The sequence below is a fragment of the Stegodyphus dumicola genome, chromosome X2 (assembly GCF_044657685.1).
Source record: "Stegodyphus dumicola isolate Sdum_Otavi_A_Nest chromosome X2, ASM4465768v1".
In the NCBI taxonomy this organism is placed as follows: domain Eukaryota; kingdom Metazoa; phylum Arthropoda; class Arachnida; order Araneae; family Eresidae; genus Stegodyphus; species Stegodyphus dumicola.
In genome coordinates this window covers 10,516,144-10,804,501 of record NC_140781.1, presented here as the reverse complement: position 1 = coordinate 10,804,501, position 288,358 = coordinate 10,516,144, and the positions used below count along the sequence as shown (strand labels likewise).

Below are 288,358 nucleotides of genomic sequence, written 5' to 3'. Positions count from 1 at the left end.
CATGTTCGATTGTGTAAATATTTTACTTATTTTTATCGCTATACTGTCCAGAAATATGAAATTATATTCATAACAGTTCACAAAACTAAAAAATGAATAATACTGCATAAAGAAAAGCATTACTTTATTTAACACTGAGGTACGCGTGAGGAACACGTGCCTACAAAAATATAGATAACATTACCTAGAAAAATAGTAACCGTAATTGAAATAGGCATATAACCGTTAAGAATGAGATTTAATAAGGAGAAGTAATATAGATACATAATAATGGCTTAAGCATACAGTCCCAACACAGAATACGGGTGCCGAAGTTTACATATCACGTTGAAGGCAGAGAAAAACTGGAGTAGTTTCACAGACACACACAGACTGAAGTCGTTACTCAAAACTGCCAGGGAAAACTCGTCGCTCCCCATCAGCACGTAGGGTTGCCATACAAGTTTACTCTTTCGCCAATTGGCGGTTTTCTCTAGAGTTTTTGAGTCTGTATCTTCTGTTTGGCGCTGCCGTTGCATACTCCCTCCGCAGTGTCAACGAAATGTGACATACCGATGCGGGGGGTCGGATTAATCGTCCAGAACGGGTGATACAAATGTTCGAAGGTTTTTTTTCCTCCACGCTTGGAAACAACTTGGGAAGAGCCCATGGTTACAAAAGCGGGTTTCCGTCTATCTATGCAGATCGTTTGCTTAGTCCTTTTTATTTCGAGATCAAACGTTTTATCTCGTCTTTCTAGCACTTTAAATGGTCAATCATAAGGAGCTTGCAGTGGTTTTCTAACTCTGTCGTGTCGAACAAACACATGCGTGGACTCGTGAAGTCGTGAATGAAAGAAACAGGTTCGCTGACCGTGGCTAGAAGTCGTGGTCGCGCCGACACTGGAAAAATGGGATTTTAAATCTTCCACAAACTGTTTGGAGGACCCGTCCTTAGGTGCTGAATTGAAAAATTATCCTGGGAGACGAATAGTCTTTCCATACACAAGTTCAGAAGTGGTTGTTTCTATGTCCTCCTTGAAAGCGGAGCGGAAACCCATCAGAAGCGTTGGAAGAGCCGCCACCCAGTTACTGGTATCATAAAACATTTAAGGCAGCTTTCAAAGGACGGTGGAATTCCTTGATAAGTCCATTCTCCTGTGGGTGGTACGGAGACGTCTTAATTCTCAATAATTGCGAAAGGGCTCGAAATAAGCCGCTTTCAAATTGTCGCCCTTGGTCAGCAGTAATAACAGCCGGACAACCAAATCGAGTAATCCAGTGGTCATAGAAAGCCTGTGCTAATGTGCATGCAGTTATATCTGGTATGGGTACTGCTTCAGGCCATCTAGTAAACCTATCTATCATAGTTAAACAGTAATAATTATTCTGAGAAGGAGGTAGCGGACCAACGAGGTCAAGGTGGACGTGATCATATCTCTGTGATTGGTGTGGAAACTTCATTAACGGGGTTCTAGTATGTCTGCTTACTTTTGCTTTCTGGCATGGAATGCACTGTCGTGCCCATTGTGCTTAATCTTTACGGATGGAAGACCAAACAAACCGAGAACATATTAACTTTGTTGATGCACGAATACCGGGGTGAGACAAATTGTGCAAAATTCAGAAGGCTGCGTGTTCATATCACGTCCGGGTCACCAGTGAGGTACGCGTGAGTAACACGTGCCTACAAAAGTATAGATAACATTACCTAAAATAGTAATCGTAATTAAGATAGGCATATACCGTTAGGGATGAGATTTAATAAGGAGAAGTAATATACATACATAATAATGGGTTAAAGAAGCGTACAGTTCCAACACAGATACGGGTGCCGAAGTTTAAATATCACGTTGAAGGCAGAGAAAAACTGGAGTAGTTTCACAGACATACACATACGGAAGTCGTTACTCAGAACTGCCGGGGATAACTCGTTGCTTCCCGTCAGCCCGTAGAGTTACCATACAGGTTTTACTTTCTTTGTTTACTGTTTCACCAATTGGCGGTTGTTCATAAAAATAGTAACAATTGATTTCTTACTTTTAATGAAAATTATAAAAAGAATTACTTAAAACGTTTGAATTATACATAATTTTCAACACAATTATCAAATTACATATAAAAAAATCAATATTTACACGTAAAAAGTAATCCCACGAATTTTTTTTTTTTTTTTTTTTTTTTTTAAATCGATTTGTGTATCCACATGCAACACAAGATGACATGCTTCAAAAAGAAAAAGAATGTTGCAAAGACAAACTTCTTTGCACAAGTCACAGCGACAGTAGTAACATAACCGCCAAGATTCACGGTTTCAGTTGAACCTTCCCTCCTTCTATTCGAACCTCCTTGCCAAAAAGGTATGTAGAAAGGAAGGAGAAAATACCTTATAACTTTCTATAATTCTTCCTTGTTTTAACTTTTAATTCATCATAAAGATTTTAAATTAGAAATAATGGCAATATGGGTTATTATCGATACATTTATTCAATAAATTTTAAAAATTCATTAATTTGCGAGACCTTCCTGATTTTTGAAAATATGTTGTTTGCAGGATTTTTTCCAAGAGATATATTAGACTGTTCATCATTACTAAAGGGTACAATTTACAAAGTGTTTGAGAACCTCTGGTGTGATGTAATTTAATTTACAACCTGTAATGTAATTTAAAAATTGAAAACAGCATGGATAACAAACAGGTTAGGTCACAAAATAGTATTGTTGAGTAATCGTTCTTTGGCTATACTTCATATACATAGGAAATGAAAAACATTTCTCACTGCAAAAACTAGTGCAGAGCAATTGCTATCACTAATTGCTAATTCAATGTGAACTGCATCAAATGAGTATCTGTATATCTGTATTTGTTGACTGACATGTCACATCATTGAGCATGGCAGCATCGGTGGTGAATTAAGATGAAGCATGTTGCACATTGTTGACAAGGTGCAAGATGTTGGATTTTTAAACTCTTCAAGGTTTTATTAGCATGTTTACCCATTTAATTGTTGAAATAAATAAAATTTTATTGTATACCTTAAAAACAAATGTATGCATCGGATTATGATTTCATGGGCGGTAGTCCTTGGCAAGAACAATCTGGCGCTTCTCAGTGTATGTTTTAATTGTAAATGTCAAAATATCTTACTGCAGTTTGTTCTGAAGGTAAGTGCAGCAAAAGTGCTAAACAAAGAAATTTAACATGTGTTACATCGGTAATCGCATATAATCATGAAGTACTTTTATGTTGTTCTATAAAACAGGATGAAAAGTAATGTATGTATTCATATATTAAACATACTGAAAGCACAATGTTCTGCATAATATGTAAAATGCTACACATGCACCTTTTCTTCTAGTTTCGAGATATCCGGTCTTTAAATGGTTGCAGATTTTTAGCTGTAAAGTTTATAGTAAAGGTATGTGCAAATTATTGAGTAGCTTGGTATGCTTAAATTCAATGTTTAAATTTATCGGAACTCATAAGAGATAATTGTAGGTTATTTGAATATGGCTGTCTTTCTAACCGGATGGAGGATTTTTTAAGGGAAACCGGCTGGTACTCACGATACACATGGGAAAACCAACCACGCCGCCAATTCATTCGCTTGGGTGTTGAACTTCCAGTACTCAACGGTCTTAACTACTCGGTTAACTACTCGGTGTAAGGGACAGAGAATGATCAGAATTTCGATGTTAGTAAGATCACCAGAACTGCTGATTAATAAATTTATGATAGCTATATTTCAATAACTTTTAGTGTAAAGGAAAGGATGTTGAAATTTTAAGGAAAACTAGCTTGTGCCCGTTATGCATACAAGAAAACTATGAAAATTCCATTCATGGAAATGCTCTACTGTCTTTACAGATTATAGTCCCTATTCTCTTGACAGAGTAAATTCTCTTCGTCTTTGAGAGGCCTTTTATTTAGCATAAACAATAACATGCTCCTGGCCGTCAATTATTTGTGAAAGAATAGCTACAATTCTACCATGTATATCAAGAATAAAGTCGTATTCTGATTGAGAGCTAATTTAGGAGCTTATCAAAGCGTCTTCGGAGATTCAAATATTTTTTTAACGCTCATTAATCCACAAAAAACAAATTTGCTTTATTTCTGTTAGGTGGAGTAAAGTCACTGCGAGTTTAAAAATGCCTTTGACAAACACTGGATAGTAAATGCCGGAGCCGAAAATCCTTCTTAAAGATGAACATCTTGAGGGCCATTCCAGTCACGAACAGATACGATTTCCTCACATCTTTGCGCATACCTTCGGCGGAGATATTCTGTAACTTCCTGTAAATTTTAGGGTATTGAGTGATTTATATATAGCAATGTGTTAACGTGCATAATATGAAATGTATAGTTCATGGCAAATACGGTATTTAATGTATCTAGCACATGTAATTTTTATTAATTTAAACTATATTTTTCCCCTCAATGTGTATTTCTAACAGTTTTTTTAAAAGCTTTTTGTATTAAGAATTATGTTGTATATAACAATATGTTTGTATACAACAAAGAGTTACTGCTACTGCCTATATTATTTAATCAAGAGTAATGTTCAATGTAATATGTAGCCAATACACACAGTGCATTAAGTGTAGAAATGAGTTTTGTAAGGTGTCCTAAATATAGTGCAGTGTTCAATGTAATGTATATTATAAAAATTTTACTGACTGACTGACTGATAACTTATATCCAGAATACCACTGAGATCAGTAGTTTATCTGGCTCAATCAAATTTATGCCGGATGGGCGCAATAACATAGAACTATCTTCACATAATTTCCGCACTAAGGAGGAGAAAGACGGATAAAGAATAGGAAGACCAGCAACGCAAGAGCTCACTAGCAAGTAACCGGCCCGGTAAAGGCGTGACTAAGTGGGAGTCATAAAATGAGTGTAGAATGTGAATAAAACTAGTGAATTTAAGAAATACACATTACAATAAATGAGTAAGATACAAAATTAAGAATGCTAATAAACACATTGGGTACATTATTTACACGTGGGCACTAGGTGGGAAAGTTCGGGTCCCTGATAAGGTGGGCCGCAAGTGGGCGCAGTTTGGCGTCCTCATTCAATATTTCGTAGGTAAAGATATCAAAATTTCTCATATGGTCACAGTTCAGAGCTTTCGTGAAGAATTTCCTGTTGATCTTATTCAGGTGCTCTTCTAGAGTGTCCAGTTTTAAGTCACAGTGCAGTGTAGCATTGCTCACAAAAAAGTGAGCATGGGTGATAAGCCTTAAGACTTTGTTTTGCATGATTTGAAGTCTTTTTATATCCTCCTTGGTAGCCGTGCACCAGGCCGGCGACGCATAAGTCATCAATGGCTTAATTGCCGTGATATAAACTAGCCTCTTTTTCCTGAGGTCTAAGCTAGAATAATTACCCAATATAGGGATGAGACTATTTACAACAGTGAAAATTTTTCTTCTGACCTCTGTTATATGATCTCCCCATTTTAATCTTTCATTTAGCACTACTCCTAAATATTTCGCCTTACTAACTCTAGGAATCTCTTCAGAGAATAAGAAGAGCTTGCTATTAATAGTCAACTGTGCATTTTTCCTCCTTATCAATAATAATTTCGACTTGCTGGCATTAATAGCAATTCTCCAAGTGGTACACCACTTTTCTACCACTCGTAGAAGCTCCTGTAATTTCTTGATTGCATGGTGGGCGTTTGCGGACTTTACGGCTAATGCCGTATCGTCCGCATAGCACCCAAGAAAGTAATTTCTGCCAATGTGAGCCCTAGGGAAGTCATGAACATAAAATAAATACAGGACGGACCCTAAAATGGACCCCTGTGGGACGCCTGCATTCATGGTGCGTAAACTGGAGATGTCCTTTCCAATAGCCACAGTGAATTTCCTATTAGTGATGAAAGACATAATTAGCTGAATCAGCTCTCTATCCATAGGGAGATTTATAAGTTTATAAATAAGCCCCTCATGCCAGACGCGGTCGAATGCCTTCGCCACGTCTAGCATGAGTAAGGCGACATTTTGTTTCTTGTGAAGCGCATCCCCACAAAACTCGATGAGCCGAACCAGCTGCTTCGTTGTTGAAAGCTTTCTCCGGAAATTGTTCCGGAGGCAGAAATTCAATATAGTTTTTCAATCTGCTGTAGATTAATCTCTCAAAGACCTTTCCTAGTCCCGGAAGCAAGCTAATGGGCCTGTACCCATCTGGCTTAGTGTTATCCTTGCCGGGCTTAGGCAATAAAATAACGATTACACACATTACACACATCTCACAAAATGGATAATGCGATTTTCCATTTTGTGAGAAAATAGCATTGACTTAGACACTCATTGATAATACTCGTGAATTTTGTCACAAGATTGCAGGGCAGATTTCTAAGTGCGTGATTATTAATACCGTCTATGCCAGGGGCCTTTTTGACTTTAAGCTTCTTTGTGATTTCTTTGATCTCACTGGGGGTAGCAGTGGCCATGTACCTCTTAGCAGTGTGGGCATTAAGCCAATCCCTAACAAAGTAGCATGCCTCATTGACAAAATTAATGTCCATGGGAGTCATGTTAGGTCTGAACTGCTCTTCTAAATGGTCCTCAAGGACCGTCGATTTGTCTTTATTATTGAGAGCAACAGAGTTTTCAGTATAAATCGGCTTATTGCATGTACGCTGCCTTTTCAAGTTACGCATGAACGTCCAGAGAGTGCCATCATTCGGACTAAGATCCTGAATTTTTTCCGCCCATACATCTCTCTTATGCTCATCTATTTTCTTTTTAATTAATTTATTTAATTTGTTCATATCTCTTTTAACGTGAGGGCTCCATGTAAGGTGGCACGCTTTCCTCATCCTATTCCGGTCCTTAATCATCTCTCTAATTTCCTGTGGCAGAATGCCAGCGTTATTATTTCTTCTCACGTGTCTAGATGCATTTTCAATAGCATTATTGATTGAATCAGTGAGGGTATCAACTGCATCATCTATATCTTTCCGCGAGTTCAGAGTATCAAAGATGGACGGATTCTGACTGAGAAACTTCTGGAACTTATTCCAGTCAGTCGTGCGGATCATTTCATTTTCTGCCTCTTTAGTAGTGCCTAGGTAAGCAATGACCGGTATATGGTCAGAGCTCAATTCATGCTTTACTTCAGTATAAATAGGGATTGAAGTATTTGACAGAAGAATATCAAGAAGGTCTGCATTTCTTGGGTTCTGTGGTCTGTACGTATACTCCTCAGTAATATGCAAGGCAACTGGGTGATTATTTATAAATCCATAGAGGACCTTACCATTTTGGTTAGTTTTACGGCACCCCCACTCGGAGTGCTTTGCGTTGAGATCACCCGTTAGGATATACTTATTATTGTCAGAGAGAAGTTTGGAAAGAACACTTTCCGTCAGTAGTTTCCTGGGCGAATTATAACATGAAATGAAATTCAAATTATCATATTGCGGTAAGTACACTGAGACTGCGACCATCTCATGTCCGTCGTTTCTATCTTGGCTAATCAAACAGGACTGTAGCGAGTTTCGCACATAAATTGCGGCCCCCCCCACCACGGTGACTCAAACGATCGCACCTATATGTGCGGTAATTAGGCAAATTTATACGCACGCATGGCGTGGCAAAAGTCTCTGTTACAAGGGCAATATCAATATTGTGATTATTAAGGAAGTTTAAAAATTCCGTCAACTTGTTCTGAATGGCATGAGCATTCCGGAATGCTAATTTTATGGGATCTCCTTGTGTGGTGTACCTATCCATTAAGATCTTTATTTATGGTAGTTTTGTCCTTATGAGTAGGTGCATTTTGTCCTATTTGCTGTGTTAAAAGAAAGCCGGAGCTCTTAATGACCGATACAAGCTCGGCCAGGTGTGCAAAAACAGTTTTTGCTTCCTTGATCGTGTCTGCATACAAACCAGTAGACATGGCTTGTGCAAATGATTTATTTTCTATAACCGTACTAGTATAGACTTTTGGCTTATCCTGTTTCTTTTTAGGGAACATCTCACAACCCCTAAAGTTCGAGGTGTGAGATTGTTTACAGTTCGCACAACATGGTGGCAAGTCAGAGTTTTTATTAGGGCATTCAAAGGACAAATGTCCCTCTCCGCATCTCACGCACTTGGGTACATAGTTACAGCCAGTTTGCGTATGATGGAATCCTTGGCACCTATAGCATTGTAGCGTGCCCGATCTACCTTTATAATTTTCGACTTTAATTCCTAGGTCACATAAGTGAGTTTCGTTGTGTATATCTTTGGATTTGGGTTTCTTAGGCAGAGTAACTAAAAATAGCGGGAGTTTAATAACCTCCCCTTTTCTTCTGCGCGTAAGTTGCTTAACTGATTCAACTTTGTATCCTAAATCCTCTAACTCCTCTTGTATTTCTACCGTATCTGTATCTCTTAAAAGACCTCTTATCACAACTTTTATGTCTTTATCCTCAGGAAGCGTGAAAGAGTGATGTTCCACTTTCGTGTCTTTTAAATAAGTAACAGTCTGCCTGTAATGTTCAGGGTTTCTGATGAAAATTTTAATCCCTTTATTATTCTTATTAGAGTTAAACTCAATGTTTCTCTGTTTAAGTGCCCTAGCTATGTTTTTCCAAGTAGGGTAATCTACTTTAACAGTTATGGGTGGTATCCGTGACTTTTTCACAAATTCCGCTTCTATGTTTTCATCTGAGCTTGTATTTTGTTTAGACGTACTAGCGTCCGTGTCCATACTATTGTTATCCTCACCATTAGGGGCATTTTCACTAAGTCTCTCCTCCATAGTGTTCATTTGAGTTGCGCCAGCCTGGGGAATATGAGCGTCAGTTCGCCCAGTCGGGCACGTGACCTCATCTGGATAACTGAGTAGTCGCACTGCGTTTTCGGTTCCAGACCTACTCGCTGCAGCCTGTTTCTCAGTTCCTTCACGAGATGGCGCCACATTATTGTGGCTGCTGACCGCAAACTCAGAACTCAATGTTTGTGTAATTTTACTACCTATGTCCTGACTAGGCGAGATTTTTAAACTTTTGGGAGCCTTTGGTTTGGGATTTCGTTTCAAGCTAACATCACCTTCATGTCTGGTACTGTGCTTGTACTGTTCGACAGTAAGTGCGGAGTCATCATCAGCTATGTTCGCAAGAACATCAAATTTGTTTTGCACCTCAGGAGGGTCCGATTCAGTATCGCTCAGAGTACGTTTCGTACTTTTGGTAACAGCAGTCTAATGCATATCGTGTTGGGAGACAGCATGATGGGAATCAATTTCATTAGACGCTAACCGGTTAGAACCGACTTGCGCTAAGCCTAGTTCAGAGCCACGTGCAGAGTTCAGACTTGCTCGTACTTTATCCGATAGGTTAGGGAGAAGATTTAATAGAAAATCCAGATCAATTCTTTCATCCTCAGTCAAAGGTAAATCCTTCTCTTTGGAAGTTAATTCCGCATATCGAGCGAAAATTAGTTTGACCAGTGACATGTTGCTCAAGTCCTTAAACCAGTTCAGTCATCAGGGAAAAATAGATGCAAAGAATCAGTAAAATCGCACTAAGGCCTTTTTACTACTCTTTGGTCACTTAAGACCGGTGAGCAACCTTTTATGTGCTAACAACTGATCGTAGAAGAAAAATCAAATCGACTTGGTAAAACCGAGAGCCGTGCTAAGACAACCTTCACGTGCGACTGATGTACGCGAGGAGAAGCTAAAAATTTTAGTGTATTGATTGTTTTATATATATCAGTATGTTAAGGTGCAATGTAAGAATGGGGATACTCAGGTAACCGGCACTTGGCGAACTACCTGAAATCGCGTTCGGCAACTTGAGCGATACGAGCCATACAGTGGGAGGACAGTTTAGGTTGCTAGTTTAGACCAGGGATAAATAGAAGGGCTAGCTAATTTCTTTGTTCGACTCCTCGCCGACGCGAGCCTAATGGGGGGACGTAACTGGCAATAATCTGACGTCACTGTGATGCCACCTGTCCTAATTTCCCGCGTTTAAAACAGCAGTTTCATTGAGCTGCGAGACGATTTTCTAGAGGTTACATATCCCAAATTAATTTTAATAACAGATATATCTGTTTTCTAATAATGTATATATTTAAAATAGTTTATATATATGTAATTTTAGTCAGTTTTTATTTTAAATTCTATATTGTAAAGTATCGTTTACGTAATATGGCTTTTTGCGCTGCAGTAACGTGCCGTAGCACTTACAGAAGTATGAAAGGATGAGATATTTTATTTCATGGGACCAAAGGATCCAAATGAGAGTTTGCTTTTGACGAAAGAATACACAAATGTCAAAGAGAAGATTCTATTAATGTGAAGAGCGGAAAAATCTGCAGCGAACATTTTCTATGCAGTGTTTATGAAGATGATATGAAAAATCGCTTGTTTGGATAGCCACAAAAAGAAACTGTTGAAATGGAATGCTGTGCCGAAAGTAAATTATGATGACAATAAAAAATCAAATTTTAATGATTTTGAAATAAAACTCACAAATGAAAACGTAGATCATCCTGAATGTTTAAGGATAAACAAGAATGCATTGCTAAGAATGCATTGAAGAACAAAATAATATCCTTAGAAAATTGTTTTAAATTGTATTAAAGTATTGAAAAATAGAGAAAAGAAAAATTTTAGTATGTTTGTTCAGCGACAAAGAAGGTGGACGACATCTAGACAGAAATTGGTATCAGAAATTAAAATCTCAAACAGCGAAATTTGGGGGGGGGGTGAGCACAAATCGGAGAATTTGGAAAAATGTCTAAAGCCTATTTTTATAAAGACGCAGATTAATGCATTACTGAAAAAGAAGAAAAAAATTAGGTGGACTAGTGAAAATATTTCACGTTGCATCGTCATAAGAGCTCTGTCATCTTAAAGCTATGATTTTTGGAAAGAAAAAAAAATTAAGAAAAAAATTGGAATGTCTTTACCTAGTATTATCAAATTAAAGAAATGGTGTTTATTTTATTTTTTAGTGTTTTCTAAATTTTAGTGTAGTCCAAGAATTCAAAATAATGTTCTTACTCTAAAGAAGGAAAGAGGCGTATATTTGTATTCTGTAGAAAAAATATGCGTTCTCAGTTTCGACGAAATGCATATAGATTGAAAACTCTGCTATGACTCTAAACTGGACTAAGTTGGTTCTTTTCAAAATGTGCAGTTTGTTTTAATCAAAGGTCTCATTTCGCGCTCTGCCTCAAATTACTGAGAAACCGCGCTTTAGATAGAGGATTTGTTTTAGAAGATGTAACTGTTTTAAATTTTTATATTATTAAAGAGGTTTTTAAATAGAGATTGAGAAGAAATCAAATTGTGTCACAAACTAAAACCAAATTATTTAATGGTCAAGAGAAACGAGAGACAAAAAGTCGCTCCAGAGAAAACATTATTTTCAAAAAGTACCGCAAAAGGTATATATACTCTACCCCACAGGAAATCAGAAAGCATCTGACTTCTATGTGTTAATCGATAATATCTTCGGTATTATGAATAGTACCAAAATAGTACCAACAAGAATAACAAGTATTTAACAAACTAATTTAAGTACTTGTTAAAGTTATTCTTATTGTATCCTTTTGTAACTAATTATTGATTAGATTTTGTGCTAGATTAGCATTCTAGATAAAATATAATAGTATAAAACATCAAAGTGATTGGCATAAAAAGACCTGCTTCCTTTACTCACACTTTTGAAAAATTAAATAACTGTTTTAGGTACTCTGAATAAAGCTATTTTGTCAAAATTAAGGTAACAATCTTATATACATTTATTTAATTGTAATATAGATATAAGTATAAATTACAAAATTATTTAAAAAATATCTATTATATTGAATCGGAAAAGAATTATAACAATGTAAAATTTACAATTAGGCAAAAAATCAAACGTAGGTTAGCAGAAATGTTGCCATATATGTCATATATGTTTAAACCTATGTCTATGTAAAGTTGTTTTTTGAGTAAATTTAAATAGCTGCTATTATTAGTTATCTTAGAAGCAGTATAAAAATTCTCTCAGTTAGCATGCAAATAAATGATTAGAAATAAACGTGCATTAAATAAAAAAAAACCTGCAAATAAAAATAAAAAACCACGGAACTTTATGTTAAAAGAGTAGCACATTTTATCTATTATTTTAAAACTGAGTAAGCATTATTAAATTTTTTAATGGTTCAGTCTAAAGTGCATAAAGCAGTAACATTGCCTCTTCCAAATTATAGCTATCTTTTACACACAGCTCATTTTAAACCCTGGTTCAAAATCGCTAATTTCCAAGCTGTGAATTATATTGGCGCGCTCAGTGTCATCATGGCTACGTCATCACTTCTCACGTTCTGCTTCAGGGGGAAAAGCTCTATGAGCCTAGCCCTTCTCTTCTAAGTCCTGGTTTAGACCTTCACTACGCTAGGGAGAAAGGGAAAAGGGAAGGGATATTTTCTTTCTATGTGTAAATACTTTGGCTGTCATGTGACTTTGCAGATGAATCGTCGGGCGGATCACGTGACTTTGTCAGAAGACGTGGCGCATACGCTCATATGCTGTTTGTTGTTCCGTATGATCATTCGCTATTTAATTATTTTATTAGAACAAAATATTATTATTTATTAAACTATTAAAATCTATTAGATGTCTAAATACTATTAAAATCATAATTATTTAATTACCGGAGACGGGCTTCAAGTTGCCGTAAACCATTCGCTATTTTCGCTAAACTAAAAAAAAATTAGAAAATACAATTACTATTAAAATTATTAATGGTTTAAAAATTAAATAATTAATTATTACCAAATTAATTCATAATTATTTAAATAATATTAATAATTAATACTGGGCTCCCAGTTGCCGTTTAATTACCTTATAAATTAGTTTCTAAATGACTTATAAATTAATTACCCTAATAATTACAACAAAGTAGATAACATATGGTCTTTTTCTAACTTATCGTTCGCATAGGCACATTTTTTTTTTTTTTTTTAATATTTACTTAATATTTAAGTATATGGGTGTTATTTATCTAGCCTTAACAAAAAGGAATTAATTTCTAAATAAATTAATTGTACTCCTAACACGAATTATTTAGAATAAGAAAATCACTCGCGGTTTATTTGCTTAAGATGGCGGAAATCCGTTAGTTGAACTCCAAGACGAACTGCAACAGTTTTACCTCTATCTCGCTGACAGACACTCTGTATCATACAAGCAATTTTTTAATCCCTCCTAATCAAGTGTATATTGAAATAAAATGCTTATAAGACTTTGAAATGCTAATAAGTTAATGTAAAATATTAAAGAAACAATATTCTGCTACTTTTCTATGTCAAGTATATTTCACTGATTTCTTTACATAGAGGATTTTGGGGAGTTCGGTGTATCAGTAAAAAATTTAAACTATTATACAAAACATGAGCGAAGTTCTTTCCCAGATAAACAAATAAAAGTTAATTAAATTTATATCGTCAAATTTTTGAATAAGATTTATCTTCATAGATTTTTCTGTTGTGTTGTAATTTTGATCAAACCAAGGAGGTTAGATTTTTTCTATTTTCACTGTCACTATAAATTTAACCTTGTTAAAAAATGACTTTTACATTAGTAATACAGCTTCAGAAAACTGATTACTGATTACATAAAATAACATGATTCATATAATATAATGCAAAGTTAATATATTAAGTAATTTAAGAATGAAAATCCATCTGCTGTGTTGTATGACGAGAGAAAAAATATTTTTGGAGCTTCAGAATCAAAAATAATAACTGTGCAAAGTATTCTATCAATTTTAAAGTCTATACTAAATATATACTACAGTTTTAAAGTATAAAGCGCAATGAAATTTAAAAATAAAGCTTAGCTTACAGAAATAGGAATGAATTAAATTACGGAGATCGTTTGTCTTGCGATCTAACACGATCCGTCTTTATATTTGATAAATTCTTCGAAGCATCAGACACAGTAAAAGATTACCAATACGACTACTGATAGAATTCCTTCGCCAGCACGCTGGTTTGTTTACTTCTGAAGTCCGGTCGCTTATGGGAATCAATTTTTCGCGAAATGACATATGCGCAAAACCCCATGAACCTTGACTTCTAAACTCTGAACCTACATTATTTTGGTTCAGTGCTCTGTGAATAACACTTCAAAAGGAAACACCTGCCACAGCAAGCATTTTTTCAATTAAATTTTTATCTATTTCCATCTATTGATATTTGCATATTTGAATTACTATTTTTTATTTATATTAAAATTTTTATTTCTGTAACTTAGGAATATTTGTAATTTTTTCATATTTAAGAAGTTATTAATATTTATTTCTGCATTTTCTTCTGTCTACTACTAAACCTTTATTTCTGTACGTTACCAGTGTTTTACTTTGATATATTTTTAGCTTATATTTTAACATAATTTTTAATTTAAAAATAATACATTTAATTTAATATGTTATTTGATTTATCTAATTTTATTTTATTTGTTGTAATGTAATGTGAATGAATAATTTTATAAAATATTTATTCTATATAAAATGCTGACATAAGGTTATTTTAATATAGAGAGTAAAAATAAATCTTTAAGGATCGGTTTAGTTCATCAACATAAAATGTAATGTGTAAAATGAAAGTTTTATTTTTTTAAAAAATAGTATATTCATGTATATTTGGTCTTTTCAAATTTTTAACGTTACTTGCGTGATAAATATTCCATTTGCATGATCTTTACTGCATTTATATGAAGACCATATTTTCAAACATATTTAACTAATATTATGGATAATTGTAGAAATTAATGGCCAGAATTAAAAAGAGAAGTATAAACGGTAATAATGTTGGAGATATATATATCATAATCTAAAATACTAAGGTGAAAAAAAGTATGTAGATTAACTTAACCACATCAATAACTAAATTAGTTCTATGTGCATTGGTTACCTTTCTTAACGCAAACGCGTTACTGTATTTAGTCTCAGGCGATTTTCGCCTAGCACGGATTTTCCCCCTATATCGGGCTCAAGAGGGAAATTTTGGAAAGCGTCTTTTGACGTCATTTCCCTCTTGGCGTCAAAAAAATCCTTCCGAGGATTTGGCGATTTTGGCCGATTCAAGGAGGCGGAAAAAATTGCGCCAAGTGCCGGTTATCTGAGTCTCCCCAGTAGAATGTTAGTTATTTTTTGGTATGTTTTAAGAATACAGCAAAATTTATGCCACAGTTAACTTTTAACACGTTATTTAATCAAAAGTAATATCGGCTGTACTGTGTCCTTAAATCTGTATTTTGTATATTACAAGTACAGCACAAAGTAAACAACATGTATTGCTGTGTGCAAATGTAAAAGCTCTTAATTTATTTATCTGTTGTATCAAGTTATTTATTTAAGTCCGTCTTATATAACTAAGTTATGTACTATGTAATCAAGTTATTATCAAGAATAATGTTCAGCGCAATATGTTGCAAAGAATATATAGTGTATTAAGTGTAGCATTGAGTTGTTAAGTACAGTGGAATGATCAACGCAGTGCATATTATGAAATGCATAGTGTAGCCATGTTTCCGGAGTGTAGCTTCAGATAGTTGCGGGATCCGGAAGATACCCGATTAGTCTAGGTAAGCCGTCTGGACCTGCTCTCACCTGTCAAATAATTTACTCCACGGGAGTTGACTCAGGAGAATTCCTGGGAACTACTGGCTAGGATCTGTACTTAGGCAGTCTCAGCCACGGGGTATATAATTAGTCTTCACAGTACTAGAATCTCCGTTCATTTGGAGGATGGTTCAGGCTCGGCAGGGACCGTAGTGGTACTGCCTTGTCTGCCCCTTGGCTGTGGGGTTGCAACATTGTTAGATATTGTGGCTGTTCTTGGGGGGTTTGTCCCCCTTCGGTTCTCTCTGGGAGACCGATATTTCAGACTATATTCCATCTTCGTTTGCACTTGTGGCTGCCGAGGTAGCGTCCGATAGCATTTATGTCATGGCCTTGTGGGAACCGCGGGGGCTGCGCCCTCTCGGATAATCCCCGGAGTATGGATACTGATTTCTGAAAGGACAATTCGCTATGTGCAGGAATCCGTCTCTGGTAGTCTGTCAAATAATTTACATTTCGAGAGTACTGAGTTTCAAATTAGCTTCTCTGAATTCTATAACACTTTGATATTTCCCAGACTGTGCTGAATTTCCCTCAAAGGTGCTTCCGCATATAATAACGTCATCGAGGTACATAAGACAAGGGTTATAATATAGTCTTTTCTGAACTCTAGTGCTAGAGCATTCAACAAATCAAAAGGCATTACTTAATCTGCTAGAATCCTTTACCAGTAATAAATGTCTCTTATACCGATCCTTAGGATCGATTTCCATTTGGCCAGTAAGCCGCTCTTCATATCCTGAGTAGAAAACCATTTGTTGCCTGCTAGCCTGTTTAGGCAGCACCCCCTAGAACTTACATCAAGGCCTCTGAGCGGAGTTTGTGACGTCACTGCAGTAGGAATACTGTTTTGCACAGGCACTACACTATAATTCAATAAACTCAGGAACAATGGGTTGTATTATATCTCACTTTTATTCTCATTAATTTACATCGTTCTTGGCCACTCGAAGCCACGAATTCTCTCACACGCTCTTCGCTCACAATCTCATGTCACAAACTTCAAGACCTCAAGGCGCATACGCTGACGCTAGTAATGAAATGCGCGCGCAGGCTCAACATACCGCCCGCCTTGACATGATGTAATCATTCAAAATTAGATCTTACAATAAAAATTACACAGAGTGACAATATGAAATACGGGTAAATAATTATAAACATCAAATAATAACATCAACAAAATCAAACTACTATAATAAGAAAATACAATAGTTAATTACAAACATACTTTTTGTTTAATTTGGCATAGGTAAAAGACAAATTTTATTAATTGATCTCTTAAAAAGACCTCCTTTCGTTTTCACTGAAACTACTCTAACCTTATTGTCTTTACCTAAGAATATCTCTACGATTCTGCCAAGAGGCCAGTTACATACAGGAAAATTATCAGTCTTTAAAAATACCATAGTTCCAACCTTGACATTGTCTTTTTCAAAGAACCATTTAGTTCTTCCTTGCATTGCACTCAAATAGTTATTTCTCCAAATACTGCCAAATTGTTTGCACTATTTTAGTCAATTTTTGCCAGCTCTTTAATCTATTATCGTTAACGTTTAAAATATTAGGTTCTGCAATAGCCGTGATAGGTCTGCCTATCAGGAAGTGGCCTGGTGTCAAAATATCAAATTCCTCTGGATCAGATGATAAAGGATGCAAGGGCCTAGAATTCAAAATGCCTTCAATTTGAGCAAATACTGTAAGAAACTCCTCATATGTTAGTTTTAAATTGCCTACTACGCGTTTCAAATGAAACTTAACAGATTTGACACCTGCCTCCCAAAGACCTCCATGATTGGGAGCTCTAGGGGGAATGAACGACCAATCAATACTCTCACTCGATAAATAATTACCTAATTCGTCATCTGATTTGCTGACTAGCCTATTCAATTTCTTTAATTCTGCGTTACTACCAACAAAATTGGTTGCGTTATCCGAAAATATGCGTGCACACTTGCCTCTCCTGCTGAAAAAACGCTTTAAGGTTGCAATAAATGCTTGATTAGAACAGGTCCGTTACCAACTCAAGATGGCAAGCTTTGGTAACAAAACAAACGAAAATGCACACGTACACCTTGTTAAGGCGCCCTTTTCTCAGATGTGGGTATTTTATAAAATAGGGACCAAAAAAATCAACTCCAACACAATTGAATGGAAAATTCGGGCTGACTCTTTCTTGAGGGAGTTGACCCATAAGTTGTTGAGAGGGTACTGGTTTTACTTTGAAACATACGACACACTCATGTACTATTTTTCTACAAGTGTTGCGCCCGTTTAAGGGCCAAAACCCTTGTTTAACAATAGACAGTAAGCCTTGTGGACCAATATGCATGTATTTCTTATGAAACATCACAATAATTAGATTAGTCAACTTATGATTCTTTGGTAAGATTATAGGAAATTTTCTATCAAAATTCAACTTACAATTAGCTAATCTGCCTCCAACTCGTAAAATTCCATATTGATCTAAAAATGGAAAAACACTTCTTACCTTGCTATCTGGAGGTACACTGCTCAAAAAAAAAAAAAAAAAAAAAAAAAAAAAAAAAAGACAGTGCTATATCTCCCGTTCTACTGGGCCGATTGACAAAATTCAAACTGCGTTTTTCATGTCTCGAAAGCGCGACTTAGGATATATATTAGATTTATATATAGCACTATTCTAACATAGGTATTTTGACACAAAATCGGACTTTTTCTGAAATAACATACCAATATTTTTACATATTTCGATTCTACGACTCAAATTATGCCAGAATACCAAGTTTTGTAAAAATCGTATGAATAGTTTTTAAAATATTAGCTCTCAAAATTTTAGCTCCTCAATGTTAATTGAATTTGGCAAATAGAATATATTTTATAATATCTCTTTTTTTATTAAACGTTTTTGATTTTTTCTCTCACATTTCGAAATTTTGGTTCATTCCAATTAAAATTTACCCATTTTTTGCGTTTTATTTTTTTAATTTCTATTTTTAAATAATTTCTATAGATTTTTCGAAAAAAATTTTGAATTATAACCTATAAAAGTTTTACCATCATCTTAAAGAAGGTGTATTTTTAAGCATATCTGCAAAAAATTAGACTTTTTTATTCAAAATTTTCTAAGATATACACGAATTTATATAATTTCACGTTTTGAAATTTGGCACCTTTTTTTTGAGCGATAATAACGCCAAATTTCAATATTTTATTTTCGGAGGGAGGGGAAATGTTTTCAGTTTTGGTCCATTATACTAAGTATATTTGCTTCGATTTTTTACTTTTCCATAAAAGCGAAAATTTTACGCATGGTATACATATAACGCATAGCTTCAAATTAAAATTTAATAACATACAGAGTGGTTATAATTAAAGTTCCACATTGAAACGGTCATAAAAGGAAAACTACTGGATCAAATGTTATCAAACTTGGAAATCGTGTAAAGGAGGTGATGGGAATTTATTTTCCGCGAAAAAAGGAAGTTCGAAACCTCACTACCAGGGGGGAAAATGGCGCTGTATGCAATATTGTTAAACGAAATATGGGTCGGAATCTAACTTACCCTTTTGCTAAACGGGTTTAATATGTTGCATACCCTTAAGAAACTTTGAAGTAGGCAAATTACCATTTAAAGACGTTAAATTCAATAAATGTCGAGCGCGCCATCCCTGTAAGTGAGAATTTCGTCCGTGAAAACCACGAATTAGCGATTAGAAAATGTGAGATCGCAAATCACTCTCACAAGTGCGTACAATCTGGAAATCGTTTTCTTACAGATCGCTAATTTGTAATTTTTTAAGCCTGAATTCGGCACTAAAACATGAAAATACTGATTCAAAACGCTTTTAATCGATTTGGGCCATAGAAATCTCTCATGTTATCTATCTAGTTCCATTGCATTCTCCTAGCGCATTCGATTGCATAACAGTCATTTCACACCGTTTACTGTTGAATGACAGTTAGTCTTATAACAGAACCATTTTTTCTGAAGAGCAGTCGACAGCTGGACCACTGCGATTGCAGCTCACTTAGAGTCAATATTAAAATGTTTCGTGATACATGAACTGCAGTAACGTGGGATTTTTAGATACTACGATTTTTATGCAGGGCTGGGCACCACCTCAAGAGTGTCGCATAGTTACTTAGGCAACATTTCACGAATGATCGTCTTATAGGCCAACACTTCCCCTCTTCCCACCAGACTTCAACCTCTGTGACTTTTGTCTATGAGGTTATCTCAAAAGCACTGTTAATGGTGATAATCTAAACAATTTGGCAGAAATGAAATATGTGATACACTGATTACATTCCTCCTGATATGCTATGTGTAACGTGTATACGAGCCAGTTTCCGTTAAAAAGTCCTCCACGAAGGCATCCCTCCCTTAAGGCAGATAGCCCTCGAGTGCTTTGCCGTAATCTAATAAACCAAACCAAAATCAAACCTGATATGCTAAGAGCTGCTGTTGAGAATGCAGTAACATGATTTAACTTGCTTTCGGAAAATGCTGGACGCTACATTGAACATGCTTTGTAACACGTTTCGGAAAATATTAAACACATTTTAAACAGATGTTCTCGTGTCTTATTTCATTTAACAATATTGTATACAGCGCCATTTTTCCCCTGATGGTGAGTTTTTGAACTCTTTTTTTCCGCCGAAAATAAATTCTCATAACCTCCTTTACACGATTCCCAAGTTTGATAACATTTGGTCCGGTAGTTTTCCTTTTATGACCATTTCAAAGTGGAACTTTAATTATAACCACCATGTAAAATAAGCTTTAAAAGTCTGACAGTTTGGTTCAAGTCCCAACTTTAAAAAATATATATATAAATATAAATTTTTATATTAATTCTCTTAGAAAGCATGTTTTAAGAAGCTAATTTTTCTCTCGCGTTATAGATTGTATAAAAAAACATGATCTTTAGTATGATTTAGATTGTTTCAGCCGATATAAGAATCGGGTTACTCGGTGGTACAGAATAAACCCTGCTGGACTGTTTTATTTCTTTGTCATTTAGTAAAAATCTTTTAATTAAAATATTTATCCTTTGGACTTCGCTTTAAACTTTATTTATAGCTAAAATGACTAGAAAATGAAAAGCTGTCTTTAGCTGAAATGCAATTCATATAATTGATATTTTAAAAAATTGACAAGAATGCAAGATGTATGGAAGTCTAGCAGTAGAAAAATCTTAATTTTCTTGTGTGAGCACTGGAAAATAACTGTAGAAGGAAAGAAGAAAATTAGGGAGAAAAGTAAGCAAAAATTTGCAGGGAAATTTGGCTGTCAGACATACCAAGATGTTCAAAAAGTTGGACGCTTTCGAATATACTTTCAGGATACTTCAAAGAATTTAGGTGTTCAAAGAGAAAACACTTGAACGTGTACACCGGCAAATACCATCAATTGAGCTTGTGTTAACAGAAAAGACAAAACGATATCATTGCAGATTAAAGTGAAGAGCGACTGGTTTTAAACTATATGGTTGTGTAAATTACGTTATAGAACATCATATCGTATCATAAATGGTGAATCCCATGATTTTCTCAGTCGAATTATTTGAAGATTCAGGAGTTTATCCAGTGATGTATGTGGATGTCACCTAAAGATGTTTTTTTTCCCTTCCTGATGAAACAGCGGCCGAGCGGTAAAGTCGCTGAACACTGGTAGTTCGGTCCGAGGTTCGAATCCCGCGAACGGGCTGGCTGCATGGGCGTTTTCGTGGTTTTCCCCATGTGTAACGTGTATGCGAGCCAGTTTCCCTTAGAAAGTCCTCCGCGAAGGCATCCCTCCCCTTAGGCAGATAGCCGTAGTGTGCTTTGTCATAATAAAATAAACCAAAACCTTTTGATGAAACCAGTCTTTCCTTTCATCTCATACCTTCAAAATATTTAGCCTCTAAAGACTGATAAAGGCTCTGACGAAATACTTCGTGAATAACTTTCTAAGGGAAACCAGCTGTCATACGCGGTACACATGAGAAAATCCTCGAAAACGCCCATGCAACCAGCCCGTTTACCGGGGTTCGAACCCCGGAGTGAACTACCAGTGTTCAGCAACTTTACCGCTCGGCCGTTTGTGGACCTTTATGAAATGGAAGGCGATAACTTTATTTAAAATGATTGTCAGAAATACCAAAATGTTTCGAAAAGTTGGATACTTTTCAATATACTTTCAGAATGCTTAAAGAAAAAGAGAATAAAAATAAAATTTTTCGTAAAATTTAGTATTCGTATTTTTTTAAATTTAAAACTTTTCAATCTTATGATATTTGATTCTTGCGATTTCAAAAATAAAATATTTGACTAAAATATGAATAACATTTTAAGAAACCAAATGTAGGATAAAATTGTGTAAAGCAATGGGCACAATGTGTCCATGTAAAGATGTAAAGCAGTGTATGCAAGTCATCCTAAGTTAAAATATCTCTTATACATCTCTCTTATATATATATATATTTTCTGAACGGAACATTGAAAGGCGTGTAAAACTGTGCTTTTCTGTATTTTCTCTTTTAATATAGTCTCTTTTAATACAGTTTTATCATTGTGCCCATTGCTTTACACAATTTTATCCTACATTTGGTTTCTTAAAATGTTATTCATATTTTAGTCAAATATTTTATTTTTGAAATCGCAAGAATCAAATATCATAAGATTGAAAAGTTTTAAATTAAAAAAAATACGAATACTAAATTTTACGAAAATATTTATTTTTCTTCTCTGTTTCTTTAAGCATTCTGAAAGTATATTCAAAAGTATCCAACTTTTCGAAACATTTTGGTATTTCTGACAATCATTTTAAATAAAGTTATCCCCTTCCATTTCATAAACGCCCACAAACGGCCGAGCGGTAAAGTTGCTGAACACTGGTAGTTCACTCCGGGGTTCGAACCCCGGTAAACGGGCTGGTTGCATGGGCGTTTTCGTGGATTTTCTCATGTGTAACGCGTATGACAGCTGGTTTCCCTTAGAAAGTTCTTCACGAAGTATTTCGTCAGAGCCTTTATCAGTCTTTAGAGGCTAAACATTTTGAAGCTATGAGATGAAAGAAAAGACTGGTTTCATCAAAAGGTTTTGGTTTATTTTATTATGAAAAAGCACACTACGGCTATCTGCCTAACGGGAGGGATGCCTTCCTGGAGGACTTTCTAAGGGAAACTGGCTCGCATACACGTTACACATGGGGAAAACCACGAAAACGCCCATGCAGCCAGCCCGTTCGCGGGATTTGAACCTCGGACCGAACTACCAGTGTTCAGCGACTTTACCGCTCGGCCGCTGTTTCATCAGGAAGGGAAAAAAAACATCTTTAGGTGACATCCACATACATCACTGGATAAACTCCTGAATCTTCAAAAAATTCGACTGAGTAAATCATGGGATTCACCATTTATGATACGATATGATGTTCTATAATGTAATTTACACAACCATATAGTTTAAAACCAGTCGCTCTTCACTTTAATCTGCAATGATATCGTTTTGTCTTTTCTGTTAACACAAGCTCAATTGATGGTATTTGCTGGTGTACTCGTCCAAGTGTTTTCTCTTTGAACACTTAAATTCTTTGAAGTATCCTGAAAGTATATTCGAAAGCGTCCAACTTTTTGAACATCTTGGTACGTCTGACAGCCAAATTTCCCTGCAAATTTTTGCTTACTCTTCTCCCTAATTTTCTTCTTTCCTTCTACAGTTATTTTCAGTGCTCACACAAGAAAATTAAGATTTTTCGACTGCTAGACTTCCATACATTTTGCATTCTTGTCAATTTTTTAAAATATCAATTATATGAATTGCGTTTCAGCTAAAGACAGCTTTTCATTTTCTAGTCATTTTAGCTATAAATAAAGTTTAAAGCGAAGTCCAAAGGATAAATGTTTTAATTAAAAGATTTTTGCTAAATGACAAAGAAATAAAACAGTCCAGCAGGGTTTATTCTGTACCACAGAGTGACCCGATTCTTATATCGGCTGAAACAATCTAAATCATATTAAAGATCATGTTTTTTTATACAATCTATAACGCGAGAGAAAAATTAGCTTCTTAAAACATGCTTTCTAAGAGAATTAACATAAAAATTTATATTTATATATATATTTTTTAAAGTTGGGACTTGAACCAAACTGTCAGACTTTTAAAGCTTATTTTACATGGTGGTTATAATTAAAGTTCCACTTTGAAATGGTCATAAAAGGAAAACTACCGGACCAAATGTTATCAAACTTGGGAATCGTGTAAAGGAGGTTATGAGAATTTATTTTCGGCGGAAAAAAAGAGTTCAAAAACTCACCATCAGGGGAAAAATGGCGCTGTATACAATATTGTTAAATGAAATAAGACACGAAAACATCTGTTTAAAACGTGTTTAATATTTTCCGAAACGTCTTACAAAGCATGTTCAATGTAGCGTCCAGCATTTTTCGAAAGCAAGTTAAATCATGTTACTGCATTCTCAACAGCAGCTCTTAGCATATCAGGTTTGGTTTTGGTTTGGTTTATTAGATTACGGCAAAGCACTCGAGGGCTATCTGCCTCAAGGAAGGGATGCCTTCGTGGAGGACTTTTTAAGGGAAACTGGCTCGTATACACGTTACACATAGCATATCAGGAGGAATGTTATCAGTGTATTACATTTTTCATTTCTGCCAAATTGTGTAGATTATCATCATAAACAGTGCTTTTGAGATAACCTCGTAGACAAAAGTCACAGAGGTTGAGGTCTGGTGGGAAGAGAGGAAGTGTTGGCCTATAAGACGTTCATTTGTGAAATGTTGCCTAAGTAACTATGCGACACTCTTGAGGTGGTGCCCAGCCCTGCATAAAAATCGTAGTATCTAAAATGCCACGTTACTGCAGTTTATGTATCACGAAACATTTTAATATTGGCTCTAAGGAACTGCAATCGCAGTGGTCCAGCTGTCGACTGCTCTTCAGAAAAAAATGGTTCAGTTATAAAACTAGCTGTCATTCAAGAGTAAACGGTGTGAAATGACTGTTATGCAATCGAATGCAGTAGGAGAATGCAATGGAACTAGATAGATAACATGAGAGATTTCTTTGGCCCAAATCGATTAAAAGCATTTTGAATCAGTATCTTCATGTTTTAGTGCCGAATTCAGGCTTAAAAAATTACAAATTAGCGATCTGTAAGAAAACGATTTCCAGATTGTACGCACTTGTGAGAGTGATTTGCGATCTCACATTTTCTAATCGCTAATTCGTGGTTTTCACGGACGAAATTCTCACTTACAGGGATGGCGCACTCGACATTTATCGAATTTAACGTCTTTAAATGGTAATTTGCCTACTTCAAAGTTTCTTAAGGGTATGCAACATATTAAACCCGTTTAACAAAAGGGTAAGTTAGATTCCGACCCATATTTCGTTTAACAATATTGCATACAGCGCCATTTTCCCCCCTGGTAGTGAGGTTTCGAACTTCCTTTTTTCGCGGAAAATAAATTCCCATGACCTCCTTTACACGATTTCCAAGTTTGATAACATTTGATCCAGTAGTTTTCCTTTTATGACCGTTTCAATGTGGAACTTTAATTATAACCACTCTGTATATTATTAAATTTTAATTTGAAGCTATGCGTTATATGTATACCATGCGTAAAGTTTTCGCTTTTATGGAAAAATAAAAAATCGAAGCAAATATACTTAGTATAATGGACCAAAACTGAAAACATTTCCCCTCCCTCCGAAAATAAAATATTGAAATTTCGAACTTGAATTTACTGGGTTATCGAAATATTCAATTTGACTTATCTTCTAAGTCCTAGTTCCGACAACAATTCCGTCAATAATTCCGAATTACTTAAGCTAAAGTAAAAGATTTAGTATATATTCACTGTATGTTAATAAAGTAATCAGAGTGTAATAAAAATAGATTATAGAATTTACGCTGATGTAACTTTTTGTCTGACTGCACAGCATGTAATGGAAGAGAGGGTTTGTAGAGATCTGTTTTTGACATGCCTCTAAAAGTAGATGTCATATTAATTTTGTCTCTTCAATGTCAAAAAACTTTCCTTTGAGAGGCAACTTTAGTTTTTGAGAAAGAAAAAAAAAATCACAAGAAGACAAATTTGAAGCACATGCAGGACGATTGAATATACATACTTATTTTCCGAACACAAGCGGTTCTCCGACTGGTTATTGAATAATGAAAAGATGCATTGTCATGCAATACAAAACATTTGGAATACATTTTCTGGCTGAATGTTGTAAGATTAAAAGTCATCTGCTTAATTCACATCCATTTACAAGTCAACTACTCGGGCAATTGCAGAATCGTTTTGATCCTGAGCTTGTAAGACAAACCTAATATCACTGGATTTAAACACTTCTTTAATTTTCCGAGAATGTTCCTTCTTTAGCTCATATTCCAAGAATATTAAGTGAATACAATTATTGCCAAAGAAATTGAATATTCATTTGCACTACGGCTTGGTAGTTTACTAACGAGTTAACAAAACTTAAATTCTGCTTTTTGTGTCGAAGAATACAACAACATTTTAAATATTTACAAATAAAATATTAAATTGGAGATTTAATTGGAGCCTCATCCGTCGCCTAGCATTTGAAAAAGAAAAGATTGTTAAATACTAATTGTTTGCTGCCCAGGCTGCATGGTTGGTTTTCGTAGTTTTTTAGGTTCTCTTTACAAAGATTCTCTATGAAAGCATCTTAATCAAATAGCTCCCATGTTCTTTCTATGTTCAACTAACCAACTAACCTAGTTTAAGCTCGATTTCCAGGTGAAGTTACTAGTAAAATCCGAATACTCATTAAAAATCATGTAGCTAGCCAATCGGGAGTAACATGAAAGATACGGAACCAATAATTGAAATGTTGTTACGTTACGCTGTTTCTTAACTTAGATGGTCATTCCTTAATTAAATAGCCCACCAACGGCTGAGCGGTAAAGACGCTGAACACTGGTAGTTCAGTTCGAGTTTCGAATCCCGCGAACGGGCTGGCCGCATGGGCGGTTTCGTGGTTTTCCCCATGTGTAACGTGTATACGGGCCAGTTTCTCTTAGAAAGTCCTCCACGAAGGCATCCCTCCCTTTAGGCAGATAGCCCTCGTGTGCTTTGCCATAATTAAATAATCCAATCCAATCCAATCCTTAATTAAATATAATTGATTTGTAAATTCTACTAAAACTGACGGTAAGAATTGAAGTGGAAATAAGTAATATGGTGTGCAATCTTGATTAATATAAAATTAAAAATATTTGCATAGAAAAATGTTTGCATTCAGACAGAAAGTTTTTTGAAATATTTGCAATTACTTTATAAGAAGGATTTATTAATAACCGCAATAATTACTTATTATATTACTGATGATTAGGATTCAGTTCTTGACAATTACATTCTAAATTAGAATTTTAAGGATATAATGAAAATACGCTACGCACAAAAATACATTTTAGGAAAAAAAATGAGTTGCTTTTTTAGGTTTTAAAACTTCTTAAATTCATTTAGTAAACATCGTATCCTCGTTGTTTATTGAATCCAGAATGTTGGTGTCATTTATATAATTATTCTTACTTGTCCACAGAATCTGCTGACTTATCCAGCCATTAAGTAGCTGCAGATCATTTCTACATAACCATTGAACTTCCATTAATTCAGTCTCTAGAGGGTTGTATGTTTATATCATAATTTGACTTTTATAAAAAATGATTATTCTAAATATTATGTTTCTATAAAAATATATTGTGCTTTAAAAATATGGATAATAGTATCAGCCGCTCTTTCAGCCACTTCAAAAGCAACAGTTTGTTTAGAAATAAATTATGCAGTTAATGTCATAAAATTCAAATAAATATCAAACGAAAATTCTCAGTTTTAGACAATTCGATTTAAACGAAGTAAAGTAGCAGACGATAAAACGCCGAAGGTAAAAATTTACTCTTTCAAAAACTTACTCTTAAATTTTTTAAAAAAAGAAAAGATACGAAAGAAATTTAAAAAAAAAAATAGTTAAAAATTTGAATAATATCATCTATAATTTAAAAAAAATAGCCTTTCATATAGTATTAATAAATATTTATTAAGCATCATTGAGGGAAAAAATGTCATATAATTAATTCTCAGTAAAATTTTACTTGAAGTTTAAGGTTAAAAATAGCTGTGGCAATTCAGTGTAACAAAAATCCATAGACCACATTTGGCGTTATTATCGCTCAAAAAAAAGGTGCCAAATTTCAAAACGCGAAATTATGTAAATTCGTGTATATCTTAGAAAATTTTGAATAAAAAAGTCTAATTTTTTGCAGATATGCTTAAAAATACACCTACTTTAAGATGATGGCAAAAATTTTATAGGTTATAAGTCAAAATTTTTTTCGAAAAATTTATAAAAATTATTTAAAAATAGAAATTTAAAAAATAAAACGCAAAAAATGGGTAAATTTTATTTGGAATGAACCAAAATTTCGAAATGTGAGAGAAAAAATCAAAAAGGTTTAGTAAAAAAAGAGATATTAATAAATATTTGCCAAATTCAATTAACATTGAAGAGCTAAAATTTTGAGAGCTAATATTTTAAAAACTATTCGTACGATTTTTACAAAACTTGGTATTCTGGCATAATTTGAGTCGTAGAATCGAAATATGTAAAAAAATTGGTATGTTATTTCAGAAAAAGTCCGATTTTGTGTCAAAATACCTATGTTAGAATAGTACTATATATAAATCTAATATATATCCTAAGTCGCGCCTTCGAGACATGAAAAACGTAGTTTGAATTTTGTCAATCGGCCCAGTAGAACGGGAGATATAGCACTGTCCCATTTTTTTTTGAGCAGTGTACATGCTTATTTTCCATTCAGTCAATTCAACAAAGAGGAAGGATTGCTCGAATAGAGGAAGAGAAGAGAAGAAGATTACCATCGAAATTGTTCTTTGCAGTCAATTCAGAATTATTCAAAACTGTCTACAAACTTCGAATGATAAATATTTTTTTTAATCATGCACTGCATTTCATCAAATAAAAATATATGGCATGATATTTTATAAAAACTACAGTTTAAATTCCTTCTAAAGAAAGCTTAAAAAAGCAATGCTGCATAATAAAAAAATCACCATGTACCATGACTTCCTTGTGTACACCATGACTTCCTTGTACGGAATATTAAATTATACGCAATTTTCCTGCATTTCATTTAAACATATTCAATTAACAGTAAACGAAGTTTGAATTAAATCTACTTCGTCGATAGCGCATAAACCACAATAGAATAAATGCACTCTTTAAAGTTCAGTATATTTATTTACCATAGCGACACTTCGGCGCTACGTTCACATAACAGTACTAACATTCATTTTATAACTCAGAGTGCACAAAAATTATATTATCTGAAGAATTACCACAAATTCTATTAAAATACTATAATAAATCTAAACCGATATGTAAAAGAAATTAAACAAATAAAAAAGAAACAGTTTTTCGCAGACGATTCAGCGCCGCTTATCTAATGCGCATGCGCTACTAATTAATTCAGTTCTCACTTGGCGGCAAGGCAAAAATACATAAAATTTCAAAATATTTTCATTAAGATTTCAAAGCTATAGAAAATCATAAAACACCAAATACAGTTAGAACAATTAAAAACACAATTTTTACAATTAAAATTACAGTTTCTACGCCAAATGAATTAGGCATAATTTAATTTTCAATAATAAAGAAGACGTTACTTTGTTAATGCGAAGCTTAGTTTCTCTAGATTGGCAACAAAACCACTATTCTGCTAAGTTTCAAATGTAAACAAACATGGCTGCCATGGTAGTCAAAATTTAGGCTTAACTGCACTTAAAAAACTTAAATTGTTGATAATTTCACAATTATTGCATGAAGGTCAACTAAAGACATAAAAATCTTAACCAGAACAACATTTCAATCACTCTTAAAGCAAAAAATGCACAATTTACAAATGTCTCAGAATAAAGAAACTGAGCTCACTGAGCCGAGTAACAAAGTTATTTAAATACTTTTGGTGCTGCCGACTGCTACCAAAATGGGAGGTGCACATCTACATGTTATAGCAGTCTTATGAACAAAATTTCAACGTTCTGATGCTACTCGTTTTTGAGTTATGCGAGATACGTACGTACGTACAGACGCCATTAAAAAATATTTTCAGAATTCATTTTAAAGCAGTTTTATAATTTTTTTGGGGGAAAAAGACCCCTTTCTTCTGTCCTTACGTACAGATTTCACGCAAAAACATCGTTAAATTGCATTCGATAGGGGTCAAAATGGATCTTTTCGTTGAAATATGATACCCGAAATTTTTGCGATTACAGTACTTCCTTTTTACTTCGTTAGAAGGAAGTAAAAAGCACAATTAATCCCTTCTGCAGCGGGAAAAACATGAAAAAAAAAGGCACCGTATATATTTACATAAACTCTTTTGCAAAAACATCGCAGCACGATGAAGGTAGTGGTTGTTGTTTATGATGAAATTGAAACTGTGTATAGCTCATGCACAGATAATAAAATGATTAAAAAATCAAGGTCATAGTTCCTGTTCACGGCTCACAATTATCCATTGAGTGTTCAAATTAGTAGTTAGTCGAACCACCCCAGGTGGCAATGCATGCTTGAAGTCGTCGAGGGAAGGAGTGGTAGAGGTTTTTAATGTCCTCCTGCGACACATTCTGCCAGACATTCATCAGTTGTTGTTGATGCCTCTGAGACGTAAGAGCGGCCACTTCCGTTCAGTTCTGGTCTGCAATAACTTCGCGATGTTTGGCGCTGTGCCAGCTTTAAGTTCGATTACGATTAAGTTCTCGATACATCACAACCGCAGTACGAACAGTTTCCGGACTCTGAACAGGGGCATATAGAAGCTGGTTGGTCGAAGAGGCGTATTGGCCGGCATCTCAGTCGGAGTGATATGGAAGTTGCTCTGTATTGGTAACAAATATTACTGAAGGGATAGTCTACCGTCGCGGAGGGTCAGTGCGTCCAAGGAACACAAATGAGCGAGAGGATCGTGCAATCATAAGAGCGGCCACTTCCGCACCAACAACGTCGCTAGCATCTATTCGACACCTTCCAAGAATCCGATGGTATCAAGGGAAACAATTCAGAGACAACTGGCTGACGCTAGTATGTGCTGCTGACATCTATTAAGGCGCCTACCACTGACCCCACATCATAGGCAGTGTAGATTGGATTTTTGACGAACTCGGGCAAGCTAGAGTGTGACCGACTGGAGGCGATGAATCCCGACTCATTCTCAGTGCTTATGGTCAACGCACACGCATATGAAGGCGGCGAGGCCAGCGGTCCGATCCGGCATTTGTTGTCGAGCGGCATACTGCGATTACATAAGTTTTGACAGTGCGGGGAGCGATTTATTGTGAAGCACGATCACCTATAGTCGTCCTTCAAGACACTATGACCACTCGCAGTTACTTGGACGACATTTCAACGCCGGTTGTACTGCCTATGCCATCAAGCCGCCCGGGTGCCATTTATCAGCAAGACAGCGCTCGTCCACATACTGAGCGACTCTCCCAACAATGTCTTCAAGGATATGAAGTATTCCCGCGGCCTGTCAGGTCACCAGACCTCTCGCGAGTACAATAAGTTTGGAACATACTTGGAGGGCAACTGCAGCAGTGTCGGAATATTGGTACATTAAACTGCCTAGTTTCAAAGATTACGGCATGATCTTCCGCAGGAGGGTTATTGGCTCCTGACTTCAAATTTAATCTTTATAATTAGAACTCCGTTTCTTCAAATAACGTTAATCCACATTTTAAATCAAAACTAATCTTTATTATCGTTTTTAGCAAATGTAAACAATTCTTAGAACAACAACATCAGTAATCTTCTGTTGCCATTCCAAGAACAACAAAATTAAATAATCATTTTGTTGCCATTCTCAAAACAACAAAAACAAATATAACGATATTAATCAGTATTTAAAGTTTCTGCCTAAGTTCAAACCACAACAGTACTTCCTTCCCAGTAACTAAGTTACGGTAGAACATATAACTTTAAGACGCACTATTTACAAAGAGAAAAAAATATTATTGATACATGTAAATGCTAATCCCGAAATCGCTCAGGGGGTTTTATTGTCCGTCCTATACGCGACTGTTTTGCAGGAAACTTGTTAATTTTAGGAGTTAAGTAAGTCTGTTGGAGGTTCGGCAGGTTGTCTTATTGACGTTGTTGGTTGCTTCGTAGTAACGTCTGGTGTTTGCAAGAAATATGCAGGCTTTAATATATTAATAGACAGTGTAACATCTTTGCGATTGATTTTTACAATAAAATATTTTTCATTTCTGTCAACGACTTGAAAAGGACTATCGTACGGAGGTTCTAATTGCTTTTTAACTCTATATTTGCGAATAAACACGTGATGTCGTTTTCAAGTTTTTAGGGACGATTATTTTTGGACATATTTATCGGATATTGTTCTTGGTCCAATTTGTTCCATAGTTCTTTTTAGCTGCTTGACAAAAATATCAGGTGGTGTAGGAGTTGTGCTATCGTGGAAATTCGTACGATCCCAATAGGAGTTTTACATCTGTCCTCTTCGGCAATGGGCACTTGATAGTAGGCTTTAAATAAATCTATTTTGGAATAAATATTCGCACTTTTTAAAACATGATGGAAGTCTAATCTTAGGAATAGGATATCTATCAGGAACTCTTCTATCGTTTAGCTGTCTATAATCACCACATGAGCGAAGTGTACCATCTTTTTTTAGCACCACATGAAGAGGACTTGACTTTTGAGAACTTGTGGGTCTCATTATGTTATTGTCCAACATGAATTGGAACTCTTGCTTAACTACTGCAAGCTTTCGAGGGTCCACCTGTCTTGCTTTAGAACGCACAGGTTGACTATGTGTTGAATATAATGTTTTAAACCTGATAAGAATAAATTTGGTTTGCTTAATCTGTGTATTGTTTTAGAAGAGTACTAAATTTTGTCGAATGGTTTACTGCAACGATATTACTATTTTCACTGATAGAAGCAAGTTCACCAGTTACCTTTAATTGAGTAACTCCATCAATCAGTTTCTGGCGATGTAAATCAATTATTAATTTAAATTTGTTAGGAAATCAGCTCCTAAAATACCTTTATTAGTTTTATGTAAACAATTCTTAGAACAACAACATCAGTAATCTTCTATTGCCATTCCAAGAACAGCAAAATTGAATAATCTTTTTGTTGCCATTCTCAAAACAACAAAAAGCAAATAAAACGATATTAATCAGTATTTAAAGTTTCTGCATAGGGTCATAGGCCACCTACTTGATTCGACACCCCGCCGTGTTTCCCCTTGTTATAGCTGCAAGAGTTGGGTATACTGCTTACTGCTTTGTAACATTTTTCACGGCATAAATTCTTATTAAAACGTTCTTTTGTTCTGAATTTGCAATCATTTGTTCATCTCCTCATGCACTATATACATGCTACGTTTCATGATAGTAGTTCGTTTCCTTCTGGGAGCATATATTTTTTGTCACAGAGTGTATTCCAATTATTCGGAATTGCACAGACTTTGCTAAATAAATCGAAACTGTTTTTTTAAGTAAATTTTTTTAATATTGCTGCAGAAGATTTCGCACTTTGCTGATTGATTTGAATAGTTTTTAATAGCAAATTGTTTGTGACGGTACTTTTGAGATTAAGATTTGTACTTGCTAATCATTATCCATATTCAGCACTAATTTTTAATTTTTTCAATTTCCTGTTGGAAAATAGGGCATTCTGATGAGTATGTCGGATGATGATAACTTAACCATTTATATTGTTGCATAACGTACAATTTATGCATTCGGCTATTCCTTTGCTAATGGGTGCCATAGCCCGCAGTGTGCAGAATAGTTTCTGTATCGATATTTGTCTTCAGCGGCCACACCCTTGGCATTTAAAATATCTCCCTAGGTTTAGATATTTTTTCATGTTCATATTATCCATATTATTCATATTATTATTTTCCATCCTAATATTATAATTTTATTGTGTATTGCTTTTTGGAACACTCGATGACTCAGCTCTTTGCTCTGTCTTTTAGTTTGAAAATAGGTTTATAATTATTTTCATAATGTTCGAAATGTGTTGTTACTGTTTTTAGGATTTCCTTTTGTCCAAATGTCTTCTGGAATTGAATCAATTATTATCTTTGGAGATCATTTTTTGGGGTATCCTGACTTCTATTAGTTCTTCGATTTTTTCCGCTTTCTTTTATTGCACTTTCAATATTATTTAAATCTTTATTTTTTCTGCGCATGAGTGGAAGGCTGCCTTCTTTAATTTTCGTGATTTTTTAGCACTTACTTATTGTTGTCTTTTTTAGGGAATATTAGTAGTTTTGAAGCACGTTGAATATCGGGTCGTACATTAACTAATTCGCCTCATTGTTACATTGCGGTTTTTTTTTTTTTTTTTTTTTTTTTTTTTTTTTTTTTTCTCTTTGTGATGTTGCATTGACGGTCGATGCTACAATTGAAGCAGAGCTTATAGGTAAAAGTTATTAGATATGAGAATTCTTTGTTATTGGAAGATTTGATTTCATTATGGATTCCCGTTGGGGATAGGTTTCTTTACATATTCGATAATTATTTTAATTTGGGACGAAGTTTCTCTTAAGTTTAGGGGTATAGAGGCTTTTTTTCAAAATTTGGTTGTTGGTTTCCTGTTTACTGTTGGAATATTTGTGTAATTTTTATACATGTCTTTCTTGACTACATTTTCCCCCCTAATCTGAATTTCACAATTTCAACGCATTTGTTGAATATCCATGCTACGTTTTCTAAATTTTGGAATTCATTGTTTGATCCTTCACAACTAGGATCTTCGGCTTCTTCAATAAATATCATTTCTTCTGAGTGTTTTGAGTCTTGCAGTTGGCAAAATTCATACTGGGTTGACCGATGTTCCATAGTCAATTTTATTGAATATCCTTTGTATTTTGGTGTTTCTCACTATTAACTTTTTTATGTGGAAGTAATATTAAATAACAGCATTTAAGCAAAATTAGATTAAGAGATCAACAATAATTTTTTACAGTTGAATGCTGTTGTTAGCTTTATTTCAATCTAAATAAAATTTACTATTCTTTATATATAAAAAAACATATATAAATACATAAAGAAACTTAATAAGAGGCAAAAATTAAAAACAAATTTTTTATATCCGTCCTGCGATATAGCTGCAAGATGGAATAAAATAAACTTAAAGCATCTGAAGAATTAAGTAAATTTTCATTTGAAGGTCGTCTAATAATTTCAGTAAGTTTGCGATTTTTCAATTCTGTTTCTAATAGGTTTTCAGTTTTTTTTCTTCCGAAGTAGATTCAGATTTGACTTTATTATATAAAGAAACCTCTATGAAAATTTTCATTTTCTTGGAATTCAAAGTTTAGTTAAGCATAATTGGGGACCACCTATTTTTAAAGTATTGTTTAAATGACTACCTGGTATAAAGTATTTGTATTGCGCTCTATATTTATATTTCATTTTGAATTTCGGATTTGCATATAATGTTTTTAGACCCAATTTGGTTTTTTTTCCGAATGGCCATTTTATATAGTGCATATATATATATATATATATATATATATATATTTGTCTGTGTGTATAGTCTATTTGATATTTGAAACAATGCTATGTTTTATTCATTTTTAAAAGTATTTCGAAGGCGTGCAAGGAAAAATCCTGGTACATTTGAGATTAAATTTTTTCGGTTTTATATGAATTTTAATCTAATGAAAATTTGTTTCTTTTTTCGGTTTTTGATCTCAAATGAACCAGGCGAAAGAAACACGTTTTCGAAGCATATTAATCAACTTTTGTGAAGCTTTAATTCGTTTTCTCCCGATGAGTTCTGAATTGGATTTTGAGTGAAGAGAGATTAATTTTTATATTTTTATTTTCGTGTAAATTTTTTCCCTGTTACGTTTTTAGTTTTCGAGTTTGTACTCCTCTATGATCCTTTTTTCAATTTTGAATTGTTTAGATATTGTGTTAATCCTCTTATACAAGGATGCAATTATTAATATTGTTCAGGAATTGCCTTGCTTTGACTCCAATTTACTTTTAACTTTAGATGCTTTAAGTTTATATATATATATATATATATATATATGTTTAAGATAAAAAATATCAAAAAATAACTTTTAAATTTAATTTGCTATAATCTCTTTTATGTTTCTATTTAATTCGGAAACTTCATCTCTCTGTCTAAAAATAGCGCTATTAATCTAAACTGCGTCATTCAAATTAATCATGCGATCTCACGTATCCCTTAATGCAGATATCTCGCCCAATCAAAATAATTGTAAACCAAAACTAACTCGAACTAAAAATTGACTTCCTCCCTTCTTCCTCTGAAGTACTGCAAAGTTTGTGACAAGTATAACAATAATAATATATCTTTCTGAATTTTGTGACAAGTATAACAATAATAATATATCTAATTCAATCGTTGATATATATATATCAACGATTGAAGTAGACATATTACTTAATCGTAATAAAGTGTTATATTTGTCACAAAATTCAAATATTTACAAAAAAAAAAAAAAAAAAAAAAAAAAAAAAAAAAAAAAAAAAAAGAAGAAGTTCTCGACTAGTACTAAGCGATGATATAAAAACTTTGTCAATTATCTTCGTTTTTTCGCGGTTAATATGTATCAAAATCAGAGCTCAAAAAGTACATCTAACTCAAACAGTTGTGTAATATATATAACTTAATAATGAAAAATACAGCAAGCAATACAAGGAACGCAAGAACATTTTTCTCTGACAGTTTGGCAGTTCCAGTATTCTTCTCAACGCTGCCATACCCAAGCAGGTGCAAAAAGCCATATGCAGCCCCCCAAATACTTTCTCCTGCCAAAAAATTGATAAAATTAAAGGTAGCGTTATTTTATTAATTTCCTTATTAAAGAAAGGTTTTTTGGATTGCCTTTTTCGAAAAGATGCAAGAGATTACACATTAAATAATCGTTTAGAATCCTACTGCAAGAATGGAATGTATAATTCACCAAAAATACAAAATAAAATCATATGTGCTAGCAATAAAATTAATTTGGAAGAGATTATTGAAAAAGCAAATGATTTCCTGTTATAGCCGATGAAACTGCAGATTTTTCTTCACAAAAGCAAGTATTTATTTGTGTGAGTAAGAACTTAAACATGGGAGAGCTTGAAAGAAAAAGTATTTCACTAGAAACATTTTTACATTCATACCCATAGTCTCCACACATGGAGAAGTTTTGATTATTGCCGTTATAGATAATTTGACATCAATAGGTTTGTATCTGAAATACACAAGGGATGAAGCCTATGATGATGCCGCAGCTATATCAGACATATTCAAGAGCTTACAAGGTAAAGTGAGGAAAAGATTTTCTTCAACACTGTACTGTGCATCATAATTCTCATTCCCTCAATTTGGCAATTTTTTATGTATGTCATATTAACGATGTTTTTAATTGGATAGAAGTGATCAAAAAATGCTATTCTTTTACGAGTACTCCAAAATGCAATACTATTTTCCAAGAGATTATATCAAATTTGTGCCCATTTCCAAGAAAAGAACCTTTGAGAAAATTTTGTCCCACTCGTTAGATATAGAAACAAATTTATTATGATAGAATTGTGAAAACCTTTGGTTCTTGCATTAGATAGTATTTAGTATAAATAATAAGAAATAAAGAAAGCACACAGAAAAGAATTAATAGAGAACTGGTATAAAATAACAGGGAATTAACATGATAAGGAATGATCTGGAGCTTATATACTCTTGAGTTCATTGTAATATTCTACTTTTTCGACCCTAGTATTTTCATTTGCAAAAATATTTTCATATACTTTGTTGTGAGTAGGATTTTAACAGTCGAAATCGATAGATCTCATTGTAACGATTCAATTATATAACGATATTTAGAACAACAAGAAATTCGTAACAATTCAGGAAAAATATACAATGTAATTTATTCAGAGCAGATTTTATTTAAATATGAATATGAAGAGCAAAAGCCGCTGAACACTTGTAGGGTTTATATTTATTTTAACTAACATTTATTTTAAGTTTAAACTATCTTTCCTGTCAAGCCTTACTTTTCCCTGGAACTGCCAATGACAGAATATGTAAATTTGAGTAGAACGCGCAAGCATTCAAATTATCAGCGGAAGTAGTATGATTTAAATAGAAGGAAACAAGTTCGGTGAGAGAGAGTTATTCTTACTTCGCGAGCGCGGAGGTAGAAATCGAGAATTAAAGAACCCCGCGTTGCGGCCTATGTGCTTGGCGGGAAGTAGTTGCAATTGTTCCAGTGAGCTTCAAGTCTGCTGAATTAGCTGCGGCTTTTGTAAAACGCGGTGAGTTAGTTATTTTAGAGAGCCTCGTAGTTAGAATATTGTCTTTATTTTCTTTTCAGGTTATTATTTTTATTTTGACTGCCTAGTTGGCACAGTTTGTAAGCGTCAAGAGGACGCAATTGTAATTTAGTACGTTGAATAAAAAGGGACTTAAACCCTTTATAAGACTCTGTGGTTTATACAAGCTTTCACAGTCACCTCTTGGTTGCGTGCTAGTTAGAGGCGCGCAACGTTATATTGGCGCCCGAACACGTATCGAACTGAAATGGCCGAAAATTGGATGGAAGCCGCTGGACAACACCAAGAAATGACAACGCAGTTAGAAGGATTTGGATACCTGGTCCAGACTTTGAGAGCATCAATCAAGCCAAACGTCTATTTCGACGGAAAAAATTCGGTGGCGGTATTTCTCGAAGGTATAGAAAACCACTTTCAGCTCTACCCTGTGCCTGAAAGACAAAAAGTTGCCATCGCCACATCAGCACTAAGAGGACAGGCCGCGCTATGGTGGAAAAATATAGGCAAATTTCTTCTAGGTGAATTTGGAAGCCCGACGTATACATTTGAAAATTTCAAAAAATCGTTAGTAAAGGCCTTCCCCATAGTGAAAGATCGCGCACGGCTGGAAGCCGAGCTATATAGTTTCTATCAACGGGATACAGCACAATTGACGGACTTTATTTTACGAAAAATCAAGCTAACGGATATGCTGTATGGCAAGAAACCCGATGCGGAGATTATTGAAATAATATTACCAAGATTGTTACCCGCTGTCCAAGACTACTTTGAAATTAGAAACCCAACCACATTGCACGAACTTTTCGAATTGGCGGTGAAGTTTCAAAATCGCAGAATCGCGGAAAGAGCGAGAGGGGAAACATATTCTCAAAGTACCAGAAGGAAGGAGGAAACAAGAAATGGAAATCGCTCATATGGGGGAAAGAACTATCAAGCTAACGCATCGAAACTTGAAGGGCAAGGCCCAAAAAGAAAATTTGAAAATAAGCATCCGCGTACCCAGAAGACACAGATTGAAAGGAAAGCTTTAAACGACTAGAGGGGCCTGTGAAAGGGAGGGTCCAGACCCCGGAAGTTTTAGAAAAACCCTCAAATAGACATCTAAATACAGTCACCGTAAAAAACTCACAGCTACCAATTATACAAGTCCTGGTTGGCGATGTACCAGTAGAAGCCCTCATCGATACAGGACCAGAAGGAAATTTCATGAGTGAAAAGTTCTTCAAAAAGAATTTTTATAGGATACGACTCTTTAAAACCAGAAATACGGAAATTATAGCGGCGCAAGGAAAAACATGTCACTGCATCGGGAAAGTATCATTAAACATACAGGTAAAAGAGGAAAATCTCAAAGTATTAATTTTTGTGGTGAAACACCTCCAACACTCTCTTATTTTAGGTATGGACTTTTAAGGGCCGCGAGGGCCAAATTAAATTTTCAAGATAGTTCCGTGGTGCTGGAGATGGACCAGAGGGTGGTGGAACCGGTGGAGACACCTGAATTGGACCTTAGCCATTTGAATGACCAGGAAAGTAAAGCAATACAGCAAGTGGTGAGTAATTTTTCTCATTTGTTTTCAGAAAAACCGGGAAACTGTCAGATCGTGACTCACAAGATTCAATTAAATGCCGAAAAACCTTGTAGGACTAAACCTTACCGCTATGACAAACAAAAAGACGTAATCATCGAAGAACATATTCAGGAGATGTTAAAGAATAAAATAATAACGCCCATAAATAGTGAATACGCGAGTCCAGTCGTATTATGTAGGAAAAAGAACGAGTTTCCTCCTTCGGATAAAAGGGCTTGGAGGTTTGCTATCGATTATAGAAAACTAAATAGCATAACTAAATTCCCAGTTTACCCTTTGCCGGTTATAGACGAGATCATTAGACAGATCAAATCGACCAGATATATGTCTACTTTGGACTTAACGTCTGGCTACTATCAAATAGCTATGAGACCCGAAGATATACATAAAACTGCGTTTATAACAAAATCGGGCACTTATGCATTTTTACGCATACCTTTTGGGTTGTGTGGGGCCCCATCAACATTCCAGACAGCTATGGACATTGTTCTAAAGCCTGTCCTAGGAAAATCAACTTTAATTTATCTAGATGATATAATTATAACGAGTAGTACGTTGGAACAACACGTTAATGACCTCGAACAAGTTTTTAAATTATTAAAAGAGGCCGGTCTTACAATTAACGCCTCAAAATGCAAGTTCGCAACTAAAGAACTTAAATATCTCGGTTATAAAATTTCGCAAAAGGGTATAGAAACGCAAGATTCAAAAATAAAAGCTATTAAGAATTTCCCACCGCCCAACACCGCCAAGAAACTTTCGTCTTTCCTTGGACTATGTTCTTACTATCGATCTTTCATAAAAGATTTCGCTAATATTGTTGAACCACTCTTAGTAATCAAAAGAAAAAAGAGTAAATTTACGTGGACAGCGGAAGCTAACACGGCTTTTGAAAGATTAAAAGAAGCGCTTATTAATGCCCCTTTTTTAAAATTCCCTGAGGGGGACGAAAACCTGGAAATTGCGGCAGATGCATCAGACTATGCGGTGGGTGCGGTTCTTATGCAAAATAACCATCCGCTGGCATTTTTTAGTAAAACATTGAATCAAACACAAAGGAATTATACAGCTACAGAAAGAGAAACATTAGCCGTATTAATGGCTGTACACAAATTTCGAGTTTATTTCGGCAAATCGCCAGTAACAGTCTTTTCGGATCATGCGGCTGTTGGTAGACTTTACTCGGGAAAAAACCTAACGCCCAGGTTAATAAGATGGGCTTTAAAACTCCAAGAATATAATATCACAATAAAATATAAACCGGGTAAGGAAAACAATGTAGCTGACGCACTTTCTCGTATAAAACTGGACGATGAAGGTAATGAACTTAAATGCGCTGTGTTGACTTCAAAAATTTTAGATTCTAGAGATACGGTTATTACTGAACTGAAAGCTGATCCTGAATTTGGAAATATCTATGCTTATTTGAAAGACCCCGAAAGCTTTGAGCACACAGATATCGATGCGATAAGAAATAGAGCAAAAAACTATGAAATAATAGATAATTTATTATTCTATACGAAAACAACAAACGAAAATCTTGAGTATAAGCCAGTCATCCCAGCCTCGCTTCGATTAAGCATTTTGAAGGAGTTGCACGAAAAAAAAACAGCGGGCCACCTCGGGGTCAGAAAGACTTTAAAAAGGGTACGCGAGGCGGTATATTTCCCGCAATTATACAAAATAGTAACGGCGTATGTCAGGTCCTGCAATCAATGTCAGTTAATAAATGATATTAATTACAGCCCGGCCGGGTACTTAAATAGCATTCGCGCTACATTTCCGAATGAAATTTTAGGCATAGATCTCCTTGGTCCCTTCCCCCAGAGCGAGTTAAATAAAAATCGTTTTCTTTTAGTAATAGTAGATCATTTTTCAAAATGGATAGAAATTGTTCCACTTAAACGCGCGTCAGCCAAAACAGTCGCAGATGCATTCTTACACAGATACATTTTAAAATACGGTGCACCGATAAAAGTCATTAGCGATAACGGAAAACAATTCATTAGTCAAATATTTGAAAACATATGCAATGGACTTGATATACGCCATATCAAAATGGTTCCGTATAGACCACAGGCTAACATAGCAGAAAGAGTTAATAAAAACATTGTAAAAATAATTCGCAGTTACGTTAGCACACATCACAAGCGCTGGGATGGCTACATAAATGAATTAGCTTATGCTTTAAGAACGGCACATCATGATACTACGGGAAAAACTCCAGCAGAATTATTTTTAGGCAGAAAGTTAATTACGCCTTTAGATAAATTATTCTTTGTGCAACAAAGAGAGCAGGAATTTAGACAAAAGGACGTGCAAAAACTAATTGATCAGGCGCTTAAAACTTCGGATACGGCAAGAAATAGACAAAAGTTATATTACGATAGAAAACGCCGTGAAGCAGATTTTAAAGTTGGGGATAAAGTATTGAAACGGAAATTTTCTTTATCAAGTGCCCCAGACAATTTTATGGCAAAGCTAGCTCCAAAGTTTGAAGGCCCCTATGTAATTCAGGAAATCAAAGGAGTAGTCTTATATCTTAAAAACGAGAGAGGGGAAATCTGTAAAGCAAGTCCCGACCAGGTGAAAAAATACTATAATCCAAATGATTTTGAAATCCTTAAAAGTTTCTTGCAGGACTCAAGTCTAAACGAAATAGAAGGGCCAGAGACTGCAACAACTATTCCACCACCCAAGAAACGGAGAACTGAAGAGAGACCTAGCACTTCTACAACCCGGACGTCGGTATCAAAAAGAAAAAAGGATTTTCAAACTCCGGCGTTTAAGAAAAACAAAAATACAGATGAACCGGGTAAAGAAACCGTGGTAAAGACGAAAACACCACTTATAAAAGATGGCAGGAGAAATTACACATCAAGGAGAACGCGCACACGGCCACAGAGTCAGGTGCCAGCAAGGCCGCCGTTCCGGAAACTGAAACGCCAACAGGAGGCACAGAAGTACGACGAACAGAAGAAATTCAAGAAGGACTCCAGACCGGAGGACGTCAACACCAGCCGTCCCAGGCAGAAACGCAAAGGCCAACAACCGGACGATTACTCCGTCAAGAGGCCAGCATGTAGAGGACGCAAAAGAAAGATCAACGGGGACGACACGCGGAGATCAACAAGGAGAAGATTGACATCCATGACACCTCTAACTTGGGATCAATTTTGTCAAAAACGGATGACGGAGTTTCAAGCATCGAAAACTCAAAGATAAGTTAAAACCTTCTATAATTTTTTTTTTCTCTTTTGTTCCGAAATGTTATGCATAAGTACGAAGTTCTATGTTTTGACGAAAGTCAATATGTCTCGGTTGAGACTTAGTTTTGTTTTACTTTATTTAGCTAAGGCAAAAGTATTATTTTCTTTAAGTGTAAAAGCTAAAAACAAGCATTTTCTGTTGGTCGAAAGACTAATTCTGTTATGTTAAAGCCAAAATTTGGCCGGAGATAAAAATAACTTCGTATTCTTGTACTAATAAGAATTTTAGTTCCAGTGCCGCCAGCTTGGCGAAGAATGAGTAAAGTAAAAATTTATTTTCTCTTATTCATTTTATGGTAAATTGTAAAAAGCATATGTATTAAACTTTTGTAAATGTATGTAAATACTTGCATGTTATGTAAAAGTAGAATTTAGTCTAGAAGCATAAAATTGTAGATGCTAAAAGTGAATGCTTAAAAGCAATGAAGTCAAAATTTAAGTATTAAACTGTAAAGTCATGCTTTAGAGCGAAAGCCTGCATGTTTAAAGATGAATGAGGGGGAAGCTAGAATGAATGTGTTTTGTAGGGTTCTCCACCTACATTTGAATTTTTAAGACTGTTAAAGTAGCTCATTGAGTTGTAGAATGTCGAGTAAGGTGTGTCTATTTGGTTTGTCCCCAACTCTCCACAAAAACAGAATCAACCCACGAATGATCTGGAAAGAGATATCCCACCAAACAACCCCATAAAACGCACACATAGCGACAAAAACAGAAAAAAGAGAACAGAAGTTGACAGCGAAGGCTTCAAAACCCCTCGCATCACAAATAAACGAACATTTTCCGAAACGGAAATCACACCTCCTCTCCAACAAAATAAATACGAAAAATTAAACAATGAAGAAATGATTGATCAGAACAACGGAAATAATACAGAAGAATTTATCATCCCAAAGAAAACTGCTTCACACATCCCCCCTATCGTCCTACAGGACTTTACGGCGAATTGGGATAGAATGAAAGAAGAATTTGAAGCAATTGGAATTACAAAGATTAAAGGAAATTTAAAAGGGGACACCCTTACCATAAGAGTATATGATCCCGAAGATTATCGTAAAGCCACCGAATTGCTTACTAAACGGGATATTCCATATCATACGTACAAACTTAAAAGTGAAAAACCATTAAAAGCCATAATCAAAAAACTTCCAAGAACCTCAAACCCGGAGATCATAAAACAAGAAATCGCCAGTATGGGCATCCCCATCACAAAAATAAAACAAATTGAAAAATTCGAAGACGGTAAAATTATTAAATTACCTGTTTTCCTCGTGGAGACCAAAAGAAACAACGAGGGGAAAAAAATATTTAACATCACTTCACTACGTGGACTTGATGTCTTGGTATACTCGTACAAAAGCCGCCCAGGACCAGTTCAATGCCATAGATGCCAAAGATACGGGCATATAAAGGAAAAGTGCAATTACAAACCAAGATGCCAAAAATGCGCAGGCCCTCACGAAGGATATACATGCAAGCAAGACAAAAACTTACACTCAGCAAAATGTGCCTTATGTGGTTTAGACCACGTAAGCTCCTCAAAACTGTGTAAATTCCATCCCAATAATATCAAAAAAGCAATAGAAACTCGTAAAACGGAAAATGCTTAACCTCCGCAACCAACATTCCAACTCACTCAAGAGGATTTCCCTGCTTTACCAACGGCAGCACAAAATACCAGTACGCAAGCGGCTGTATCCGCTCCTTCAACTCAGAAACAGAATCAAGAACCGGAACCTCCCTCCTTCTGTGAATGGATCAAACTGCAGCTTACAAAAGCAAAAGAATTTCTAAAAAGCTTCAAAGAAGCTAAAAACATTATGAATAAAATCGAGGTTATTATGGCAGCCATAGAATATTTTTCATCTCTAAACTATGATTTCTAGTCCCTTAAGTAATGCACACAAGATTATCACCACTAGCAAGTGCTTTCTTAAAGTCACTTTCTTCAACGCTAACGGTGTTCATAAGCAAAAGGAGGAAATTAAAAACTTTCTCATCACCCATAACATAGACATCATGCTGCTCAACGAAACACATCTAAGGAAATCACATTGGATAAACTTCCCTGGATACCGGACAATCCGAGACGATAGAATTCATAACAGAGGTGGAGGTACTGCAATAATTATTAAAAACTACCTCCGTTTCGCCAAATATGAAATACCTAACACTGGCAATATCGAAAAAACAGCTGCAATAATTTATAGTGGACTGAATGAAGCCTATTTATTCATCTCAGTTTACAACCCCCCTGGCAATAGACTTAACAATATTGATCTAAATAATCTAACAGCTGCTAATTTTCCTACTTTAATTGCGGGTGATCTCAACGCTAAAAATCAAGCTTGGAATTCAAGATTCAACAATACAAATGGAAATTTCTTGAACAACTACCTACTAAATCAAGACCTAAAAATTGTCGCACCTTTCACCCCCACTAGAATTCATCATGATGGCTCCGGAGACATCCTTGATGTTTTATTACTCAAAAATATTAATCAAACTCCTTCTCTGGAAGTCACTTATGACCTTAATTCTGATCACCTGCCAGTAACCTTTGACTTCTATGGATTCTATCACCCTTTAGAAAAACATCTTACCAAAACCAACTGGAATCTAGTCAATAATCTTCTGCAAAATTATACCTGCAATAACAATTACCCCCATAGCTTTGCAATAGAGAACGAAATTCATAAATTTACTACTACCATTCAAAACGCTATTTCCACTGCTACTTACTCAGTAAAAGAAAATAAATCTCAAACCCTTCCCACCCAGATCAAAAATACAATCAAGCTCAGAAACGAAGCCATTAAGACCTGGCATCAGTCTAGAAATCCAAATGATAAAAGGCACCTCAATTACCTAAACCGTAAAATCAAGACTGATATTCAAGAATACAGGAATCAACAATGGGACCACCTACTCGAAAATTTGGAGCCGAACCATGAAAATGTTTGGAAAATCGCGCGCTCCCTCAAAAATAATAACAGTTATACCCAGCATGCAATTGAACACTCAGGAACCAAATATTATTCGGACCAAGACATTGCTGACCTCATGGCAGAAGTACAAGAAAAAAATCTATAAACCCCTCCCGTCTAATAACTCGGAAACTGAAAATGAAGCTAATGAGGCAGTAAACTTCATACGCAATTTTACTCCTCAAAGGCACATACAGTTTACTTCTCCTAAAGAGGTTAAAAACATTATTAAAAACCTTAAGCCAAGAAAAGCGAAAGGTTACGACCAAATAAATAATGAAGCACTTAAAGCCCTGCCAAATAGATGCATTATCAATCTCTGCAATATTATTAATGGTTGTATTAGACAGTCCTACTTCCCCCAACAATGGAAGCATTCTATCGTAATTTTCATTCCCAAACCGGGAAAAAACCCAAAGGATGTCAATAGCTATCGACCCATCAGTCTTTTGCCTGCTATGGGAAAAATTTATGAGAAAATCCTTAACAATAGACTCACAGACTTCCTAGAAAATAACGACATTATTGATAACCTACAATTTGGATTCAGGAAAGGCCATTCGACCACACATCAAGTCCTAAATCTTGTGGAAACCATAGCTCTTGCGTTTCAGAAAAAAAGTGCAGTTGCCGCATGCTACCTCGATTTTGAGAAAGCTTTTGATCGAGTGTGGCATGCTGGGCTAATTCTAAAGCTCATTGATCTCGAAATTCCAAAAAATTTAATCAAAATTATCTTCTCTTTTCTACGTAACAGAACATTCCAAGTCAGAATAGGCAATACTCTCTCCAAAAAGAAAAGGATGTTTTGCGGCGTCGCTCAAGGTAGTGTTTTGAGCCCAAAACTTTTTAATATTTATATTAATGATCTTCCTCAACCACCTAACTCCAAAGTACTCAAATATGCAGATGATGCTGTTGTACTCTCGGAATCTATTCAACCTCAACTGGCCATTAATAATCTCCAAATGTATGTTAACAATATCGCACACTGGTGCACAATTTGGAAAATTAATCTCAACGCTCACAAATGCAATACTGTTCTCTATAGACGTTATAAAAAACTACAGAATGTCAACACTGAACTTAAAATCAATAGCACTCCTATCCCACATAATGATGCTTATAAATATCTGGGTGTCTATATAGATAAACAGCTGAACTTCAAAACCCACCTTCAATACATTGCAAACAAAGGGAATTCTGCTTATATGGCTATTTATCCACTTATTGGACGTAACTCCAAACTTAACTTACATACTAAAAAGATTCTATATACTTCTCTCATAAGACCGATCCTTACATATGCCGCCCCTGCTTGGGCTATTGGCAATAAAAATGAAAGAAAAAAGATTGGTATTTTACAAAATAAAATATTACGATCAATCACAAACGCACTCTGGTTTATCAGGAATAAAGATATCCAGAAAGACCTTAAAATTCCTGATCTTATGGATCACATCCTCACCATATCTCACAACTTCTTTGAGAAAGTTAGGAATAGCGAGTACCAAGCAATCAAAAACATCATTGATTATGATCCAACTATAGAATATACGGTAAAAAGACCGCGCACAATACATCACAATCCTAGATGGTGATTGTAAATATGTAAATAGTGTAAATATCTTTTCCATTTATCCAAGATTTCATTTATTCAAGTTTACTTTTATTATTTTTAATTTTCATTCAATTGTATCAATCATGTGACCACTCTGGTCAAATTAGAACTTTGCAAAATAAGATCTTCTCTGATTTGCTGACCCACATCACGTGGGTTTCACTTGTTGCTTCGAATTCTGAGTGCTCCTCTCTCATTCAGGGAGTGGATGCCGAGGTTGAAGGATTGCTTTTCCGATCTGACCGCCATGCCGCCTGACTGCATGAGACCTGAGACCACTGCCGTAATAATTGCTAAATGCCAATTGCTTATCACACGTTCAGCTATAATCGCAGGATTAACTCCTATTAATTTTTCGCCTCTGTGCGGGTGTTCTACACCAATATTTTCTTCTACCAACCGGCTGATACAGCATGACAGAAACCGAATGGATTAAGGCTCTTAGTAGCCAAGGCCATTTTTGTAACAGTAATAGAATAGAATAGAATAGCCATGGAGGTAGGAAGTAAGAAGGAGTCGCCCTAAACAAGTTTCTCCGTACCCTGCTCTGAAGCACCGGCGATCCCTACGTGGTGACCAAAACATTGGGTCATTTACCATTGAGTTCTATGGGATTTGACGCGTTCGGGTGTAAATATTTTGTAATTACGTCGCAAATATACATATAAATGTATATATTTTCTTTTTCTACAACACTTCAGAGTCCTAAGTATGTGAAAACAACATATTTTTAAACAACATTTCATTCTGAACGGAATTAAATGCTATACTTTTCACAGGACAGTTTTCTCAGAATGGTTTAATTTGAATGAAATATTTTCACAAGTTTTCGTTAATTACATTAGAAAAAAAAATTAAGGTAATTCGATTTTATTCGGTTAAGGTACAAAAATTAAGATCAAAGTTTATTGTATTATTAATATTAAAATTATGCATTATTTCTTTCCTATTTATAGAGCTTCTTCCTAAAATACTTTTTTAAATATGACATGATTTTTTGGCTTCTTTTAAATCGAAAAATGTAAGTCAATTTATAATTAATGCTCTATTTGGTTCATTTTAAATAAGAGAATTATTAGGAATTAGCGAAATACTTTAAATAAGTATTTCGCTAATTCCTAATAATTAAATATGTATTAAATAGTATTTGACTTTCTCTGAACATTTCTGAAAGGGAATAAAATAAGTTTTTTTTTTTTTTAAGTATTATTTAAAACTCGTAACTGAGTTATTATAAAATGTAAAGGGGAATAATTCTTTTAATTATACTTATCAGATTATTTTTTTTTTACCCTTCATTTCAACAATACATATTCAAAAACTCTTTATTACGTTCTTAAGTGCGCATCTCATAGCATTTGCTTTACAGTACCTTTTAACAGATTGCTTTCCAATACGAACAATTCTTGCTTAAATAGTTTTATAACGTATTTGTCAACAGGATTTCAATTTATGTTTACAATTCAATATTAAGGTTATTATATATTTAGATAATATTTATAATCATTATAAATTAGATACATTTAATCATTAGATTTCTTCACAGTACTTTCACAGGTTTTAATAAGTGAATAAATTCTTCATTTCAAATACATTTATAAATAATTTAATGAATATTTAAGTATTTTGTCAAAGGCAGATACATGCTTTTTGCAAGCACATGCATAAATACCCATACATATTTCCTATTTATCATTTCCGGCATGTGCAAATCTTTAATTTCTGTGCATTCACTATATTTTTCGTGTAAAGTAATTTACACTAATTTAGCATACACCCGAAAGTTTTACATAAAAAATATATATGAATATAATTTGAAGGAAAATTATAAGTATTATTTTTAATACCCACTCAAAGGTCAGTTTTTCTTCAAAATTCCTCCACGACGGCATCTCTCTCTTTAGGCAGATAGCCCTTGCCTGCGTTACTCTATTTAATAAAAACTTAATCTGACCTATGTGCCTAATTACAAATATTTTAACATACATAATTTTATATTTACATTTAGCCATCAAGTTTCAAACTTTTCAAATCTTCTAGAAAATAAATTTTGGCAGATCTCTTTTAACAATTTTCTTAAAATCTATATTTTTGTAGTGCAACAGCTTAGAATTTTATGAAACAAATTCATAATCAAAATCGCTGTTGTTAGTTATCGAAAAATAACCAAGATGTGATTTTTGCGTAAATGTCAGTAAACTATACAAATTGCTATTATCCATCCCACTATGAATGTTTCTTTCATGCTAGAGTGTCCCTTTTTCGATTTCTATGGAACTGTCGTGTGTCGAAATACTATCAGAATCTTGTCAAGCGAGCTTCTGAAAGTAAACAAATAACACCCCGTCTGGTGACCCAAGCTTCAAAGCAGTGCTTCACTTCTAGCGCGGAATGGCCCCTCCTCCCTTTCCTACCTCCATGGTTGCGGCCTATGTGCTTGGCGGGAAGTAGTTGCAATTGTTCCAGTGAGCTTCAAGTCTGCTGAATTAGCTGCGGCTTTTGTAAAACGCGGTGAGTTAGTTATTTTAGAGAGCCTCGTAGTTAGAATATTGTCTTTATTTTCTTTTCAGGTTATTATTTTTATTTTGACTGCCTAGTTGGCACAGTTTGTAAACGTCAAGAGGACGCAATTGTAATTTAGTACGTTGAATAAAAAGGGACTTAAACCCTTTATAAGACTCTGTGGTTTATACAAGCTTTCACAGTCACCTCTTGGTTGCGTGCTAGTTAGAGGCGCGCAACGTTATACACTGATAGTTCGAGTCCTTGTCGAACGGGCCGCTATATGGCGTGCGTTTTCGTGTTTTCCCCACGTGTAACATGGATGCGAGACAATTTTCCTTAAAACGGTCCTTCCCTGGCTATCCCTCCCTTGCCATGCAGTGCCTACAGACGAAGCACATATTAAGTGATAAAATAAATCTATGAAAAGAAACTCAAAATACTTTCAAATATAGATCCTTCAGATTTATGAAATTGTTATAGTTATTGGTATTTTAGATGCCGACTACCAACTTTGGCAAAGAAAATTGTACCGAGTGCAAAATAGTTTATCTGCAATATAAGCTCAAGAAACGTGAAATAAAGATTTTTTCCTAATACTTACAAACTTTTGAAAATCTTAATAACATTACCAGTTACCATACATACTGTGGAAGGCTCGTTTTCTATGAAAATATATCTAAAATATTATTTACGAAATAGTACATGTGAATCGCTTTTAAACAGGTTATGTTTGATGTATAAACATAAAAATTTACTTGTAAAAGAAGAAAATTTAAATATACTTAAGCAAAAAGAAAAGAATAAAAAACTTCAAATGAACATCAAAATATGATTTGGTTTAACTTAAAAAACTGCTTTTAGAAGTATCTTTGATAAAATAATGTACATATTTTTGCCTTGTTGACTGATTATTAAACTTTCATCATCAACAATATTGAAATTAAGATGCAACTGAATGTATGTTATATATAGTACTTACGTAACCTGATATCATAGTAAATATATGATTTTGTGGTTTAAATTTAATTTTCAAACTGTAAAATTATAAAGAAGGAATTTTTGCAACAGTAGTTTTAGCATTCTGATGAGGATTGCACCTCATCATTGCAAGTAATTCTAGGTATACCAGTGGTGACAGCAACATGCATCCATTCTGATGGAATTTATAAAACATCAGTATTACAGTATTATATGCATCCTTTACAAAGTAGAACTTTAATATACACAGATAAACAGATTTCATGAAAATTTCTAGCCTTAAAAAAATGTTCCCATACTGATATTCAGTCAGCATCAAATGCAGAAGCAACATGTATTTCAAAATACTTGGATGATGATAATTTCGCATTTTCATTAGAACTTTCCCATCAGATAATGCCTCATGTTGAAATAATTTACAACCAAATGCAATATCCAAAAATTAGTGCACTTAAAAGGTAATGAATATATAACAGATTTCAAAACTGCTATTTTAGAAATAAGAAACTGAAAGTATAGTAAGAATCCTTCAAAGACAGACACAGCAGAAGCTGAGGAAGTGTATGACCGTGTATGGTTGATAAAATGAACAAATATTTAAATGGACAGATAACAGACAGATATTTAATCATATTATATGGATAGAATGGGCAAATAAGCTGAACACTCAGTAGCTGTTAAATTACTCAACAAGAAAAACTTCACCAGTTTTAAGTACTGAAGTGCCTAAAGAAGGAATAGCACTGACTACTTAAGCATATCTCATGACTAATTTGAAAGTGAACTAATTATGGATCCAATATGCGTGAATATTGCAAATTAATTGAGCAACCAGAAATTTATTTTGGAAAAAAAATCTAAATGATGTTCTTAGTGAAATTATGGAAATTGATAAAATTTCTCTTGATAACCATCATGACCACATCAGTATTAGAAGTGGACTTTTCAATATTGAACAGAATAAAAACTTTTCAATGGAGCACTATGAATCATAAAAGAGTAAATGCACTTGCATTGCTTTCAATAGAGAAACAGTATCTCAACAGCCATTAAGTGATCAAGACAAAAATTATTAATCTTTTAGCATAAAGTAGAACAAGAAGAATGAATTTTGTTTTTAAATGAATGCATTAAGCTTGAACTGTAACAATTGAGACTATTCGTAAGGGAAAAAAAAATGCTTGTTTGATTATAATTTTGCCAAATTTATGTATAAATTTTCCTCCTATACGTTTGTTTTTATTTACACAATATTAAAACAACTGCTAAAGATTTTCTAAAGCAGCAACCCCACTTATTTTAGCTACAAACCGCCAGTGCTCGACACGAAATTCAAACACCAATCATCTCTTTTCTCTGCTATCACGTGATTTAAATCATAGAACAAAACAGCATAACTGCTAGGCACTCCAAATTAGTTTGCGCCGTCAACTTTGAACTGTCTGAGACTTTACATTTTATTTCTGGGCAGTTTTTACTATCCATGCTTTTCCATTAACTATGCTAGCACACAGTCGCTATGCCTGGTTAATCTTCACATTCCTGCATGCAGGATAACAGGAGCTTGAACTTGTGACCAGTTCAACTTACGCGTCCTTTTTATCTGATGGTAGATTTTGATGATCCTGCTGAGAAATCTGTTGCAGATTTTTTTCTCACAAAAGACAAAAAGCAAATGTAGAAACGAATACTGCATGTTTTAGTACTAGTAATGATCTCTTAAGGCAATTTATTTTTGAGTATTTTAAGGAATACCATGCATGTCAGCGAAGAAAAAATTGCACTGAAAGTTACATGCTAAAAATATGACATAATATTTATTTTGCAGCAATAATGGCATAAAATATCCATTAAGGCCTGTTCCCATTGGGGTTTATCTGAGCTAACAGAGTCAGTTACACGTGTTGACTAGCTGCACTATGCCTGCAGTTCAGATTTTCCAACTGCCCTATGGGAAAAAACTGGTTTTGGAGATGGGTCGGCTATGTTAATTGTCCCCGTTAGCTCAGATAAACCCAGTGGGAACGGCCATTTAGTGTAACAATACATATTTCTTCTGACATACATATTTTTTCTGCCATACATATTTTCCCCGGATGAAAATATCACTCCATTTTTAATACGTAATTAAATATACATATAAAATATACAATTGCTATAAATTTTTACTCTCCAAAATATAAAGAGATTAAAATATTATATTTCACAAAATATAAATGTTAAGATGATCATCACAGGAATTTACACAGTCTATCATGTACAGGCATAGAAACAATTCCAGCTAAAGCTATTCCTATAGAATCTCCAAGAGATGCTACACCCATAGAAAATTCTTTGTCTTCTTCAGCAACCTGATGAAAGGAAATATTTCAGTATTAGCTAGATATAACAAAAACCAGGTACAGTCTTATTATATTTAAACTGATGATCTATAATCCGGAATCGCCGAAGTCCCGACGAGTCCGGATTAACGACTTTTGACTACCATCCTAATAAAAAAATAGAACCGTAAGCAGGATGCATTATTGGTAAACATAATTTAATAAAAACAACTACAGTACAAAGTCTTTAATCCGGACTCGTCGGGACTTCGGCGATTCCGGATTATCGATTTTTCCGGATTATAGATCATCAGTTTAAATCTGGTAAGATGGCATGCAGAAATTATAAAATTAAAAATATGAAACCGTAATTTATGAAATAAAGAGCAATTATGATCTAAAGGGTATCAAAATTTACAAAAAAAAGCAAAGCTTAATATTTGTTTGTTTACTTTATTAAACATTTCTTTCAACGTGCGCATGCGTAAAGCATACATTACGCATAGTCGAAATTAGAAAATTGCAACCAGAAAACTATTTGATTTGTATTCGTGATATTTATAATGACGAGGAATTTAATTTAAATCATATCAAAGACGGAGTACATCGAGATGAAATACTACATTTAGTAAGCCGAATAAAATAAAAACATCTGCCTTTGGAGATAAGGATAGTCCAGTTCATTGCGCTCCGCGACGTTCCCCCCCCCGGGGCAGAGCGGCGTGAAATTGATAAACAGATTTCAGAATGGTTAGTGAAACAAAGGAGCCTTTATCCATTTTTTGCAGCAATTCCACTTTTTGTTTGATGGACATCGAAACATGCTTTCTCTTTGTTGATCCTTTGGCAGCTCCAGCATCGGAAATTCTATTTGACATGATCGAAAGTTCCAACTTACTTTTATAAAATTGCTCAAACAGTCTGCAAAAAATAATAAGCCGGATCCAATTCAAAGATTAAGGAACAACGCAATCTGCAACATTAACTGAAATAGATAATTAGATAATTTTAGCTTAGCTTATACCGTCCGTTATACACTAAACGCGCATGCGTAAACGTATTATGCGCATGCGTAAAGGTATTACGCGCATTGCGTTGACGCATGCGCAGAAAATTTGTAGCTTTGAGGTCCGGATTATAGATCATTCCGGATTATGGGTGTCCGGATTAACGACTTTTGACGGTATATGATTTTTCACGTTTACCCAGTCGTGATTTTCAATCATTTTTAACTATACACAGTTTGACGTTAAAATTCCAATATCAGTCCTCGAAGAAATAATCAGTTACTAAGAAAAATTTCAAAAATAAGTATTTATGTGTATGTATGCGTATATACACATATGAAAATCATACCATCACAACTGCATAAATTCTGTGGGGGAGATACCTTGCCAGGGTACATAAAAGGTAACTGAAGAATCGTACACTACGATCCACAATTTTCTAGAAATACGAAAGAAAAAAAAATATGACGTCACATCCGGGAGTCCGGCAAATAAACTTTATTGGAAACATGAACATTATGGCACATACATATAACATATATGCTTTACACGGGAAGATGATAAAAGTAATCATCGCGCATATCGAAGCATGCTTATGCGCGGCGTTTAATGCCTGAATGAACTTTCAGTAATGTGGTGCCAACAAAATTGAACAAAGCATGAAGATGACATCAAGACCCTAATCGCTGCTTTTACGGCTGACAATTCGGATAGGAAAACACTATTATTATTATAGAGATGACTTTCTATTTAATGATATTTGAAGGGACAATTTGAAAATAGACTGCTGAATCAAATTGTCCTCCAATTTTTGATCCATCAGTATATGCAACTGGAGATCAAGTACTCGAATTTTCATCAGATATGGGGAATTTTATTTTGCTGAAGGAAAGCGCTGGATGAATAAGATTAGGGTGAAAGCGTATAAGAGCTAAAGTATCAAGAGCTGCATTTGAAATTGAGCGACAGACTCGAGTAAAAATGCAAAGAGTTGGTCTTTGAATTTAATTTAAACATTTAATCTTTCTCACTGTCATTAGTTGTGCCCGAATTCCAGCTATATAATTTAACATTTTTAATATGACTTGTTTAGAAGAATCCGTGTTATAATGGGGATTTAAGTCCAGTTGTATCCATGCGTACGTCCTAGGTAATTAGCTACTGATGTTGTACGAAGTTTAATATTTTGTAAATGAGAAATCCAAGAGAATTTCTTGCCGATTGTTAAAAGGTACTTGATTGTTTTCACAAACTTGATCTTTTGATCATCAATTTTTAGAGTTAAGGCTTTAGTTATATTTTACCCTAGTTTATGGACTACTAAGAGAGACTTACTATGTGAGATTTACAGTTTTTGAATTTTGCAAAGTTGATTAAATATCTCAAGTTTTTCATTGCAATTATCCTGTAAAATGTCTTTCGTACGAAGGCTTGTAATAAAGGAACATCGTCTGCAAAAGCGAACATTTTTTAGTGTTCTGGCTACGAATAGGCAATGATGTTGTTGAAACTGATATTCCAGAGATCTGCACTCATGCAAGACCCCTGGGGACATCCTTTGACTTGATTACGCACAATTTCAGTGTTGTTGTAAAGAATGATGAAATTCCTGTTTCTAAAATATTCCCATGAAATCGGACACCCAAAAAGCTATTTTATCTCTTACCTTCTTTCCCACTGATTTCCGACATAAATTCTCTTCTTGCCAGAATTCCATACCACAGAATTAAAATTTCATGGATCAAAAGGCCATAGTGAGCATTTTAATAATGCGCCAGGCATATAAATTAGCCAAAGAAGCAGCTCTTAATCAAGATGGTAATGAAATCACTCTTCCATGGCCTCGCTCAAATTTCAAGTACCAACTAAAACAACGTGCTTCAAAGTCTTGGCAAGATTTGTGGAATAATGCTTCACACGGAAGACGCTCATATAACTTGATCCCTAATGTAAGTTTCGCATCTCCGTACTCGAATACTCCATTAAATTACTACTATATATCAGAATACGGACCCTTCACCACATAAATTTCTGCGCAAGAAGTAGGTTGAACTCCGATATATGCATATGTAGGGAACAGGGAACTCCTTCTCATTACACTTTCTCATGCCTCTTAACTGAGAAAATTCACATAAAATCCTAACAAACGGATCTACTGGCATTCCAAAGGTGTTTCTAATCAAAGATAAACAACAATATCCGAGGTTTGAAAAAATTATGCAACGACTCTCTTCCTACGGCCCAGGTCTTTGTCAAGTTCTCATACCGCATAAATTTAGTGAACTTTTACATCCTGTGAATATGTACAAAATCCCTCCACTTCTGAACTTTGTAAACTATAATAACCTTTTATAACTGAAATAACTCCATAGACACCTACCTATTTAGTATTATTATTACAGTTCAATATAACATTGTGTTCCCAGTTGTTATTATAGTGATCTCATTATGTTTAACTGTATATTAATAATGCTTATCTGTTATTTTTGTTACACGAAAACAGATCTTCAATTTAATTTGTGAATTTCAAATTCTATGGAGACTATATTGTAATCTCTTTATGTCCTAAATCATTATTTTTAATAAATACAAGATGCGATGCGTACGGTGGGATTGCACGATCTACTATAATAGGTAAACTAGATCATTTGGAAAGCTTCAGTTTTCCATTTCCTCAACCTTTCTTTGTAAATTATCATAAAGTTTAATTTTTTTTTAAAAAAGTAAGTGAGTATGGGAAGGCATTACCAATTTATTCATGGTACATTGCTAGTGTCCTCCATACTTTTACCTCTATCTGATCAAAGTTTATTGTATTATTAATATTAAAATTATGCATTATTTCTTTTCTACTTATAGAGCTTCTTCCTAAAATACTTTCTCAAATATGACATGAATTTTTAGCTTCTGAGGCATCTTTTAAATCGAAAAATATAAGTAAATTTATAATTAATGCTCTAGTCGGTCCACTTCAAATTAGAGCACCTTTTATTTTAATAGCGAAATACTTTAAATAGTACTTAACTTTCCCTGAATATTTCTGAAAGAGAATAAAATAAGGGCTTTTTTTTTTTTTTTAATATTATTTAAAACTTGTAACTTGGTTATTATAAAATGTAAGGGGAATAATTCTTTTAATACTTATCAGATTTTTTACCCTTAATCTCAACAATACATATTCCAAAACTCTTCTTTATTACTTTTCTTAAGTACGCATTTCATAGAATTTGCTTTACCTTTTAGCAGATTGCTTTCCAGTACGAACAATAGTTTTATAACGTAATAAATAATAGTTAATAAATAAAAATAGTTAAATAGTTTGCTTAAATAGTTTTATAACGTATTTGTCAACAGGATTTCAATTTTCATGTTTACAATTCAATGTTAAGGTTATTATACATTTAGATAATATTTAAAAATTAGATTTCCTCACAGTAACTTTCACAGTTGTTTATGAATGAATAAATCCTTCATTTCAAATACATTTATAAATAATTTAATAAATATTTACGTATTTTGCTAAAGGCAGATACATGCTTTTTGCAACTACATGCATAAACACCCATACATATTTCATATTTTTCATTTCCGGCATGCGGAAATCTTTATTTTCTGTGCATTCACTATATTTTTCGAGTAATTTACACTAATTTAACATATACCCGAAAGTTTTACATATGAAATATGGTCCGTCGATTACCCTATTTTCAAATTCTTAATAAGCTGTCTTGATGATGTGGCACGTTCACATGGTCACATCATCTTGACCGCACATGTTACTTCCGCCGAATTCGCAAATGTTTGTGTAAAACTGCATATAATTTTACAAAAATGTATTGTTACAAATCAAGGAAAAGTTAATTTATTGACATATCTGTGTGTATATTTATTAATTTTGACGAAGATTGCAGCATTTGGCGGTAATTTTATTTTTAATTAACCCAAAATAAGTAAAACGTGTAAGCCGAAAGTGATTATTTTTCAGATCTATAAAAATAACATGAGTTTAAAATGAGCAACAGTAAAGCCTTTCCTATAAAAAATTTTAAAAAATACATGTTACAATAATATGTGGATATGAAAAAATTTATTTTATTTAAAAAATTTTGGCGTTTGGAATATAAAAGTAACGAATATTCTATCAAGGGTATCGAAAGATGTATACAATTTTAAAGGTACCATAAGGCATTTTTCATTCTTTAAGCATAACATTTTTGCTAAAATTTATATTTTTGTAGTTCTAAAATTTTATAAAACAAATTCATAATCAAAATCGCTGTTGTTAGTTATCGAAAAATAACCAAGATGTGATGTTCGCGTAAATGTCACTAAACTATACAAATTGCTATTATCCATCACACTATGAATGTTTCTTTTATGCGGAAGTGTCCCGTTTTTCGGTTTGTATGGAACAGTCGTGTGTCGAAATACTATCAGAACACTGTCAAGCGAGTTTCTGAATGTAAACAAAAAACACCCGATCTGGTGACCGAAGCTTCGGAGCCAGCGCTTCAATTGTAATGCCGGTTTGGCCAATCCTTCCTTTCTTACTTCCATGCTTCTTCCAGAGTGCCATTGCACTAACGGACATTCAACGGGACATAAGAACATTCACATACGATTTATTGGTAATAATTCTATCATCGAATTTATTGTTTGATGTATTTTGGTCACATTTTTTTAATGATACGGAGGGACATATTTTCTATTTGCCGTATGGCTTTTGTGGTATTTCGTTGGTAATATGTCACGAAGTTTACTGCAGTCTCTCAATTCATGGTACCCGCACACTTTAGGCCTTTTAGGGGGACATATGCAAGCAGTTTGCGCGTGATATATTTGCTGACAAGGAGATATATGAGATACTAGAAATTACATAGCTGCTTACAGTTTTCTGGCTTGGAAAGAATAAGTAAAAAGAACAGTAAAGTAGCATATGGGTACCATCAATTCCAATTTAATCTTCCTCTATAAATTCAGTAGGAATATTAGGTACATTAGTGTCAATGGGTAAGCTTCTAATGACAACCTTAAGGTTACTACACTTGGTCAGAAACTACAAACGCAAATCAATTTTTTTTATTAAGGTAATGATCGTCTGTGGGTCTTAGTACCATTTACTTTAACAACAAAGCAACCGTCACTGGTTATGTTGGAAATAACGATTGCCTGGAATCCTTCAACTTGGCTGACTGAGCTAATTAATTAAGCAATTTTAAGATAGGTAACCTCATGCAGTTACTTATCTTCGCTTTTCTAATCTTTTTTAAGATTATATTTTTCATGAAAAACTACGAGTGCATTTTTATAGAAGAGATTAATTAAATAATGACCTTTAATAGTTAACTACATTGATTTATTAATCTATTAACTGCTATGCGCAGCATTAATTTTCTAATCATTTTCAGTTTTTGGATGTTTAAGTTTCTTTCTTGCTTTTTATTTAGCAAAAATTAATTAATTTAAAAATATGAAGTACAGAGGTAAAAAATATTCCTCATACTTTCTTGCGCTCGCGAATCGTTATGCGAATATATATTTACAACTTTTAAAGCCCCAGAAACATTACTGCGATGTTATCCTCATGCGATGTCTTGTTAAGTGTTTTACAGTTTACCAAGATATTTTCTAAGATGACGTTTTTAAACTGCGATGTTTCTGAACCGCTTTATTTTCAAAGACTATGCTTTATACCACGATGTTTCAGAAATTCCATGTTTTTCCCTTGCTTTTCTCTCACGATGTTGCGCACGACGATGTTTTCGGCTTGCGTTGTTTTATTCGCGAAGCTTTTGTCGCGATGTTTTCCGCAGATAACGTTGCATCATGTCTGAGATGTATAATTCTTGTATGAACTGCCTCCTATTCTTCTCTTATATGAAGGGAGATCAGACTTGACAATACATTAACAGCGTTTGTTGCTGTTGTTCTGTACGCTTTGTATAAATTAAATGTGAATGAATTTTTGATCATTAGAAGCATTTGTTTCTCCCCTCTCCCCATTGGTTGCGACCACACTGCAGCGGCGTATAACGCTATTTTATTTTTTTAATAACTGTGGTATATAGTATTTTCTGTACGTCGGGTTAGGCCCTCAATTCATTCCTTGAAATTGCTTTGTTTTCCTGGCTACTGCACTAACTTTTGTAAGGCTTGGATATGTGGAACGCAAGTGAGACCTTGATCCCGCACCTGAACAAGGCATTTCCTTTTATGTACTATCTTAATGTTTTGCTTTGCAATGTAATGCGTGGGCGCCTGGTAGGGTTTGTTTTTTGTTTGGGGATAATAAGACACACAGTTTTTTCGATTGAGATTTCTAATTCATGGTTTTTGCAGAAGTCAGAAAATTTTGCACACATTGCTGTGCCGAAGTTTTCTATTTCATTTCTCGTGGGACCTTTGACAAGAAGAACTACATCGTCAACATAAGCAATCAAGCTGATATGTTCTGGCCAATTAGCGTCAAGTATAAAATAGAATGTTAAGTTCCACAAAATAAGGACCCGCGCAAAAAACTTGTTGGAAGCCTCCTGGATTTTGGAAATAATTCTGCTGTTCTGTACTATTGTTAATGAGCGGTTTGTCAGATAACTTATAAAAGTTTTGTAGAGTTTGGGTGGACATTGGCAGCTTTGAGTGCTCCTTTCATAGCCGGCCAGCGTACCGTATTGAAGGCGCTTGGAAGATAATTGAAATAAAGGTTGCGTGGAGATCAGCGTTTCTGTTACCTTGAATTTTTTTCCGCATAATATAATATTAAGAGCATTAATCATAGAAAGGCCACTTCAAAAGCTATATTGTTTTGGGGTAATGTTATTATTACTATAGAGGTTATACCTTAGTCTGTTGATGAGCAGATTTTCATATATTTTGCCAAGAGCTGGACGAAGACAAGTAGGACGTATAGAGTGTGGCGTTTTGATACTAGATAGAATAACTACTGTATGTAGAGCACCCAACCTTGAAATATGAAAAACCAGGAAGGCATTTTCATGCTTCACTGGCAACGTGACTTAAAAAGATCAACACATTTCACTCAAGATCAGTTGGTAATACACCACTTCAATAATTCAACTCGTTAAAACATAATTCTGAGATAAAATATTTTTAATTATGTTTTAAAATATTTATTTTATTTTAGGTTCCCTGTACCGTCATTTCATTTTTAATGGTCTTAAAATTTTTTACTGATGAAAATGCACACAGAAAAGATAAAATCTTTCATTTATCTGTAACATCCTAACTAAAATAAACTTCCTTGAAAGCTAGAATACTGAAGAACTAGCTAGCGACTAGTCGCTAAGTTCTTGTGAGTTAGAAAGAACTCTGGAGAAGGGTTAAATTACCCTTTTATTCCAACTCAAAATATATTTACGGATGGCCTCTCTCGGGCGTAAAAGAAGCCTCCACTTTGGCTTTAACACAAAATAGAAAATATAACACTAATCTAATGCTAAATAAAATTAACCAGCCAAAGTTGCACGGAATCAAACTCGCGGCGTTGGCTCTTAATTAAGGATAACCGGCGTAAGCTAGCAGGCACGTATTAAGTACGGCCGTAGAATAGTAAGATTAAACTAATTGTAACAATGCGGCCAAAAGGCAGAACACACTCTCCTACTGAAGTAACTCAAACCTCAGCTTAAATACTTGTTTCTAACTTATTTGCATAAATTGTAATCCTGAAAACTAATTCTGGTAGGGAACGTAAGTGAGAAACTAGAAGATAAAGAAAAGGCTTATTCCAAAATAAAAATTTCTATTAGAAAAATAAAGTAAAAACTTGCATATCAAAGTGCTTTTGTTCACGATAAAAATACAACTTGTAACTAATGTATATTTAACCATGAGGATAAACTTAGTTGTCTACCGTTTAAAAATTTAAAGCAAAAGTAAACATTAATATTTGCCAATTAAAGATCCGTTAAACGTTTAGGAAATACTTTATAAATCTCTTTAATGCATTAAAAAGAGACCAGGTCGAACAAAAATTGCTCAGAAAAATTAAGCTGGAAATTCACCCGGGGAAAAAATATAACTTACACAATTTTCATTTTCATTAAGGGATTAAAAATACGATAAAAGCCCTAACGCTTTTCAGAACTTGTTATCAAACTTTACTTCACGGCAATTCCTTTTCTATTTTACACTTAGTGATCAACAGTTCTCATAAAACAGCAGGCTTCTAAACTATTGCATATAACTGAAACAGTTTAAATCCAGAAAAATTAAAAGCTGAGAGATCTCGGAGTGCTGGCAGAATAATGGAAGTTGAGATGAGAAACCAGAAATTTTCAAGTTAGCCAATCAGTGCTAATCCGGGTATACCAGTGATTGTTATTTACATTTCCTTTACACACATTTCATAAAATTAGAAATTTTTATAATGAATCAAATACAAAACAGCGATCAAGGATTTTTCTACTTTAAGAAAAAGTTAACGACTTAAATCCTTCAAGAATTAGTTTACTATACTTTTTATAACAGAAGCAATGCATAATATAATATATAGAACTAAATTATGGTTAATGGGTACCTCCAAAAGACTTAAACAGACATAAAATTCACACTATTCAAAAACATATTCGCATACAATGGTGTAGCTCGGGTGGGGCAAGGGGGGTCATTTAACTCGGGTGCAGCTTTCTGGGGGCGCCAAATTGATGTTACGAAATTTTAGAATGAAATGTTTTCCATTCTTGGCACAGAGAAAGGGGCGCAAAATCTTCAGTTGTCCCCGGGCGCTGAGAACCCTAGCTGCGCTCCTGTTCGCATATTATGCAAATGTGCTACCACATATTTCAGAAAATAACTTACTATATTCTCATTTTTATTTATTTATTCTACCTAGCAGCAGAATAATCTTGAAACTAAGGTTCAGCCAAAATGTCTCTTATTTTCATTGAAGTTAAAAATAATTCCTTAACTGATATCAAAAAATATTTCCTTAAGTAAACAAATGATTTTCATTTTCATTCAAATAAAATATTTTCTTAAACTGAAAACACATAAATAAAATATTTTTGGTTCTCTATGGTTGCTAAGGTTTAAAAATTTATTTTAACTAATGCAATGAGGAAAAAGTAATTAAAATTTTAAAAAGCAAGTATTTTTCTCTTACCTCTGATGATATTCTGTAAAATGTGTTAACATATGCACATCCACCTAGTAGGCCTTCATAAAATATTAGAGCAAGTACAATCCATATACTTGGGATAAATGAAAAGTAAATCTGTAGCAATAATATTATCATATTGAAGATCTGAAATAATAAAATACAGTAATTCCATTATATTAACTAATTCATAAAAAATTTCAAAATTCCATGTTAAAAATTCTGCATCTCAAGAATAAATAAACAATGCAGTAGTAATGAGAATATGGGGGTACAAGTATCAAAGCACTTATTAGGCATTGTTTATTAACATTTGTTAGGTTTATCTACTTATTTTTAAATAATACACTCATGGACAAAAAAATTAGCGCACCAAGAAATAATTGCGGGATCGTAACGAAGCTTGCAATGAAGGTACATGTCGGGGAGATATGCAAATGATTAGAAATGCAGCGTGATTACGCATTACGTATAGCTGGTAGAGGGCGTTGAACGTCGTACTCTGTGGAGTACAAAACAGGTAACCAAAGCTTGTTTGAGTGCGCTGAATCATTTACAAAGGAAGAGCTGAGGTAGACATGCCATTACGCGGCGTTCGAAGACAATATGAGCAGTTTGAGAGGGGGAGAATCGTCGGGATGATGTAAACTGGGTGGTCAGCTAGGCGAGTAGCTCGTCAATTAGGCCGCTCTGATTGTGTTGTGAGGAGGTGTTGGGACCAGTGGACCAGAGAGATGTCATGTACACGAAGACCAGGCTCAGGACGCTCTCGACAGACCAGTCGTCGAGAAGAAGCCACATCGTAAGAAATGCACGCGTAAAGCCAACTGCTTCATCGGCCGCCATCCAGGCACAGGTAGCACTTTCACTAGGGGCCCTGTGTCTTCTCCAACCATACGAAGGCGCCTGGCTGAAGGACAGTTGGTATCGCGGCACCCATTACGTGTGCTGCCCTTGATGCCCGCCCATCGACGCCTCCGTTTGGAGTGGTGCCGAGCACGAGGAAACTGGACTGCAGCGGAATGGAACCAGGTCGTCTTTAGCGACGAATCAAAATTCAATCTCGGCAGTGATGACAATCGTGTTCGTGTGTGAAGAGCCTGTGGTGAACGCCTCAATCCTGCCATTGCTGTACAGCGACAATCGCTCCCACAGCTGGTGTGATGGTATGGGGTGCCATTGCCTACAATGCACGGTCACCTGTAGTATTGTTTCGTGGCACCATGACAGCCTAGCGGTATGTTCATGAAATCCTGCAACCACATGTGTTGCCACTCATGCAAAGGCTCCCAGGAGCCATGTTTCAACAAGACAGTGCTGGGCCTCATACGGCAAGGGTGTCACAAGACTGTCTCCGCACTGTTACTACCCTTCCTTGGCCTGCGCGATTCCCAGATTTGGCTCCAATCGAGCATATCTGGGATAATTTGGGACGACGAGTTAGGCATCCCACGAGTTTGACCGAACTAGAGTCAAGGTTACTGAAAATATGGAACGAAATGTCTCAAGACATCATACAGAACTTGTATGACTCAATGCCCGATCGTATCGCATCGTGCATTTCGCGCTAGAGGGGATTCAACGGATTATTAACTCCTCCGTTCTTTTGCCTTTTTCTCTGAAATAAATTATTCTTTTTCTTTGATTTTCTTATCATTTACTTATATCAAAGTAGTCATTACGTATGTAAAATTTCGTTTCATTTTGACGACTCCTTCTTGGTGCGCTAACATTTTTGTCCATGAGTGTAGTTCATTTTAAGTTTGACTACCTTTCCTATTACTCTCTTTCCACCTACGCTTTTCATGCCAGAATGTAAGTGAGATAGCGAGAGTTTATTCAGACTACGTTTAAAAAGAAGTGCTATTTAAGTAAGAGTTTTGAAAGTTAGTTTTAGTGCATGTCTGCCTATTCTAGGCCACGTTGTGCTGTGGTTGTTAGTGACTTGAGTTAGCGGCGTTGAGTGTTTCTAGCCATTTGACTTTGTCTCGTCGGTTTACTACCAACCAGAGAACTTCCTGTGCGCTTAAGTATTCCGTGAGCCTTTAGGCTAATCTACCACACCGAGAAATTGTTATTTGTTACGTATTTCTGTTAAGCTAGAAGTGCTTATGTAAACCCAAGTTGGGTCATTTGTTGTGTTCGAATAAAAGGGTCTTATACACCAATCTTCTGATTTCTGTTTTGTTTCAGAAGGCTAGAAGATAATTCTTCAAGAGTCCTTTTAAAGTCTATAGTTTATGTTTCTAAAGAGGCATAGATTTTATACATTTATCAAAACTGTTAAAAGATACTGATGATTTTTTGAATCTATACTGCTTGACAACTGCTAAGGAATAGCACGATATTTTGGCACACTAAATGACTGAACGCAGAAGATCTAATTTAGAGCTATAGAAGATCTATAAACAAAATGATGGTTGTAAAATTCTTCAAATTACAAAGACTTAAATGGGCTGTTTATCTGGCCGGAATGCATGAAGATCAGTGATAAAAGAAAATCTTTCTGGCAAAGTCCATGGGAAACAGACCTCTGGGTAGACTTCCAGTGAGATGGCTCGTTTGTGGTAAAAATGACCTAAACATTCTTAAGGTCAAAAACTGGAAAACAGTTGCCAAAAGCAAAGATGGCTGGAGAAGGCCAAGGCTTACCCTGGAATGTCGAACCAATGAAGGAAAATGATAAAATGCACATTGCTCTAGAAAACAAAACATCTCAAATCTGCAGGAATGAAACTATGGCACTGTTGCGTGCGTACAGGTTCGCAACAGATTGAATGCACACAGGTCCAATGATAGGTGGATAAAATTTATTTTTTATCAAAAGAAACATTTCAGAGTTCTGGAACTTTCCCCAGATATAATCGTATAGGTTTTCACAGTATCACAAAGTACAATCAGTAGTTAACACTTGAAACTACTAAGAACGTTAAACACAATGCAAGCAAAGCGCATCTAAAAGGCGAAACTCTCAATGCTCCGAAGGCGCTCTGAACTGCTCACAGCTACAACTGAGAGAAGATGCTCTGTCCGGTTTTATACACCGGAAAGAGCATCTTCTTATTTTTCTTCCGGCCGCCGAGATATTTCTAGTACTTTCTGCTTCTCGAAGTTTACAACTTATTGGTTAGCTAATTTGTATTAATTAGTTTCTTTAATTAATATGTTTAATGTTTTAATCAGTATTATGTTTTGTTGACCTAACAGTTTTGATTTTTGCGGTTCTGTTAATGAAAATATTCTTTAGATAGTACAATTATTGGCGACATAGAGCGTCCAATTTAACAAGTTCTGACAGTGACCCTGATTTTTTTTATTTCTTAACCCTCTCGCTGCGCATCCCGCGATTTCCACGGGAAGCGCAAATGTAGCAAAAATTGCGCAACCCGCGATTTCCCGCGCGGGGATGAATTTTTGCCAACTCTGCAACCCGCTCTTTTCCCGTTCAAGGTTTCCTTTCGGCTTTTCGTGCTGGCTTTAGTTTTCCTCAAAATTTTGATCGGAGGTCGATCAGCGGTAAGCTAACGTGGTTGCCGCTGATTGGCCGATGACGTCAAGATCGACGGGTTGGCCGAGTATAATATATATGTACGCCGGTATCGGCGAATGTTCTTGTTCTCTTGTGTGATTATCAGTTAGCATTATGCTAGTTTTGCTTTCAATCAAATGATTTTAAATGTAAAGGCTACAGTGTTAGCTCTTTTATTTTATTTACGGAATAAAGCATGAATTTTATTTAGTTTAGTCTTAGCTTTATTTGAGGGAAGCAAATTATGCTTTGCCTTATCACCACTGCCAACAGGATTATGGGCCCAGCGCCAACAGCTAATCAGTCATCCAGTTCAACTCAGCATTGAAGGAATGTAGGTGAAGAGGGCCGTTTTCCACGAAAAGAAGCTGACCTGTCTTAGAAGTTTGTTCAAGTCGTTGTGCTCACAATTAATTGAAGATGTCATTACTACCTGAAGATTTTGAGTTGTTAAACCATGACAACTGGGATCGATGGAAAGTCGACATGAAAATGCTGTTACTGGATAGAAATTGTTGGAGCTTCATAGAAGACAAAGAAGAAGAATTAGATAAAAGTGCAACAAGGCGTGAAAAGCAGGAGTTCACACTGAGGGAGAACAGAGCCTTCACTACATTATATTACGGAATTAAAGCTGAGTTCAGGCCGCTGATACAAGAATGTTCAAGTGGTAAAGAAGCCTGGGAAGTTCTACAGAAGCAATTCGAACTCAAAACAAGAGCAAGGACAATTTAGTTACTGGATGAATTTTTTAGTATTAGATATACGCAAAATGAAGAAATAGGATTATTTATCGCGAGGATAAGAATGACTGCAAAGAAGTTGGCTGAAGCTGGCAGATCTTTTTAAAGGATTCCAGGCAATAAGATTACCCCAGGAATACTCCGGCATTGTACAGTTGATATATAGGTGGAAGGACGAAGATTTTACGCTGGAAAGAATTGCTCAAGAGCTGGTAAGGGAAGAAAGCCGACTTCGCCAGGTAAACGCCGATTTAGAAGACAGCAAGGTAAGCGTGTTTAATACTATTAGTTTAAACGCAGGGAAAGATAAAGTTGAAAATAAAACTAAATCTAAGAAAAAAATGGGGAATATGAGAAAAGGACCTTGTTTCAGATGTCATAAATTTGGGCACTTAATTGCTCAATGTAAAGAAAATGTAAGTAAAAATCAGAAGTTTAAAATAGACGATAAAAATGGACAGTTTAAAGATAAAGAATTAATGTTAGTAGAAAATTATGTAACAACTACAGATAAAGGAGGTAACGCAGATAAATTTAATTGGGTCGTAGATACTGCAGCTACAACTCATTTCTGTAATAATAGAAATTTAATGACAAATTTCGAATAAATAAACGATATACGTATGTCTTTAGCTGTAGGAAATTGTGAAAGTAAAGTACTAGGAAAGGGAACTGTCAAATTTGCAGTAAAAGTAGGCAATCGAATAAATTGGATTGAGTTAGATAATGTGTTATATAACCCAAATCTAAGAAGAAATTTATTATCGGGAGCAAGGTTAGAAAAGGCTGGTGCTCATTTTGTGATTTCAAAAGGGAAGATGTGGATATACTTTAATAATTGGGATAGATTATGCTACGCTAAACGATATGACGGACTTTATCACGTGAAACCATTTAGATATGCAACAGGTAAAAGGGAAGCTGGTTACGGTACAGAAATTGGAAAGTTAAATAAAGTAGACGATGCAATGCTATGGCATCGGAGATTTAGCCACGTAAAATTTGATTATATTAAGAAAACTAGTAAGAATCAAAGCGTGAAAGGGTTACCAGAAATTGAAAAACCAATAGAGAGGTGTAAATCGTGTATTATTGCTAAATCTAGTAGAATAACTTTTAAATCTGTTCCGAAGAGATCGGATAAACCATTGCAGTTGGTTTATTTAGACGTTTGTGGCCCACTACCAGTTCCATCTAAGGGTGGGAGTAAATATTTGCTTGCTATTGTAGATGACTATAGTAGATTAGTAACAGTGTATTGTATGAAAAATAAAAACGAATCGTTCTACAACTTTAAGAATTATCATAGGCAAATGGAAAGACTGACGAATAGAAAATTAATAAGTATACGCACCGATAATGGTGGGGAATTCTGTAATAGGCAATTCGAAAGGTACTTAGCCGAAAATGGAATTATTGTTGAACGCACGAACGCGTACACCCCAGAAGAGAACGGTGTGTGTGAACGTTTTAACCGAACGGCATTAGACGCAGTTAAAGCTATGCTTAATGATGGTAAAATGGGAAGAGAATGGTGGGCAGAAGCTCTTGGCTGTTTCGTACATACGTGGAACAGAGTATGCCATAAAAGCAACCGAACCCCTTATGAAATGTTCCTAAATAGAAAACCCAGTGTTGTTTATTTCAAAGTATTTGGTTGTAAAGCCTATGTTGGCGTGCCAAAACAGATTAGGAATAAATTAGAAATGAGGTGCAAAGAAGGAATCATGGTAGGATATGCGAAGGAAACTAGGGGTTATAGGATATGGCTGTCAGAAGAACGCAAATTAATAGAAACCTGTAATGTGAAGTTCGATGAAAAACTGTATGCAGCAAATGGCATCCTGGAACAGAAATCAAAACCTAAATTTAAAAGACTAGAGGAATCTGAGCTATTAGCAGAATCAGATGAAGAACAGGAAATTTCTAGAGAAGAAATAAAGTTGTCAGATGACAAATCTACTCCGAAAGAAGTATCAGACTTAAACTGGCAAAGAAAAGCAGTTAAAAGGCCAGATGGAACACGTACAGACATATATTATTATGTAGAGGGAACAGACACCCGTTTTAGATCCTATAATGATATTGAAAAGTATTGTGAGGCAAGAAATATTAAATATGAAAAAGATAAGTTCGATTTTAGTGGAAAAAACGAATACTCGGGGAAAGTTAATTTCGTAGAACAGGAGACTAGCTCTGTGTCTGAAGAGGCAAATTCCGTAGAAATAGTTATCCCACAAAATTTTAAAGAAGCACGAAAATCAGTAAATGCCGAAGAATGGGATAAGGCAATGAAAGAAGAAATCGACACAATAAAGAAAAGAAAGGTTTGGGAATTAGTCGAAAAGCCAGAAAATAAAACTATAATAGGAAACAAATGGGTCTATACGCTAAAAAGAAATGAAAAGAATCAAGTGGTTAGATACAAAGCACGCTTAGTAGCACAGGGATTCAGGCAGAAAAGAGGTGAAGATTTTGATGACATTTACAGTCCTGTAGTAAATGTTTCAATCATAAGAATATTTTTCACTATACTGGTATGTTTATATGGATGGACTAATTGTCAGTTAGATGTAAAGAACGCATATTTATATGCAAACCTAAATGAGAAAATATATATGACCCAACCAGAGGGATTTATCGAAGAGAAAAATAAAGTGTGTTTATTACACAAGGCTATTTACGGTCTACATCAAAGCGGCCGTGAATGGTTTTGTGAATTTGAAAGTACTTTAGAAAATCTACATTTTAAGAAAATACAATGGTGTGATTGTGTTTATAAGGGTTCAAATGTAATTCTCTTGTTATATGTAGATGATATTGTGATTTTTAGTAAAGATCAATATAGTATAGATAAAGTAATTTCACAGCTGAGTAAGTTTTTTGATCTTCAAGTATTAGGCAAAACTAAAACGTTACTTGGAAAAAGAAATTCTTAGAGAATGAGAATGGGGTTTTTATACATCAGCAAAAATATATCGAAGAAATTTTTGAAAAATTTAAACATTTCCAGATACCAATAACTTCACTTCCCATAGCTAAGGGCACTATTCTTACAAAATTAGATTGTCCATCTACAAGTGCAGAAGTTGCGGAAATGCATACATTACCCTTTAGAAATCTGTTAGGATGTTTAGTTTTTGTAGCTAACAGGACAAGGCCTGATATTACATATGCAGTGAATATCTTATCACAATTTCAGGGGAATCCTGGAATTAGGCATTGGGAAGCATTATTGAAATTGCTTGGTTATCTCAATAGTACTAAATTATATAAGTTAAACTTATCGAAGATTAAACATCTAAATTTATATTGTTATTCAGATGCTGATTATGCAAGTAATAGAGATGACCGCGTGTCCATGGGAGGATTTATATTATATTTAGATGAAGTATCGGTAATCTGGAAAACTGTTAAACAAAAATGTGTAAGTTAATCAACCATGGAAGCGGAGTATATCGCCTTACCTGAAGCAGCGAAGGAATTAATGTGGACGAAAAATGTCTTACAAGATGAAATTTTAAAGTTTAATTTAAGAGAGTGTAAACTATTTTGTGATAACAAGTCTGCCATTGATTTTTCTAGATCGCCAATAGAAAATCGCCGAACTAAGCACATAGACGTAAAATATCACTTTGTTAGAAGACTAGTAAATGATGGAGTGTTTGACCTTGAATTTATCACCAGTAAATTAAATACTGCCGACTTATTTACAAAAGCAGCGACTGCTGTTAATTTAAGAAAGTTTTGTTTAGATGTTTTCAGTGTTTAAAGACAATAAGTGTTTTCGTATAATAGAATTGAACTATGAACTTCTGTGAAAGTTTTGTTTTTGTCTTTGCATGGGGAAAAGAGGGCCGTTTGTTGGCTTTAGTTTTCCTCATGCAAATTTTGATCGGAGGTCGATCGGCGGTAAGCTAACGTGGTTGCCGCTGATTGGCCGATGACGTCAAGATCGACGGGTTGGCCGAGTATAATATATATGTACGCCGGTATCGGCGAATGTTCTTGTTCTCTTGTGTGATTATCGGTTAGCATTATGCTAGTTTTGCTTTCAATCAAATGATTTTAAATGTAAAGGCTACAGTGTTAGCTCTTTTATTTTATTTACGGAATAAAGCATGAATTTTATTTAGTTTAGTCTTAGCTTTATTTAAGGGAAGCAAATTATGCTTTGCCTTATCACCACTGCCAACATTTCGGTGATGTTTAATTGTTTATTTAGATGTGTGCTAACAGATGGCGTTAGTTGCCCACAATTCTGCCAAACATACAAGAATATGTAATGTAGCATTTTGCGCGCGCTTTTCAGAGCTCAAAGATGTCTGGCAGGAAGCGTTTCGCGAGTGATATAACATATTCCTAACCATACTTCCGACACTGATAGTAGTTCTGACTCTGACTTCAAGTATATTGAAGATAGTTATTGCGAAACTGATGAGAATTTCTCGGATTCCTCTGCAGATAGTGATGAATCTGAAAATTCAGTTTCCATTGAAAATGTTCGACAGTGGTGCAAAATTGATATGCAAAATATTTTAATTAGTACATATGTTTTGCTTTTGTATTTTATAAAATAAATCATGATTTAAACAATATTAATTTTCAAAATTTTCCTTTTATATCATTATTCTTCAATTTCAGTATTCTGACAATCGTTTTCTATGATCTAATTCTATATTGAAAAATACACTTTTACAAAATTTTTTTGTATATTTTAACTCCAAAACTATTTTGAACCTATCTTAATAAAAAAAACTACGCAGTGAGAGGATTAAAAGCTGCTAAACTATTTTTTAACTTTCTATTTATGATTAGTTCATCAATTCTGTTTATTATCGCTATTTGTTAATTTAAAATATAATTTTGCCACACATATTTTTAATTACTGTATTCATTTAATTAAAAGAGAAACATTCCAATGTGAAAATTAAAAGTAGGTAAAAAAGAACAGCCTTACATTGGCGTAGATTTAGAATAAAATCGCTATCAGTTACGAGATCGATTTGACATATGTTCCTTTTCTTCAAGAGCAAAGAATTTTTTGTTCCTGAAAAGGGATACTGGAGAGCATATTCCTCAACCAAAGAATATTACATTTTAGAATTATGCAATGAAATATGAATATTTATTAAAAAAAAAGAAAGTGAAAAAAAAGGATCAGGGACAGAATACTGCACTTCCAAATTTTAATTTAAAAAGGGGACAGGATAGGGTACGGTTGCATAAGCCTTACCCCTTAAGAAAAAATAGGTATAAATCGTAGGATCTATGAAAAAAATAAAAATTATATGTGGTAATAACATCTTGTCTTTGCTGATGTTTATTACAATAAAATTCCATACAGTCTACACTCAATTAATAAAATTTATGAACATGAACTTAATGACTTAGACAATCAGTATTCTAAGTCGTACCACCTATAGCTTAAGACGTACTACATTTAAAATTGTACAATTATAATAAAACTTTATTTTTCTCAATTTATTTTTTTACACAATTAATTATACAACAATGATCACAAAGATAATTTTTCATTTTCTAGGCAACGCCAGCACATAAGTCGTGTACCCATCTTCTGCATTTTAAACACTGAACAATATTCTCTTCGCGGTCTTCTTCACAAATATTACAGTGTGTGTGTGTAATTATGGCAAAGCCTCGAGGGCTATCTGCCTAAGGGAAGAGATGCCTTCGTGGAGGACTTTCTAAGGGAAACTGGCTCGTATACACGTTACACATGGGGAAAACCACGAAAGCGTCCACGCAGCCGGTCCGTTCGCGGGATTCGAGCCTTGGACCGAACTACCAGCGTTCAGCGACTTTACCGCTCGGCCGCTGGTGGGCCCAAATATTACAGGAAGAAGAAGATGTGAAAGAATATAATTGACTAGAGCGTAACTCGTTTGCTGGAAGAGGCGTAGTTGACGTGATATTACACGTAATATTTAAAAGGTACGACTTACACAACGTTACTCATACATGTGACTCATCTGAATTCCAAAGGGAACAAAATCCAATTTTAGCACAAACAGCAAATTGCAGTGACCCCAATCTTATACCAGCTTTCCCTTTTTAAAAAAACCAACCCTCACCAGAAGAATAGTAAGCAAATGCCACAAGGCATTTTGCCCAATACGGAATTGCCCTCAGCCAAATTTTTATGAACTTTGATTTTGACAAGAAATTTCGGTCCGCCTTGTCTTCAGTCTATGTATTTAGTTTCCAAATTCCGTTAAGATTATCATTCTGAATTTTCCTATAAAGTTACTTGCATTTTTTTTTTTTTTTTTTTTTCCTCTTTATAAATTTCCACATTAAAGAGCGCTTGAAATTTTTCGAAACGATGAAAATTAAAATCAATTTAAATAAGTTTCACAAAATATTGTTTCTGAATAATACAAAGAACATTCAGCTTTTATTCTTTTAATTCATTCATTAATTAATTCTGATGAATTAAGTTCAATATTTAATTAGTGAAGTTAAGTTGTCTACTCAGCTGAGTTCCAGTGCATTGGCGTTATCAGTTAATCATTGTTTTCACTGCGTTTACCTTATATACTTCTTCCTATCCCTAGTCATTCCAAATGTTTCCCTTCAGTTTTCAAAATTAATTTTATCTTTCTTTCTCCCTTCCCTGACTTCATATCTTTAATTACGCTTTAATAGTAACTCCAGCCTAGATTTAAAATAAGCGATTAAATTAAAGGATCAAAATTAATAAATTTTCAATATGTGCTATGTTTGCTTTTTTTTTTTTTTTAGTAATTAATAGTCATTACATATATCAACGAAATAATTTTTATAAACCATGTATGAGATTTAATTCGAATATTTTCAAAAACTGTAAATCTAATATAGCCTTAAAAAAATGTGAGGCACTACTGGACTTTTTACATTATGCGCAAGAAATAAAAAAATCAAACCAGCTGAATGATATATTTTATTTTGACAAATTAATAAGAAATTAACTATTTTATGAGCAGACATACAGTATTTCTTCGATTCTGTGGCCACCTTCCTTCTATATCAACGTCGTCAAAACCGGGTGGTACTAAAAATCGATGACGTTTTTGGACTGCCAAAATTTCCCTATTAGTAAATATTCTAAAGGAATTAATTGCTCTAAACTTTTCATTTAATAGATATTCATTTATTCATAGGAAGAACGTCCAGCCTACATAGAAAGAGGTAACACCTTAAGGACCAAAGTAAAAAAGAAACATAAAATAAGACAAAAACAAACATATCCTATGAATGAATCCCTATCCGTAATTTAAGAGATGTATTATCATTGTTAAGAGATTAAAAGTGATTACTAAAACTCATTCGCTAAAAACAGGCTCGGCTCCAGCATTTTCGAAGCCCTAGGCGGTCAGTTCAGTTGGCGCTACGTATGGATTAAACATATTAATAATATAAAACAAAATTTATTTTTATTTAGCATTTGCTAGTGAGAATAATTTGGCTGGCACTCACCCCCTGAAAATTAGCGTTCTAGGCGGCTGCTTACAGCTCGACTGTCGCCTGCGCATTGCTGCCTACGCTTTGACCCAGATCTACCTCCTGTTTCTTTCTGCAAGCATTAGCACAATGCAGACTACCAGCGGCCGAGCCGACTACCGAGCGATAGAGTCCATGAGCACTGGTAGTTCGAGTCGGGTTCGAATCCTGGCGAAAGGGCTAGTTGCATGGGCGTCTTTGTGGGTTTCCCCATGTGTAATGTCTGTAGGAGCCAGTTTTCCAAGAAATGCATCCATGAAGGCATCTCTTAGGCAGATAACCCTCGAATGCTCTGCTATAATCAAATAAACCAAACCAACCATTACCACAAGGCAAATTAAATTGAATAAAAATAGCAAGCGAAGTTGTATTTTAAAAAGAGAGCTGAGGCAACTCACTAAGAAAGCTGTTTATACGCTGAAACATCCAAATATGTGGCGATTTTAATTTGGTGGGTGATTTTTGCAACTGTTAACGTCTAAGGCTAGAAGCCATGGTAAATGGTGCTCGGCTGGTTAAGAATTTTAAAGTTATCTGTTGTAAGGTACATATTTAATATTTGTATTCTTGAGTTGTCATTCAGTACAAAATTTTTCTCTTCAGGCCGCTGAACAATTATCTGAAAGGATGATGGTTCCAGTCGAATGAAAGTAAAAAGCGCATAAAGTGCTGTATGAGACTTTTCATGCAGCAGATAAAAGGACTTCCAGCGGTAGAGTATCTTTATCCTCGTTTGTCAATGGGACCATTACTTTAGAGCAGAGGGAAATTCTTAAAAATTCAGTGAATATGTCCAGCCATAAAATTTTCGAATAGAATTTACAAATGAATAATTTATAATGAGATGGCGAATATTTACATTATAAAGAACAAAACAACACTAGAAAAGTTTATCATCGGAACGATTTTAATCGGATCAGTTTTCACATTCACTCAAGAACAATCTAACGGTGACTGAGTACACATATAAACGAACTTTTAGAGACAGTTGAAATTCGCACTTACATTTTCTTTCAGTATACATTCAGCAAAAGTAAAAGAATTTCAGCACTATTGCATTAACGGGTATTGAGCAATTGGTGCAGACAGTAATCATCAAATGTTTAAATTCACTTCAATCAACTAGTATATTAATTTCAATAAATGGAATTTCGCTTACGTACCTGCAAAATTGGCAAAATCCACAAACGTTTCACTTGAAAAAGGTTAACAGAAGATCGAGATATAAGAACCCCGATTTGATAGTCAACTTGATACCTGTAACACAAAAACGTGTTAATTTACTTGAAACACTGAGAAATCGATTCTTCTACTTCATTTATACTAAGAATCGATTATACTAATGAAACTCATAATGGAAGGATTGTGACGATTAACATGCAGTTTTAAATTATTAATACAAAGGTACTTCAGGAACTTTAGACTAAATTCAGACTTTGGTTCATACAAAAATACTACTTCATTTTTTAATCTGTCTAAAATAATTATTTTTCATTTTTGTCTGTCTAAAGTAATTATTTAAGCGAACGCTGTTATAGTATTTCACTTTAATACACAACGATTTGAAATTTTTTAGTGATTTAATATGAAATTGCTTCTCTATTTAGCGAACAAAATGTAATCGACACAAAGCAGATTAATAAATGATAAAAAATATCAGCAGTTCAAAGTTTCTCAATTTTTATCTGATCACGGTAAATTTGCAAGTTACCTGTTTCGTTTTAATCTAAGATCAAACAATTTATATGAGTGTTCAAAAAGAGTACCTCAGGATGTGGAAAATATGATTTTCTCATGCCCTACCTTTGGTGGCTCTAGAGTATACTTGCAGAACGATTTGAAAATGTTCGAAGTGACTTGGCCAGTGAACTTACCTGTTTTCGTGAAGTCCAGACTGTTATTCTCTGCCTTTGTTCGTTTTATTTATACATGTAACTTTTAATGTTTTAATTAACTTACTTCTGTAAGCCCCGTGTTGTAGATATGTGGTGCACGGATGTTTTCAAATTATATGTGCTGCATATTTGAAATTATATGCGCTGCATGTTTTCAAAAAAAAAAAAAAAAAAAAAAAAAAAAAAAAAAAATACACATAGCTCAGACTCAAGCCGCGCTCCAGCATTTTCGACGCCATAGGTGATCAATATACTTGGCGCCCCATATAACTTAAGATATAACATATTAATAAATGAACACTAGCATTACGGCGTTTTCCGCATACCTATAACTACGGTCTAACAGCGGTCATTCTGACCGCCTGTTCCGAATAGAAGAAAAGGCTCGCTTTTTGCTAATATTATGTAAAGTTAATGCTTATAACGATACATTTTGCTTGTTTAATAAGTAAATAAAGCAACCAAGAGATACTTTAATGTAACAAAGAGCAAAATAAAGCAAAGTGAGCAAATATATTAATCGAAAGATAATTTAATATAACAAACAACTAATAGCTATTTTTAAACTTCTTATCATTTAATAAAGTGCCTCATAAAAATTTTCAATATGAAATAAATATATTCAAATTTATACACATTAGTACTTACATTACTCGTTTTTGCAAACAGATTACTAATTTTTTTAAAAAAATTTTACCTGTACAGGTTCCACAAACATATTTTTTACAGTATTTACACGTATTTAAAGTTTTGTTGCCCCTCTGTATGCATTTATTTGGCATTGTTTACGTTTACGGGAAGGGTTTGACGCAAGTAATAATTCTCTTTTAGTTAGATACAGAAAGTTTGTGAGTTTTGGATGAAATGTACATCTTTCGAAGCTCCTCAGCCGCAATCAAAATAAAATCACGACGGCTGATATTCTTATATTCAGTTGTTTCCTTGTAATTTCCCCATGCATTTATCGCGGCCAAATCAAGACTATTAAAAAACACCTTGAACTGGCTAACGGCTGGATGAGGACTTCACCGACTACTTTGTGGCCATCGGGTCCAAAACATCAGCTCTATATTTGGTCGATCTGTACAAATTCAGAACTTCCGGTGCATTTTTTTGATCAGATGCGATTTCCAATGTTGGGTGCATGGTACTCAAGAGCAGGATGTTATTGTTCTTCCCCCCTTAATAATACGTAAGCGTTTTATTGTCATGCATAGCAATCTTACTAGAACAGAGCTCATTCGTCGTATTTTTGAAAGAATACAGTACTTCTCTTTTTAAACGATTTATTGTGGCAACGCAGCCTGTCCCTGAATTTCACATTTCTTTTACTAATTTCAGCGGTTCCATCAAGCGAAAAGCTGTATGTTCACCTACTGTTTCTCCAGTTTGTCTTGTTTCGTCTTTTCCCAAATAAGGAAATCCGATCAGTAAATATTTTGACTGCACATCAGTATCAAGCCAAAATTTAATGCCGAATTTGTCCGGCTTTTTAGGCATATACTGAATAAAGCGGCATCGGGTCTTCATGGTAAATAATTCTTCATCCACTGTTTATATTTTCGCCCGGTTTATATAACATTTCAAACAATTTTCTATAAAAGCATTCCAAATATCCGAAACGAGGGCAAATGGATCAGTTTGCAATCTTTGGGTTTTTGATCTAAATTTTCTATTTTCCTTTACTGTTTCGTGAACAGGTTCTCCATCAGACGAATCGGATTCACTTGTTTCAGTAGAAACAATCCACTCCTCGTAGGAAAAACTGGATGTAGTTTCGGTATGAAATTCTTCATCAGGTTCAGTTTCTGAAGCAGAATTATCATCTGAAAGACTTTCAAAAACTTTCAGCATCTCTTCCTTCGTTAGATGTTTTCTACCAACGTTTCTACGCGACAGGATAAACAGGTCAGAACAACAAACTTATCCAAATGAAGTAGTAAAGTACATTTGTGTCTACTGAAAAATAAACCTTCTAACACAAGCGAAATGCACAGACACATGGTGCACAAAAATTCTAAACAGGTGCTTTTATTTTCCCCCTCCCTACTCAATTCTCTAAAATATGCAATCTTTCTTACCAAAAATACACTTGTTTATCTATCAGCAAACCGAAAATAGCTAAAAAAGTCATAAAAATATTAGGAAATCTATAATTTTCTGGATAGCCGTAATTCAAGGTATAAGCAATAATATTGTCGAAAATAATTACTTAAAATGAACAAAAAATATCATGTAATATTATTCATAAGTTTTTAGAAAAAGTCAAAAAATATCAAAATTATAAATAAAGAATTATAAAAAAGTTATGTCCAATTAAAATGGAGATAAGGTCAAATTGAACTTTCCAGTAATTCTAGTGTTAAAATAAGATAAACACCTTCGTTTCAGTGGTCGCTTGCAATAATAACTTAGATAGCAACCTCGAAAATCGGCGTCCTAGACCGGTGCCTATGCATGATCCGCTTAGGTAGTCTGAATGTTTCGTAACCAAGCTCTTTTCCATTGAGCAGATCAATGCACTGTTGATAAGTAAGTCCAAGGGGTGATCTAAAAGTCCTCTGAGCGTCTCACATGAGCATAAAAACGTTGAACGCACCGAGTTCGTTATAATCACCACTTTAAACTACACTGGTGTGCAAAAATTAAGGACAAGACGGTTTTTTCAATATAACTTTGTACAAAAGGTTTCCAAATCAACACATTTAATATCGTAAGATCCCCAATACGTAAGGACATGAGTAATGCAAGCAACACTTACTAAAAGAGAAATCAGAGGGATAAAAAGAAGCTTTATTGAAAAAGTAGCATGGAGCGCAATGCGACTGAAGGCTGAAACATCCCTGTGATGGGTGTCCAGCAAGAAACATCCGGTCTTTAATAGGGGATATGATCTCCCCTGACTGCTAGGCAGGTTTTACAGCGTCTGCCCATGCTGAGAATGAGGGTGTCAATGAGTTGTTGAGGCATTGCTGCCCATTCGTCTTGCAGCGCCAAACGAAGCTCCGGAATCGTTACTGGTGGTAAGGTACGAGCTGCCAAGCGTCTGCCTAGAAAATCCCATACATGCTCGATGGGATTGAGATCCGGAGATCGTGCCGGCCAATCCATACGTTCAATATCCTCACTCTCTAAGAGCTGTTCGGCAGCTACTGTGCGATGACATGGTGCATTGTCGTCCATGAAAAGGAACTGCGGACCCATAGCGCCTCTAAAAAGACGCACATATGGAAGAAGAATCTCGTTACAATAACGGGTCCCGTTGACTGAACCTGCGTCGAAGATGTGAAGGTCTGTACGACTACCAAGCATGATGCCTCCCCAAACGAGAACACCGCCACCTCCATACCTGTCCCTTTTAGTGATGTTCGAGGGATGATTGCGGCTTCCCCGCTCTCTCCAGATGAGTATGCGATGAGAATCGCTACTCAGACTGAATCTGCTCTCATCTGTAAAGAGTGCTCGTCCCCATTCATTGTCTCTCCAATTCCGGTGTTCCCGGCACCACAGAGAACGCCTTCTCCGATGGGCAGGCGTTAGAGGTACACACCGTACAGGGCGTCGTGCAAACAGACCACCACCGTGCAGTCTTCTGGCCACGGTAAAACGCGATATCGGTCGTCCAGTCGCCTGTGTCTTGTGTCTAGCGATTTCTCCCGCTGTCTCGGACCGAACTACCAATGTTTAGTGTCTTTACCGCTCGGCCGCTGGTGGGCTGGCCCTTTTAGGCTATGGATTCAGTTAAGTCATGTTGCTGCGACATCGTATTCACTGCTACGAAGCAATACATGTACGTCAATTACTTTTAGTCTCCTATTACATAAAAAAATGCTGTAGATCCCTTTTTGCTCCTCACCGAAAACTCGTAATTTTCGAGGTGTCGCAGAAAAAATATGCATATTCCAAAGTTTGTAAACATAAAAGTTTCCTTTTTTTAATCTCTTTTTTAATCTCTTTCCTTTCTCCTTCATTTCTGTTAAAAGACTTGTCGATTATATGGTTGCTTTATACCAATCTCACTTACAACATCCCTATTTTTTCCGAGCAGTGTAAATCTATATAAGAGTTTGAATTACTAGGAGCCTCATAAAAAAAAGCATGTCAATGAAGCTACCATACATTAAAGGACACAATACATATTCCTTCAGGCTACCTCTTTCCATTTCAAAATTCACACATATAATACAATATATTTGATATAAAATACGCAATTAAATGAATGGAGGGGCGACTTACTAATTATTTAAAGGGCCATTCTCTTAACTAATTTCTGATGTTAAAAGGTAATTTTATCATTAATTTTTATATTTTGCTTTCCATAGAGACATGTTTTTTTGTACTTTTTTAATTACACTTCAACCTTCCTCCCGGTTTTTTATTTTCCACTGTAATCCGCCGATAGATGGCATTGTAAAATAACCACCATTAGAGGGTGCAGGACAGAGAGTGGTAGAGAAAAGAACGTGAGCGATATGATCATGATTCCCCAGCATACAGCTGGATGTATATATGTATATAATTAGTCCATTAATAAACCAAGTTTATTTAATACTGTGTGCTATCCTAATGAGTCAAGGCAGAGGGAAAAAAACTAACAAGACTTAATAACTATTATTATTTTCAATTTGCCATAAAACAATAATGCTATGATTCGATTGGGTACACTATCAATAATGAACATGAAGAATGAACACAGAAGACTCAATTTACAAAATTAAATTCTTAGCTGAATTTTAGAATCAAACTGTACGATCTGACAGCAGTGATTGGGCATATGCTGTCTTGTCCACATAAATGCTGGTTTAAATCACTCATACATTTTCAGTTGTCAAGATTATATTTCATCAGTGATTTTGAATAATGCAGCATACATTTATTCAGAGATACTATTTGTCTGATGACATCAGGTGATATATTTACATTTCACTGCTTTGAATTTTTCCAGCTGTAACTCATATTAATTTCAAAACCTACTCTTAGCGCAGAACATGTCATTTTGTGAATTACCAATCATAATGAACTTCAAAAGAGTGAAGAAGCCATTATGAAATGATAAACACAGTACTTTTTTACACCTTTGAAAATGTTAAAGGTAAAAGTAAATTTAATAAATAATCTGAATAAATTAACAAGCATTAGCAAATTGGTATATAATAAGTTGGATACAGCCTTAAGAAAAAGTCATTTTAATCTCTAAAAAATACAAGTTATACATTAAATGATCTTAATAACCAAAAATATTGATTTTGTAATAGATTACAAAACATTATAAAAGCAGCTTCTAACTCTTGAAAACTGCATTGATATAACCTTTATTCTATCAATGTTTAAAAATAACTGCACTTCTGATCAGCGCTAACTATGCTTTTGAAATCTTTGAAATAATTCTAAGCCATATTTATGTTTATATTAATTTTCATACAATCAAGGCTGACATAATGTGTATAGTTCACAAAAACTGTGGGGAAATTACCATAAAACTGTCTGAGTTTAAAGATTAAATCATTTAATAATGAGAAAAGCACTGAATTCCTCAATAAAAAATTAATTTTCATCTAAGTTAGTCTTACAAATTAATAACTCTGTCAAAATATTATCATATAAAACAATTAAGTAAATTATAAGATATTTCTCCCACCTTCTTAGCGTGCCTTCGTGGTGTAGTAGTCTGCACGCTGGGTGCGTATTCTAGAAGTCCGCGGTTCGATTCCTGGCAAAGGCGTTGCAAATTTTTCATCTCTCCTGCTTCCAAAAAATTCCTAATGTCTCTACAAAATATATTTTCTTCCACCAAAAATATAACAACTGTTTTATTATTGACTTTTTTTTATTCAGGATTCGGTATTTTAGTCATATTTTCTGTTCTAGCAATGGACTTTAAAATTAAAACTGACGAATTTGACCTGCACTAAAAGCATCACACTATAATTAAATTACGATGAGTTAACAGATATTTTAATATCACAGTATTTCTAATCTTAATTAAAAAAGTTAGAAATAGCTCACTTACCATCGGTATTGTTCCTTCTGATTCAGCCATTTTTCAGCATTTGGAAAGTACAAAAGCTCGAACTATTAAATAAAAACAACCAAAAATTTAATAGCAACAACAGAAAAATATGCTAAAAAATTTGTCATTACCTTTCAAATTAAGAAAATCAGATATATAAAGGGAATTACTTCACAAAATAATGAAAAACAATTATAATAAATAAGGAATCATAGATGAGGTGGATTTCACATCTTTATGCTACTGCACATCCAGAGTCACTGACTGGTTTTTCACAGTTGCCACCAGCAGTGATAGAGCTCTCAAGTTCAAGATCAAATGTTAGAGGGAGAAAAGGTCTGTATGTCCAAATCCAATTTCATATTGAAGGAGGAAAGGTCATGTAATTTTTACATTATGTATTATAGGTATATGTGTATTATAGGTACAAAAATCAAGACTTAATTTTTAAAATTTGAAGTACCAAAGCTCTATGAAAGGTCTTTAAAAATGCAGAACAAAAAATATCAAAGCAATAAATATTCATCGAGGGATTAAAATTAAATAAAATAAAATGAGATAAATAAAAATATTAATAAATTAATTAGTTTATGATAAACAGTGAAGTGAATTCAATATGTCAGAAATTGAAATGCAAAAATGAAATAGCTGGAAAGTAACCTAATTTATAATAGCTAAGCATGGTACCAACTGAAGATGAAAAGAAATGTAAATATTTTAAACTGCATTCTTCTCAGACAGATAAAATAGCTCCTTTATTTTGATTCACAAACTATTTAAGCCTTCTTGACAAAATAGATACAACCCATAAATATTCTACTTATTTGCAGGATCTTTTTGAATCAGATTTTACCCTCATCAGTTTAAAATTTCTTGCATATTCAACAGCTAATAACAATATCTGTTTTTCTAACTCTTAAAAAGAATGTTATGTGAAAAACAATTTTCTGCTTGTCTTGAAATATAATAACAAAGTTTGCAGTTTCATAATGAAATTATGAGCTTGTCTCATTTGATGCTTTGGAGTAATGCAACTCTAAACATCTATTTCTCTCAAAAATTCTGAAGTAACAGAGCTGGTGTCCTATGGATTTTAATAGAATTTAGGCACAGTTTACAATTATATATAACAAATTGTGGCTATATTATGGCTTGTGAGTCACAGGTGGTTCTTTAGGCCCTTAAATGCAACTCATGTTGTAATTACCAGCAGTTCTACTTTTTGAAAGAACAATAATTTGAAACAGAAATCTTCCTAAGATAAGATTTTTTTAAATCAGTAATTCAATATTTTAAATTGCATTATGTTACAATATTAAGTGACTCAGTTTCAAAACATGTACCATAACACACAATAAGCAAATAATTTATTTATGCAGTTTACAACTGTAGCTATATTACTTCTATTACTATTAAATTAGTAGATTACAGCTGGGAGAACAAACAGATAGGTAACGTGATTTTACGACAACATATAGTTGTAACTTCCACTGTGAAAGGAACACCTCATGCCCATTTCATAACTAATGAATGAATGAATTAATTAAATGGTTCTTTGGTTGGTTTGGCTTATTATGGTAAAATACGCTAGCTCTATCTATCTAAACGCAGGGATGCCTTCATGGAGGACATTCTAAGTGAAATTGGCTCATACACATGTTACAAATGGGGAAAATCATGAAAACGCCCATGCAACTGGACTCATTCACCTAGATTCCAACCCAGGTCAGAATTACCTGTGTTCAGCGATTTTGCCACTAGCATTAATTAATTAAAAGATTTAAGGGTAGGTTTTATCTGTGTACATTAATCCATACATTAGTTATGTAGAGAAATGGACTATACAATTATTTTTCAGTGAAATATGCTGATTGTTAAATAGTTTATTTTCAAATGAATTGAACCCTTTTAAGCCAGCCACCCATGACTCTAAACAATTTTATTATTCTGTGGTGAAGATAGAAGATGGTTGTTAAGAATGGTCATTACTGATTTGCATAACAGACATATCCACTTAGAGCTCTCAAAGTCTGTTCAAGAAACATACTGAAGGAGAGAGAAGAAGTGCAGTATTACTTCTCTTTAAAGATATTAAAGAATTGTGAGTACTATATTGTTGCAACATTCTTTGTTAATACAATGTTTATTAACAATGCTGCATTAACAGAACTAAAAATTAATTAAAAAGGTGAGTAGTACATAATATAGAAAAAAATATTTTATAAAAATTTGATCTTAAATATAATTTACTGTAAGTAAATAACACTCTTAGACAAGAAAAAAAAAAAAAAAAAAAGGCACCATGACGCCCCGAGATGATATAAAGCAAATTGGACACAAATTGATATGCATACAGGTTTCAACGGAAAATGCAAAATTTTACATTTTGGCTGCCTTGTCGCTACAGTGCATCTCATCTGCGCAAATGAAAGGATATTTGAGAGGAGAAATTACGATTCCAGGTCATAAATTCTTCACGAATTTCATTCCGTGTACTCTGGTAGACAGTAACTATGTCTCGCATACAAGTGCGCGAACGATATGCGCAGATATCAGAATTTGAGAGAGGTCGTGTAGTTGGGCTCAAAGAAGCCGGTTGTCTTATCGGCGAATAGCTCAACATTTGAGCAGGAGCGATGTCCCTATTAGACGATGTTGGCAGGAATGTGTGAACCATGACCGCACACAGCGTCAAGAAGGAAGCGGTAGGCCTAGAGAAACGACAGAACATGAAGACCGAGCAATCGTCCGAGCGGCACTCACAGCCCCAGATGCATCATCATCAATTGTACGTGCAACTAGCGCTTCAGTGACTGCAAGGACCATTCATAGACGGCTCACAGAGATGGGGCTGAGGTCACAGCACCCCGTAGTCCTCTGTACAATGTTTCTCCGTTTGCAGTGGTGTCGGGCTCATTCGCACTAGAATGTCACTGAATGAAGTAGAATAGTCTTCAGTGATGAGTCCCGCTTTTAACTGAGCCTCGATGACCAGCGAAGGTGAGTCTGGAGACGCCCTGGAGAGCGGTGTGATACCAACCTGATTGTCTTCCAGCAGACAGGCCGACAACCAGGAGTGATGGTCTGAGGTGCCATTTCATTTCATAGTAGGACCCCTTTGGTTGTCATCCGTCGCAACCTTACACCACAGTGGTACATCGACGAAGTTCTAAGGCCCGTTGTGTCGCCCTTCCTGTCACGCCACCCAGGGCTTATATTTCAGCAAGATAATGCCCGCCCCCACACTGCACATGTTTCTACTGCATGCCTTAGTGCTACTGCGTTTGGAGCATTATGAGCAGAGCCCTCCAACCAGCTTCGGGATGCTGACGATCTAACGCGAAAGTTGAATAGAATTTGGCACGATATCCCTCAGGAGGACATCTGCAACCTCTATCAATCGATGCCAAGCCAAATAACTGCTTGCATAAGCGCCAGAGGTGGACAAACGCGTTACTAACTTTTTCACTTTATGAAGCTCTGTCACTTCAATAAATCATCCAATTTTTCTCAAACTGTAATCATTTGTTTTTCTGTACATGTACATCATTTCTACCGATTTTCGTCCCATTCGGATAAATCCTTCTTGGTGCAAAGTTTTTTTTTGTTTTGTTTTGTTTTTTGTCTAAGAGTGTAACAGGTTAAAATATGTAAAACAGGGAAAAAAATTACCAACAAAAAAATTGTTGCTTAGCAATTACAGAAACAGATTTAATCCTTATTAAAATGGAATGAATACATTGAAGTTTTCCTACTTGATTGTTCTCTTTTGATGAACTTACTCACTTCTCTTTCTAAAGCAGTATGACATTTATAAATTCAATCAACCACCTATCATATTCTTTTTGCCAACTCCCTTTGCAACAGACTGCCATACACATCTTCAATAACTTCTATTGGTTCTTTTAAATATAATGTACTTATTATTTTTTTAGACATCTTACTCTCAAGTTAATCACTTAAAAGCTATGAAGATTAAAATAAAACTTTCCAAGCATTCAACTGTCAACTTCTTCAAAAACACAAATGATTGCAGTAAAGTCAAAAACAATAGTCAGCTTCTTGGGTGGCACTTGGATAGAAATTAGTAGTTATATATTCCCGCTGCCAAAACAAACAATTGAAAAATTGTTTTTATTAGTTTAGAAATATGATGAATAATTTTAAAAGGTATTGAATCATAACTGCTGAATCAACAGTATATGATAAATTATGTCAGACTGATACAGTAAAAAACTAATACATAAGAATTATTAACTACTGTTTTGCACGAAATTAAGTTTGTTCCCTGTTTTGTAATATTTTAGTTCCATAAATAAAATATTTTAGTTTGATAGCAAAATTAGAACCTTTTTTTGTTCGTCTTTTAGATATTTGATAATTTCCAGTATTACATTTATCCATACTGATATTAATTTCTGTAGAATTTTCAGAAGCAATCATTTTCAGCAGATAGCAGCTACGACGTAATCTAATTTCTCTATTGTACTGTGTCGTTTGTTTTGTTCTTTTTGGAGGAATGTTTATAGGTTAAAAGTAGAGAAAAATATGTCATTCCCTTTTTTTTAAATTCGTGCTGTACTGTTTACTCATTCGAAAATTTTTATTCCCACTTGTTGTTAACACCACTCTTTCTTCTCTTTTAATTTTACTTTTAAAATTAGTTTCTACAGTCAAAAGTCGTTAATTCGGACACCCATAATCCGGAATGATCTATAATCCGGACCTCAAAGCTAAAAACTTTCTGCGCGCGCCTAAGACCTTTACGGCTGCGAATACGCGTGTGCGCAAAATACGTTTACGAATGCGCGTTTAATGTATAACAGACGGTATAAGCTAAGCTAAAATTATCTAATTCAGTTAATGTTGCAGATTGCGTTGTTCCTTAATCTTCGAATTGGATTCAGCTTATTATTTTTTGCAGAATGTTAGAGCAATTTTATAAAAGTAAGCTTGAACTTTCGATTATGTCAAATAGAATTTCTGATATATATTTACTAATATGTAAAGGATCTACAAAGCGAAAGTATGTTTCGAAGTCCATTAAACAAAAAGTGGAATTGCTGCACAAAAATGGATAAAGGCATATCCTTTGTTTATCTAAACTTTGTTTATCTTTAACGCCGCGGCGCGCAATGAATTGGAAGTTGATCTGTCCGCACTATCCTTATCTTCAGGGCAGATGTTTTTATTTTATTTGGCTTATAATTCCTTACTAAATGCAGTATTTCATCTCGATGCACTCCGTCTTTGATATGATTTAAATCAAATTCCTCGTCATTATAATTCGCTTCCGATAGCGAAGAAAGTGACAGAGTTTACTGAAAACGAAAAAATTTCGATTGACAAATTAGTCGGTATTTTCAACACAGCAATTATAGGACTTGTACAGCGGAACTTTGTAACTGAACAAGAAATTATGTCTGTTTATAGAATTAAAGAGAATGTATTATCACATAAAAAACGAAGCAACTTAAACAACTTACATTGAAAGAAATGTTTAATAAAGTAAACAAATAAATATTAAGCTTTTTTTTTGTAAATTTTGATACCCATTAGATCATAATTGTTCTTTATTTCATAAATTACGGTTTCATATTTTTAATTTTATAATTTATACATGCCATCTTACCAGATTTAAACTAATGATCTATAATCCGGAAAAATCGATAATCCGGAATCGCCGAAGTCCCAACGAGTCCGGATTAACGACTTTTGACTGTAGTTATACACAAAAAGTGGAAAACAGAAATAAATGCTTCTTCTCTCTCTGAAAAAAAAGGTGTTCAGCAGAACACACAGAAGTTTAAAATTAATATATTAGAAAAATACACTTTACCATAATAAAAGCAAGAGCAGCAAGAATCTTTTTTTTTTTTTTTTAAATCTTAAATAAATCGCTACATTTAAAGTTAAAAATCTTAATCCCTAACTAGTTTACTTCAAACGCTATATTCTATTCATAAAATGTGTTATTGCTATCAAAATAACACAATTATATAAGTTGCTGTCCTTGAATTTAATACGTGGCTCTTTCAATCATGAAGTTGGACCACTTTTGATATATACATTTATGTATAATGGAAAAAAGTAAGATTATGAGCCAGTTAAAAGATTATGAGCCAGTTTAAAGTTAAAACTTACATTTTAACTTTTTATGGACATCAAAGTATGCTTACCAGTCCTTGATTGATAAGGTATTCAGCAAAATACACTAAACCCAAAGGTATCATGTACTTCAGCAAAGGCTAAAAGCAAAGATGAAACTGATCAATTTTTTTTTAAAAAAGACATTTAATTTACATAATTCAGGAAATAAAAATTAAAATATAAAAAATACTGCCTAGAAAAATATATGCATGAAAAAAAAAAAAAAAAAACGCAATCGTTCGAGCAAGTTTCTCAGTTTGACAGCAAGTTAAATTGTGGCTTACAGAGATAGTAGATTACACTTCAGAGAAACTAGAGTTCGCATGGCATGAAATGAAGCCATAGTGATGTAAATATTGAATCCTGAGGAGCAGGACAGGACAAATCAATAGGAAATATTGCACCAACTTCATCACATCACTGAAGGACAGCCCAGACCCGCACAGAAATGACAGATTGAAGAGTAATGATAGACTGCACAGCAATATTGAGAATCCAAGTGCAAGAATTACAGTCTGTCATACAAGCGCCTATGTCAACATGTAACATTTGAATCATTTGCAAAGGAAGGAAATCTTCAGGGCATCCATTACTAGATTATTATGCCACAGGCACATAAGACTGAACTGATGACTTAACCAGCAGATATGGACAAACAAATAGCACCATATTGTCTTTATTGTTTTTCATGTGAATCTTGATTTTGCACTACAATTACAACACCACAATTGTCATATCCCAGTCTGGCGGCACTATGGTCACAGACAATCATGACCTTTGCATTAGTTAATTATTATTTGGGATGCCACTATGTATTTTACTCACGCACTCGCCTAATATGCATTGTCAACACATCTGACAGCTATTGCTGCAGACCTTTGTTGTCCTCCTTTACCTTCAAGGCTTGCTTGCACTTAAGTTTCAACAGGAGAAAACGAAACCTCATGCAGCATGCTAATTTCAGAAGTTGTTCATTGCTTACTAGACTACAGGCTCTCTTGGCCTGCCTGTCCTTCCGATATAGCCTACATCAAATATGTCTAGTTAATGATTGTTAAATGACAGCACAGTGCACACCACTCGCGGATTTGCCAAATGAAATTTGTCAATGTACGGAAACAGGATAGACTAGTATATTCAAAGTCTCTTTCTTTCAAAGCCAGCGCTCTTTTCACAGCAACTACTGCCAGCCATGGCGGCTATATATAATGTTAACAAATGCAATAGAAAGAACACACTGAAGAACTAAATGTTGCAAAAGCTATTAATAAGTTGATTAATTTATGTTAATTAATTAATATAATTTATATACAGTGCTCGAAATTTAACAAATCCATCACTATTTTTCTAATAATTGTGGCTTTGATATTTTTTCTTTCATGGTATTCAATCTTGAATGGCCAACAATGTATATTTGAGATGACATTCTGTTTTTGAGGCACATTTCTGAATAACAAATTTACTAATATAACAAGTTTTTCTGCATTGGCCTTATATATATGTATATATTAAACAAAAAAGGAGAAATTTTAAATTAAAACTATACATACAGTCAAAAGTCGTTAATCCGGACTCATCGGGACTTCGGCGATTCCGGATTATCGATTTTTCCGGATTATAGATCATTAGTTTAAATCTCCTAAGATGGCATGCAGAAATTCTAAAATTAAAAATATGAAACCGTAATTTATGAAATAAAGAACAATTATGATCTAAAGGGTATCAAAATTTACAAAAAAAAAAAAAAAAAAAAAGCTTAATATTTATTTGTTTACTTTATTAAACATTTCTTTCAATGTAAGTTGTTTAAGTTGCTTCGTTTTATGTGATAATACTTTCGCTTTAATTCTATAAACAGACATAATTTCTTGTTCAGTTACAAAGTTCCGCTGTTCAAGTCCCGCAATTGCTGTGCCGAGAATACCGACTAACTTGTCAATAGAAATTTTTTCGTTTTCACTAACCTCTCTGTCACCTTCTTCATGTCTTTATCCATTTTTGCAGCAATTCCACTTTTTGTTTGATGGACATTGAAACATACTTTCGTTTTGTAGATCCTTTGGGAGCTCCAGCATCGGAAATTCTATTTGACATAATCGAAAGTTCAAGTTTACTTTTATAAAATTGCTCTTACAGTCTGCAAAAAATAATAAGCTGGATCCAATTCGAAGATTAAGGAACAACGCAATCATCAACATTAACTGAATTAGATAAATAGATAATTTTAGCTTATAACGTCCGTTATACATAAAACGCCCACGCGAAAACGTATTCTGCACTTGCGCACACGCATATGCGCAGTCGTAATGGTCTTACGCGCACGCGTAAACGTATATGCGCATGTGTCAACGCGGCGCATGCGCAGAAAGTTTTTAGCTTTGAGGGCCGGATTATAGATCATTCCGGATTATGGGTGTCCAAATTAACGACATTTGACTGTATATTATTAAAGTTGTACAGTATGCTGCAAAATTAATTAAAAAACCAACAGATATTAATTAAAGCAAAATTGGATCATGAAAGAGGATAACTTTCTAATAAGAAAATCTCATATAAAAATTTTAAAAAAAAAATGAAAACTGAAACCATAGCAATTCAATAAATTAAAAAAATAATAAAATTAAAATAAAATGTGTAAAATTGTTGAAACTTTCTTGGTCCTTATCTCAAGGAGCAGCTGGAGAATTTTCAACAGAGCCACATTTCTGAATTACATCTACATGATTGTGAATCTTAAATAATTTCAAAATAAAAACTAAAATTTCCAATTAAAATTAGTTAATTAAATTAATCAAAGTGTTTTAAAAAAGCAGCAAAGTAAAGAATTTTTAAAAATGTTTTTAAAACGTTAAAAGAATACTCAAGAAACGAGACAAAAAAAAAAAAAAAAAAAAAAACTGAGTTACTAAAAGCAATCAGCTAAATAAATTTCTAGTCGAATATAAAACTGCTAAAAATTTTGCCTACTAAAAAAAAAGTTAAACTTAAAGTTAAATAGTTCTAATCAAAATTTGTAAGGAAATGAATTTACTAAAAAGAAATTTATCAAAAGTAAATATTTTAATAAAAAAATGCAGAAAAATTTCCAAATTGAGGAAATATGAAAAACCACACCAAAATGGAAGCTTTATATACATATACACCTGTCTTTCCTTTAAAGAAATTAAGAATAGTCTTATTTATCTTAAATGTTTTAAACTTAATGAAACCAATTCCAATCATAAAAAAATTAATTACCTTACAAAATTAAAATTAATTTACCTTAACAAAATTAAAATTCTCAACTGAAAAGGAATTAAACTTTTTGTTTTTTAAAAAAGCTTTTTCTTTAAACTTTCCAACTATTAAAATCATACACAGGAATTCTAATATTTCCAAAAAAAAGTAATTGCTAATAGTATCATCTACCAGATTCTCAGAATTAAAAATATTTTCACTTATTAATAAATTACTGCTTATTAATCATTTTTACTGCAGTCCTATTATGCGTCAAATAAGTGAAGAAATTTTACTACAGTCAAAAGTCGTTAATTCGGACACCCATAATCCGGACCTCAAAGCTACAAACTTTCTGCGCATGCGTCGTGTTGACGCATGCGCGTAAGACCTTTACGGCTGCGAATACGCGTGTGCGCAAAATACGTTTACGAATGCGCGTTTAATGTATAACAGACGGTATAAGCTAAGCTAAAATTATCTAATTCAGTTAATGTTGCAGATTGCGTTGTTCCTTAATCTTCGAATTGTATTCAGCTTATTATTATTTGCAGACTGTTAGAGCAATTTTATAAAAGTAAGCTTGAACTTTCGATTATGTCAAATAGAATTTTTGATATATATTTACTAATATGTAAAAGATCTACAAAGCGAAAGTATGTTTCGAAGTCCATTAAACAAAAAGTGGAATTGCTGCACAAAAATGGATAAAGGCATATCCTTTGTTTATCTAAACTTTGTTTATCTTTAACGCCGCGGCGCGCAATGAATTAGAAGTTGATCTGTCCGCACTATCCTTATCTTCAAGGCAGATGTTTTTATTTCATTTGGCTTATAATTCCTTACTAAATGTAGTATTTCATCTCGATGTACTCCGTCTTTGATATGATTTAAATCAAATTCCTCGTCATTATAATTCGCTTCCGATAGCGAAGAAAGTGACAGAGGTTATTGAAAACGAAAAAATTTCGATTGACAAATTAGTCGGTATTTTCAACACAGCAATTATAGGACTTGAACAGCGGAACTTTGTAACTGAACAAGAAATTATGTCTGTTTATAGAATTAAAGGGAATGTATTATCACATAAAAAACGAAGGAACTTAAACAACTTACATTGAAAGAAATGTTTAATAAAGTAAACAAATAAATATTAAGCTTTTTTTTTTGTAAATTTTGATACCCTTTAGATCATAATTGTTCTTTATTTCATAAATTACGATTTCATATTTTTAATTTTATAATTTCTGCATGCCATCTTACCAGATTTAAACGAATGATCGATAATCCGGAATCGCCGAAGTCCCGACGAGTCCGGATTAACGACTTTTGACTGTATTAACTTTTTCCCTCTTCACAACTTTTTCTACCTCCATCATCTACATATTACCCCTTTTTACATGCAAAAAATTAATTCAATTATTTAAAACTTTTTCATACTGTCAGCTAGAAAAGTAATGGTTCACCCTACCTTAACACTACAGCATAATGATTAGTGGCTGCAAAGAGGCATTCAGTGACACAAATGGATGCATCAGTAGCATGGAATCTGCTTTTCTGACAAATGCTGTTTTTGCTTACAGTTAAAGCGCTAAGCTTATACACACTGGTTATCATTAATTAAGGAAAAATCATAAAAATGTAGATTACTCAAAACGTTACATGTAGAATTTAATGAAGCTCAACCATTGTATACAACACAAAGTAAAGTATAACATGAAAAGAAATTACCAGACAATTATGGTGTTATAGAAATTAGTATATGCATAAAATGAACAAATCGGATGTGTCAGTTTGGTATAGGAAAATTACCTTCAATATGGAGTCTGATCTCCCCTAGAAGAAAATACAGCACATGCGGCGATTTGTGATGCTGTCAATTATACGATCAATTCCGTAGGAAATGAGAGACATTGCTCTTGCAAAGCACTTGCAAGCACGGCAAGGGCCTGAACATGAGGAATGAGAGCAGCTATACATTTTATTAAAGCATCCCAAACATGCTCGTTAACATTCAGGTCAGGTGATCGAGCTGGCCACTCTAAGCGCTGAATTATTTGCTGCTGAAGATAATCATCCACGATGCGAGACCTGTGTAGTCTATCACTGTCCTCCTGCAGCAGGAAATCATTACCTACTGCCCCGGCATAAGGGCGCACATACGCATCAAGGATGTCATTTCTATCTGTGCATTCACGGTTCCAAGTGGAAAGACTATCAGGTTCAATGTTTCTTCTAACCTTCTTCGGAAACATACAATGACCTGACTAGAACAGAGAGCTTACTAAAGCTATGTTCACTAATTGTAGTAAGTAGACAGGATACAGACGAAGGGTATACAAAACCCTTTATTTTTTCTTTATATACAATGACTTCCGTACTTCGGAATACAATGACCCTCCACTCGGGGTCTAACTTAAAAGATATCAAAATAAAACTAAACTCTAATTTAACTTTAGAATAAGATTGGCCTTATAATAACAGAAAGCGTATGTAGCACAGAGACTGTGAACACTACAATACGTTTAATTTATCAAGAGGATTAAAACCTCTGGCCTGGAAGGCAAAGTAGCAACTGCGTAACTTCTAAGGTAAGCGGCCTGCTTCGAACTCACGGCTTCCTCTCTTCTGCTTGGCAAAAAGGCCACACTTAAATACTTGGCGTTCGCCAGACAACTTTGCATAAACTCCTTCACGCTTATAATTCTGGCCGGAAGTAGAAAATAAGAAGTGATAGTAAAGATTTAAAATAAAATAAACGTTAGTAAAACTTAAGATCCTTACATACTTCCCGCCAGAGTTAATTAGTTTGAAACTGAGGTCTAAAACGACCTTGTTCAAAACTTTTAGCTCTAGAAACTAACGCGAGGCCAAACTTTTACAATCATAACTTAGCTAGAAACTAGAAAATTTTAAAAGAAAGAAATTTGTTACAATAGCAGCTCCCGGAATATACAACAATCTTTTCTTTTTCATCTGTACTGCATCAAAACAGGAGCTTTATTCAATTCTGGTTCCTTCCAGAGATCTGGAAGGAAAACTAGTTTAATGAAATGTTACAGAATGACATTGCAAATAACATATAGAATATACTTTTCTTAACATTCTTATTTCATTCATGATTATTTTAATTATCTCTCCCCGTGCTCTCCGACATGTGTTGTAAAAACACCAAACACGAATGTGTTTCTGTCTATGTGTTCAACACTTCCTCCTACAATCAAAACACTAATGTGTTAAAATTCAACATACGAGACCTCTTAACACACCCTAATTTCAACTCTAGACCCTGAGGTACTATTCTGAAAGTGGCTAACTCTAAAGTGTAGCGTCAGAGAGCCTAACTACATCATTCAACCTTTAACACATATTCACCATGATTTAATCTTTACAGTCACACGAATAACAAATTTTTTAACATTACTTTCACTTTTACCATATCACGTTATTTCTAAACATTCAAAATAACAGTTCACATGTATACAAGAACATATCAAGATGCCGTTAATTTTACACATTTGAAAACATACATTAGTAGTACATTGTTAACTTCTATTCTTTTCAAAGCAAGTGCCAATTCTTTCTACATTGAAATAATACTACATTTCAAAAAGTCTTTCAGACTAAAACTTCTTTCTTGTTAGAATGTTTTAAATAAAATTTATACAATAACTTTTTACAATATTTAAGTCTTTATACAACGCTATTATACATCAACTTTAGTTTTACGCGCGAGTAATTGAAAAACATAATAAGAAAATCGGTCACAACTCATTTCTCGCCCTTTTGGCGATAAAGGTAGACCTCGCATGAGGTAAAACTTCTTGAAATCTGCCACTTGCAGTAAGAATGAAAGATTAACTTAAGTTTGTAAAGTAACATAAAATTTTACTTATCTTTGTAATATTCAGACATCCTTTTCTGGGCCCAGTCTTTAAAGGTGCTGCAGACCGTAGCTTGGTTGATCCTCCTTCTTGTACGGGCTCGCCCTTCAGTGCTTTCCTCTGGAAGCTTCCGTTTTTCACCACTACGGCCACCCTTGAACATCTTCCTTCTGTCCTCTGCTTGTGGTCTTGGCCGTTTGAAGGCAGCTGGTCTTGGTGGAACCGGGAAACTTCTCTCGTGATCCTGCTTGGACCTCGTTGTTGGCCGTTCAAATTTTTCTTGTACTTTTTCCTCCGCCGCTGATGGCCCTTCCGCAGTTCGGCGACTTTTGCTGCGGAGAGTTCTGTCGGATGAGTCAATCTTCCGTTTCACAGCCGGGTTATAGTTGCCGTCCTTTCTCCCGGTCTTTTCCACATACGTCGTCCTTCTCCCTTCTTCATTCTGGGGGTGTTCGTGAACTCTGTTTTTTGGACGGTGGAACGGCTTCTTTTTCTTTGTACCTTCAATTTTTCCGCGGGGCAATTTTCTTTTCACTTGCTTCTGTCTCTCATTGGCTTGCCCTTGTACTTGTCGTTTTCCCACCTCTGGAACTTGTACCTGCGGTGTCTGCCGTACCGGATCCTGCAAAAGATCTGAAAAGATTTGCATTTTATTACGGTCATAGAATGGTTTTATCTGGTCAATGTTTGCGGAACAGGTTTCACCATTTCTTGCCTTTAACACTACAACAGCGTGAGTTATTTTTTCTATAACATATGGTCCTTCAAAGCGTGGAAAAAATTTGGCAGTTTTATCTTCTGGTGCTGAAGAAAGTGAATGCTTAATTTTTAGTACTTCATCCCCTACTTTATAAGTTACTCCCCGTCGTTTCAAGTCATAATACAATTTTTGTTTTCTTTGTGCTACTTCCGTATTCTTTTTTGCTTCTTTTATTAGTTTTTCTATATCACCCATTTTAAATTCTGGGGCTCTTTGTTGCACATAAAATAGTTTATCTAACGGTGTTATAATCTTTCTGCCTAGAAATAACTCAGCAGGAGTTTTGCCCGTTGTATCATGTTTTGCGGTCCTAAGGGCGAAAGCAAATTCATTGACATAGTTATCTCAGCTTTTATGAAAATTTTTAACATAACTACGGATAATTTTCACTATATTTCTGTTGACCCGTTCCGCTATATTTGATTGCGGCCGATACGGGACCATTTTTAAATGACGTATGCCCAGTTTTTGGCACATGTCTTCAAATATATTACTTACAAATTGAGGACCATTATCCGATATAACTTTTAGGGGCGCCCCGTATTTTAAAATATATTTATTTAAAATAGAATCGGTAACTAATTTCGCGGAGGCTCGTTTTAAGGGAACAATTTCGGTCCATTTACTAAAATGATCAACTATAACAAGGAGATAGCGACTTTTGTTTAACTGACTTTTTGGGAAAGGGCCCAATAAATCGATGCCGATTATTTCATTTGGAAATTCGGATTTAATACTATTTAGAAACCCGGCCGGGCGGAAATTAATATAATTAACGGCTTGACATGTTGGGCAGGACTGGACATACGCCCTTGTTAACTTTTGCAGTTCAGGAAAGTAGACTGCCTCGCGTACGCGTTGAGTAGTTTTTCGAATACCAGCATGAGAAGCTAAAGGGCTGTCATGGAGCTCTTGCAGGATATTTAATCTAAGACTAGCTGGGATAACAGGTCGAAATTCGTTGTTGGAATTCGTAGTTTTTGTATAAAATAATAGACCATCTATTAGTTCGTAATGGGCCGCCCTATTTCTTATCGCCACAATATCTTGGTGGCTAAAATTTTCAGGATCCTTCAAATACTCATAAATACTTCCAAACTCAGGATCCTTACCCAGTTCGGTTATTACAGTTTCTCGGGAATTTATTGTACACGCTGTCAGCATTGCAACTTTTACGGTATTACCCTGTTCGTCTAATTTAATTCGTGACAGGGCATCTGCTACGATATTTTCTTTTCCGGGGGTATGCTTGATTACCAGATTATATTCTTGCAGCTTGAGTGCCCATCTTATTAACCTTGGGGATAAATTTTTTCCAGAGTACAATCTAGTTACCGCCGCATGATCAGAATATACTGTTATCGGCGCCTTTCCAAAATAGACTCGGAACTTTTGCACTGCTAACAGAACTGCAAGTGCCTCTCTCTCGGTCGCGGAATAGTTTCTTTGTGTTTGATTTAAAGTTCGGCTAAAAAATGCTACTGGCTGCTGATTTTGCGAAAGTACCGCTCCTACCGCATAATCCGAAGCATCCGCTGAAATTTCTAAATTTTCATCCTTTTCAGGAAATTTCAACACAGGGGCTTGCGTTAATGCTTGTTTTAATTTTTCGAAAGCACTATTGGCTTCGGCCGTCCACGAGAATCTTGCCTTTTTCCTTTTTAATTTTAACAACGGCTCAGCGATAGCCGCAAAATCTTTTATAAAGGACCTATAATATGAACAAAGTCCTAGAAAAGAAGAGAGCTTCTTTGCCGTGTTTGGAGTCGGATACTTTTGTACAGCGATTATTTTTGATTCATCTGTCTCGATCCCTTTTTGCGATATTTTGTAACCTAAATATTTTAATTCAGGGGCTGCAAATTTGCATTTTTCGACATTAACTTTTAGACCGGCCTCATTTAATAAAGAAAACACCTGTCTTAAATCCTGTACATGTTGGTCTAGATTATCACTAGTAATAATGATATCGTCTAAATAGATAAATGTGGACTTTCCGAGAACAGGTCTTAACACAATGTCCATGCATCGCTGAAATGTTGCTGGGGCGCCTGAAAGGCCAAACGGCATTCGCAAAAATGCATAAGTGCCAGACTTGGTTATAAAAGCAGTCTTAGGCACGTCCTCAGGCCTGATCCCTATTTGAAAATAACCATTCGTTAAGTCTAAAGTTGTCATAAATTTGGTTGATTTTATGTTCCTTAAAATTTCTTCTATAATCGGTAACGGATATACCGGATATTTCGTTATGGAATTTAATTTACGGTAATCAATAGCGAATCTCCACCTTTTTGGATGCTCCAAATGATAATCATTATTTTTCTTACATAAAACCACTGGACTAGCATAACTACTTGAGATAGGCGTTACGATCTTTTTACGTAGCATATCGGTAATATGCCATTCTATAATTTTTTCCTTATTCTTATCATACCGGTATGGTTTTTGACGAACCGGCAATGCATCTCCGGTGTCAATACTATGGTTAGTAACCTGGGTAAATCCTGGAATATCACTAAATAAGGAAGCAAATTCACTTACCACTTGTCGGATTCTATCTTGCTCGTCATTAGGCAGGTGGTCGAGATTTAACCTTGGCGGTTCAACCTTTTCTACACGCACTGGTTTCATCGTCAGCTTAAGAGACGCTTCATTAAAATCCAGTGTAGCTTGTGCGTCTGAAAGAAAGTCTATTCCTAGTATTAAGTGTGCTTGCAAATTCCTTACTATAAAAAACATCACCTTTACTTGTTCGTCCTTGATACGGATGTACAAAGGTACTTTACCTACGCACTTACATTGTTCTCCTTGCGCCGCTAATACTGTTGTATTATCCGCATTATATATGCGGTATTTGCGAAAATACTTTCTAAAAAAGACTTCTGCCACACAGGAACACTGCGCGCCGGTATCCAGGAGTGCGGTGGCCGGGATATTATTTACCAAGACTTCAATCTTCGGAAGAGTTAAATTTTTCACCATTACTGTATTTAACTTGTAGGAAGAGGGGTTTTCGTGGCCTTCGGATTTCCGCACCCTCTCGTCAGCAGAAATCCGTTTTAGATTAAATTATTTTTCCTTTCGGTGCTTTCCTTCTTTCTCCACTGGCCTTGAGACTTTTTTCCTGGGTTGCTATTGAACTGTCGACGTTCGCCGGCTGTTTTTGAATGCTCGGGTTTCCTTGCCCACTGATTCGCTTTTTCTCCGTAGCCATGTGCTTGAGTTTGCTGTAGTCTTGGCGTACCAAATTGGTTTCGCTGTTGATATTGGCGTCTTCTTTCGACGTCCGCCGTTCTTCTACTTTCAAACTGGATTGCTAGCTCAAATAATTTTTCCAGTGTAGTCGGATTTCTCAATTCAATAAAGTCTTGCACTTGGGGTAGTAACCTCGGCAAAATCACTTGAATTATTTCAGGATCCGGACGGTTTCCATACAAGAGCTTGAAAACGTGAATTTTTCTTAAAATAAACCTGGAGATGTTTTCCATTCTTTGTTGATATATACTGAAAAGTTCTGTTTCTAATTTCGCACGATCCCTTACAACAGGGAAGGCTTTTAGTAGGGCAGTCTTGAAATTTTCGTAGGTATAGGTGGGACTTCCTGCTTGACCCAAGAGACTTCTGCCGATACATTTGAACCAGTTAAGCGCTTGGCCCCTCAAAGCGCTGGTAGCTAAGGTAACTTTTTGAAACTCGTGCACGGGGTAGAGCATGAAGTGGTCATCCAATTTTTCCAAAAAACTGGTTACCTGTGAGTTTCCATTAAACGTTGCTTCTGGTTTCATCGAAGCGCGCATGGTCTGGACAATATACCCAAATCCTTCCAGGGCGGCAGCTGGCATTTCTGGATTCTGAGCTGTTTCTGCAGGCAGCACAGGTTCTTCTTGAAACTCGGCCATGGTTATTCTTCGTCGGGCGCCACTATCAGGTTCAATGTTTCTTCTAACCTTCTTCGGAAACATACAATGACCTGACTAGAACAGAGAGCTTACTAAAGCTATGTTCACTAATTGTAGTAAGTAGACAGGATACAGACGAAGGGTATACAAAACCCTTTATTTTTTCTTTATATACAATGACTTCCGTACTTCGGAATACAATGACCCTCCACTCGGGGTCTAACTTAAAAGATATCAAAATAAAACTAAACTCTAATTTAACTTTAGAATAAGATTGGCCTTATAATAACAGAAAGCGTATGTAGCACAGAGACTGTGAACACTACAATACGTTTAATTTATCAAGAGGATTAAAACCTCTGGCCTGGAAGGCAAAGTAGCAACTGCGTAACTTCTAAGGTAAGCGGCCTGCTTCGAACTCACGGCTTCCTCTCTTCTGCTTGGCAAAAAGGCCACACTTAAATACTTGGCGTTCGCCAGACAACTTTGCATAAACTCCTTCACGCTTATAATTCTGGCCGGAAGTAGAAAATAAGAAGTGATAGTAAAGATTTAAAATAAAATAAACGTTAGTAAAACTTAAGATCCTTACAAGACATGGAAGTCTGTGTGTCCAACCAAAGAGATACCACCGCAAATACAGACACTGCCTCCTGCGTAAGCATCTCTTTGACGAATGTTTGATGGATGATAACGGGTTCCCTGTCCTCTCCAAATCAAATAAGGCCTACTATCGCTTTGGTGGCTAAAACTACACTCATCCATAATGAGAACAACCCTTCACTAGTCAGCCGTCCAGTTGATGTGTGAACCTCAAACGTTCCCTCCTATGGCGTGACTTGAGCACCATGTTAATAGCTGGTAGCCTCGCGTACAGACCTCCTTCATGAAGCCTTCTATGCACAGGCGACGCTGACACCAACCTTCTGGTGGCTGGAGCAAGGGACGATCTGAGCTGAGCCAGAGATACGGTTCCTATTCCTTTTTGCTCATAATGCCAAATAGCAGCCATCGGCGAGGGTCATAGTGGTTGGCCATCCTTGGCTGAACCTCTTGGGTGCCAAATCTGTGGTTAGAAATTGTTGCCAACGTCTATGAATTACAAAAGGATTCACATTTATTCATCTGAGTACATCTGTCTGACTCTGTGCTGCCTGTACTCTTCCAACAGTTCTCCATCGCAGTTTTTCAGGCAAATGATGCCTGGAGGTCATTGTTACGAATTCCCTATCGCAGATTTCTTATCTCAGTATCAAAGAGAAATTTACAGGCTTTCTTTCAAACATGCAATTTTATGCTCCTCGCGAATGAAGCATTCCAATTGCATCGCCATTAATTTAAATACTGCAGTTTTACTCAACAATTCTTATTTAACAACATATTCAAATTTTATAGAGATTAGCTTATTTTTGGATGAATTATCGCCATTTTGATATTTTTTTTAATTGTTGGAAACCAGTGTATGATAGCGGTATCTATATGTGGAGGCACGGAGGAGAACGAATGTTAAGAGCTTCCATTCTTCTTCGCCACATCGATCGAGCACTTCGACTGAAGATATAAAGTGCTACTGAGTACACTTTCCACTAGCCATTCTCACTTCATTTGAGGTTTTAAAACCTGGGCTGCGCTGTTTCTTCGGAGCCTCTGTTGTCCCATCTTTCATCAAATTAATGGATTAGCTGGTCCTAACCTTCAAATAGAGGTATCATTGGAATGCGATTGGAAACAGGCGATTGGAAACACATGCTGTCCTATTAACAGGCGATTGGAAAATCACATGCTGTCCTATTGCATCCTCAACACATACAGAACTAAAGTCCCTGTGGCTTTAGTTCTGTGTGTTGTCTATTTCTGCCTTAGCCTGCACGCTTTCCAGAATTCTCTTTAGCTGAAAACATCTGCTCAATGGTTGCAAAGGGATCAGCATGACAATACAATACTTGCTAGCTAGTGCGATAGGTGAACTCTTGCACAGAACTAAAGCCACAGGAATCTCATTATCAAAAAATGTCATCCAAAATAGCAATTTTATTGGCCAGTACTGTAAAACACAAAGATGAAATAAACCCGGATGTAAAACATACTTAAAATTAACTTTTTTAATAAAAATATCAGAGTTTTGCCAATGAATGTTAAAGGATAGTATAAATGTAAACAATTTTACAAAAATGCTAAAAACCTTAAAATCATAGAAAAAAAAAAAAAAAAAAAAAAAAAAAAAAAAAACCCACTAACTATTAAATCATAAAACGAGCCTGCGACAAGAAAATGCAGTAAAATTCAAAAAGCGTAATTAAATAATTTATTTGAAATAAAAATCAAAAACCTATGTTAATGAAACTTACAACCAAAGTGAAATGAGCAGAGCATCAAACAGCATTTATATTCCATAGCGGTGAAACATAATAGGAATGATAAAAACGTAAACAACATCAGGCATGGTTAAAATCACAAAAATCTAAATAATTAATAAGAATAAAGAACAACATACGTCTCTAATAATAATAATAATAAAATATTTTAATTTATAAAAATACATACTGCAATACTTTATAAAAAATTAATTAAATAAGCTTTAAATTAAAACCAAACAAAAAAAAATATTTGAAAAAATGAAGATAACTACATCAAATAATGTCAGGCACATTAAAAACTTAGTTTAAACATTAATTAGAGTAAAAATGTTACCTTCACAAGTGAAAGTTTCTTTCGAAAGCCGTATAACTCAGAAGGCTCATTATAGTTTCTTTTCGTCATTTCAATAGAATCTCCAAGCATAGGCTCCATTTCGGAACTGCACTGACACTTAACAGGTACTGGATGAATAATTAAAATCCAAAAACTGAAAAATTATCAACAAAATACTTTATTGAGCAAATAAATATATTACACAAATTAGCGATCACATAAATAAGATAATCAGAATTGACAAAGCAAATATTAACTAATAAAACTGCATTTTTGCAACAAATGTTCCAACCATTTGTTCCCATATAAATGTAATACTACCCTACTTAAGTGTGTATAGAAGAATAAATGATGAAATTAATAAGAGTAAAAAAGTACTTTCGGAAATCTCTTGACAGGGAGTGACTTTTAGCTAAGCCAAGTGATGAAGGGTGAACCCTCCGAGGGTTTTATGTTCTATGGGGGTCTCAGAATACATTATTATTAATAATAAATTTAAAGATAATAATAATAATAATAATAATACAAATTTTATTTTAAGTCGAAAAGATTTTATTGTTTTCTTTTTTAACTACTAATTTCTTTCTTCTTTCCTTATAACAACATAACGTACATAATACAGTCAAAAGTCTTTAATCCGGACTCGTCGGGACTTCGGCGATTCCGGATTATCGATTTTTCCGGATTATAGATCATTAGTTTAAATATGGTAAGATGGCATGCAGAAATTATAAAATTAAAAATATGAAACCGTAATTGATAAAATAATGAGCAATTATGATCTAAAGAGTATCAAATTTACCAAAAAAGAAGCTTAATATTTATTTGTTTACTTTATTCAGGGTTGCCACTCAAACAGGAGAATGAAATTCCCTGACTTTTCCAGGTTTTCCAGGTGTGTTTCAAGAAAATTCCAATCTATCCGCGTAATGTACGTTGGGTGTGCTAAGAGGTAAATTAATTATGGTATTACTTGTATTGTGTAGCAAATTCACTTAATTATTCAATAAATCCCAGAGGACATTTATTCTTACTTATTCTTGGTATACTTTATTTGATAATTTTGTTTAGTTTTCCACTTAAGAAACTTAATAAAATTTAAGATATATATATTGGATAACAAATGTATGTTTTATTTAATTATTACTCATGATCATCACCAGTTCAACACGAGGCTAATCCGGTCCTTATAAATCACAATGCAATGCTAAATAGTTAGGTTAGATTTTAGGTAAATTTAATTTGCGTGAGGTATGTTCTTAAAAGGCACCTTAACACATGAAAACACAAATATAATTATAATAGTTATTTTCTCCACTGAAGATTGAGATTAGAATCCTCCCAATCTGGAATAAAGTAAGGCTTTTTTTTGCAGACATTCTGCAGCTAAACGAAAGAAAGAAATCTATTTTAATAAACTGAGGTATTTTATATTTATTTCGCAGCATACATAAGGAAAAAATATGTCCATTAAATTTCGTGATGGTATGTCATCATACTGCTATAATTAATTTCAGGATTATGCCAGAGAAAATTTCCTGAAATTTGGAAATATTATTTACTAATAATAAATAAATTTAGAGGGAAGAAGCAACATTAAATTATATGAATAACATAAAAATAATTACTTAAAAATTGAATTAGAATAATCAACGATATTTTAGCGAATATAGTTATATTACATGGCTAGCCTAGATGACTGATTACTATTTTTTTTATTTTACTGCAAAATGGCAAGGCATTTATTTAAATAAAAAAAAAAAAAAAAAGGTTTAAAAAGATTTTGCGGTAAAATTCTAGTATACGGTAAGGCTTTGGCACGATTTTGAAAATTGTCGCCAGGACCAAAATGACCCGTTTACTGCGCATCAAGATGTCGCCAAATCCCATTATTATTCTAACCAAAGAACGTCTATGTAAAGAAGAAAAGGTTCCATACAAGTAAATGCTATTACGCCGCTAGAATGCGGAGGGAAAATTTGCCAGGGGATTTGGCGACGGAACCTGGCGGCCAGAATTTCCCTCTCCGCGATGTGTACAGGAAATTGAGAAACGCGTGTTAAGAAGAAACGCTCTTTGACAAAAAGAAAACTACGAAAATCCGTTTTTAAATTATTGCGAAAAATCCTATCAGGTTCAATGTTCCTTCTAACCTTCTTCGGGAACATACAAGGACCTGACTCGGAACAGAGAGCTTACTAAAACTATGTTCACTAATTGTGGTAAGTAGACAGGATACAGACGAAGGGTATACAAAACCCTTTATTTTTCTCTATATACAATAACTTCCGTACTTCGGAATACACTGACCCTCCACTCGGGGTCTAACGTAAAAAAGTATAAAAATAAAACTAAACTCTAATTTAACTTTAGAATAATACACGTGGAAGATTGGCCTTATAATAACAGGAAGCGTATGTAGCACAGAGACTGTGAACACTACAATACGTTTAATTTATCAAGAGGATTAAAACCTCTGGCCTGGAAGGCGAACAGCAACTGCGTAACTTCTAAGGTAAGCGGCCTGCGTTGACTTACTGCTTCCTCTCTTCCTTGCTTGGCAAAAAGCCACAACTTAAGTACTTGGCGTTCGCCAGACAAACTTTGCATAAAAACCTTCACGCTTATAATTCTGGCCGGAAGTAGAAAATAAGAAGTGATAGTAAAGATTTAAAATAAAATAAACGTTAGTAAAACTTAAGATCCTTACAATCCAAGAAGAAACGTCGCAAGTGGTTAAAGAAATTTTAAACGATATTCATTTTATGAACTCTTGATAACGTGACCTTCGAACTTCGACACCGGTTTCGAGCTTTGGCAACAGATGTATCAGACATGCACAGCTGTTTTCCTCTATGATGGAACGGAGCCACAGCCACGTCTGTTGCAGAGAGGTTTTCCTTCTTTACAATACATATTCTTTGATTCTAACCTCCATGGTACCGTATACTAGGATTAAACCCATTGTGTTTTATACGAGAACGGGTACATTCTATAGTTCATGCACTGCACATGCGATTCTCGAGAATATTGGAAACCAAAAGTTGCGGGAAAGTTGCTTTGCCTTTCTAAAAGACAATCAAATTGGAGCTGCGAAAATTGGCTCTATGCCAGCTACCCGAATGACACTCACGTGATACATAATTCGCCAAAAAAGTTACCTCTTCCGACGTCGGCGCAAAAATCGCTTTTTTTGGCGGGATCGTTGTATGAACGTCCCTGACTTTTCCAGATTTTGACAAAAATACTTAAATTCCCTGACTTTTCCCTGAATATTTTGGTCAATTTTCGAATTCCCTGACTTTTCCCGGTTCTCCCGGTTTTCCAGGTAGCGTGGCAACCCTGTTTATTTAACATTTCTTTCAACGCGCGCATGCGTAAAGCATACATTACGCATAGCCGAAATTAGAAAAATTGCAACCAGAAAACTATTTGATTTGTATTCGTGATATTTATAATAACGATAAATTTGATTTAAATCATATCAAAGACGGAGTACATCGAGATGAAATACTACATTTAGTAAGGAATTATAAGCCGAATAAAATAAAAACATCTGCCGTGAAGATAACGATAGTGCTGACAGATCAACTTCCAGTTCATTGCGCGCCCCCCCCGCGCAGAGCAGCGTGAAATTGATAAACAAATTTCAGAACGGTTAGATAAACAAAGGATATGCCTTTATCCATTTTTTGTAGCAATTCCACTTTTTGTTTGATGGACATCGAAACATACTTTCGTTTGGTAGATCCTTTGGGAGCTCCAGCATCGGAAATTCTATTTGACATAATCGAAAGTTCAAGCTTACTTTTATAAAATTGCTCTTACAGTCTGCAAAAAATAATAAGCCGGATCCAATTCGAAGATTAAGGAACAACGCAATCATCAACATTAACTGAAATAGATAATTAGATAATTTTAGCTTATAGCGTCCGTTATACATTAAACGCGCACTCAATAATGTATTCTGCGCTTGCGCAGACACATATGCGCATAGGCGTCAACGCGGCGCATGCGCAGAAAGATTTTAGCTTTGAGGTTCGGATTATAGATCATTCCGGATTATGGGTGTCCGAATTAACGACTTTTTACTGTATTCACTTCCTTAATCTTTGCGGATGCTGAGAATGCGCGATTCTCATGATGTTTTTCTCCATTTTCATAACAGATGAAGCGCTGATCTAGCGTAATACTTACAGCATATTTCGTCGTTACCTTGTTGCCTTCGTTTTCTACTCACATATGTATAATTTATGCAATCATACTGTCTGTTACTAAAATATAATTAAATGACAGATTATTTTATAATGCAAATATATGCAACAATTGTACGTAAAAAACTGGGCCCTTTCTTTCCTTCTTTTTCAAAAAAAAAAAAAAAAAAAAAAGTTTCACATGAATTTTCGTGTACGAGAAAAAGATAATAAGCACTTAATAACATTTTACGATGAATAAAACTTCTGCATTATACGTTGGATTTTTTTTTCCTTCTAAATTTAAATAACAACGACCAATAAAAAATTATTTTGTACAGCTTCATTTTTAAAAAAGTTTATTCGCTGTAAAATTTTAGGATGTATTTAAAATATTAGGTTTCAGTAAAACGCTTAGTATTTTGTATAATACTCTAGTACAGAAACTGTAGTACCGATACACGACAAAACATAATTCAGTTACATAAAATATTTTATGCATAATGAGCGGACATCATTTAATTTTTCTTGTTTTGCCTGAAAATCTTCTGGTCACTATTTCTTAACCAACATTAAAAATGTCCTTCGTCAGTCGCCCTTTTGAATTTCTCTCATAAGAGTTAACATTTTGATATTTTTCACACAAAAAAGGACACTTAAAATTTTCCTACAATAAGCGGCTTAGCATTTTCTATTGTGCATATATTAGTTCTTTTTTCCTTATCGTCCCTACATTCTATTTTAAAAGAAAATATTTTATTCAGAAAATAAACGATAAATCATAAATCAATCTTGTTTAATCATAGTAAGCGCAACCCTTAGTCGACGCCTGAGGCTATAAGTGGACGTAGCCGCCGCCATTCTGAAATCAAATAACCAGAAGTGACTTAGATATATTTGTATAACGTCATGCATAATAGTTCTATTTTATGGCAACGAAAATATTTTTTCAAAGTTTTATTTATGTGTGAACGCTTTCTTGAACCATGTGTTTGAAACGACATCAATTTTATTTAACTTTTCTTTATTATTTTTAATTATTTAATCTTTATCTTTAATTGAGCAACTCATTACTCAATATTTATTCATTTTTAATTGATTTCATTATTTATTTTAATAACAGTACCCTTTCTGTGAATTTTAAAAAGCTGAAATTCGAGCCCATAATCTCTCGCATGATGCAAATGTGCAAATTAATCATCAAATTTTCAGTTATTATACTGTGACTACTTATTTTTTTACAATGCCTTCCAAGGATTTCTCTTCGAATTTTACTAAACTGCTACATTGGTTGATTTAATATTTTTTTTACATGTTTTATAATACTGCAGTCTCAACTTGAAAGGAAATGGAAATCATCTTAGAAACTACTGTGATAGATTTAATTTCTCTGACTCTGATGCATTTGCATGTAAGCAACGGGCATTTTAACCATTTCATATGAACTTTGGATCTTTTCTCTAAGTTATCAAGATCACTGATTTGCATTACCATACACTTTAAGAAAAATTTTATAATAGTTTCGTATAAAACATGTCAAAGAAAATATAAATATCTTTTCAAGAAACATCAACTTTATTTTTTATTTAAATTAATACGAAAATAAGAATCATTGTTTGGTAAAATGTTTCACTTTCACTCGTAAATTACTTCTTTATCACATTTGAAATGAATAATTAACCATACATAATCATTCTATTGCACTGATAGACCAGGGTTAATTTTAGCTTATTTCATTACGTATCAAGCGAGTATTTGAAAAAAAGTCATGTTTCGTTCTATCTGTGTAATTTCAAGTCAAATTTTACTAACACACAGAAGACTACTGCATTTTTAGTAAAATTTTAAAGGCTGAATTGAATGTTTCATTGCCAATTTGGCACCTTCTGACTTCATTCTAATAAAAAGAAAACATTCTTAACTTTATTCAGAAGAATAATTTATATGTTGTTTTATTTTTTTGATTCCTTTTCATACCATTTGCTAATCTACTAAATTTAGTTCCTAGTCCAATTTCAAGCAAAAATTTACAGTCGTACAAATCATCTTACTATGTGTTGTAGTAAAATCTTAAAATGAACGTTTCCTTAAACATTTGGAAGATTCTGGCTATATTCTCCTTAACAGAAAATGTTCATAACTTATTAGCAAAATCATTTATACATGTAGTACTTTGTCGTATTCTTAGCTAGTATCGCGAAAGTTCTCCTAATTCTGTAACTGTAACTTTAACGAACTCTATGTTTTGGGGTTTGTGTTCTCAGCATAACTTGTAAAACGCTCTAAAATGTGCTTGTAACCTTAATGTTTTCTTAAATATTTTCAAAAATTACATCTCTCTTGTTAATTCTGATGAATCCGAGATTTTAGCAAAGGAGATACTCGCCATCTGCGACGGTTCGGTTGATGGAACGACAAGTTGAGTATTCATCGTTCTTTTACTGAACATTTTGGAATATTTGGCCTCGCTTGCTGGGATAGTGTAATATTAGTTTGCTATTACTGATAAATCTAATGTGTTCACCAAATATATTAAGTATTGAATATTTTCAAACATTTCGGTCAATCAAAAATGAGTGAAGAAATTATTTCTAAACTGAAAACGAAACACAGTACATCCAGATAAGCAGTTAATAAATTCCTAATAAGATAGAGTATGATCTTTCCGAAGATAAAATTAATGTAAACAAATTGGAAGAAAATTTAGAGCTGCTGAAGTGTAAGGTCAGTATTTTAAAGTCTGTTGAATATGAGTTAGAAGCGGTTTTAAAACCGGAAGAAATTAAATTTCACTTAGAAAATGTGGATGAATATCTAGATAAGATAATTTTATGCAAATTTAGAGCCAACAAGACAATTAGTGAAATTAAAAATCAAAATTTATTGATTAATGTTGAAAAGTTACAAAATTTAAATGAAGAAATTCCTCTGTGAAGAATATGCTTCTCAAGAAATTAATGTGAAACTTACTAAACTCACGATTAATAAATTTTATGACGACACTAGTCCGTGGCTCACATTTTGGAGCTCACACGAATCTGTGGTAGATGAAAACGAGACACTAACAGAAGTTGATAAACTTAATTATCTGAAGGCTCATTTATGCGGTTCCGCATTAAATGCTATTACTGGTTTCTCGACTATATATGATAGTTATGATAAGGCTGTCAAATTATTAACTGACCGATATGGAAGAAAAGATGTTTTGATAAATGTCCACATGAGTAACTTGTTAAGTATTTCCCCTCTTAAACATTCTAACGATGTTGGAAGCTTTCAAAGTTACTACATAATTGTCAGAATCAAATTCGTAGCTTGAAATCTCTTAGAATTTCTTCAGACACAGGAATTTGTTATGTCCTGTGATTTTAAAATTTTTACCCTCAGATCTAGTTTTTGAGTTTTTGAATATAATAAAGAAAGTGAAAACTCTGAATATAAAGTTAACGATTTAATCAGTTTTTTAAACGTCCAGTTCCAAGCGAGAGAAAAAGTTGGCCCCTTTGCCAGGTGACTCTCACAATGTTTTTTATCATTTCGCAATGGAAAGGAGCGTTAATGCTGACTCATCGGCAAAATCTAAACAAAAACTTAATCGCATTAGTAAAGAAAAATTACCAACTTCCGACGGTAAATGAAAATGTGAAAATTACCTGTGTATTTTGCGATAGATTTCATGATTCTGAAAGATGTGATTATGCATGTAATATTAGTATTGGAAACTGGAAATCTATTTTAATAAAAAAAAAGGGAGTTTGTTTTTGAAGTTTAAAACAAAACAAACATTTATCAAAAGTGTAAAATAAAAGAAATTTATTCGTTTTGTAAGGGAAGACATTTTGATATTATGTGATTTCAACTCAAAATAATCGCCTTAATAAAACAGAAGCTAGACTCTCTTCTAGTTAGACTTGTAAGCAATGATCAGATATCTGATCTATGGAGTTTAGATTCTTTAGGAATAGTTGACCCTATTGGAAAGAATGCCAAACGGAATTAGAAGAGCTTGCTTTTAAATACTTTAAAGAAACTGTTGATAGAGATGAAGATGGCAGATATCAAGTAAGAATTCCCTAGTTAGAAGACCATCCTCCATTGTTAAACAATAAAGATTCATGTAGGAAAAGACTTGATAACACAGCGAGATCCCTTAATTCTGGGTATAAACTAGAAGCCTATCAACAAGTGTTCAATGAGTGGGAAGAGGAAAACATTATTGAACAAGTAAATTCGAGGGAGGATTCGAAAAGCGATGAGAATTCATGCTAGGTAAGAAAAAAATGAATAATATTTATTTTTCATTTTTTTTGCCACGTCGAGCTGTTATAAAAGAAAATTCCACAACTAAAATAAGACCTGTTTTTGAAGGATAAGCTAAAACTCGTAATTTGGTGTCTCTCAAAGAATGTACTGAAAAGGGACCTAATTTGATTGAACTCTTCAGTGTTGAACCGTTTCAGATAGGGAAAAGAGTTATAACGGATATCCGAAAGGCCTTACAAATACGCTTACATGAAAACAACACGAATTTTCTGAGGTTTTTAGTGGGACAGATGGAAATCCTGCTTCTGAAATTTGTTATAGAAATCGCCATGTAATTTTTAGTCTTTCCTGTAGTTTTTTTTTTTTTTTTCCCTAGCTGATGTACTGACACACCATTTAGATAAAGCAACGGAGAAGGAAGAACTGGCAAAAAAAAAAAAAAAAAAAAAAAAAAAAAAAAAATCAAGGATTCGATGTACGTCGACCACCGCGTGACTAATATGGATTCTTTTGAGGAATTTAAACTTTTCCGTTCCGAATCTCAAAAATTGTTGAGTTCAACTAAACTTGACCTACGGGGAGTAGGAGCACACTCGTTCACCTTCACCTGCAGAAAATGATTGTATGGGGGGGGGGAAGTTCTAGTTTTACGACTATCTTGGAATCCGCATGATGATCATTATCTATTGACTTAAAGACATCCGCTGATGAAGAAACGACTCCAATAACTAAAAGAAAAATGTTCTCTGAGTCATAAAATTTTCGATTATAGGTTTCAGCTGTCTCTTTACATTAGGAGCAAAGTTAGAAGCATGTTGGAAACTTAAGGTCTCGCGTTACTCGGAATTGCCATCCGAGGTCGCAGAGAAAGTACCAAAAATGGAAAAATCAACTATCAGAAATAGAGAAGATAAAATTCCTCGACGATTATGAGGTTCTTCGACACGAAAATTTATCATTACATATATTTCACGACGCATGCCAATCGTCATATGCAACATATATTTTTTTAACAGCTGCCCAGACGGTATAGTGTTTAGGGGAGCCAACTGTGATACAGAAGGGTTGTGGTTCGAATCCCGGAGAAGGCATGGATGGAAATTGTCTGTCCCCTTATGGGAGGTAACGGTGGCCCCTATTAGGTGCATCCGTAACAAAATGACCACCACTTCTGGCCTTTGTAGTGGCAAAAGCCTAAAAATGATCAGTGCTCGCCATTAAAAAAATATTTACTTAAGCGTGGAAGCCAAAAATACATGTCAGCTATTTCAAGCAAGATCCAAGGTTGCTTTCCTGAAAAAAAGGATAATCCAAGGTTGCTTTCCTTAAAAAGAAAAAAAAAAAAAAAAAAGGGATAATCCAAGGTTGCTTCTTTTTCTTTAAAAAGCAAGTCCCGATTAGAATTAATGCTTGCAATGTCGGTGTTAGATTAGCCAACATTGAAAAGATCTGAAATTAGATAACATAGAAGCATTCCTCTGGTCTTATTCAATGGATGCCCTTTACTAGATTAAGAAGGATAAATGTGGCGTATTTGTTTCTAATAGCGTAACAAAAATTAGAAGTTTAATATCAACCGATCAATGGATCTGGAGCACAAAATCTGGCCGATCTTCCATCCGAGGATCTTCGGCGAAAGGACTAGCTAAAGGAAAATGGTTAGAAGTTCTTATCTGGCTAAAATATTCAAGAGGTTGTAGAGTCACTAGGATTTTTTTTTTTTTTTTTTAATGCAGAAGATGTGAAAACTAGTCAATGTCTTCGCTGGAACTCGAACCTGGACCTCTCGAATACGCGCCGAGTTTGCTAACCATTACACTACGAAGGCATGCATAAAGGAGGTAGAAAATACCTTATATACTCCCCCTTTTAAAGGGCGACTGGGGATTAGGGGACCTAATCGCCAAACCCTGGTGCTGTAGAATCATCATCCACCACCTTTTTTTTTTTAGTTCGGATCCACTGTAGAATTATTAGGTTATTTTGATGCAGGGGAGATGAAAATGCGCAGTGCTCTCGCCGAGACTCGAACCTGTTTCTCTTGAAGACGCGCCGAGTGTGCTAACCGTTACACAACGAAGGCATGCTGGAAGGAGAAAATACCTTATAAGGTGAATGGCCGAATTTCGAACTAATGCCAAATGAAGAAACTGTAAATTCAGAAAGGAAGCACATTATAGTACCTTTTATAAATGAAGAGAAAACAGATTTCTTCTATCGAATAATTTCATACATGAATGAAATTAGAATTACAGTATGGATTTATAGATTTTTCTAGAACACCTATCGAGAAAAGCCAAGGATCATTAACGGCGGCTGAAATTGGAAAAGCAGAAAAGATTATTTTAAAAAAAGTATAAAAGACTTTTCATTCGGAAAAGACGACAAACGACTACGGTTCTATCAACAGTTACCGATTCAGATGGATTATTAAATGTGAAGACAAAGGTTTTTATGATGAAGAAAATTTTAGACTTTCTCCAGTATTACCTTTCGATCACCATGTTGTTTAAAAGCTTAATTTGTAGAGACATTAGGAATTTTTGGAAGCACGAGAAATGAAAAATGAGCAACGCCTCCGCCGGGAATCGAACGACGGACCTCTGGAACACGCGCCCAGCGTGCAGACTACCACATTACGAAGTCATGCTAGGAAGGCGGGAGAAATACCTTATAAATTATGTAGAAACGCCAAGAACTGGGACATGCCAGTGTAAAGCATTTAATGCAGGCGCGTAGCCGCGGGTGTGCCCTAGGCACCCGCTTCACCACTACCTATACTTATAAAAGTGCTAATTAATTTTCAATAGATAAAACTTAAGTTTTAAAAATATTGCTTCCCAAAAATCTCATGAGATTAACAAAGAACGCACAGAAAGTCTACGAGTTTTCACCGCCACTTTATTTATCGGAAGAACTCCTCCCAATTTACCCAACTTGCAATTCTTCGGAAAACCAATTCCTTGGGTTCCTGCTCATAAGTGATACTTGATTCAAAATTAACTTGGCAACCTCACATTCGAAAAACATTTTCCAATGCGAAGGTTGTCAAAACCCAATTACTGCCATTTTTCATTAGAAAAAGCGACCTGTCCACGAAAAACAAGATCTTGCTCTATAAATCAATGATAAGGCCAATTCTGACTTATGCTAGTTTCGTAGGGGGCGCAGAAACAATTACTAACAGGAAACATGTCCAAACTTTCCAAAATATTATGCTACGGCAAATTTCAAAGCTCCTTGGTTTGTTACGAACGAGGATATTCATAACGCAGCCAAAATTCTCCCTCTAAATCACTTTATACAGCGACGTTCGGTTAACTTTTTCAAAAAGATTCCTTCGATCGGAAACCCCGTACTCCACACTCTGCCTATCTATCATCCGGGAATTGCGTCATCACGTAAAAGACCCAGAGCTACTCTGGAAAGCGCATATAATGCGTTACCATTTCCCAAGAGGCGTTGTTATGGAGACGAGGCGCTTCGAAGTTATCACTCTACTCGTTCACGCTCCTCCGCCTGAGCGAATTCGCTGTTCTTTCAGTTTCGCGTTCATTAAAAACGGGGTTTCACTTTTCAAATTGTTGCCACCGAATACTATCGCCCTGCATTATGTTTAAAGAAATTAAATAATGCAGAATCTGCATGAATATTTTGAAAAAAAAAAAAAAAACGCTACCTAGAGACATCCAATTTTGAATAAGGTAGTCCTTCACTCGAATATGGGCATCTGGAAGCCCAAATTTAGAGTTTGGAATTTGTTTTATTACATGTTTCATATCTTTTTAAACTTTAACGAAGTTTTGATTAACAAACTCGTCGATTTCAAAGTGAACAATGGCTAAACTGTACGAAAAAATAAACATTCTTACCTCGAGCGTGCGAGAGTTTGTATAAGAAATTCTAAAGATATGCTCTTTTTAATTTATTTTGTGATATTGCTGTTGAATTGAATGTTATGGTTTAAGTTGTCAGGACTTGTGTTTCTCTTAATTTGCTTTGGAAATATGAATGGTCCTGAATAAGAACAGGGAGCTTACTCAAGCTATGTTCAGCAAGGTGTGAAGTAGACAACACAAGCAGGAAGGGTATACGAAACCCTTTATTTTCAATCTTTTATAGGATCTTCCGAGCTTCGGAATACAAAGACCAACCACTTGTGGTCTGAACGTAAGAATATAAAAACTACTAACTGAAACTCTAACTAAAAACTAACTTTGAATTAGTATACAAATGCCTAGCACTAAGATTGGCCTTTATTTAAAAAAGGTACGTATGTAGTACGCCGAGCTGCTAAAACTACGATACGTCTGCAAATATCAAGAGGGCTAAACCTCTGGCCTTAAAGGCAACCAGCAACCGAGTAAAACTACAGTGGCAAGCGGCTTGCTTCCTAAAAACTCCTTCTCTCTCCCGCTTGGCAAAAAGCCACAACTGAAGTACTTGGGCGTTAGCAAGACAATTTGCATAAACAACTTAAAGCATTTAATTCTGGCCGGAAGTAGAAAATAAGAAGTGATAGTACAGTTTTAAAATAAAATAAACGTTAGTAAAACTTAGGATTCTTACAAAGTGACATTATATTCAATAAAGGTAACACATTTGTTTATTTTTTTATTTATTTTGTGTGCGTCTGTGTTTGGGACAAATAATCAGCCAATTACCGAGTAAAAGGAAGTATAAAAAAAAAGAAATTAAATAGAATGAAAAAGACATAGACATTATTGGGCAAAATGCATAAGATTGCTGAACAGTGCTAATTCGACATAGATTAGAATATCAGAGAACGAGTTTTATAGTTTTCCTTGTGTATAAGGTCAAAAACAAACCAATTTCCCTTAGAAAGTACTCCACAAATGGGATGGCTTCCCTTCCCTACGCATGAGACAGACGACTTTTCTATGCTTTTCCGTACTGATTTAAACAAACAGTAGCAAACATATATGAAATACGAATTAAAATGATAAAAATTTGATGTAATTGTAAGATCATATACATCGTCGACATGAAGCCGAAAGCACGAATCAACAACATCCCTTGCTGAGGGAAATAATTTTATTGACTTTTTTTTTTCCCAAAATTGGCTCTTTTTTTTTTTTTTTTTTTTTTTTTTTTTGCAAAAGTCGATGTTCTACACTATAGTTCTAACATGTTTATCAAAAACAAATACATATTACTTTTTGATCATAATGCAAAACAGAAAAATAACAGAAAAAATTCAATATTAATATTAAAGGGTATCACCGTTGTCCTCAGACGGGAATGCGAAAATATTGTTAATTCTTTTATGGTTAATTTACATCATATAATAGTTTAGATTTATGGCCTAAAATCTAAAAATGATAGTTATTCGTTTTTAAATTTTATACTGTAGAACATCGATTTTTGCAAAATTCTTAAAACTTTTTTTTTTTTCCCCAGTTTCAAAGAGTTTGTTCCTTTTTAAACAAAAAAGTAAACATCTAAAAATGTCACAAAACGTTGGCACATACTCTTTGCTCTCTTCCTCTGTTTAAGAACAAAGGCGTGTGGACGAAGAGAACTGAGGCAATTTACTAAATTGCGGGAATCACTATAGGAGGCCCAAATTAGCCCTTGGGGGTAAAATATGAGGGATCCGGCCAATTTGATCATGAGAAGAAGAGTAAAGGATCAGATCTAAAGTCTTCGAAAGTTACTATGTTTTACTTGCCAATTTTGCTGTGTGTTGTGTTAACAGAAATTATGCTTTAACTTGTGCTGAGTTGATATAAATCACTTAATACGGAACACCCTGAAAAAAGACAGCATAAATTAGAAAAAAGTGTAAAAAAATTGAGTTTCTTTTCTCCAAAAACGTGTACATTTTCTAATGAAGTGAATTCTACTGGAAGAATTTCTATTGTGGAAAAACGTAAGCAATCTTGTCCTTCATTTGAAAATTCTGACTATTATATAATTATAGCTATTATAATAATAGCTATAATTATAATAAATAAAATAAATTTTTTAATGCACTCAAAATTCATGCAGTATGTGCTATTGTGTATTTAAATGTATTTATCTAAACTGAAAATTTTGGTAAGTGGTAAAAATTTTCAATTTTTAATTATCTATGGTTATGAACTGTACTCGAAACATTGGTTCCATTTGCAATAATCTTAATTTTATTTAACTATACTATTCAGAGATATAGAGATAGTTAACGCTTCCAAGTGGTGCAGTTAGAATAATTTTAATGAATGATATTAATGAGGGAACACTGATTTTAATTCTTATTTGAAGTTTTTCTTCGAAGAGCAACACTAATGACAAAGGAATGGATAGATTAAAATTTGCTAAGAATGTCTCAACTTCATCGATTTTATAGAGCTGTAAAAGGAAAATGTCTTATACATATGCTGTGACATAGTTATTGCTCCTACATCCAAGAATTGAATATGTTTTCTAAGAAAGAAATCCTAAGAAATGTGAGAATCATTGATTTAGTGATGGTAGAAAAGTACAAAGGCCTCTTTCTAACTCTTTTACATTGAAGAGTCAACTGTAAATAAGTTAGCCTCTGCTGCTTCTGTCAATTAAAAAGACCGAGTCGATATGTAATTTAACTTATTGCTTATGAAATTATGAAAAAGTTTAAATGTGATCGAGCATATCTAAAGTGTTATTGAAGCTTTCATAAAATCCTAATCCATAAACTAATAAACTCAGAATTAAAATAAAAGTTTAAAAATGATTTTATACTTAAATGATAATTTCAATGACGTAAAAGTAAATTAATAAAAAATGATAGAAGGCAATCATTTTCTTTTTTGTAAGATATTATTATTGTTTCCAGCTCACCAGTCCATGTGAAAATCCACATATTCGAATACTATTTATCAAGAGGAAAACATGTGTTCCATTTTCTGTTTTAAAAACGATTTAAATACAAGGAAGCCTCTGATAGTGTCAATCTTCCTTAGATACCAATCACTTTTATAGATTTCTGAGAATGGCGACTATTTGCTTAGAAGATCAAAATCGTCCGTAATAAAAGACTGCCATTTTAAAAAAGATTCATAGTATTTAATGCATTCAAATTTCACAAAGATAAAATAGATGAATAATTTATATAAAATATTTAATTTTTATATTCAAATTAATACATTCCAATAAATAGTTTAAATTAAGACTGCTAAGAGAAAAACTGTAAATCCCTAAGGGTATTGACTAGTTACTAGTACATAAAAAGCGCAAAGTCACATTCTGTAGCTTAGCAGTCGTTAACTCTTATCTTGCAGATAAAGCACTGCCTGAAATACATTTTTATTTAAACTCAAATTATTGTTTAAAATTAAAAATATTATTACTTATATTGAGATAAAAATGGTGAAATCAATTCATCATACGATAAGTTTTAAACAGTGTTTTCAGTATTCTTATGTTGTTATGAATATATTTGCTCTTTTTTGTAATATTATTAAAAGGCTAAGTTTAATTTAAGTCTATTTGTACTTTATAGTGGCTTATGTTTTGGTGGTTAATAAATTTGCATTTTTGATACATTAAACCCATATGATCGAGTATCCCCATATGGTTTGGTCGACGAAAGTAATATTAGACTTTTGCTGGACAAGTTGGGTCATGCGGTATAAAGGCATACCATCATTTTTATCAAAACTTTTTCGATATAATTGAAGCCCTAGGGCACATTGTATGCTTAACCAAACCAGATGCTTATGTGCATAATCAACAGAGTGTGCAATGTAAGCGAAACGCTATGGTTCTGCTCAATTCAATCATTTCATTTACTTTCATTGTAACATTCATAACAGCATATCAGTATCTATCTCATTTAGAAGGAATTACAGTTAAACTTCAGGGACAAAATGTTCATATTGAGGAAGCGAGGAAATTACTGAGTTTATATTTCTGAGCGTGAAACGGTAGAAAAGAGGTTTGAGAGTGTATTTGATCATGATGGGCAAATGTGTAAAAAATTAGATGCAGAGCTTAAACTGCCACGCATCATTCGAAAGCAAGTTTATCGAAATATTGCTCAATGTGATTCTGTGTTTAATTATTACAAAACTATTTTAGCAAGCCCCTTACTTGATTATCTTATTTTCCATTTAAAATCTCAATTTTCAATTTTGGAAAAGACTGCATCATCCCTGTTTTGCATACAACCATCAATTTGCGCTGATCGTTTAAATGAAATTGCAGTAAATGAGTTAAAGGTGATATTATACAGATGATTTACTCTCTCTGGAACTTCTAAACGGAGAGACGAAACGTTGGCGACAGCATTTCATGTCTGTTCCCAAAGCAAAGCTCCCAGACACACCAGTTTTGGACTTAAAAGCTTCGAATAAAATCTTTTTCCAAATACTGATGTGCTTTTGCACATAACAGCTACACTGCTGGTAACATCTTGTGAATGTGAACGATCTGCAGGTGATTTGGAAAGGTTAGAAAATTATAATAGAGTTACTGTGACGGAAGAGCCAGAAATTTTGTCAGTAATGCATATTCATTATACCAAAGAAATATCAGTTAACAAAGTTATTGATATATTTGCCACTTTACAGCCATGGAAAATAGAATTCGGGAATATTTTAATTGCCGAAACAAAATGAAAGACCAGAAGAATCTTTGCCTTTTTTTTTTTTTAATTTTATTTACAATTTAATTTTATGTCCAAAATAAATGATGTATTTACAACTTTTATGTATTTAATTCAATATATTTATTATATAATTATATACAACAGAAATATGGATTTTATATATTTATTTATCTTTATAGTTGCATCATGAAACCAAAGTAAGATGAATTTCAAAATTCTTTTAATATTTTAATAATAATTTTTTATTAATTTAAAAACAAAAATATTTAGTCACACATTTAGTATGTTTATGAGGTAATAATTATACATACGAGAATTAAATGCAATATATCAATTATTATGTTACATAATTTTATTATTAATAAAATTTATAATATTACGATAACTGCCATTAACATAATATATTCGTCACGGAACAATTACCTATATACTTGAAGATGCTGTAATACGTAGAACAGTATAGCCATAGGAGTCGTAATGGGAAATGAATTAAAAGGATGTTCTTCAAAATTAGGAAAGTGAAATTATTCACATTGATATGCAAACTTAAAAAAAAAAAAAAAAAAGAATGACATAACACTTAGCATGTAAATTTACAAGTAGGGAAATAGTGAAGGACATCTATTGACACCTAGACTTGATTATATCACAATTCTTTGTAAAGAATGATTCTAACAAAAGAATATGTTAGCAAACTCCATGAAATAGAGTGAGCACCCAATCCTAGCTCTTGCAGGATCTGTCTTAGTAGGATTTTTAAGAGCTAGCTTAGTAAGAGCTAGCATAAGATGTCCACATAACATTGCTAAGTAAAAAAAGAAAAAAATAAGCTTATGAAAATAAATATTAGTTTTGTAAAATAAATACAGTGAAACGAAGTACAAGTAAAATTCGTGTTTGCATAAAAATACGGAGTGAAAAAATAATAAATTCAATTTAGTGAAAGGTGAGAACAAAAAGAAAACAGCGAAAACTTATTAAAAAAAAAAAAAAAAAAAAAAGAGAGAAACTAAAAATTGCAAAAGTATAGTCTTACAGCTAAAGGAACAGAAAATAAATTAAACTAATGCTTAGGGTAAAACAAAGTAAACTAACGCTTAGTGTAAAATAAAGTAAACTAATGCCTCAAGTATATATGTTCCACTACGATTCAATAAACAAATACGCTGACTGTTTGAAACACACTCTGCAAAGAAATTAAGAGAATTTTCATAATTGATCTACGATCTCCAGAACTACTGGACAGATTTTAATAAAATTTGGTGTGAACATAGGTTGATATAATACAAACAAAATAAACATTCAACAGTTATAATAGACACACATGTTCATTTGTAAAACTCATGTCTGAAGGTCTGAAACAGCGGTTCCAGAAGACACAAAAGAAATGGGTTAATAAGGGGTATGGTACCCTCTTACAAACATACAGACCTCGCAGCACGATGTCATACTGGAAATAAGGCAGTTTATCAGTGCCTGTGGAAACTGGTCCCACTCATTCAGCAACGTTCTTTTCAGTTCCTGTGTATGGTTTTTCTTAATTTGCATAACAAATTAATTTTAAGTTTTCCTCACATTCTCTCGCCAGGATGTAAATGTAAAGTTAAGAGAAGTGCTATTTAAACGTGTGATTATATCAGTTTATTCAGAGCGTGTTTCGCTAGCCTTGCGCACGTTTCGTTGTTATTTCGCGGTCGCGCTAGTAAGCCTCTTGGCCATATCTGTTTAGTATCACGCCAGTTAGATTTCTGTGAGTCCATCTCTTACGAGTAATTTTGAAGTGCTTTCTTGCACTCGTTTATTTTTTAGATTTTGATTTGTATTCTAGTCTACGTTTAGTTATCGCCGCAAGTGAACGGTTTTGTAACGCACGAAGTCCGTGCTTTCAATTTAATTTGAGTTAATAAAGTGTTATTTTGCACCCTTCTTCTGTGTTGGTATTTAATTCACGCCTGTGCGAGAATTCGCCAGGTTCATTGTAGGATCTAAGTTAGTGTATGTGGACAAGTAGAGATAGATCTTACACCTGGATGGTTCTCGTAGGGGGGGGTTGCGAGTTGCAATTGCCTTTCCCAGAGCATCCCCGACACGCTCTATAGGGTTGAGGTCTGGAGACCTGGCTCGCCAATCCATTCGGCGAATATCCTCACTCTCCAGAAATTCGTCGACCAGAAAAGTTCTATGTGGCCTCGCGTTATCGTCCTGTAAGATGAACTCGGGGCCAACTGCACCCCAGAAACGGCAAACATAGGGCTCCAATACCTCATCCCTATACACTCGCACCAGTCACAGAGCCTCTGTCAAAGACGTGGAGAGGTATGCGGCTATCCAACATGATGCTTTCCCAGACCATTACAATACCACCGCCATAATTGTTGATTTTGCGGACACTAGAGGGTAGGTAGCGGGTCCCTGGCTCTCTCCATATGAACCTACGGCGGGAATAGGTGTTTAAGCTAAAACAGGATTCGTCGGTAAACAAAACGGTCGCCCACTGCTCCTTACTCCAATCACTATGCTGCCTGCACCATGTTAATCAGACTCTCCTGTCCGTAGACGTCAGCGAGACGCAAACAGCCGGTCTTCTGGCAAACAACCCTCTCTTATTCAGTCTTTTAAAACAGTCACCCTTGTTACACGGGTTCCTGTGGCTGCATACAGGTCCCGAGAGAGCTGAGAAGCGGTAGTCCCTATGTTTACGCCTCACTAAAATGGACAAATATCAGTCTTCTCAGGCCGTCGTGACTCTTAGACGACCTTGCCCAGGCTTTCTCTCGATGGATCCAGTATCCTGGAATTGTTTCCATATGTTACGCACGACGCTGCGCTTTAAATCAAACTCTCTGCATATCTGGACTTGCGATTGGCCTGCCTCTAGCCTCCCCACACTTCGCCACTCAACTACATCATCTAAACGTTGGTGGTTATTCATTTTTACTGTTCCGATATGAATTTAACCGATTGCTGCAAGATAACACCAAGAAATTCGCTGAGGTGTGCTAGCGAACGCAATTCGCTTACCCTCCACGCGCTTATAAAGCCTGTTTCTCTGCTGGCTCTGCCTACATACACGTGTACGCTTACGTATTTGCAGTACAAGATTTGCATTTTTATCTAGAAGCAGTGGTTTTTTTTTCAGTTCAGTTCCTTTCATGCAATTCGATAAAATATGCAAATTCGCTTAATTTATTTCACCAGTGCATTTCTATTTGTTGTTAGCAAGATGCTGAATGGTCCTTAAAAATGTCTTCATTTGCATGCACGAAGGCGTAAAAGCTTGTGCACTTTGAAACAGGCTCGCACATGCGCTGTCCTCAAGGAAGGTTCGCTTCAGGAAATGTTTGCTGGTAGACAAGGTCAAATAGCACGTTTCAGAGTGTCTGGCTGTGGCTCTGCGGTAAAGTGCGCAGGGCTCGAATTCCAGCATTTTTAAATTCATGGAAAAGGTATTTTTATTAAAAATAAATAATGAAATTAATCAAAAATGAACAAATATTAAATAATGAGATGTTAAAATAAAAATAATTAAGTATTATATAATAAAAAATAATAAAGGAAAATTAATTAAAACTGATGTCATACCAAACACATGGTTAAAAAAGTCATAGCTAAAAAACAAAACTTGGAAAAAATATTGTCATTGTTCACAAAAAAATATAAAATTACATGACGTCACTTATGGCTGTTGATTTCAAGATGGATATGAGGTGGCCCGGCAGAGGACCTGCTCTTACTACTTATCACAACTGAAAATGTCGTACCATCAATTTACGTCGCAACTGTTGCACATGACGGCATCGAAGCACAAAATTCTGTATTCCATTGCTTTTCTGCCTCTCACATAGTCTCACTTTTCCAATAAGCTAGAGCAGGGGTTCTCAACCGGTGGTACGCAAGAGAAAAATAGGTGGTACGCAAAAGAAGCAAAGTATTTTTAACTATTAACTTCAAAAATTAAAACCCCAACATTCTGATTGATGTTTTTCTCTAATACTCGTAAATTTATGCGATCTGAGCTTTATTCAAGAGTGGTGATGGTAGTAGTACTTTGTAGTGGTGGTACAAAAGTTTTTCAATTTTTGTTTACATGGTACATGTTAATCAAAAGGCTGAGAATCGCTGATCTAGAGAGTTTTAAAATTCACTTAACATTGGAGAATAGATCATGCCATATAATGTACATTAATTCTCGCCGCTTGGCGAGGTGTGACGAAACGCATACAAGCCCTGACGCATGCTAAACGTAGACACAGCTCCAAATAAATCAATTCGAACAATTTCTTTTTTATTAACGTTAAAAGCGAGTAAACATCATTTTGAAGCATACTGTGAAACACAGTACAATAAAAAAAAAAAAAATCGAGAATTTGATGGAGGTTCTTAAACAGGCGATAGAAAGATGAGAATTTTTATCGTTTTATCATACAATTTGAGGTCAATTTCTAGCAGCACTCCTTACGCATCCTTTGCACTGCCTTCGTTAACATTTTTAGAATCATATTCTAATCTCGAAATATTTTACGACATTTATTTGTATTCTGATAAGGTCGCATAGAGGTTCTTTCTCTAATTTTACCAGGATGACTGATTTCCGTATGCAATGGTACCTCTTTGATACCAGAGAAGAAATCCTATTGAAAAAAAGGTACCTTTTGTTAATGATTCTGGTTTCATCCTGGAAGGTCACTCCAAGGGACAAAGGAATAAAAGAAGTCTTTTCATTAGGGTCAGAATGCGGACACCTTTGTTATGTGCCAGTGAAGGAATTCTCTCCCCCCTACCCGGGGTTCAGCGCAGGTAACGGCACCATGAGTGAGTAAAGATTTAGCAGCGAGAAAGTAAGGTGGTTTTCTGAGAAGAAAGAGTCAGGACTTTCCTGCTGGAGCTATGGACATTTTGGCTTGCTAGAATTATCACTCCTCATGTATACTGTTAATAGCGTACTTTCCTGTTTAACAAATTTCTGAATTTACGGGACTGAATGTATCCAAGTCCCACATCGTCATGAACCGAAACTATTAAAGTTTTTATTTTATTAAAATTCTTGTTATTGTTAGAACTTGGATTAGAAGTTCATTTCAACCCTGCATCACAACCGGGGTTTTGTGTAGCGGTTTCGGCCATTACACAGTATTATGAATAATTAGGGTTTCTTTAAACGGGCAGTTAACATGAACAGTTATTTTCATTCGAAATGGTATGTTTTGGCATCGTGCGGTGTAAACGAGAATATAAACACAAATGGCTCAGCATTTCATGTGTTAAAAAATTTTAGAAAAAAGTTACAATGATTCTGCGAATATCATTATCTGGATTCAAATACCAAAACCTACATTTGCAACATTTAAAAACTACAAAATTTCGAACCTTTGAGGCTGTTTTCTCGCATAAGTCTACGAAAGTGAATACTTGAGCAGAAGTTGGAATTCATGTAAGTATCTACACGCGTTGTTGAGGTTACTTTTCTTATTTGTTTGACAGTAACATCAGATTAAGTCTCCGAGAAGCAAAGGCTGCGTCTTTTGGTGGCTTAGGCTTTTATCACTTCAAAGATGATACTATGAAGCTACACATCTATGGGCCCATTTTGAAGGAGAAAACCCTAATGGACGGAGCCAAGATTCCACTTCCACCAGTCTCTTGGAAGGACTTTCGGCTCGACAGCATTATAAGTGCGCCCATGCCGCAAGGATTACATACATTTACAAAACCTATGCCTCTCTGAGATTCGAATCCTGACCACCGGCTATGGTAGTGCCTCCCCCACCACCATGCGAACTGGACAACTTCTATATTTGTGCAAATTATGAATTAAGTTGACAGAGAATATACATACCATTAAAACGTAAATTGTGAGAATAGCATAAAAACGCCAAGCGAAAGAAAAAAAAAAAAAAAATAACAGCCTAAAATACGAAACGAAATACATAACTTTTCTTGTTAATCATGATTTTGTTAACTTAATACATTTACATTTTTATAAAACTGTTGGCAGTCTCTAAATATGTTTTTCTCAAATACGTCCCCCCTTTTTTCATTATCTATTAAGTGTAAATATTTGAAACTTTCGAAATATGTATGTCCTATACTGTTGAACAATTTACCGCTTGATTTTCTGACCCAAAAGCTGAAAAGATGAAGCATTATTTGGCTGACGGACTGGTTTTTATTAGCCTGCTGGATTATAATTTAATAGCAAAAAATAATATATAAAGTTATTGAAGTCTACGTTTATTCAGTATACAGCTGTTGATATTGAGATTCGTCACCACTATCAGGACCCCCATCCATTAGTTGGACTTCATCTGTGTGCCCCTTAAAGTACACAATATCCTAAGGTGCAGTTTCCCTAAATACACTCTTAAGCGCCGTTCCCACTGGGGTTTCTCTGAGCTAACGGAGTCGGTTCCATGTGTCGACTAGCTCCGCTGTACCTGCAATTCAGATTTTTCAACTTGCTGCCCTATGGGAAAAAACTGGTTTTGGAGATGGGTCGACTACGTTAGTTGTGTTCATTAACTCAGATAAATTCGAGTGAGAATGGCCCTTTATACGTCAATTTTTACTGTACACAGTCTTGTCCTAAAAGTTTTTTTTCGTGGTTCCTTATCTTTCGGTTAAAGGTAACTTCGTAGCAAAACTACTCAGGGGGGGGGGGAGGGAAAGCTCCTTTGTTAGGAACTAGAAGCGATATCAATTGAAACCTTCATACCTCTAATGTTTATTAATTAACGGGGGCAGGCGTAATTGCTGTAAATCTCAAATGGAATTCGAGACATTTCAGGTTTTTAAAGAGACAATTGAAAGAAGGTCTTGGTACAGTCAAAAGTCGTTAATTCGGACACCCATAATCCGGCATGATCTATAATCCGGACCTCAAAGATAAAATCTTTCTGCGCATGCGTCAACGCGCCGCGTTGACGCATGTGCATAGGCGTTTTACGCGTGCGCGCAAGACATTTACGACTGCGCATATGCTTCTGCGACGTTTTCGCGTGCGCGTTTAATGTATAACGGACGGTATAAGCTAAAATTATCTAATTATCTATTTCACTTAATGTTGATGATTGCGTTGTTCCTTAATTTTCGAATTGGATCCGGCTTATTATTTTTTGCAGACTGTATGAGCAATTTTATAAAAGTAAGCTTGAACTTTCGATTATGTCAAATAGAATTTCCGATGCTGGAGTTCCCAAAGGATCTAGAAAACGAAAGTATGCGTCGATGTCCATCAAACAAAAAACGAATTGCTACAAAAAATGGATAAAGGCATATCCTTTGTTTATCTAACCGTTCCAAAATCTGTTTATCAATTTCACGCTGCTCTGCGCGGAGGGGGGGGGACGTTGCGGCGCACAATGAACTGGAAGTTGATCTGTCAGCACTATCGTTATCTTCAGAGCAGATGTTTTTATTTTATTCGGCTTATAATTCCTTACTAAATGTAGCATTTAATTTCGATGTACTCCATCTTTGATATGATTTAAATCAAATTCCTCGTCATTATAAATGTCACGAATACAAATCAAATAGTTTTCTGGTTGCAATTTTCTAATTTCGGCTATGCGTAAGGTATGCTTTACGCATGCGCACGTTGAAAGAAATGTTTAAAGTAAACAAATAAATATTAAGCTTCTTTTTTTGTAAATTTTGATACCCTTTAGATCATAATTGCTCATTATTTTATAAATTACGGTTTCATATTTTCAATTTTATAATTTCTGCATGCCATCTTACCAGATTTAAACTGATGATCTATAATCCGGAAAAATCGATAATCCGGAATCGCCGAAGTCCCTACGAGTCCGGATTAAAGACTTTTGACTGTATTCTAAGATTTAACACGCAAGCCGCGTATGCGTTACCGACTGTCTTTCACACTTGGTTTCGCTCGCTACCATTGGCGTTTCCGTTGGCGCTGGTGCCACCGTTGTATACAAAGTATCCAGATTTTAGCCACAAAAGTTTTACAGAAAAAATGCACCTTGTACGCCGGGAAATACGGTTATTGAATATTGCAAAATACATAAGGTTACTTGTTTTAGGTGGAAAGTTTTTTCATAGAGCTTTTAACTGGAAAACTCCTTCACACTTATATAGCATACAAAGAAAATCATGAAAATCTCAATATCAACAGCTCTTTCAATCACAGCAAACAAAACAGACTTCTTATTTATTCAACTACCATGGATTTTAAATGTAGTTATTGGATAAATGTACATACTGGTTATTCGAAAAAAAAAAAAAAAAAAAAATGGTTACAAGCTCTAGTTCCTAAAGCATCAATCTTAGCTAGTATGTTTTTCTAATTGCAAAGCTTCTCAAAATAAGAGAAAAGAGTTTAAACGCTGCAGAGAGGTGAGAAATCTTTTTAATACGAAACATAATTTTTTGTATGATCCCCATACAGCAAAAAGCCCAATTAGTAAAATGTTCATTGTGCTTTCGTAAGTTAAATATGAAAAATTCCATACTTTAACATACAGTATGTTATTGCATGGAATGTTTGTGTTTAACTTGAAGAGCTTGATTTTATAGATTTAGATCACTTTTCATTGCATATTACGGAGTAAATCTGAATATTATTCACTTAAAATTTAAAAGAAACTAAACAAAAGTTGCTCGTTTGGAGCATCAGTGGTTCAATATTAAGTGAAATAACTCTCGCTATTAATTCCATAAATATATGCATGAAACTATCAACTAAAAAAACTCTTGTTAATTTTGTACATAAATGAATGGAACAATTTAATTTATCAAAGCAAGCACATTAACATCGATTCCCGGCAAAGGCGGTTGCGTATTTTTCATCTTTTCTGCTTCCAATTAACCTAATGACTCTACAATATGCTAAAAATAGATTTTGTTAAATATACTCATAGGCCAAAAGATTACATTTAGTGTTATTTTAATTAAGAAAAACTGATTTGTTATTCACATAAACCCAGAACCAGTGCCATGGCTCGTATAGTCGCACCAGGCGGCTGAATTTTGGGAAGACAAAGGGGGGCGCTTAGTAACAGAATTTAGGACCCACAGAGATTGCATCAGGTGGTAAGATATCTAGTGCCGGCCCTCAATCAGCCTTTAAGTATATGTGGGAATTTATTTATTCAGGACTCAGATATGCCTTAAGCATGTGCAAGAAACAGACATAAGTATAATAAATAACTAATACAATTCAGGCTTGTCTCATTGGGCGATTGAAGCTAGATAAAATTTAGCGGAACAACTTGTCATTAGTCGCCAATCTCACGATACATAGCCAAATATGTACAGTGAACAATAGCTAAATTTTCTGATGATAGCCGTAAACTTTAAAGGATTTCGGATATCGCAAACCAAAGGTGAAATTTTCTAATTAACGGATTTTGTAAAGAAATGTGGAGAAGCGGTAATAAATAAGATGATATAAAAGAAGTTTTTCATTGTGATGAAAATGCTCCTCAATCCTCAATCTATTAATGGATGGTGAAATCTGCAGTATCGTTCTAGATCCAGAAAAAACCGCTACCGATAATGAAGAAAGTGTCAGAAAGGTTACTGAAAACGATAAATTTTGATTCAAAAGTTAGTCGGAATTCTCGACACAGCAATTACAGGACTTCAACAATGTAACTAAACAAGAAATTATGTCTGTCTACAGAATTAAAGATAATAAACAATTTACACTGAAAAAATTGTTTAATAAATTAAACAAATAAATATCAAACTTTAACTTTTATTTTATAATTTCTACATACCATCTTACTAGATTTAAACTGATGATCTAATATCCGGAAAAATCCCAAATCCAGAATCGCATAAATCCCGACGAGTCCAGATCTCGGACTTTGTACTGTAATACTTTTTTAATCATTTCTACATGGTATCTTACCGGATTTAAAAATTAAAATACTTCCGAAAACAGGAAATCTTGGATTTTGAACTGTGTACACACATACACACACAAAAAAAATTTTATATCCCTCCCACGTTCAATCTCAAAACAACATAAATAAAAGAACTGTCTTTCAAATGCTTATACTTTTCCTAGATGGTTTTATAATCAAAATTTTAAACAAAATTCAGAAATTATACCAAATTACTCACACTAGCGCTGTTAACACAGGTATAGTAAGCATAACTAAGAGGATGTATTTTGTATCCAGGACAAAATGCAAACTGGCATATGACAGAGCACCAAAAACACCAGCGCCACCTGCAAACAAGTATTATTTTGTTAAATAAAGCACAAATAATTCTTGTATTAAACTATCATAAAGTTTAACAGTTAGAAGGGAAAGGTTTGGTGTGACATTTGGAGGTAGTCTGAGAGGGTTCAGCTTTGTAGATATGGCATAATGAAAGAAGAAACAGAAACATACAATCAAGAAGATACTAAACAAATAAAATAATTATTCTCATGAGTAGTCCATACACTACTGCAGTGTTCTGTGTCATAAAAAGAATACTATAACTTCAACAGATAAATCATAGTGCTTCGCTATTGCTTACAGAAAGTTAAATAGCATAATTAAATATCTACTAGTTTACCCCCTACTCAAAATACAAGAAATAATTAGGAAAAATTAGGTCGACAAAGTATGTGACCAGATTTTACGTTACAAGGTATTTTATATAAGCTTGAAGCCTGAGGGCATAGCAAAAACAGGATTTTGACAAAAATCAAAGGTGTTTCTAAGATTGCCAATGACGTTATGCGGAGCTCCCATGGGCCATGAACATAATTTTGAGGCCCAATTGTAATTAAAATTTGCCCAGTTATTAAAATTTACCCGACTTCAGCAAGGAATCAGGGTCGTTTTCGGGTTTGTATTTAAATAAAAGGACGTTCATAAAAGACTTCCAGAAACCTGCACAGATCTTGTTGAATTTTAACGGAAAAACAACAACAACAAAAAAAAATTGTTTGGTCAGCGGAGGTGAACATTGTTTTCCAGAAGCTTTTAATTCAAGCTGCTTGAAATTTCCCGACATGGGGAAAAAATTGGAAACAGTAGTAGATGCTTCCTGAATTTGCGATAATAGCCGTGCGTATGCAGGAGGTGGTAAGCTGGTTACATATTTTAGTAAAACTAAAGTCAAAGGAATTACACAAATTATTACACTAGACAGACACTAAGGATCCTGTTAACTGTTCATCAGTTAGGGATATATTTTGCAAAGAGCCAGCAACACAGTATAGGGACCATGCCACGATCATTCGCCTATATTTGGGGAAGAACTTATCACCAACCAAGACTTAGGTGAGACCTCGGATTGCAGGAGCATAGTTTAAAGATTAAACACACACTTGAAAGAGAAATAAAGTAATTAAGAATTTGAAAACAAATCCCGAGTTTAAAAATATTTAAACGTACTTAAAGGATCCCAATAATTTTAAGCACTTGATATCAATGGAAATTAAAACAGAGCAGTGAAATACGAAATATCGATCACCTTTTGTTTTACACGAGGGCCACAAATAAAAACACAGAATTTCGACCGGTTGTGTCAGAGAAGCTAAGATTAAGTATATTCAGCGAGTTACATAATGATTCATCATCAAGCCAGCTAGGTGTGTGAGAAAGTGCGCTATACGTGAAGGAAGCAGTTTGTTTTTCTCAGCTACAAAAAATGTGTCACACAATATGTCAAGTCTTGAGGAACTCGCCAGTTAATTAACGATATCAGTTACAGTCCGGGAGGATATTTAACTGGCATAAAAGCAAGTTATAACAGTAACATGTTTTGAGCTGATTTCTTAGGACTACATCCTTGAAGTGAAGTAAATAAAAATCAAATTTTGCTGCACTTTGTCAACAACTTCTCAAAATGGTTAGAAGTAGTAGTTCCCTTAGGATGGGCTTCCTTGAAAGCTGTTTCACACTCATTTAACTTTACCTAAAACATGGAGCTTAATTTACAGTAATATCCGATAACAGTCCACAATTAGAGAGCCAGATACCACACTGACAAAATATGCTACAAATTCCCCAAGAATTAAAGTCAGAAACATAATCTTTAAGAATCAAACCATGCATTTTAACGATAAGCGAGTAAACGACATAAAAATTGAACTTCTGGAGAATCCGTGCAATTTTGCAACTAACAGAAGGATGAAATGGAAGCATGACAAGGTTCTGTATTTCTGTCAGTAGAATGTCTTCTGTAATGGTAAGAGGAAAATGTTTTAAAGCCTTCATCAATGACCACAGGAGAAAATCCTTGGTCAGTCACAACTGATCTCAAATAACAGAGTTCATTAGCAAGTAAGGGTTCTGAGCTACAAACATTGAAAGCAAGAAATACATAATAGTAAAAAGAAGCCATTTTTTGCCTAGTCTGATAAGTCTGATAAGAGGAGGCAAACAATCTGTTAACACAAAAGTTATAAAAATATATAACAGGTGCGATTGTCAGATTTGCACAGTGTTAAATGAGTGTTAATGTCAGTGTTAAAAATCTGTTGGCATTTTTTTCACCTTGAAACATTTCTCATAGAAAGCAACTTAAAAGCACTCGGCACAACATATTTATTACATGATGGTCTTATAATTAACAAGCGAGTTTAAGAATTCTTTTATAAATAACTTAAGTACATTATTAAATATGGCAAAAATGACTCACATAGGGCATAGAGAGTACACAGTTCTAGTGGTACACTCACAGACATTAGAATACAAAAATATGCATGTCCTGCTAATTAGAGAAAATTTATAGCAGTGATATTAACAATCTATGATAATCAAGAATCTTTCATTATAAGCATTGTAAATTTTTGAAAGATGCAATAAAAGACTTGTTTTCTATCCATCACCCAAAGAACAAATTATTACAGAAATAAAATCAAAACATACAACTTAACATCTAAAACAGTATTGCTAAACATATATAAACAGAAAGCTTTTGCTGCTCACCTGTCCCAGAAGACCATGTAGATACAACATCCCTACAGAAATACAGAAATTGCAATGACTATAAAAATATCACAAAAGAGCAAATATAACAACAAAAAAATCACCATTTTCATTCAAAATCCAGTTTGTACTTACTTTTCAAAAAAGGAAGAATAAGACAGAAACGTCACTTCCCCTAAACCGCTAGATAAAGCAGCACATATAACACCTAAAGGGAGGAAGTAAAAGAAAAGACATTTAATCCCTTTCATTGTTACAAAACGAGTAAATGGAACTGCATTTAATATAACGCTTCATATTTCTATACAGCGCAGCTAGTTATTTGACCCAAAATAAAAATTTCAATTTCTAAGCAGTGATATAAAAGCTAAACAGAGTATGGATTACAGAAAAATATCCCTTAGATAAATAAAATACAACTTTTAGCATGAAAACCTGGTAACTAACTTAGGCATAATATTTAGATAAAAGGGAAAATTTTTTTTTAAATTTCCAACGGCAGATTGTGAACAGTTACAGCAAAATGCAAGAACAAAGAACACAGAATACAGCAACACAATATAAAAAATAATAATAATAAAAAAAACTGTAACAGATTAACCTTACATATCTCTTGCCACCCAGTCTTGCGCACAGCAAGACAGTAGAGAAGATGTGCGGTGTCCATCACCTCTCCAAGCTGTACAGAGTGCATATCCCAGAAGGAACAATTTTGAATCTATGGAGATGATATCGTAGGCAGTCAACTCCGGTGGCTAGGCGGAATTCAGCGCCTGCTCTACGCCTGGGGCCATTACACAAATTCAGATAGCATTCCTCCAAGACTTATGAGAAACACGATGATAGAGATCTTCCTAAGCACGTACTTTGAAAGATCTTTTAATAAGATCCCTAACAATATGGAAAGGCTTAGGACAAATATTCTGCATGATTAAAGCACCCTTTTTTGCCAGGAAGTCCTTTTTCTTGTTACCAGGAACCCCACAGTGAGCAGGAACCCACTGGAGAACTATAGTTTTCTCAAATGATGCCAGGTTTTTTTTAGATAATGTCCACAATCCAATACATCCTCTGATATGGGATTTTTATCTGAAACAATAGCCAACAGAGCACTTCGGGAATCACTGATGATAACGGCTCTTGTGACTTTTTCCATGTGGCATGGCAGCTGGTACAGAGCTGTGCAAATCGCAGCAATTTCACCATCAAATGCAGAACCTCGGCCCACAGGGATGTAGAAAGAGAAACCACTCCTTCCTTGAGTTCTTTGAACTCCAATTTTTACATTTAAAACCGTTAGAAGACTGTAAGGTATATTTTAATTTTATAACAGTTATTTTAAGTTTATAGTACTATTCTATCTCTTCTAGTTTCAGCTTACAATTCCTTACCAGAATAAGATTTTAGAATCACGTTAAATGCAAATGAGAAGTCAAAAGTATTTAAGTCAAAGTTCCACTGACTTCACCAGAGAGAGTTACGATTCCTGAATAGCGCGCATTTGCCTTTTAGCTACATCTCCCTAATTGTTACTACGCTCGGTCGTATTACGTGCCTTTTGATAGCTTCGCTGGCTAATTTTATATCATCGGCCAACTAGCTTAGAACTGTATTAGCTTCAGCTAAATCTCTTTTAGTTAATCATTAGTTAGTTGTTATTTCTGACATTTTGAGTTTTGGCCCAAGTGGGAGCTTTGTAAAAAAGAAAAAAAAAAAAAAAAACTATTGTCTCTACAGAGTAATTAACCTTTCTTGAGTTTATGTTTCTGTTTTTGGACTTAAGCAATTATTCGCTTAGTAGTTCACTAGGTTTCTCGACATTACATTTAATAATATCAAAGTGAGGAACCCTATAAGATAATGATAAAGTCTGAAATAGCAACCAGTACTATTTCAGAGAATCATTGATATTTCCTGATCGAGAAAAGGCTGATCATAAGAAAGAAACTGTCGAGGATATCAAGAAGGCACTACAGTTAGAAATTCTCTTTATAGCTAATTACTTAGCCAAAAATTTAATCTCAGGACTCTGCATAAGAGCAGCAGAAGACTGGGCATATTGTATCCTTGACATGCTTTTCATCTATCATATATTACCCAATGGAAATACTTTACCTGATTTGCTCTTACAACTCATTTCCCACACTACGATAATGGAGGCTACGCTGGTATGGCATTTGTGAATAAAGATATGTTCTCACTAGGACATTTCCAGATTCATGTTAAACATTCAAATTTAGACAAAAGCTAGGTTTATCACTAAAAATAACCCAATATCATTCTATTTAAAAATAGGTAAGTCAAAAGAGATTAAGATTAAGATTATTAAAACAGATTGTAAAATTTCAGGTCATAGTCAAAACAGAATTTATTAGCAGAAGTTCAAACAATCATACAAAATATTCAACAAATTAAGAAATACACACCATACAATTTTAAAAATATGATTCTGTACCAGTTATGTAATGTTAGAAACATCTTTTTATCAGTTACAATAAATACTCATTTTAAATTACCAGTTGGACATATTATAAATCAAATGCATTTTAACTTAACACCAATTAGCTACATTATTAAAAAGAAATATTATAACTATTAAGAAGTACATTTTTTGGTTTTAAAATTGCTTGCACTTATTACTTTTGAAACATAAATTGAAGAACTTATACTCTGCTGAATGGCAGACTGAGATTCCATTATACATGAAGGAGAGTGGAAGCTAAATTATAGATGATATGTTTCATGCAATGACAGTCGTTGGCAAGGGCTGCTTCTAGCTTCTTTCAACTCTTCAGTTTTGAAAGCACGATAGCATCAGTGGATTTTATTTTACCTGGATAGGTTTTTATACTTTAAGTAACTTCTTAAGAGTCTCCAAGGTACAGTTCTTACGAGTGTATATAAAAGATCTATAGAGAGAAAAATCTTGTATGCATGTAGCACATGGTGGACTGGATTGTTTCGAATGTGAAACAAAATTTTGCGAATTCAAAGAATTGCTCTCTTGGGGATTATCAAGTGTTTTAGAACTGTTTCAATAAATGTTTCCCGTGAAAATTTGAAAATATAACGCTGATTTTTGTTGTTTGACTTCTGAATGTATTACTTGTTGTTAATTCTATTTAAAGTTATTTTAAGCAGTAACCTGGTTGTTCTGCTTCTTATGGGCCTGATTTAGGCCTTGTTTTAGATTTCAATGTTTCTTCAATTAAATAGCTCCACTAAGTCCTGTTAAACCCCTAATGGTGGTACAGGTAGTTCAATCAGTCATATACTTTCAGTAAAAACAATGCACCTTTTAGGCGTTAGAAGAAAAGAAAGTAAAAGAATGAAACTTTGATGTGTCACTGCTGATATACTGGGTGTTTGAAAATCATTTGACACATTTCAAAATTTTGTAAAAAAAGCATACGCACTGAATAATTTTTTGGCTCAAATATTATTAACATACTACGGTAAAGTTTTGTTTTGCTGAATTGTATGGTCCAGAAATTGATAGCTAGTGTTACATGAGATGTGATGAGAAATATATGACAATTGCAATTAGTAACCATGGCATCCATACAACAGATGATCACAGTATGTGTGCATTATGGCTTGTGGAATTTAAGTCTATCATTTAAGTTAAAAGATGGCATTCAGTCAATGGTAAATTCAAATTTTGCTGCATGCACATAGGTCGAAAGAAGACGGAGCTTGGAACATGTTTTTCCACATCTCTGACAGTAACAGAATGGAAGTTATATCATTAACTAGATTGCTGTGCAGATAGGCTTCCAAAGCTTATAAAAAACCCAAACTGAAAGGTGAATTAGTGTGAACAATAATTTTGAATTCCAAAAATTAAAACTGCAGTTTTTATCCCAACAATGAGAAGCAACTGAAGACCTTTTTACTTCTTTCTTTTTCACATATCTATTGTGTTCCTTCCCCCTGAATTTAAAAGATATGCGGGTTCGCCCTACATATGCAAGACCACATCCTCAAGAAATTTTATACATTCTCTATGATTTCTTTTTTTTTACAAATGAAAAATTTAGTTTTATTGTATTTATTATTTTTTTATTTGTAAGTTTAAAGGAAATTATAGAATCATAAGATCTGAAGCATTTAGAAATGAGAAGGCTAAATTTGGGATGAATGGCAGATAAAGAATGGAATTAAAGTGCCCTTGGTTTAAAAACTTAAAACTGAAGATGTAGATCTCAGTTTTAGTTTAGTTTCTAAAGTTCAATGTCATTGATTATGGAAGGATAATCACATAACAGAACACAGAGTTCTTTTGCCAGAGTAGCAGAACTAAAGCATAAACAAAAAGCTTGATGAACAAAGGTGTGAAAAGCTGCAATGTTTTGCTTACATGGGTTGGTAAAGCAAAATGAGAAGGCAAGAAGAAAGCTAACTGTTTATGAAAGAAAAATTATGTGGAATTCTTTTTCAGATTTTGTAATGAGTATATCCAAGAAAGGGAGAAATGGAACAAAACTAATAAGTACATAAGTAAACTATATGTTATCACCTTATGTATTCAATGTAAAAACAAAATCCAGAAGATTATCAATGAACTTGTCCCACTGAACAAACATATCATCAACATACTGTACCCAAATACACAGCTTCACCATTTGTAAAATTCTAAAATTCTGCATTCAAAATGGTGCTTTCCATACGAATGTCACAGAAGATGGGAGAGAGTAAGCTACCTGAGGTAAGGTCTTATGTTTGTTGGCAAAACTGTCCACCAAAAATGGGACTTGCTTTTATGACACAGGTCTTTGTTAGTCCTATGTCCTTATTTTCCTCAAGTATTTATGCAGCTCTTTCAGTTACTAGTATGCCTATTGTACCTAATAACAGAAGCAAACAATGTCAGCCCAATATTGCCATAAGATGTAAATCAAAATGGCACAGTTACAGCTGTGATCCTATCATTTTTCAGTTTCATAGGAAGTGATAGATTATAGGCTTGATAAAACAGAACTAAGAGCATTAACATATGAAACATCTGAATGCAAAAGTTTTGATAATCAAATGCAGAGGATTTTAAAAACATTTACAATAAAAAATTTTAAATACTTACCCAAAAATGTCATCCAATTTCCCACAGATGCAGAAGTAATTATAAAGCTTAGACTGCTAAGAATAATAGCTATTGAAACACGGACACTAGAAGACACATAAAACTGAAATAAGCAAGTAATAAAACTGATACTTTTTGTCAAAGAATTCTAAACTTACAAATATTCATTCAACTAAAATTTTCTTAGTCATAAAAAATCAGATTATTTTTGCTCTATTATTGACATTTTTGCTCAAACTGTTCCGAGTCAAAAAAAGGTGAGACAGTGTAAGTAAAAAACATTAAAATTGATAAAACTGAGAAAATAAACTCAGCATTAAAAATCTTAGATGAATAAAGTAACAGAGCGCAATTTCTTCTAGCCTTTTCACACATGCTTAGCAAAGGATGAAATACATTCATTTCTTTAAAAACTGCTGATCACATACCATTTGGCAATCTTCTGAATGATTATATTGTTAAGATATAATAACACGCCGAACAAATATTAATTTAGAAGTCAAACAACAAAAATCAGCGTTATATTTTCAAATTTTCACAGAACTTAGAACTTTTTTGCAATTTTTAAGTCTGTGAAAATTTGAAAATATAACGCTGATATTTGTTGCTTGACTTCTAAATTAATGATTATATTGTATTACACCTGAGTTTCTTTCATTTCATCTTCATATATCTCATTCATACCCCTTTCAATTAAATGCACCTAACCTCATTTTGTTTTTTAAATTTATTCGAAATCATGAAATTATTTTCTTTAGAGCTCACAATATCTCGATGCTTTTCATTTCTTGAGAAAAGAAATTTAATCCTATATTTCTCCAGATTTTGCACAGAATTTATTGGTAATACTGTACATAATTGAACTCGGTTTACTTTTGTTTCAAAGGGATTAATTTAATTTTATTTTATTTTATTCGTAAACCTACTTTAAAAATTTTAAAAATCTGAACTTTTTCAAATATATAGTGTCTCAAAAAAGTGATGGGACACTTGTGCTTTACAAAAGGAAACTGCAATAAAATAAATTTAAAAAACACGTAAAATTTTTTGTGGGTGGGTTTCATACTTAAATTTAGTAACAATTATTACATAACATACATTTTCTCAAAATATTAAAATATTAATTTAATAAAAATACAATTGTTTAGAACGAAGCAGAAAATGGCTCACTTAAGTGATGGGACACTATGTACTATGCAACAAAAATCGTCTGAAGTAAGCAATAAAAATATCTTTTGGGGTATTTATTTTTACTCAAAAGCAATTGCCAATAATTTATAAAATCGTCTGCAGTATTTCTCTCCAGTTTGTTTTGGAATTTTTGTGTTTTTTAGCTCTGTGCAGCCATGAATGCTAAACGAAAAGAAACTTTGCCTGGAATTCGAAAATTAGTTATTAATTTGCATATTGAACGTGGAAAATCTATTAGAGAAACTACTGAAACAGTTAACTTCAGTCATTCAACAGTTTTCAATATCATTAAACGATATAAAAAGAATCATATGATTCAGGATAAAAGAAGACCTGGCCGACCATCAAAGCTATCCAATGGAATAAAGCGAATTATCATTCGAAATATTTAAAAAAAATCCAAGAATGAGTGCTCCTAAAGTTTCTGCTGATTTACAAGCATTATATGGAGTAATTGTTAATTCTGAGACTGTTAGAAGAGTAATTCGATCTACTGGATATCACGGTAGAGCAGCCAGGAAAAAATTCTTTGTAAGTGTAAAGAATAGAAAACTCAGACTGGCTTTCGCAAAATCCAACATAAATAAGAATTCTGATTACTGGAATGAAGTTATATTTGCTGATGAGACTAAATTTAATATATTTGGTTCTTACGGTAGAATCTTGGTGAGGAGAAAACCCAGGGAAGAATTTCGCAAACAGAACTTGGTGCCAACAGTAAAACATGGTGGAGGGGAAGTTATGGTATGGGGGTGTATATCGTCTGCTGGAGTTAGTAATTTTGTTTTTATTGATAGTATAATTGATCATTACAAGTATATTGACATTTTAAATCAAAATTTGAAATCTTCAGCACGAAAATTGATCCTTCATAATGATTTTAAAAATTCTACCAGGACAATGACCCCAAGCACAGTGCTTTAGACTCTGGCTGCTGTATAACTGTCCTGAAATAATAAAAACACCCCCACAATTTCCACAATTAAATCCCATAGAGAATATTTGGCAAGAATTGGAATCAAGAATTCGCAAACACACCATTTCTTCAAAACAACAATTAAAATAGGTGCTTCAAGAAGAATGGGGTAAAATCACTCCAGAAATCACAAAAAAAATTAGTCAAATCCATCCCAAGAAGATTAAATCATGTTTTAAAAGTAAAAGGAAATCCAACAAAATATTAAAACCTTTTAAAAAGTAAAATTTTTGGATAAATATTTGATGGAAAAGTAAGTGTCCCATCACTTATGTGAGCCATTTTTTTTTATTGCAGTTTCCTTTTGTAAAGCACAAGTGTCCCATCACTTTTTTGAGACACTGTATGAATGAATTTCTCTAAACAAAAATTTTGGACTCAGTTCAATGGCACATTTAAAAAAACAAACATAATTTTGAAAGAACAATCATCGCAATTAATTTAATTAAGATACTTCACTTAAAACATTTTGGGTTTGGAAATTTAATACAATTATAATAAATGAAAGCATACTTACAGATTAGAAATATCTAATTTTAACTTTTTAAAATAATACAGAAAATATATTTATCTACACATTACACACGATTTATTCTTAGAATAAATACTAACTACTACATTTTTTGTTTTTAAAGAGCCTACTTTTAAGATAAGATTATTTTTTCCGTTTAGAACAATAGAATAGCAAAAAGGATTAAAGCAAAGGGCTTATTAATTTTACACTTTCTTGATAAGGAGGGACAGCATAGAAATTTTATGATAAAATCCTATCATTCACAACATGAAAATGGTCTCAACTGTACATGCAGAGATGACAGCAGAATGCATAGATCAGTGTGCATGTTGTATGGGGGGTTGCAAAACAGGGATGGCTGTAACTGTCTTCTTACAAAAGAAAGAGTACGTGCACATTTCATTTTAATGAATAAAATATCTTTTTTTTTAAAGGTGCCAACATCCATTTGGCTACTTCATTTGTCACTTATATACCATTTATTTTAATTTTTTAACTAATTGGAAAAAATAAAAATTAAGTTTCCATGGTCTTTTTTTTTATTTTAAATATAATTTTTTACATACACCCACACAATAACATTTTAAATACCAACATTTAAAAAAAAAAAAAAAAAAAAACTGAGAAGGTCTGCTGTTTAGAATGCATTCATTGTGAACTATGAGAACTGAGAAAAAAATCTTATATTCTGGACTATTAAAATAAAAGATCAGAATGAATTTGAAAAAGTGAATGGTACCAAATTTTACTCGAAGTTAGAAAATTTTGAGTGATGTAACTAGGAATTTTGGAAATTAATTCGACAGACATAAAAACAGAAAACTCGCAGAGCAACTTCACATTAAAAGAATTTTAATAAAAAGCCCCATATCATAAAATTAGTGTAAGCAAGAGAACTAAATGTATTCTACAACAAATTTGGGGTTTTCCACTTAAAGCATTACGTTCCAATTTGTTGATCTGTCTGATGAATAAAAGCAGCATTTTCTGAGAGCACAAGCAAGTAATTAGTTTGAATTTGAATACAGCTTGTAGGCTGCCTCCATTACCCTCCCTTAGCAGAAAAATGGGGTTATGAATAATTATAGCACGATTTATGGGATCTAGGTCTAGGTGGTAATCATACCTTGTGAGTTTGTAAGGAAATAAACGAATTATTTCATCAAAGATATAATCATTTAAAATAATAATTTAACTACAATTTCCTAAAAATTAACTATACAATACCAAAATTTACAAACTATAAGCTAGTAAGATGTAATATTTCCTTGAGTACGAATGTTTGTAAGATTGGATCGGATTGGATTATTCAATTACGGTAAAGCACACGAGGGCTATCTGCCTAAAGAGAGGGATGCCTTCGTGGAGGATTTTCTACAGGAAACTGGCTCATATACACGTTACACATGGGGTAAACCACGAAAACGCCCATGCAGCCAGCCCGTTCGTGGGATTCGAACCTCAGACTGAACTACCAGTGTTCAGCATCTTTACCACTCGGCCGCTGGTGGGCCTGAATGCTTGTAAGAATTTTGTTACAAATATTACAGGATAATATTCTAGTAAATGACACAGGAAAGCAAATGAAAACAAAAATGTTCCCATCTTTACAGCTCTTGTCTACCTGTTTTACAGCATATTTAGTCCTTTTTCTCATAAAACAAGTAAACAGAACAGTGAAAAGATAACTAGTGAAAAGGGCTGAAGAGTTCTGAAAAGAACTTTACCCTCCTTATAAAAGAGACAGTTAATCCGTTAATTCAAAATAAATGCTGGTGAGAAAATACATCATTTTTCTCGCAGTAAAATTGAACAGAACATGTGTGACACATGCTAACACAAACATTCGAAAATGTTATTCATAGGGAAATACCTACAACCATCTCTAATTTGAGATGTTAGTTGGTGGAGGTATGGTGAATAGTTGTAACTGGAAGTCAGTGCAAGTACTCTTTTGCTATCTTAAATCGATAAACATACTAAATATGTGCAGTGTTGCCAATTTAGTTTTCAATTAATTTTTAGTCATTACGTACAGAATTTTTTAATTTAGAAATTACTTCTACAACTCCAAAATTTTCTGCTACCTCAAAAATTTTCTGAAATCCCTAAATGTCCTCTTAAACTGCCAATCAGTAAATCTGCATTTAGTTCCTAATTTTTGTTCCTGTCTTTTTTATATTATGTTTGATACATTTTGCAGTTTTATTCTGCATGGAAATGGGTATCTCAAAAAGTACTATTTGTACATTAAATTTTACTACAAGCATGGCAAAAGTAATCACAAAATGCCTCAACATGCATTAGACGAAAATGCTTTACAGCAAACAGTAGTTTACAGGTGTTTCAATCTGTTTGAAAGATACCACACGTTGACTGAAAAAGATCACTGTTTTGGAGTCCTATTACTAGTATAAAACTAAAGTATAAAGCAAAATTGTGCAAAATTATCATAGAAACATAGCTCATGATATTTGCAAAACAAATGGATTGTCTTACCGTATATGTCAGAAAATTTCACAGAATAAACAGTGCAGGCGAATGGCCACCAAGTTTGCACCAACACTGCTGAAATAACAACAGAATAAGCAATACATGGAAATCTGTATGGAGTTTCAAAAATAGTTCAGAAACAATCCAGAATGTCTAGGTCGTTTTTAGAGAATAATGCGAGTTTATAAGTATGACTCACATCCAAAATGAAAACTGTCACAAAGGAAGTTCTGCAGGTCACTACATTAAAAAAAACCTTCACAGGTGAGAAGCAACACAAGCAGACGATCTCTTCAAAATTAGATGAATTATTTATAAAGAATTTCTCAGCACTCAGAGTGCAAAGGCCTCTCCTGTGATGTCTTGGTCATTCATGTAGAAGAAATATTCTTTGAAATGCTATGAAAACAACTGACTCATAATCAAAATAATGCCCCCACTTGCTCTACATGGGCCATGCAGGAAATTTTGGCATCCAACAACATGGCTTTTTGTCTTCTCCCTGCTTACCAAACTCAGCTTTTTTAAGTTTCACTAACGTTTATTTTATTTTAAAACTTTAACTGTCTCCTCTTGTTTTCCACTTCCAGCTAGAATAAACGCAGTTAGTTTTAGTACATAAATTGAGCTTGCAAATTGTTAATTATTTAAGTTAAGGCTTTTAGCTAAGAAGGAGTTAGAGAGAGAGACTGCTTGCTACCTTATCTCATGCGCACTTTTCACAGAAATTTAGTCCTCTTGATACTGAAGATGTATTGTAGTTTCCCAGCATTCTGCGTACTATACACGTAAAGATTAAAACGCCAATCTTAGTGTTACTATTCTTTGTAAAGTATTTGAGTTTAGCTCTTATTTAAATTTAGTTAGTTCTTATTTTTTACATTTCAGACCATAAGTACTAGTCTTTGTATCCCGAAGTGCGGGAGCAGCTGTAAACTGTGAAGAATAAAGGGTAGTTAACCCCTTCCCATGTGTGTTGTATCTTCTACACTTTCTGGAACATAGTTTTTAATAAACTCCTTGTTCTTATCCAGGACTCCAACATGTTTTCCAAAGCAATTAGAAGAAATAGTAGTCCTGATAATTTGACTATGGGATTGACAAGGTAACTAATGTTAAGGTTCTAGTAAAACATACTTTAAAAGTTATGAAGATGTAAAACATGTTAACACACTTTAAATATATTAATGCATCTCATATATGAACAATTAAAAATGCATAAATCTCACAGTAAGTTTGTATCCCAGCACTGAATGTTTAATTTTTTTTTTTTTAAATTTAAAATCATAGTTTAAGAAAAAAAATGTTCAAAATTTTACGTAGACTTAAAAACAAAAAATTTTAGAAATCTACATACTTTCAACGGTGATATTTTTCATTCAGGTGAAATTTTTCTCAAGGGGATATCACAGTGTTGAAGACTGAAATTCCAATTTAAAAAAATAGGAACTAAATTGGTACAAATGAACAAGAAACTTGCAATCAGTTCAAAATCATACTAGCTATTTTGATTGCAGTTAACACCTATAAAGCATACCTTTCCTCCAAAAATCATTATTTTAAAACATTTATTAATCATATTTTTAAAAATATATTATAAATACAAATGTCGAAAATATTATATCTGTAAGTACAATGTTACGCTAATCTCCTTTTTTTTTTTTTTTTTTTTTTTTTTGTGTGTGTGTGTGTGAACATGTATTTTATTGCATTTAATCGATTGATAAGAAACAAATCTTAATTATGATGTAAATTTTTGAAATTGCAGATTTCAGTAACTTAGCTGAATAACTTGAATAATGTGGTAAAAAAAAAAAAAAAAAAACAGCGAACAGGTTATATAAACTATATAGCTAGTTCCAATTTAGGGTTTAGAATGGGTTTAAGTAAAATTTAGCAGAAAATTAATTGCAAGTAAATATTGCTCCCCATCACCTCAGTGTTACGGTCCATACTGTCAAATGTTTCATTGATCCTATAAGGGTAAAAATAGACATAAAAATTAAACTTTGTAACATTCCATTTCTAATCTTTAATTTGTAACATTCCATTTGTAATCTGAATAAGGTTACTTTTTAATTTTAAGAAAATTTTAATTTCTCTTTCATCTTGTCTAACACTCTGATATAACTATGCATATTACACGACTAAACATATCTACATGAGTCATATAATGCAATCCTTTGGAATGATGGTTTTAGTTAGTGGTACACTGATTTCATTACTTTTCCATCACACTATATCATGTTTGTAGGTTAGCATCTTAATTTTTGGTAAAACGTACTTCATCAAACAAATATGTAACTTTCATATATTTGTAACTCAATGTTTTATACATATCACTTTTAGCATTTCTTCTTCTTCTTTTTTTTTTTTTCAGAAACCAATTTGTATTATGATATGCTTAAAATTCCTATTTCACATTATTTGGGAAAAAAATTCGCATTTACAGATTAAACAAAAACAAAAGAAAGCACATAATGAAAGCACATATGAAAGAAATCTAATAACTTGTGAAATCATTCGGTTTTAGTCTTTTTAGAATGGTTTCAAACAAAATCGATATAAATACTATATTTACGGAAATGATGCTGAGTTACATCAGAATTTATATTTAATATACCATAATATGTTAAGCCACAAATTTTTAGAAACAACTTACTGTGTCTTGATAACAATAAAAGGTGCAATTAATTTTATAAAAAGTGAAGGAAGAATATCTGCCAACAATATTGCCTAAAAAAAAGGAGGTATACATTTTAAAAAATTCAGTTCAAATACAAATTAAAATTGCATTTTAGTGAAAAGTTATTATTACACTAAATACTTATCACATACTAAGGTCATAAGCAAAAGGTAATGATCAGCTCATGAAGAAAAATAAACATTGGTGCATAAAATTTACTACATGCTTATAAAACAGCTCTTTACAAAATTATTCAAGGTAACTAAGTGAAATTCATTCAGATGAAAAGTGACACTTCAAAATAAAATTTCATGATCAAGAATTTAAAATATAATTTCAAAAACAGGGGCACTTCAAAATACTATTTCAAAATCAAGTATACATAAGACAAGAAATCGAGTTGTACAGGCCCCTTACAATCAGAAAATTAAAAAATATTGACTTAGTTATTAGGACGTTTATTCCACTAAAGAACGAACATTCGGATTCCTTCTTCAAAAAAGTCATCATGTTCAACAGACAATCAATTGAGATGATTGCCTAACTCCAAGTGAACTACAAAGAACTTCTAATAATCATTATGCATTATCTTAAGTTAGGGCTATAAAGGGATGTTCCAATGCTTCTTAGAAAAACTGCTTCAAGAGCTCATATATGAGTTTGTGCATGCACTGATGTCATGCAACGGAGCAATCCATTTACTCAATAAACCTGACTTCTTCCCTTTGACTGCCATATGCAAATGGTTTACTCTTTCATAGATTCTCACAGTTTTGCCATCTTTCAAACATATAAGATTTTTATCATGGCTTTAAATGCCTCTGTTGCAATCTCAATTTGGAATATAGTAATATCCCAAAGTTATGCAATAAATGTGAATGATAAAAAGTGCATAAGTCGGGGGTCTACCTTTGCACATAAATCCAAATAAATTTCGATTAAATAGGGCTAAGAGTTTGGAAAACAAACTTGTTCAGAGAAAAGTATATAATAAAGTAAGTGGTTTTCATAAATATCAGTACAATATAGTATTAAAGTAAGCATGCCGCAAAAATGGAGCTCTAATATACAAAGTTTATACATGACTAATGCACTACTACAACATTCTGAGCTCCAGCATCATTGAATACATTTGTATGATTCTACATCTTTTTATTCTATTGAATCTTACATTAGTTAAAATTCGCATGACAAATTTAAAAATAAAATATATAATTAAATATTGAGAAAATAAGTGAAAATGGTGTCTGTAAAAAAATTGCATGATTTAAAAAAGAACTATATTTTTACAATTTTTTTCTACTGAATACAATGTGCCTACAATTCAAATACACATTTATGGCTATAAGAGATGAAACTAAGCTGGATAAAAGCAATCAAATAATTCATGAAGCCATTAACTTTAAATACTTGTTAGCAAGATTTTGAATAAAACCTACTTAATAGTATATACAGTCAAAAGTCGTTAATTCGGACACCCATAATCCGGACCTCAAAGCTAAAATCTTTCTGCGCATGCGCCGCGTCGACGCATGCGCATAGGCGTTTTACGCGTGCGCGCAAGACATTTACGACTGCGCATATGCGTCTGCGACGTTTTCGCGTGCGCGTTTAATGTATAACGGACGGTATAAGCTAAAATTATCTAATTATCTATTTCACTTAATGTTGATGATTGCGTTGTTCCTTAATCTTCGAATTGGATCCGGCTTATTATTTTTTGCAGACTGTAAGAGCAATTTTATAAAAGTAAGCTTGAACTTTCGATTATGTCAAATAGAATTTCCGATGCTGGAGCTCCCAAAGGATCTAGAAAACGAAAGTATGCTTCGATGTCCATCAAACAAAAAAACGAATTGCTACAAAAAATGGATAAAGGCATATCCTTTGTTTATCTAACCGTTCCAAAATCTGTTTATCAATTTCACGCTGCTCTGCGCGGAGGGGGGGGGGACGTTGCGGCGCACAAAGAACTGGAAGTTGATCTGTCAGCACTATCGTTATCTTCAGAGCAGATGTTTTTATTTTATTCGGCTTATAATTCCTTACTAAATGTAGTATTTAATTTCGATGTACTCCGTCTTTGATATGATTTAAATCAAATTCCTCGTCATTATAAATATCACGAATACAAATCAAATAGTTTTCTGGTTGCAATTTTCTAATTTCGGCTATGCGTAAGGTATGCTTTACGCATGCGCACGTTGAAAGAAATGTTTAAAGTAAACAAATAAATATTAAGCTTCTTTTTTTTGTAAATTTTTATACCCTTTAGATCATAATTGCTCATTATTTTATAAATTACGGTTTCATATTTTTAATTTTACAATTTCTGCATGCCATCTTACCAGATTTAAACTGATGATCTATAATCCGAATCGCCGAAGTCCCGACGAGTCCGGATTAAAGACTTTTGACTGTATTTTAAAAAAATTACTGCGTTACATCGTGATTTGATTCACTGAATAAGGGTCCACATGATTTTCAAGAACATTCTAATAGGCAGGATACACGTATTTCACTTTACTGACTGAAAAATCAAGAATATAAAACATTTTACTGAAAAATGTACTGAAAGGGGCACTTTGAATTTCTTATGTGTGGTATCTAACCTTTGGTCCTATTGTTGTTTTATCTGCATAATTATTTGCAAAAATAATTTAATTAAATAAAACAACTACCTTAAAACAATAATGCTGACTAACACATCTGAAATAAATACAGCTACTGTCGTTATCTTGTGTTTGTTTTTTCTAAACCTATTCTTAAATATTCAGCGTACAAAACATATTGTGCAGCCCGTAAAGATCTTAAAAAAGGCCCTTGCATGCGTAAAAGTAAGCCACCACTGGGGTACATAACCACCTATAACTAAAGCACAATTGTTGTAAATAGATTTCATATCAGAGAATACAGTAATATAAATTAAAACCTAAGTATCAAGTTTCACTTCTTTACTGAAACTATTTTTAGGACTTTATGGTTTCTTGGAGGAAGCTGACATACTGAAATGAATCTTTCTCCTGTGTCCTACATTTTCTATTGCATTTAAATCAACAGATTTAGCTGGCTGTTTTATTCTCTGGATTCATTTGTTTTCAAGAAAAATCAACCACTTATTTAGCTCTGTACAATCAAGTATTATAAAAACAAAGAATCAAAGCACACTCTGAATAGACTTAATAAAGCTCTATCACTCATCTCTATGTAACCTGACAATGAATTACAGCTGTCTGACTTCAACATTTCAAAATGTCATCTAGTCTTTTCAACGTTATGTCTTACAGTCGCCATTACAGTTGTGCATGGTGGACATACTTGTTAAAGATCATAGCACATTCTGTTTGTCAAACTAATTACAAATTTTAGTGATTTCATCTTTATACTCTAAGGAATCTGTAAAATAAAGTTACTTGTGTTATGCTTCATCTTTGTTGACACTGCAGTTTCAATAGCCAGCAGAGTAATTTCAGAGTTTTAATAAACACCAAATTTTCCTTATCATCAATTTACAAGCAGAGCTGTAGCCAGGTTTTTAGTGCCCTGAGGGCAACTGAGGATTACAGGCCCCTCCTGTTTGCCGAGAGTGGAAAACATTTCCTTCTAAAAATTTGTAACATCAGTTTGACATCCACCAAAACCAGAAGACAAATGTCCCCTTTGCCCCCCCCTCTACTTCTGCCTCTGTTTAACAGATTAAACACAAAACAATATGAATGCAACGATGGGAGAACTAGGATTTTTTGAAGGCCCATCATCAAAAACATCGATGGCGGAGAAAAAAGAAAGTTACAAACATATTGCCACCAGCTGAAACGAAAAAAATCTGCAAGTTTCACCAGCATGAAGAAGGAGATGGAAGAATCATTTGCAGTAAATGATTCAATCACTATTGCTGTTACTGAAACAAACAAGATAATTGTAGCAGCTACGAACAAAAAAGATGTGGCTACAGAGGGACTGAATTGTTAGGCTATGGCAAATAATATAAGAGCTATCTGCCTAGAAGGATGAATGCATTTGCAGAGGATTTTCTTCAGGGAAATGGCTCGTATCCATGTCGCATATGGTGAAGACACGAAAGCTTTTATATAGCTTCCTGTTTATTTGAACCCGTGTCGAGCGTTCAGCAGTTTTACAACTCAGCTGCTGAGGGACCTATATTATAGAGCAGGGACTGGTAACCTTGTAGCTGGGGTATGCCAAACCAGTCTATAAATATAATTCAGGATGCCGCACAGCAAGAAATATTTGAAACAATTCGATTCCCGCAGCATTGCATGCAGAGTTAGGAAATAAATGTCAAGAATACAGATTTAGAGTTCTATTTTATATTAATTATGCATCATTTAAAGATATTTATTAATATTAAAATGAACAATATAAAACATAACTATTCCTTCAACTTAAATAAAAAATTAAAATTGCACATATATTATGTATCTTTTAAGCATATTTATTAAAATAAAAAATAAACAACATAAACTATAAGTATTCCTTCAATACAGTTAAATAAAAATTCAAATTTTAATGCAGACCTTGTCCCTGCACTGTTCTACTTAACATCGCAATATCAATGGTATAATTTGTGACTTTCAATTTGACACATGATTCTGAATGTTGTTGTTAAACAACTTTTTTACAGACTGAGAATGTAGTCTAAAAACTTGTTGGGGACTTGTTTTTCATATGCGAAAAGACTTGTTCACGTAGATATGTAGAACCAAAAGTGGAAAGCAGATCACATGCAATTTTCTTCACACAATAAATCTCTCCGGTAATAACATCTAGAAATTTAAAATAGCTGAGGATTTATCGTCAGAGTTGTCTTCCAGATTTTTTTCGTAATTTTCATTTCCATCATTCTAAAGATAATAATTCAATAAGATCTATTTCAAACTTATCAACTTCCATCCACTTGAAAACTGAGAAATCAGATGGGATTATTAATGGGTCTATTAAATCAGGTTTGATTAGGAAGAAAATATATGCATACAAGCTACAAAGCTTTTGCATCTTTTGGAAAATTCTTCCTAAAATCTTTCAGTGCAGATTTCAAGTTCATCTTCATCTATGGTCAATGTATTTGCAAGCGTTGTAATATTTGGGAAGTATTTGCAGATACTAGCATTAATATCGGAGGAAAATATACTTAATTTTGTAGCAAAGACTTTCCAATATTCTAAATGTTCATGCATTGCTTGGCCCTTTCCTTGCAATCCTTAGCTCATTGAGATTTTACGTTATACCAGTCAGAAACATCAATTAGCATAACCATTCTTTATAGTTCAATTCGGGGAAATAATGTTCCTTTCTATTCAGAGAAACTTTAATGTGTTCCATGCAAGACACAGACTTATTCAAGACATTACCTCGACTTATTACTGTACAAGATTACTGTACAAGAGGGCATCCACATATTCCCTTTCCATTTCTCCTAAATAAGATTTAAGTTGCCTGTATAATCAATGAAGAACAAGACACTATGAAACTAACTATTTTAACAACAGTGTTCATTACAGAAATGAAGCGCTGTGACGAAATTTTGGTAACTAACTTTCCTGATGTATTATGCAATGGAAGTTCAGTACTTTATGTCCAATATGATTTTCAGGAAGTTTGACAAATCCTCTTTCCTTGTCAACCACTGCAGGAGTGCCATCAGTAGTTGCATAAAATATTTTATTTATATTAATGTTTTTACTTTCAAAATAATAAATGAATAAAGAATATTCTGTCCGTTAGTTGTTCCAGACAGAGGAATAAAAGTGTATAATTCTTCATAATAAACATAATCTTTATCACAATATTGTGCAATTACTACAAGGCACGGAACATCATTCACATCGATACGTCATCAAGAGTATCGCTAAATGCAACAGTTTCTTGTATTCAAGAATTCTGTTTTATTGTTATATTTTCTGTCATTTGAGTTAATTCGACTTTCAATGGTTCGACACAAAAGCCGGTATAGATTTGGCAAATCCTGAACAATGTTTCAAAACTTTTTTAAAAAATTGCACTCTATATATTAGCCATCTGTAAAACATTTGTATTTTGCAACAACACAATGCGCAATTACAAGACTACATTCGATCGCTTTAGGTTTGGTTCCATTTGTTTAACAAAAATATGTAACTATCCAAAAACAGCTCTTTTTATAACTTCGCATTTCTCACTGGAATTCTGAAATGTGGACTGATGTTTAGTTTGAAAATGTGTTTTTACACTTGACATGCAACATACATATTTATAGCAAGATCCTTTTGTTGTACAAATTCATATTCAGTCATCCAAGAGTCTTTGAAACAACGAACATCAAGCTTTCGTTTTTAGTGGTCAAATGATTAAATATGTAGGTATGAATTGTCACAATACTTGAACAAATAAAATATTTTTCAAAATAAAGCTAAGAATGAGTCCTAAAGTTAAAAGTAACCTATAGTTCGCATCGTTCTTCAAACTAAATTCTACTTTCAATTGAAATCACACTCAATAGTCGTGTATCAGTGCGACGAACCAAACGAAGGAGATAAAATGCATGAGGCGTGATGGCGCAGATAAGAGATATGGGGAGATTTACCTGCTACTGAGAATGGTACAGCATGCCAAATCAGGCATGCGTGCCATAGGCTGCCGATGTCTATTAAAGAGGGTAAATTCAACTGAAGGAACTCTTGAAGTAAGAACTATTGTTAAAGAAATAGAGACATACTAGTATGGCTTTAGTTCATTGAATTTTCTCTCTACAAATTTTATACATCCAGCATTTTCTGAAAGCTGAAATCTACACCAAAATGCAGAATGCACTCCAAAGTTTAACAGAAAAGACTTCCATAATGCCTTTGTGTGTTTTTGTCTGAAAGTGGAGAAAGGGTGAAAATCTCGCAAAGAAAAGTACTTGTTTAGGTAAAGGTGCACTTAAAAATATCTTCGTGAGACTGGCTTTTAAGAAATTAAAGATGATTCATAAACTAGAGTTTCACAGCATCTAATACTTAATGAAGCAAGAAGAATCAGTTTTAGTATTGGGGCTCAGGAAATAAATTCAGGAGTGACAGATCCACCAATGGGGATGACTGGAAGAGCTCTGTCCCACCACTTAACAAGAAGTCAGGCATTTTGTGCACATGGCGTTGGTGTTGGTGTATTTAATTATGGCAAAGCACACTAGGGCTATCTGCCTAAGAGGAGGGATGCCTTCCGTGGAGGACTTTCTAAGGGAAACTGGCTCGTATACACGTTACACATGGGGAAAACCACGAAAACACCCATGCAGCCAGCCCGTTCGCGGGATTCGAACCTCGGACCGAACTACCAGTGTTCAGCGACTTTACCGCTCGGCTGCTGGTGGGCTTGTGCACATGGCAATGATGGATCACACAGCAATAACAAAAATCCTTGCCCAAGAATTATGGCTTGTTCCACAGCTTGTGTGAGCAAGTAGCATTTGATGCTGTCAGCAACGGAAAAGGATTTTTTGGATGGCATCCTTCCTGCGATTTACCACAGATTCCACACAAAAGACTTATTTGTTTGCAACAGTACTTTGAAGGCTGGATATGGACTAATGAATGGAATGATGTTTTTTTAGGCAACTTTCAATTCTGCCTGCAACAACACCATGTTCTTATCCGAATCTAAGAACACCAGTGACTACCTAGCATTATGCATTTCTATAATGCTTTGTCACTTAGAGCAATGGTTTAGGGTGTCATGAATTTTATTCCTGCATCTGCTAAGAAAAGGCTTGCCTGAGGCCAAGTTTCAACAGGACAATGCAAGAAATATTTATAGGATCTTACTCTTTCTGGTCACATAAACTCTACTAGATCCTACCAAAGAACACGGCGACTTCTCACACAGGCGTGAAATACCAGCACAGAAGAAGGGTGAAAATAACCCTTTATTATTCTCAACTAAGAATAAAAGGACACATACTTCGTGCTTCACAATAACACCGACAATTTGCGGTGGAACTTAAGAATTGTAACACAATAAATTCAAGTCTAAAGAAGCAGTGCTGGACTAGAACTTTAAGTTAAGGCTACTTGGGTTGACTTGACTCCATATACCGCATGATAATTATTCAAATATCCAAAAGGCGTGCCAGTAACTCCGCGTAAGAGCAAGGTCAGAAAAGTAATGTGCGCTGGCTAACGAAAACACACTCTGAATAAACTCGAAGATTCACTCGTTTAAATACTCACGTCACTTAACTTTAAATTTACATCCTGGCGAGGAAATGCGAGGGGAAGTTGAAGAGTTCAGGAAAGAACAAAAATTTGAATAATCGGTTAATTTAAAGGAACCCTATAAGGAAGGAACCCTCTAAGGGAAACCCTATACATTCAGTAATTGTTCGTTGCCCATTAGGTTGCACTGCTGCTTTGGCTTGCCTATTCCCTCAATGCCTTACCCCTCCAATATATCCGCTCAATGTAACAAACAATTGGCTCAGTATATCATATTTTCGTCTATGGCAGATAAACTTTGGCATCCATCCAAATACTCCTTCTTTCAATGCCGAGGTACACAAGCCTAGCCAAGTACACTAAATACCGATTTAAATCTGAATTTCTCAAGTTGGACAGGCCTGTAATTTTAATAAATTCACCTTTGAGCCTCATATTATTTGTAGTAAATGTGGCCTCAATATACCTTATCTTTCATGGTGTTGCAGTTTAGAAGGTGGTCGGCAATGTACACATTCTATATGTTTATACATTAAAAGAATTCAAATGCTCGAACACGCCTATTTCGACATCATCATTATACCCATTACTGAAAACATGCTTTACACTACATACAGAACATTTTACACGTATACAGCTATTAATTTTTAACACAGTAGTCAAAATTCATTACAAATATATATATATATATATATATATATATATTAAAATTGCTGATACAAATGTATCAGCAATTTTGCAAGAACTGCAAAAATCAGTCTTTCGGTTCGCAGATCAGATGTTGTGAATGACGATATACAGTAATAAATAAACAATACTTTCGTACCCCAGTAGAGATTGGATTACATCTTGTTACATTACTTTCATTACGAGTTACAACCTGAAATAAAATACAGAATATTTAGTATATTTATTTAAAACAGAACAACACTGAAAACAATTCAAAAATAAGAGAAAAAATTTATTTTATTCTTCTATTAATAAGAAATGTAGAAATATTTGGTGAGATGGTATTTTACTGCGATCTGCAAAGATCAAAGAACTCAAAATACACTGGTTTGCAAAACTTAAGCAACATATATTCTTTTTGCCATATCTACACGAGAAATCATCTGAAAATCATGAAATTCAGAATTATGAGACAGAATTTTGTATTCAAACGTTGAAGAGAGCATAGTTGCGCAAAAATGAATAAAATGCATACAGTATGGAATCAAACAAACAGAAGGTTTATTGAACTCATAGTATTGTTACACATTATTGTCTGTACAAGAGGAAGAACAACAATCAGATGTTCCTTAGAATGGGATGTGACCTGCAATAGTTGCTTCGCATCGTCTCTCCATACTCAGCGCCAGATTGCCGAACAGATTTTGAGGTAAGAATGCCCATTTCTCAATCAGCATCTGTTTCAGTTGTTGGGTGTTCCCCGCAGCATGTAATCGTTCCGCAAGGCGTCTCCTCCTCAAAGCATCCCACACATGTTCTATGAGATTTAAATCAGTGGAGTACGCTAGACCATCCACTCGAGTGTTATCTTCACTTTCCAGTAGCTTCTGAACAGCAGGAGTCCGGTGTGGCTGTGCATTGTCATGCATAAAATCTAAGTCTGCTCCAATTGCACCTCGGAACATACGCACATGGGGAAGGATCACCTCCAGCGATCTCCTGTTACAGACCCTCTGTCGAAAACGTGGAGCTCAGTTCGCCCGTTCAGCACAATGCCTCCCCAGACAAAAACTCCAGTACCACTATTACGGTACGGTGTCTTTCCTTGATGTTACTGGGATAAAACCGGGTCTCGACCTCTCTCCAAATCAAAACGCGTTGAGAATCGCTTCTGGTACCGAACCGACTCTCATCCGTAAAGAGGACACGACTCCATTGATCAGTTGTCCAGTTTTTATGCTCTCTGCACCACTCTAAACGGTGGCGCCGATGGCCAGCTTTCAAAGGGATGCAGCGTTCAGGACGGCGGGCGAATAGGCACCTTTGTGAAGGCGTCTGGATACAGTAAAACCTGACTTTTGTCGCCCCGTTGCTGCACACAGTTGCTGAGCTATGGCGCTTGCTGACTGGTTTCGGGCTCTTTTAGCCTGCAGGACGATATATCGGTCATCCACTGCAGTTGTTTTCCTGGGGCGACAGCCACCAGCCTTTCTTACAGCTGTACCTATGGGAAGGATTTCCAAGCGCGTGAAACGACACTTTTGTTGATTTCGAACTCTTCAGCTACACTGGTCACACTAAGCCCCTCCTCCAGCTTTCCGATTATTTTTCCACGTGTGAAGTCCTCCAGGTGATTTCATCTAGCCATATTTCTTGAAAGAACTCACCTGCACTTGCAGCGAATACCTTTAATTGCGTCTCCGTCCTTCCTTTTAGTTGTAGTCTTGAGCTGAGCGCGCCGACCGCACTCCTGTGACGTTTTGTTCCTGACATTTGCATATGCATGACCTTTCTACTGAATTTCCTGTTCACTGTACTGATCGCAAGAACCCCTTTTCTGCAGTTTCGTGGCTATCTGATTTAAATTTACATTGTTGCTTAAGTTTCGCACACCAGTGTATTTATCGTGGAATTTACATTCAAATTTAAATAACTTCTGAAATAAAGGAAGGCAGAAGTTTTAAAATTTAAGACGGTAGAATTTAGAAACAACAAAAAATTGCACAGGGCAGCAAAAAGCATAGTGCCGACCCTGGAAGTATATGTTTTGATTTGGCTATAAGTTAAATCTGTTTCCCATTTTTGTTTCTTTGGCTCTATAACTTGTAAGAACGCTAAAAAAAAATCATTAAACAAAATCATCAGATCATGTAACCTACAAGAGATGTTTATGTCTATAAACAGATAAGAGTTTGCTTCTGCAAGTATTGATAACGATATGATAATGAGTAAAAATAGTCATGAACATAATTAAGACAATGCGGTTTTGCAGCTGAAGATGGTGGTTCGGTAAAACCATCGAAACTAGTCCTGTGAAAATTTTGTAAATATAACGCTGATTTTTGTTGTTTGACTTCTGAATTGGTAAGTCATGAACATGTTATAAATAAACACGAGCTTAAAAATAACGAAATATAAAACAAACAACAAAATTAAAAATAACAAAAAATTAAATAAAATATAGTGTTAAAATATGCAGAAATTATATCTTGGGTTCCAATTCCGGAAAGTGTTCTGCAGTGAGCTGTAATATCGAATTCTAAATGAGGAACAATGAATACATTTTAGTAAAAAATACATTCATGGCTGACAAACAAATTTATTCTGCACATTTTAACTTTCATGAACATATAAAGCTAAATGATACAAGAACACATCGAAAAAACTTGTTTCACATGCTCTAAAATTCATATATATTTCAAAATTGCAAATTTTATTCCATAATAAAGTACTGATCCTTAAACCCACTTGAATATGTATCTAACATTATTGGAAATGTTAAAGCAACAGGCATAATATAATCAGCATAATATTCATAAATTTGCAAGACAAGTTTCGAAAGTTTAAATGTAGAACCTACTTCCTCATCTGCAGAAGTGCAAATGATGAAAGAGAAGCCTGTGCTCAGGTAATAACAATGACAGGAAAAAAGTCACGCTACTGTTACTATCTATTGATGAAAATGAAAGCAACTATGAAGTAATTTCCTTAAAAGCTAAGGGGAAAGATGAAATGGAATTGGGATTGTAAATTAGAATTGAAAGATCTTTAGGCATGTGAAACGCCTCTAGAAAAACTAACTCACCAAAGGAGGTTGCTTTTTGAAAAATTTAGGCTGTAGAAAATTGAAAATGTGATTTTCTGACACCAGTGTTCAGTAAAAGATGATTTATGAGTTTCTTTTTCCGTAACATATGCCTAATATTCCTTAGTGCAAAATTGTAAGGCTGTCTTGGTTTGATCAATGTAGATTATATCACACTGGCAAGGAATCTATAGACCTCAGAATTTCATATCCGGAACGACGCTGTAGGATAACCTGGTGGTATGTTCGCTCATGTCGCCATATATTAGCAGAGTCTGTTTCATGGAAGTCGAATTCTCTACCACTAGCGCAAAAGTTCCATGCGCTAGATTCAAGAATTTGCATCCTTCAAATTCGTGAGCGTTGAGTAGCTCTTGAGATTGCTACAACTCCCCTCCCAAGCATTTCTGATACGATATGAGGAGATACGCCTGGTCACGCCTGGTCGTTGGAGATACGCCTGGTTGTTGGATATGAGGAGATACGCCCGCTTTGGGGGCGTGGTTGTGAGCCCAGTGGGTTGATGGTGTGCCTGCGACTTCCCTGTGTGGGCGCGCTCAGTTGGCTACATTGATGCATGGTGCAGCATGGTAGAGAGAACCTCGTTTGTTGGCATGTGTAGTGTATCGCTGTTAGGTTTTGAGGTGGAGCATATGTGAAGGAGCGCTTCGGCCATACGTGACACAATTCGTCATTTGTCGACGACGAAGATCATATGCTTTGTAATAGTGTCAGAGCGCGAAGCGCTCTTTTACTATGTTTCATATTAAAACTATCAGGAGTTAGAGTTCGTTAATGAGCTGTCAGAGACTGGTGTTTGAGTATAGAATTGAGGTGAGCCGTTCTTCACCCGGCGAGGCGGTGGTGGCGGGGCCACACTAGTCTAGCAGTGACGTGAAAGGTAATGTAGTGTTTTTGTATAGTGGTAGCTGTAGTGACGGTGTCAGTATTAATGCCTGTGTTATGGGGCAAGTATATGTGCTGGGTACCTGTGTTTTTCAACAGGGATTCGAGTATATCGAAGGTTTGATATTTCTGGATTATGATGAAATTGGACTGATTGAAAGAAGTTGGTGGAGTTAGTCATTTGTCCTCAGTGGGTAAAGTGTGTATAGCTCTCCGTGTCGCCATCTATTAGAGCCAATGAGAAGTTCGCTTGCCCTTGAAAATGATAATGACCTTGGGCTTCAATTCTGGGTCACTTTCATGCCAGTTGAATTCTCTACCACTAGCGCAAAAGAGCTCTCGTGCGCTACGTTTAAGAATTCAGACTCTTTCAAATTTGCGAGAGTTGAGTGGCTCTCGAGATCGCTACAGGGCCTTTAAGTATGGAACTGCGAATTTTATTTTGATAAAACAGAAACTGACCCGAAAGTCGAATTTCTCTATGATACATGCAATTTTATAAGTAATGAATGGAAAGAAATGAATGACAACAGAATCTCTATAATCGCCTAAAACAAGAAAGTGCTTTTGATGTGTTGAAATGAGAATTTTAGAACCACTTAGTCAATAATATTAGATGAAAATCCTCTATCATAGAAATCAAGCATACAACTTATTCTATTAATACATTTCTTCTGCGCATTTTAACTCTCATGAATATTATAAAGGTAAATGATACCGGAACAGTTAAGAAAAACTTGTTTCACATGCTTTAAATTTCCTAAATCTCTCAAAATTTCAAATTCCCCTAACATTATTGACCGAGTTGTTAAAAAATTTCTGCTCTCAACACACCAAAAAGCACTCAATCAAGTATTGCAAGATTATAAGAAATTTGTTATCCTTTCTTTCTTTCCATCGATTATCTAAAAATTGCACGTATTTTAGATAAATGCAAATTTCGGGACGTTTTCTCTTTCATAAATAAAATTCTCAGTTCTGCAGCCAAAATTAGTCAAAAAGCATCTTCCATTGGTAAATTAGATCTCCATGAGGCGCCTCTCATACATAAAATTCTTTCAGTTTTAATTAACGATCTCCATTCCATTTCGTCTTCACCCTTAGCTTTTACCGAAACTATATAGAGACATAAGGTTACTTCGAAGCAGGAAGCATGAAAAATGCGCAATGCCCTCACTGGGACTCGAACCTCGGACCTCTCGAATACGTGCCGAGCGTGCGGACCATTACACTACGAAGGCATTGCTAAGAAGGCGGGAGAAATACCTTATAACTACTTCATAATTGTTTTCATTTTCCATCACTAGATTGCGCCAGAAGAGTAATTTCTTTTACCTCATTGTTATCGCCTCAGCAGAGGCTTATCTTCCATCATTTGTACTTCTTAGCTGAAGATGAAGGTTCTATATTTAAACCTTCGAAACTAGTCCTGCAAATTTATGAATATTATGTTGATTCTTGTTGTCTTAGCAATTCCAACAATTGTTATTCAGCGTGGTATTTCTACTCAGACATACCTAACATGTTAAAAGTTTTTCCTTTAAATAAGCATACTCATTACACTTTGCAGAACACACAAAGAGATAAGCGGATTTGGATTAATCAAATTCATATTTTACAAATATGTTTTTCAGGAAGAATGAGTAAACACAATTTTAGCTTCAAATATCAGAAAAAAAAACATTTACCTGTTCCTCAGATTTATGATAGTCGACATGCAAAAGATCATATGCGGCACTCAGCATAACAACATAAGCAAAATTATTGCATAGACCAAGAACCCTTCCAAGAAAAAAATTCAAATTAAGTTTAAAAATAAAACAGTAAATAACAGCTACGTGAATTTCTCTAATTTGCAGAAAAAATTACATCTCATAATATTAGGAAGATATATATATTAATATACATATGTATGATTAATGTAGATATAATAGCTTAATATATATAACAAATAATATATACAAGAATATAATAAATAATACATTGCTGATCATTAGAACTGCTACACCATGGAGGCGGTATGCAACAAACGCCATATTTGCATGAAAGACCAAGCTAAAGCGAGTGTTTAAGAGTTCTACAGAACAGCTTTACGTAACTTACCTACAAGGCCAAAGTTTTAAAGAAAACTTTAGGATGACAAATGAGAAAACGTAAGAATTTGACTATTTCCTGAATTGTTTAAATTTGGAACTGGTCTATTCAATTGGTAATGATTGAAATTGGAGATAATTTCTCAATTTTAAAGTTCAAAGTGAAAGGTCACTAATTATAATAGAGCGTGAAGGGGCTACCTGCAGAGGAGAGAAACCTTCTTGGGCAACGTTTTAAAAGAAGTGATTTTGATTTATACTTAAAGATACAATAACGTTCAGATTCATACTAGATATGATACAGAACATCTTTACATCACAAAAGCATAGAAACTCCCATGCAGCTAGATCAGTCTGCTAGAAATCGATAATATACAAAATTACAAAATGTTCAATATTTTTATCCATTAAAATAATCTACAAAGTTCCAGATGTAAATACAAAAATGAGAATTAGTTTTCAGATTTTGGAACACTGTTCGTGTTTTTCCTTTCTTCTGTTTTATGTCGTCATTACCGCGCCAGGAAAACGTTTTCGACTACGCATTGCTATTGTATTTTTCCATCGTCTAAGTGTACTCTATCTCTTCTGAAAGTTTGTAGCCGATTTGCTAAAGCATGCTATACCATTATGTTCTGATGCATTTGTATACGAATATGGCATAGGAATAGGAATAAGTTCTTCGGGTACTGCTGCTAATTTGTCTTTTTTTTTTTAATAAGAATTACGCGGATTCATTTAAATAACAGCACAGAGATAAATTGATGATATGTTAATTCTAATTTTCGGTCACCCTCAATTATATGGGGGTTAACGAAGGCTGACCTATATTCCCTAACCAAAACTATGAGTTCGACTCCCGCTGTAAGCCTTGACTGCAATTCTGTAATCTTCTCTTCCACCTCTTCGTGAGGCAGTATTGGTTAACCCCTGTAATGCAATCTGAACAAAGCTCTCGGGAGATGAGTTAGCTAAACGACCGATGGGTCCACAGTTGACATGAAAATACGATTAAATAAATGATTAGGTCTAATATTGGGAAACTGGTACTTTGGCAAAATCAGTCTCGTTGCTGGAGCTTTCTTTCACTTTGGACGGTTTGAGCTTGGCACAATTCCCACTAAGAATGGGACTATTCACCGCCGCCGTCGTTTTGACAGCATGCCATTTCACCGTCCGGCCGATTCGTCATCAGGACATATTTTTCTTTACATTGTAAGGTGTATTTTAATTTTATAATAGTTATTTTTAATTTTAAAACGCTTTCCCTTCAATTCTTGTTTCCCCATTTACAACTCCCTACCAGAATGAGTTTTTAGAATCGCGTTGAATATAAATGAGGCAAAAGGAGTATTTAAGGAAAGTTCAGCTTACTTCAGTAGGAGAGCTTAGAAGTCCATAGTGGCGCGTGTTTGCTGTCAAGCTACTTCGTTATTAAAACCAACTACGCTCGGCCTTATTGTACGTGCTTATTGATAATCGCTGGCTAATTTAACTAAGAACCAGTTACGTTAGGTATTTCTGTCTAGCCTCGGCTAAATCAGTTTAGTTTAGTATTAGATTAGTTTATTATTTGTCTTATCTTGCTTTGAAGCCCGAGTAGAGGCTTCCCTGTACGCCCGAGAAAGAGCTGACAGTGAGTATTGCTTTGAGTGAATAAAATTGTATTTGAAGTCTTCTCTAGACTTTGTCGTTACACTTGAACTCAGCGATAAGTCGCTACACAGTTAAATAGGTTCGTCTACATTCAGCATAGACCAAGTAGTTAGAAGCACAATATTGGCGCCCGAAGTATCACTGAACCATGTCTTTGGAATCTGGAAAATTTACGTTGGCCGCTCCTAGACTACAAATCTCGCCGGCACCAACGAACCCGATGGAAGGGTTCGGATTCATTATCGGAGACCATGCCGGCTGCGATGAAACCAACTGCTACCTTTGAAGGCAAAAGTTCCATTATGTCCTTTTTCGAGCAGTTGGAGCCCCACTTCACATTGCATCCTGTCCCAAAACTTCAAAAAGTAACAATTGACAAGACAAACCTAAAAGGACAAGCCCTCAGTTGGGTCAACGGAATCTGAAAGTTTCTGCTGGGCGAATCAAGTTCTGAAACATACAGCTGGGATACATTCAAAAAACGTTATCAGTTCTGAAAGACCATGCCAAGCTGGAAGCGGAGCTCTTTAGTAAATATGAAGTCAAGGCAGAAGAGCTGATGGTCTTGACTTTTACGCAAAATTTAAGCATTTAATCTACTTTAAGGTAAAAGGCCGGGATGGCGAATTAATAGGAGTAATTTTACTGCGTGTGCTTCCTTCTATTCAGGACTTCATACAGGTGCGAAATCCCCAGACGCTGGAAAACTTATTTCAACTCGCTATATGTTTGACAGCGGGCGAGCTTCAGATAAAACGCGTATGGCAACTTTTGGTCAAAACCAATACTCGAGATTTTCGGCCCAACAAAAGACCTCTCAAAACAGGCACTATCCGTACCGTCAGTCTAAGAAGACTAAAAAAGGCGGTAGCAAAAAGAAGGGTCAAACACTGTTATTTGGCGATCGCCAAAAGAAGCAGGGGGCTGAGAAGCAAAATAATTTAAACTAATTAGGGTGTCCGAGAAGAGGGTCCGGTCACCCTCCTTGAAACAAAATCTCTCAGAAAACAAATTAAATACTGTTGTACAAAATTTAGCCTCGCCTGAAATTCCGATATTACCGAACAACGTGCCTACCACTGCATTACTGAATACCGGAGTGTAGTGCAGCTTTTTGTCGAAAGAATTATTTAGAAAGCACTTTCGAAGGTACAGACTATTGAAAATCACGGAGCAAAAAGCAATTGCTGCACAAGGTAAACAGTGCGTGTGCTTAGGAAAAGTAGGCCACACATTCAAATTAAGAATGAGCATCAAAAAGTGAATTTTCTTGTGGTCAAAGATTTACTAACGTCAGTAATCTTGGGGATCGACTTTTTACGCGCAGCAAGCACGAACTTAAATATTAAGAATTCTAACTTACAAGTACAAATGAACAGTGTAGAAGAAGAAGTGGGAGCAGTTCCTGAAGTAGATTTGAATCAACTTGCCGGAAGATGACAAGAAGAAAACTGAAGCCTTGGAAAGAAATTTTTATAAACTTTTCAATGCGAAACCTGATTTTTGCCAGGCAGTCTCTCATGAAATCAATACGGGAGATGCTGCCCCTATGAAATCAAAACCTTTCTGGTACGATAAGGTGAAAGAAAGTATTATTGAAGACTATATCAAAGAAATATTAAGTAACAAAATAATTGCGAAAAGCAATAGCCCCTACGCAAGTGGTCTTATGCAGAAAGTGTGTGTATGTGATAATGGCAAAGCCTCGAGGGCTATCTGCCTAAGGGAAGGGATGCCTTCGTAGAGGACTTTCTAAGGGAAACTGGCTCGCATACACGTTACACACAGGGAAAACCACGAAAACGCCTATGCAGCCAGCCCGTTCGCGGGATTCGAACCTCGGACCGAACTACCAGTGTTCAGCGACTTTACCGCTCGGCCGCTGGTGGGCCTCTTATGCAGAAAGAAAAATGGCCTTCCAACTTCAGATTCAAAATCAAGCGTTTCGCACTGGACTACTGAAAATTAAATAGCATCACAAAATACCCAGTGTATCCCCTGCCGATTATAGATGAAATTATTCGAAAAATTAAGTTTACAACGCAGATTTACACAAGAAACTTCTGGAGAGCGTTGGGGGAATTAGTTAAAAGTATGAGTGAATGAAATTTGATTGAGGGTCAAATAAATGTGACGAAACGTAAATTGTGTGTAACAAAGCATATCTGTGTATAGAGTACTCATGCTTTTTCCTTTCAGATATACTGGAAGGACATACAAAAATACAAAACGTTTATGCAGTTCCAGCTAAGAAAAATGTAAAAATTTGTAAACAAATTTTCTTTTTCTTAGTTTTAACTTAGATTTAGATCACTTGGTAAAGTTGGTCCTAAAGGAGTTTAAACTCGGTTCTTGAAAATGAATCTGAAGAAGAGATTTAAACTCAAATTTTTACAAGTGCAGGTCACATTGAATAATTTAAAGTTTGAAATTTTAGAAAGTAAAGTTCGAGAATGTTTTTCTAGAATTTAAATCTCTCAACAAGGTTGTTGAGAGACCTTTTTGTTCGAGTAGCTAAATTCTGTTGGGGAAAATTGTAAGGTGTATTTCAATTTTATAACAGTGGATTTATTAATTATATAATATTGAAAGGAAAGGTTTTCAAAATTTAAAATATAATTTTGAAAAACTTTCCCTTCAATTCTTGTTTCCCACTTACAACTCCCAACCAGAATAAGTTTTTAGAATCGCATTGAATGAAAATGAGGTAGAAGGAGTATGTTGTGAGCTCCAAGATTTATATTTGTTAACGATATTCAACAGCCGTTGTTTAAATTCCATTTTAGACGGAGTTTTGTTTTTGTAGTTTGGCAACAGTAAGAAAAATTATGTTTTGATTTCCTTAAGTGTGTAAACAAATTAAGTTTGGCTTTCTTAAACAAGAAAATGTAACTGTTTATTTAAAATATTTCTTTTCAAGTATTATAGAATGGAGTCAGATTTTATTTAAAGGCGAGAACGACTGAATGAAATAATATACAGGTAGATTCAACGCAACAGAGCACTTATGGGAAGGTTCAGCTAACTTCGGTAGAGGACTATTTAGTGGCGCGTGCTTGAAGTGAGGCTACTTCGTTATTAAACCTTCTACGCTCGGTCGTACTGTGCGTGCCTGTTCATAATCGCCGGCTAATTTAATTAAGGGCCAACTACGTTAAGTATCTGTGTCTAGCTTCGGTTAGTCAGTTTTAGTTTCTTATTTTTCTTATCTTGATTTGAAGACAGAGTGGAGGCTTCTCTGCACATCCAAGAAGAGGCCGACTGTGAATATTACTTTCAGCGAATAAAACATAACCAATTCCGAGCTGTGACTCCGAGCGTGTTGGATGCACTTTGGTTAGCTGCTCATTTTACCACGAACTGAGTCCCGTAGGCGGTCAGTTAGTTTACTTTTAGTCTTGACTGAGTATTTTCTTTGATTTTTGAGATTGACCCTTAGGGTTACACGCCAAGCATGTCTTTTTTTAGGACAGTAATTACAGATAATGAGGCTAGCGACTGTACAGACCCTGGATTACCTACTTTGTCCATACCTTCTATTTCAAGACGCGAGAAATTTCTGAAAGACCCCAGATTAAGGTAGAAAGGGAAACTAAAAAGGAAAATTCGAGTTCGGAGAAGGAACCCCGAATGCGGAAAGAATTCAGAAACTCATCCAGGAATATGGAGCTGACTATTTGACTCATCACTTGGAATTTGAACAACGATTAAATGAAGCCAAAACCCCGGAAGATCAGAATAGAATTAAGATTGAACACGCAATGAAAACGTCCAAACTCATCAGTAAGAAGCAACGAACGGAGAAAGTACCTGCCATTCCTAATAATGAAAATGATTGGACTACGCCAAAAAAGACGGCTAAAATTCAAGAAACGCCGATTCCGATGGAGATACCTCAAGAAAACAGTTTTCAAGTACTTAGGAAAACCGACGAGGAAAACCATGAAGGAGGAGCCAACGCTGACAACCCGCCCCCACCCATTGTAATCTCACAAGACGATGCTGATTCGATGTCTCTGGAGGAAATGTTCACTCTAAATTGTACAAAATGCCATGAATCGCAAATGAAAGGAAAATCCATCTTCGTGTATACGAAGAATTTGAAGGATTACAGTGTGATGAATGAACTTTTGCTTGAAAAGAAGATCCCCTACCATTCATACCAGTTTGAATTCGAGAAGCCGATTAGAGTCATCATGAAGAACCTCCCCGCTACTATCAAAGAAGATGATCTACTTTCTGACCTTAAATACAGGAAATATTCAATAGAAAAAGTCAAGCAGTTCTCCAAAACCCATGAAGGACAGAAAATTAAACTCCCCATATACCTACTGGAACTAAAAAGATACTCTGAAGGCAATAAGATCCACCATCTTAATAATATGTTTAGTTTTAACATCACCATAGAGAAATTCAATCCCAAGAAAAGTCCAGTCCAATGCTACCGCTGCCAGCTTTTCCGGTCATTCGCAGTATTGTTGCAGTAATCCCGTAAGATGTATAAAGTGCGAGCAACAACATCGAAGTAACCAATGCAATATGAAGCCAGAAGACAAGCCTAAATGTATTTTCTGCGCATTCTGCTACGTCAGCAGCTATAGAGGCTGCAGTGAGTATAAGAAAAGATTCGAAAAGAAAAACACCCCTCCCCAGCCTAAAGCCCCAGAATTCTCCGAAGAAAATTTCCCTAGCTCCAAGACTGCCGAAATTCCAGAGCCGAGAAATCCCAGCCAAGCTACCTACAGTGAGAAACTAAAAGGTAAAATTACTCCACCCCCTAAAGACACCTCAGCGACGCAATGAAATGGATTCCAGATGAAAAGATTAACTCGTTCCTAACTTCCATTATCTCGTATATTGGCAAAATCAGATCAGCAAAGAATTCTGCAGAAAAATTACAAACAGGCTTCCAAGCGGCTATGTTGCTCATCAATTTTGCGGAATCCGAAGACAAGAAAAGATTTAGCACTCCCTCTATGACGAACCAATAGCGAAGCAGGAAATTCACACAACTACTTTCTGGACTTTATCTCTTCTACGTCTTATGCAGTCTACCTTCTTCGAAGGTCTTATACGCAAGGCTCTTATCATCGCAACATTTTTTGAGAATTATGTTTATTTTAGAATTCTCTGCCAACACTTACTAATGTTATGGTAGGAAATATATTTCATTTCGCCATGCGTTATATACAGGATGAGGCTTTTAACCTAGGCGCCTGTTCTCCATGTGCTTCGCACCTGAGCCTTCAGCGAATAAAAAGGTATTTTAACCCTTCTCTGGATTTTACCGTTACATTTGAACTCAGCGATAAGTCACTAGACAGATCAATAGGTTCCTCTACATTCAGCATAGAACCAAGTAATTCGGAACATTTTAACATGCTTATATCATATCATTATATCCTATATTACATATTGTAGAGTCATTAGAATTTTTGAAGTAGGAGACGTGAAAAATGTGCAATGTCATCACCGGGACTCGAACCCTGCACCTCTGGAATACGCGTGGCGTGTGCTTTCCAACTACACCACAAAGGCACGTGAAAAGGATGGAAAAAATACCTTACAGACGCCTCCTTTTAAAGGGCAACTGAGAATTAGGGACCCAATCGCCAGGTGGTGACGAATCATCATTGACCACCTTTTAGTTCGGGCGACACTGTAGAATCATTATGTTTTTTTTTTTTTGAAGTAGGAGACTTGCAAAATATGTAGTGCCCTTATCGGGACTCGAACCCTGGACCTCTCGAATATGCATCAAGTATGCTTCCAATTACACCACGAATGCATGCGGAGAGGAGGAGGGAGTTACCTTATAAATATTATACGCATATACTCTGTTTACCTATTGTATACCTCCCGGCTGTCTTAAATTTTATACGAAAAAAAAAAACTTTATTAAACACAACTTTAAAATGTATTAAAATAATAATTCATTAATAATATGCGGTACTTAGTTAAATTCAAATCGGGAACTAAAAGTATTCGTAATTAATATGAAATATAACTATAAAAAATATAACAATAAAAATAAAGCATAATATTAAAATTAAACATAATGTAATGTAACATTCATATTAAAAAGGAAATTATTTTGAGATTTCAAAACAAATTAAATATTTTTAAGATAACATTTCAGAAGCTTTGTCTTTACGTAAGTAAAAAGACTGAATTTTGTTTTTGATTTTATACTAAAACTCGATTTCTTGCAAGTATTTTAAAACTAATGCAAAAATTTGCTCTATAACCAAAGTTACAGCAAAACATCTTTTTAAACTTTTGCCATTAGAAGAACCAGATTGATTTACATTTTAGCGAATTCGTCTTATTAATACCTTTTGAATAACATATAAAATGTTTTTGTATAAAATTTTATTCAAATATATGGTTCCGCATGGCATAAAAGATGACTTTATATATCTATATATTTATTAATTTTAAGAGAATAATGTGCTAACAAGATTCCATAGTAATTCCATTTTCAATAACGATTTCATAAAAATGTGAATTTCCCGTTTGCATGAACTATTTCTCTGAATTAGCAGATTAAATCAAGAAATTTTGATGAATCGTGCATACACTGTATCTGATTAATGAAGAGAAGAGAAGATAAAGGTTAAAGTTCATAAAATTTGTACTAACCATCAATGAAAAGATGGTCATCCGGTCTGATGTACAGACTTTCACACTGTTTCCAGCCTGTCGGCGAGTTTTAAATACGGAAAATATCAACCGAAGCGTTTCATACGGATTACCTTTTGCAAACAGTTCCAGAAATACAGGCATAGTGTTTTGTTGGTCCCATATATTACCATATAAGTAAGGTTTCTCAAATATGCAGAATTTTTTTTTTCTCAGGACTGAAAAGGAACTCTGGTAAGTTCTTGAGACCTCAGGAAATGCAAAAATATAAATGTTAGTTGTTCAGTTTGCAAAGTTCAGAAAATGTCTATTTATTAAGAACACAAAGCCCCCAGAGCATCTCGCACAGTCCAATCCTGATTTCATTTAGCATAAAACTGATTAGGTTTCCCATCTTCAATGATCTTTCTCCTCAATCACCAGACCTAACTAAGAAAATGCCTCTGGTCTTTAGCGAATAAGATTTAAGTGAACTATATGCCTCTAATATATATACAGGAAGAATGGTAAAATATTCTATTAGCTTCTATTAGCCTTGAACGTAAAATGCTTCGCCATATTAGTAAAAGAATTTATTCTTTTACAAGAACTTTTTACATAAATGTGGAAACGCCTTGTAAAAGAATTTATTCTTTTACAAGGCGTTTCCACATTTATGTCTAACCCCTGTAGACACGTGAACATAAAAATTAAACATCTCGAAGAAAAAGAGAGAAAAATCAATTATCACAAAATAATCTAATGATACATTAAATTTTGGTTTATATAATGGCATTTATCATACATTTATTCCCTCAATTTTAGGCGCTAAAAAGGTTTTTATTAGATCATTTATATTTTAATCATAATACGATTTACAAATCGGTACAATTCTAGAGCGCAAGCAATTTTTTTAAAATTTTACCTTGGAAGAAATGAATACAGATAACGTTATAAAACCGTAATTTGCAGTATTTACGGCTCGGCCACTCGTGGACCTCTGATTGGCAGTAACAGGCATTTTATACAATTCTTCCATCAGAATCTCTCCAACTTCTACAGAAATTCTGAGAAAAATTGAATCTCGCTCTACTCGTACTCAGCACAGACCACAATGGCTCAATAATCTTTAAGTTCAGGCCAAGGAAGGTGTATAAATTTCACGTTCTTCAAATCATGAACGAAAATTCTGATTTTGATGAATAGAAGTATTATCATCTTGAAAGACGCAGTTACCAGTAGGAAAAAATGTCTGGCCATTAAAAGGATATGAACGCTTAAACTGCTTGCATAGTTACCGCTATTTATTTCTTCGTAAGGGAGATAACTGGGCCTCCTACAAACTAAGATATGACTGCCAAAGCATAACTAAAACACCATCATACTTCACTGTAGGAAGCAGACAGTTTGGATCGTAAATTTCTGCTGGTTTTCTCTACCCATAAATCCTTTTTGAAATTGGAAAATGTGGAAAAGTTTGACGCGTCAGAAAATAATTCGTATTGCCCTTGATCAGTATTCCTCGTTTCGTTTTACTGGCACTGCTGTAGTTTCCATTTTGCAATTACTTGAAAAGTAAGAAGTTTTGAGATAATTTCATTTGTCTACTTGTCTATTACTACATTTGTCTTTAATTACAACAAAATATTGCACTCTTGGCAGACAAATCCAATCTTGGAGAAAAAGTATATCACAGTTTTTTGCGGAAACATGGGGTGGCAACATTACAAAAATGGATTCTAATAAGGAATCTGTCCACCCCTAGCTACAAATACATTGGCGGCAGCGACGTTCCATGCTGTCAATTAAGTTGCCGGTCAGTGAAATGGAAAGCAACGATCAGACACGGAGTAATCCTTGTTCAAGCTCATCTAACGACCTCAGAGGAGAACTTCAAGCAGCAACCTGTCTTCCAAGGTAGTCCCAAAGATGCTCTATCGGATTCAGGTCTGGGGATTAAACTGAACATTTCATCTGCTCCATACCGTGACCCTCAAAATATTCTTCAGCAATCCGAGCTCGGTGCTGTCGCGCATTGTCGTCCATCAGAAGAAATCCGGGACCAATAGCAGCGGCATATGAGCGCACATATTAATCAAGGATCTCGTCTCGATATCTCACACCGGTTAAAGTTACTCCATGGAATACATGCAGGTCGGTGTGACCACCGAGAAAGATCCCAGCCCAAACCATTATTCCACCACCTCTGTAACTGTGTTTCTCCACAGTGTGGGATTGGTTGTATCTAGTCCATTGTTCTCTCCAGATCAGCTGACGACCTGAATAACTCTCAAATGTGGACCAGGACTCGTCTGTGAAGAGAACAGACTCCCGTTGTTGACTAGTCCAGGAGACGTGTTCTCCTGCCCAACATAAACGGGCACCTCTGTGTCCTCGGGTCAAAGAGACGCAGACAACTGGGCGTCTTGCATACAGACCTGTATTGTACAGGCGTCTGCGCACTGCAGTAGCTGATGGTCTTGCTCTTGTTGCCACTAAATGATCTGCCATAAGATGAGGCACAGTAATGTTACTCTTTCTTGGGCCGAAAGAGCTAAATAACGGTCTCCCGCGGGTGTTGTAACTCTAGGCCTGGAGCATGTTTTCTAGACACAGAATACTCGGATTCAAACTGATTCCAGATTCGGTGGACCACAGTATAAGAGACATTGAGACCTCTAGCAGCATCAGCTTGTGACATCCCCATTTTCATCCATCCGATCGCCCGCAACCTCAACGAATCGGACAAACGACTTCTCCTGGATAATGAGAGACTCTCCTAGATATTGTCTACGAAGCTATAATAACAACTGAAGATCAACACTCGTGAACAAAAATTACAATTTTTGCATTTTTTTCTTGAACTCCTATATAAGTATTCATTTCTATAAAATCAAAGTGGTAGCTATTGTTTTTGTACATATTTTCTTAACTTTGCTACTGTCATGCATATGAACTGTGAATTTAAACATTACTGACATTTTGTAATGGTGAGCTTCGAAAAACATGCTGCTCCTTTACTTTTGGATGGCAACGTATATGCGTAATGTCCAGGCATCTGTGACTACAACAAATAAATTACTTGTCACAGATTTTTCTAAGTCTTTTACATTAGTACTTATATTTACTAAACTACGGACCTAAATTAGGACCAGATATTACATATGTACAGGTACAGGTAGAAGATAGGCAAACACCTCAATAGAACCATAGAATGATTGAGATATTTCTCAGCCTACAATCACTTGTAAGCTTCTACCCCAATTTAGAGGAAGAACACTCTTCAGGGGCTGACGAACGCCACGCATTCAGTCGACGCTTGTTGGCGGTGTGCTTTCTTTATTGTTTTTCTGCGGAAAATACTCGTTCTTTCTTTACGATTTAATTTAAATATTTAATTCTCCTTCCGATCAAAATTCAAATTTTGGTTTTTCAAATTAAGTCAAAATTTACTTTAGTCAGTCACATTTCGGTTTTGGTCCTTGCTAGGAAAGTAATTTCTCCTCTGATAACATAGCACTAAATCTTAAACGAATTAGGTTTCGAGTATTTTCGGAATCAGAACCATGTTTATTTCTGGTTTAAAAAAAAAAAAGTAGCATCTGTTCCGTTCTCTTCTTAGCTCAGGTAACCCTAGTTTTCTTTCGTAAGTGCAGTTTTACTGCTTTTATTAAAAAAACTATACTTTTAGTGATTCTCAGTGTTTCACAGCATGATTCAAAAGGTATTGCAAACTTTAAAATAAGCATACATGAGCGGGGGAAAAAAGAGAATTATAAGAACTGATGCGACCTGAATGATTTTGCCGCTAAGAAAATGAAAACTTGCGTAAGACTTGTATTTTGGCACGCCCGACACTTTCCAGAACGCAAAGTTGCCTCTGTCAAAACAAATTTAAATTATAATAAAGGATATGTAATACAAATAAGGGTAAAGAAAGGGATAGTGGTACAACTTTTTAGAGCTATGCGGAAGAAACTGATAAGATGTGTGGTAAAACCTGACCGAAATGCATGCTTTATAATGATTTTTCATGCTATGTATTATATTGTCCAGACGTTCCCGCGGTAACAAAGTGTATTCACGGTGAATGGCACCTTATAGTTCCTAAAGGGTGCTAGATGCTGGCTCTAGTGATGCAAGTCGATATCCTAGTGCCTCTCACACTTGTTCTATCGGATTTGAATCCGGAGTATATGCGACCAACTTCATTCGCTGCTAGATGGAAGCTTCCGTTCCCTCAAAATAATCAGTCACTGGCGCAGCGCGATGAAAAAGAAAATTATCGTCCATTAGGAGGAAATTTTAATCGATTGCATTCCTAAACACACTTCATGTAAGGATTAAGAACTTCATCTCTGCCTATTTCAGCATTCATGGTTGCTATGGTAAAAATGTATAAGCCAGTACAGTTATTCAAAATTATGCCCACTCATACTATCATTCCACTACCTTTGCACTGATGCTTTTCACTGATGTTTTTAGGTTTACTGCATGCGTTTTACTACCTCCAGATCGTAACAAGTCCGGAAACTCGAATCTCAAAAAAAAAACGAAACTTGTCAAGTAAAGCAAATTCGATCCAGTCTGTGGTACTCCAATCACGATGTTCTCTGCCTTACTGCAGATAGATGCACTTCGCAGCCCCATTTAGTGTGACATAAATCATGTATTTCCTTGTACACAGCCGTCATTCACGGTATATTTGGATAGTCCAGTTCCCGTAGCTGCACACTGTAAAACTCCCTCACAATCTAGGCTGTCCTCTGTTAGCTATTTCTGTAGGGTTCCCCTCAGTTAACTAACCGTTTATTCATAATTTTGTAATCTTTTCAGCACTCCTCAACTTTCCCGCGTATTTCCTTGCCAGGATGTAAATTTAAAGTTAAGTGAAGTGAATATTTAAACAGGTGAATATTGGAGTTTATTCAGAGCGTGTTTTCGCTAGCCAGCGCTAATACGCCCTTTGGCCATTTCGAATAATTGTCACGCCTGTTAGGTTTGTTGAGGCAACCTAAGTTAGCCGTAACTTAACGTGCTAATCCAGAACTATTGTATTTAGACTTGAATTGATTCATGTAATAACATTTAAGTTCCACCGCAAGTTGTCGGTGTTATTGTAAAGCACGAAGTACGTTCTTTTCTATTCTTACTTGAAAATAATAAAGGGTTATTTTCACCCTTCTTCTGTGCTGGATTAATTGGAAGCAGAAAAGATGAAAAATATGCAACCGCCGGGAATCAAACCACGGACCTCTGAAATACCGGCTCAGTGTGCAGAACCACTACACCACGAAGGAACACTAGGGAAGTGGGATAAATGCCTTATAACGCAATTAACATGAAGGCCCTTTTTCTTAGTTGTCCCATTTAATTTTCCCACATACGTAGTTCGTCTTTTTATTATATGTTGTAGAGTCACTAAGCCATTCCGAAGCAAGAGATGTGAAAAATGGGCAACGTCCCAGCTGGGACTCGAACCTCGATTTCTCGAATACGCGCCCAGTGTGCTACCGTTACACCCCGAAGGCATGCTGGAAGGAGTTAGAAAATACCTTTCTAAGTCTAACATTAATGAAAACGTTTTTTACCAGCTCCCTCCTTTCTTTTTTTAGATATTTTTGAAACATATCGTTTGTTTTCTTCCACGATTTGCGAAATATTTTGATTAGTTTTCATTTTTTCCCCCTCAGAGAATTCAAATGTACATTTTATAAAGAATTTAGGTTAGAATCCTTAATTATGTTCTATACCGTTCAAAAACATCATCACTTTTAAAATCTTCGTTTTCATCATCAACCGCATATAGTTAATTCAAAGGATTTCTGATATTCTCATCCATCGGTTTCTTCTGAGTTATTTCTGTTATAAAGAATTTTGATAACAATTACCTGTATTCCATGCTCAAGACACAGTAGCTGACAGTTTGCAGTAATCAGTTCATTGTTTTACAATAATTGATGGTTTGCAGTAATCAATTCACTACTTTCTTCTGCACTGAAGCTTCATCTGTAGTTACTGTCCCAATAAAGGAAATATAAAAATGTTTCAATTTATTTTATATAAGAATTACACACCTTTTTCAATGCATAAACCTCCATGAACAGGCAGTGGCGTAACTGGAACTCTTGGGCCCCTATGCAAAAAAATTTCCTGGGCCCCTTTCCCAATAAATTTAATGTGCTTAAAAATAAAATAATAATAATAACAAAAAAACCTCGAAAAGTTAATAAAAAATCAAGGATTCCTATCAAGGAGCCAATGTTTTCATGATGATTTTTTATCACATGTGTATTAATTGTTAAAAAATAAAAGCACATTCTTAGGGAACCAGTTGAAAGGTACGTAACATAAAGAAAGAATAAGAAGAAAAATAATTTCCCTTGAGCAACTGGTAAAATAAAAATTTTGCTTTAGTCTGGGTATTTGACGTCAGATGATTTTAATTCAGTTACTTAAGACTTTTTGGGTGAGTGCGAGAGACAGATTTTTCTCTCCTTTCACTGAGATGCATACTGATAATAAATGAATAAGTCTATATATAAAAAAGGAACATCTCGACGTATGGCATTAAGAAAAGGAAGAAAGCCTAGATTTGCGAAGATTTTTATATAAAATCCAAGAAGTTTTATATACTAATGTTTTAAATTTTTGTATAAAACCTGCGCCTATTTAAGCTTTTTTCGCTTAAGTTAGCAAACTTATTGATAAACGACAGAAAAGTTATTACATTAATGTATAGTACTCTGTGATTTACTACTCAGCTTACGAACATGATTTATGCAATAGTATACAAGTAATAAATAAGAACTTTTATAATGCAAATGATACATTTGTTAAATATAAAACATATTTATCATAAACTTCATAACGAAAACTATTTGAACATACAATTTTTGTAGAAAATATGTATGGTAAAGTTTTTTTCTGGTCTTTTTAGAAAACCTTTTGTTACACTAAACTACTTGAATACATGATTTTTATAAAAAATATGAATGCTAAAGTTTTTTACTGTTTCCTTTTAATTTTCCTCAGTCGTACTGCTCTTCTCTAATTTTTTGCCCCCTCAATAAGTATAATGATATCATATGTGGCCAAAATTCATCATAAAGAAAAAAATCCTTCTTTTAAAATTTGCGTCTCCTAACCTTCATTTCCGCAAAATTATTTATCAATACCTGGACGTCCATTTTCTCAGCCATCTCAGCTTCAACACTCAATAGTGATAGGTTTGACAACCGATCTTGTGTTATAATGTTTCTTAAATATGCTTTTATTAGTTTCAGTCTTGAAATGACCTCTTACTTGTGGCTGTGGTTACAGGTAATAATAAATAAAATTTAAGTGAATTGCAGACTCCCGAATAACTGCTTGTCATGCCATAGTATTTTACCATTGTTAATTTGGCTAAAGTATTTCAAATTTTTGGATTTCTGTTCTGAAAGTATTTATAAATAATAAAAGTTGTACTTTCAGTGCATTAGTAAAAGTCTTCTATATAAGTTTTCTGTATTTTTAAACATTATTAATAATTTCCGTATTTGTTAACGATGACAGTGTTTTAGGTTCCAAAAATGAAAACATCATTGCGATTTTTGTCATTCCAGTCATTCTGTACTTTAACTGAGTATTTAAAATATCAAGAGCAGCATAAAAAACTGTTACTTTAAAAGACATTTCCGAATTTTCAAGCCTATTTTCCACACATAACTCATCAAAAAATTTTTTGTCTTTATTTGTCTTTTATTTTTCAAATTTAGATTCTACGTCCCATTTATTTGCAATAAAAACGGCTTCTCTCATAGTGTCTTCAAACTTGCTTCTCATATCTTGCATATTAATACAAACGCTTTTTAGTTGTTGATGAGCTCCATTCAAGTCGACTGATTTCCGATTGTGGAGTCCGATTGATTGACTTATCGATCCTGCAGCTATAGCGCAGGACGTGTTTAAAAAATTTTGTTTTTAATTTTTGGCCTGCTATTATGTTTCTTAACGTATGGAAACATATATTGTATTTATATTTCATATTTATCATCAAAATATTTCATGTTAATATAACATTACGTTATTAATATTCGTAGACGTTTGCATTGTCTTTCGATAAGTTTCGATTCTTTAAGCTTCGATTTTCAGATAAATGAATTAAAATTAGCTTAATTGAATTTTTAGTAAGTTGTAAATTATAAGAATTCAGTTTATGTAATATAACAAATTAATAACTTACCTTTATAATGAAGAATTATATTTGAGATCACTTTGAAATTTAATTATAGAAAAACTTCTGTTCTTTCTCGCCATAAACTAGAGAAATGGCATTAGAATAAAAGCAAGTTTAATTTCAGTTTACTGTTCTGAGTCATCAGTCAATTACAAGTATACTTGAGGGCAGAGTCGTAGCTAGGGTTTTCAGCGCCCAGGGACAACTGAAGATTTCGCGCCCCCTACTGCTTGCCAAGGATGGAAAACGTTTAATTCTAAAATGTCTTAACATCAGTTTGGCGCCCCTTGGATTCTGCGTCCGGGAACAGATGCCACCCCTTGCCCCCCTCTAGCTACGCCCCTGCTTGAGGGGTAGCGTTTCACACTTCAACAAAGCTATTAAGCAAAGAAAGGGACCCCGCCTCCACTATAAATTTCCAGTGTCTTGCCAAGTTGAGTCACAATAAAACTCTCATCTAAGATTTTACTGTAAAGATGTCCACTTCCCTTTTAAAACGCTGAAACATCTGTTTTTTTTTTTTTTTTTTTTTCCAGTCAAATTGTACTATTATTATTATCATATTCCAGTGATACATAATACATGACCTGCAATATCTTTCTACATTTCCTCTGTACTATAAATGTATTTTAGTTAATGTATAATTATTGAATATTTAACAGTAAAAATTATGGATATTTGAATAATTTTAGGAAAATTTTCACAAGTTTACGATGAAATAATAAATAAGTAGAAAAAAAAATTATTGATATGTATCCAAAGAGCTTTGAAAATGTCTGTGTAATACGAAATGGAAACTTTAAAATTAAACAATAAATACTTATGGTATGAGGATTTATCTAAATTTAAATACCCACGTAGCAAAATATGACGATTCCCTTCCAAGTTTCAAGGTCCCAGAAATATTTAATAATTTAGAGTTAAGCTTATTGACACAGCTTATTGCTTTTATTTGAAGATGATTACTCACACTCTGTAGCATAGATTCTAAAAGTAGTACACATTAATACTTGTTTAGGAAATGTTACGGAGGTTTGATTATGAAATAGTGGACTGTAGTTTAAAAATAAGAATTTATTATCAATGCACAGTTTGCATTGGACAAAGTGTTACACTCCGCTAGTTGCTGGAGCTTGAACAAAGATGCTATTGATACATACACCCCGATACAGGGCGCACCTAGATATTAGGTCATATTTTTTTCTGCGGCGAAAGCCAATATCTGAATTAACATGAAGAAAGCGACTTGACCGCAGCCAGCAGTGAGAAATCTCATTTTTAAGCTGAAAAAGGAATTCTTCGGTCGGTGTAGTCTTCCGGTAAGTTTGGGGCTATACACGCTCAAAATTGGGACAAAATCAGTTTTTACAACGACCGCCTCACGCCCTGTAAAATCTCTCCCCTTTCCCAGTGTTGAATCAAGCAAAAATTTAAACATCGCCAAATTCACGCCAAGCCCAGAATAGAATATCTGCGAAGGCCGAGCTGGAAAACATAAAATCACCCCGCTAGATGCATATGCAAGGGGACTAGAAATCTTGTCAAAAATTGTGTTTCAATTGCTTCCTCCCACATTATTTTCCTCACAATGGAAAATGGAAATTTCAGTTAAATAAATTACTATAACTCAAAATCTGTTAAGGCCAGAATCTTGAAATTGATCTTAAATTAAGGAGCTAATTTTTCTGCTTCTAGTGGTATAAATTAATAATGGTTAAACTTAAGTACTATAAAATCAAGTTTAATGCGTAGAAATTCACCAGATTTCATTGTGTGTTTCAGCGCATTTACAAGTAACGAGTAAAAAGAACTTAATCTAAATCTTTCTCACAAAAATGCCAATTAAAATTAAACAAATCAGTACAAATATTAAATAAAATACATATTATGTAGCATAAATTTAGAATATCATTAAATTAAACAAATCAGTACAAATATTAAATAAAATACATATTATGTAGCATAAATTTAGAATATCATTAAATTTTTAATAAGTTCAGTAAGTGTTATATCTGAAAATTTTTGGGTGTGTTTTAATACCTTATTCCTTTATAACTTTAACTTAACTGACTGTTGTGCCGGACAAACTAACTAAAATCAAATAATTCAAAACATTCATAAGAACATCGAAATTCTTATAAACATTAAAACAAATCTAATTCATAATAATCAAAAGATGAATCAAATAAACAATCGTATATCATATCTATCAATCAATCGTATAGTTTTTATTTTAGGTTTGCGTTGTGAGTAACCTATGCAAAAGGAAATAATCAATAACCCCAAATTCAATTAAACTCCATGTTTCTTAAAAGCCTTCCGGCTCAAACAAATGGAGGGACATGACAGACCACAGTAAAATATACTCAACATAAATACACAAATACAATTAAATTTTAAACACACATTTATTAAATTCTTGAATATATTATATAATTAAATAATGGATAACTGATCAGTAATACATATTTTTCTAAGCAAGATAACACATAATACTACACCAAATTACAGCTTACATTAATTAAGATTAACATTATCAAATTCTACTGTATCATAAGTGTAACACTAGTATTTTCTCCCACTTCATCTTCTAACTTTAAGTATTTATCATGGTAATTCACTTTAAGAACACTGATAATTTCCACATCGATTAATTAATTTAAGTAATTGCTCAAATTTCAACAAACATTAACATGACGACTCTTGCTTGAGTATTAAGATAATTATTAAAGTAAAACAAATAATAAAAAAAAAAAACAAATCACTCACGGGGTGAAGTCCAAACCGCAACACTCACTTTACTCGGGAATACCTTCGTATACTGATTTAATAAGGTGATTTGACAGCTCTACAGATCGTCCAGCGTCCAAAGTTTACTCGAGCACCACATTATTCCTGCTGTCCTTTATTCACCCAATCATCGTTAATGGAGGCAGACAGTTCTTGCGAATTTTAAAGATGACTTGGTTGCAACACCACTGAAGCTGTCCTTACAATAAATAAATTCCAGAGCATGGAATGATGAAAAAAAAAATCGATGCAGCTGGCACAGGCGGAATAAACAACAACGCACACCTTAGAAGGGTCATACACGAGTCTCTTTCATTCTGGAAGCCCCGAAACTCACCATAAGCGTAGAGCACCTTTGGAACAAAATCTAATTAGGAAGTCAAAGCCGGTAAAAACAGGAATACCGCATCAGGATGTCAGGATCACCAAGAGAATCTGCCGTACAATTCTTGGGATAAGAGAAATCGAAATTCTTCTGCTGAGCTCTATGCCTTATGCCAACGCAAATTCTCGCCAGCTAAAATCCGAGAGAAAAATCATACCCGCTGCCGGCTGTTCACGCGGCTCGCGAGAAGCAAGACCCGAAGAGTCACGCCCCCACTTTTCTCCTCTTACTCTTTTTGAAAATCAGAATCAGAATGATCTCTAGCCTGGTGCAAGCACCCAGGAAATCTCGGTTTCTCCGCCTCTGTGAGTTCATAGGCTTTCAAAAAAAAAAAAAAATTAAATCTTACCAATGCCGGAATTTTATGTTATCTAAATTGAGAAAATGACACACCCATGACGAATCAAACACCAGAAAATCTGACAATGAAATCCGAAAAACATCTGTACACATAACGTGAGAAAAAAAATAGACCCCCCAACTAACAAGCGAAAGTAAGCTTTACGAGCATCCAATTATCTAACTTAGTACACCTCCCACTGTCTTGAAGTAAGAAAACTGCAACCTTAACAAAGCGACAAGACGAACGATTTCCGTTTCACACGCATTAGCTAAAAAGGGCGACACACATACCCTACTGCCTCCACTGTTGGTAAAAGGCCATAAACCAGATGGCTCCCGCAACCGTTTCCCGCCTTAGTTACAATTCCTACTCAAGAACAACAAGTTAAACAACACCTTAAGAGCCTAAGAATACTTTTTTCCAGATTAAAATACACATGAATACAAATAAAAATATTAGAATAATAATAACTTGAAACACATATTAATAACTGAAATTCGCGACATAACAGAAGTAGTTCGAACTAGTGACGTGAAGAGTAAACGTGAACCAGACATTTACATTTACGCAAAGCAAAGTCAATAACATATTAAAAATAAAAGCAGAGTAATTAAAGTAAAGCTAAAAATGGTATAACAGCATCCAGCATAATAATTAAGTAAGGTTGCTAATGATTGTCAAAAATTAAGAATAAGCAGCTAATTGCTAGAATTATTTAAAGATTTCTTCTAATACAGAAAATATTACACAAATTTTATCTAACGGATTATCATGAGCCTGGATTTCAGACATTTTATCAGCAATCTCTTTAAAGTGGTATTTTTAACATTACTGGCAACATTCGCATAAGTTCTTTCACTAGTATTAACAGCCTTTGCAGAGTTTCTTATAACAGGTCGGCGCATCTTGTGTTACCTTAAATACTATTCTGTGTCAAGAACCTGCGCCATGCTTTTACTTTGTCATTTTGCCGATCCTTAGAATCTTTCAATATTTGAAATATACGCTTTATTATAATCAGTCACCGCAATTTTGAAAATACTCCATTATCAGCTATTCTGAGGAAAGTTAAGTACAAAATTAATTTCCTTTTCTTCCAAAAATGACGCAAGAGAGAAACGAAAATGGTAGAAAATACTAAAACTAAACTTGCTTACTGAGGACCGTGGTAACATAAAATCAAATAAAGACCTTACAGATGTGTTGTAATCTTACCCGTATACATTACTGATACTAAATCCCAGTGTTTGGCGAGTTTTTATGTGTCAAAAATGGCGACAAAAAACACATTAAGTACCAAAAAACTTAAGAATAGCCCGTACTATTAAAAAAAAAAAAAATCTTTCTCACAAAGGATTATGGCTGTGCATTTGATTTATTTTTCAGATGCCGTAATTGAATTTACACGTATGATTTAACAAAATTTATAACTTCCGGATTATATACAATTAAGTTACATATACGAAACTTTATTACACTTTACTATTATCCCATGCATGTTTCCTTTCCTTTCTATATTTTCAGTAGAAACTCCGTTTCACTAAGATGACATTTGATAGCCATTTTTCCATTGCTCTGCTTAACTCTCTTGTTTAAAAACGTCTCTTGTTACGCCAAAACTATCTTAGGAATATTATTTAAAAAGAAATGTATATAAAAATTTACTTCAAACAACAGTTCTTAATACTGCATAGATAATATGATATTCTATACATTAATACAAAATTTATACATAAATGCATTAATACAAAATGTATTCAAACTCAGTGAGCTACTAAAAAACGTACCTATCTGAGCGATCCTCAGCTAGAACGAGCGAAGTGCCAAAAATGTGGACAGATACTTCACTCTGAAATTCAGCGGTTTACTCTAGAAAATATCTCGGCTGGCATTGCCAGATTCCACAAACGACGTACGGTTTCGGAATAATATTTCATTCTCAATTTATGTACAAAACAGCACTGAAGTATGACCTCTGTTTGAATGGCAGGAACATAATATTCAGGACTATTGAGATGAAATTAAGCGCTAAAAATTCCAATATAAATAAATAGAAAGGCGCTACTGTTTTCGTAGCAGAGAATCATTACGTATTTTCATCGTGTTTCTAGTAACGGAAACAGAAAAGGAAATTTGCCAGGATCTGTAATGTTGAACTTGACACAAAGAAATTCATATTGCTTAATTTCGAGTGATCTTCGGAACGTTGAAATTAAATATAGAATTAAAGCAGTAGCGTAACTAGAACTCTTAGGCCCCTATGCAAAAAAAATTCTTCGTCCCCTCTCCCAATAAATTTAATGTGCTTAAAAATAAAAAAATATAAAAAAACATGAAAAGAAAAAAGTTGAAAAGTTTTTAAAAAGTCAAGGAATCCAGGAGCCAATGTTTTCATCATGATTTTTATCACATCTGGATTAATTGTTAAAAAATAAAAGCACGTTCTTAGGGAACCAGTTGAAAAGTTAGGAAGAAAGAATAAAACGAAAAATATTTTCCCTTGACCAACTGGTGAAAGGCAAATTTGCTTTAGTCTGCGTATTTGACGTCAAATGATTTTAATTCAGTTATTTAAGACTTTTTGTGTGCGTGCGTTGTGAGTGCGAGAGACACATTTTTCTCTTCTTTCACTGAGATACATACTGATAATAAATGAATAAGTCTATATAAAAAAAGGAACATGTCGATGTAAAGTATAGCATTAAGAAAAGGAAGAAAGCCTAGATTTGCGGAGATTTTTATATAAAATCCAAGAAGTTTTACATACTAATGTTTTAAATTTTTATTTAAAATCTGCGCTTATCTAAGTTTTTTCGCTTAATTTAGCAAACTTATAAATAATTGGTTATATTATAAACTGACAGACAATAAAATTGATAAACGTACAGAAAAGATATTACATTAATGCAGAGTCTGTGATTTACTGAGCTTAGGAACATGATTTATACAATGATGTACAAGTAATAAATAAGAACGTTTATAATGTAAATGATACATTTGTTAAATTTAAAACATATTGATCTTAAACTTCATAAAGAAACCTATTTGAAGTGTAGAGACATTAGGTATTTTTGGAAGCAGGAAAGATGAAAAATTAACAACGCCTTTGCCGGGAATAGAACCGCGGGCCTCTGGAATACCGGCCCAGCGTGCAGAACCATTACACCACGCAGGCACGATAGGAACGCGGGAAAAATACTTTATATACTCCCCTTTTTAAAGGACGACTGGGGGTTTTTAGGGGACCCAATCGCTAAATCCTGGGTGTGGAGAATCTTCATCCAACATCCTTTTACTTCGGACGCCACTTGTAGAGCTATTAGGTTATTTGGAAGCAAGAGACTTGAAAAATGAGCAACGCCTGGGAATCGAACCACGGACCTCTGGAATACCGGCCCAGCGTGCAGAACCACTACACCACGAAGGCACGCTCGGAACGTGGAAGAAATACCTTATAGAACATACAATTTTTGCAGAAAATATGTATGGTAAAATTATTTTCTGTCTTTTTAAACAACCTTTTGGTACACTAAATTACTTGAATACATGATTTTTATAAAAAAATATGAATGCTGAAGTTTTTTCCTGTTTCCTTTTAATTTTCCTCAGTCCGTATTGCTCTTCTTCTCTAATTTTTTCCTCCCTCAATAAGTATAATGATAACATATGTGGCCAAAATTCATCATAAAGAAAAAAATCCTTCTTTTAAAATTTGCGTCTCCTAACTTTCATTTCCGCAAAATTATTTATCAATACTTAGACGTCCATTTTCTCAGCCATCTCAGCTTCAACGCTCAATAGTGAAAGGTTTGACAACCGATCTTGTGTCATACTGTTTCTTAAATACGTTATTAGTTTCAAATGACCTCTCACTCGTGGCTGTGGTTATAGGTAATGATAAACATAATATAAGTGCTCCGAATAACTGCTTGTCATGTCATAATATTTTACCGTTGCTAATTTAGCTAAATCCTTAAATGATTTCAAATTTTGGATTTCTGTACTTCCAGTGCAAGTCTTCTTTATATGTTTTCTGTATTTTTGAAACATTATTAATAATTTCCGTATTTGTTAAAAATGACAGTGTTTTAGGTTCTTTATTTCTCTTTTATTTTTCAAATTTAGTTTCTATGCCCCATTTATTTGCAATACACTCAGCTTCTTTCATAATGTCTTCAAACTTGTTTTTCATATCTTGCATATTAATAGAAACGCTTTTTAGATGTTGATGAGCTCCATTCAAGTCGATTGATTTTCGATTGTCGAGCCGATTGATTGCTTAATCGATCCTGCACTATAGCGCAGGACGTGTTTAAAAAATTTTGTTTTTAATTTTGGCCTGTTATGATGTTTTTTAATGTATTGAAACATAGATTATATTTATATTTCATATTTATCAAAAACATTTCATGTTAATATAACAATACGTTATTAATATTAGTAGACATTTGCATTGTTAATGATGATAATTTTGGATTTTTCAGATAAATGAATTAAAAGTTTAGCTGAATTGAATTTTTAGCAAGTTTTAAATTATAAGAATTTAGTTTATGATTAATTTAGATATTACAAATCAATAATTTACCTTTATAATGGAGAATCATATTTGAGATGACTTTGAAATTTAATTTTAAAGAAAAACTTCTGTTTGTTCTCGCCATAGACTAGAGAAATGGCATTAAAATAAGAGCAATTTTTAAGTTCAGTTTACTGTTCTGAGTCATCAGCCAATTTACAAGTATACTTGACATGGAGGTAGGAAAGGGAGGAGGGGCCATTCCGCGCTAGAAGTGAAGCACTGCTTTGAAGCTTGGGTCACCAGACGGGGTGTTCTTTGTTTACATTCAGAAGCTCGCTTGACAAGATTCTGATAGTATTTCGACACACGACAGTTCCACAGAAATCGAAAAAGGGACACTCTCGCATGAAAGAAACATTCATAGTGTGATGGATAATAGCAATTTGTATAATTTACTGACATTTACGCAAAAATCACATCTTGGTTATTTTTTGATAACTAACAACAGCGATTTTGATTATGAATTTGTTTTATAAAATTCTAAGCTGTTGTACTACAAAAATATAGATTTTAAGAAAATTGCTAAAAGAGATCTGCCAAAATTTATTTTCTAGAAGATTTAAAAAGTTTGAAACTTGATGGCTAAATGTAAATATAAAATTATGTATGTTAAAATATTTGTAATTAGGCACATAGGTCAGATTAAGTTTTTATTAAATAGAGTAACGCATGCAAGGGCTATCTGCCTAAAGAGAGAGATGGCGTGCAGGAATTTTGAAGAAAAACTGACCTTTGAGTGGGTATTAAAAATAATACTTATAATTTTCATTCAAATTATATTCATATATATTTTTTATGTAAAATTTTCGGGTGTATGCTAAATTAGTGTAAATTACTTTACACGAAAAATATAGTGAATGCACAGAAATTAAAGATTTGCACATGCCGGAAATGATAAATAGGAAATATGTATGGGTATTTATGCATGTGCTTGCAAAAAGCATGTATCTGCCTTTGACAAAATACTTAAATATTCATTAAATTATTTATAAATGTATTTGAAATGAAGAATTTATTCACTTATAAACAACTGTGAAGAAATCTAATGATTAAATGTATCTAATTTATAATGATTATAAATGTTATCTAAATATATAATAACCTTAATATTGAATTGTAAACATAAATTGAAATCCTGTTGACAAATACGTTATAAAACTATTTAAGCAAGAATTGTTCGTATTGGAAAGCAATCTGTTAAAAGGTATTGTAAAGCAAATGCTATGAGATGCGCACTTAAGAACGTAATAAAGAGTTTTGGAATATGTATTGTTGAAATGAAGGGTAAAAAAAAAATAATCTGATAAGTATAATTAAAAGAATTATTCCCCTTTACATTTTATAATAACTCAGTTACGAGTTTTAAATAATACTTAAAAAAAAAAAAAACTTATTTTATTCCCTTTCAGAAATGTTCAGAGAAAGTCAAATACTATTTAATACATATTTAATTATTAGGAATTAGCGAAATACTTATTTAAAGTATTTCGCTAATTCCTAATAATTCTCTTATTTAAAATGAACCGAATAGAGCATTAATCATAAATTGACTTAATTTTTCGATTTAAAAGAAGCCAAAAAATCATGTCATATTTAAGAAAGTATTTTAGGAAGAAGCTCTATAAATAGAAAAGAAATAATGCATAATTTTAATATTAATAATACAATAAACTTTGATCTTAATTTTTGTACCTTAACCGAATAAAATCGAATTACCTTAATTTTTTTTTCTAATGTAATTAACGAAAACTTGTGAAAATATTTCATTCAAATTAAACCATTCTGAGAAAACTGTCCTGTGAAAAGTATAGCATTTAATTCCGTTCAGAATGAAATGTTGTTTAAAAATATGTTGTTTTCACATACTTAGGCCTCTGAAGTGTTGTAGAAAAAGAAAATATATACATTTATATGTATATTTGCGACGTAATTACAAAATATTTACACCCGAACGCGTCAAATCCCATAGAACTCAATGGTAAATGACCCAATGTTTTGGTCACCACGTAGGGATCGCCGGTGCTTCAGAGCAGGGTACGGAGAAACTTGTTTAGGGCGACTCCATCTTACTTCCTACCTCCATGATACTTGTGGGGTAGCGTTTCACCAAAGAATATGTATTGCAGACATAGACTTTCTTTGGTTTCACACTTCAATGCAGCTGTTTAACGAAGAAAGGGACCCCGCCTCCACTATAAATTTCCAGTGTCTCCCCAAGCTGAGTCACAGTAAAACTTTCATCCAAGACTTTACTGTAAAGATGTCCATTGTCCTTTTAAAACGCTAAAACATGTTTTTTTTTTTTTTTTTTTTTTTTTTTTCTTCAGTCAAATTGTTCTATTATTATTGTCATATTCCAATGATACATAATACATCACCTAATCGAATATTTTTAGGAAATTCTTCGCAAGTTTACGATGAAATCATAAACAGGTAGAAACAAATTTTATTGATATGTATCCAAAGAGCTTTGAAAATGATTGTGTAATACAAAATGGAAATTTTAAAATTAATCTAAATTTAAATACCCACTGTAGCAAAATATGACGATTCCCTTCCAAGTTTCAAGGTCCCAGAAATGTTTAATAATGTAGAGTTAAGCTTATTGATACTACCGTATATTTGAAGATGAGAACTCACACTCTGTCGCATGGATTCTAAAAGTAGTACACATAAATAATTGTTTAGGAAACAAGTAAGTTTCTTCATAATTAGTAAAAATAAAATTGTATGAAACAAGTTTTGCTTACTTCGTAGAGAAATGCGCAAAACTTCATTTATGAAAATAGGTTTGTTGTACGCCAGGTGGATCAGAAAGCAAAAATCAGTTAGGAAGGATTTTATGTGTGAAAATCGCATCATTTACTATAAAAAACGTGTTAATTAAATTTTTATTTGCAAAATTTTTGAAATATTACAATAACGGGGCGGGGCATTCTTTTTCTGAAATATTCCATTGGTTTGTATAGTGAAAATCGCAATGTAATTTGCGTTCTTTCAGATGTTGAAATGCAACTTAAAACTATTAGAGCAACACTGCCATTGATATGAAAATATGTTTAATATTTTCAGTAATTAATTTATCGAAATTTACGAAGTAGTATATACTTTTAGTTGTGTGATGCCATTTTTATTTTCATTATTATACTATTATTGATGATTTCACGTATTGAATGCGGTGGGAAGTAAATTAAAAGCAAAAGTAAAGTAAAATTTCATTTCAAATAACGATTAGAAAGTACTCCATGAAGGCGTTCTTCCCCTTAGGCAAATATTCCTCGAGTGCTTTATAATAAATTAATTCAATTCCGTTTAAATAACGTACAAATTATTGCGCATTACTCAATTATACGCTTAAATGTTTCACGTTGTTAAAAAAAAATTGTAATTTATTATATTTTTTTCAAACGAAGAGGTTAATATATTGCTTTCAAAACAAATTTAATGTCTTCAGAATTATATTTGTTACAGAGAAGTGTGAATTTTTGGTAGATGTGTAATTTACAGGTTAAGAAACACTATAGCTCTTCTCTTTTCTAAAGCAAATCGAGTAAATCCTCAAACAAGTTCTGTGTTTTCAGATTTAATTCTCGATTAGGGATTTGAAAGAATTCCTAACCTGCATTTTATCCGCAAATGTGAGAATATTTTGAAAATTTTGATATGAAGAATTGGATAAATATTTATCTACTCAAGTAAAAATATTCATCCATTCCATTTCCTACCCCCATGAGTTAAAAAGTAATGAATTTCGATAAATTTAATGAAAAAAATTTCATCAAATTTACGCCGGAAATTAACTGAAATATTTGGTCGCTTGATGTTTAAGTATCTGTGTGTTCGTAGCCTGTCGTAAAACTCCCCCCCCCTTTTTCGGACCTTGAATTCATTCAAAGATCCCTAAGCCGAAAGAGAAATCTCTCCTTTCCAAATGTGGTGCCATAAATTCTTTCATTTTCCTGGACTAGAACCGCATTTCGTCATGGGGGTGGGGCAAAGTCCTTTCATGACACAACTGCTCAACTTACGTCAATGATTTTGTGTCCTTCAGAAAGAAAAGCATGTATTCTTGAGTTAGCAATTAATACTTACGAATGATTCCTCCCCCCTCCAGCTTATTAGTGTAAAAAAGAGAGAAAATAATCGATCTGCCTTTAACTTTGCCATTTTGTAATGTCAATCGTGCTTCTAAATCCAAAATGTTTCTGTCCCTTACCTTGCCCCTTGGTGCGACTGCACAGGTAGCAAGTACCATCGTTTTTTACATTGTAAGAACTATACATTCAAACATGCAGATTCTTCCTTATTTAATTTCTTTAAAAATAATACAGGGTGAGGTTATTTGGTGGCAACAATTTGAAAAGTTATACGTCGTTTATAGCGAACCAACGAAATACATGTTATATTAAATTCTAAGAATCATTCACATTAATAAATTCAATTTCAAATTGAATATTAAGACTGACTTTTGGACTTGCGTTTAATGGAAAAGCTAGTAAGAGATTCAATATATGAACAAAATTAAACGCTACCGGAATGACTTATTATGAAAATTACGAACTGCAAATAATATACCACGATTTCTCTTAACTTGCAAAGTTCATTCCAAAGTAATCCTGCGTAGTTACTTCTTTGATCTATACTTAGAAAATATGTCTACTGATTATTCGATCATAATGCGAATTATACAGAAACAAATTAATATATAAAATAAGCACTTTATAATAAATAGTTACAATTAATTTCCACTTCCGCGCTTTTTGATTTGGGATTGCAAAAGGAGAAACCTTTCCTTTAGGGGGTCGCCTTTAATAATTTTCAGGTTTGAGACTAATCAATAGAAAGAAACTTTTCCTATTTTCCGCTCACTGCTATCCCTAAACTGGGGTAGGTCATGAAGTTATTATTTCATAGTCGAATGCTAGAATTTTAACTTTTGCAAACACTTGAATTTATTTGTTTCAGGTGCTTCCAAGGGCCTCCTATCTGCGTCATACAGAGAATTGCGTTACTGCACCATATAGGTAGGGGGTCCTTAAAAACTTAAAAGAAAACGAATTCTATTATCTATATATACTTAAAGATCAAGTTAAAAGTAAATTGGAGTCAAATCAAGGCTATTCCTCAACTATATTAACAATCGTGTAAAAGGGGTTTAACACAAAATCAAAACATATCAGAATTAAAATAAGAATTCATAGTTGTACAAATTCTAAAAATAAAAATGAAAAGCAAAAGGGGAAAAAATACAAGATAAAAATATAAAAATAATAATTAATCTTCTTTTATTGAAATTCTAATTTCGAACTCATCAAGGGAAAATGAATTAAAGCTTCTATATATATGTAATGGAATCCATCTTTTAAGTTTAAACATGTAAATGTAGTTCAGCAGGACATTTAAGGGCCCCCTAAGCCTTCGGGCCCTTATTTACGCCACTGTGAACAGGACATAATTCAAAATTAACTGTCACTTTCAAGAACATTAATGTTCACATATTCGAGATTTTTTTGTAAACATGCACTCACGAAGTTCACGTTGCGTGATATTCCGTAAATGCGGAATATAAGAGGCATATACGTATCATATCCATAAATGGTGGTAGCCGAATTAGCGATAAAAAATAAATCCCGAGTTATCAATAAAGATTTTAGGCAGCTTTTCGAGATTTGCCAGTAGACCACTTTATTGATATTGTAATCCCTAATTACTTACCTACAAAATGAGGATATCTATACTTGCTCTGATGCAATTCTCATGAAGCGATATGTCAAAACACTGCGTCTAATCCATCGTAGAACAGTTCATTTTTAATTGCAAACTATTTAATGAAATCTTGTGTACTACATGACAAAGAAGATTGAGTGAAAGCTTATTGTTATTAACCGGAATGCCGAATGAAAGGAAATGATATTAGGGAAACTAGGCTTAATGAGACGCGAAATTTATTATTTTAAAATTAACTTTCCTGGTATTAATACTTTCCTTTTAGTACTCTCCTGTTATTAATACTACACTGGCGTGGAAAACTTGAGTAACAGGTAATCTTTTTGACATAAATCCACGAGATATCATCTGAGAGACATGAAATTCAGAAATAAGAGACAGCATTTTGTATTTAAACGATGACGAAAGAATAATTGCGCAAAAATGAATACAATGCATACAGTACGGAATTAAACAAAAACAAGCGTTTTTGAATTCATTGTAGCGTTACACAAGATTGTCTGTATAAGAGGAAGAACCACAAGCGGATGTTCCTTAGTATGGGATATGCCCGCCCCTTACTGCAATGGTTGCTTCTCATCGTCTCCCAACGCTCAGCACCAGATTGTCCAACAGATCTTGAGGTGAGAGTGCCCATTCCTCAATCAACATCTGTTTCAGTTGCTGGGTGTTCGCCGGAGGATGTAATCGTGCCTCAAGGCGTCTCCCCAAAGCATCCCATACATGTTCTATGGGGTTTAAATCAGGGGAGTACGCTGGCCAATCCATTCGAGTGATATCTTCACTTATCAGTAGCTTCTGAACAGCAGGAGTCCGGTGTGGCCGTGCATTGTCATCCATAAAAACGAAGTCTGGTCCAATTGCACCTCGGAACAGACGCACATAGGGAAGGATCACCTCCTGACAATAGCGATCTCCGATTACAGAACTTCTGACGAAAACGTGGAGCTCTGTCCGCCCGTTCAGCATAATGCCTCCCCAGACGAGATCTCCATGACACCTTAATGGTCTCTTTCCGTGATGTTACTGAGATTAAACAGTGTCCTTACCTCTCTCCAAATAAGTTGGCGTTGAGAATCGCTTGGGGCACTAAAACGACTCTCATCCGTAAGGACACGACTCCATTGATGAGATGCCTAGTTTTTGCGCTCCTTGCACCACTCTAAACGGTGGCGCCGATGGCCAACTTTCAAAGGGATGCAGCGTTCAGGACGGCGGGCGAGTAGGCCATTCTTTGTGAAGGTGTCTGGACACAGTAAACCACGACAACTGTCGCCGGTTGCTGTACACAGTTGCTGAACTGTGGAGCTTGCTGACTGGTTTTGGGATCTTTTCGCCTGTAAGACGATATATCGGTTATCTGCTGCAGTTGTTGTCCTGGAGCGGCCACCACCAACCTTTCTAATAGCTGTACCTATGTTTTGGAAGGCTTTCCAAGCCCGCGAAACGACACTTTTGGTGACTTTGAAATCTTCAGCCACACTGGTCACACTACGCCCCTCCTCCAGCTTTCCGATCATTCTTCCACTCGTGAAGTCATTCAGATGATTTCTTCTAGCCATTTTTCACGAAAGATTTTACTTGCAGCGAATATCTTTAATTGCATCTTCGTCCTTCCTTTTATGGTAGTCTCGAGTGGAGCGCACGCGTTTTGCGTACGAGCACGTAGCCTGTGATGTTTTTTTCCGGATATTTGCATATGCATGACCTTTCTACTGAATTGCGTGTTCCTTGTACCGATAGCAAGAACCCCTTTTCTACAATTGCATGGTTATCTGATTAAAATTTGCACTGTTGCTTAAGGGGGCTCATACACCTTAAAACCCATAAGATGTTCGAATAGGTGACTGTTGCAAGACTTGGGATAACTTATTTATTTTAAAAACAATTACTACGAACTTTTTACAGCTGACTACATAATATAGCTGCTTTCTGAAATAGTAATCAGAAAGTTTGTGTTGCCACAAACATTTTTATAATTTAATCCGCTTTGTGACAACATTTTTTGTCATGTTTCCAACTTGCGCGCACAGTTTAAAACATTCTGTTTCATAAATTAATTCCATATTTAATATATAGCTTTTGTACCATTTGGAAACTACTGTGAACCTAAAATTCTAAAAATTTCATGTTAAATTTTTATTTTATTTTGAGTTGAGTTTACAAAATGTATTTTATTAAAAAAAATTTTAATGCTTTCGTCCATAAAATTTTTCAATATTAAAATATTCATCAGATTGTTGGTTCAGTTAGAAAATAGTGCCCATATAAAGAATTCCATCAAATTTCAAGTTTGTACAAAATTTCAGTTCAAATTTCAAGTTAGCCATTTTTAAAATAACATGCGCGCAAGGTGGAAACATGGCGAAATATTTTGTCACAAAGAGGATTAAATTACAAAAATATTTGTGGCAACACAAACTTTCTGGTTACTAGTTTCCAAAGCAGCTATATTATTTAGTCAGCTGTAAAAAAGTTGGAAGTAATTGCTTTTAAAATAAATAAAATATCTCAATTCTTGCAACAGTCACATATTCGAAGATCATGAGGGGTTTAAGGTGTATGAGTCCCCTTAAGTTTTGCACACCAGTGTATATCAAAGGACGTCAAGCAGGCCTTCTGCGAGCACAATAATCTCATCATCCATCAACGAGTTACCGTTCTAAACTGATGCCCTTCCTAAAGCAGGCATGATTCATTTCGGCAGAAAAAGAGTCAAATTAATCTCAGAATTATAAATACAGTCTTTTGCAAAAAAAAATCGAAGCACCATGGACAAAGTGGTTGTTTTTAATGAAACTGAATGTGTGTATAGAGCTCATACACAGATAATAAATTAATTAAAAAATCAAGGTCATAATACCTGTTACTTGTTCACGGCTCACAATCACACATTGGGTGTTCAAATTAGTAGTTGGTCGAACCGCCCCTGGCGGCAATGCATGCTTGAATTCGTCGAGGCAAGGAGTGGTAGAGGTTCCTAATGTTATCCTGCGACACATTCTGCCAGGCATTCATCAGTTGTCGCTCCAGATCTGCGATATTTTGTGCTGCCCGAATCTGGCGGCCTACCATGTCCCATACATGCTCGATTGGTGAAGGAAGAGTATCAGTCGCACGGATACAGTCCAGAGATATACGAGCGGTATGTGTCCTGGCATTATTTTGTTGGAAAATGGCCCCAGGATGACGTGCCACGAAGGGTAATGCAACCGGCCGCAGGATGGTTTCAACATATCGTTGAGCTGTTAAAGATGTACAGAGGATGACCTACTGTTATAAGAAATAGCGCTCCACACCATCACACCAGGGGTAATGGCTGTATGCCTTTGTAAAATAAAGGCTGATTGGGACCGTTGGCCCCGTCCTCTTCAGACACGAACACGGTGGTCATCTGCTTCAAGAACGAAGCAGGTTTCATCGTTTAACACTATACAATGCTAGTCTGATGACAGCCATGATGATCGGCTGCGACACCACTCCAGACGACTCCGCCGATGTTCTGGGGTCAAAGGCAAACGTCTTAAAGGCTCTGTGAGAGTGAACCCCGCGTCAGACAAGCGCCGTGAGATGGTGGACAGTACCACGAAAGGTATAGACGTGGCTGTAGTGCGTTGAATAGTCAACAATGATACCGTTGAGGCGGTTCGGGCCTGGCGAACAATCACCCTATCTTTCCTTGCATTTGTGAGCCTTGGCATTCCAGAGCCTTCATTTCGTTGACAATTTCCTTGTAGCAACCATTGCTGCCAACATCTTTGCACAGCAATGTCTGTACGCTTCAAGTGGCGGCTTACTGCTCGGAATGACCACCCAGCTTCACGCAACCCTACAAGGCGACCACGTTCGAAGTCGTTTAGTTGTCTGTAAGGTCTTCGATATCGTCGTAATGGCATCTTAAGTTGCTTCTTTACGGAATTACAATGACTGCATCAAAAAAAGATAAATTTTCCGCCTCTGTTACTGGTTTTATACTTTGCGAATCGCGCACTAGAAATGCGCTATGATCACAATTCCTGTTCATCTGCCTTGAAACTTTGATCATTTGCATGTTCGATCAAGCTGTTTTAGCACACCAAATTTCATCACGATCACAAAAGCACTTCTTGGTGCTTCGATTTTTTTTTTTTTTTTTTTTTTTTTTTTTTTTTTTTTGGCAAAAGAGTGTAAATGCAGTTTACAAAAAACGGAATTCAATTGTGACAACAGCCTCCTTTTACATAAACATCAGTGAATAATCAACAATCACCAACGAACAGAAAGTGTAGACAATTTAATATCTCAACTTCAACGAATAGACAGCACATTTGGACAAACACCGAGAAAGCGTTTCTGGTCTAGCATTGAAACCACAGGAAGTACAGTAACGCTGAAAGTCTGTCAAATTCTATCAGAAGTCTAGATTCTGGTGGACAAAAATTTAATTATTTTCTTTTTATATCATTAAAACACACAAGCGACTGAATGATCATACGTGAATGCTAAACTAAGCTTTTTTCATAACCGAACTTAACATGTTCTAATAAAATGCTTCCCATCTTCCTTTTCTAAGAATTTTCCATACAACTTATTGATGATTGATATCTATAACTTCGAAAACTAGTAAAAGAGTTTATCATAAAGTACACTATATAATAAAGCAAAATATGCCAAAGTAGGAAACATTCTAAGCTTCAATCCATGAACTCAGTTTGCCGAGTTTCAAATAATTATTTTAAGTTTCGAAAGTCATGTTAATAACAACTTTACTAACACTCAGCACTTCAAATTCTATAAAAAGACAGCATACTACGCGACTACCCCAACAGCGGATTATCCAAAAGTTGCACACAGCAAAATTTCAAAAATAGCAGAAATCCCAAAATTGATAGTAATGGTAAATTGTTCTATGGATGATACCCCCATACTTTTACAAGTTAAATTTTAGTATCTATTTATGCTTATTAGCTTTAATCACCATTTCTTTGCCACAAGATCGACCTTAAACATCTCCCACATGCTTTGCCTAAATTAATTAGCCAACAAATTAGCATGCTCTTCATCCACACACAAATACTTCCTAATCACACGCGCCTACAAATTATTCCCTAGCATTTAGCATATATTTTGGAAGCAATTATTCAAATATTTCATTCTTATATTGTGTTACATCATGCATTTGCACATTCAATGATGAATTATTCTATGCAGGATGTTCCAAAAAGATGCCTATAGGTTAAGTTCTTACATATTGTTCATAAACATGTCCTTCCAGATACAAATTTTCACAAAATAAGTCACAGAATTTTACAAAAACAGTTTCAAACATGTGCATGAGAGAATTTCCCACACATAATATTTAACTTTTGACATTAATTTTCCTCAAATATTTTTAAGTCACTGCCCCTTTGTTTGAATTATTTTTTTTAAAGCTATATGGTCCTGTTTAGTTTTACTAACAGTTATTTTAATCTGTAAGCCTTTCCTGAATTCTCTTATTTCCCCTGGCATTTCCTCACTAGGATGTAAATGAAGCAGGTGAACGAGAGTATTTAAACTGTTGAAATGAAAAGGTTAGACAGAGCGTGATTTCGCTACTGAAAGCGCACGCTTACTATTTTGTTTTCCAGCTATTAATCTTAGTAACGGCTACACATTCTGGCCGTCTAGTTAGTATATCGCCGCTGTACGTTTCTGAGTCATCCTGTGAAATTAAACTGAATTGGATAGTCAAGCACTACATCTCTACCTTTAAATTTATATTTTATTTAACTTTTAAGTTCTCACCGCAAGTGGTAAGTGTCTTGTGTGCGCACATAAGTCCGTGCTTTCTGTTATACAGTTTGTGATAAATAAAGGTCGTTTACACCCTTTCCCTATTACGTTCATCTTCACGCCTGTACGAAAAGTCGCAAAGTTCGAACTTTAAGTAGATCTAGTTACCATTTAATGACTGCAAAATGCACTAGATCTTACAAAGCTCGCTTGTATTTAGTGCATATAAAATCATTACTGTATAATTAATTAATTACATTTAAAAGAAAAAATACATAGCACTCATCAATTCTTTGAAAAAAAATAGATATTCAGATATATAATAATAATATACTGCACTAATGAGATATGAGAGCTTTAAAGAAAGTTGAAAGACTCCTAAAATTGACATTTAAGATTTGTTAAAAGAAATCATATATCATGTTTAACAGTTTGTGCATAATTATTTTCTTGCGAATGTTACAAATGTTCAATACGTATGTACAAATGTCCATCAGCGACACGAACAATATCACATCAATACTCAGATTCCTCCCATACTCGAGCAAGTATGTCCGTCGGCACTGATGTTATGACAGTACGGATCCGGTTCTTCACCTCTTCCAAGTTCTGTGGGAATGGTGGTACATAAACGTTGTCTTTTATGAAACCCCATAGGAAGAAGTCACAGGGTGTCAAATCCGGTGACTGAGGAGGCGAGCTGAGACATGCTATGTCACCAGCTCCTTGACGACCAAACCAACGGTTCGGTAGAGTTTCATTCAGATAATCACGCACTTGGCGACACCAGTGAGGGGGTGCGCCATCTTGTTGAAAAATGAAGTTGTCTTCATGCAGCCTGGGAAACAACCTGTTTTGTAACATAACGAGATACTGCTGACCGTTAACCGTGTTTCCATCAAAGAAGAATGGGCCGTAAACAGATAATCGGGATATCGCACAAAACACATTGATTTGGGGCGAATCTCATACACGTTCAATGGCTGCATGCGAGTTCTGTAGCCCCCAAATTCGAACATTGTTTTTGTTTACATGACAACCAACATGAAAAGTCGCTTCATCACTGAACACGATGCGGTGTGAGAAAGTGTTATCATTGTCAGTAGCATCAATAATCTCGTCACAAAATGCCACACGTTTGCGTTTGTCATCAGGACGCAGAGCCTGTAACAAATGTAACTTATACGGCGTCACAACCAAACACCGCTCAAAACACGCCAAATTGTTGTTGTAGGCAGTTGTAACTTCCGACTGGCACGACGAGTTGATTTTGTAGGACTACGTTGGAAAGCAATTTGAATTCGTGCAACATTTTCTTCGGGAACACGAGGGCGGCCAGGACTTTTTCCTTCACATACACATCCTGTATTTACAAACTGTCGATACAATCTGCGAATGTTCCACCCATTCGGAGGATCACTTTGGCACTTCACCTTGAAACGTAACGTCTTTGCACTGTAATCATGGAATTGCACTTCGCAAACTCGACAACACAAAATGATTTCTGCTGCAGAGTAGCCATTTTAAACATGTGACGGTTACCACGCAAAACAGAAGACAACTGAAATCTAGCGCTCTATTAATATAAACTATGGACTATTTATTCGTTTCGCCAATAGCCGAGCCGAGGCACACTGATCGATAGTTTGGACAAAATAACACACTTTGTAATAAGTATATTCTTTTTGAAACACGGTTATTATCAGGACAGAACATATGCACAGTATTATTCCATATGTAAACCACTGACTTGTTGGATAAATTACATTAACGTTATTTATAAAACATCCGACACCTTTATGTATAATATTCGTAGGGATACGTGCAGTTCATATTTTCATAAAACCAGCTACAAATTTAATAATAAAGGCTATTTTACCTTATACAAAATTTTTTAGTTCGAAAATGAGCAACCAGTAACAGAAACTGAAAAGTGAATAAAACAGTTTTCAAATAGCTTCCCAAATTTTGCATTTAAAGCTTTTAAACTTTTTGTGTTTCGCTTATTAAAGCACAATGATTAATATGAATTTTTGCTCTGAACAGGTCAGACAAAAATTCCTTCAATTACAAAATTCTTTTACCCCCAGTACTGAACTGCTTTCATAAAATTCTCTATCTTATTTCGAGAAAAGATGTGGAATGGGAACATTGGAAGAACATATGTACGATCTATTTACCTTATGAAAACAAAGCTGTTAGCCACCTTTTCAAAATCCAAGGTACTTATATATTACCCCTTGACCATGAAGGTGTTTCCAAGGGATTTAGGGACAGTTATGAATAAGCGTGGTGTAACAACATATTCATAGCATTTGCGATTTCGTTTGATGCAACTCCGACTGATTCTCGGTAAGTTTTGTTTTTAATACGAACAAGGACTTAACTCTTATGAACAAAGAATAATTAATTCTTAGAGCTGTATCTTTCTCTTGCATTTTGAAAAAAATGATTAAAACTGGGGACCTGCCCATTATTTTCAAAGACATGGGATCCTATTATTTAAAAAAAAAAAAAAATTGCGTGCTAATGGACATGATGTGGTCAGCTGAAAATAGCCGACAGTAAAAGATTGTAATAATTACGTCCGAGAAGTTTGCATTCATAGCATTTCTAAACAGAATTTCTGATAAATCGGAGGGCCTAGCAAAATAGCAGAAATCAATGAAAGCCTTTTACCAAGAGCAAGAACGAAGCAGGTAGAATACCGATTATTTATTAAATAAAGAGGCGTCAATTTCTTCAAAATTCAGCAAGAAGGACTGGTATAACTTTGGAGAGATCTCCGCCAACTTTCACGATTAAAGGGATAATATGTAAGTACCAAATCCAGCAAATATTGTGCTTGGGAATATACAATACAAATGCAATAAATGAGATATTTCGAAAAGAAGAAAATACTACTTGCAGAACTTAATAAGCTGAATTTTTTAATGAGAGATCTATATCATACATAAGATAGGCCGCATCTTCTATAAATAAACATTAACACAATAGTAAATTTCCTACACCAGCATTTTGGTTCTTCAGCAGTGCACTGCTGCCACAAATTGCTTTCAAAGTTCTTGTAATGTAGTAAATAAAGACAACATGTATATATCTTAGATGCATCATCATAAAACTAAAATCATCATGAAACAAAAATTGCAAAGAGTTCGGGTATAATATTTCCAAGGTTAAAGACAAAACACAAGCACATCTATTTTATCCAGTTCAACCGATGCAAAACCAATGAAGAATTTATGCTCCAATTTCCTTCTTTTCCGTTTCAAACAATGCATAACAGATTTTTAAAGTTTAAGGAATAATTTTACAAGGTAGTAAAATGCTCTCCTCCTTTTTGAAATATACTGTATATAATGATACAGAAAATATCTGATAGCAAAAATAAAATACAAAATGTTTTATTAGGTAGTCCTTTCAAAGAACTAATTACATTTTTCTTTCGACTTAAATAAATAAATGCAATATATCTTTTGTTTTTAAATGACTTTGAGTCCTGTGAAATGTGTGATGACATCTCCACCATAAAGTGCAAACACACTGCAGTGTTTACAGCCTGAAATGCAATACCTATAAAAAAAAAAAAAAAAAAAAAGCCCTGCTCATAGAAAGACTTTAAAAGGAACACTGGTGAAACAGTGCAGCCTATTGATGACAATATGGCTGTGATGAACTTCTGATAACATGAAATATCATATTTATGCGTGTTTAATGCCGGTAGAGAGATTTCCATATTTTTTTTATGAAGCATGTAGTGACCCCAGGGAATGAAAGTATGCTGCAAAGCATGCCTTGTTTCTAGCTAAAACTAGTTTCAAATTATACTTAATTCTTTCATGACTACCTAGACTAACATAATGTATAATGCTAGAATGATAGCATCAGCAACAACATTGTATAACTTTATATATATAGTATATCAACAAAGTTTTAAGACTGATTGTTTTTCAATTAATCTCAGGAAAACTTCCAAATGATAATTAGTAACAGTGATTACCAACACATCTTAACTGATCTTCTGTGAAAAAACATCAGGTCACAAATTATCCTACTCAAAGAAATTCACAAGTTTTTTTTTTTTTTTTTTTTTTTTTTTTTTTTTTTTTCCCGGTTCTTATTAGAAGTTGATATATAATGATTCAAAGAATTTATACAGTTGATATATAGTGGCTCAAATTCAGAGACTGCATTTTGAGAAATTCTATAGTTTTCTTTGTGCAGTCAACTAAGTATATTTTATCTGTTTTTTGTGAAGTAAGATTTCCTTTACTTATCACTGAACGGTTACACGCAAAAACATCCCAGAAATAAACGCTACGGGGAAACGCACGGAAGAAAACGTTGTGGTACTGCAAGAAATAAAAGCAAAGAGAAAGCATAACAGTTCTACAATAATGGTTTTCAGCACAAGTAGAAATCTATATATATATAAAGAAGAGTCTGTCTGTCTTTGTGTGTGTGTGTCTTTCGTTCGTGCTTGCGCTTAAGCTAATAAACCCAGGGCTACGAAATTTGGTACATAGGTGCATCTAGACAAAAGCCAGTGCACCTTGAAGCAATTTTTTTCAAAGTAGTTCGAATGGTTTTTTTTTAATGTTATGTTTTTTGATGAAATTTCATCAAATCGATAATTCAACAGCAACAATGGTACGTAACCATTATTGCTGATATCAGCACTGTTGCCACTCGGAAAAATGAGGGCGATAATTCTGTTCAGGTTTTAAATTTAATGTTTCTCTTGGATACTAGATGTTTGTCAACAGAAAGGTATGGGAAGGTAGTTAATTTATTACGATAATTAATATCTGTATTAAAGGATATTGCTTATTTCATTGTAATTTTTTTTAATAAAGTTGTTCTGCAGAGTAAAATTCTGTGCAGGTTTAAAATTTAATATTTGGTATTCCCTTCTGGCATTTTTCCAGTATATTTAAAAGCCAGATGAAGGCTGGTAACTTAACAGCTAGTAAGTAATATTTTTATCTTTCTATTTCCTATTTTTTATTAAATATTTTTTTACTGAAAAAAAAAAAAAAAAAAAAAGCATTTAAAATATAAAAGTTAACAAAAATTAAAGTTTTGTTTACCAGGTAATATAATTTTAACCTTGCATAATTTTTAGAATCTGCATTCCTCATGTTCGCAGCTGCGCTGAGCACAAAAGGTGAATTATATAAGTAGTAGTAGAATCCTTCCCATGGAGAGAGAAAGATTATACGGTGTCGACTGCGTGTCCTCCCGGTTCTGCTGATGACTGCGTGTCTTTCCTGATATGCCTATCCGGGGTGTTTGTCAACGTGGCCAGTAGCCGTGATTCTCTTGAACATGGTGTGGCAATGTGATACATGAAGTGTAACAAGAATCTAGCCCAAGTATTCCGGATAATTTTACTACACCGCTAATTACGTGCATGACTAAAATGAAATGTTAATCAGACATAACTCATGTTGTAACAGTAAAATACATTCGTAGGTTATCCATCGTATAATTTTGCTAACATGCCATAGTCTGACACGATATGTTCATCTACTTCGTTGAACTTCAGGAAAGTCAACATTAAATCTTATATTTTCAACTTAGTGCAACTGTACTCCTTTTGGTAGCAAACCGTGTTTTTTTTACACCGCGATAAGGTCGCATAGAGATTACTTGTCTAGGATGAATGATTTCAGATTGCAATAGAATCTCTTTTCAGATTAGTGGTGAAATCCTGTGAAATGAGGCCCCTTTGTTAATGATTCCGGTTGCAGCCTTGAAGGTCACTCCAATGGGCAAAGGGATAAAAGAAATCTTTTCATCAAGCTCAGGAGATGGACAGTTTTGTTGTGTACAAGGTAAAGGAATCATTCCCCTCCAGGAGTTCATTGCAAGTAAACGCAGTGAGATATAAAAAGTAGTTTCCTGAGAAGAGGGGAAAAGTTTCCTGCTAGAGCCATGGGTATGTTGGCCTGCTAGAACTATCTCTCCTCATGTATAATGCAATACAGCATTTTTTATGTTAACAAAATTCTGAAATTACGGGATTGAATGTATCCATGTCCCACATTGTCTGGTTATGCACTTGTTAATGTATTTATTTTATTAAAATACATGTTATTGTTTTAACTTGAGTTAGAAGTTAATTTCAACCCTGTATTACAACCCAGGGTTTGTGTAATGGTTTTGGCCACTACATCACAACACGTACTACTGCATATAACTCTCAAAACCTTTAGAAGAACAAAAATTTCAAACACAACAATATTTTACATTTTCTAATAGTTTTTTATACTATATTTTTTCATGAACATCTACTTATACGTCTTTATAAAAGATATTAATTAAATAATGACTTTTAATTGTTAGCAAGATAAGTTTAAAGTTCTATTAACTGTTTTATGTAGCACCAAATTTTACTAATTTCCAGATCTTGATTGCTTAAGTTTCCTACTTGCTTTTTCTGTAAAAAATTAATACAAAAATATAAAATATAGACGGTACTTACTTTTCTTCCTCTCACAAATCACTAAGCAAAAATTAATTAAAAATTTTTTATACTCAGAAAATGCATGTCTGTGATCATATTGGCCCTATGTCTGTGGGCTTTTAGTGGTGTTTGCTTTAAATTTATGTTTGCTTTAATATTATGTTTGCTTTAAAGATAACTATAGCAAATATCATAAAATCTTTTTGAAAAAGAAAAGTGATGTTAGTTGTTGCCTACATACGTTTCTCAATGAAGCCACTAATCTTGGCCATGTTGTAAAAAGTTTCTGTTGTGATGAAGGATGAGAATTTGACTGTGGTGAAATTCAAAAGATACTTGTTAAAAAAGGTATAGCACTAACTCTCAGTGTACCATACTCACCAGAGCAAAATGGTGCAGCAGAGAGGGAAAACTGAACAATTGTTGAACTGGCTCGTTCTATGCTTGCAACAAGTGCATTGCCCTTGGTCACTTTGGGCCAAAGCAGGGCTTAATTTCTAAGATTAGAAGTGCCAGTGCCCTATGGAAGACCATCAGCAAAGAGGAACAAGAGTAAATAAATAAATAAAATGACTATTAAACTCATTAATAATTTTTAAATTAAATAGTTATTTAGTATCAGATTAATTAACTATTTAATTAATGTTTATAAATAATTATTTAATCAATAATAATTATATAATTCATTAATTATAATTTAATTGATAATTATTAGATAAGTAATTATTATTTATTGAAATAATTCAAAATTGAAGTAATTAAATAATTAAAATTAAATAAAATGCAAAAAGATAAATTGAAATTTAATAAGCAATTTTTAATATAATTTTATTGTTAAAATAAAATTTTCGAGATAAAATTTCTACTGTAATTGTTATTCAATTACATAAAAGAAGTACTGCAGCCTTCTTATTCAGGGCTCCGGTGCGTTCCGGCTAGAATTATGATTTATTACAAAAACTAAGAAGCACCGGAGCCGAGATCCAGTGGGTTTAAGCTCTGAGGGGAAGGGAAGTTCTTTTATCACCACAAAAAATAAATATACTTAAAGTATAGCTGATGAAAATTCCAGGGCAAAACCGAATGTGGGTATGAGTGGGTGGAAACAAAAAATGAGGGGAATCTTCGTGAGAGAGAATGTTCTCTTTGACTGGCTCTCTGCTGATATAATTATAGCCATCAAGCAGATGTCTGACAGGGGTAAAATGAGTCCTGAATCTGTCTCCTAAGGATGAATGTAAAGTTGCTGGTTACGCTTCCCCCCATTAGTGGATACTGTGGGAAGACGATGTATAGGATGTGCCTGAGCAGTTTATTTCAGTATTTCACTCTTATCATACTTGCTGTCACTTAACGCACATTTCTTAAAGGGAAAGGTTTCCGCATGTGAGTGAAGGGACTTTACTTGAACGTCTCATGTTCTCATAAGTTCGTATTTCTAGGGAAATAGAGTATTGCAAAGTCTGCTTATTGTTAAATTAAAACGTTAAGAATTCTAAATTTTTTTCCCTTTAAATTGTGGTTCAGTTTTATAAAAAGAAATACCAGAGCTTATCTTATTTAGGGCTCCGGTGCGCTCCGGCTAAAATTGTAATTTATCTTATAATATTGAGAAGTAGCGGAGCCGGGCTCTGGTGCAATTTAAGCACAGGGCCAACGCATGTGACACCACAGTGTATCTGCTAAATCACACTGGTTTATCCTCAGATGAAAGCAAAAGTCCTCATGAGCTTTGGACTGGTGAGCCAAAAACTAAACTTGACCACCTGAAAGTATTTGGAACCGAATGCTATGTACATGTAACAAAGATCTTCAGATGTAAGTTTGAAGACAAAAGTGTTCGTGGCCATTTTGTGGAGTATGTAAACGAGAAAGATGGTTATAAGATCTATCTGCCCTCTCAGAAGAAAATCATAAAATCTCGAGATGTTGACTTCAAACCAGAACGTTTGTACACCACTCCTGTGACAGTGGAGGTGGAGGAAGACTTAAATGAAAGGTATGAAGAAACTCGGAGTGAAGAACGTAATCTTTCCAAAGAACAAGAGCCTGTTAGAAAATCCGGAAGAAACCGAAGCTGTCCTACATGAATGAAATCCGGAGAATATCTGATGGCAAACATAGCTGCAGTAGAAGAATTTGAAAACAGTGAAAATCCATCCACATGTTCTGAAGCTCTTTCGTCAAGTGAAAATAACCTGTGGCTAAAAGCCATGAAAGAAGAAATAAAAGCCCTTCATGAAAATGAAACATGGGAACTTGTTAAGAGACCCAAAGGATCCAAAGTTATCAACTGTCGATGGGTGCTGAGGAAGAAATTTAATCCAGATGGTACTGTGGAGCGACACAAAGCTAGTCTTGTAGCCAAGGGTTATACCCAAAAACCAGGTTTTGATTACAACGAGACATTCAGCACCGTTGCAAGATATGACACTGTGACAGCTGTTCTTGCTGTGGCGGCAAAAGAAAATTTGTACTTGCAACAGTTTGATGTAAAGACTGCATTCTTGTATGGAACCCTTAAGGAGGAAGTGTTCATGACACAACCAGAAAGCTTCAATGATAATAGTGGGAGAGTCTGTAAATTGCATAAAAGTTTATATGGACTCAAACAAACTCCCCGTTGCTAGAATCAGTGTTTTGTGAATTTTATGAAAGACCAGGAACTGGAAGTTAGTACAGCTGATCCGTGCTTGCTTATCAGACACAGAACTGAGAAGAAACTTCTTGTTGTTATCTATGTAGATGATGACCTTGCTGCTGGGACAGACAAAGTTGAAGTGGAGGAGTGTACGAGTCAACTTGGCCATTCTTTTCAGATCACAAGGGTTTTATTGAACCAGTTTCTAGGTATGAACATAACAATATTGAATGATGGTTCAATTTTTGTGAATCGGTGTGCCTATTTGAAAAACGTTCTCTCAAAATTTCATATGGACTCCAATCCAGTGTCAACTCCAAGTGACAAAAGCTTTGTTTTTGATGACACAGAAAACAAACTGGTCCTTTCCCTATCAGTTTGTTCCATCGCCAGGCGGTTGGCAGTCTGATGTACCTTGCAACTGCTACAAGACTTGATTTAGCTTATGCTATAAGCATTGTTTCTGAAAATCTTGAAAATCCCAGGACCTCAGATTGGTGTCCTGTAAAGCGAATCTTTAAATATCTAAGAGAAACTGTAGATTTTGGCTTGTTATATCAAGCAAAGTGTCATCCCAAATAGCTTGAAGTGTACAGCGATGCTGATTATGCAGGTTATTTAAAAACAAGATGCTCAAGAACTGTAATGGTCACTAAATTTTCATGTGGAGCCCTCTCGTGGATGAGCCAAAAGCAGAAGAGTGTGGTGTCATCTACTACAGAGGTCAAATATGTTGCTACGAGTGAGGGTGCTAAAGAACTAATTTCGCTGAAACATCTGCTCAGTGACATAACAAATCACGAAACTCCCTCTCTTTTGGTAGATAATGATAGTGCTGTGAAACTTGCCAAGAATCCTGAATACCACAAACGGTCCATTCACATAGATGTCCATTATCACTTTGTGAAAGAAAAATTAATTGATGGTGAACTGTTCCTAGTACTGGAACTGTTCGAGCATGTTCCTGGTAAAATGCAATTAGCAGACATCATGACTAAACCATTGTCTAGTGTTAGGTTCAAAGAACTGTGTACCTTGTTAGGACTGTTTTCATTTAACATTAACAGTCTTGTTAATGAATGTTAATTTAATCTTAAATAAGTTGGGCTTGTGGAGGAAGTATTGTAGTAACAACTCAACTTTGTATCAGACAAGCGACAACTCAACTCTTTACTCTAGTATTCCGACTGTAGCATGCAGTAATAAACGGATACGTTGCTTGCTCTTAATATGCATCTTATTTATTTGTAATTTATTAATTACTTTTTTTTAGCCTATAGGAAGTATTTATTGATAACCTCAACACATCTGTGAGTTATCTAAATGAATAAAGAGGATCTGTTCTATCCACACTTTTCCCAAATCATAAGCATAAGTCTGAACTTATATTTATTTAAGCTTTTTATGTTATATCCATAAGTTCTATCTGCTGACTACCAAGCTAATTAAACAGCAGTCTGCTCCATCAAACTTACTGAAATGGTTGTGCAAGTTTAGCAACGTGTCTGACAATTTCATCGTCGACAGAAAAATATATAAGTACCAAAATATTTACTTACTGAAAGTTTGCTATAAACGTTTTCATGCATATATATATATCCTCTTGCTTGCACCTTTTTTTTAAATGTGCATTTAAGAAAAAATTCAGGTAATGGTATTACAAATATTTACAGAACTGGAGTTTTCAATATGCATGTACACACATACATACTAAATACTTATATATAAAGTAAAAGAACTGCATATACACACATACACATTAAATACTTATTTATAAAATTAAAGAACTATTGGCAGTGTTTGTATGCATTCAGAAACATAATAAAAAGAACAATTTATGTAATGCAGAATCATTAATCAGGACAAATTCAAAAAATTCTTGAAAACAGTCATTTTACAAAAACTTCTTATGCAAGCAGATAAACTGACCATAGAATCATTGTCATGAGAGAATGATTTCATAATCATGAGAGAGTTACAAACTTCATTAAGTGACAGATATTTTTCAGATTACTGTAAAGATTGTAAAACACAGATTCATTCAAAACCAAAAAGGATATCAAATCATTCTTGCTTCAAAATAACAAATACTAATCTGTAAATAAGATATATGTCTAAAGACAAGCAGCAACTTTAACTAGTTTATAATATTATTCAAAACATGGTATGCACATAGACATGAGAAAAAAAACAGGGGTAAAAATATTGAGTGAAATTAAAACCACCACAAAGAAAAAGCCATCATTTTACATTAGAAATATCATTTTCAACCAGAATAAGCTAACCCATCCCTTCTTGTACAAATGTGGGCTGCATAAAAAGAATTCTTGTCAACAAATAAATGATCCAATGGGTCTTTAGGCAATCTCCATTCATATGTAACTGATATGTATAGTCTTTCACAATAGTTTCAGATGGCTGATGGAAAGCAACAATTTTCTTAACAGCATTTCAAATGTGTTCATATGATTGAGGTGAAAATGTACTGAAGACAATAATCCTGAACTCTCTCACCCAGCAAGCAATTATTCATGGTACAACTCATGTTTTCGGACAATGTTATTTTCACGAATGAAATCTGAAGCTACTGCAATTAAAAAGGGAATAAAACCCAAAGTGTGAAAGAAGGATTTTGTTGTCATATCTTTGTGCCATCATATTATTACCATTATCTAAGATATCGAGGTCAAAGCAGCCACTACTCAAATACCCAACTGCATGGTGATTTCACTTAAAAAGTGCAGTCACCTGATATTCTGTACTAATCTCTCTCCGTAATAAAAGCTCTTGATCATTATTTTGTATAGGGACTCAATGAATAATATATTCCTGTAACTGCCAGCTGTTCAAGTGATATATTCTTCATATCCTTGCAATCTAGTTGTTCTGTAACCAACAAGCAAATAAAATACAAATGACAGGCCCCTGGAAAAAGGTGCATGTGATCTACTTCTCACTGTACTAACTGATATTTTATTTTGAGTATCTGCAATACGTACAGCAAGTGATGCTATTCCCTGCAGTATAACTTACAGGCAACCTTAATCAGCATTCCACTATTCTGAAATTGCATCTACCACAGCAAAATCTTTGAATTGTAATCTTCCAAAGAACCCAGCAACTTCTTCAACAGGCCTTATCAGATTCTAACTTTCTCAGGGTTTATACCATCATTGGTGCACTATCTTTGAAACTAGTAAATAAAGTAGGTATTCTGCATTATTGCTGCAATGTTCATAGTTTAACCCTTTACTTGGCATGCTTGCTCAGAAGCAACATGTGTTTTATCCATTTCCTAATTAAAGTGTTAAGTAACAATACATGGGGGGGGGGAATACCTGCTTTTACTAACAGACTAACTTATATAATAAAAGAGAGTAAAATTACTACTGATACAAGAATATCCGATTTATAAGTATGATATGCTTCATATAATAAAGTCAATGCATATACTTAATGTCTAAGAAATTCAAATGTAGTACATTATATAATCAGAGTTTTATGCGAATAACACCTAACATAAATTTTACAAATTTAATTTCAGATTTAATCATTCAATTGCAGATTATTCTAATAATAATAAAACTGACTTCTATACTACGCCAGATTTATATACCTATTTTTTAGTTTACTTAACAGTTAGCAAAGAGAAAATTCAAACTGACCAATAAAAACAAACATTTAAAGCTGCACGACAAGAAATCATACATGAGTAAAGCTTTTATCCTGCACTATTTTACTTCTCAGAAAAAAATTTTAAACTGCTGATGCATTCAAAGTCCTGTAATCCTGGCTCAGTAAAAGTAGGCGGCCAGTGTAACTCTGATTAAAAATCTGGTTATAACCACGTGCAGTGCTGATAAGGACCCCGTGTTTCTGAGACTCCTTCTCCTTTATTTTTCTTCTTACTATGTATTTCTTTCTCCTGATGAGGAGGGACCTTTAACTGCCCTCGAAATCGATTGAGTGTTTCAATATACTTACGCTAAATACAAGGTTGTTTTTACGATTTTGATTGTCACATTAACATGTTTCTCTTCTAATCTACATTCAAAGTTGTTTCACAATGTCAATAAATAAAATGTTTTCATAGAAATGTGCTCCCATATCCGCTGATTCAGCTTTCTGTGGTTTATAGATGTAAAACGGAAAACAACATCAACAAAGTACAAGACCTAAGGATCAGCATGTTTGGCAAATGATAAAAATATTTAACATCAGTGCTGGATTAACCAACAGACAATCAAGGAACATTCGGAGGGGCTCAGCTTCAGTACACAGAGGATAAAGAATTATTTTTTAACCCTCTGAATAGCATGGCTGCTTTTATCCAGTCATGAGATTAATTGTCACTTGGTATATATTAAGTTATAATTTTAAATATTTTGTTTTCTTTCTTTATTTATTGATGTAATCATTATCTTAATGAATGGAAGTTTATAAAAACAAAAACTAAAATAAGTAATTGTATAAATTTGGCTAATAAATGCTGTTTAAACACAGGTCTTAACAAGTAGATTCGAAAAGCTGTGCCACTCAAAGGGTTAATAAACCTTTCATAAAGTAAAATGCTTACATTATTGCTAAATAATAAACAAATATAGTACAAAGTCCAAGATCCGAACTCGTAGGGACTTCCATGATTCTGGATTTGGGATTTTTCCAGATATTAGATCATCAGTTTAAATCTAGTAAGATGGCATGTAGAAATAATAAAATTAATAATATGAAATCATGATTTATGAAATAACGAAGTATTTATGATGTAAAGGGTATCAAAATTTAGAGGAAAAAAAAGCTTAATATTTATTTGTTTACTTTATTAAACATTTCTTTCATGTTGTTCAAATTGCTTCGTTTTTTGTGCTAATACTTTCTCTTTAAATCTATAGACAGATACAATTTCTTGTTCAGTTACAAAGTTTCATTGTTGAAGTCCTGTAATCGCTGTGTATAGAATTCCGAATAACTTTTCAATCGAAATTTTTTCGTTTTGATGATTGAGAAGCATTGTCATCACAAAGAAAAACTTCTTTTATATCATCTTCATTTTTTACTGCTTCTCCACATTTCTTTACAAAATCCATTATTTAGAAAATTTCACCTTTGGTTTGTGATATCCGAAAACTTTCAGATTCGCAGTTATCATTATAAAATTTAGCTATCGTTCACTATACCTATTTGGCTATGTATCATGAGATTGGCAACTACAGACAAGTTGTTCTGCTGAATTCTATCTTGTTTCTATCGCACACTGAGACAATTAAGCCTGAATTGTATTAGTTTAGTTATTTATTATACTTATGCCTATTCCTTGCACATGCTTAAAACTTACCCAAGTCCTGAATAAATAAATTCCCACATATATAGGCTGATTGAGGGCCGGCGTTAGAAATCTTACCACCTGATGCAGTCTCTGTGGATCCTAAATTCTGCTACCAAGCACCTCCCTTTGTCTTTCCTAAATTCTGCTGCTTGGTGCGGGCATACGAGCTCTGGTGCTCATTCTGGGTTTATGTGAATAACAAATCATTTATTCTTAATTCAAATAGCTCTAAATGTAATCTTTTGGCCTATGAGTATTAAAAACAAAATCTATTTTTAGCATATGGAAAGAAACTTTTGTTAATTTTTTCCTGTCAACAGTTCTTGGTGCATTAAACTTAAATCTGTAATCATCGCCAAGCATAATGTCAACATAAAAGGTTACCATAGTCTTTGTTATCCAATTACTAATATTAAAAAAATTGTTTAGGCACTGTTACATGAGTCATTACTCAAGTTGTCATCTGTTGATAAACATGCAGTTATGAAAGCATAATATAATAAATAATGATTTGGAAGGTTGGCACCAGGGATGTATTTCTTTTATTTCTACTATAGTGTACCAGGGATACATTTCTTTTAGTATTTATAGTGTATATTATATTTCTTAGTATCTTTTAGTATTTATAGTTTACCACGGATATATTTCTTGGAGTAAAATCAACGGTGTATCTATATAGAATGTTTCAGTTTGAGATGTATGCCAAGCACATAAGCAGCTGTGGAGCCATATTATTGATCATACAAATTTATGCTAAAATTATTGTTTCTTCAATAATGAGGTATTTTATTTAGTGCCGAAGTGAAATTAAAAATCGAGAATCTCTACATGTCTTGTTACGTGCGGGGGGAGTCAAATGCGCATGCATAAAGCACACACACACACAAAAAAAGTTGGTGGTGGCTTTGAGGTCCAGATTTTAGTTCATTCCAGATATTGGACATCTGTATCTTGGACTTTGTACTGTATTATCAAAATGATTGTTAATTTAATAGATTGAATTCAGTGTCACATACTGGGCCAATGAATAGCATATAAAAGCTGTGTATATGTAATAACTTCAAATATGCATAATATACATATATGTTTACAGTTCACTCATTCGCAATTACAGTTACTATTGTAAGAAGTATAATGTAAGCATTTTTTCATTTTTTGAATGACTTATTTTACTTCTTTATTTAAATTTCAAAAAATATTAAGTATTACAAGCATTATTTTCATAATGTTTTTACTTTAGTTTTATGTTGATAGCATAATGTAATAAGATATGCTGTTTACGATGATAAAGTGATTTAAGTTTAAGAAAACACTAAAAACACTTTAATAACACACTAAACACTTTAACACTTTAATTTCTTCACTATAAATATAAATTAAGAATCTATTACGAATAATTTTAAGTAACTATTTTAAGTGTACATACAAATATGGATGCTCTGAAAATAAAATGAAAGTCGTTAAGAGCTTCATTTACGTCTACGGTAAATAAGTTGAAGCAATATTTGTCGACGAAAGTAGATGCCAAGGATGGCGATAAGCTGAGCATATTAAACGCTCAGTTACAAGATAAATAATTACATTTAGATGAGATTCAGAATAACATTTCATCATTACTTTTAGAAAATACTGAGGCTGTTGCTGAATACGAAGCCGATTTTGAGTCGGTAGAGGATTACAGAGATAATTATCTTGAGCTTAAATCAAAGACAGAAAAGCTATTGAATAAAGATTCTGGACCCTTTTTGGAAAGTCCTGCAGAGTGTGATGTGGTAAAATTAAAATTACCTAAATTTGAATTAAAAATGTTTTTGGGTGATCCCAAAGACTTTTTAACATTTTGGAGTATTTCTTTCAAAAATACAAGACTTAGAGAAACTGACTGCTATAGACAAATTCCAGTATTTATACGAGTCTATGGTGCCTGATTCGAGAGCTGCTAGATTAATATCCAGTTTCCCAATAACAGCTGAAAATTATCCAAACTCCGTCCAACAGCTGAAATTAAGATTTCGCCAGAAGGATCTCCTAGTGCAAATATATGTCCGCGATCTCCTTTCACTGGATCTGAAAAATGCTACGGCTGGGAAGAATGTCCCTGATTTAGCCACCCTCTACAATATGCTAGAGACAAAAATTAAGCGCATTGGAAAGTTTAGGGCATACAAAAGAAAAATTTGCTGAATTTTTTAGAGCCATTGGTGGAGTTATGTTTGCCAGAAAATGTTCTGCGAGCATGGGAAAGGACTAGAATCTCAGAAAATATTGACGAAGCAGAAGCTACAAGTCAGAGATCCCTGGAAAAACTGATGTGCTTTTTACACCATGAAGTCAAATCGGAAGAGATGATAAATTTGGCTCAATCAGATTTCAGAACTCAAGTTAAGGTTAAAAGGGAAGTTGATACTACAAGAAATAATATCCCTTCTGCTTCAGCTCTTATTTCATCCAAGCAGGAAAAGGCTAAATGTATTTTTTATGTTCATCCACACTTTAGTAGAGACTGTAAGAAATCTCCCAAGATGACTCTAGATGAGAGGAAATCTCAAATTATACGCAAAAGATGCTGCCTTGTTTGCCTTAAGCCTGGTCATATGGCAAAAAGGGTCACAGAAGTGTGAAATGTTTGATTTGTGCACGGAGGCATTACCCGTTACTTTGCCTAGATTTACGTAAAGATATTAAATTCTCATCAAAGGACAAAGTAGCAGATCAAAAACAAAATTCTACAGAGACCCTATTGACAAATCTTCCTTCAGAATGTGAAACATATTCGAAAACAATCACGATCAGATTACAGCATAGGGGCACAGAAATCTGTATTCAAACGTTAATGTATGATGGATCACATCATTCCTATATCGAGAAAAGCTTAGCAGCTAAGTTAAATCTTCCTCCTTCTGGAGAGAACATGTTATCCCACGGACTGTTTGGCGGAAAGCTTCTCTGGCTGTTGAGCATAATAGATATACAGTAACTATTTAAAGTTTAGATTGAAAGTATTCTACTTCAACGTCTCTCCTTGATCAACAGAAAATTTGTTCAATGCTACCCAGACTACGTGATGAAACATTGCTTGTTGATCTTACTGCACGAGGGATAAAACTGACAGATGTTGGAAGAAATACCCCACCTATACGAGTTCTTCTAGGAGCTGATGTAATTGGAAGCATTTTAACTGGAAGAATTGAGGTCCTTGCATCTGGAGTTTCAGCTGCAGAGACTTTACTAGGTTGGACAATTTTAGGACTAGGCAAGACAAGGCAAGTGGTTAATTTGGTCACATTAAATCTTCAAAATTTTGAGTTGCCGAAAATATGGGATTTAGAAGTTTTAGGGATTACAGATCCTGTAGAAAGAAAAAATAAGATCCTTCTTGAAGAAGAAACTTTGATCCATTTCAAGAAAACCTTAAGGGTATCTGAAGATGGACGTCATGAAGTAGCTTTGCCGTGGCTAGCTGGGCATCCTGCTCTTTATAATAAGCACGATATAGCTGAATCGTGACTTCTCACTGTAACAAACATTTGTTAAATGAAAATAACTTCAAAGTTTACGATGCTGTACTCCAACAGTAGAAATTAGAAGGCATCATAGAAACTGTTCCAATGGAGCAGCTGTTTAAGCTCAGTCATTATTTCCCTCATAGGTATGTTATCAAGCCATTCAGCAGTACTACGAAAGTTTGCCCAGTATTTGACGCTTCTTTCAAGCGGCCTGGATATGCTTCTTTAAACAAGTGTTTGAGTGTTGGACCGAGTCTGATACATCAGGTGGTTCCCATGCTGGGAATCGAGCCCGGGCCACGTGGGTGAAACTCTTGGGGCCTTGTGATAACGAGATTCCACAGAGTGTAAGGGTAACGTGCAGCAGTTGTCAAGTAGTGCCTGTTAAATACATGGACTTATGAACTGTTATTGACTTTTTTCCTTAGACTTTGATAATTGTAATATCATTTGAATGTTTATTATTCTTTGATGTTATATTCACACGTTTACAGTTCTTAGTTCAGTTTCATGTCATGTGTTGACATTTATGTCTATTATATATGTATATATTTTTATTACTTCATTTTGCATTGCTTTAAGCAAAACATGCCTGCAATGCAAAGGAGGAGAGGATGTTGTGACTCCTATTAAGTTTAGCATTACCTGTTTATTATTATTTAAGAGTTTGTTTTGAAATTAAGTTTGATGTATGAATCTGGCAACCAGTTTCCAATGTTGTGATCGGGGAAGTTCCCGTTCTTCTAAGCAAGCAGCAGTTAAGTTAGTTACATTACTGAAATACTGAATGTTTCTTAATCATTAAGATGTATGTACCACTTTATCTTCATACTAAACTCTACATGTAAATAATTGCATTTATCTGTATGTGTTCGTAAATAACATAAATTGGATGTAAAGTGAGGCCTGATTTCGAATCAAAACAGTATGCAATGTAGTATAGTGTACAGTATGCTTAATTACATGTTGGCAAACCTTTTAGTACATGACGTAATAACAATACGCAATCCCATTTATGTATGTTAACTGTTTCACACCACATTCATTATTCGTTTCATATTGCATTCATGTATCCATAGTAGGTCTTGAAATGCATTATCTAGAGATATGCAGGTGCTACTGTAGTATGAATATTACACCTTCCCAAAGCTGCAGAAAAAATAACAGTTAATAGTAAACATACCAAAATCCAACTAAGTTTCGAATTCTTTTCACTGTGTCAGTAGATAAATCTTGATCTAAATAGGAGGGAAAGAAAAAAAAGAAGTTAGTTAAGAGAGTCAATTTTTCATATGGAATTTCTCACAAAAAAAAAAAAAAAAAAAAAAAAAAAAATTAAACTACAAAGTGATAAAAAATTTTAGGTCTCCAACTACCAGTCCTTCACACTTTCCATTTAGGTATACTAATTTTACAAGATATAGCACTGAAACCTGGTATTACACTCTACTCTGGTCTAAAAATAAATTGATCAAAACTGCATTTTGGAAGATCTTCTTTATTATACAAACATCATTTTTATTATACTTACAGCTTTTTTATTATACTTTTACCCTAAAAATTAAATTTTGTATTGTCATCTTTTTCTTTTATTCTTAATTTTGTGAAAATAAACAGTTTTTAGACAGCAAAACTTGCACTTATTTTCCCTCTCATACATCATATAACTATGCACGCCTGTGTAAAAAACAATGGCACTGGGGAGTGAATCTTGTATGTTTTCTGGGGCAGTTAAGGGGTTAAGAGACACCACCTTTGTCAGTGCATCTCACTATTATGCATTTGACTACTTATTATGACACTGAAACATACATATACATTAGTACAATGCTTTAAGGTATTATTCAGCATATTTGATTACCCTATTGAAAAAGATATGGTTAAGACTATAAATCACATCCAATGGTACCCCAGACAAATGATGACAAATAGATGATCTGGCAAGCCATGATGACATTATGGAATCTTAAGACATTCTTATGTAATATTTGTTCGAGCCCTGAAACACTGTTTCACTTGCACCATCTACGAAGAGGAGTGCTAAAGATTCTAAACTACTGCAAACATATCTGTCAACTGTTAAAATATCATTGATGTGTATCAAAGAAGAATAGCTATCATAAAGCAAGAGACTCCCACACCATCACACCTGTGTTCAAATTGCATATTATGCAACCCACTAAGCTAAATTATCCATTAGTCACATCAGCACCATACATATACATATTTATCCTGCATTACAGCTGAAACAAAGGTGGGATTCATCACTGTATGTGACTCGTGACATTCTGAATTCCACGTTATTTAAGTATACTGCCAGTCAATGCACAGGTAACTACAATAAGCAGCAAGGTACTAGATGACATGCATTCAACATGAATTCTACAAAGCATTAGAAAATTGTAGGCCTCAAGTTCAATAGTGGCAAATTTCAAGTTCAGGTCTCATGTTCAGTAATGGCAGATATAATCACTCATTTTGCAGCCAACCCAGCAGCTGCAAAATAAGTGGTAGAATACAATCATAGAACTCAGCACATTAAATAACACAATCATCACACTCTGTGGAATATTCAGGATAACTAAATAATCATACTCTACTTTGCAAGCCCAGTGTGACAAGTGCCTTTTCTTAATTAATTATATTTAAGGCTTCATTTCTAAAATCAGAAGTGCCGGAGCCCTATGGGAAGTTATCAGGAAAAAAAGAAAATACCTAATAATTAAATTTAATGAAATACAAAGATATAAATTTTAAAAAAAAAAACTACAATCAAAACTAATAGGCTTGCACGCTGCATATAATTTTTTTTTTTCCATACAGTGTTGCCATTGCTCGCTTTGAAATTGTTGAGTTTGTCAATCAAAAATTTGTTAGTTACAAAATATGAAATAGATAATAAAACAAATTCCAAATTACGATTTCCAGATGCCCATATTCAGTGGAGGATTAAGTTATTCAAAATTTGATGGCTCTAGGTACCATTGTTTTATTACAATGAGAGGAGAGAAACTTCCATACATGTATGCAGATACTTCATTACTTAATTTTATTAAATATAATACAGGACCTTAATATTTGGTGGCAACAATTTAAAAAGTGATTTGCCGTTGAATCAACGCAAAATGCCAAAACGAAATTAATAGCCCTTCTGGGCAAATTGCTATTTTGAGCTAAAAATTAATAACTTATTAAATTTATGATATACAGTTAAATAAAATATCAGACTGCATCTTATTTGAAGCTGCAGTTGGATGTACAATTTCATTCAAAAACTAAAAAATAGCTTAGCCATTACATGGCCGAATTTAAGACCTGAATAAGCAGTATAACGTACTATTTCAAAAGATGACAGAAACAAAAACAATTCTTTTTACAACACACTAATGGGAAAAAGTAAAACGATTAAAGCATCCCAAATCAGAATACAGCGAATGCTAGAAACAATATGAGAGTACGAAAAGAAAATTTAATTGAGAATAGTAGCTTAGAAACCAAAGAAAGATGAATCCAACACTTTCCGACCATGATGCCCTGCCGATATAATTCTAGCTGTCAAGCAGAATGCGACTGGGTAGACAAATTTCCCCCTAATCTGATCCGATAACAACATGATAACAAAGGTAAGGTTTGCACAAGTGGCAACTTTTGTCTCCCGTGTTTGGTTTTATATATATAGTTCAAATCCACAGAAGCTCTGCAGTGAGAGGGCACTAGAATTGGATGTGCCCACCCATGGTAATCACTTTTATTACTCTCAGGAACAAAACATTTTACACACTCTCTTATGCATTACACTACATGGAGAATAAGCCTTTGACATGTGGATGGGGATTTATCCTATTTTGAAAGTCTTAACCTCCTTCAAAGTGTTTGCTTCCTAGAGAAAGACAGGCATGCATTGGGAAGTTATAATAGATTTTTAAGGCGTATTTATTTTTAAAATAAAATTTCCTATCTGAAATTATGTTTCACTTACACGAAAGAAGTGCTGAAGCCGTTTTATTTAGGGCTCTGGGGCGCTTCTTCTGGAATTCCGATTTACCTCAGAAACTGAGAAGTTCCGGAGCCAGGCTCTGGCGCAATTTAAGCTCTGACTATATCTTTGGATCACTGCATTTGCTCTGTGCAAATGTGTTCCTGCGTACCATGTGAACCAGCAAGCCTAATGTCAACCAATCATCTACCCTTTTTTGAAAGTCTGTCATCTGTGCATGTTGCTGTATGGATAGTTTCAGACGTACTGTTATTTACAGCATTAAAGAAAAAAAGAAAGCAAAATATTTTTAACTAATATATACAAAGAGGCAACATACTTTACTTTAAGACACAATAACATGCCGAACAAATACTAATTCAAAAGTCAAACAACAAAAATCAGCATTATACTTTCAAATTTTCACAGGACTAGTTTCAATGGTTTTACCGAACCACCATCTTCAGCTGCAAAAGCGCAAATGAGCAAGATAGGATATAATGATCAGATAAGATAAGAAAGCCTGGACAGAAAATAAGCTAGTGGCGCCATCTGTTAAAGAAACCAGAACTAAAACATGATTTACAAATTTGCATTTTAAATTGCTAAACATACTCCTGCAAAATGTAAATTTGAATTACTAAATATGAATTATTTCACACATTAAAAATAAAACACTTAACATTCTTTTTTGAATCCTTCTGCAATATTTTTTCATTATTCTTCTCCCTAAGTACACAGTGATCCATTTTCAATTAAAAAAAATTAGAGAATTACAGACTCAGCTTCGTGCAATCTTCAGCAACAGCGGCTACTTACAAAATGCATTTCCTCATTGTTCCCTTTAGAAAATTTTCGCCAAAATTCTGTATTACTGCCAAAATTTTACAGTAGTTTCTTTCATTGCTGGCAAATTCCACAAGCTCACATTTTAAAATTAAGTTTAAAGCAAAAAAATCACGATTTGTGTATAAAAACTGTTGGAACTTGGAATACAACAAAATAGAACATACACAAAAATGGCAATATTGCTTGATTGAAACGGTTGTTATGTTTATGGTTGCCAGAAAAATGATTATGTGCATGGTTGCCAGATTTCCGCAGTTCCTGAAATTTGAGCTACATCCACTAAGATGGTTATATTAGTATGCAAGCCCACTACACACACACACACACACACACAAAAAAAAAAAAAAAAAAAAAAAAAAAAAAAACCTGGGGACAGTTCTATATCTCCTGTTCTACTGGGCCAATTGACAAAGTTCAACTTGCATCATTCATGTCTCGAAAGCGCAACTTATGATATATATTACATTTATACACAGCATTGTTCTAACATAGGTATTTTGACACAAAATCGGACCTTTTTCTGAAATAACATACCAATTTTATTTCCATATTTCGATTCTATGACTCAAATTATGCCTACATATTAAATTTTGTAATTTTTGATGAGAAATTTATGGAGAAATTAAAAAAATTATCTTGGCAGATTTTTTTTTTACTTTAAGCCAAGAATAATTCACTTGGCAAACTTCTTAATTTATAGCAATCTATTTTCCTTTTCTTTTTTTTCATTGCAGAGGAGCATAAAAAAGTCATTGTTGATACTTTCAAGTAGTTTTAACACAAAGCGTAAACCACATTTGGCATTATTACCAAATTTCAAAATGCGCCAATATGTAAATTTCTGTATATCTTAGGACATTTGGTACTTTTCCGTTTCGCCGGCGCAAATCTCGCCAAGCAGACTTTATTGGCGTCAACATACAGTATACACATAAAAAATATTTTAAAAAATGTTAGTTTTAAGAATTCTTTTTTTAAAGGCATAAACATTTTAATATCGCTTAAAATTTTATAAAAAAACCGATAAATAAAGACAAATTTGTAAAAAGACATTAATTTAAGAATTTACTACGCTTTCATGGTTCATATCACGTGACCCGAAGCGATCTCTTCTCACGTAAACTACTCTCTACAAAAATCTAATGCTCTCAGTAATTATCTACATTAATTTCAAGTTAAATCTTAATTTGGAACACAAGTTTAAATGCAAGAAATATTTCAATTCGTACGAATAGCTTACTCAGAAATTATGTAAAACTGCAGTACTTTACTTCGCTAATGCATTCTCATTAGAATTGATGAATTTAACTCTTGACTTTACCTTTTCTATATTTTCGGCTTCGGGTAAGCGCTGTGATAGCATCCTAATTGACTTAATTACCGAAAATGGCCTTGGACATAAAACTGAACTATCTGATAAAAATTCTATGTAATTATATGTCAGTATTGAAAGAAACAATCAATCTGATAAGAAAAAGCTGCGACTTGTTTTGAAAATGAGGCGTAAAAGGTTACCAGCGAGAATATTCCGTTTGGCATCGGTTGCACCATTATTAGCGACTTTATCGCTTGCGCCGGTAAAACGGAAAAGTACCGGATATTTTAAATAAAAAACTCTACTTTTTTGTGGGTATGCTTAAAAATACATCTACCTTAAGATGATGGTAAAAATTTTACAGAATTCAAATTTTTTTCAAAACATTTATAAAAATTATTTTAAAATACAAATTTAAAAATACATAATAAAAAATGGGTGAATTTTATTTGGAATGAACCTAAATTTCAAAATGTGAAAGGAAGAATCAAGTTTGATAAAAAAAAGAGATATTAATAAATATATACTCATGCAATTTTTGCAAAACTTGGCAATCTCGCATAATGAGTCATAGAATCGAAATATGGAAAGAAATTGGTATGTTATTTCAGAAAAAGTAAGATTCTGTGTCAAAATACCTATGTTAGAACGATGCTATGCATAAATCTAATACATATCCTTAGTCGCACTTTCGAAACAGGAAAAGTGCAAGTTGAATTTAATCCATTGGCCCAGTAGAACGGGAGATATCGAACTGTCCTTTTTTTTTGGCACAGTGTACCATACTCTTCACTTAAATACCATTAAATATCAAAATATAGCTTGCTCGAATAAAATTACGATTTAATTGCATGCAAATAGTAAAATAAAAGGTAATATATGCAGGAAAATTTTCAAATAATAAATGCAGAATGGTATTAAATATAAATTTAATTGACATCTGAATGAATTTTCATAAGATAACAATCAGGTAATCAGGTAAATTTTAATATTTTTCAACCTAATACAGTACAAAGTCTTTAATCCGGACTCGTCATGACTTCGGCGATTCCAGATTAGGGGTTTTTCCGGATTATAGATCATCAATTTAAATCTGGTAAGATGGTATGCAGAAATTATAAAATTAAAAATATGAAACCGTAATTTATGAAATAAAGAGCAATTATGATCTAAAGGGTATCAAAATTTACAATAAAAAAAGCTTAATATTTATTTGTTTACTTTATTAAACATTTCTTTCAATGTAAGTTGTTTAAGTTACTTTGTTTTATGTGCTAATACTTTCTCTTTAATTTTATAAACAGACATAATTTCTTGTTGAGTTACAAAGTTCCGCTCTTCAAGTCCTGTAATTGCTGGGCCAAGAATACTGACTAACTTGTCAATCGAAATTTTTTCATTTTCACTAACCTCTCTGTCACTTTCTTCATGACTTTATTCATTTTTTGTAGCAATTCCACTTTTTGTTTGATAGACATCGAAACATGCTTTTGCTTTGTAGATCCTTTGGCAGCCCCAGAATTGGAAACTCTTTTTGACATAATCGAAAGTTCAAGATTACTTTTTATAAAATTGCTCTAACAGTCTGCAAAAAATAATAAGCCAGATCAAATTAGAAGATTAAGGAACAGCACAATCTGCAACATTAACTGAAATAGATAATTTTAGCCTAGCCTATATCGTCCGTTATGCATTAAACGCGTATGCTTAAAGGCATTATGCGCACGCGTAAAGGTATTATGTGCATGCGTAAAGGTATTATGTGCATGCGTAAAGGTATTATGTGCATGCGCAAATGCATATGCGCATGCATAAACGATATGCATGCGCAGAAAGTTTGTAGCTTTGAGGTCCGGATTATAGATCATTCCAGATTAAAGACTTTGTACTGTACCAACTTTTCCAATTTAAAATACAAGAACCAAAGTACAATTTCATATGACATCTTCTAAGCAAAGGAAAACTATTCAATGAAATTAAGTATGCTTCATATTGTTTTTTATCAGCAGATTAAAGGACAGAATACACAAGCAGCTACCTAGGGCAGCAAGATTAATGGGACAATAAGTGCTGAATTTAACTTAAATGGATTAGTTGTTGTATGAAATACGGCACACGGATTAGAAGAAAAAAGGTACTAATTTAAGATAATGCACTTTAACAACACTATGGATCAGGTTAGATAATTTAGATTACAGTAAAGCATGAGAGGATTACTTACCTAAAGGAAGAGATGCGCTTGTGGAACACGTTTTAAGAAAACTGACTTATATTAATGGTAGACATGGGGAAAATCATAAAGAAAAAACATACAATCAGCTCATTTGCCAAGACTTTAATCCACATCAAGTTATAATACTCAACAATTTTGTAGCTCTGCCTTTAATGGGCCTAAAAGTATTTATTTTAAGCAATTATTTTAAACTACATTTATTTTAAGCAATTTGACTCCATGGGTGATAACTGTTGAGACTTCTGAGCAGCATGACTGCTTTTATCCAATCATAGGATCTTTCATCACTTTGTATATATATTACCTTGTTACTTTTCTTTAATGACATAACGGCTCTACTCTTATATGCATGTTAATATCACCAAATATGGCGATTATGTGATCTGCACTGGTTTTTGGCGTGATTGCGTGTTGTATGGCAATCCTGTTGACTTTGAAAAATCTTTTGATGGAGTCGTTTAATTGCTCGTTGGTTCCTGTCGTGCATGTTTTGAAATGGCCTATGTTGCAATGATAGACGTGGTGGCAAGATTTCAGTTGCATATTTTAGATAGTGTGGAAAGTAAATTTAGTATTAAAAGGTACGATGTTGGTGTTGTTAATGAGTCTTTTGTTCACGGGTGTTTTTATGAGGATTGAAGTACATTTTTGGAATTCCTGTGGGACTAAAACGGAGTCCGAAATGCAGAGCTGCTATGAGAACTTGGACGAAGAAGGGCATTTCTGATAGTTCTTGTGTGAATTTACAGTCAAATGGTTGCTGTTAAAGTATGTGGCTGTCAGCGGAGTTTACGATTTGGATTGTGGTTTTCGTGTAGTATGTTAACTTTGGAGGTGGTGTATTTAATTATGGCAAAGCACACTAGGGCTATCTGCCTAAGGGAAGGGATGCCTTCGTGGAGGACTTGCTAAGGGAAACTGGCTAGTTTACACGTTACACATGGGGAAAACCACAAAAACACCCATGCAGCCAGCCCGTTCGCGGGATTCGAACCTCAGACCGAACTACCAGTGTTCAGTAACTTTACCGCTTGGCCACTGGTGGGCTAACTTTGGAGGAAATTTTTATCGTAACTTTCGAAATTTTGAATTTTAGAAAGACATGTGATATAGCAAAATCGCTGCAAGAATCAGCAGCTACTTGCAAAAATATGCCACTAAGCAAATGATTTAAAGTATGATTTGGGTGAAGTGCAGAATCGGTCACGGTTGATCTTTACATTATGGTAACTTGGCGATTTTTTGGCGAAAATTTGGCAACCAACTCTCCTACAGCAACCCTCTATTTTTTTTTCCCCGCCGCCATTTTGTCTTCACGAAGTAAAGACATGTTTCTTTTCTTTTTATCTACTGAACACTTCTTCCAACAATCTACTAGCCGAATTACACTTTTGCTAGAAATTTTATCAAACAAAACTGCTTAATCATGACAAATATTCACTGCAAAATTGGAAAAAGTGCACAATACCATACTCCTTACGCGTTTTTCAAAATAACACATACACATAAACCATGTACACGCCGACTTATTTTTACTTAAAAAAAATCCCAGAATTGCACAAAAATGGCATTGCACACACTCTTCACTATATCCATGTACACTGCTTTTTTCTCATAAATTAGAAAAATTTCACGAAAATACCTGACAATTTTCTCAATTTTTAAACCCGGTAAAAAGAACATATATGAAATTACCTGATCGCGAAAAAGTATTTACCCTTTACAAATATGAACATTTCCACATATAAAATAAATAAAATATCCAAAAACTTTTACCTCTAAATCATCTATTACATTATACACGTCACCAAATTCATACCGCAAGCATTACAAATACTTAGTATCAAATATTTAAATTATTTCCATGCACGTTTACTTCAACTTAAACGTATACCAAATTCCTACAAACATAAAATTCACAAAATAACTATCATTTAATTAAAATATCACTAAACCATGTACACGTCGACTTATTTTTACTTAAAAAAACATCCCAGAACTGCACAAAAATGGCATTGCGCACACTCTTCACTATATCCATGTACACTGCTTTTTTCTCATAAATTAGAAAAATTTCACGAAAATACATGACAATTTTCTCAATTTTTAAACCCGGTAAAAAGAACATATATGAAATTACCTGATCGCGAAAAAGTATTTACCCTTTACAAATATGAACATTTCCACATATAAAATAAATAAAATATCCAAAAACTTTTACCTCTAAATCATCTATTATATTATAAACGTCACCAACGAATTCATACCGCAACCATTACAAATACTTAGTGTCAGATATTTAAATTATTTCCATGCACGTTTACTTCAACTAAAACATATACCAAATTCCTACAAACATAAAATTCACAAAATAACTATCATTTCATTAAAATATAATTAAATTCAAAAACACTACTTAAAATATAAATGAGCACATACATTAAATTAATAAAAATTACCTTACAATCCTACTTACTTTAAACTAAATCATTGCTAATAACAATTTTCCCAATAATACCAAATTCCTTTCCACCTTACATTTAGAACAATGCATAAAAATAATATCCTCAAATAATTAAAAATACTAACTTACCTAATCTTCTTCAGAATCTTGATTACGTGGCGGATACACTTTTCTAATTCATTCAATAAAATTATTGAAAGATTTTTTCTGCGAATTTTTCCTCCATACTTCCTCTGCTAAATAAAAAGCAAACTTCTCTTTATCACAATGCCTAAATACCCATTTCGAATTCACTTTAGTTAGGGCCATGGGATCCAAAAATTAACCAACACTGTTTCACAGAACACAGAATAAAGCTAAATACAAAATTTCCAGATTTTTTGCCGATTTCCCCCCCTTTCCGATTAAAGAACTTTAATTCGTCCATTAATATCGCATGACATATCCCATGATCTCTCATTTCCCTCACGCAAAATAATGCGTAATCGAAACTGAGTACTGCTCACATTATTACCAAAGTCCCAGGTAGTAACCTTTATCGCCTCCAAAACATCGCCAAACTACCAGTTACCATATTGTAAAGATCAACCTCGGTCACTTATTTGTTTGGCGCTTTTTACAAGAGTAAAAAGAATTGGATTTTTGTCAATTTTCTTTGACTTTTTACTTGAAAATAGGTCAATGTGTACATGTGATAAAGTCAAAGAAGTGCGCAATGCCATTTTTCTGCAATTCTGGGATTTTTTTTAAAAGTAAAAATAGGTCAATGTGTACATGGATGCCGAGTATGAGCAATTCTTAAAAACATGCCAAGCAGTGGGTGATTCTGCACTTTCCCCTACGATTTTATACATATTAATCGACAATTACTTACACCATTATGTAACTTGTTAAAATTTTGCCCAGATTCCACTGTATCGTATTATGAAGATTAAGCTGTATTTTACATAAAATTCAATTTTGAGGATTATTTAAAAAATAAAAATATAAATGAATAAATAATTAAAACTTAAATGTGAGTTTAAAGTTGAAGCAAATTAACCATGACACTAAATATGCTTTCATACATTAAAATACATATTCTTTTAGAAACTTCTTTAAAAATATGCAAATATAGATATTTTTTTTTGTTGTTGTTTTGGATATTAACATTGTAAAAAGTAAACTGTATGCATAACTCACCTGTCTACAAAACAATTAAGTGATTCAAGTTAAATAACATTATAAATAAACAAACAAACAAAAATTAAAGCAAGTCTATTATATTCAAAACTAAAGTTTCTCCATAACACATCAGTTTATTAACTTGGTAAATAAATAGAACACCTATGTGTGCACAAAATGTTACTCTCATTACAACCAATATTTATCATGCTGAAGCAAGAAAAATATTAAAGATTTCAGAACACATATTGTGATAACTAAAACTACGTGCCTACATTTTCCATAAAAAAGAAAAGAAAAAATCTATTCTCTTTATCAAGTGAAACGGTACATAAAAATTCACAGTCGTGAACGAGAACTGATTAAAAATATATATATAAACTATTTAAAAGAAAAGAGAATACAAACGGAATAATTAAAAAATAGTATGCTTTTTTCTAAATATACCGAGTAATCCAGAAATGATAATTTTATATGGTTATCAAATAAGCGTATCAAAAATTAGACAACCCAGTGGTAATAAGTGTAATAGCACCTCATCCCATAATGAAAGCACTAAAATAAAGGAAACAGGTGGTCAACATTATCACCTTCAATGCCTGGGGTTTGTTCAGCTCTCCCGGACGCAACTTGAGAAAAAACTGGTTTCCCTTCCATATCATAAAAATATATCTATATACTTCTCAGACATGAAAAACGTTAACACAACGAAGTTGCTTCCAAGACTGAAAACTGAGACTAAACTAAAAGACGTGCGCAACTTTCCCTACTTTGCTTCCAATTTCTTTTTTTTTTCCCTCGCTGAGCATGATAATTTCCTTAAATCTTTGTTTTATCTTCGGCGCGGGGATAGAGCCAATATTGACGATGTTTTTCATGTAAATAACAACAAACAATGCTTCAACCGGAACTGGGAATTCTACTTCCGGTATAAAGTTTCTCTACTGAGTTTCCTATATTTTCTAATTTTAAGTTTTCATTTCCGCCCCATATTTTTTTTGTTAACGTTTAATTTATAGCTGAATCTCTTGTGTTTTAGTAGCGAAGAATATTGCTATATTTAATAATAAAGAATAATTTTAATGCAAAAATTGCCAGATTTGTTTTATCGCTACTTTGGCGACTTTTTGATTTCCCGAGATTCTGACATCCAAGGACCATCCATAGTGTTTATCGTAGTATCATTAAACAAATTTTGGGGATTAAAATAGTTCTTCCTATATGAGTTCATAAATGCCTTTCTAAAATAATGTGAGTAGAATATATTGTTACGAAATTTCCAGACGCGGTAAGATAGCTTCCCCTCAAAGCAGGTTTCGGGTTGCCATAAAATGACAGGGAAAAGCAGGGTTGCATCATTTGAAATCGCTCATTAGGCGACAAAACTGGCGATATGCCATAGACGGATGGAGAACATTCTTCGACGAATTCTTACTGGTTTAGCCCAGAATGTTCTCGAACACAAGGCAAAAGCTACATAAAACCTGATGGTACGCGCACAGTCAGTAGTTCACTCCTGCTGGCCAATGAACGAAGACTGACTCGGAACTTAGAATACTTCTATATGTCCGCGATTGGCTACTTTCCCCTAGTGCGAACAACGTCATCAAATTGGCTACGCCCGCAGAAGTAAAGACTCATGTAAAAAAGTTAAGACCAAAAAAGGCTCTTGGAAAGGACGGCATCACAAATACGGGAATTAAACATCTTCCTAACAATATTATCTGCAAATTAACAAGCATCCTGAGTGCATGTCTTGTCTCTTCCTATTTCCCAGATAAGTGGAAATTCGCTAAAATCATCATGATACCCAAACCCGGCAAAGACCACACATATCCACACGGATATCGCCCGATAAGTGTACTCTTGGGATTTGGTAAGATCTTTGAAAGAATTGTTCTTGACAGAATGAAAATATATCTCAACCTACTCCCACGCGAACAGTTTGGATTCAGGGGAAGCAACTTGTAAGGCTCACAGAGTTTGCAGGAGCCACCCTGCATTGTAAACAAACAGTTGCGATCCTCATGTTAGACGTGGCGAAAACTTTCGACCGCGTCTGGCATGAGGGTCTTATCTACAAACTCATCCAGATGAAATTTGAAAAGGAACTCGTACTCATACTCTTCTCCTTCCTAACAAACCGGAAATTTACAGTCACTGTTAACTAAGCAAACTCCTACGAAGGTAGTATCCATAGAGGCATTCCACATGGATCAGTGATCGGTCCGATTCTTTTCCTGTTCTATGTTGCCGACTTTCCTCATCTTCAGCTTCATGGCAGCTCCCTTCTAACATGTTATACAGACGATACTGCTCTGGCAGTAAAGTCTGCAAATGTAAATCACGCATTAAGAAGCTTCAAGATAACATCCCACTCATAGAGGACTGGTGTAGGAATTGGAAAGTTCAAAATCACAACTTCTTATCATAAGACGGAAGAAAAGACACGTTCGAGTCAAGAGGGATCTGGTCCTTTTCAAGGAACCAGTTCCTATATTCCCACATGCAAAATATTTGGGTTGTTATACTGAACGACAGATTCACGTCGACAACGCACATCACCCATATCCGCAAAACAGCAACTGCAATGATGAAATCCCTTTACCCGCTCTTCGGCAAATACTCTAGATTGGATTTATTTAAGAAAAGACTCATTTATCTCTCCACGATTCAGACCATCATAACCTATGCTGCTCCAGCCTGGGCCGCCGCCACGGACTCAGACCTAAATAAATTGCAAATCTTGCAAAATAAATATTTACGGATTATGACAAACGCCCATTACTCTGTAAGAAATAAACGCCTCCACCAAGACCTTAAGATTCACACGATCAGGGACTATTTACGAAAACTAAACGAGAAGTTCTACAAAAGTGCAGAAGAATGTGATCATGTCAGTGCATTCAATTCATTTCATTATGAGATATTGACGGAAGACAAACACCTTCCACATTTTGCGGCATTTATGCTAAGCAAAAACCAAGTCTTCCCCACTTAGCTCTGATAATTTCGATTCTGAATGAGAAGTAATGAACTGTTTACTACTTTCAAGCAACATCTCCAGGGGTCATCTCCCGGGAAGGTAACCCTCTCACGTGACTATCACATGATTATGGACTCCTAACTACATAGCCCGTCTTATCGCTTACAGATTTTGCTGGCATGTAAATAGCGTATATATTGCACATAGCATCAAAGAACATGATTACATTTCTTATATTTTTTATTGTTTATTCCTATGTAATTTTGTGCAAAGCCTGTATTCTCAGTTACTTGACTGAAACTACCTCAGCCATTCAGATGTCCTCAAATCTCTCACGTGACAAATGGTCACTCCCCCTACACCTGCAAAGCCGTCCTCTGGACTCACAGTCATGCATTTCACATTCGGCCCTGATCCCTGGTGGATGAAGGTGCTTGTTATGAGCCAGCCAGCCGAAGTTGTTTTGCCTGACGGCGATAATGATAATCGCATGGACGGTAGCGTCCATGTCATCGATAGTAACGTTCAGCTTAATGCTCAAGGAGTCGCCGACTTAACTGCTAATGGTGTTTCGATGGACTTTATGCGTTCGCAGACCATGGATTTGGAAAAACAGATCGAACATATAAAAATCTACTGTAAAAGCCTATCATCAGAAGCGTGCTGTAACGGAACCGGACATTGTAACTGAGCCCATGGTTAAACTCATCAAGCAGCTGAAGAATGAAGTAGCCAACCTTAGAGGTAAGTGTGGTTTGACTATTTCGGCAGGCATGTCTAGATTAAATATTGCCCTAAATAGGGGTAGTTCCTTAAGCAACAAACGTAAAACTGTCTCGAAAAATAATGATGATACTACATATAATAGTTTTCAATTTCCAACTAAAACATCTAAGCAATTAAGAATTGAAAAAATGAAGAATGTGTTAGAAGTTAAAAATAAGTTGGCTATTTTAAATGAAAGTAATATTGACAATAATGTGGATAATGCCCCCCAGGACGTGGAAATCCAGCAAGTAAATAGCTCACCCCAAACCCCTAATGTTCCACCTATAATGGTTAACCCCGAAGAGTTATCTTTTGATGATTTTCTTAAGCAACTTGCTACAAAAACTCAGCCTAAATTTTTAGGGAAAATCAACGGGGAATTTTTAAATAAATCCTTCCCCAGACTCCGGATAATCACCACACTCTAACTGCGTTATTCAAGGAATTGAAAGTTGAGCACTATATAATTAATGAAAAATATAAAAGACCAATTAAGGTAGTAATTAGATGACTTCCTTTAAATGCAAATCATCAAGAAACAGCCCAAGCAGTTTCTGACAAAGGTTTCACTTTCAAAGGCAAAAAGTCGCACAACTTACGCGCCGTACGACTAGGGTACCAATGCCATTATTTTTGTTGACGGCAGTCAGATAATGTGGAAGAGATATATAACCTGAGGGGCCTGATATTATTCTCTGCTAAGGTAGAGAAGTACGTATTTAAAAATCAGGTCCCTCAGTGCCACAATTGTCAAAAGTGGTATCACTCTTCTGAGAATTGCTTCTTTGAGTCAAGTTCGCGGAAAAACATCGAACTACTGATTTGCCCCATCAAAGGTAGAACCGAGGAACCAAAATGTCTAAATTGCCTAGGAAATCACCCAAGTTCCTATCGTGGATGCCCTAAATTTCCAAAGTACAGACTATCAAACAGCAAGAAAAATCAAATAAAGCCTGGCATCAGCTTTGCTCAAGGCCTAAACCCTGCTAACATGACTAACGCAGTTAGAGAGGACTTAAGTCCGATAAACTCCCCCATTGCTGGATTTCCACAGGATAAAATTGAAAATACTAATGCTAATGTCTCAGAAAACTTAAATAATTTTAATGCTAAGAGCACTAATAGCTCAGATATGTTTTAATTTTTAAGGTATATGAAGGAACTTCATAATGTTTTTGGACAAGCAAATACTGCAAAATGACTAAAATTTTTAAAACCTATGTTTCTAAGCTAAAGTCCCATACGGACAATATTGATAAATTATTTGTGTATTTTGAAATGTTGAATGAACTTAATGGCCATTGCAACTAATGTATGTTAAAACATTTTCCTCGTTACAAGGAACGCAAATGGCTTGTACCCGAAAGTTAATTAATTCAGGGATTTTATACAAAAGCACTCTCCCAATGTTATTTTCCTACAAGAAATAATGCTTAGCCCACACCAGAACTTCAGGATGAGCAACTATAACACCTACAGAAAAGATAGAGAGTATACTAAAGGAAAATGCAGTGGTGGACTTATGATTTTAATCAAGCGCTCCATCTCTCACTACAAAAACTGATCCTGTACAATGGTGTCCAAACACCGGGGTACCTGGGTTCAAAGACCCTACTCCCTGTAGAACAAAAGTACTTTCGAATCTTCATTGGAAAGAGAAACATACATATAAAAACATTACAAGATAACATAACTATGACAATTATTATTATTATTTTTCTTTTTTAAAAATAATAATTTTTGCTATTTTCTTTTTTCTATTTTTTTAATATTTATAAATATTATTTTTTTCTGATTTTTATTTAATATAGAGATATACTATATATACATGCAGTTATCAGTAACAGGAAAGGTCAGTGGAAGTCTCTCAGTGCCAAGTGAGATACAATTACTTTATTTACATTTACATAAACAAAAATACACAGATTTCAAGAAAAGAAAAGTAAACGTTACATAATCCATATATTGAGAATGGCAAGTGGCAGATTCAAATTACCAAGATCATTATAATCATATGTACAGATTTTAATTGCCGGGTTGTCAATACTATTTTGCATTTCGTGGAAATTTTTAACAAGTTTATAATAGAAAGATCTCAATTGAACAGTTTTAAGTTCTTCGTGTATTCTATTATTTCTCACATACCATGGGAAGTCAGTTATTTGTCTAAGTACTGCGTTTTGTGCAGTTTGGAACCTTTTACGTTGGGTTTTTATGGCAAATGCCCATACCGGGCAAGCATAACACAACATGGGACGCAAAATGGACTTGTAAATAAGTAACTTATTTTCTAAGGATAGAGCACTGTTTCGAGCAATTAAGGGGTAGAGTTTCATTTTACGCACTCGAAACTTCTGAATAATATGTGTAATGTGTGGGGCCTATGTGAGAGTATTGTTGAGAATCACCCCAAGGTAAGGGACCGAACTCACTATAAAAATACAATTCCACAGCTTTTAGCCATAGTGGCGTTAGCTATTACGATCATTCCACACACCCAACGACCAATCACTTTAGTCTCCACCTATATTCCCTCCCATCGACCACGCATGGAAGTTTACGCTGATTTAGAAGCGCTTTCCAAACTCAACACATGACTCATTTTAGGTGGTGACTTTAATGCACAACACATAAACTGGAACTGCAGTCGCAATAATGCATACGGGCACACTATAAATAGCCAATACGGCCAACGTCAAGATTGCAGCTCCGCTTTACCCAACACGCTATAGCTCTGATATTTGATTGATCATTGGTTTCTTTATCATGAAAAATGTCAACGCTCCAAATAAAATTGAGAGCCTTTCCGAGATGTCACCGGATCATAATCCGGTGATAATGGAAGCTACTATCAGCAGTTATAGCTCACCAGACAAGAGAGCCCTTATTACGAACTGGGCGAATTACGCAAAAGCTCTAAACAACACCCAGTACACTCAACCCACAGCACAGAGTGAGGCGGAGTTAGACGCATTAGTAGAAGAGTTCACGGACACCTTAAAAACTGCTCTATCAAATAACAGTAAAGACCTTCCTCATAGGAAACGTCCCAGAGATCGTCAAATCCAAGCTCTGGTTACACGCAGAAATAGAGCGAGAAAGGAATGGCAAAGATTACGTTGCCCTAATGACAGAAATATCCTTAATCAACTAAATCAGGAAGTCAGGTCCGTTACTAATCTACATGCACTAAGAGACTAGTCTAATTATTTGGATTTTTTTTCCACTGACGATCAATCAATTTGGAAAACAGTTTCCAAATTTAAAAGATGCTACATCACCATTCGGCCCCATAACGGCCGTAACGGAGTCGACTACACCGAAACTGAGAAAGCTGAGTCCCTAGCTGATAACTACGCATCTCAGTTTTGCACTCACAACATCTCTAACCCACATACAGAACTCACAGTTAGCTTTACAAAGAATCAATATTTCTCAAAAACAAACACAGATAACATTCGTCTAGTTAAACCTTCGAAAGTTATTCGATATATCGAGAAAAGAAAAGTTATAAAATGCCCAGGCTTGGATGGTATTAGTACGAAGATGATTCGCCAGATGGGTTACGTGATGCTGTTCAAATTCTCCAACATTTTAAATCATATGCTGACTCTAAACTACTTCATTAAAAGATAGAGAACTGCCGTGATAATTCCAATTCCAAAGCCTTCAAAACCTGCCAACGACCCTGCATTTTACCGCCCTTCTCTCTACGCTCTAAGTCTTCTCTCTACGCTCAGCAAAATTGCTGAGGCAGTTACACAAGACCGAATATTGGAGCATATCAGCAGTAAAAATATCTTAATTCCGCAGCAGCATGGTTTTCGAAGGAAACACGCTACAACTCACCAACTGTACAGGGTAACAGAATTCATCTCTGTAGGACTGAGTAAAAGAGAAAGTACAGGTGAACGTTTCCTCGATATATCGAACGCATTCGACAGAGTTTGGCTGGACGGCTTAATCTACAAACTTATCACCCTGGGCTTCCCAGGGTACATCATAAACATCACTAAATCTTATCTCTTTTTCCTTGTCGTTCGCTACAATAACACGTATTCCACACAGAGACGCATTCATGCTGGCGTCCCTCAAGGGTCTTTGGTCGGCCCGATTTACTTTTTACTTTATGTGAGCGACATCCCACAGACACCTTACACTACACTTGCCATGTATGCCGATGACACGGCGATTCTAGCAAAAATTGCATGTTTATTGTACACACACTACAAATACACATTCATGCACTTGAGGCCTGGCTTCAAAAGTGGAAAATTCTAATCAACGTGGACAAGTCGGAAGCCGTCCTGTTCACGAAGAAAGGAATAATCACTCAAAAGATAACTATGTATGGAACTGTCATCCCGTGGGGGGGGGCTAAGACTGTGAAATACCTAGGAGTCACGTTGGACAAAACCTTGACATGGAATCCCCACATAACACAGCTAATTACAAAATTCCGAGCCGCTAAATCAAAACTCTTCCCCCTAATTGCTCGGAATTCCGTTCTTTCTTTAGACAATAAGTTGCTCTTGTATAAAGTCATGTTGCGATCCATCATTACGTATGCCTGTCCTGTTTGGGGTTTTGCCAGCGAGATGCATATGAAAAAATTACAGATTCAACAAAACCCGACTCTACGTCAAATCACAAAGAGCAGGTGGTTTATTCGTAACGTGTCAATCCACGAGGAACTTAAAGTCCCCCAATTAAAAAGTTATATGGCCAAATTAGCTAGGAAATTCTACAGAAAAATAAGTAGTGTAACATAATGAAAGCATACCCTATATGGATTATAAGTATAACGATAATAGGAACACCAAAAGACCTGGTGCACTCTTAAGAGCACTTAATTAAAAGTGTGCGTTTAACTTTTATTAAATGTGGCCTCTGCTCATGCTAATTCAAGTTAATGTTAATTTAGCCTTAAAATACTTTCATGTACTTCTATTTTTTACTGCATTCAGTCCTCCATTAATTAATCTTATTTCCAAGGATTATAGTAAAGGTTAAAAACTCTCTTGTTAGCATAACATTGGCTGATTAAGATTTCTAAGCCCCTCCCCCCGTTTCGGCTCAACCATTCACTAAATTATGTATGGCTCTGGAAATCCTACCCTGACCCCTCCCTCAAATGCCTGCCGATGGTCTGACTATACAGTACTATCTCTTCTTCCCTCCAATAGCCTTAGCTCCAGATCACGTGACCTCCTGGACCCTTGGACTTAGTGGCAGTTTGGACGTTCTTCCAGTTCAGCGACAGAAAACAGCAGGGTGACTACGCCTCTCGAGTTTTCGAAATGAATCTCATTGTTCATCGCATTTAATTGCAAGATATGCATATAACTATTTTAAGCTCACCTCAGTATTCAAAACAACATGCCTAAAATTGCTATTAACTGAAAACAGTGATTTTTCTGCATCTATTTGGTCAACTCCGCTTAACGAAATTTAGGTTACCTCATCCTGGTTAATGCTAGCAAAAAGAAAGATATGCCAAAAATTCTCTTCATCTGTTACATACAGGGTAGGGCTTTGCCTTGGTGCCTGACTTCTGTGACTGAGTCACCTTATAAGCCAAGGAGTAAGGTCATGCACTTCCTCACCTGATGTGCTAGAAGAAGTGTCTACCATATGACAGCTGGAATAAAGCTGGCATTGCAGCCAGCTATTCGCGGATCACAGCGGAACTTGGACAGTCAATTCATTCGACGGGTGGCTTTCATGCGTGAAGGTTATCTGTCTCCGACGCTGCTATCTGGATTTAACCACATGATTACTTAGACGTAAGTCCCTTGCCTCGTGCATTTTCGCTGTGCCTAGTGAACATCGCTCGATCCTTGTGGACCAATCTTATGCTATTCTTAAGTTTGGACATGATATTGATCATCCTGAAAATAAAGAGATGTATGAAGCTCATAATAATGTAGATGTTTTACAAAAACAACTAAGAAACGGCAAGCCTGTGAAGTCAGCGCTACGGAAAGCTGAGAAGACCTTATAGAGAAGGAATGCTATGGGTTAAAGCTATTCTACGATAAAGACTTCCTTAGGGGCTTTTCTAAAAAGGTTCCGATAGTGATCGAATTTTATAGAAGACAAGCTGAAAGGAAGAGCAAGCAGTTTCTCAAATCCGATAAGTCTACAGATGATGAGTGGAAAACGCCGACCAAGACTGCAAAGATTTTCACTGCTCCTTTTACGGAGCCGTTGAAATCCCCTGCGAAGAAGACTCCCGCTGCTACTGAGGTCTCCGACGTGGTAACGACGAATAATTTTGAAGCTCTTACTGCAGTTCCTGATCCTGCTGCCATGGATTGTGCTGAAAATTTAGATAAAGCTGTTAATGATCTTACGCATGATTCGGCGGCTAAGACTGATCCTAAAAGTGAACGAGTGCCTCCGATTTTATGCCCAAGACCGGATGTGAAATAGAGTGATTTACGAGGACTCTTCATCAAATATGGTGTTAAGGATTATGTTGGTGTCTTGACTAAAGATAAAATTACTCTGACATTGAACTCAACTGATCATAGAGATAGAGCCCTAGCTGTGCTAATGAAAGATGAAGTGCAATTTAGCACTTTTCGTCCAAAGAAGGAAACACCGCTTAAGGTGGTTATTCTGGGCCTGCCTGACGACTCGTCTGTGGAGGAGATCAAGGCTGAGCTGATCAAAGACGGATTTCCTGTGTTAAACGTGACTGTTGTACCTCTCATTATACAGCGAGGATAAGTCTGGCAACAGCTGCAGGAAAAAAAAACTTGGCAGTGCTGGAATGGCAACAGCGGATGATATTCTACAGATTTTAATATTTTATTTTTGAGTCGATGTTTCCTTTGCGATACTATTGCGTTAAAACATTTGAGTTTTGGGTGAATGAAATGAATCCGATGCCCCGCTGCGGATATTAGTAAAATATATTGAGAAAATTAGCTGCGTTGGAAAGGATGAAACCTTGTGTTTGAATTTCCGGTATTTTTCCTGCGTCGAGTTCAGAATATTATGCCAGGCTTATTCACGCTCGTGCAGATAAGTTCAAATTTTGTTTAATGTGTTTATAGTGTATAACTTGCAAATATATGAATAGAATTCTATTAAATAAACATTTAAAATTCTGGAATGGTGTTTTAAAATTTTAGATGTAGAGTATTCACATTGCTATGTCGGAGCCAGTGGCAGTCAGGTATAAAGTAAAATTGTTGTTTGCTCGAAGACATAACAAAATGGCGAGCCAGCCAGGATTGCGATCCTGATTCGAATGTGTTAGGATTATTATGTTAATATAGTTGAGAAAGTATTATGTTTGCTATATTATATTATTGTAGAAGTAAATATTAATTTAAGTGATATTTGGAAACGTAATGCATTTTATCGTCTGCAATGTTGAATTTCGTATTTGTATTCGAATTAGTTTCAATTTTCAATTGAAATGCTATGCGCTAAATCGTCTGCAGTGTAAACGTAGAAAAGGTTATGCGTTAAATCTTCTGCTGTGATATTCAAAATAATTTTGTTCTGCTGTATTATGAATATTATGACACATTGTTATTCATTTTTATTATATTGAGTTATATTTTTGGAATTGCTGAGTAAAGACGTTTTTGAGGATTTGTCGGATTGATGATAACATTACAGATTTTGAGTTTTAAGTGGGTCCGCATTTAAAGATAAAATGGATGTTGATATTTTGAAGAAAAAGCGTGCAACGGCACGCAATGCCTTTACTAGGACGGCTAAGATTCTAAAAACCGAACTTTGTAAAGATGTTCAAGTGGATAGAGATGTATTGAAAGACAAAATTTTGAAGTTGCAGATGATAATTGCTGAGTTGAGATCTTGCGATTCAGAAATACTAGATTCAATGATTAAGGAAAAAGCCGCTGAAGATGATCTGGAAACAGAGGTCATAGGTTGCGAAGAATATTCAGATGAGTTTATAACGCTTAATCGTCGGGTGAAAGAGAATATAGATAATACGGTTGACCGTAGTGTCAATACGAGTTCTAACACGGATAGTAGCATAAGTGCTTCTAATGGAAAACGGTACAAGTTGCCGAAAATTCAAATTAAAAAATTCGATGGACAATTATTAAGTTACCTTACATTTTGGGGTCAATTTAAAAAGATCCATGAGGATAAGGAGCTTAATGACGTTGACAAATTCCATTATTTAGCTCAATCAATGTTACCCGGAACTCGGAAAAATCAGGGTGGGAGGATGTTGTACCTCTCATCATACAGCGAGGATAAGTCTGGCAACAGCTGCAGGAAAAAAAAACTTGGCAGTGCTGGAATGGCAACAGCGGATGATATTCTAAAGATTTTAATATTTTATTTTTGAGTCGATGTTTCCTTTGCGATACTATTGCGTTAAAACATTTGAGTTTTGGGTGAATGAAATGAATCCGCTGCCCCGCTGCGGATATTAGTAAAATATATTGAGAAAATTAGCTGCGTTGGAAAGGATGAAACCTTGTGTTTGAATTTCCGGTATTTTTCCTGCCAAAGTTGCGTCGAGTTCAGAATATTATGCCAGGCTTATTCACGCTCGTGCAGATAAGTTCAAATTTTGTTTATTGTGTTTATAGTGTATAACTTGCAAATATATGAATAGAATTCCATTAAATAAACATTTAAAATTCTGGAATGGTGTTTTAAAATTTTAGATGTAGAGTATTCACATTGCTATGTCGGAGCCAGTGGCAGTCAGGTACAAAGTAAAATTGTTTTTGTTCCACGACATAACAGTGACGCAGTTTACTAGGAAAAGAGATGATAAAGCAGTTAAGCTGCCGGTTTTCTTTGCTTCATTCAAGAGGAAAGATGAAAGCAGGAGCATCTACAGAAAAAAACTCTGCTGGATCTTAGGGTCAAATTTAGAAGGTACAGATAATTTAAGCAACATGATTTGCTTTAGATGTCAGCGTTACGGCCACGACCAGATGTTTTGCAGCAATTCACCAAGATGTCTCAAGTGCGGGCAGGGACACCTGACTTACACCTGCAAGTTAGCCAAAGAAGTGAAACTTACTTGCGCGAACTGTAAAAAGGATCATATAGCCAGTTCGAAGTTGTGCGAATTTCGCCCAAAAGTTCGTAAAGCCTCTGATAAGAAGAAAATGAATTCAGCGAGGAAGCCGCAGTCAAAGAATTTGCCTCCGCTGACTGAAAAACCAATCTGGAAAGACAGAAGTATGCCATCAAAATCCCACCCAGATGCTATCCACCCAGATTTCGCGATGGACAAAAACTTACAGATGACTGCTGCCAAGTTCCTTGAATTTGTGGAAAAATTGTAAGAAAGTAGAATCTCCGCAGGAAAAAGTTTTACTTGCCCTGGGAATGGTCGAACAGATGATAAAAATGGACTCATAAATTTCTCCTATTTTCGCTATATGATGAACTTGAATTAACTTTGCTTACTTTCTAGTGTGCTCGGGCCTCAGGTGATGGCACCGCCATCCGAACTTTACGTTCCTGCTCTGGTTAGTAGTCACGCCTACTTCTCATGACTGACCTCTTTCTACGCTTCCCATGCTTTAGGCTCCTTCCTCTGCAGTTCAGGATGCTTTCTTATGGAAATTACTCGTCCGACATTTCTAAAGTCATGTGCCTCTTAGGCTTGTTTGTGATCGAGCCGAAGACGTCGCGCTTTGCGCGATATTTCAGCGATAACTGTGCGGATGTAGATGTGGACAGTCAGTTAGTGCCTCGTCTCGCGAGCTGATAGTCAGTCATTGAGCGAATGTCTCGAAGTCTAGCGCCGAGATGGTCGTTTAGTGTATCACGAGTTGTAGCTTCAAGAGTCTTGAGAGTACGTGAAGTTCCGGGAACGACCAAGCAGAGTCGGGAGCTGTTCTCTGCTGCTTTACAGTGAAGCTGTTTTCACCATTATAGCCTGATTGCCTGAAGGCTGTGTCGCTAAATGTTACAGCGTGTGTATAAGGGTTCTTCGATGACTTAAAATCTTGTTTTGGAGTTGTCCTGAGAATACTGGCCAATAAAGTGTGTTTTGATACTTCATCAAGTGCTGTTGTCATTATTCACTCCAAATCCAAGAACCCCGTACAGTACGGATATAAAGAAAAAAAATAACGCAAGAACTGGTGTCAGAAGTGGGATTTGCGAGTGAATGCCAGTGACTCGCCTGCAGAGGAAACCCATGGCGGAGGAAACGAAGACTTTGATGGACTTTTTGCCGAGATTAAAACCGAACTGAAAGAAATGAAAGCCGGACTGGAGGAGATAAAGGCTGAGATCAAGAGCGAAATAAAAGTCATACAAGAAAAGATGCAAGTGGAACAATATAAGATTAAAAGAGAGATCATGGAGCTTAGAGAGGATACTGGAGCAAAAATAGCAGCTGTGGAAAACGATTTGAAGAAAAATTGAGAAAATTCCGGAAAGAAGTAGATGTCTCGAAAGAAAACCGGTCTGAACCCAAGAACGGAACTGAAGATTTCAAGGTTCCCCCAGTTTATTCCCATACGGTAATCAAACCAAGCACATACCATGGAAAATCATCATGGAGTGTATATAAAACCCAGTTTTCGATCTTGGCGGAAACTAACAAGTCGGAGTCACACATGAAGGCTTCGCAGTTGGCTTCGTCACTCCGAGGAGGTGTTGCAGACATCTTAGGGGTCCTCTCCGAAGACCAGTTTTCAAAATTCAACGCCCCCTCGAATGCGCTGGAAATGAAATTCGGGGAAAAGTGCGCAAAGAACTGTAGCCGTCAGCAGTTGAAATCTCGCCAACAGGAAATCACGGAAAGCCTTCAAGAACTGGCGACTGACATTGAGAGGTTGGCCCATCAAGCATGCCCGGACTGTCCACCTGATGTCCGCTAAAATCTGTCCCTGATGCATTTCGTCGATGCAGTTAAGGATGTGGAAATCCAGAAAGCTCTCAGATTGGCGGATATGAAAGACCTAAAATTTACCTTGGACTGCGCCATTAAGTTCGAGTCGGCCCGACAAGCGACTCGAAGAGATCGCCATCCTATTAGAGCGGCTTAAATAGAAGATCCAAATTTTAATGTCGCAAAACTGAGAAAAGAAATAAGAGAGATTCGGGAGGCGTTAAGGAGACCGAATAAAAGCAGTGCTAAAAGGAAATCGTAAGGTGCTGGAATTGCGGATTGGAAGGATACTCCGCAGAAACGCGAATCAAGACTGGGAGAAAGCTCTCGCGAAACAAAACAGAAAAACTAAAATGCGGCAATCTTACGGGACGAAGATTGCCAGACAAACGTGAAGCCTCTCTGAAAGTTCTTCAAATCTCTTCAATGAGCGGCGGAGATAACAGACTGTTCGTTGAAGGATACGTGAATAAGCATCCTTGTAAGATGATCATAGATACGGGAGCAAATGTAACCATCGTGAGAACACATGCAGCTCGGGAATCGAGCGAAACGTTGCCCTGGACTCCGCCCTGTGTGACTTTACAAACAATGAGAGGTGATAAGATTCCCATTGAAGATAAAATTAACATCACCATTACCTTCAGAAATGAGACCTACCAGCAACTGGCTTTCGTCGCTAACATCGCGGACAAATCAATACTCGGACTGGACGTTTTTCGGAAGTACGACTTTACTATGGACATTAAACGTAACGAAATGCGCTCTGCAAAAGAAGATGTAACTGTGTCTGAAATGCAGAACAGCATTCCCTCAGCTCACCAAATAACAACAAAAAGGTGATAAGATTCCCATTGAAGATAAAATTAACATCACCATTACCTTCGGAAATGAGACCTATCAGCGATTGGCTTTCGTTGCTAACATCGCGGACGAATCAATACTCGGATTAGACTTTTTTTTCGGAAGTACGACTTTACGATGGACATTAAAGGTAACGAAATGCGCTCTTGAAAAGAAGATATAACTCTATCCGAAATGCAGAACAGCATTCCCTCAGCTCACCAAATAACAACCAAAACAGATGTCACCATCCCTTCGATGATAGAACTGTTAATAGCCGGCTCCATAGAAAATGATAGCTTCAGATTTGGACTAACTGAATACCCTGAAAATAGCCCAAGAGAGATTATTAGTAGCCTCCGCATTAGTAGACCTTTCGAAAGATTTCATCCCTGTGAAAGTGGCGAATGTTAGCCACAGACCGAGAAGCATCCAAAAGGGTGAAGTGCCAACAACTTGGATTCCAGTTACTTGCGTTTACAAAGCCCCACTTGAAATTCCAACTGAGGCAACTAGGAAATTAAAGGAAGAACTTCTGCAGAGTGCAAACTTAACCCAAGAAAAAAGACGCGCGGCAGAGAAAACAATTAAAGAATTTGAAGGTCTATTTTCTAAAACATCCAGAGATGTTGGCCGCACAAAACTGACGCAACATCGAATTGTCGAATTGATACGGGGGGCAGCATCCCAGACATCTACCATTCGCATCGCAAAACAGGAAGAGGTTGGAAATCTTCTGAATGAGATGCAAGAAAATGGCACTATCGAACCATCCACAAGTACATGGTCATCTCCTATAGTTCTTGTCCGGAAGAAAGACGGCTTGACAAGATTTTGTGTCAATTACCGGAGACTAAATAATGCCACTAAGAAGAACAGTTACCCTTTTCCTAGGATTAACGATACCCTAGACACTCTATCAGGACATAAGTGGTTTTTCAACTGTAGACCTCAAAAGCGGATACTGGCAAGTGGAAATTCATCCCGATGATAGACCCCGGAGTAGAGAACTCTGCGAAGCTACTAGCTAGGATCTGTACCTAGGCAATCTCGGCCACGGGGGTATAATTTCACGAACCTGGCGGTTTCAGAACAGGGGGTTGTGTCGTCTATACCAGTGGTTCTTAACCTTTTTGAGCCGCGACCCAAATTTAAGAAAAATGTTTATGTCGCGACCCAAAAAAAGTCAATATTTTTTCATTGCTTTATTTTAGAGCATATTTGTAAAAACCTTTAATTTTACAATGATGACTTATTTAACTTACAAATTTTTTATTTTTTTTATAATAATAAAGTTAAACAAAAGTACTTTTGATCCAAGAAAAATTTAATAAATAATCAAGTGTTTTTAATATTTTTATTGACCAAACTAAATAAATTTAAAACTTTTTAAAAATAATTGAAATTTAATCTTATAATAACATTTTATACGCTTTTAATGAGAACCTTGTGCTTGAATACATTTTGAAAGATCTGCAAACCTGGGTTGAATGCTTGTCAAGGAGCACCTTAAATCTATTTCTGGATTTAACTTGTTCCGGTGGTTGTTTTTGATTACACAGAGAGCCGAAAAACCAGCCTCACACATATATGTTGTTGAAAAGGGCAATAATACTTTAGGGCTTCTTTAACAATTATTGGCTTTTCGGTTTTTAGATTTAACCAGAAAGCACATAAAGATTGAGTGTTTTTGTAAAAATTGTATCGAAGTGCTTGGTCACTTTGAATTTCTATTAATTGTTCTTGAAATTGATTAATATTAACAAATTCCTCATGCAAATCACTTACGTCAAAATCAAATGGCATTCGAACCCAATTATATTTAAAAACATCGTCTGCAGGAAAATACCGATCTCTGTCTGCTATTAGTTTTTCTAAATGATTGATAATAATTTTCTGTGTTTCAAAATCTGTGATATTAATATTCTTGTCTTCAACAAGTAAATTAAGAGTCGGAAATGAAGCAAGTTTCTTTACTTCAACCTTATTTCTCCATAATTTGAGTTTATTTTTAAAACATGTAATTTTTTCAGTTAATTCAATAATAGTATGATTACATCCTTGCATAGACGTATTTAGATTATTTATTTCAAACAAAATATCTGCCAAATAAGCAACTTGAGTAATCCACTTCAACTCGGAGAATTTAGATGCTAATGGGTGTTTCTTTTCTCTCAAAAAAATTTCGACTTCTGTCCGCAATGATAATACTCTTTGAACAACTTTGCCCCGGGACAGCCATCTAACTTCAAAGTAATATAATAAATGTTCGTATTCTGCACCAAATTCTGAACACAGTTCGCGGAAAATTCTACAGTTAAGAGCTCTTGATTTTATAAAATTGACTACCGTAACAATTTCATCCAAAACGATACTTAATTCGGGCGATAAATTTTTTGAAGCAAGATTTTGTCTATGTAAAAAACAATGAACCGATAAAATTTGTGAATTCATTTGTTTTGCTCTTGTCGAAAAACCCTTTTGAGATGCTGTCATGGCAGCTGCACCGTCGGTGCAAATACTGAAACACTGATTCCAATTTAATCCTTCTTCTTTAAAAAACGAATCGACAATGAGAAATATATCTTCACCTCTAGTTTTTGTTGACATTGATTTGCAAAATAAAAAATCCTCCTGTGTATCTGTTAACCCTGGATACCGCACGTAAACCATTAGTTGAGCATCGTTACTTACATCTGTCGTTTCATCCAGTTGAATAGTAAATAAACCAGCAATTTTTATAGCAGAAATAAATTGATTCTTAATATCAAACGACATATCATTAATTCGTAAACAAATTGTATCATTTGATAATGGTACCTTTTGTAATTTCTTTGAAATTTCATCTCCGCACATGATACGTGCCATGTCAATGGCAGCAGGTTTTATAAGTTTTTCAGCAATATTATAGGGTTTCTTTTGTCTTGCAATATGCCAAGCCACATAAAAAGAAGCAAGTGTAGCTTGTTTGGTAGAAATTAGAAAACTATTACTACTTGGTGCATCTAAACGCTGTCTTTTTAAATCGGCTTCTTTTCTTTCGAAAAAAGTACGATCTTTTCCCTCAAAGGAAAAATTTGTATGTTTTGCATCAAAATGTCTTTTAAGTTTGTTCGGTTTCATCGATTCATTACTTAGTATTTCACTGCACAAGACGCATTGCGGCTTGTTCATTCCTCCATCATAAATGCAAGTAAACCCTAATTCTAAAAATGCTTCCTTGTATTCCCGTTTTGCCATTTTAGGGTGATTACAATTTTACAATACGCACTGCAGCTTGATCACTCCACTTTTAATAAACAGACAAAAATTGTTTCTAAAATGCTTGTATTCACGTTTCATGATTATTACACATTCCACTGTTATTCACAACATAATACACAGAAACGAGTTTTTGACAAAGAACTTGCAGCGGAGTGCAACTTTTTTACGTAAATATCATTAATATGCAAACAGAAATTAACAGAATACAATTTTCCGTTATTACTTCTTTATTCACACGAGTTAAATCGATAATATCTGCTTACATGTTTACAACCAACGGAAATTCCCCGGTTTCTTAAAAGTCGAAGTAAAAGTAGCTGATTGAAAGCGCTTTTAATTTTTACCAAAAGGTGTCACTACCGGAGAATGACTATGTTACCTACAACCTTATTGTGTCTGCGCGCACGTAAAGCAATGGCGTGAGTATTACCAACACCTCATAGAAGAAAGCTATAAGACAGAAATTGGATGTCACTTCTAGAAGGCCATTCGCGAAGAGCGATAAAACCATTGCATTGTTTTAGAGAATAACTTGTATTAGAAAAAAAACTCTTCTAGTAGGTGTTGGTATTACTTATTTTTGTATATTAAAAGTTTTTTTTAAAATTTGACTTAGCGCGACCCAAAAAATATGCTTCGCGACCCATAGGTTAAGAACCGCTGGTCTATACGGTCTGACCTCGGGGAATTGGCGTGCGTCGTATAACAGATGGTTCTGTAGCTTGGTGTGGGACGGCACTACGGTGTTGGATGGCACCGAGTTTGCTAGGTAATGTCCTGATGTGACGCGCTGCCCTCAAAGTACTGACCGGAGCAATTTAACGATCAGTCAAGTCCATCAGGTGATCAGGTCACGCCTCCGCCGAAAAGCCGAGAACAGGGAGTGGTGACCCCTCGGGCCCGGCCTAATAAGCGGAGTGTTTTTGGAGTTATCTCGTCTGTGGCTAGAAGCTGGTTGGGGACCAGTTTTACAGACAAAAGTGAATTTGTTAAAAACTCCTAAGTTGAATTTTACAATGGGCTTTAGCTAAGTTTTGGAATTTGTCGCCCAGTACTCCAGCCCAAAGAGATGGCTCACCTGCTGTTGACCTGCCCTTTGCCTAATATGTATGGCGGTGTCTCAGTTAGAGAAACAGTTAAAATATCAGTATCAAAGAGAACTGGGGGTAAACTTCTAATATAACAGAAGTTATATTATCGATTTTTAAAGTTATGCGGGTGCAATATTTACATGATTCGTCAAAATTTCTTGAAATTTTAATCGACTAGTTTAGAGAAATCACTCATACAAGCAGGATATTCACATTTTTATGAAATCTGAATGGAAAAAGGAATTACTTTGGAATCTTGTCAGCATCTTACAGTCTTAAAATTAATATATCATGTGTAACGATGTATTTTTATAAAACTGTGCAAAAATACATTTTATATATTATTTTATATAAAAATGTTTATCAAATTAAATTAAAATTTTAAGCTAAACAGAGTTATTAGTTTAAATCAGCTTAATATGATACGGCAAGATATAATACAGTCGTGTAAAGAAAAATATGTCTTGACGGTGAAACGTCCCGACGTCGAAACGGCCACGTCGAAATGGCCACGGCGAATAGTCCCATTCCCGATTGTTTGTACTTCATTTTATTATAAATCTATTTCATTTATCTTGTTTCATAGTTATAAAAGGGAATTTTGCCTTTATCTCATTTACTGGTTGACAGAAGTATTAAAACAGTGAATAGTTTGAAAGAAAATTCGGTCATAATCTTATGCGACAACCTTGTTAAAAAGTAATCTACATACAGACAAGATAATGTCGCAGATACATCTCAGTTTCCGAAATAAATGACATGATTGTGAAATTTGGTGCATTAAATGGTTATTTTTGACAGAAAGAAATGTCTTGTGTTAAATCATAAACGAGCATTATTTTAATTCTTAACTTAAATACAGCCCTTTTATCAAATTGTAAAATTCATTTTAAGGAAAATTTAGAATAAAATATAGATACAGAATCTTAAATATTTTTACCTTTCAAAGTGGAATTTTTGTGGTTTTCCCAATGCCTATGCAATATGAATGCCAGCAAATTTCCATTAGAGTGTCCTGCACGGCGGCAGTCCTCCATTTAGGTAGATAGCAGTCGCGTACTTTGAAATAATTCAAATAAACCAAACAAAAACAAAAGCTTTCAAAGGGGGGGGTTCACATTTTTTAGCGTTCTTATACGCAAATGATTTAGATATCTCAATTCACATTATCAAATATTATAATTTAAGTAAATAAAAGTAAGCTGATGATTTCCACATAAGCTATTGAATAAATCTTGCGAAACATCAAACATTTTGTCTACTCGTTTCCCAATGTTTCACCATGACAAACCTATTTCTTTTTGTTTCCGCTTTGTTTATTTGCCTTTTTTTAAAAAATTACCGTAACCTGAATTTTACTGGAGCTATTAGGTCTGCTGAAGTCTCGCAGCGTACATTATAATTCAATATATATTATAGCTTTTGAATATCAATAAATTTTATTTTCAATAATCCACTAATTCGAGTGATTACAGTTTATTGTTTTAGGCAATTATCTTGAAAATGGTCATTTACATTCCATTTTAGGCAACATACGCATTCTATCAGAAAACGCGATATCTTGAGCATTATCGTTACAGGAATGTATTGCATATTCAACCATTTCAAAATGTGTAAATATAGCATAAATTCTTTTTGAGTGTTTGCTCTGAGAGTTTCCTTCAAGTGAAGTTTAATGGAACTTAGTTCACGAAAATTTAAAAGTATTAAAACAGCCTCCGTATAATGCATGGCTCACCAGCGGTAAAGTCCCTAAACACTGGTAGTTCAGTCTGAGGTCCAATGTCGCGAACGAGCTGACTGCATGGGCGTTTTCGTGATTTTCCCCATGTGTAACGTGTTAATACGAGCCATTTTCCCTTAGAAAACGAAGGCACCCCTGCCTTCCATGTAGTACCTTAGGGCGGAACACATAAATAACAATAATATAATGCATATAGTTTGCCTCTGTATAATGTATTCCCACTGCAAAGCTTTATGAATTGTGCAGGAAAATATATTATAAGAAGTATAGCAATAAGAATATATTATCGAATTTTCATTTCAAGAGAGTAGTGAAACATCTTTTCAGTACTGAAGATATTAAAATGATCAGTATTGTGCTATCAGTAAATACAAGTATGCTAATCCATAGAACTCACTTGACTTTTTTGCATTTGCAACTATAATATAATTATAATTGTTAAAAACACTTTATCCGTATTAACTAAAATTATAATGTAATTCCAATTCAATTCATCAGTACTCGCTGTTTACTGCACCTTGAGAGAGAAGTATTATTTTTATCTATAATATAAAATACTTTTCTTAGGGGGGAAAAAATGTAGACAGATCATGTCTAGGCGAGCAGCCTTTGGCAAGTATTGCCAGTGGGAGAAAATTAAGAAAAATAAGATCCTAATTAAATTTCGGCCATACCTGGCGAATACATTTTCTCATATTGTCATTCGACAAATTATAAGATCTTTCATTTATCTTTAAAATTTAAACTATGTGTTATTGACTGAGAAAATTTGGTAATTCATTGTAGTTAATTTATTGTTAAAACTACAATTGAAGCAGCCATAATTGCAGTTGTAATGCAAGGGCTATTCGAATGACAATATAACTGCAAAAACAATTATATTTTGGGTTCAGCAGTAATCGAGTAAATGAGACGTGTTTTGAATACTCCTAGCTCAAATCGGGTTCGACTTCCGGCAAATAATCCACATTTTTGGACATCTCCGTGGATTTTCTTGTGTGTAACATGAATAAAAACCAATTTCCTCTGGAAAATTCTGCATGAATACAACGTTCTTCTTAAGTGCTTCGTCTTTATCAATTAAATAAAGACATTTCCCTGCTTTTCCTCACGGATGATGTGAATATGAGGACTTGCGTAAATATAAAACAAGACCAGCTTCCCTTAACAAATCCTCCGCGAAAACATCCCTTTGTGCAAGCATACACTCTTTGCTTGCTTTTCCTTAATCTTATGATTCAAATTCACATGTGTATCGAAGAAGATTATAAACATATATATTTGCTTACTAACATCATGTGAATTTAGGCCTATATAAAATAGCCGATATTACTTCCTTTAAATAATTTCCAATTTATGCCGGAATCACAAACTGCAATACATGCAGGATGATTTCAGGTAGAAACTAGTAATATTTTTCTTATAGGTGATTATTTCTTCTGTTATTTAAAACTCATCATCCAAAATGGAGAAACATTTCGGATATACTATGATTTACTGTAATTTTCAAATACGATCACAATTTCCCTAACCTATGTCACTGAAATTATAAGGGTTAGCCGCTTATCTGATTACATAATTGCAATCATCTGCTGCGTAATTTTAATTAAAATGTAATTACAATTACATTGCAATTTTTATTAGATTATATAATTACAATTATATTTTATATCCAATTAAATTTCACAATCAAAATGTAATTACAATTTAAATGCATTTGCGTAAATTTTAAATGTAATTAAAAATAGTTACATTATAATTGTAACTGCATAATATTATTACATTTACTATGCATTTTCAATTAAATTATTTAATTGCAATTGCATACTACTGTTACATTTGCAGTTAATATCATGATTTTCCTGGGCTACGTAACTGCATTTATCACAAGCAATTACTTTCACAATATTATATAATTATAATTACCCAATGAAATTACGTAAATTGTTATTGTAATTAAAAGCAGCTACTTTGTAACTGTAATTACTTAGCAATTGCATAATGTTGTTACAATTAAAATGCAATTTCCCTTGCATACTAAAAAAAAAAAAATTGCAGTTATGATCATGATTTCATTAGGCTACGTAATTCCAATTATCTGGAGCAATTATTTTACTAATTACGTTGTTATAATTACCTTCTGTAATTACAATTAAAATTACATTGTAATTAGCTAATATAATATTTATATATTCGCAATTACAGTTTTATTGCAGTTGTAATTAGATGCAATAAAATTTATAATTGTAATTAGATTATATAATTATAATATCTGTAATGGCAATTGCATTGTAATTGGAGTTAGATTTCAGAATTATAATGCAATTACATACATTGTTGTTGTAATTAAAAAGTAGTTACATTCTAATTGTAATTGCAAAGTAATTGTGTAGACTAACAGCAATTGCAATGTAATTGGAATCACATATTTCAAAATATTATTGCAATTACAATAATAACTATCGCATTTTAATTTTAATTGGAATTGGAATCACATATTTCAAAATATTATTGCAATTACAATAATAACTATGGCATTTTAATTTTAATTGTAATTGCAAGTACATTTTGCTAAACTATTGACCTGAAATTTGCAAAGTAATTAGGCTGGAAAATGAAAATTCTGTTTACATACATAAACATTTAATTTTACTATATCTTGCATAAATACAGGTGACAGATGACGGAGGACGGGGACGCCTGGCGTATAACATAGGTAAACAGGCATATGTCCCACGTCCTTCACTATCTCGAAGAAGCAACTCGCTGGAGCCCCGTGAGGCTGCACCGGGAGTTTACATGGCCATACAGGTGCTAGATGTCGGGTAGTTTTTCTTGCATAAATACAGAAAAGCTGGAGGTTTTAAACGAGCTATTTATTCCGAGTTGTTATTCAAAACCTAAAGGGAAAAAAAAAAAAAAAAAAACATTTGCCTGTAGCGAATAGTTAGTTTCCTCTCATCAGTTACCTCCCGCAGAGGAAAATTATCACCTGTCAGTTTAAATTGAGAGCAGAGAGGGAGAGCACTCCAAGACAGGCTGCACATATGCTATTTGCCATTTTGAGCCAAAACTGAGGTTTTCGTATATATGCTGCCTTGCCGTTATGAGGACCAAAATATTTGGACGCATATATGCTGCCTTGCCGGTATGAAAGCCAATATTTTCGAACGCATATCGGCCTTGCCGGTTGGAGGATTAAGCTGTTGGAGCGAAACGGGTAGACAGACCATGATTTTGCTAGTGAAAGTGCGCGTTTGCTAGTTTTGCTCTAGCTGTTAATCTTAGTAGCGGCTACGCATTCTTGCATCGAGTTAGTGCCCTGCCGGTGTAGGTTTTATGAGTCAATCTGTTCGTTTAAATTAAATTGTGTAGTTTAGCGCTACATATTTACCCTTAAATTTATTGTTAAATTAACTTTTGAGTTTTCACCGCAAATGGTCGGTACTGTTTTGTACGCACGTAAGTCCGTGCCTTCTGTTAAACAACTTGTGTTCAATAAAAGGGTATTTTAAAACCTTTCCCAGGTAATGTTCATCTTCAAGCCTGTGCGAGAAGTCGTAAAGGCCAACACTTATGTGATCTAGTTACTGTTTTATGATAGCGAAGCGAAATAGATCCCGCAGTAGAATAAAGAATTCTTTAAATCTCTCTGTTATTTTCACTTAATATTTGAAATCACACTCTGGAAAATTAATGCACGATCCGACTTCAGAAACTGACGAATAAAAAAGGAAAAAGGTCTAGATGGAACATTTATCATCCCACATTTTGTTGCTTTAACAAGAAACATAAGACATTATTTTTGTTTTAAATTTTTATGATGTTTTACGCTTTTTATTTATTCACTAATTTTTTAATTTCCCGGAATTTTTAAAGGTAAACTCTTTTTTAAGACATTAAACTCAGGAACCCAGGACCAATTGTGCCCCTGAAAAGTCGAATATAAGGCTCTAAGATTTCATCTCTGTACCACATAGCAGTCAAGGAGCCTTTGTCAAACACATGCAGGGGTGTGTGGAAGTCAGACACTTGTTCAAACCATTACACCTCCAACACTGAAATGATCCTTATCCATGATGAGAGAGGGATGGTATCGTGTTCCAGGCTATCTCTAGATACAGGTACGCCGAGAATCAGTGTCCAGCTTGAATCGACTCATCTACAAAAAGCATATTGCTCGACTGAAGTCTGGTCTAAGGCTCAAACTATCTGGACCATGCTAAATGTGCTCTCTTGTGCGCTATAGTAATCGGGGCGTCAATAGCGGATCGTCTGGCATACAGCGTTATCTCACCGAAGCCTTCGGTCAACTGTAGACCGTGAAAGCTGGATTCCAGTGGCTTAAAGTAATTTCCTTTCGTTGTCACCTAGATTCTGAGAGGGTAAATATTCAAGCTTTAGACTCTGATATCTTTAGGTGAATGAAACTAGTTGCTGGACAAGAACGTGCGTTTGCACTGTGGATTTATGGCGTATCTAGAGAGGGGACGTCTGCCCCTGGGCGCAGCATCCAGGGAGAGCCAAACTAGTCTTACGAAATTTTAGAATTAAATATTTTCCATTCTTAGCAAAGAAGAGGGGGCTCGAAATCTGCAGTTGTCTCTGGCGGCTGAAAAACCTAGCTACGACTCTGGATTTAAATTTGTATATTGGTAAATCATATATAACGTAACTAAGACTTAATTTCTCCATCACAGAAGTTCTCTACAAAGGCGTATCATCCAAGGTAAATAATCACTTCAACTTTTCGTGATTATTAGCTAACCAACTAGTCAATCACGTAATTAAAAAGGAATCACCCATGATTAGCACTACATTTATAAGTGCGGCGAATAAAAATAATGGGCTCAGGTATGAATATATTATAATAAACGGTAGATTTGTCGGAACTTGTATCAGAGAACTCTTTCGATAAGGTATTGTTAATAAGTTAAATTACAACAAAGTTATATATGATCTCAGCTTCAGATTCCTAGCAGTGGCAAAATATGGTATACATACTTCTTCCCCTCCTCCCCATTTTTCAAAATCTTCTTCTCATGCCTACTTGACAAACTGTAATTTTTCTAATTATTAAATCCCAATAACTACCCTTCGTTAATAAAAAATCCTTTAAAAGTAAAAGCTTTAGTTTAAAAGAAATTCAACAGTTTCGGTGCTTTTATGATTTAACAAGGTCTATTTACTAGAAAGTCTTGTTAAAAGTAAGATAATAGCAATGAAGTAAAGTTACAACTAGCAGAGGGAAAAAAATAATAAATTGCAATGCACTGAAGGTCACAAAAATAAAACGGAAGAAAGATTATTTATTATTGCTACGATGAATCTCACAATCGTCAACATTTCAATCATCCGTCAGACAATTGTTTCGTAACACCTGCCTGAGCAGAATAGCACAATAATCTTCGGCATTTTTTCATTGCAGCCTTATCACATGGACATTCTTTAAGGTATCCAAACATGTTGGAAAGGCCATTTTTTGGGGAAAAAATAGCAATTTTCTTTTATTCGTTCATTGGATTGATTGTTTATTTAGCTTTCCAAAAATAGTCTGCTTTTGTTTCTACGCTAACTAGAAACCGAGATGTTAAGGATTTCATAAAGACGAAAAAAACCAGAAATGGGCCTTTAAATCACCGAAAGTGCTCATTAAAGTGTAGAAAAGAGCCAGAAATGGATATAAATTTTTTTTTCCTCTTGAAATATAATGTAAGGGCTTTTTAAGAGAGGGAATTTAAAGAATTTTATCTGTAATCTGTGTAGAAACATGAAATTATTTCCAATAAAATGGAATATTTTTATTATTTACATGTTGCATACGAGCATATGAGTTCTCTAGCATATGAGTTTGATTTGATTCGAAACATTGCGTATTGCAATTACATTTATTTTATTCTTTGATTATTTTTAATAACATTCAAGTTAAAAGTATAGTGATGGGTGATAAAAAAGTCGAAGCCGTGTTTTTAAACGGCTTCGACTTATAATTTAATTTATAAGAATATAACTTTAATTTATGAAACGGGTTGCGAAGGAAATTGAGAATAATGATAATAAAGCAATTCTCATCGAGTCAACTAAAACTAAAATGTTGCTCCTCAGCAGGAGATGTTTTTGAAAGTGATTTGTGACGTGAAAGTTATTTATGTTTAAATAGTGTCACCAAATATGAAAGTATAAATCATATTCAGAATCGCCGTTCCAGAGCTAGACAATTTAAGGGAAAACAAACATATCTTCATGGAGAAGTCAACGTTGCTCACTAACGGATGTCTTTATTTGACAAACTTCAAAATGGAGTTATAATCATTAAAAATGAATGGAAAGTGCTGTAACTGCTCCATTTTTTTCACACTTTATCTAGTGCAAAACAACCTATGCATGGTCAGTATCCAAATGGACCAGACATTTTTTATAAATATCAGAGAGTTGTATCAGTTGGAAGAATGTACACAAACAAATCCAAAGGACTGCCAAAAAATATAATTAGTATTCTTAAAAATGTATATATAAAACTATGTGAGGAGAAGCTCTTATAAAAGTGCCTTTAAAGAAAGACACAAAATGCAAAAAAATTTTAATGACACTTTTTGGAAATTTATACCGATAGATGCTATTGCGGAGTTACAAACTCCTAAATTGGGGGCATATATGGCTGTTATGCACTTCAATAGAGGGATTTTAGGCTTAACAGATATTTTAAATTGTATAGGTATGTAGCATGGTGAATACGCAATCGAAAGATTTAATAAGCTCAACATAAAGCGAATGCGTGAATCAAAATATCGCTCACTAATACAAAAAAACTAATACACTGAATATAAACAGCAAAACGGATAAAGTTAAACAAAAGGAAGGTGTAACCTATAGATATGGGGAATTTCAGGTATCTGGGGGAAAATTTAATAATAAGAAATACAGCATTTTAAACTTACAGAGAAAAATGCATTTTTCTCGAAACCTATTTTTTTCTAAAAATTTGCTTACTTGGTGAAAGATAAATTATTATTACTTTATTTTTATAAAACTTTGTATGCATAATCTATATATATAGTTATCTCGGGAATGACGTACCAGAATATTAATATCTTAAATATTTTTGAAATTGTGGCCTATTATTAAAATAATAACATCGTGAATTTATCAAAAATTTCATTAAAAAATTTCAAATTCTGAATTTTTTTATTTTCCAGTTTTTTTCTTAAAATTCTATGCTATTCCTTAGATAAAAGCATGTAATTTATTATTGCATGATGTTTTTTAGTATAACTTTAATATTTTTCCATACAGAATGTTTCAAATTGTTTTAAAATTTGCTTAAATTTTCAAGTATATTTAAAAATTTTTCCTGGATAATAAGAGTATATGCTAAATTTTGATGTTCCGTAACTAATCTCTGTAGAAAATAAATGAACAAAATGTGTTTATAGTATACTTATACTGCTTTTTTGAAAAAAAGTGCTCCGAACGTTGTCGGATATGGCGTTTAAAGACATAAAAACTTATCTGGATGCCCCACTTAATCTGAAATTAGAAATGCTTATTTTTTGGCTACGACTATGCTGCTGAGTAATTAGTTACTGAAAACTTACACAACATTCGAGTTTCTTTCCTAAATTACAAAAATTTAGGAAAAGCAAATATATTTCAGTTAAATAAAAGATATTGTAACTATGTGATTAAAAAATTTGAGATATTTTTCCCTAAAATGAGTGTACTTGCACATGGCCTTTGTGGCCCGTAGGACATTTAAACAATATTTTTAATTTCTATTGTGTTCTTTTGGAATTCTCCGCAAAGACAGAACCAGTATTCTGCTTTTCAAGGTTTATAGATAAAGAACAATTTTCTAAATTTTTCTTTGACATGACATATGACAATGCCAACAATGTAATTTTTTTCAGAGCTCACAATAGTATTTGAGTTGGAAGTCCATGCCGGAAAGTGTTCCATTACTTTAGTAGCAGGCATTCCAACCTTGAGTTTTGCTGTTCAGGATTATTGGTTCTTTTATTTTTAGGTTTTAGTTACCGGTTCTTAAGTGCATATTTTGGATAGAGAGACTAAGCGTGAGGTTCTACAGTTTTAAACCCCATACAAGTTCTCTATACATTTTTATAAAGTTATGAGAAAGAGTGTATTCTGTCTACGTGTATTTCGGAAGTGCAGATATTAAAGCGCAAGATAACGTACTTTAATGAATTTATACCTTCAAAGCAGGTGAACAAAATATAGCGTGAAATCTAGCGTCTCTTTCCGTCTTTTCTGTCATCAAAGGCTATGGAAGTGTACAGATCACTGTCAAAAAAAGTACTTTGTAGAAACAGCATTATGTGGAATTCTTTCATGCAGCTCAACCTGATTTTTTTTCAATGGAGTTTTATGACATGGAGAAATTTTATGCCCATTTTGCACTATAGGCACAATAAAGCAATGAGATTGGCTAGTTAGTTTACTCTTAAAAATCTGTTAATTTTACTAAAGTGAATTAAGTTTTCGAAGTCTGTCACTTCTTGAGAAAACTATCACAGTTTTCAGAAGATTTTGGTTTCCTCTGGAGGTGACCACGTCACAGAATATGACTAGTAGGGATATTCGCGAACATTTTATTAGTCTTCGAAATAATGATCATTTTCGGTGATTATCGTTTGAGAGTTTAATCGTTAGTAAATTGGTCGTCTGAGAGCTTTCACTGTTTATTGTGCAGTATAATATATTTAACGGTTACAGCCGAAAACATCGCGGACGAAAACGTCGCTGAGAAAACAACGCAAGCCAAAAACGTCGTGCTGCAAAACATCGTGGGAGAAAACATCGCAAAGAGAAAACATCGCAGTACTAAAACATCGTGGTACAAAACATCGTCTTCGAAAATAAAGCGGTTCAAAAACTTCGCAGTTTAAAAACATCGTCGTCGAAAATATCGTGGTAAAAAATAAAGTGTCTACAAATAATCGCATGACGATAACATCGCAGACATGCTTTTTTCAGGTTTTAATAATTGTAAATGGATATCCCCATAATAATTTGTGAGCGCAAGATGTGAAGAAGGATAATTTTTACTTTTACATTTTTTATAAACTAATAAATTTTTGCTGAGAAAATAAGAAAACTTAAGCATAGAAAATTAATGCAACTTATAAGCACTTAATAGAATTTTAAAGCGACATAGTTAACTAAAAAAGGCCATTAATAAATCATTTTTTTATAAAGTTTTTAGTGGTAATTTTTCATGAAAAGTATAATCTATAAGTTGCATTTAATTTTCTATGCTTAAGCTTCCTTCTTACTTTTTTAAGCAAAAATTTATTAATTAATAAAAAAATGTGAAAGTAAAAATTATCCTTCTTCACATCTTGCGCTCATAAATCATTATGAGAATATCCATTTACAATTATTAAAACCTGAAAAAGCATGTCTGCGATGTTATCGTCATGCGATGATTTGTAGACACTTTATTTTTTACCACGATATTTTCGACGACGATGTTTTTAAACTGCGAAGTTTTTGAACCGCTTTATTTTTGACTACGATGTTTTGTACCACGATGTTTTAGAACTGCGATGTTTTCTCTTTGCGATGTTTTCTCCCACGATGTTTTGTAGCACGATGTTTTTGCCTTGCGTTGTTTTCTCCGCAACGTTTTCGTCCGCGATGTTTTTGCCGCGATGTTATCGGCGGACACCATATTTAACAGAGAGATTATGCTTAACATATGGTTACTATTCGGTATTGCTGAAAGTTGCGTGCTACAAAATGGCTATTCTTTACCCTGATGTAATAAATTTCCTCAGAGTACTGTGGTTTGGTTTAGCTTATTTAATTATGGCAAAGCACACGAGGTCTAAGGGAGGATGCTTTCGTGGGGGTCTTTCTGAGGCTCATATACACGTTACACATGATGAAAAGCACGAAAGCATCCATGCAGCCAGCACGCTCACCGAGATTCGAACCCCGAACCGAGCTACCGGTATTCAGCGACTTTACCGCTCGTCCACTCCGACTGCTCTCTAGACTAGACATCCCGCAACCTTTAACACTGCAGTGATGTACGACTGTCGATCCAAAGCATCAGCATACGGTGCTGCGCCGAAAATAGGAAAATTCGTCTGAAAAGAAGCGATACTAGTCAGTTTTCCATGCATGCGGCACTTTTGAAGTCATTATAATTTGTAGACTTCAGTGTTAATGAATTAATGCTAGTTGCAGCAATGACTGCCTACCAATGCTGACCAGCTGGTGCAGAGGATATGTTACGACATGTAAACGTATTAAATTTCAACTAAAGTATTTTATATGGATCTACGTTCATTCATAAACGTGTGCAAAAGGTATATTATTTATGAGCAACTGAGGTTGCATTCCCTCTACCTTGTCCGTTCTATCAGTTCTTTCTCGATCAAAGCTTGAAACCTAGTCGTATCGCTGCCCACAGCTTTCCCCTATAAACAAAATTAGGAGTGCACACAAATGCGATAAAAACTTGCTGCGCATTACTTCCACTTTCAACTTTTCTTTGCAGTGCCGTGTTGGACCACTGCGCCGAAATATTATCGTCGTAAGATCATCGTCCTCAAAAATAAAATCCTTAGGAGCCTAAGAAATTCACCGTGGTTTGTCAGATATCAACAGATACGCCAGGATTTAAAAATTAATCATGCCCAAGATTATATATTGATGACTGCGCATAACTTTTTCAGAAGTGTACAAAATTCAGAACATCATCATATCGCACAACTCGCAAACTATGATCCTACAACTGTGCATCCTTTCAAGCGTTCTCGTTCTATTCGTCATAACTCTGCATATTAAACTTCGCCAGCGCAGGCCAAAAGTGCAATAACCTTGTTTTTCTCCCTGCTCATAGTTACTAAAGCTCACCAAAGCAATAAATATCAGATTAAAGACTGTTATTCAACTGGCAAAGAATTAGGACTTTGTTTTGAATTCTCTACATTATTTTGCATTTTCATTTATTATGTATTCAACTTTCATATAACTTGCAAAGAAATGGAGTTTGCTCCCGACAAAGCAGGAATAGGAATTTGTTTGTACCTTACTTCAACCCATAATATTAATGTCAACGCATTTTATTATTCTAGTGTTAGCGCATTTATATACTTTGCAAATAATTTTCAAGAAACCAACTTTATTTTGCATTTCCCATATAGCAAATAATATTTTCATGTTTGTTTAACTTAGATACTAATTTAAGTTGCATAAAAGCGTTTATTCTATTTCCAGCCAAAGGCCTCAGAGCACAACGCCAACTAGAGGTCAAAACTCTAGCGGTTTGATCCCTCAAGAACCACCAACGACTTCCACCTTCAGAGGCAGTTACTGTCACCATCTTGCTTCTGCGCTTCCGTGTTTCCTTTTTGACACGGTTCAAAAGGTTCAAAGTTCTTCCGGTGTTTCCTTTTTGACGTCAAACAACACATGAAAATCCAAACCGAAATTCTCTTTCTTTTTACTCCTAACTTGTTATACTTATGTCTTAGCCTTCCAGTCGTGTAAAATCTTTTGTTTAATATTCAAGACTAAGATGTCAAAGATTTGATGATTTACTTTCATCGAGATGACCAACATCGTTACAGTATTTAGAACCATTCGGTATTTCATATAAAAATAATTTTAAAAAAATATTTATTTTTCTGTATTTCATTATTTAAGTCCAAAATTTGTTTAATTTAAAAATTATCCTTCTGTTGAGGTGGGCCCATGCAACCCAGTTAGTCACTTTATACACCAACGGATGTAGATGCATCTTCATTTCGAGCCTGTTGACTGTGCGACCTGATATTCATTATTATTTTCCAACTTTGTACATAAATATAAGTCATTTTGTAACCCCGACATGTTGCTGCCATTCTTTCTTCACATGAACTCGAGTCATAAAAAGTGATCTATAACCTTCAGTCTGCGATAAGGTATAAAAGAGAGACATAGAAATAAATAAAACGTTGAATCTGGAAGATCCATATCAAAGTCTGCGTTTAATTTTATCATATTTTCTGTAAAGTAAACCAAAAAGACATATAATTTTTTTACATTTTGACGCAGAGATTAAAACCAATAAAATAATTCCATAATAAAACTAGTATAATGATATGAACACATTTCAGACATGTAAATTTTTGCAGTTCGTTTTTTGCCCTACTAAACAAATAAGCAGACTTTATAGAGATGGTTTATTGAGAATACGACAAAGCACACTAGGGCTATCTGCCTAAGAGGATGGATGCCTTCGTGGAGGACTTTGTAAGGAACTGACTCGTATACCCGTTACACATGGGGAAAACCACGAAAACACCCATTCAGCTAGCCCGTTCGCAGGATTCGAACCTCGGACCGAACTACGAGTGTTCAGCGATTTTACCGCTCGGCCGCTGGTGGGTAATTTACAAAGCTGAATCTTCACAGTAAAATAGTGTAAGTAGCTGAGAATGAAGAATGCTCTTGAATTTGGCTGAAATAGTGCAGTCAACTGGCATTAGAACAATATGTTCTTCACCCGAGTTGATTGCAAACGGCTAGCTAACCTCTTCATGCCTACCCCCTTTTTTTAATCGGGATGAGAATCGTAACGTTTTAGATTTTAAGAAATCGTGATATAAAAATTAATTGTCATTAAAATAAAGTTAATTGTAAATTAAGGCATATTACAGTTAGAGAAAATAAAAGTAAAGGTTCTTAACGCACCATTTTAATATTTATTTGCATCGTAACTGTTTCCGATTAAAAACGGAATTTACACCAGAAGCAAGTTGCTTATTAGGAAGTCTAGATAATATGAAAATTTTGAGTCAAAGCAAAAATGAAAGAGCAGAAAACCACAAAAAATATTTTCTGAGATCATATTTCCCTAATAAGTCATAAAGCGTGTATCGAGTCATAAAACCCCATCCCCACCTTCATTCTGCTCTGAGAAACAGTTAATTTTTTATAACCAGGGCTTAATTTCTAAAATTAGAAGTACCGGATCCCAGTGGCGAATTAACCAAAGAAATCGGCCCTGGCAGGAAAAAGAAAGTCGGCCCTAAGGACCCCCTATATGGAATGTCATTACACATATAAGTCCCAAATTACTATTTACAGTGATTCTGCCTCTAGTCTTGACGCAATCAAAGGTTACAAAAGCAGAAGCCAGTATGTCCAAGAACTTAGAAAAATACTTCTGTCTTCTGCCATCAGAAAGGCCATGCCTCACGTGGGTTCCGGCTCACGTGGGCATTAAGCAATGAGGAAGCAGACACCCTGGCAAAAGAAGCGGCAAAGGAGGTCTCAAGAACAAAACCAGATAAATTACCTAGGTCTCATCTCAAAACGATCACTCTAAAACAACTGATAGACAGATGGCAAGCCAGATGGAACACAGCGGATACAGGAAGGAAAACATATACGAGTATGTTCTTTCCAAACACAACGCTAGGTCCTAAACGACCTAGGAGTTAAATTGCAATAGTGGTAGTCAGACACAGTTTTATACAGGTCATGGCCCATTCCTGACCTATCTGCATAGATTCAGCCTGAGTGACACAGAAGGATGTCAATGTGGAGAGGTGGGGGATCCAGACCACTACGTCTTCCACTGCACAAACACGGCACAGTACCATATAAGAAAGCCAAGTCAAGCTTACTGGCCACAATGGGCGGCAAATATGAGAACAAACAAAACAGCAAATAAACAGCTACAAGCGGTAATCAGCCATTGTCAGAGAAAGTATTCTCTAATACGACGATAAGTGTCCCCAAACAGAAATAATCAAGTGCTTAGCGCGCTGAATCATAAAATTTAAAAATCACACTAAATCAATCTGATAAGTATGCGGGGCACACACCTCGGACCTCTCAACCCAAGACTAACTTAGATAATTAGGGCTATGGCAACAACCTGTCTATATTCTTTAAAATTTTTACTTTTGCAATTAATGTACAGGTCTAGGACTCGCAAGACCAGATTGAGCCAGTAAAATCTTCAACAGCAATGAGTTTTTCCTACATTTACTAATCGTGTATTTAAATTACAATTTTGTGATAAGTAGGTTCAAGAAGGGCAAAGTCAACTTATGTTATCACCTCAACTTAAGTTTGTGAATGATATTATTATTGGTATGGGATTTTTGCCTTCTTAATTTTAATAAATATTCAACTTTTTATGTAAATTTTAGGGAAGAGATATCTGTATTTATGTGATCAATTGCATGTTTGAATCTCTCCCTAGTGATCAGCATTACGTGCTTAATTATGTTTTTTATAAATTATGTGCATGTTCTAAGGTGATAAAAGTAGCTATGGAATTTATGTAGGTAAGGTTCTCTTTGTAATTATCTATCAGCATTATGTATTCAAGTGTTTGGAATCAGATATCAGTTTTACTGAGTATGGCTCTGTACTTTTCTGTTTATGTTCACTTTAAAGTACTCAAGTCTGTATTTATTACTTCTCTGCATGTACTATGAAGGTCAGTTCGCACTTAGCTAGGATTTAGACTACGTAGCATTACTTAACGATCAGTTTTATGTATTATGTTTATCAGTTTTAGTTTTAGTTTTCATGTATTACGTATGCATTTTTAAGTGTTATGTATGCAGGCATTAGGGATCAGCTTTCTGTATTTCTGTACTCAGTATCATGTTAGTTTTCAGTTTTGTACTTATGTATGTATTATCCTGTCTGCAAGTATTACGAAAGAAAATGTAGGTGCGTGGTTCAATTTGTAAAACAACTACAGTTTACGTTTGCGCAAAGAACTAAATTATGCAGGAATTTGTTATCTTAGTGATAAGAGGTACACAATCTTTCAAATATTCTTACATAAGAGTCAGGCACATGGAAAGTAATCTGCGTTAAATTATGTTTGGGCGCTAGGATTTTTTTTAAATAATTTTTTAATCTCTCTCTCTTTTTTATAAATTTTTTTAAAGTTTACTATGTGCAATAATTTAATAGGTTACATCGTTCCTCCATGCAAGACCAACGACTTTACAAAAGCCCCATAAATAACAGTTGTGTCAGGATTAGCACCTGCATGTACACACTTAGCAAGTCCAGAAAATCCACGTTAATTACGTTAACGTGGATTTTCTGGACTTGTGTAATGCGGGTGTTAAGTTAAATTTTCAGACAGAGTCCGCCTATCTTTACTTTATCTAACACAAGTTTCTGTCTATTTTAACAGCGATTCTTAACAGTCTTTTGATTGCTTCTTTGTTTAATTTTAAGTAGTTCCTAACAGGATACTCTTTCCCCGTACAACAACTTCCAAGCTTTACATGTAGACTTCATGAGGCTCTTAGCCGTCTATTCGGCTGCGTTCCCAGAGCAGGGTGGAGCAGAGAGTAGATGGTTTCTGCCAGGAAGATATCACACTGTGAGGCTAAGGCCAGGTCAGTGGTCTTCCTTGGTGGCGCTCACTCACTCACATATAAGTTATAATTGTCATTATCATCATCATGAAAAATAATTTTATAAAATAAAAATATACCTTTGCAGAAAGGTAACACTTTACTTCATATATATAACATACATATAATATTAAATAAGGGTGACTAAATAATTATACACACACAAAAAATAAATAAATAAAAAAACGGTTAATTCATAATCAGCCATTTAAATAGATTTTAATTCCAGGTGCCTGGGCAAATATTCCCTCTATTATATCTTCAATTTTTGCTTTAACAAAATAACTTTCTCTATGTTCATAAATAGCAGTGACTCCAGATTGGCTTTCTTCATAGTTCTCCTTAATTTACTTTTTACCATTTTTAATTTTGAAATAGTTCTTTCGCATTCAGCTTCTGTTATAGATAGGGTGAGTACAAACTTATAAGCAAAAAAGACTTTGGCGTACGCATTATTATATCAATTATATCTCAAGAGTAATTTATATACAGACAAGACGTAATTTTTTCAAAAATTACATATAGCTTTGGATGAATGCTCATTAATAGATACTAGAACACTCTTTCCTTCTGATTCGGTATCAGATTTAAAATAATGATTTTTCAATTTAATTTTTTAGTATTTCCCATTTAGTTGCTAGGTGTTGATAGTTGATATTCATCCTTAAGATTATCAATTGTTACACCTGCATAGTGTTCTTATAATATAGATAAATAGTTCGGCGGCAATGGCTTCGAAAAGTTTTTGGGATCGAGAAGTGATGTGACTTTATGCAACTTCCTATGCCCTTTAAGCCTACTTTACATAGATGAAATGCTGTTTTCCATTATAAAATTAGAGACAGTAACTGTCTCTAATTGTTTGATAGGGCAATTGAAATTATAATCGGATGGTTCTTCGTCTAGTTGTTTCACTTTTCGGCATCTTCTAGAAGGTAGTTCTTCTGTAATTATATCACAACCCAGCCTTTCTAGTTTCTTATTGCAATCCGTTGCAAACGATTTTGATGCGTTAAATATTCAATCGAAGTTTCTAGAAATGGCTTTTAAAGAGCTTGTAGCCTCCCTAACAATATCACATGTTAGAATGTAATCCTTTAGTCTGCAAATATTTCGTCACTGGCTTAGTATATTGAAATATTTTAAATATATGTAAGAAGACAACATTATTCTAAAAGTTGATATTTTATCCAGAATAGATTTTGCTATTTGTCGTGTCTGTGCATTTTGTATATCATTAAAAGATACACTTTTGAGTAAATGGATGAATTGTACGCAATTTCTTTCACGCGCAGGGCTGTCTCGCCGAATTATCTGTGTCGATTCGATCGTTCCATTTCCTTGATCAGCCCGAAATCGCTCCGAATGCCCCCCATACCCTATCCGCCACTACCCGGAGCCCTATGGAAGACCGTCAGCAAAGGGGAACAAAAATAAATAAGTAAATAAAATGACTATTAAAATCATTAATAATTTTAAAATTAAATAGTTAGTTATCAAAGTAAGTAAAATTTATTTAATCAATATTAACAGTTAATATTTATCAATTATGATTTAATTAAATAAAAATCAATTAATTATTATTTATTTAAAGAATTAAAGATTTAAGTAATTAAATAATTAAAATTAAATAAAATTTAAAAAGATAAACTAAAATTTAATTATCGATTTTAAATATAATTTTATTGCAAAAAATACGATTTTCGAATCAAATTTCTACTGAAATTGTTGCTCAGTTACATAAAAGAAGTGCGGGAGCCTTCTTATTTAGGGCTTCGGTGCGCTCCGCCTAGAATTATGAATTATCCCAAAAAACTAAGAAGTACAGGAGCTGGCTTTCGGTTTACTCCGGCGCAATTTAAGCTCTGTACCTCGCACTACGTTAAAGACATTTCGCTGCACTAGGCTAGAGTCGTCGGCAAATATCGCAATATTAGAGGCATTTTGTCCAGCTCGGCATACCTGAAATCTTCCACCTCTTAGCACTGCCGCTCTGCAGCTGCTTCGGTTGCCCAGGCTCTGATGCCAGCATTACACTTCTTTTAATCTGTTGACATTTTTTTCTCTTCCTAATTTTCGATCATCATGTCCGTCTTACACGTCCTTCATAAAAGCTTAATAGCCAAACGAAAAGATGTACAATGACCTAGTGCTTGATTATTATAAATTTCAGGCAATAACATGAAATTTTACTCCCGTAAACGTTTATTTTTAAAGTCTGATATTTTATTTTTAAAATTATCCCCCGCCTTCAGACTCCTTTTCCAACTCCATTTGAGATTTATTTTCTATACACAGGTTAGGTAACCCAGTGGAACGTGACAGTGAACAGTGAGAATAATTTATTTTAAAATTTCTTCTGAGTTATTTTACTTAGAAATTCAAGACAAGACTATAAGTTATTTGACCGCCTTTATGGGTCCAACAGTTGGAAAGTGCTTAATCCGTGCACCTATTTGGCAAGAACTTAGGAACTAAATTATTATGCAGACGTCTTCGGTGTTGCAACAGGCCTCCACATCGAGCATCTGGGCGTGTCCATAGAAACATGAAGAGTTAAGCGTTCATGTTATATCTGCATTTGCGAAATTAATTTATTATAGTTCAGACAGACATGCTTTCTTTCTGTAACATTAGTTTTGATTTGCCATGTATTTGAAAAACAACTTAAAATTAAACAGCTACTTGAAGAGTTCGGCTGGTAGGCAGATGGAATAAGTGCTCGACGAAGCGTTTAGGTAACTTGGCATGAACTATTCGATTTATTAGCAAAAGGTTACGTATGTACACTATTATAGTAACGATTCAAGAGGTGGTTTAGAGAATTTTCAGTGATGCGCAAGAACTTCGTTATCTTGCAGAATCATTAGGATTTTTGATGCGGGAGATAGGAAAAATGAGCAATGCCCTCGCTGGGACTCGAGCCTGGACCTCTCGAATACGCACAGAATTTGCTACTGTAACACCACGAAGGTATACAGAAGAAAGGGAGAAAATACCTTATAATCTATGTTCAAAATTTTAACAGGACAATTCGAGAGATAGTTTCAAGAATTTTCAGTGATGCGTATGAAGTTCATTTTCTATGTCTAGAATTATCGGGATGATTAGAGAGATAATTTTGGGAATTTTCAATGATGCGCAGTGCACTGATTACTAAATAATTCTGGCAGATTCCGTTGGATGCCACGATGAAATACTATATCAGTCAGTGCCGTCAAAAGAGATACTGATTATTAAAAAAATAAATAAAACAGTGAAATTGCAATCATATTCTTTTTTTAGTATATTCTTCTATATACTGTGTATTGTTGGTGCTTATGTTAATTGCATGGAGAAACAAAATTATTTTGTAAGCAAAAGCCTAAACAAGTTAATAGCTTATTTTTAAATAAATATTCTTTCTCGATTAACAGTTTATCTGCAGTGCTCGTTGACGCGTATCATTTAATTCATAGCTTCTAAAAGACGACTTATGAGTTAAAAAAAACCACTCAGTTTTCTTTTAAATCATGATTTGCAATTTACTCAAAGTTGCTCAGTACAAATGTTAAAATTTTTTATTTTCTTGGGACTGAACTTTTCTGAACACAAAACAGTAGATATACGATGTATTTTTTCATATTTACATCTAATCACGTTAATCACATGTTTATTAATTTACTACAAAAATTCATTTATATTCAAAACCTGTCTCATTATTTTTTAAACGATATAAATTTAGACTTTCGGCTCTCAAACGTTCGTAAAATCTATAATGCAGCTCCCATCGTCTTGAAGTTTCGTCATCCGTGTTATATAATTTTGAATGCGAGTTTCTGACGATTCGTGTAGTACAATGGTGCCTGAAGTAACGAACGCAATCTATTTTAGAACTGCTTTCGTTGTCTGGAAAGCTGTTTCCCGTAGTTTACTACGGGAATAATTTAACTCTTTCAATTTAAAGGAGGAAAAAGTTACTTTTATAATGTATGTTCACAATTTTATAGTTTTCAGTTTAGTTTACTATGTCTTCCCAGTGTTTCACTGGAGGTGAAAAATTTAACTTCTGTTGTCCTTTCATATCTCACTTTTTGTTTTTGTCAGGCACTGGTTCAGGGCTAGCGCCAGACATTCTGCCGGCCGGTTCAATATCCTTCCCGCCCAATTATCTACCTAAATTCAAAAATATTTCCTTCTGGTCTCCTCTAAATCCCTCCACCTGGTGCAGCAAGTCCAATTAGGTATCTACCGTCTGCCCGGTACAGCAAGACCAACTACACTCATGTCCATAAATTAAGGATAATTCGGAGGGTTTGGGGTGGAATCATTCTGGGTCATAGAACTGACCTGCATGTTCAAATTGGAACCATGACATGCCAAATCTATCGGGTCGTCATTCTGGAACAACATGTACGTTTGTTTCGGGGCGCCATGGGCGCACAATTTGTGTTTATGGATGACAACGCCCGTCCTCACCATGCAAACTTCGTAAGCGAATGCCTTCAATCGGAAGATATCACCCGTATGGACTGGCCAGCATTCTCACCGGACTTGAATCCAGTAGAGTACGTGTGGGATGCTTGGCCGACGAGTTGCAGCCCGTCAACCTTTTCTTACATGTCTACCGGAACTTCGGAGAGCATTGCTTTTTGAGTGGTGTAATGTCCCCCAAAATCAGATCGATAATTTGATACTCAGCATGCCTAGGCGTTGTACGGACTGTATTGCATCGTCTGGGAGACATACGATGTATTAACAATCATACCAACCATGTAATATTGTTTTTTTGTAAAAAGGTGGTTTTTTTTTTTTTTTTTTTTTTTTTTTTTTTTTTTTTTGTAATTTGCTCCAGGGAGAAAAAATCGCTAATTTTTTTAATAATATCAAACATATAGCATTCTTTTTTGCTCTTTACCTTTTGTTTAATAAATAAGCTTTACAAATAAGTCAAATTGGTTTTGCTTCTAAATCTTCCTTTGCCTGATTTTGCATTATCCTTAATTTATGGACATGAGTGTAGATACCTAGTAGATATCTAGTAGGCATCTAGTTGGCCTTGAGTGCAACTACACAGATTACTACGGCTCTAATATCGGCCCAGTAAGGGTTTCAGGAAATTGTGTAGTTAGCTTCTTCTATTTGTTCTTAATGATCTTGAGGTAGCACATGACATTGTCATTGAATAAGTTTGCGACTCTGCGTATCAGGTTGATTGGAATATCTCTTATATCAAGCCCGGACATTTCTTCAGAAAGTTCTTGACGACTGAAGTTATCATAAACTCTTTTCGTTTACTTTTCATTACTGAAAGAAAATTCCTCATTCATCCTAGAAATAACTTTAATTCAATCTGTCGTCTTCCTCGTGTTTCTACTCGTGGAAAGTTTTCGGTTTTCCACTAATATTGTAACATCAAGAACCATGTTACATGTTTGCTTTGTTTTTGCTGCTTAATCTTAAAGGAGGGTATACGTAAAAGAGAGAAACTGAAAGACAGGCCGACATCAAGAATTGATGGTCGCAGAGATAAAAACTCCTTTTACCGGAAATCCGGAAATTTAGAATTCTTCTGTAAGACTAAAGCCAACTTAACTCTAAATGTTGCCAGATTTTAAATTGCTTCAAGTATTTTGTGCGCTATGTCATTATAATCTCCCTCTTTCTTAAATGAAAGAAAAGTTATTCATTAACAATTATGAACCTAAGAATATTATTTTTTGCACTACTAGCCTTCACTACTATTACTAGCCGCTGAGCAAGCTCCCGACAAGGGTACCACACGAGATTTTCACCTACTCATCGGAGGTGAACTACTTCCGGCCAAAGCCCAGCAAAGGGCTGGGATGCGAGCACAGACAGCATTATTGTGTTTTTAAAGAAATAATAATAATAATAATAACATGGGCAAACAAGGCTTTTGAAGAAGTTTTCAGCGGAGAGACACTTACGGAGTTGTTCTACTAGTAAACGAAGTAATTCCGGAAATACTAATAGTGAAATAACATGAGCATACAAGGCTCTTGAAGAGAGTACATGTTTCCAATGTAGGAACATCATTGTGGTGTTGTTTTACAAATAGTCAGAGTATTGTATAACATAAGGTGGAGGCACACTATTGTAGACAATGATATGCATCTAGATAAAAATGCAGTTAAATGTAAATAATATGAACACTCATTTATATAGCATATGTTCAAATCAAGACATATATTACAATCGTTTTGTCCTACAAGTATACATCAAAATTGCTATACAGAATGGGTATAATAGTAACTACGTAAACTAAATATACAAAAAATGTTGGGTTACAAAAAAGATTAGAGCTATGATGTGCAATGCAATAATTAGCTATCTGAATGTATAGATAAATGTAATATAAATGCATTATAGCCATATCTCTACCATTCTAAGAAACATCAATTTATTATTGAAATTCATTTCATTTTTATATGAAAAGCATTACGAATATTTTTTACCTTAATTACATTATTCTTACGGGCATTTTACTTTTCTTTCGGAGCTGAAATTTTGCCATGTACTTTTATTAACAGCTCTGTTCGGTGCAGAATACCAATGACTCATTTGCCAAAAAATAACGCTAATCCGAAAGATTTCTAATTTACTTGATTAAACGTCAAGTATCGAGAAAATAATCACGACTGCACGTAGGTATCTTCCGAAAAGAAAACGGCACAGCTTTGAGTAACAGCTTTGAGTAACGGCACAGCATTTTCTCGCCAGGATACAAATTTAAAGTGTGAAGTGAGTATTTAATCGGGTGAATCTTGGAGTTTATTCAGAACGTGTTTGCGATAGCCAGTGCGTGTTACGAGTTCGTCCTTACTGTTACGCGGAGTTGCTGATACGCCTTTTTGGCCATTTACATAATTATCCCGCGGGGTAGGTTGTGGAGTTTGCCTTAACTTTGCCTTAACTTAAAGTGCTAGTCCAGCACTACTCTTAGCCTTGAATTCATTGTGTAACGATTCTTACGTTCCGCAAATTGTCGGTGTTATTGTAAGCACGAAGTAATAAATTTGAGTTGAATGAATAATAATAAATCAGAGTCGAATAAAGGGTTATTTTTACCCTTCTTCTGCTTTGGTTTCCTTACGCCTGTGCGAGATGTCGCCAGGTTATTTAGTACGATCTAGTAGAGTTTATGCAGTGGCGTAGCAAGCATAACTGGCGCCCGGGGCAAAATACCTTTTTGCCGCCCCCCCCACAATAAAAAATTTCAGTAATATAATGTACAGAATATATTCGTATTAAGAAAATAATGCAAATAATAATAAAATGCTGAATCTGCCATAAAATACTCAAAAATATATTAAGAATAGTCACTACCTAACTACACTATCCTTGGATTCGGAAATGCATCTGTGTCGGCGGAAAAATCAGACATACGATGATCTAGAATTAGTTCAAAAGGTGTTATATATTTTACATATTTATATAAGTGTTTTTAAAAAGTAAAGTTTTTAAACAATTAAAAGTTTAATATACATTATAGATAAATAGATATGTAGCAACTTGCTTACTACAACTCAACTCTGCCAGTCTGGTAACCCATAGCAACAAAGAACAAAATAATATTTATTCTATTCAATAGTTATAATTTAATGATCTGTCTCAAAAAATTGTACTACCATAATTGGTGACACGTACTTATTACGAATAGCAACCTTCAATGTTACACGAATATGGAGTTTATATGTCAAAATTCTGAGCAGCAGTAAGTTATCCAGTGTGATGAGATGCAAGTAAGACATTTCACCTATCATTTAAAGCGTTGTGCCGCATTCCGGTGAGTCAACATACTTCTGTCATAATTTCAGTGGATATATGTATCGTCTACAGCATTTGAGCCGCCAATTTCTCTGATTTCAAGTACCAAGAAACTGTGTAACTATATGCATATTGATTATTTTTCTATACAGAATCTCGCGAAGCGTTCCAAAAATGCAAAAATGATTTAATTTCGGCACCAAATTTGCAGTATCTTTCCTCATCTAAACAATTATCACTCTACGTTTATAAGGTATTTCTCCCGCTTTCCTAGCGTGCCTTTGTAGTGTAGTGGTTCTGCACGCTGGGCCGGTGCTCCAGAGGTCCGCGGTTCGATTCCCGGCGAAGGCCGTTGCATATTTTTCATATCTTCCGCTTCCAAAAAATAACCTATTGTCTCTACACAGTAGAGTTCCTCGCTTTGGAATTCTAAGTTAGTGTTGGAAGTGAAGAATCTAAGAACTGATAAGCGAATAATCGCTTTAGTTCGCTGACATGAAACAAGATAGAAGGGTAACTAATCCTTTATTATTCCAATAAGATTTAACAAAACTCCGCCTGGGAGTGTACAAGCGAAGCCCGCACTTGGGCTTGAACTTAAAAGACTAAGAATTAAACTAAAACTAAGATTAACTAAAGAAGTATAGCCGAAGCTATCAAGGTTCAAAACGAGTTGGCCCCCTTAACTTATTTGACTACGAAGCTTAGCAAGGGCCTGAGTACAGCCGAGCGTAATAACAGCTTTGAGAGAGAGAGTGGCCAAAAAGGCAGACGCGCAAAAATCAGAAACTCTGATTCTCTCTGCCTCCGTAAGTAACTTCGTGGTTTAAATGCCGCTCCTTCTCATTAAATATTCAGCAAGATTCCAAAACTACGTTCTGGCCGGAAGTAGTAAGTTGAAGTTAAGAATTTGACAGGAAAGGAACTTTAACTTAAAATTTAACTGTTAATAAAATTAACATAATCCTTACAACACGTTGATGCATCAATAACAGGTATAGGAGCTGTTTTACAACAGAAAGATCAAGAATTATGGAGACCACTTTCATATTTTTCTAAAAAACTCTCACCAGCACAAACCAGATACAGCACTCACGATCGCGAATTATTAGGAATTTATGAAGCTGTCAAATATTTTCGACATATGCTAGGAGCAATTTTCAACAGATATCCGTTATATTGAGGGTTCGCAGAATATTGTTGCAGACACCTTGTCTCGTATTGAACAACTAGCCGTTCCTTCGCCAATAAACTTTGCTGCCCTTGAGGATGAACAACACCGGGATTCAGAACTACACACCCTCTTGAAAAGCAAATCTTCCACCAATCTCAACTTGCAGCCTATGCAGCTGTCACCTGGAAAATCACTTTATTGTGATGTTCAGGATTCAAGATTTCGACTTTATGTTCCCTCCGGGTTTCGCCATGCCATTTTTAGTCAGTTACATCGTCTGTCACATACTGGCATCAAGACTTCGAGGAAACTGATACAGCAACGTTTCGTATGGCCTAGCACGCAAAAGGACATAGCCAACCGGACACGTTTGTGCTTGGAGTGCCAAAGATCTAAAATCGTCAGACACACCACCAGCCAACTTAAAAATTTTAATTCGCCCTCATCTCGCTTCAATCACCTGCACCTCGACTTGGTCGGGCACTTATATTTATTAATAATAATATAATACATGAATACAATTAATTACTATGTATACATTTTTCTTACCTTGGATGAAGCAAATTTACCATTTACTTCATCAAAGTCGATCCTTTCAAATTTTTCTCTTCCCACCCATCGTTGATTGTAAATATGTGAAAATTTATTTTAATTTGCTGAACGAACGTTTAAAGTGCGACTCTTAGGTTTGGAAAAACATTTTCTCTATAGATCTGTAGTGGAGTTTTAGGTTCCGTTTCTTTTCTACTGCAGAGTAATTGTGTGTGTATTTAATTATGGCAAAGCACACGAGGGCTATCTGCCTAAGAGGAGCGATGCCTTCGTGGAGGACTTTCTAAGGGAAACTGGCTCATATACACGTTACACATGGGGAAAACCACGAAAACGCCCATGCAGCCAGCCCGTTCGCGGGATTCGAACCTCGGACCAAACTACCAGTGTTCAGCGACGTTACCGCTCAGCCGCTGGTGGGCTCTACTGCGGAGTAACGTCATGAAGTAACATTCACTGCTCAAAACAATTAGGGGGTATTGTGGGTTCGGTATGAAATAACCATATAATCGATAGCCTTTTTGAACAAAAGGAAATAGAAGAGATTATAAAGGGAAATTATAACGTTTAAAAAGTTGGAAATATGCAAATTTAGTCTGTGACGTCGAAAACTACTCTTATGAGTTTAAGATAAGGAGTGAAAAGCGACCTGCAGCATTCCTTTTGTAGTAGGAGATTAAAAACAATTGACAAGAGCTGACTGTTTGCAGCAGTCAGTCCGATGTCTCAGCAAGATGACTTAGTAGAATCAGTAGACTAGAAGGCCATCAGTCGTTTACAGGAGTGTCAAACGCAATCCATTGTAGCGGAAGCGTTAGGATTTTCCCAAAATGTCGTTTCCAGATTATGGAATCTGATTTTGGAAACTGGATATGTTTGAGAAATTCGGGAGAAGGTCGTGTTATCGTTTTAAAATAAAAAGCGAGAGATATGCGTGCATTTCGTTTAAAAAAATAAAAATACATCTCTACTTTGGAGAAATAAAATGGTCAGAAAGAACGTTTTGGTTGATGTACTGCAAACATTTTATTACACATTTTATCAGACAAATCAAGAAAATAAATAATTAATTATATTACAATAGTTATTAATTTTAAATATATTTTCCAGAAATCGAACAAAATAAAAACTGAAATTTTCCGGAAAATCTTGTTTGGAGACCATTTGGCGCCCCTCTACGAGCGGCGCCCGTGGCAACATGCACCCCTTTCCCCCCCCCCTTCGCTACGCCACTGAGTTTATGCGGCCAAAGAAAACACGATCCTACAAGCTTTAAGACCATAATAGTAAATAATGAGACAGAGCATAAGCATTTTCTTTCGTGTAACAAGAACCAGTGGAAACAATCTCAGAAACAGATATCTTCCATACCTCAACTTGACAAATACGCTGTAGTACTTATATTCTAGTTCTAATAAAATATTTCATTAGTAGTTCTAGTACCAAAAAAATATATTTCATTGTACAATATTCTTCATTATGGCACATACTGTAAAAAGTTTCAGCTGTTATAAGAAACGCTGAGTTGTCTTCTTTAATTTCAGAAGTATATGATATATGCACCAATTACTTAATAAAATCAAACCTCATGATGTACGTAAGTATTTAGAAACTGAAAGTGGTGTACTATAAGTATTTTTCTTGTGCATAATAAAAATGTGAAGAAAAGTTTCAAAGAACTAATATGCTTTCTCCAGAGCACTATGTTCCAGGATTTTGGAACACTTGAAAAATTATTTCAATGCGTAATATTCCTCATTTGGAAAGCAAAATTGAGAGGACATCAGTTATTATCAGAAAAGCAAAGATTATTCATTTTCAGAAGCAAAGGGGATATAGTTACTCAATAAAATAAAAGCGAAGCTTAGCAGAACAGGATGCAATGATTTTGAAACTGAATGAAATGACACGACATAAATATTCTTCTCATGCATAATGAGAAAGAGAAAAAATTCTCAAATATAATTTCACTAGAGTACTAAAATCCTTTCAAAGAACTGAAAACTTACTTCAATGCGTAATATTCTTCATTTACGGAGAATACTGTAGAAGGCAATAACTCTTTTAAGAAACGCGGAGTTTCTTCATTTTCACAAGTAGAGGAGATACGCATTAGTTATTTAATATATTGAAATAAAAATTCAGGAGAATAGGAGGTAATGATTTGGAATCTGGATGACCTGGCATAGTATAGGTGTAGATAGATAATATAGGTGTTTCCCTTGTGCATAATGAAAACTTTAAAAAAAAAAAAAAAAAAAAAAAAAAAAAAAAAATGTCTCAAAGAATAAAATAAATATTCTTTCTTTACAGCAATGAGTTACTTTTAGATTCACCTTTACGTCTACCCATTCTGGAGTCAGAGATCAACAGCGAAGTAATAATAACACAATATCTAAATTATAAAGGCTAAAAATAAAACAAAAATCAGGATGCAAAATCTGATGACGAAAATGATTACGTATATGAGATCACGTATATTCTATGGAGTATTTTCATTTTATAAAATAGCTTCTGATTGGCGCATTATATATCGAAAACAGAATCGCGCATTTCTCTATGAGTTCTATTTTTCCCCTGAACTGCCCCTTTCTCCCCTAAGGAGAAGAAGTAAAGGTTTCCCGGGGCAAATGTGGCTCCGTCAGACCGAAGAGACACATTATGTATATCCCTGAAGCTTACTTTAAAGGGGCAAACCATTCCAAAGCTATCCACCCTCCGTACCTCACTGCGCATGTGTGAAATAACATCAGGAGGCAACAAAGCAGCACCAAAGAATGCAGCATGCCGTCGGCCATGTTAGCAATCTTTTACCACGTTGTTCGAAAACGTTCTTTGTTGTTGTAGTCAGAGGTACTTGGTTTTAGCTATGTGAAATTCTTCTAAAGACTTTTTAAATGTAATGCTGTAAGTGAAATGGTTTTGGCTATTGGGTGAAAACTTTGCTCTTGGTTTTTACAATGGTCATTCCAAATAATTGTCTAAACGTTTTCATGGTAATTTGTTTTTAAAGTTGTTGTCGGATAATTATAATGTATTTCAGTGTTTTCAATTTATTTAGGGGTGCCTTTAATTGTCTTTAAATATTTTTTTCTGTTTCAGTTAGTTATTGCAAATTTTGCTTTTAAAATTTCACTGTAAAATTTTAACTATGGATCCATAAAAATTTATTACGTTTTGTACGGCATGTGTTTCCCCCCCTTTTTAAGTTTACAAAAGAATTAAGAAATTTATTTCATTTAAATTTTGTCTTCGTACGGCTCGCTGTTTAAATTGAAAGTAAAAATTGGACAGGATTTCTATAATTCGCCCCAAAATTCCAACTAACATCCTTTTGCTCATAAAACTCCAGAAACGTACGAAAATAAAACATTTTGAGTTATTTCAAAGTAAAAAATTTACTATCTCCTCGAACTGCGCTGTTTAAATTTCACCCTGCGCTGGTGTTTCACTGCATAGCCGTGGCTCTTCGGTACAGCGGCGCAGAGGCGAAACAGGTTTACATTGCGTCTATGGAAGCTTTCATTCTTCTTCTTAGAGATTCTTTGCCTTAGGGTAACTACATGGCATTTAGAGATAAGCAAAAATGCTTTCGCTTACCGAAAAAGCTACTTTCTTTGCTCTTTTCTCCTCTACCAAAAGAAGTAATAGATTTACAACTGATACACTTTTTTACTGCTATGCGTAACGTATTTAAACGGTAGAGGGGAAAGTACTTTCTTGCCTGAACTAAGAACTGACCGACAGAAAGTGCTTTTATACAATTCTTTTCATTTTGAGCGCTGCTAAAAGAGACGCTTTTGCAGCTGAGGATGATGGTTCGGTAAAACCATCGAAACTAGTCCTGCGAAAATTTCAAAATATAACGCTGATTTTTGTTGTTTGACTTCTAAATTAATACAGATTACGGATATTCGTAAAATAGTTAATTTAAAAATGTATTAGTGACAATTGTATGAACATTTAAAGAAAATTCAAATTAGAAGATGTTATTTATAAGGCTTTATACTTTGATTTATATGTATTGATGCGATTAGCATACTTATATACTATGTGATAATCTGAAACACACGCTAAAGAAATTTTAAAAGACAAAAGTGGTAATTACGTTTTTAGGAATTAGTATATTGTTATACGAATAGTAGTACCGCATTTCCAGCAAGGTGTACTGAATGAGAACGTCCGTTCATGTTGTAAGGATCTTAAGTTTTACTAACGTTTATTTTATTTTAAATCTTTACTATCACTTCTTATTTTCTACTTCCGGCCAGAATTATAAGCGTTAATGTATTTTATGCAAAGTTTGTCTGGCGAACGCCAGGCCGCTTACCTTAGAAGTTTTACTCAGTTGCTGGTTGCCTTCCAGGCCAGAGGTTTAATCCTCTTGATAATTTTTAAACGTATTGTAGTGTTCACAGTTCTCTGTACTACATACGGCTTCCTGTTAATATAAGGCCAATCTTCCACGTTTATTACTTCACAGTTAAGAGTTTAGTTCTATTTTTATATTTTTACGTTTAGACCACAAGTAGTGGGTCTTTGTATTCCGAAGTACGGAAGTTATTGTAAATAGAGAAAAATAAAGGGTTTTGTATACCCTTCTTGTGTATCCTTTCTACTTCCCACAGTGATTGAACATAGCTTTAGTAAGATCTCTGTTCCGAGCCAGGTCCTTGCATGTTCCCGAAGAAAGTAAGACGGAACTTTGAACCTGATAGTGGCGTCCAACGAAGAAGAATAACCATGGCCGAGTTTCAAGAAGAACCTGTGCTGCCTGCAGAAGCGGCTCAGAATCCAGAAATGCCAGCTGCCGCCCTGGAAGGATTTGGTTACATCGTCCAGACCATGCGCGCTTCGATGAAACCAGAAGCAACATTTAATGGAAACTCACCGGTAACCAGTTTTTTGGAAAAATTGGATGACCACTTTATGCTCTACCCCGTGCACGAATTTCAAAAAGTTACCTTGGCTACCAGCGCTTTGAGGGGCCAAGCGCTTAACTGGTTCAAGTGTATAGGCAGAAGTCTCTTGGGTCAAGCAGGAAGTCCCACCTATACAATCAAAAATACTTACGAGAATTTCAAGACTGCCTTAGTAAAAGCCTTCCCTGTTGTAAGGGATCGTGCGAAATTAGAAATGGAACTTTTTAGTATATATCAGCAAAGAATCGAAAATCTCTCAAGCTCTATTTTAAGAAACATTCACGTTTTCAAACTCTTGTATGGAAACCGTCCGGATCCTGAGATAATTCAAGTGATTTTGCCGAGGTTACTGCCCCAAGTGCAAGACTTTATTGAATTAAGAAATCCGACTACACTGGAAAAGTTATTTGAGCTAGCAATGCAGTTTGAAAGTAGAAGAACGGCGGACATTGAAAGAAGACGCCAATATCAACAGCGAAACCAATTTGGTGCGCCAAGACTACAGCAAACTCAAGCACACGGCTACGGAAGCAAAGCGAATCAGTGGGCAAGGAAACCCGAGCATTCAAAAACAGCCGGCGAACGTCGACAGTTCAATAGCAATCCAGGAAAAAAGTCTCAAGCCCAGTGGAAAAAGAAGGAAAGCACGGAAATGAAAAATAATTTAAACTAAAACGTATTTCTGCTGACGGGAGCGTGCGGAAATCCGAAGGCCACGAAAACCCCTCTTCCTTCAAGTTAAATACAGTAATGGTGAAAAATTTGACTCTTCCGAAGATTCAAGTGTTGGTGAATAATATCCCAGCCACCGCACTCCTGGATACAGGCGCGCAGTGTTCCTGTGTGGCAGAAGATTTTTTTAGGAAGTATTTTCGGAAATACCGCATATATAATTCGGATAATACGACAGTGTTAGCGGCGCAAGGAGAAAAATGTAAGTGTATAGGTAAATTACCGCTGTATGTACGTATCAAGGACGAACAAGTAAAGGTGATGTTTTTCATAGTAAAGAATCTGCAAGCACATATTATTTTAGGAATAGATTTTCTTTCAGAGGCACAAGCAACGCTGGATTTTAATGAAGCGTCCCTTAAGCTGACAATGAAACCAGTTCGTGGAGAAAAGGCTGAACCGCCGATGTTGAATCTTGACCACTTGCCTAATGAAGAACAGCGAAGAATCCGACAAGTGGTAAGTGAATTTGCTTCGTTATTTAGTGATATTCCAGGATTTACTCAGGTTACTAACCATAGTATTGACACCGGAGATTCAATGCCAGTTCGCCACGAAGCATACCGGTATGATAAGAATAAGGAAAAAATTATAGAATGGCATATCACCGATATGCTACGTAAAAAGATCATAACGCCCATCTCAATTAGTTATGCTAGCCCGGTGGTTTTATGTAAGAAAAATAATGACTATCCTTTGACACATCCAAAAAGGTGGAGATTCGCAATTGACTACCGTAAATTAAACTCCATAACTAAATATCCGGTATATCCGTTACCTATTATTGAAGAAATTCTAAAGAACATAACATCCACCAAATATATGACGACTTTAGACTTAACGACTGGTTATTTTCAAATAGGGGTTAGGCCTGAGGACGTGCCTAAGACTGCTTTTATAACCAAGTCTGGCACTTATGCATTTTTGCGTATGCCGTTTGGCCTTTCAGGGGCGCCGGCAACATTTCAGCGATGTATGGACATTGTGTTAAGACCTGTTCTTGGAAAGTCCACATTTATCTATTTAGACGATATCATTATTACTAGTGATAATCTCGACCAACATGTACAGGATTTAAGACAGGTGTTTTCTTTATTAAATGAGGCCGGTCACAAAATATCTCAGAAAGGAATCGAGACAGACGAATCAAAAATAATCGCTGTACAAAAGTATCCGCCGCCAAATACGGCGAAGAAGCTCTCTTCTTTTCTAGGACTTTGTTCATATTATAGGTCCTTTATAAAAAATTTTGCAGCTATTGCTGAACCATTGTTAAAATTAAAAAGGAAAAAGGCAAGATTCTCGTGGACGGCCGAAGCCAATAGTGCTTTCGAAAAATTAAAACAAGCGTTAACGCAAGCCCCTGTGTTGAAATTTCCTGAAAAGGATGAGAATTTAGAAATTTCAGCGGATGCTTCGGATTATGCGGTAGGAGCGGTACTTTCGCAAAATCAGCAGCCCGTGGCATTTTTTAGCCGAACTTTAAATCAAACACAAAGAAACTATTCCGCGACCGAGAGAGAGGCACTTGCAGTTCTGTTAGCAGTGCAAAAGTTCCGAGTCTATTTTGGAAAGGCGCCAATAACAGTGTACTCTGATCATGCGGCGGTAACTAGATTGTACTCAGGGAAAAACTTATTCCCAAGGTTAATAAGATGGGTACTCAAGCTACAAGAATATAATCTGGTAATCAAGCATACCCCCTGAAAGGAAAATATCGTAGCAGATGCCCTATCCAGAATTAAAATAGATGAAGAAGGTAATACCGTAAAGGTGGCAATGCTCACAGCATGTACAAGAAATTCCCGAGAAACTGTAATAACCGAATTGGGTAAGGATCCTGAGTTTGGAAGCATTTATGAGTATTTAAAGGATCCTGAAAATTTTAGCCACCAAGATATTGTGGCGATAAGAAATAGGGCGGCCCATTACGAATTAATAGATGGTCTATTATTCTATACAAAAACTACGAATTCCAACAACGAATTTCGACCTGTTATCCCAGCTAGTCTTAGATTAAATATCCTGCAGGAGCTCCATGACAGCCCTTTAGCTTCTCATGCTGGTATTCGAAAAACAATCCAACGCGTACGCGAGGCAGTCTATTTTCCTGAACTGCAAAAGTTAACAAGAGCGTATGTCCAGTCCTGCCCAACATGTCAGGCAGTTAATTATATTAATTTCCGCCCGGCCGGGTTTCTAAATAGTATTAAATCCGAATTTCCAAATAAAATAATTGGCATCGATTTATTGGGCCCTTTCCTAAAAAGTCAGTTAAATAAAAGTCGCTATCTCCTTCTTATGGTTGATCATTTTAGTAAGTGGACCGAAATTGTTCCCTTAAAACGAGCCTCCGCGAAATTAGTTACTGATTCTATTTTAAATAAATATATTTTAAAATACGGGGCGCCCCTAAAAGTTATATCGGATAATGGTCCTCAATTTGTAAGTAATGTATTTGAAGATATGTGCCAAAAACTGGGCATACGTCATTTAAAAATGGTCCCGTATCGGCCGCAATCAAATATATCGGAACGGGTCAATAGAAATATAGTGAAAATTATTATATTAGTTATGTTAAAAATTTTCATAAAAGCTGGGATAACTATGTCAATGAATTTGCTTTCGCCCTTAGGACCGCAAAACATGATACAACGGGCAAAACTCCTGCTGAGTTATTTTTAGGCAGAAAGATTATAACGCCGTTAGATAAATTATTTTATGTGCAACAAAGAGCCCCAGAATTTAAAATGGGTGATATAGAAAAACTAATTAAAGAAGCAAAAAAGAATACTGAAGTAGCACAGAGAAAACAAAAACTATATTATGACTTGAAACGACGGGGAGTAACTTATAAAGTAGGGGATGAAGTTTTAAAAATTAAGCATTCACTTTCTTCAGCACCAGAAGATAAAACTGCCAAATTTTTTCCACGATTTGAAGGATCATATGTCATAGAAAAAATAACTCACGCTGTAGTAGTGTTAAAAGCTAGAAATGGTGAAACCTGCTCCGCAAACATTGATCAAATCAAACCCTACTATGATCGTAATAAAATGAAAATTTTCAAAGATCTTTTGCAGGACACGGCACGGCAGACACCGCAGGCACAAGCTCCAGAGGTGGAAAAACGACAAGTACAAGGGCAAGCCATTAAGAGGCAGGAGCAAGTGAAAAGAAAGTTTCCCCGCGGAAAAATTGAAGGTAGCAAGAAAAAGAAGCCGTTCCACCGTCCAGAAAAGAGAGCTCACGAACACCCCCAGAATGAAGAAGGGAGGAGGACGACGTATGCAAAGAGAACCAGGAGAAATAACGGCAACTATAACCCGGCTCTAAAACGGAAGATCTACTCATCCGACAGGACTCTCCGCAGCAAGTGTCGCCGAACTGCGGAAGGGCCAGCAGCGGCGGAGGAAAAGTTACAAGGAAAATTTGAACGGCCAGCAACGAGGTCCAAGCAGGAACACGAAAGAAGTTTCCCGGTTCCGCCAAGCCCAGCTGCCATCAAACGACCAAGACCACAGGCAGAAGCGAAAATGAAGGTATTCAAGGGTGACCGAACTGGAGAAAAAAGAAAGCATCTAGAGGAAGGCACTGAAGGGCGAGCCCGTACAAGAAGGAGGATAAATCAAACAACAATCTGCACTACCTTTCAGGACTGGGCCCAGAAAAGAATGTCCGAATATCACAAAGATAAGTAAAATTTTATGTTACTTTGCAAACTTAAGTTAATCTTTCATTCTTACTGCAAGTGGCAGATTTCAAGAAGTTTTATCTCATGCGAGGTCTACCTTTATCGCCAAAAGGGCGAGAAATGAGCTGTTACCGATTTTGGTATTATGTTTTTCAATTACTCGCGCGTAAAACTAAAGTTGATGTATAATAGCGTTGTATAAAGACTTAAATATTGTAAAAAGTTATTGTATAAATTTTATTTAAAACATTCTGGCAAGAAAGAAGTTTTAGTCTGAAAGACTTTTTGAAATGTATTATTTCAATGTAGAAAGAATTGGCACTTGCTTTGAAAAGAATAGAAGTTAACAATGTACTACTAATGCATGTTTTCAAATGTGTAAAATTAACGGCATGTTAATATGTTCTTATATACAATGTGAACTGTTATTTTACATGTTAAGAAATACCGTGATATGGTAAAAGTGAAAGTAATGTTAAAATTTTTTTTTATTCGTGTGACTGTAAAAAGACTAAATCATGGTGAATATGTGTTAAAGGTTGAATGATGTAGTTAGGCTCTCTGACGCTACACTTCAGAGTTAGCCACTTTCAGAATAGTACCTCAGGGTTTAGAGTTGAAGTTAGGGTGTGTTACGAGGTCTTGGTATGTTGAATTTTTAACACGTTAGTGCTTTGATTGTAGGAGGAAGTGTTGAACACATAGACATAAACACATTCGTGTTTGGTGTTCTTTTACAACACATGTCAGAGAGCACGGGGAGAGATAATTAAAATAGTCATGAATGAAATAAGAATGTTAAGAGAAATATAATTATACATATTACTTGCCATTTCATTGTGTAACATTTCATTAAACTAGTTTTCCTTCCAGATCTCTGGAAGGAACCAGATTTGAATAAAAGCTCCTGTTTAGATGCAGTACAGATGAAAAAAATTGCGTGTCCTGGGAGCTGCTATTGTAAAAACAAATTTCTTTCTTTTAAATTTCTAGTTTCTAGCGAAAAATGTTTGTAAAAGATTGGCCTCGCGTTAGATTCTAGAGCTAAAAGTTTTCAACAAGGTCGTTTTAGACCTCAGTTTCAAACTAATTAACTCTGGCGGGAAGTATGTAAGGATCTTAAGTTTTACTAACGTTTATTTTATTTTAAATCTTTACTATCACTTCTTATTTTCTACTTCCGGCCAGAATTATAAGCGTTAACGTATTTATGCAAAGTTTGTCTGGCGAACGCCAAGTACTTAAGTTGTGGCTTTTTGCCAAGCGAAAGAGAGGAAGCAGTTAGTCGAAGCAGGCCGCTTACCTTAGAAGTTTTACTCTGTTGCTGGTTACCTTCCAGGCCAGAGGTTTAATCCTCTTGATAACTTTAAACGTATTGTAGTGTTCACAGTTCTCTGTACTACATACGGCTTCCTGTTAATATAAGGCCAGTCTTCCACGTTTATTACTTCAAAGTTAAGAGTTTAGTTTTATTTTTATATTTTTACGTTTAGACCACAAGTAGTGGGTCTTTGTATTCCGAAGTACGGAAGTTATTGTAAATAGAGAAAAATAAAGGGTTTTGTATACCCTTCTTGTGTATCCTTTCTACTTCCCACAGTGATTGAACATAGCTTTAGTAAGCTCTCTGTTCCGAGTCAGGTCCTTGCATGTTCCCGAAGAAAGTAAGACGGAACATTGAACCTGATAATGTTACAAGTGTATAACACTACCAACAAATCCACATCCTACTTGTTAGAAAGTAGACCTTCTGGACATCAGAAATACACCCTATATTCGATTTTCAGCCCTGAGGAGCTACTTCTAGTGAAAATTGACATAGTGTTGGCTGAATAGCCTTACTTTAATTTAATTCATTCTCGGGTTAGTTTTTACTTTTAACGTACATTGTATTACTAAGCTTAAGTCTTTCATACATACATATTTATTTCCATTTGGACTTCGTGAATTTATCTTACTCTTATCCGCTGCTGCGGAAATTTTAAAACTGGCGCTTGTATTAACACAGTTTTCAATTTATCAAACATAATAGCCTCCAGCTGTCCAAGAAAACCATGCTTTTATTTGCTTTAATTTTAATAGCGGTTCAGAGATCTGGGCAAAGTTCTTTATGAAGGATCGACAGTAAGATCACATGCTCAAGCATGACGAGGGTTTTTCCGCTGTGCTTGGCAGCAGATATTTCTCTATTGCAATTATTTTCGAATTTTTCGTTTGTATGTCCCTTTGACAAATTTTATAGCCTAGGTACCTAAGCTCTTTTGCCACAAATTTATATTTAGCCACATTAACTTTTAAACCTGCTTCTCTTAATAACATAAACACTTCGTTTAAATCTTTAATATTGTCGCGAACTGCCGAGCTAAGATTTCGTTCACGCAAAGCCGGGCTAGGGTTGCCATATTTGGTGCGAAATCCCCCATCTGACGATATTTAGTGACAAAACTGGTGATATGCCATTGACAGAGCGAGAACATTCTAGAACGCGTTCTTACCGGTTTTTCCGAGAATATTCTCGAACTTAGGTTAAAGCTATATATACACTACCTGTACGCGGACTAGGAGTATCAGTAATAGTGTCTTGAGTTACAGATTAGCTTGAGAATGACCTAGTGCTTTGCTGTGAAGCTATCTTCAGCGTTGTAGATTGACAATCCTTGTTGATTGTCTCAGCGTATTTTTTCGACGACGTGCCTTCGAGACTCTCCTGTGTAATATTGGTGAATAAATTGTGTTTTGATTCTTCATCAAGTGTTATCGTCAGTTACTCAGTTACTCCAAATCAGTGAACCCGTAGAATGCAAAATATGTTCGTCAATATTTTTACTAGTTACTGTTATGTCATCGAGGTAAATAAAGGTGGATTTTCCTAGGACAAGTCTTAATAACCATAGTGCGCTAGAAGGTCGTCGGGGCTTCTCACAAGCCGACAGGCATAGATGTCTGATTTTGTTATAAAGGCAGTTTTGGATACATTCTAGTGTTTCATAGCTATTTGAAAGTGCCCTGAGGTGGATCAAGCGTGGCCATGAATTTAGTTGATTTAATCTTTCTTAGTATTTTTTTGATTTTGGGTAGTGCATACCTGTCAAATTTTATGAACTTTTCGTAATTTTTACGAAAATGCGTTTGTCTTTACGATTTTACGATCATAATCCATTTTTTACGATTTTTTTCCTTTTTCAAGTGTTTATAGTGATTTTTGTCGAAATTTTAGAATTTTTCGCCAATTCAGCGATTTTCGCCAATTGCATCGTGTTTTACCGCCAACTACCGACTACTTCGAATCCAGTAACCTGCGGTTTCTCCCAGCTCGCCGCTTAACCAGCCAATCCAATGCGCTGAACTTGTTTCTCCCACTCTTTTCTATGTGGGCGCCAGATTATTTTCTTCGCGTTCGCTTCAGCAGCAAGGGAATTACTCAGCTCGGTCAACTTGTTAAAGAAGTTGAAGGGAAGAAGAAACGGTCTTCTATTAGCCGGTGATTCGTGTTGCCTATAATAGTTTGGCAAATCAAAAGGATAACAATGATCTTATAATTGGAAATCAAACCAGGGAACTTGTAAATTCTTTGAAAGATCATGAGAAAAAAGAATTTTTTCAATGTGTTAGAAAGTACTTTTCCTCAGCTTGTGATTACAATGTAATCACAAGCTTCCTTTGCAAAATGAAGTTCTTTTGAATGCTGAAGTGGCAAATTTGAAACAAATTGAAAATTCATCTTTTGAAAAGATTCGTTTTTTATTGATAAATTTCCAATTTTGTTAACAATTAAAGAAAATGAATACCATAATGATGCTTTATATGAACTACAGAACCAATTTTCTGCTGCACAGTTTGAAGACTTTGCCAGTTCTGGAGAAGATAGACTTGATGTCCTCGTTGGTACCTTAAAAAGAATAAAAAGAGCTGATGGAACACCAAAATATGATACACTAGCAAGAGTTTTACGTGCTATTCTCGTAATTTCACACAGTAATGCTGAGTGCGAGAGAGTCTTCAGTGTTGTGAAGAAAAACAAAACTATGTTTCGTTCTTCAATTTCACCAAAATCTCTAGAAAACATTTTAATTGCTAAATGTTATGAGGAAACTAATTGTTATGACAGGAAATTTTCCAAAGAATTTTTGGCTAAAGCCAAAAAATGCACTCTAAATTCATTCATAAAATAATTTTTTTGTGTAACATTAAGTTCTTGTTTTATGTTTCCTAATAAATTTTTTAGTTACTACTTAATTGAGATTTACTAATGTAAGTACAATTTTCTTTTTTCTATTTGTATAAATTGTAATTTTTTTAATATCAAAGCATGATATTAATTCTTCGTGTTCTTCTGAATTTTGGAGAAATCTTCTGAATTTGGGGGAGAAATCTTCTGAATTTTTGTCTTTAGAGGTTGGCAGGTATGGTAGTGAGTAAACGGGGTATTTAGTTAAACTATTTAGCTTTCTGCAGTCAACAGCAAATCGCCAGGATTTGAAATTCGTCGAAGGCAATCATTCTTTTCTCGACATAACACTACCGGACTAGCTTACGCACTACTGATAGACATAATGATCTTATTTTTGAGCATGTCCTGTATATGCTCTTCAGTTACCTCTTCCTTCCCGTGATCGTACCTATAAGGTCCGTTTTAACCGGTCCTTATTCTTTAGTTCTACTTCAGTTTCTACTTTAGTTTCTTCTCAAAATACGCGTGAGTCTTGCCTTCTCAGGGAATAAATCAGAAAAATTTCTTACCAATTTCTCCAATTTTTTCTTTCTACAGGTTGCATATGGTTCAGGCCCAGCTCGGGTGGTTCCATAGCTTCCTCGTGTCTGGGTTGCATTTGCAATTTTAGGGTTTCTTGTTGGAAGTTTAGCTCAGCTCCTGCTTTCTTGAGGAAATCCCTACCTATAACCACAGAAGTCTGCAGAGCCTGCAAATTTCTCCCCAAAAATATAGTTTTTGAGACTCATTTTTAACTTGGACATCAAATGTGGCATTGCTTATACATGTGCCCTTCTTGACCTGAGCTGCA

The 288,358-nt window shown here is 34.7% G+C and overlaps 1 protein-coding gene across 2 annotated transcripts; it reads right to left on the bottom strand.

The window, feature by feature from the left end:
- Nucleotides 1-52,732: 52,732 nt before the first annotated feature.
- On the bottom strand, nt 52,733-228,410 carry Cln3 (CLN3 lysosomal/endosomal transmembrane protein, battenin). 2 transcript variants are annotated; one of them, XM_085809747.1, is made up of 15 exons: nt 228,114-228,409; nt 216,706-216,760; nt 161,100-161,193; nt 155,578-155,631; nt 146,533-146,606; nt 138,697-138,782; nt 133,752-133,824; nt 133,617-133,648; nt 130,807-130,915; nt 103,669-103,822; nt 89,248-89,316; nt 83,069-83,130; nt 76,327-76,420; nt 63,395-63,535; nt 52,733-53,293 (listed from the first exon to the last, which is right to left on the bottom strand). In XM_085809747.1, the coding sequence occupies exons 1-15, from the start codon at nt 228,178-228,180 to the stop codon at nt 53,174-53,176; spliced, it is 1,284 nt and encodes a 427-aa protein (XP_085665873.1). In that variant the 5' UTR covers nt 228,181-228,409; the 3' UTR covers nt 52,733-53,173. The 2 variants fall into 2 exon arrangements, with proteins under 2 accessions (XP_085665873.1, XP_085665874.1); XM_085809748.1 differs by lacking the exon at nt 89,248-89,316 and having other exon boundaries at nt 228,114-228,410.
- Between the last annotated feature and the right edge of the window lie 59,948 nt (nt 228,411-288,358).

Coding starts and splice junctions, on each gene's coding strand:
- Cln3 (XM_085809747.1), bottom strand. CDS start 228,180: ATGGAAGGGAAACCAGTTTTTTCTCAAGTTGCGTCCGGGAGAGCTGAA. Junction 216,761..228,113: donor ACAAACCCCAGGCATTGAAG/GTGATAATGTTG, acceptor CCTCCTATTTAG/ATCAAGATTTATCTACTGAC. Junction 133,825..138,696: donor AAATTGGATGACATTTTTGG/GTAAGTATTTAA, acceptor TCCTCCCTTTAG/GTGTTATATGTGCTGCTTTA.